Below are 210741 nucleotides of genomic sequence, written 5' to 3'. Positions count from 1 at the left end.
TAAATATGAATTGATATTAATTTGAATATTGTCATTGAATAGAGAAAGTTGCACAACTGCCTCTCTTTGTGTATATTTATTTATTGTACATTCAGCCTTTAACAGAAATTGCAAAAAATTATAAATATGACCCTCCTAAGTGGGTTTTTTGGAAGATATCAGGGTGGTAGCTCTCAGCTTACGTTTGGAATTAAAAAGTGCTCTTGGGCTCGAAAAGGTTGGTGACCACTGCCCTACAGCATATATGATGTTGTGTTACATATGTAGTGGGACATACAAGATATCACCTTTATGTTAAGTCTCCCTGCCTTGACACAGAGCACTTGACCAAACCGATATCCATACATCCTGTACATGTACAGTTCTCTTCTGCAGCTGCTGATCAGTTGTAGTGCTGGAGCTGCTGTTCTGTCCAAATTTCCCATCTGCTCGACTTTTGTTTTCTGGTTGTATCTATTTATGATGGATTACATATTACACATCAAATTATCCTCATTTGGCTGTAATGAAATGTCAAATCACATATCTCACAGAAAGCAGCACCAATGTCACCTTCTTTACCTTCTGCTTCTTAGTTTGTATAAGCCCAGAAAATGACACACACTGAAATAACATCTTCCAAGTTTTATTTCTAATCTCTTGCAGCCACTTAGACTGTAGAATAGAATTAGAATACAAAAAAAAATGTTTCTGCCATTTTGCACAGGCTTAAGTACGGCACTGAATAGGAGTGCTAAATTATGGCCTATTGCATATAGTGGCTGTAGATATCACAGTAAATGTCATCATCTCAACCAGTAATGGGCTCCCTGCTTCCAAGTTCCATTGATTTTCTTCTATAATTGTGAAGGGAAAAGAGTAAAGGGGAAACAGAAGAATCACTAACAGTATATTTATCTGAAAAGGAACTGAGACTAAAGAAAGGGGGAGTGGTCATGGTGAAACTGATCCTTTCTTTGCATTTACCATTTATTAGTCAGTGTCAGTATTTGGGTTTTGCTTGTCAGTGATAAACAATATGATGCATAGTCCGGCCATGACGGGATCATGTGGACGTGAAGCATGTGTTTCTGTCGCTGTTTGGTTTGCAAGAGGACCAGATTAACATTTTAGGAATTTGCTGTGAGACCCCTGGTGATCCTCCCACCTACCATCCATGGTGCATATATTTATCTCCCATCCCAGAACAAGTACTGCAATAACACTGAATCTAAAGTAAATGAGGGTGAATTGCAAAAACGATTTTGCATTTGACATGCAGTGAATCGGAGGCTTTTGGGGCCCTAGACCATTTTGCTCATTTGGTAATCCAGCCTTGTGAGTTCGGCAGGAAAGTAGGCACAACCTCAGAATAATATGTAGGTTGGTATTCTGCCTCAGGATTATCTCTAATTTTGAAGCAAAATGAAAGTAATATATTAACTCGAAGCAGGTTTTCCATTCTTTTCCAAGTGAAGATATTAACAGGCTTATAAAGTCTACTAAGTGGTTATTTTATTTTATATGTATAATTAATTTGGGATTTTGTAAAACTATAAGAACATCCGTTATCTTTAACCAAAACCATGTCCAATGTAAAATGAACAATCCTCCAACCTCATGTTAGAAAAGTCAATTTGTCACATTTTCTCTGTGGTTACAGCGGTAAAAACACAAGTTATTAGATATTCAGCTGTAGTAAGAAAAACGCTGTAAACTTTAGATGAACTGCTTTTATAAAGCATATAAATGTAAAGTGCAGGGAATTAAAAGAACACAATTATAGTAGCAGGCCTGCTTACAAAGCTGACTGTTGATTCAGTGAATTCTGTAACAGTCAGTGAATCTAATTTACTCTGTTAATTAATTATTCTAGCACCTTTACTTTTAAGCTGTGAAAATCAACTCTAAAGTAGGCTATAGAAAACTCTGACAGATTTTGTGTAGGTGGAAGGTAAAATCTCTAAATGGATTTGAAAAGTAACTGGACTATAGTGAATGTATAATGCATTGAAGTTTAGCTCAAGTCTAATTTTTGCAGTCCATTCTGTTTGAACTAAAACAGCTTGAAATTTAGATCAGAATTTTTATTTTTAAAGCATGAACTGTGAACTGTGTCAACTTTTGTGATGTAGTAATTGACTTAAAATAGAGATATACTTTATGTGTATCATTATCAACGATATGGTCTCAAAATTACTTGTATTGTAAAGGTGAGCCACATACACAGAGAACAGGACGGTACCAAGAATTGATCCTTGTGGCACACCATACATTAAAATTGCTGACAAGAAAGCAAACAATATGGACCAATATTGGACTCTAATTCACCAAGACTAGCAAAAATTTGCACCATGTTTTCAACTGCATTTCATTGTTTTCCTCAATGGATGAAATTTACTCTGTGATGTGTGTGCAACAAGCTCTGAGAAACAACTTTTCAACACAAAGACTAAAGAATTGAAGGGTCAAGAATCTCCCCTCATACTGGTACTTCAGACCAGGCCAGCACATTATCCTGCTAATCTGAGACTGTTGATAAGAAGTGATCAAAAAAGGCGGAGGCCCAATGCCACCCATGAATGGACATACTTAACTTGAGCTGAAGAGCAGTTTGCTATTAACCTGAACCACAGGCACGGTTCAATGCTTTATATGTCTGTAGCTGTTGCCATTAAACGAAATAGCTTGTGTTGAGCTGGATACAACTGTCTGTGTGCTGATCCATAAATGTTTATAACTACACAGACTCCCAGCCTCTTCGACGTGATGAGCGAATTAAATGCCCTGATGACAGCCTATAATTCATACACACACACACACACACACACACACACACACACACACACACACACACACACACACACACACACACACACACACACACACACACACACACACACAAACACAAGCCTTGACGTAACCATAACTTAATCCTAGCCTAAAACGTCTTCACCCTCAAAAAACCCTCTGAATGTGTGTCAGAATGAGAGCAACGGGTACAATGTCCTCACTACATAAGGTTTAATAGTCAAACTGGTCCTCACAAAGACAGCAGTACACAGACACACACACAGGGCTGTCATGGTCAAGGTTTCGGCAGATATCTCCTCATGATTCATTCGTCGCAGCACTTGAATATCAAAAGGTCATATTCATATTTATTACTCGGAAACGTACTCAAGTGCTGTATCATCGGTCCAATATTTTGTGAAAAGCTGAAATTTACTGTGAAGGAAACACCTGTTAATTCAGGTCAGATTTTCATCTTTGGGATCATTTTGGATCATCATCATAAAACCTGTCATCTCCTCCTGCCTAATGAACTACTCCTGTCTTAGTCATTAATCAAGCTGTAATTATTCAGGTGATTTACCCTCAGGGCCAACGACCCAAAGAACTGAGAGATTTCAAATAATCCGACCTCCATTCAATGCATGGCAACATTACACTAAATAAATGTGAACGTTGCAACATAGCTGCAGGATGTGTAAATAAGCAACTTATTGCTAATAAGTTTGAGTTTTAAAATGTGCCAATATGACGGTAATGTTTTTGCAACTTTTATTGCATATTTAAATATGGTTGGGATCAGAAAGTTCTTTTCATTTCTGCTAGTTTGATGTGGAGGAACCCTTTTAAAAAGAAAATGGAACCCGCAGGGGCTTCAGATGTTAATTGTCTTCCTGTACTTTGTGTAGCACATGTTGGCGAAGTGGCTCTTAAATACTGTCAGGAGGTCGGACAAAGATCCGACAAACGCGATGCGTGAGACTCAAGTTTTAAATGCAGACTAATTTTCCTTTGTCATCACTTGGTCGGCTGCTTTGTGTCACACGCCACACAGCACTGCAGGAGCTTCCCCCGCTCGCTCTGTTGATTGGAGGTGCAGAGCGAAGCGTCTCCTCCAGGTACGCAGTTCAAATTAAACCCCAGCTGCTGCGATCACTTCCCTCGGCAGCGAATCACTTGATTCACGTTGGAGGAAAATTAGCAAGTGCTGCACACAGGGCCATGGCTTGGATAGTGAAAGCAGATTGGCTGCATTCGAAGTGCGATGCAAATGTTCCTCGCTGTCAATATGTTCTAATTACCGACGTGTCGAAAGGTGCCAATTTAGGAAAAAAACTATTATGGAAACGATGAGGCCACTTAACCATTTATTTTTCTCTGATGCACAGCCACATTTCCTATAAAACCCTCTTTTATCCCCTATGTGTCTTGCGTGTCTGCAACCTGCCGGGTCACGATCACATTTCTTTTAGGAGTTGATATACTTTTTAACAAAAAATCTCTATTTCAGGTTAATTAGTGGTGTGTGGAAGTAACCTCCCTCTTTCCATCACTCAGGTGAGACCTCAGCTGAGGGGGAGAGATTTGAGGTCACAGACAATCAGTGCGGTTACAAACAGGAACAGGATTTAATCACAGCATCTTTTTTTTTTGTATAAACAAGACTGTGTGTGAAACAGATTAGTCAACTGCTTGACAAATAGTTGCAGTGATACCACCAGCCCCTGGAGCCTCAGTGATAAATGTGTCTTATTAAACTCACTTAAAGTGCTGCTTTGCTTTGACCTCAGCTTTGTCCACGAAGGTGAACTGGATCGCAAGAGTTTATAAGAATTCATTAGCTGTAAGGAATAGAACAGACTCAAGTTAACAAGGTGAGCTGAGCTGTGAAAGGGGGAAGCTGTATTGAACATTTGCATTTTAAGCTGTGCAGGAGGCATGAATCTAGAAATAGCAATGCTGTTCTGTTGGTCTATTGTTTTGGTCCAGACTTGAAATATCACAAACATTAGATGAAACTGTGGCAATTTCATTACTGCTCCTCTCGCACAGAGGGAAATAAGAGACCCATCGAATCACCTCTTATTTCAAGCTAGCGATGTTTAAGCTTTGTGGGCCTTTGGTTAAATATTGATTCTCTGTTTTTAGTGTTGGTAAGCACATGGTAACTTACTAAACATATAGACTGTTTATAAAGATGGACGAGATAAAGGTGTCTCCACTTCCCCACTCTGTCCAGAGATGAAGCCAAGATCTTGGGCTGACGAGGTCATTTGGAGAGAGTCTGCGCGGTCGTGATCTTGTTGTCAAGCTGTAGTATTGAGTTCGCTCCAACACATAGTCGACAGAATTAAACACTAGAACAAACATCTACCTAAAATGACAGAAAACATCTTTGAGAAAATTGTATTTGACTTGAACTTTCACTTTTTACTTTGGCCTTTGATTATTGATATTTCAAAACAACTGAAAGTATGTTTTTGCCGATGTAGGGATCAAACCTTCGACACTATATGCAGCACTGTCTCAACATGGTGCTGCTTGTTCTCTTCTCACTACCACTGCCAATAGCGATCAATACATTTGGCGACCTTTTCCTTGTTCCACTGGCTCCTCCCTTATAGAGCCGTCAAGCTTTCCTCGTCTCTCAAGGTTAATTTCATTTGAGCCACCAACAACAACTACTCTCGTGTACTGGCTGTTTTAAGGTCCTGTCTTATTGATTACAGTGAAATTAAGTTATGCCTCAGTGTAAAGTGTGGCTGTGCCCTGTTGGACACGGTTAAAGATTCTGTTATAGTAGTTCATATTCCCAACCTCAGTTCTTCCCTCCCTTGTTACATATTCAGACCTTTCATTTGTAATTAGTTAGATCTAATGTGCTTTATTTTGCTGAAAACCTTTGGCTCTCTGCAGGGTCATAAGAGGACCAACCTCCGGAGAAGTAGTTTTAAATATAAGTATAACGTTTAATAAAAACAGCTCATTTATATAACTTCACAGATAAGCAGAGGGGATTTAACAGTTCGCAAGGATAGGAATATTAATATGAGCATGCTGTTTTAGTTACAGTGCAGAAAACCACATGTGCAGACCCCCAACTCAATGGATTCATTACCATGAAATCTGGTGGAGATGTTCATAAGTCCAAAACTTGGCTTTGTTGAGCTCCTGACCTTTTCTCTAGCGCCACCATGAGGTTGAAATTAGCTTTTTAAGTGGAATGTCACAACAACAAGCAAACAAGTACCACACCAGCTGAACACAAGAAGGTTTGAATTGTCACTGTGAGGATATTAGCATCATTGTGCCTGTAACTACAGGCCCACAGAGCTGCTAGCATGACCACATGACCATAACCACGCTCTTGTACTTGTTTGTTTTATTTGCTCATTGCAATATTGCAAATACTGACATAAACCAAGTCTGTAGCCAGAAGGAAGAAGATGGCAATTCTTTCAACAGTTTTTCAACTAGTAACTTGTATTAAACTTGAATTAACAAGAGATGAAACTGAAACTAAGATTAAACTCAAGGTGACAAACAAACTGAAAAGAAACCTAAACTATGATTTCACTGAAAGTAACAAAAAAAAACCAAAGTTACATGAGCTAATTGTAATTAAACCAGGTATTTAAACTTGAAACCTACAATAACTGAAACGAATAAGAGGAATAAACTTGAGCCAACTACTTTGTCAGTTTTAAGATATGGTCTATATGTAAATATATCCAAATTTTGTTCATATCATTGTTCCATGGTAAATACAGGAACACACAACAAGCAAAGTGACCTTATTGTGCAACGGCCATAAAAGACCTTTATTAACCTTTACAACGTGCCACCGGCATGAACACGCAGACAGGATCATATCAAGATCCAAGAAAACTGTACACGACGGAGTAACACTGGGCCTCGACAGGACATTTTCTCCATGCCGTGACAAATTCTTTTCCTAGAGGTGGAAATAAAGTGTTCTTCGTGAAAGGACACACAACTGTCAGGATGATGTCGTCGCTGCCGGGCTCGGTACGGCCGCTGTTGGCCTTCTGTCTGGTGTTTATCCCTGGGTGTGTCCGAGGCTGTTCTAAGCAGGAGTTTACCTGCACTCTGGGGTCGTGTGTGCCTGAGGATCGTGTGTGTGACTTCACGGACAACTGTGGAGATGGCAGCGATGAGAAAAACTGTGAGTAAAATATACAGTATAATGGTAAAAGACAATAAGAAAATACAAACAGTGTAGACTAGAACAGAAAGTAAGAGTCAACAGATATATAGAGTATTTAATATGCTGCTCACTGGTGTAAATGCAAGTGAAAACTAATTTTTTCCCCAGGATTGTAACCATGGAGAGAGAATTACCTCTCTGATGAGGGTTGAAATAGGTGAATATATATAGATATCCTCAATGTGAAATTATATATCTTTCAAAACCATTAAGCCTATTTCCAGCTGAAAAAAGAAATGTCTTTCGCCCACAACTGTAATTTCAAAGAAACCATGCAATGCCTGTAGCTGTGACTGGGTAATGGAGGCCTGTTGTAAAGACGTCTGTTTTGTGTTATTAGCTTTTAACGATTAGGAAATTAGGTCATTTAGTCTTTCTTATCCCACTTTTATATTTAATGCCTTCGTAGGAACGGTGTTATAACATGTGACTGAGAATAACAGTTGAAATAATACAGTATTTTAGCTTCCTGTTTATTCATTCAAGGTAAAAGTATTGAACATTATTTCAACACAAATTGCTTCCAAATAAACAAAATTAATTAGATACAACGTATTAATAATTCATTGATATTGTTTGATTGACTCACACTTGGGCCCCTACAAGTACCCCTGGTATGATACTATACTTCTCTTTCAAAGTCCCCATAGGAACTTTGTAGCTTTGAAGGTGCACTGCTCTATATTACGTTAAGTTGTTTTCTACTTTAAAAAATATGAATGTATCCTCATCTTACCCATACAGGAATGCACATCTTTTAAAACAGGGACTTCCTCTTAATAATTGTTACGTTTGAAGCTATAAGCCAGTGGTAGAGGATGTGTAATATATGTAACATATGTAAATCTGATTCCTGACTCGCATATCTCTGAAAATATGTGTTGTATATATTGTGTGTTGTAAGTTTTACATACCCTTGTTGCACATTTAGCTACTAAATCAACAGGAATCCTTTTTTGGTTTCTAAGCTCTGCTGAATGAATCTTTACTGTGCAAGGAATCCAAAGCACAAATAATGGTGAAATACTGTATATTTGAAACACAGTGAAAGCAGCTGTACAGTTCTGAGTGTTATTATTTTCTATCGAAGGTTCCACATATAATAGGTATAACTTTGAGAAGGGGTTCTGTGACCTGAATCAAAGCTCAAAGACTTTTTCTGAATGGGCGAGAACAACTGAAGCCTCCGGACTCAAACACGACCACAGCAAAACATCAGGTTAGAGCGTCTCACATTTGCCACATGGGACATTTTGAATGCACAAGCTCCAGCTTATCGTCTCTCATTTACTCCTGCAGCATATTTCCTGTCCTTGTCGCCCGATGGAGCAAACAGAACCACAGCAGATCTGATCAGTCCGGTTTTCAGACCCACTCAGACTTGTCAGGTAACTTTAGCATTAAGACAAAGCCATGATACACATAATATCAGCCGATGAGCCTCTGTTCACTCTTATCCATCAGATGAGTTTCTACTGTTATGTCGCGGCGACACATGGAGATCTTCAGGTCCTGGTCCAGACTCATCCTCTGGGTCAGAGCACAGTGACGTGGAAGAACTCAGTGCAACAGCAGATGGGAACATGGCTGCAGACAGTGATTCAGTTCTCCAGTAATTACAGTTTTCAGGTCTGTAATATTCAGAATTTACCATTATGACTTTTTATAATGTTTTGTATGGCGGTGCAGTGGTTAGTGGCCTCACAGCAAGAAGGGATTTGAACCTGGGCTTGCATGTTATCCTGGTGCCTGCCTTATCTCTGGGTAACTTCCTCCCACAATCCACAGACATACAGCTTAATTTAGATAGAGACGCTAAATTGCCCTCAGGGGCGAATGTGAATGGTTGTTTGTTGACGCTGGCGACCTGTCCAGGATGTAGCCCACCTCTCGCTCAGTGTTGGGTGGGATTGGCTCCAGTCCCCCTTGACTCTCAAAGGAAAGTCAGTACATATAATAGATGGGTGGACATTTTATATTGCTGTTTCTTAGTTTAGATTAGATTACAGTAATTAAAATGATGGATTACAAGATATTGAATATGATAATTAAATAAAAGGCAGGCCAACAGTGGGCAAAAGCACCAGAAACAAGGACCAATAAATTAAGTGATTAATACAAAATGTATATATTGGCAAAAGATACAAAGACAGATTGGTTGACATGGTAAATCGTGATTTTATACAGTATTTATTATATTTCATACATTTCCTTAGAAATAAAGTCATCACAGCAGAAAATTGGCTGAACACCAGGAGCCGTTTATGTGTAGTGAGGGGGTACTGACCCAGTCGGACCCTTCAGACGCCATCTGGAGTTCGATGACGCCTTCTGTTTGTGTCCTTCTCACATCCTCAGTGTCGGCATCAACCTTCACCATCAGCGTTCATCCACTTCCTGTTTCAAAGACATTTTAACTAAGTGGATTTATTCACCGCTGTGAGATTGGATGAGTTTAATTTCAGTCGTTTAACATAATGATCTGCAGTTTTTTCACCTATTAACTTTTATTTTCTTTCAGATTTTCTTTATAACTTTGAACATCTTTATTAAGATTAATGGAAATAAAAAATAAGATCCATTTTATTAACACAAAAACAGAAACAGAAAATGTAATCTATGTAGCGCTGTTAATTTCTAAATGACTCCAGCTTTGTCTCTGAAGGCAACAGTGACTGGATCAGATAGAGAAACATGCTGGTTTGGCTAAAGTCCTAAATAAACACTGATGTAATGTACACTCATGTGCACATTATTGATTGTGTTACATTTATGACCTCAAAGTCCAGTTTTGGGTGGAAAAAGAAATACTAGCTGAGTCCATTTTTCCATCACACATGATGACATAGATCATGAAAACTTAATGATTTTTTAAATTATATTTAATATTATAGACTACATATGCAGATGTATGTCAGAGGGAAATATAGAAAAACAAAATTATGTAGACAAATTGTGTAGAAAAATAATAAAAAGGTGACTGACTGAATGATATGATGAAGGTTGTCTCTGCACCCATACAGGTGGTTATTCGAGGGGAATTTTCAGCTGAAGGCGAAGCCTCCGAGGTCCTCGCCATCGACGACTTATCCTTCAGTCCCGGCTGCCTGACTGCGCTCGGTACTGCCACCATTAATAACATCTCACTACACAGACGGGGCGAGTTCAGCCCTTGACATTTTGAAATATCGCCGCACATAAACAGACTGCCACACACTTGTTTTGAATACTGATAACAGAGGGTCGACACTAAAGCACCCAGGACGGGATTCATAACAGAATAACTGAATCATTAAAATAGTGCTTACCACTCTGAATATGGAGCCGCGATCTATGGGTTTATTTATGTGCACTGTAGTGCGCTGCCTGCAGCTCAGTGATGAATATGATCTACTTGAGCATATTGGCTGGGAGTGTTTGATAAAGCACAGTCCACTTGGCGTTTTGAACAGTGTTTCAACATGTTGCCTTGGTGATATATAGCTTTTTTACCTGCAGGCACAAACTACAGCATCTTTGCAACTGCTTTTATTCATCTGGTAAAGGACCATGTGCCTGTTCTCTCATACAGGTGATGACGCCTCTTCATGGATTGGCTCATTTGGGATACAGTCTGTTGACATTAGCTTATTTTAGGTCTCTTTTCCAGATGGGGCGTCAAAGTTACTCTGATTGCAGATCGGCTCCAGAGGCAGAACGAACGTCAGTGGAATCAGTTCGATGTCGATAGTTGGAACCGAAGCATCAAAGTTTGTTATAGATTTTTGCTGAATGATGAGCTTGAACTCCAAAGTATTTTTTAGTGAATATATAGTTTTGAATATTCAAATAGTTCCCACACGCTCATTTGTTTATGAATGACAATGGAAGGTAACAATGAGGTATTTAGTGAAAGTTCCTGCCCAGCACCAAAAAGGATACAGACAAAGTTAGCAGCTAACTGTTAAATACAGTGGGGCCTTTAGGAGATAGATATTTCCCTCTGGAGGTGGTGGAGACCAAAACAGAGCTAAAAGAAGATAGACAAATTGGACTAGTGATGTTGTATTTGTATTTTTCCATTTTTGTGATAAGAGCTCTCAGGTGTAAAGTAGGTAAAATGAGAACACTGTGATATGTGAAGCAGGCTTAGTCTATCATGTCTATGTGGACGTCACAGGTCAGGACGACACTTTGTCCCTTCGCCTCCATCTGTCTTTTGCTCCCCAGAAATATCCCTGGCCTGTTAGAAAATCTGGTCAATCATATCGAAAACATTAAACCCAAAAACTGAACAAAGGTTTACGGGGCAAAAGCTAGTTAAAGCTACATGGGAGTCTTTCCGCCCGCAGCTCCATATGACCACATCATCTTTTATTGTCAAACGCCAATCCTGGAGAATTCACCAATGGGTTCCACATTAAAATACCAATAACGCTTCACTGCACAGGGCCGGGTTTAATACGTATGGCACATCGATACAGCCCAGCCTGTACCTGTGGAGGGAGACACTGATAGTGCTTGATATGTGGCCCACATCTAATATTGCTAACTACATGCCATAATGGTCACTTACAGAGAATTCTTTATGTCCTTTATTGTTCACCCCATCACCCACATGGCACATCAATTTGTTGAACTGAAATATTGGGTTCACAGCATCGATGAATGTAGACTTAATTGCACTGTCGCAGATAATGACAATGTAAAAATTAAATACTGAACTATAATTAAATGGATGCAGGGCAAAAATAAGTCAATGACATGTTATTGTAAATTATATTTCCAGCCAAAGTTTTACGCCTCTTCGACACCTTTCATCATAATTCACACTCTTTGCATGTGTGAGTTTCTCCGAGGGTGTTTGCATGTCTGCGTATGTGCGTTCTTTTATGTACCTGACTTATATTCCCAGTGGACTCTGCCAGTCCAGGTCTTGTCTGATTCATTTCTCACTAATGGATTGAATATCTGTAAATAATGTGAAATACTGCTAACCCTAACCCTAACCCAGTATGGGGGGAAAGCAATTACATTTACTGTGTGTTTTTTACTGTGTTTCCTCCCTCCACCCCTGATCTCCCTCTCTGAACTGTAGCCATTAGCAAACCTCTCTGTTTTCCACACTGTCTCAAAACATTCCTGTGAGATTCCTCACTCCAGGATTCTTGCTGCGTGTGAGCTAAACTCAATAAGAACAGATCACTCATCTCGCTGTGTTTATCTGTATTTATGTGTCCCAACAGGACCAGTGACTCCCCAGCCTCCGACCTGCAGTACGGACCAGTTCCAGTGTGCCTGCTCCTTCCAGTGCATCCCAAAGAACTTCTGGTGTGACAAAGAGCTCGACTGTGCTGATCAGTCCGATGAAGAGCGCTGTCCGGCATTTGTACCTGGGACTATTCCTCCTCAGCTCCTCTGTCCCATTGGGTTTTATCAGTGTTCAGACTTTCAGTGCCTCCCGTCCATACTGCGCTGCGACGGTGTCCCCGACTGCTCTGACGGAGACGATGAGAACAGCTGCCGTAAGTATCTGTGTGTCTTTATAAAGCAGGAATTACTTTGACTAGACAGGTGCCAGCACAGAGATGGGGACAGACAGAATATTTTAGTAGTCTGCCGATGTTATGAACAATAGAAACAAATATATGGCACAACAACAACTTAAGTGTATCACATTCTTTGTCTAGAGGTGTAAATTATGAGTCACTTTACTGATTCATATTATTACCTTCAGCTCAGTTTAAAGCTTCCTAGTCCCTGATATGCAGTTGGTTCATTTTCATCTTAGCAGTCACATCTCTATTCAGCTGTATTTCAGTTTCTACACGAATAAGTGGACACATCACAGTTCACATGTCCGGAACATTCAGTGCTGATCATATTGTGTAACCTGTTACATATAAAACTGATCTACACAGATACACTTACAAGGCTAAAGCCTCAGCAATCTATTGTCTGCTGCAGTTACAACATCATGATGGTTCCCTGTGGTCATGGCCGCCTTTTTTCAAAATGCTTTTAATGAGGATGTAATTCACTGTGCGGCACAGCTGCACTGACAGAGGTGCTCTCCATCCCCAGTGGAGAGAGCTGCATCGTGACCCATGTAAAAACTTGTTGGCACATGCACTCAACACCCCTGTTGCAAGAAAGTGTCAGAAAGCCACTAAAGTGATCCACAGTAACAGCATCGTCATCTCTGGAAAGATTTTGCTGTTGATTTTTTTTAATGCTTTTTTCACCATGATAAACTCCATGGTTAATATTTAATCCATCTCCTTTGCATTGGGATGAAGACAGAAGATCTAGATACTTTAAAGGGAGCTCAGTTGCCTTGCTGTTCATTCTTTTTATTTGAAACAGTGAGACAAACTTTACCTTTTTGTCTAAAACTGGGAAGAATAATTTGTGTTGTCCCTGTAGACTTTATTCCATATTTAACCTATTAATGATCTGCGTTGTAGTTTAGTGAACGGTGTGAGCTGTTGCTCTCCTCCCTTGATTGTTTGAATTTTCATGCGAGAACTGAAAGAATGTCTTGAAATCCCCTTCTTGTGAGACTGGTAACGCTCATATCGTTATCCACTGAGGGGAAATTAGGAAAGCACACACACACATTATCCCACAGATTAGGATCAAAGTGTCAAAGCAGCTTTACAATCTCTAATCCCTTTTATAGTATGCTGCTCATAGTGATCTGTGAATGCACGCTGCCCCCCCCCCCCCTCCCTCGACATATTTTACCAATTTTCTCTGCTTCTTCTTCTTCTTCTTACTTTTTTTTGTGCAACAGCTCTGCTGCAGTGCGAGCTGGGAGAACTGGTGTGTGAAGCAGGTCCACCTGCTTGTATCCCACTTCAGAAGCGCTGCAACGGCTTGTTCGACTGTCTGCCGTTCCACTCCGACGAGTCCAGCTGCCAGAGTAACATATCCTCACTAACCCGGCCCCTTTTAGAGTTTTTGTTGTAATACATTGTCCATGACAGGACACAGGGTTCATTCTGTGCCTTTCACTTCTCAGTATATCAATATATGTAGTTCCAGTTTAAAGATCATTTTCCTGCTATGATGTAAACCATTTGTGACATTTAATTTAAATATGGCTTTTCAGCGGCAAGACAGTTCTTTTATGTTTGTATACATAAAAGAAGATTTATTTTTAAAATACATGGATTTTGCTATTTAACGGCTACATATAGTTGTTGTTGCCACTGTATAGTGCTCTGATGAGTCACTTCTGACTGAAGTGCTGCCAAATCCCTATTCGTGGTGGCTCATTTCCACCCAGAGCACTGGCTCTCGGGACATTCTCGAGTCGGACTGTTTAGTCTTCAAAACACACCTCGCAGGTTACTGCACGCTGCCAAAATCCATTAAATCCTCCGCTTTCCTGCATTTTCAGGACAAACGCCGAACCTCTCGTTCAATCTGAAAACCACTGCTGAGCCAAAGTAACTTTATCAGGAGCTGAGCAGAACTTCAGGGCTTCAAACTTGAAGATTATTCCACAGTCAGTCCTCACACAACTTAAAGAGGGGAGAATATTTGACGGCAGATGTGCAGGGAGAAAATGGATGTATGTTTGTGGTTTATTGTACAAGCTCACGGTGTCTGAGGTTAATGGATGAGACTGAACAGAGCACACAGCACAGTTTCCCTTGGCAACAATCACTGATTTCATTTTCTTGTGTTAGAGCAACTTTTTTTGAGTGTTTTTCTGTCTCCTCTCGGGTAAAGAGAGAAATGGAAAATGACAGTGAAACAGAGTGGAGGCAAAACTTTGGAAGTTTTTCTTTTCTGTGTATTTGTTTGCACAAGATTCAGCCGTGACGGTCAATTTCTTTTTTGCAGATTGTCCTCCGATGTTCTGCCTGCATCAGGGCTTGTGCCACATGCACAAACACGGGCCCGTTTGCATGTGAGTTCAACTTCACCGGGACACACACACAAACACACATTCATAAACAGACAAACGCACACACCTCACACACTCAGTCACATTCATGAACATCCACAAACAAAGATAAGTATCATGTCTCCTCTTCCCACTCCCCCTCCCATCCTTTATCTTTCTTTGTGAGACTTAAAACATGGAAATCCCATCAGCCTCGTTTCTTTCCTTGGAAAAGACACGCTCCATGAAGCATGTGGGAATCTGCGTATCCCCCACAGCTTAACCAGGGTGGTTCTGCCTTCATTTATCCACCAGCACAGAGTTTCCTGGGAATCTCTGATGGATTCTCCTGGTAAATATTTAAACACGGCCCCTGCTACCAATGGTCTCAGTGTGTAGACCACAAAAAAATGAGATTAATATTCCTATAGGTTGTCATAGGAATCTCCGTCTGCCTTTCAAAAACACATTGGAGACAAACTCTATGCTCGCTCTGTTGGAGGTTTTCTAGAGATTGTGAATTTAGCTTCTGCATCAGCAGCCTGGAATATCTGCGATGTGATATTTCATTATAAAAGTAAGAATGCAATAATGGGACTTGCTGCTGCATCTGCTGACATCATTATGCGCCAGTGAATCCTCTCTGAGCGATTCACATTTCTCCATTCTCGTTTGCAAAGGTTCTCATTCTCCCCCCAAAATTGATGTGAGTTGTGCAGCAGGAGAAACGGGAGGACTATGCCTGCATTCTAAGGGCACGAGGGGGTCACTGATTGGTCAGAAACTGAAATGGAGATTCTCACCTTCAGCCAGATGCCTCACGGTCTTAATGCAAGTCACTGTCGGGGACAACATCTCACCCTCCTCTTCAAAACATGAAAAAGAACCTGTGGCAGCCTTCAGTTGTCATAAAAACTCAAAAGGTGTTTAGTTTGTCCAGGCTGGGCTACTGTAAAAAACATGGCGGCCTCCGTAGAGAGGACCCGCTCCTGATGTAAATATGAAGTATTTAAATATAAAGGGGACATTCTAGGGTAAAGAAAAAGAAATGTGTACAATTTAGACGAAACATACTAGTGAAAACTTCGCTAGAATGAATACTATTCAAATTCCGCCAATAGATCCCTTAGGACCTTTACAACTCTGCAGCATGTAAGATATATATGACAGGAACCTGCCCACAGAGGCAGCATTTATCATATTGGAAAAAAGAAAAATAATAAGTTTGTGCAAGTTAAAATCACTCATACCAGCATCTTAGAATGCAATATTATTCTTGCATGTGGCCCAGTGTCACATTGTGTCACGTAATGGCAAATTCCATCCCACTGAAATGCTGGAACAGGAAAACTCTTTGGGAGTATGAGATTTTAAGCTATTTTACGGCTGTTGGTCGCAGAAATGCACCGCTGCTTCCTCATTATGTAACTTCACCACCGTCATTCTGTGCGGTGGGGAACTGTGTCCGTTCCAGCGTTGATAACAGCCCTGCTGCAGCAGAGCCCGAGAAACAGAGGCTTCCTCTGGCTCAGTATCTGCGTCACGTCTCTCCACTCTGCCGAGCAGGATCCACCGGGGGAAGCAGGCCAGGGACGGCCCACTGCCATGGCCAGGCCGTCACACAATATGTGCCCTGACCCCCTCTGAATGATAATGACACCGCGTGGCTTTGCAGAGAGCTTGTGTTTCGCATTAGAAGGTCAATGTTGCTCAGAAATCAAGCTGATACCGAACAGATGTTGACTTGGAGCACAATCCTTGTTTGGGAATAGAGGAAGTTGCTTTTCTTTTCCAGAGATGCAGCAAACCAGACTGTCCAAACTATTTGCAATTAGTCTGTGTTCGGGTCCAGGATGTCCCGCAGGAAAATCCTACACCATTTGTCAAGATAGTGCTTTTGTAAAATATGGTGTGAGAGAATATGTGTGCTTAAGATTCATGTATAGTCTCTTCTCTTTATCTATTTTAATGTTTTATTTGTTCTGTTTTACTTTTATCATTTTTTTGTTCTCTTTTTAAAGGATAACGCTGAAGTTATTGTGTCTTATATTGTCAATAAATACCATGAAAAGATTAAAAACAACACATTATTCTCTCAAAACTTTCCAGCCTCTACCCTGTTACAATCAGTCCCGAGCACATTCATTCCTCCTTAAGTTTTACATCTTTAATAAAAAAGATCAGTGTTTTGGTTTTGGGTTTTTTTGTGGGATTTGTTGACAATAATAAGAAATACAGAATATCACCAGATGTTTAATCGCTACATTTTTACAGTTTATATCTGAACTGTCTTTCTGGTTTTACCACCTGCAAATCACCTGCACTAACTTTGAACTGTGAAAAGTGCTATAGTTTGAACGATTGATTTTCTTTGTATCAATCATGGATCTGTTTTCCATGTCTGATCACAGATGTTCTCGGGAATGGACGGGGAACCGTTGCCACATGAAGGCGAAGCCGTCTCCCACCCTGACACCTGAACCAGAGGACATGGGTAATAAAGAAACACACCTCCATCCAACTCTCTCACCTCAATCTGTTTTCTGTATCCTTGCATCAATGTCTCTGCAGTTCATTGAAGCCCCTCGTCTTTGCAAGAATTACATCCACCTCCCTTCTGTTTAGATGATGTGTACACTGGCATCGCCATTGGACTGCTCGTAGCCGGAGTCGCCGTCTGCGTCCTGGCTGCATGCAGGAGAAAATACTACTTACTGTGAGTTGTGGGTACGACCATAAGCTGTATGTAAAGATGGATGACATGTCTCCACTTTCTCCAAAAATGAAGCCGAGATATCTGGTCATTTGGAGCCAGAGTCGGTCTCACCTGTCAATCATGACCTTTCAACAGATTAACTAATTAAAACCAAACTAACCACAGAGATGAACATACATCAGCGTGATGAGAATTGACAGAAAACATCTTTGACTTCTTGGTTTGGTCTGTGCCCCATCCACTTACATGGAGGAGGCGGGGTTCATGACCTGTGCTGCAACCTGACACCAGGGGGCGATCAAGCTGTTTTTTCGGAGCTGTTATGTCATTCATCTTGACAAACAGTCTATGGTTACAACAATGACACTGATGCTGATGATGATGCTGTTAATGATGAAGGTGATGATTGGTGCATTTGCTGACTCTGCAGAAAACCTGACCAGATGAACTACGAGGAGATGTATGACTCAGCCTTTGACCACAGAGCAGAGGTCAGTGCACGGAGACGACCAATCAATCGTCAGCGAATTCTGTTTGAGCGACACCAGGTCTCTCACCTACACAAATCACTTTTTTGTGGATTTATTATTATAGGTCAAACATGTCTGGGTTATTGATTTTGACGTATAGGATTATTGATTTCGTGGTCTGTGGATGTTTTTGTGCTTATGTCGTAGTATTCACCCAAGGAAAAATTGTGCTCATGGAACGTACTGTACTCGAGTAGATCTACACATTTTTACCTCCACCCACTGTTAACCTTATGCCCCACAACTACTCATATCACTGCCATCCCACAGAAAGATGCAGCCACATCCTTTCATTTGGATAATGGCTCCTCTGTGTGTGTGTGTGTGTGTGTGTGTGTGTGTGTGTGTGTGTGTGTGTGTGTGTGTGTGTGTGTGTGTGTGTGTGTGTGTGTGTGTGTGTGTGTGTGAAAATGCACACATATGTCAGTGTCATTAAGTAATAACAGTAAGGTGAGTGATGTTGAGAGCCACAGACGTCATGACTGTTGATGGAGCTCATAATGGTTTTACTGGTGTTGCTTTAGTGTGTGTGTGTGTGTGTGTGTGTGTGTGTGTGTGTGTGTGTGTGTGTGTGTGTGTGTGTGTGTGTGATACAGCTTGATGAAATGCAGGCTCATGATACTCCACATTTACTTTACACACTGATAATTGGATTAAAAGTTTTCTTAACTATAAATACATGTGCTAATGCTAACAAGTGGAAGCAGATTATGTTCCAGTGTCACACATACACACACACACACACACACACACACACACACACACACACACACACACACACACACACACACACACACACACACAAACACACACACACACACACACACACACACACACACACACACACACACACATGACACATGTAAATGTGTGTGTATGTATTTTCTATATCTGTACTGGCATGTCTGTACATGTTCTCTTTCATGTGACTGCCAGTTAGGGCGCAGTTAAAAATAGAGAAGCGTGAACTGGTATCTCCACAACGCAGCACTTGCCCCAGCACTCGTTAAAGCGAGCGGTGGAAAGAGTCGGTGAAACATGATGAAGGGTTTTATGAACGTTAAAAAATGTAATTATGGACACATAATGGAACGATTAGATTTTCATTGTGCGATCTCATGTCATTTTCTAATTGCCGCACATGATTCTCCTCCTCTCAGCTCCCGTCCCCTCGTGAAAGACCATGCATTTGTCCCACGCTTAACCCCAGGAAGAGTGATGGTCGGGGGCTTTCCATCAGCGTCTACCCCTGGAAGCGAGAGGTGGAGGTGAGGTGTCTCGGCTCAGCCTTTCAGCCTTCACTCTAATTATGTGTGCAGAGGTCGGTGACATGATGTTCGTCTCTTTGTGTCTATTACTCCGCAGCAGGCTTCGACCTGGAGAGACGCCAAACTGCACAATTCCCCCCCTGATGCTAATGGCACCTAGCACAGAAGCTCTGAAGCATAAAAAACAGTGGACTTTACATATCGACGCTGCTGTAGATCCGTGTCAGACTGTGTGGGCAAATACTTGATGAGTGTGTCTTGATTTGCTGAGGTGCCAAGTCAGGAGAAACTAGTCAAAGAGAGGAGGGGAGTTCAGATATTCTGACAAGAAGTATCGGAAAGCCAATTCTGATCTACAGCTGTCATTTACAGCTAAATTATTTTTAATCTTATGTGATTACATCTTAAATAAAAACTTTGGACAAGAGGATTGCTGAATTCAAAAGTTTAATACATTTTGTCAATGTAAATACCAGTGAATCAACATTTACTTACAGGAGCGCCACTGCTAAACTAACCTTTAAAGCAATGGTAAAACATTTGGGGAAATAACCTTATTCTTGTTCTTGTGGAACTTTCAATAAGATGATTGTCGTGTCTGGACGTTAAATATGTATGTAATATCACATATAAGAGCTGATGAAATCCCTGCTTCAGTTGCACCAATATGTGTGATTATTCCACAGGCCTTTATTAAACATGTGACATTGTTTCATGACCCAGACATGACGTCCTGATGTTGTAGACTGTAAATAAAGATGGTCGACATGTCTCCACTTCCTTCCACTATCCAGACGTAAAGCTGTCAATCATGATGTTTCACACCATTCTTATGATATCAAAAAAGTTCTTAAAACCAAACTTAGAGACAGAGTAGAGTAAGAACATACATTGCTGTGATAAATGACAGAAACCATCTTTGAGAAAAATCTATTTGACTTTGTATTTTGACTTTTTAATTTGGTCCGTGTCCCATCCACCAACATGGAGGAGGCAGTGTTTATGACTGTAGCCAACCACCAGGGGGCAATCCTAGTGCTTTGGCTTCACTGTCGGGGAGCTGTCGTCTCTTCCATCTACGTCTACGGTCATTACATACAAAACTGATACAATTAATCTTCAATTAAAACAAAAGTTTAGTCTTGAATCGTCCACAGTTCTTTATCAAACAAGACATTATGATGTGACACAGTAGAAAAACAACGTGTTAACAGTCAGACCAGTCATGGCTGAACTCCATATACCTGCTTCAGTTCCTGAATTGTTTGTCTTTCTTTGTCCTACTTTAAAGTTGTGGTACTTCTGGTCTTATCCAGGATATTGGGTCATTGATAAACACTAAAAACAATGCAGTCTCCATCCCATTTATAATAAATGTCAGGTAAATGTGTGTGTGCAGTTCCTTAGCCCCTTTCCCTTCGTCAAACACATGGAAACAAGCCCCCGATCCTTCATATTGGCTCAAGTTCAATGTACGAATGTTTAATCTTTAGACTAGATGACCACAGTCTCCGCTGTCATTACTGTTTAGTCTTGTTCTTCATCACTGTCGCGTCTTTGCTGAGTCTGTAGGTGGATTCTGGGTCAGAAATCTATCAGAGGGCCACAGGATCAATTTTAGGCTTTGAACTGCTCCACTGTTATATTTTATTTTTCGTCTCCTCACTTTATATCTGCTGCCTTTTCCTCTGGCACGAGTTAGAAGGATGATCTGAGTTGTTACCGTCTGTTTACAGTCACATTATACATGTATAACTCCTGCAAATAGACAGATTAATTATTATATCACAGATATTTTACGGCAAATTTCCCTCAGCCACTTAATATCTAAAATTAGTTCCACAGCTATGATCTGTAATTGAAGATTGTTATTCCAGACAACTAATGGAGCCAGTAGCTAACTTTAGTCCTGATCACAAGTTGTATTTTAAGATAGACGACGCATCTCCACTTCCTCCTGTAGTTTAGCGTCCAGTTTAAGCTATGGGACAGTGGTCCCATCAATACAAATCCTAAACCAATTGCTAATATGTGTAAACAATGACGTTTCATCCCATTTTTAAGCATCAAATGTCTAAATGAAACCAAATTTACAAGAACATACATCAGTGTGATTACAACTACTTTAAAATAACAGAAACCATCTAAATTTATTTAAAATTTACTTGGGTCATGTCCCATCTGCTAATATGGAGGAGGCAGGGTTTATGAGCTTTACTGCAACCAGCCACCAGGGGGCAATCAAGATGGCTCAGCTTCATTTTGACAGAGCTGTCATGTCGCCAAGAGCAAATATCTTCCCATGAATACTCTCATGAAGAGGCTTGTGCTGACTTGTTAAATATCGGTTATACAAATGTAGATCTTATCGTTGTGTTCTTGTCAGTCTTCGTTTTTTAAATTTTATATTCATGTTGTTATTACTTTCGTAAACCATCCGAATAACTGCAAAGCCAGCAGCCCCTTTTTAGACGGGCACCGCTCTGTCTGCCTCTCTGAATCACCGAAAACACAGACTCAGCCTTTTCACAGTGTCTACATTAATGTTTGTTTGTCTCACCCCGGTGACATTTGACCTAACAAAACAACAATCAATGGCCGACACAAAAACCTCTTCCACCAGCAGCACACACACACACACACACACACACACACACACACACACACACACACACACACACACACACACACACACACACACACACACAATGCCACCTTACACCCGCACACACTCTCACATGATGCCTCGCTGATTGAGAATGTGCAGCCATCATTTTTTTTTTGTGTCCCGGACGAACATTTCTCTGGCAGCTTCGTTATTTATGCCGTTGAATGACACACAGCAGAGCAGCCTTTGTCTCCGTGTTGTTGATAAAGCGACGTCGGTCAGCTCTTCTCACCGGAGCCATTGTTGTTGTTGCAATTTTGTTAATCACAGAGCCGGGTCCATCTAAAGGTCACTCTTGTGTTTGTGCACCAAGCTGCTCCTGTGATGAAAAACGCTCCTGTGGAGTTCGGTAACGACAGACTTGAAGGAATCACTGTGTCAGAGGAACACCGACTCTAGTGTCATTTCAATAGTTGCTCGGTTGAATCTCCTTCCTTCACAGTTTTCAGCCCAATTTCCTCTCCGTCTGCAGCTGGAGATGAGGTCACCCACCTGACCCCTGCGAGTCAAGGTGAACTGTAACCCTCCCTCACAGCTCAGATTGGTTCTTCCACCCTCTCTGGCCGACTCTGCCTCTGTATTCAGTGGGAGTGGAGGGCGATCAGCCCGGGGGATCGTCGCTCTAAATCGTTCTTCACAGGGTTTCAACAAAAACAGCCCCAGGGAGAGAAGACACTCCCAGGGTTGTTCCTGCTTAAATCTTAAGTGTTGAACATTAAATGTTCGTTATGAGTGGAGAGATATTGTGAAAGGTGTTTTTCTCCTTGCACACCTTGTTCTGACGCGTCATAAATGTTTTTTTAAAGTTTGATTTATTGTTAGCTTCATGAGAGAGACACAGCTAATTACTCAGCGGGTTGATCAATATAATATAATATTCTCTTCAAATCATAATTTTCCCACAGTTTAAATAGGGAAGGTTTTGCATATTCTGCAGAAAGATGCATTTGCAAGATGGCGTCCAAATTAGCAAACAATTTGCTGTTGAGCCGCAGAACAACTAATGCTAATAAGGTTTGTCGCCATGAATGACCTCCTGTCACATTACTTCATCATCAGTTGACATGTCGCCACTTCAAATCACTGGGTTCCAATCTGAGGTCAGTGGGTCCCTTCTGATCGGTCTGCACGTCGGATTATGACGCTCACATCGGGACAATCGAACACGGGACAGTTCAAATCTAATATTCACAAAATCTGGGTTTAGCTGCATTTACTGGGGGAATTTGGAAGCATCCATATTTCCTCTTGTTCACCTCAGTGAGATATACGAGAGCTTTCAGAGAAATACGACCTCCCCGGTTGTATTTATGACCTGGATGTTGATGTAAGTGCTCTTCAGAAGTCAGAAACTTATAATTATGTTAACCCCAATACGACAGGAATGTAGCATGAGGCCCAAGCGACTCAGGTGAAGATGATTTAGCTCTTCTCTGTCTGGAGGAAAAAGGGAAAATCCTCAGATGCAAACTTTCTTTCCTGAAAGATATTAACAACTGAAAAACTCCAAACCTCTTTTTTTTTTTCTCAAATCACACCTAAATGAAGTTGTGCAATAGAGCAAACCTTTTTCAAGTTTCCACTCAAAGCAAAGCTAAATCATTGCGTGCTTTCAATGTCTCGTTGATGTGATTATGAGATGGAAAAGCTAATAATCAGCCGCTCTGATGCAATGCGAGACCGAGCTCGTCCTGCCCGGGGTTGGCAGTTTCTTACCACCACACGGCCTCTTTGTTCTCCGCTGATTGAGCAGCCAAGCATCATAAATGCTGCGGTGACAGGCCGCTCTGCTGCTCGACGAGGGGAACCCAGCCCCAGACAGTGAGCGCTCTTTGGAAAATGTACGCTCGCCACCACCCTTAACCTGATGTCGCTGAGAGCCTCCCATGTCATTTCATTAATTTGGTCGCAGACGTCTCAACGCTCTTTAAGGTCACCCTGGGGAGACACACAAGTATGGCGTGGGCTCAAGCCAAGCGAAGTCTCACGGTATCTGCGACTTCCTGTACGTCACGCAGGGGGGGAAAGACTCAGAGAAGGTTGGAGAGACGGTGAAAGAAGAGAGAGATTTTCTAGAGTGGTCATCTGAGAAGTTCTCTCTCGCTCCAGTTGTGGAACAAGGTGATTAGAGCGGCAGACTGCATGAAGAGCTGCAGCCGCTGAGTCTCGACTGCTGTGATGATTAAACAGCAGAGAGTTGCAGCGAGGGGCCGTGTGGAGAAGTGCATGTGAGTGGATGAAGGATCCAGGAGCACTTTCCCAGCCTCTGCGGCCACGTTGTCAAAGATTAAATCACATCTCATCCTTGTGTTGCATGATCCCATTGAGAGGAGCTTTATGGCTTAAATGGCTGCACTGCACTTAGCATTTTCTTTTACTTCTGTCTGTCTGGTTCAGGACTGTTTCGGTTTCCCACACAGAGATTTGATTTACGACCTCTCCAGAGCACAAGAGGTGCGAGCTGATGAAATCGAGCAGACGATGGCTCAGATTTATGTGAGAAAGCGGATGTGACACTATCATGGACGGCCGCTGTCAGCAGATATTTATTCGGGTCTAATGATAATAACGACTGCACGCTTGCAGACCCCAAAGTCAAATTCATGCACGACTCTGCCTTTTGCACTGTCACTGACACTTTACACTGTCACTGACATTTTGCACTGTCACTGACATTTTGCTGGATCTGGCACAAACCAGCAGCAGTGAAACAAATCCCCTCACCGCTGCCACACCCACTCTGTTGGCAGTCGTTACAATATGTAGAGATAATGGGACTGCAGGTTTGGAGTGGCAAGTGAGGATAATCAAGGTAATTACTGACTACTGACTAAACTGTGGCAGTGATTACCATTTATTGATCTGTTTTCATTTGGGAGTCTGACTGGATCACTGTGAGACACCCGCCAAGGATTTGTTGCTCTTAGGTTTTTGATTATAAACACTAAAAAGTCTGAAAATCCTTTTAGCCTCCCCACCAAAAAATTACTTTAAATGTTTAATATGCATGCACACAAGTCAAGTGAATTATAAAAGGAGTCCTTTATGCGAGAGTTTCCTCTCTACATGAAGTTTTTCCATGACTGTGGTGCAGCTCCTGAATTCCCACAGCGAGTGTCTTAATTGGAACAAGCATGTGGTCCAAGTTATCCTTCCTGCGCGGAATGAGCGCCAGCGAAGAAACGAGGGAGAAATATATGAAGTGTCGTCGTCCTGAGCAGAGAGAGAGAGAGAGGGAGAGAGGGAGAGAGAGAGAGAGAGGGAGGGAGGGAGGGAGGGAGGGAGAGATGTCTTGGAAAAACAAGAAAGATGTCACTGCCTGTCCACCATCACTGCCCGTCAATGTCTGGCTGCTTCTGAGAAGAGAAACCCAACCAACCTCTGATGTGATTTATCTATTATTAAAATATTTAGTTTTTAAGGTTCAAACTGATAAAAAGCAGAATTAAACCTAATGCGTTTCCACACTGTCCATATAAGAAAGAAAACATGGGACTCACCTTATTTGGTGCAATGACAGTGTTTTAGGGTAATTTCTGTATTTTTACATGAATTAAATGTACAAGTTCACCTTGTAGCACAGGGTGAATACCAATCCAGACCAGAACATTGGGTTTAATGAGGTCAGAACAAAGCAAAGGTTTGAAAGGGGAATAAATGATTTTGCACATGTTGCTGTTATTCCTGATGTGGCCAATGTCAACTGAACATAATCAGGACATAACAAGATGCACCTGAAGAGGGCGCCCTCACAGTTCAATCACCTGCCTACAGAGGTGGGACAAAGTTAGGACAGACAGATAGATAGATAGATAGATAGATAGATAGATAGATAGATAGAAAGATAGATAGAAAGATAGATAGATAGATAGATAGATAGATAGAAAGAAAGATAGATAGATAGATAGATAGATAGATAGATAGAAAGATAGAAAGATAGATAGATAGATAGATAGAAAGATAGAAAGATAGATAGATAGATAGATAGATAGATAGAAAGATAGAAAGATAGATAGATAGATAGATAGATAGATAGATAGATAGATAGATAGATATAAAGATAGATAGATAGATAGATAGATAGATAGATAGATAGATAGATAGATAGATAGATAGATAGATAGAAAGATAGATAGATAGATAGATAGATAGATAGAAAGATATATAGATAGATAGATAGATAGATAGATAGATAGATAGAAAGATAGATAGATAGATAGATAGATAGATAGATAGATAGATAGATAGATAGATAGATAGATAGAAAGATAGATAGATAGATAGATAGATAGATAGATAGATAGATAGATAGATAGATAGATAGATAGATAGAAAGATAGAAAGATAGATAGATAGATAGAAAGATAGATAGATAGATAGATAGATAGATAGATAGATAGATAGATAGATAGATAGATAGAAAGATAGATAGATAGATAGATAGATAGATAGATAGATAGATAGATAGATAGATAGATAGAAAGATAGAAAGATAGATAGATAGATAGATAGATAGATAGATGGACCGGAGCCTCACACAGACGGGGACTCATTGGCTCTGAGGAGCTGATGACGGAGGGAGCGCACCGTCTCCTCCAGGAGCGCATGAGCCTTCACTCTCTCTCTCTCTCACACGCACACACTGCACCTCCCTCCATCGGGGTGAGACCTGTGTTGAGCCTTCAAATGTCTTAACTTCTTTCTCCTCTTTCCGTATTGTTTTTTTTTTGCATCGCTTCGGAGGTGGAGACCCGTCAGGACGAGCGCGTCGCCTCCCCAGGAGCGCGCACATTGGCACAGGCTGGAACAAAACAGAGAGACGCAGCTCAGTGCAGCGCAGGCAGCTTTCCGTTTTAAAAGCAGCACGGGAGGCAGGAGAGTTTCGGAGTGCGCGCGGGGGAAGCGGTGCAAGTGTCGGCTGCACCAGGGGGACCGACGCCTTCTTCTGTGAATAAAAAAACACCCCCACCGGGATACCGGGACGAACACTTGGATATGGCGGGTGTGAAGGCGATCGACCTTCTCCTTGGAGTTGTTGTAGTTTTGCAGTGCGTGGGGAACGTCCGAGCCGAGATCACAGCCGCGGACGGTAAGAACCTGCAGCCACACCATGAAAGCATGAAGCTGGGCCACACTGAGTTTAGTCCCTGCAGAGCAGAACGTGCAGCTTCACATGTTTTCTCTTGTGCACCAGGATGAGTTTGTTTCATGCTTTGATTTGATCTGAAGGAGAAAGAAACGAGAGGTCTTCTGTCCATGTGCTTGAAATGAAAGCAGAGGTTGTGTGTGTGCAGCAGAAAGAGGAGGCAGAGGCTCAAGGCTGTTGTACTTTCATTAGGAGTCATTAGACCTTTCGTTTCCTACTAACTTCCTTTTTTCCATCTAGATGAAAGACTTTGTTTTCCAATTATCATATTTTCCCTCCAATTAAAATCTTGAGTTCATTGCTTTGCTTTTTTTGCTCATGCATTTCCCACAGGATGAGCTCATCACTACTGTAAATCTTAAAACTGCTCTATTTACGTGTGAGCCTGGTGCTTTTTCTCTCATTGTTCTCTCTGCAAACCTGGAGGTGTCATCTGGTTCTGCAACTTTTACCAGACCTCAGATCAGAAACCTGCAGGAGAGTGCAGGTGCTTTCTCTGGAGCAGGTCCTGTGTTTCCTTCTGGCCCTCTTGATGTCCTTGATCACGAGACACAGTCCCCGTGTGGAGGACGAGAGCTCTGCAGTGTGAACAATATCTCTACTGTAAAGCCACAGCGTGTGCACCTAAAGTCTCGCACTAATCTCCCATCTAGTCCATTCCATACGCTGCACATACACCCACACACACCGGGCTCGCCCTCACACAGATGGTGGAGCAGGTCCATGCCAACTCTGGTGCTGCTCACACAGGCGAGCTCTTGTTTCCCAGCGTTTTTATTGCTGGCAGCGAATTTTCATCACGTATCAGATAGAGTTTGGCGAAATGTTCGTCCACTGACAGTGACTGTAAATGAATCCAGTGTGTGTGTGTGTGTGTGTGTGTGTGTAGACCACAGAGGAATGTGCGGCTCGGTTTGGGAGAGAGATGCTATCAGCTGTGTGTAACAAGCAAACACACACACACACATGCACTTTTTAGCTATCGTTCTCAGTCTGATTCATAAATTCAATCGTTCTCCTGGCTTGTGCTTCACTCTGGCTCATTTGACATCAGTGTTACAGCAGAAAACAACAGCTCGTTTCCTTTACATGCTTCCTCATGGAGAAACTGTCTGAATAAAGCTTGTGTTAGAGGTTACACACTGAGGAAAACACCTAAACACCAACACCCACAATAAAAAAAGGCCATTAGTCCTTTCAGGGCCCCTCTCTGCTCCATCTCCTGCGAGCTGGACACAGTTAAACTCCAGTCCTCCAGTATCTAGGACAGTATTTTTAGACATCTGGGTGAGGTGCTTCCCTCGTCACAGGCCGACCTCCACTCTGCTGCTGCAAGGAGCAGCCGATTGTCCTTTCTTAGATTCATTAACAGAGCACATGGTGGACTCCGCTAGTCTTTGCAAGTTCACTGGGAAGATGATCAAAAGCTTCCAGAAGCTCTGAGCAGCTCCAGTAGAGCCCGAGATATGAAGACTGGTTGGAGCTTTCATTCCCCCGTTTGCATTTATTAGTTAGATGAGCTGTGGAGCACATCTGGGCAAAATTACACAACATCCTGTGAGCTCAGAGCATTTTTCTGTCTAAAGCTTCCAGGCTGTGGCTCTGATGTTCACCCAGTGATACACCCACCGGTGCCACACTCACAAAACATGGGACTGATTTTGGGGGTTAATTTGCACCCCGGTGTTTTTCTGGGAGTGGAATCAGAGATGCTCGCCGGAGTCTGGACAGCGTCTGAATCCGATGATAGCTGCAGCAGCGTGAGAGCAGGAGCGTGAGAGAGAAAGTCTTGCCTCCGTGCTGTAATGATGTGGTCTGGTTTGAAAGTCTGTGCTGAGGGCTGTTAATGTGCTAAGATCGTGGTCGCGTGAGGAATTTTATTTGTTGCGGATGCTCCGAGTTGTGCTTTATTCGCTGGCGCAGGGAGGTTGAGGGTTAAGCCGCTCACAGGCAGCGGTGATGTGGACGTCTCCAGCTCCAGGGTGCCGCTCCTCATCCATCTTCCTGCCAGTAGCTGCCTCTGAAATCATACAAATACACAGGCAGAGGCAGGAGGAGTGTGAGCCGCACAGAAACATGCAGATAGATCTCAGAGAGTTAATGACTAGGGATGAGTTCTGGTCGCTGATTCAGATGTTTATCTGGTTCCAAGTCGATTAACAAATCTCACATCTTTAATTCATGATTTCACTTTAGTTAGTCATTTTCTCTGATGCCACAGGTGTCAAAAGAAAAAAAAGTTCTCAGTAACATTAATACTATGCACATTTTTAATTTGTGCATAAAACCCGGAAAGAGGGTGCTGGAAACTATAAAAGAAAAACTTGAAATTTTAGAAAAAGGGGTTTTGACTTGGCTGAGGTGCATGAGGGGGATTTAACAATAAATCCCAAATCCTACAAACGGCGATGGAAACAGACTCGCTGCATAAATCATGACGAACATAAAACCAGCGACTTAAATGTCACCCAAGTTTCCGCTCCACCGAAGAGAGGAAAAATACTGGCAGATGAAAACATCAGCCATCCGCCATGTTTTCTGCAGTTTTTTTTTGTTTGTTTCGAGGGTTGAGTGGCGTCTTCGTCTCGTTGCATCCTTGTCTTCTGAAGTAGTTGAATGACCCACTGTCTGGAGAATCCTGATAAACCCACTCCTAATATTCGAAGTGGCTGAAAATGTGCATTGATTCACATTTTCTTTTGCAGATGATAAAAAAACGTGGCTTACATTTGCACCAGTGCGCCCAGTTGCTCAGTGGGCGCCCTTTGTGCAGAGGTTTGGGTCCTCATGCAGAGGTTCAGACCCGGCTGTTTGCTGCATTTCTTCCCAGCTCTCTCTCCCCTTTCATGCTAAATCTCAAATAAACGCTTAGAGTTGAAGAAATATCTTCAAAAATATACATATATTTGCACTAAACATGCTTGGAAACTTGGCTTCTCTTGTTTAAAAGACTGACTGATCCATAAATATCGGTAACACTTGAAAGTCAACGGAAGAAGAGTTACTCAATCATTCATCAACTGGCCGTCTTGTTGTGTCGAAGGCTGGTCCAATATGAGTTTATCTAAACCCTAAACCCAACCTAAACCCAGCTGGTTTATGGGAAACCCAGTTGGCCAGTTTATAATGCAGAGGATTTCTCTAACCGGGTTGAGTCTACTTCAGTGAACCCTCTTGGAATCTCACCCCCGCCCTCGCTTCTCTTTCTGACATTGCACATTTCAGAGCGGACAGAATGAGCTAGCCTCTTTATTGGCCGTCTGAATGACCTGCTGAAAGGAGCTGCCTTGAATAGATGACGGGGGTGGGGCGGTATGAGGAGGGCTGAGAGATGGGTGGTTGGCGGCGGCGACCGGGATTATTGTGCTGCCCTGCATGCGGTGAGTGAGAGCCACGCCGTGCACTGCGGAGGCAGGGAGGCGGCAGGGTCATACCCCCGCACCAGCATGCCACAGCAGCACCAGGCTCCCCCATTAGTCACGCCGGGGCCCTTGTCGCTCCAGCTCCGCCCCCCCTCCGCTCTGGGAAGAAGCTCAGTCTGACGGCTTGAGAGGGCTGGAGTTCAATAGGCTCAGAGACAAAGAGCCAAGAGGCCACTGGTTAATGAAACCCAGCGCAGTTAAGCTCCTCTTTAGCTCCTTCTCATTGTCTTTCATGTGGTTCAAAAAGTTCCTCCACTTCCAGTTGCTCCAGCGCCCCGGCCGAGTTATCACGTAGAGTAATCACTCCCTGGCCTTCTCCTCTGCTCGTGTGTTTGATTTGTTTAGAATAAAAAATCTGGAACTTTAACATTCAGCCAGTTTTTGAAAAGGTCAAAGGCAGGAGGCAGGAGACGGGAGATTAACAAAGTGACCTTGATATGTTGCAACACAGTGAGTCATGACCAGCATTTTCCATCCACGATAAACATCCCCTTTGCATCATAGTCGGGCCGTTATCTGCTCCTCCGGTTGACTCGGCTGCCAGAGGAGATGCTGGATCATCGGCCGGAGAGTGAAATGAATAGAAAGCTTTTTTATGTCGGTGGGAGGAGTTGTGTTTTTTCTTTTCTTTCTAGGGGAGTGAGTGAGAGGATAACGAGCCGAGGGAGGAGGATGGGTAAATGTTCAATTCCCCTCCTGTGCCGACCGGCCACAAAGTGCAAGAGGAGATAATTACAGAAGCGTAAATATCACGTTTTAAAATACTGTGGGTGATCAGCATCGATTACAAGAGTAAGGAACGCGGTTTCGTATTTGGTCGGTTGTGTTGACTTTCCCTTTCCGGCTTCATTTCCTTAACCAGTTCGTTATTTCCTGTTCGAGTGAGTCAATGTTATTTGACAGGATTTACCAATGTGCCAAAATATGCATGACATAGAAACATAGTTGAATTTGTCTTCATGTGATTTTATTTCGGGGTAATGCCAGCACACGAGGAGCCAGGAAATAGTGGTTAGTGGCCCAAACTCAGATTCACACTGTAGTGAAACAATGGGAAATGAAGCCAGAATGAAAATACAGCGCACACAGACCCCTGCAGGTGGCCATATTGCAGCTGTACATCAGAACTTTAACCAACCCCCTCTAAATGTGAAAATTATATACGTCTCCCGCTGCTTTTTCACGCAGCGCCTGCACCAAAGTGATGAAACGAATCCAGAGACGCGCTCACTGTAGACGGCTTAAAGCGGCGGCTCTTCAAAGGGGAGCCAAGTGTTACATGCTCCTCTGTCATGACGGAGCGGAGAGAGCGCGATGTTCCGGGGGAACTGAGAGAAGATAAAGTGCAACCACCCAGCAGATGAGCCAGTCACTCCCACCCTGCAGCAGGCTTCATATCCTGGGCCCAGCAGGAGCGACGGCTTGGCTTTGTCCCACAAAAACAAAGTGTCACTCACGGAGTTTGCGGCATGCTGCTACATGCCTCTGCCTACACGTGCAACTGCGTGTGAACATTTTCCTTCTCACACTCCGGGACTATCAGCGTCTGCCTCTCAGATATAGTACAGCTGTTTTCACTGCCGCTTTTCTTGCTTTTTACTCTTTAATATTTTTTGAAGTCAGGCAGCAGCGAGCGAAGCAGATGGAGTGGAGAGTCGATATGTTGCTGTAAGGACCAAGTCTTAGTCCTCTGCAGTTTCTGAAGACTGGAGGCCTGGTCGAATCCTCTTAATATTAAATAGACCCTCTGATGGAAACACGTCTGATGTTTTTCTCAAAGAAAAACTGTTTTTTGTATCATTTCCTTAGTCTTGTTTTGTAAAATAATGATTTTTAAACAAGTTAAAGCATCTTTGTTGGTTGCATCTCTCCACAAAGTGATATAAGGCTGTAATAAATGATTCTCTGTGTATTTTACAGTTTGCAGATGGTGTCCAAATCTAATTACATAAAATCATAAGTGTAAGGAATGGATTGTGTGATTGTTGCAGAAGCTACAAGCACATGTAAACACAAGTACACAATAAAACTAGTACGGTACTTGCTTCAAAGACCAGGTTTATTTCACAATATACTTTATGTTGTGGGGTTGAATGTTATACTTCCAGTAGCACATCCATTGTGTAGTATCCCTGCTTTGTGTCGGAGCTGGTATAATCGGACAATCTGGAACGCCTGGTCAGTTCCAGCTAACGCTCTATCGGTCAGATGCGACAGCTTGAACAATACGCACACCCCTTTGTCAGCAAAATGAAAAACACCTTCATTTACTTAAGTGAGCGCAATTGCATTTGAGCTGACCCCATGACCTCAGCTCAGATTGATCTGCTTATTGGCGTGTTCATCATGTTAATAGCCCCCGTCACCCCCACAGCCATCAATTACAGTTTTATTACATGCAGGTTCCTCCCTTCTCTAAATCAAACACACCAGATGTAACATGTGGCCGTCGCCATGATTATACCATGACGTCTGCTGGAGCTTCACATACTTGAGCGTGTTAAGTTTTGAGCCGTGCCAAGCGAACCCTTGCAGACATTGATGTGTTTTCCTTGCCGCACGTCCAACAGCGCTGACTTTGTTACTCTGCCCGGAAAGTGTCTCCACGTCCCCTGTCCAGAAGTTTCTTTCCCCAACAAACTCATCCTGACAAAGAACATTTATGCCTGAGGCAACAGACTGAAAGATTTTGATGGGCCAGAGCACTTTTGAGGGTGAAAATGAAAAAAGGTTTACAGCCACAGGTGTATTTCTACGTGACACGAAGGCAAAGAATACACTGTGACTTTGAAGACTGCCTCAAAGTTGTCTTTGGTTTGCCCCCTCACATATATAATGTGTATAGGCCGTGCAAATCTTTAGGATCTAGGAAAAAGGCTCCTTCTTCAAATCCCAGTTTGGCCGGGGTCTCTTCTCTGTGGAGTTTGCATGTTCTCCATGTGTCTGAGTGGGTTTTCTCCAGGTACTCCGGCTTCCTCCCACAGCCACATGCAGACTAGGGTTAGATTAATTGGTGACTCTGCGTCAATTGCCCAATGTCCTAGTATGTGTGGAATGGTCCGCATTGTTCTGTGGCTTTTATTCGAGTAATTCACTCCTGAATGAGTCACGATGACTTCTTGTAATACGTCTGTAAAGGCCTCAGCTGGCTCTGCTTGGCCTCACTGTTCATCGCTTGACCCTTCAGGAGTCAGGACTGCCAGGAATGGATAGATAAAGGATTCTTCCCAGAAACCAAAAGAGGGTTTTTTCTGGAAGTCAGGGTGATTTTTGTTTGGAGCCTGTTGTTGTGGACAAGCTTGTTCCAGCGTCTCCCAGCTGTCCAGCCCTTAAGGCGGTGCTGAGCTCACCCTGAAGCTGTAAACATTCGGCCAATTGGCAACACATACACGATGAGAGATGCACTTGTAGCACAATTCTTCTTTTGACGTGATCAAACATTCTCGGTTAAACAAATGTGAGCTAAACAACACAAAAAAAAAGAAGAGAACTTCAACAAGTGATTCTGGTAAATGAGGTTTGGTTGGTGCCAGGTGTTCAGGTTTCTGCCTCTGTGCCAATGCTTACTCGCTGAAAGTTGCGCCCAGTAGCCCTTGAGCACAGAGCCGGGGAACAAAGGCTCGCTTTGAGGCTCCCTGATGATGAATTGCAAGGTGTACCAACCGCCTTTTGTGTGTGTGTGTGTGTGTGTGTGTGTGTGCTGCTGCGTTTGAGTCACGAGAAAGTGGGGGAGACCGCGGGTGGTTCCCATGCGCTGCCCAGGTAACAAGACACTCTCACGTCTTAATCCAGAGGCTTGTCATGCACTGAACGTGGGAGTTAATTGTGTTTTCTTGTACCGTCTGGCAAGCGCAAGCGTCCTGGTAATGAAGGGAGGTCCCTGTGTGGTGAAGGGTACACATGTTATGATCCAGAAGGCAACAACATATCGATGTAATGGGCGCAATAAATCAAATTCTGTGGGTTTGGCTCCGTGAGAAGCAGAAAATTGGCTGGTCTGCAAGTCCCGGTCTGACAATTTAAAGTGGCATGTCTATTAAATACTGGTGTTTGTTATACGAATAAGTGGGTTTGAATATGTCCAGCTTGTTTGCACTTTAATATTTTAGCATTTCTCTTTCCTTCCCTGCTGCGTTCTTCATATGTGAAAGGCAAACTCGGCCCCAATTGTCCGGACATTTTCAAGTTCGTGTCTGAAAACATATTCAGACATGTTAGAAATATATTACACTCTATTTCCAGCAGCATGGTGTTGTATTAAAATGGTAAATTAGACTATTTTTCATCAGCTAACGGTGTCCTGTCCAAGGGAGGTGATTAATGGTGTTTGCCGCGAGGGGAATTCTCTGTGTTTGTGACCATTAGAAGGTGTTTATGTGAAAGCTGTATCGTCAGATAGGAGCCTGAAATCCACATCGCAAAGTGGCAATTGACTCCCATTTAGAGGCCTTTGTCTCCTGTGCCCCAGAAAAGAGCTAATTAGATGGCGGGTGAATTAGTGGGAGCGGTTTAATTATGAATGTGATATCCATGTCATTGCAGAAAGGTAATAAATGTCGGGATCATAGTGGGTTTGGAGCGAATGATTAGTGAACGACGTAAAACCATGCGTACACAACGGGTCAGCTACCGACAGATGTACAACTACTGGGTTACAGAAGTACGGTGGCCTTAGGGGTCAAAACACAACAACATTTTACACCATTAATTCTCAGAAAACAACAGGAAAACACATTTTTCAGTTTAATCCCATTTTCCAAAACCTGTTTTCAGTTTAGTCGTCTTGTTTCCAGAAATATTTTATATATTTTGTGTAATGTTAAAAGTGTTTTTGTTGCTTTTTGTTTTTGCATTTTAATTAAAGTTGCGTCGTTGTATTTTGAACCTTAGAGCCTCCGTACAAAGGAATAAATAAAGTAGGTCTCTCATTTGAGAACACCCCCTCTCGTTCTGCTGTTGCTGTGCGTTTAGTCGTTTATCACACCGAAGTCCCTCTGGAACCAAAATATGCATCTCGGCTCGAGGAGGTCCACGTATTGATTAAATGTCCGGCCGACTCCCCCGTCCCCCAAAGGCCTGTTGTCTCACAGACGCTGGAGGTGCTGGAGGTGCTGGAGGTGCCACTGCACTGTCATCATCAATACGGGAACTGAGATAAATAAAAGGGTTGTGGGATGTAATTTGACATCTGTGATGCAATCCATTTCCCCTGTGTTTTTTTTTGTTTTTGGCTTGATGAAATGAAAAAGAGCTGCTTCCCAGAACGTATATTGAATGGAGGTCAAATATGAGCTGCCCTCTACCCAGAGAGCTTCAAAACCAATGATACTGTTTGTGCCCCTTGAAAATCCAATCCATCAACAAGGAGAGAGAACTGAAAAGCTGGTAGCATGAATATGAAGTAGTTACTTGATGTCTGCCCCAAATGACTCGCAGATGTGCTGGAGCTTTTCAAGTCACCCTACCCTTCAGTCAGTCCCACAAAAATCTACTCATTTCAATAATCATTTCCCTGCTGGTGTTTTGCAGGATTTTAAACATGTAATTCAGTGTCACTTTGCCATTTTTCCATTAATAAGAGCTTAATCCATTTGAAGTGTTAATAAATATTCTTTTGACGGCTGCTCTGGTCACAGCAGAGATGATGTTCTCATTGATGTTCAAGGATTTTTGATGCTTACTGCATTAGACACACACCAGAGTACCAACCCAAATAGGAAATGGGTTTGAGAAAGTGCCGTTTAAGGTGACGATTCCTCTAATGAACGCAATAGAAAAAAAAATCCTCCGCAAAGAAAGAGGAAATGAGTCAAAAGCTGTGTATGCCAGCGTTGTCCCCAAAGTAAAGAGAAGTTTGACTGTTTACTGTCGAAAGCTTTCCTGCTGCAGGGCTGTTTTTTAAGCAGAGAGTTTGTGGGATGTTTTTTTTCCCCCTCAGTGGTTCAGAGGATGAGCTCAGATCGCAGCAGACGATCGGATCATCACATCTCACGCTGAGGGAAATACTGACTGTTATTGTTTGCACATCATCTCTGCAAGCAATTAGGACGGATCGGATGAATCTGAGGGTTTACTGAAAGGTCAGGGCCGATGCTCGCTCTGTCTGCGTGTTCATCTGGACCGCTTTGCAATGAGCTTGTGTATTTGTAAATGTGTGAGTCCTGCACGTGTTATTGAGGTTATCGAGCAGCCACTTTGCAGCGAACCATCAGGAGCTGACACCTATTGATTGTATCGTGTGTTAACAGACTGACGGGTGGGTTCGTTTGGGATCACATTGAAGGTCAGGGGAAACTCGAAATGGCATTTGTGTTTGTTCGTTGGTTGGTTTGTTTGTCAGCAGGATTTTGTCAAAACTATATATCCACGAAATTTGATGATACACAGATTTTCCGGGGAATAACATCTCTGTTTCTGCCTGTCCAGACTAGTTTTCAAACTAAAATGGGGCTGGCAGTCTTTTCCAAGCTCCTCTGTTGTAGGTGCTTGAAAACGTTAGTGTGGACAGTAGTAAATGTAGCTGCAGTGAAAACTAAAAAAGTTGTGGTATAGATGGAGCCTGAATTTAAGGGGACTGTTGGGCCTTGGCAAATGAGTGCCATGTTTTATTTGTTTCTCAGTTGTACCAGAGCCTCAAGGTGTCCTCTGTGAATCGAAAGGAAAAGAGTTTGACAGTGCAGTGGACACATTGGCAGGTATCCACCTGGGGAGTGACATTAACTGCTGCTTAGTCCCATCAGTGATTTAAGGGTTTTGTCTCCGTGTCAGGATTTTAAAACGCCAGGTAAAGCACAGGATGCTTTTGTTAGGGGGAACATTGTAGTTGTGAGTTTTGTCAGTTGCCATTTGTCCGCCACAGATCGACCCATAAAAGAGAAACAGCTAAAACTGGTCTTATAGCTTCAGTTCAACTTTTAAGGGCAAAACAGAGAAGACAAACTAACTTGGAACATCTCTAGTCCTGCTGCTGATTCCCCAGCTTCCTGTCAGCGTTCCCATGTCACCTGCGATTAGCCGGCGAGCTCCATCGGTCGGTCGCCTGCTGCCTCTGCTGCCACGTGGCGGCCCAGACTGACCCCGAGCAAATGACTGAGGATGTGTTTTTAATTAAAGGTGGAGGTCACAGTAATCTGCCGCCGAGAACAGCAGCCAGTCTGGGTCTGTATCCAATATGGTCTTATCTGCTTCTGCCATGTCTGTCAATTACATATTCTATCTCTCATTCCCCTTGTCCCAACCATTTTTTTTCCGTTTTTTAGAAATCTTTAGCTGTGTCGTCCATTATGTGAGTTCAGATGAGTCGCCTGTTCTTCACCTGCTGCAAGCTCGGCCTGAAAAAGAGTCTGGAAATCGATACCGCACTGAAAACACTGGGGTCGGCCCCTGAGGGAAGAGAATCTGAATCAATATGCTAAAATCACACTCAGTCACCGTGACACCGATGTCACAGCAAAACAAAATCACACAGGTTTCCATGAGTCTGGAGACTGAATCGACCCCTGGAGCGTCGGGGACTGTTGACCTCAAGCAGATATTTTATTATTTTTGGCCTAATGTGTGAGGACATCTGTATTTTACTGTTCAAAATCTCCTTCAAAAACGTGTGTCTGTTACATCCTGCACTTTACTGGTTTAAGATCCCAGTTGGTGAGTAAAGCTTTAATATCCCAGAGGAACAATTTGGCTTCTAGACAGAAATCATTCAATAATAATAATAATAATAAACACAGAGAAAGTACAGCCATAAAAAAGTACACAGTTTAACTGTCAGTTTTCCTGATGATGATTGACTGAAGAGTAGCAACTGGGGAAAAGCCAGAAGTACCACTGCTGCATTCAAAGCAAGTAAAATGCTAAATTACATTTTGTTCCAATAGCTGATAAAATCGACTGTAGCAGATGTTTTTTAGTCTCCCTTTGGAGAAGTGAAGATTCAGGAGAGTGAATTCACCCTCTAGTTAGAATACCTGTGCTTTCTGTGTGGCCTTGATTTAATTTACATTAAATTTAATTAGAAACTTTGTCCCCGTTCAGCCATTTATCATCCACTGATATTAGACGATAAAGCAGCAACTCACACAGAAAATAGTGTTAAAACAACAGAAGTGGCTTCATTGTGTTGCTTCAGGTACCAGTGAGTCAGGAATTCCAGGAAGTCCAGTTCCAGTAATGGATCCACATGCTTGAAGGTTTATCAGAGGCTAAAAACTCTGCACAGGTTTATGAGACTCTGAGACACGACTTTACGACTGGAAATATACAGTATCAGCATGTACTTTATGTTTTATTGCAACAAGTATGAGGTTTACAGTAGAAAGATGCTGTTTATGTTTTAAAGTAATCTAAATCGAGTGTATGTTTGTGGTAAGAATATAACCTCAGTATAACCCTGTGTTCTGGACACTGTGACACTGATCTCATTGTAATGAATGAGACGGCTGTGTTTTGCTGAAAATGGGTTTGAACGAGGCTTAAAGTGCGTCTCAGCCCGATGGGGTTGAGCTCAGGGATTTGTGCTCAGTCAAGATCCTCCACACAGAGTAGGGGACGTCATCATGTTGGAACAGGAGAGGACCCTCTCTAAATGTGGGACACACGCTCAGAAGCATCATGTCCCTGTATCCTGTAGCATTAAGACTCACCAGGACTTTAAATCCCCCACGTCTGGCCATGTAGTGCGGCTCAGGGCTTTACAGGCCTTCTGCTTGTTGTGAGAGCTGAAAAGTTAAACTCTCCTGAAATATGATGTGTCACAAAGTGGAATTCCAGCGAGACAGTGCACAGACAGTCAGTGTGACAGCACGTCCCCTGTGTCGACTCCTGACCTTTCCTCGCCGCGAGGGAGGATTCAAACTGTATCCCTGACTTTTCATATCTCTGTCTGGTGACTGTGGTGCCGGCCTGCGACCGAATAAAGCACCTACCAACACATCGTGGAAAAATACCCCCCAAAATGTAAATATAAGTATTATATTTACTATATTTTACAAGCTTCAGTAAAGACTTTCACTCAGGGCTGGGAAATCAGTCCCACAGGAGACTGATTGATGTGAGAGATTTGTGACTAAGCCTTTAAGAGCATTTTTATATTATTAATACATCTCGTGTAATTGCGTCACCTGAAAAGTTAATGGGAGCGCGAAACAGCATCTTATGAAATACCTGTCTTTTCACTTGTCACTGTGTTTCATCAACTGTCAACCGTTTTGGCAGCTTCGACAAGTCGTTGAGCTCCTCCTTGTGTTTCCAGGCCGTCCCTGTCTTGTGAACGTGATGTGTCAGGAGCGCCTCGAGGGAATTTCTTTCAATGAGGCACAAATGTTCACTCTGACTTGAGGATGATTCTGATTTGAGTTCGGTGATCAAAGTCAAATGTCACCCAAGAATTTATACACTTTGACAAAATTTCACAAAAACGTCTCATAGGATAAAATAAAGAAGTGATGACATTTTATCTTTTATCACAGGTCAATTTGACTGTGACATCATCATTTTCTGCAATAACACATTTCTATCCATTACTCGACGCCATAACTCAGCAACAGAAACATGAGACACGGACCATATTTCCTGAGACTTGACTGGTCGGCAGAGGCGTGCGACCGCAAGGCGGTGATTCAAGTGTCATCACAACGATTGCAGGGAACACTTTCAAAACATTCTGCTGTAAATCTTTGTTTACAACAGAATGACACTGACAGGGAAAAGCCACGGGGGGGGGGGTTTACAGTGGTCTGGGTCAGTGGAGCCTGGTATGGTTTGTTTTTTTCCAGAGAAAAATACTCTCTGTCTGCCTCTGTGCTTAAACTCCGGGTTTTTGTGCCTCAGCTGTCAATCAAGCACACAAAGCTTTTAACTCACGAGGCCTGGAGCTCGTCGTTTGAAGAATAAAATGTAGGCTTTTTTGACCACTTGCTGACAGAGGAAATAATATTATCACTTTGTTTTCGCAGTGAAGGATGTTTTCACTTGTGTTTGTTGTTTGTTGTTTGAAGATTGCTAAATGGATTTCCAACTTGATGGATTTTGGCACAGATCTGTACCAGGGGTGGATCCAGGATTATTTTCACTTTCTTTAAAATTGCATCGTTTTATTTTTGGCATTTTCACTGGTTCCCCAGGGAATAATTCATGGATCATTTTAGGGGTAGATATCTATGAGTGTGTATATTTTACTGCATCTTAACTGTATCTATGGGGACCACTGGTTCCAGTAACTACATGAATGTAACTCCACCATTCACTCTTCTTGTAGCTCTTTTTTGTTCTCCACCGACTCCTGAAGGAAATACGTTGCTCTGCAGCTTCCAAATGCTCCACTGTGTTCACCGGCTAGTTGCTGACTTTGTTTATCTGTAAATCATTCTTCCCTGTTGTTGATATCTAAGCTTACATCTAACAGAAGTGGTGGAAAAGTTTCCTTTGTGTTCTTTGGTGTTGTTTGTACGAGCAGGAGCCCGTCAGGTTGTATTGCAGGATAACTTGCATGTTGGCAGGTAAACCTTGTCTGGGCCTCGGTGACACGGGGAGATTTTGGTGCGTTACCCCCGGGGTGCTGGTGTCCTGTGGCAGATTCCCAGTGACAGGCCCCTGTCTAGACATGGCAGGCAACACATCCAGCTTTATATGAAGCTACAATCACGTTGACAGGAAGGTAATGACAGGCCCTGTCTCTCTGCCACCCGGGCTGTCCCACTCTTTGCTGTTGCCGAAGGGGATTTGCGGAGTGATTGACGATGATAATTCAACCCTGTCTGTAAGGGCGTCTCTCTTTATGGCGTGGCATCGCTGTGAGGGGCTGATTGTCTCGGCGGTCGCAGGATATCTGCTTCCTAGAATTTATCGGACGCTTTACTAACAGCATACTTTGAATGGCGTGTTTTGGCAGTTCCTGGTTGAAAATCATCTCGCTGGGTTCAGTGCAGATTTCCGCTCGGTGAAAATCCTGGGATTCGGGGGTTGCGGACGGAAAAGACAGATGGGAAAACCATGTGGGACCGCACATCTGGAGGTTTGGCCGTAGAAAGAGGACAATGAACAGAGGCGGACACGGAGAGAGGTTTGAGAGGGGAAGAAAACTGCATCAACATCTGAGCTCATGCACCACGGGGTCAAACAGCTGGAGCGACATCGGCTTCCTTTCAGTCACCGTGCAGATCGGCATCCTCAATTCGGCGGCTGATTTTGTGAGCCGTGAAAGCGCGGATACAACTTCCGTGAATTAAATGTTTTAATGGCTCTAATTTTGTTTTCAAGGGAGTGTTCGGACTCTAAACATTGCATCGCAGGAATTGTGGAGTGCAATCTGCTCTGTGAAAGGTCAAAGCTCAAACTGAGGCAGCGAGAAGATTCCTGACATAAGCTTGTTAGCACAGCGAGTCTTTTGCTGCTTTTCTTGTGTCAGCAATGTTCCCTCACCTCTTTGACTTTGACTGTTTTGTCTCTTTCTCGTCTGTCACTCCTATTCGTTCGCAGAAAGTGTCGACAGACACGTTCACATTGTCGCGGGCAAACAGAGGCTCCACTGTTGTCATGCAAAGCCGAGACTTTTTTAAGAAAGAAGTGTTGAATTTTGTGCAGATGTCTTCCAGCTTTATTTCCCCACTACCGTCCTGTGTCTCTGCTGCAGATGTGAAGGCTTTTGTTCTCCTCATCCCGGCTTCTCTCTGAGCTCTGGATAGTCTCAGCGTGTGTTGTCCAGGAATGCGTTCATTTATTTTTTTATTGAATAGTACCAGAGTGTGGATGTTTCATCATAAATAAAGCACAGTCAAACAGGTTTTTGAAAGGGTGGCATAATGCCTGTCTTTGAGGAAGAGACCAAAGTCCCTCCAGCTCTAAAACTTCAGGGTTCGACCTCAGAAGAAATAAAATAAAATAATTTTCCTTTAAATCACTGATTCAGGATCTCTCTGAAGTTTTTTGGCCCAAAATGACTGAATGTGCACAAAAGTTTGATGATTTTTGATGACATTCAGTCCACACACATTCATTGTCCCCAGAGGATCAGTCCTTATGACTTTTGTGAACCTCTGACGTCCTCCATTAGCACCAATTAGCTTTAATTGTTATCGCGGTGTGAAGTTCATTGGCAGCTGAGATAAATATTTTTTTTATCATCAAATAACCAATTAAAACCAAATTTATGACCAAATACCAATAAAACTAATGAGATCCCTCAGCTGAACTTTATTTTTAGTGCATATTAGCAAAAGTTAGCATGCAAACATATCAAACTAACAGTGAACACACCACATCTGCTAAAAATAAAGATTTAGTTTTCCTCGTCTCTTTGATGTGACTCGCAGCCTCTTCCAGGAGTAGATGGCGCTTGACTGTGTTGACAGTGCCTGCAGTAAATTATCTGGATGGCCTCCACGTGTGTTTAGTCTGTCGTCCAACTATCTTGGAAGGTCAGATTAAAAAACACGGGGGGGAATTTATCTCCGCGCGTTTGCAATAGGTGCAGTCGTTTCAGAAATCCTTGTGCGGTGATTGAGGTGTAGATCAGTTCACGACGCCGGATGCATATCAGCCCTGATTGATGATAATTGCCGCGAAATAACTGATACCCAATTTGTCAGCTGGCAGACGAGACACAGAGCAGATCACGTGAAACGTATTTCAGCGCGAGGACAAGCCTGTTAGTCAAGGTCATTCTCTGCACTTCACTGAGTGTCAGCGACGTGTTCCTGCAGGTCCGCGTCTGGGTGGTGACCCAGTTCCCCGTCTGACAGGCTCATAAACACCTCACGGCAGACTGATTAGAGGGAACAACAGCCCCACACACGACTGTACCGTCTTTATAGACTTTGTAAAAGAGCCAGGGGCGTCATTATGCAGTTTTACACAGTGCTCATCATATGCTGCTGAGGGACAGGTCTATATAATCACTACCTGGCCTTGTTGCCTACACTTCTACAGGTCCAGAGTGGAGGATGTATAGAGACGCTCTCGTCCGAGACAGATCACCACATCCAACCTCTGCCTGGCTACGTTCCCACTGTGGCTTTGTTGGATGTTCTCTGCCTCTGAGTTTGATGAGACCTGGCGTATATAAGATAAAAGCTGCATTCACTGAGCCCAGGCCTTTCTGTTGGAGACTGAAATACCTCATCTCTGAAGTCTTTACTTTTCCATCAATACTCTTTAATCATTCCTCTCTTAAGTTTTGAAGCCAGAGTCAGACAGCGATGGCAAATCGATCAGAGTAAGAGGCACAATGTCATTATCTGCCAAATGTTATGGTTACGATTGGACCAGGACCAAAGAGAAGACTCGATGCACTGTGTCTTTGCCAGCCAGTAATGTCATGTTAATGCTGTAATTGTTTTCCTTGTCAAACAAACTTTGTGATTCTCTTCCCAAGGACAGAAGTTTACTTTTTAGACACTGATGAAGGATTAGCGTTCCCTCACGCTAATCATTGGCACTGGACAGATTTGTGCTGCTCTGAGACTCTGCAAGACAAAATGAAACTGCTGCATCAGACGACCACCTCTGTGTGGCGAACAACACTCCCAGTGTGTGTGTGTGTGTGTGTGTCTGTGTGTGTGTGTAATAAGAGCTTGTTGTTTTCTACCTGTAAAGCCCCCGGCAGTGTGTCTCCTCTGAGAAAGGTGGTGTCAAGTCAGAGGATAGTGTCTGCAGCAGCTCTGTGTAACACAGTGACTCAGCTGCCCCTTCTCCTCCTCTCTGAACGCTCCTCCTTCTTTTTCCCTCCTTCAACATATAAAGCCCAAATGTCCAGGATACGAATGTTGCCATCTTGGGCATTTGGAGCCAGAGTCTGCAAAGTCGCTAAGCCAATCACGAGTCAGACTCAAATAACTAGTTGATTCCAAACTAACTGGAAAATGAGCACTTGAGCACTTATCAGTGTGATAAGAACAGAAACCATCTCTGACAAGAATGGATTTGATCAGACGCTTTGGCTTCATCATCAACGCACAAAACTTAAAGCACAATGCGAGTTTTGTTTTCTCGCCTATTCCCGATATGTATTTCATGTCATGTGTTATAATAAAGTTTTTGAGGTTATTATCACAGAGAGGTTTCGTGATCTATTCACGTGTTGCGACTTCTTGGTGATCTAAAGCAATTACCTCTGAATATGTCCCCTCGGTGCAGCAGCTACACCTCGATAACTTTCCTCTCTTTCCTCTGACTGAACAAAACCACGTCTCTCCAGGAGCCGCGGGCCCCCTCAGTTTGATCAATGTAGCCTGGAGAGGCAGAACATGGGGCCCAGTGCTGATGGCAGGGAGCCCAGAGGCATGGCATGAGGAGAGAGGGAGGGCTGAGGCATACTTGTCACACATGAAAGTACTGAAACAGGGAGATTTTCAAAGCCAGACCGGGTTCGGGGCTTAACTTTCCCAAGAAAATGCCAAGATTCTCTAACTGTGCTGCAACTTTCCTGACAAGCAAAACCTCTGTATAAGAAAGCGTTTCACATTTTGTGAAATAAACCTTTTTAGCAGTTATTTATCTTCTTTCTTAATTCTAATGTTACACTTAGAACATGTAATGTGTGTATTAGTGGTCTTTAGAGCCAGATTAGCTGTTACTCACTGTTTCTGTTAACCACCTGCTGGATTAGAGCTGTAAGATATGACCAAAATCTCTTACTCAGGTGAAATTACGTATAGTTACTTGGTACTCTTGCCTTTTCGGAGCCTTGTACATTGGAGCCATGTCTTTGCAGATGTTCAGCTGCAGCTGTTGTGTCTTTCTTTGCCATATGTTGTGCCGCGGGCAGAAGCCTCTTGCAGCAGTCTGGGATTTGTTTTGTGCACTCGACTGTACTTTAGTGTCTCTCCCCCGACTCCGTGCTATTTGAAATGATTCTTGCATAGGTGGTCAGAGTGGGTGAGTCTGTTGTGGGAACTGGTCTGTTGCATAATTTACAAAATACTGACTTTTCATACCCAAACCACGTCCATGTAGCAGACGTCTCGCCTCTTGGTTACAAGCTTTGTCTGGTTTGTCTCCCCAAGGGTTTCTTGTGTTGCCTTTCATATGAATTTACTGCCTGATGTGCATTGGGGAAGAACCTGTCTAAAAGATATTACTGTAAAGAACGTGATTAACTGTAGAATCAACTAAACGACAGAGAATGATGACGTAAAATATTTAGTTTACAGGTACAAGAATGACAGTTTGGTTGGGGGCCCGAAACTGCCAAAATCAAAAAATAAATACAGAAATAATAATCATACCAAGGACACAGACATACAGAAATAAGTTTATAAACTTAAAATGATGTAGATTAATGATTAAATAAATAAATAAATAATCACCAAAGTATACGTATTTATTCATTTACCTTTACTTCTTTCTTTCTATATTTCTATTTTGAGCAGTTAGTTCGACTCAACAACTTATGACTCCGAGCCAAAACAAAGCCAGCGTCTGTAGTTTTCTCCTCCTGGGACAATTGTGACAGTTTGTGATGATTTGCTGATGGTTTCTGGTGAGACTGCCAAGGAGCATCCATCTCCCCACGACACACCCACTTGTCTCCTGATTGTTTTCACCTCAGGAGAAACAAACTACCCTTCATCTAGGCTGACTACCTCAGAGAAAAGCGTCAGTGGACAAAGAAGCGTTGGAAGATGTTCGGGAACAAGTGAATCCCGTTTGCAGTCAGAGCTCGTCTCTCGCAGGCTGTTTGTCAGAGGCCACTGAACTGTCTGTTTCCGTTAAAGACTCAGCGCAGCCATGCTTTGCTGTACAAGACAAATGGAGCCATCGGTTCTGACAAATACTCCCTCGTCCTCTGCAGGGGTCAGATTTACGTTTTGAATTAGATCAATCAACGTATATCCGTGGGATGGATGGGCTCAAACCACAGTCAGAAGCAGAAACGTGTTCACTGGCTTAACACTGAGGGGCTTTCACCACAAGTGTACGTGTCAGCACAGGCAGCGGTCTGACGAGGCCGAGTCTCCACGCTGCTGAGGGGATCCACATAAGCTGCCGTCCCGTAAATGTTTGAGCCCAGGGGGATAAAGGCGAGCAGCAGCTTGTAATGTCAACTCACCTGGGACTCCAAGGCCGGGGTCGTCAACTACGTTTGTCAAAGGGCCAGAGACACTGTAGGGGAACGTACATTTTTTAACCTACATCAGTGTGAATAGACTCTTAAAAACATGGGTCTAAACTGATACTAGACACTTAAGCTTAAGTGGAAATTCCCCTTAGACCTTGAGGCAGTTCACAGAGGAGTAATGGATCATATGTGTAGTTAATGTAATTGACAATCCAGTCCTTTTACACTATGATGCAATTATGTAGTTTCCTGATTGGTGGAATGAATTTATCATTCATTTTTATGTTTGCCTCCATCTCACCTGCTGCTTTAGACCGAGCTGGTTCTCCCACAGCAGCACGTCGGCTGCCGTCCTCCTCCTCCTCCTCCTTCATCCCTCTCCTCATTAGCTGCTAACCCTGGCCCTCTCTTGTTGCATCAGCTGCCACAGCAACACTTGTTGAAGTATTGGAAACAGACCATAGAATTGACATGGAGGGAAGAGGAGGTGAAATTCACAGTGGGCAAGGAGGGGGCCGAGTGAATCAATGAAATATGATCTTACCCATTTGAAATACGGGTTTGAAGTAAGAAAACTGAAAATCAATATACTGCAGTCGATGTTGATATTGTGGCGGAGCGTCGAATTAATTAGACCTTTAGTAGCCAGAAAAAGGGTTTTTCGAGTCAAAGATCTTAGAAATATTTTGATCCATTTCATCTCCACTAGCAAATCCCCTGATCTCAGAGATTCTGTTTCGATTAAAATGCTGATTTAATGGAATATCTGAGTTAACTTCCAGGATTCACGTCATACCTACTCCCGTACACCTGCTTCCTATTCGCCTGTTTTCCACTCCTGTTAACAACCTGCTCTCCAGCTCCGGACCCTGCAGCTGCACCCCACAGCTGTCCAGGGATTGTCACATGGGAGCGATGAACCAGAACGACCTGCTCTCTCCCCCCCATTTTATTTCAACTCAAGTGACCTGACTAATAAACTCTTTTCCCACATTACAGTGCGATCCCTCTCTGCTTCTATGTCCAACTCTATTTCTGTCTTTGCCAGTAAGCGAATTCTTCAAAAACCGGCCTAATTTAACGAGACAGGTCTCTATCTTATCTCTGAGACAGCAATTTAAATCACAGAGAGGACGGCTGCTCATGAGGAAATCATCAATCTGGCTTATCCTCTGCTCAAAGAAATCAAAAAGTTTAACTGTTTATTAGATTTGTCACATTCTGCAGAACACTTTCTTGCTGTCACCAGAGTCATTTTTGGTGCCATTGCAAATTAGCGAGACGAGTGCGAGAGTGAAATTAATGAGAAATCTGATGAATCGCGAATTTAATCGATTTAATTGAGCTCGCACACTCCGACGAGTGAAGAAACCGTTTGTACTTTTCCACTTGTCCTGTCGGAGAGAAAGAAACAAAGCAGAACTCGTCGGCTGAAATCTGCATAATTAAGAACTTTCACAGGAGGCAAAGTGGAAATCCTATTATTCAATTGGCAATGCAAATGTTTTCCGGCGCCCGTTTCTGATTGAATGGAAGTTTGAGAGTGTAACGAGATACACTCTTCCACATGCACAATCCCCTCGATAATGGGATTTGGGTTTTCAGTTTTTTTTCGGAGGGAATCAGCCATCTGTTCTGTGACACGCTGCTCTGTGGGTCTCATTTTCTGCACAGCCAAACTCCTGGTGAGGGGAGGGGAGGGGGGGGGGGGGGGTTGCGTTGTAAACAATATTTAATATTGATTTCTTGCGAGTGGCTAAAGTCTCCACCACCGAGGTTGAGGCAATTACAGGCGCTGTGTGACTGGGATGCATCTCGCAGTTTGTCAACAGATACATGAAATGTGCTGGGCTGGGGAATGGTGTCTCTCTCTCTCTCTTTCTCTCTTTCTACTCTGGATGTACAGCAGCAGAAGAAGAAGAGAGTCTGATGTGCGTTGGTATATTTTTGTTGTTGCTGGCTCGTGGGTGTGGGCGCCCGGAGGCTGTAGGTGGGAGAATATGGGATTTGGGCGAGTTTTGAAGAAGTTTGTTTCCACTTTCCACATATTTTGAAACGCTCACTGGGCCACGACCCGAATCTTAATCATGCGAAGCGCATGCTCTTATTTACAAGGCTCTGAGTTGCTCACATGTTAAGTATTTATGGCTTGAGCAGAATTGGCTTGATTATAAGGAATTTCATAAGTGGATATAATGGCTGCCCTAAGTGCTGGTATATGACGAACTGTGCAGCGTGACGACCACAGTACGTGATGCTGGTCGAGTTGGTCATGATGGATGATGCCGTGCTGAGAGAGGAGGATGCACCGCTGACTGAATGTGGGAAGATTAATGTGGGCAATTAAAAAGAGTGGATACTGGTACGGTAATACAATTTATTGCCATCGATACATGTGATAAAGCGAAATCAGCTGATGTTATCAACCTCATCGGTGTATTGATCGGAAGAAAAGCAAAGCACAACTGGAACGGCACGAGACCAGTCCCCTCAAATTCAATCAGGCTGCACCCAATTGCACACACTCTCTTACAGCAGCCTCTTAAATGTGCCTGATTTTCTTTCATCAAGATCCATGAATTATTCCATTGGAAATGTGTACAAATTTAAAAAAGATTAACGCAGGCAAATCAGGCTGATACGGAATACACTTAAACTTCTTTCTCAAACTTCTCCTTCGAGAAAAACGTATTCGTCTACTGTGACTTTTTAGTCTGGTCCGTGTCCCATCCAATACCATGGAGGAGGCAGGATTTATGCCCCGTACTGTAGCAAGCAACCAGTTGGGGATGAAGACTTTTGGCGGGTTTACATTTTGTCCACCGTTTGAGTTTGGGGAGGTTGGGCAGCGAGCGAGGGGCTTTGATGCTGATGGATGAGCAGGAAGGACGAGGACAGGCTCAAGGGTCCTGTCTGGCCTCGCCTGGAGCCTCACCCCCCCCCCCCCCCCCCGAAAGAAAGTGGAAAAAACACGGTTAATACACCCACACGGGAGTCAATCAATCTCCACCTGCAGGAACAGTCACACACACATAGACACTGAAAATCTTCCACACCACACACACACATGAATGTAACCACACACACACATTTGGAACCACAGGGAATCAATCTTCAGTTTGGTCAGCTTGGCTCAGCTTGGCTCAGCTTGGCTCAGGTCTGTTATTTCTTCGACGTTTGTCTCTCGGTCAACTCTCAGATTGATTACTTTTCTAGAGTGACAGAAATAGAGCGGGCAATTAACCTAAAGCAGCAGTACTGATCCGTTTGTTTGAAAATGGACCACGATTCAACCTCAGAAGTTGCTGTTGTGTTGCTGCCGTCTGTTTTCTTTTCTCTGTCTTGTGAGGCGATGATTAATAAGCTCGAAGCAGATAGATCACTTCACTGCCGGGGCCGCAGAATAAATCAAAATGAGCGATGTGATGGGAAATATGGTGAGTGAGTCTTATGCTGAACTGAGACTCTAAGATTGATAATGGTGCAAACCAGCAGTCGTGAGCTGCGGGGAATAAAAAGTGCCTCAGGTGTAACCGTAGACTGTAAATAAACATGGACGACACGTTTTCACTTCCTCCCATGATCCAGAAATAAAGCCAAAATATCCTGGATGTGAACACTGCCATCTTGTTGAGTTAGAGTCTGTGCAGAAGTGATCAGGGGAGGGGGGGTCCCACCGAATCACCAGCTCGACCAATCGCGAGTCAATCTCAGCTGTCAATCATGATGTTTCACCCCGTTTTAATAGCATCAAATAACCAATTAAAACCAAACTTATCAGAAACATTTGAACAAACAACAGTGTTACTCTCTGCCCCGCCCTGATTCACCTGTGTCCAATTAGTCTCCTCAGTCTCATGTTCAGTTTTCTTCAGTTTGGCCTCCTGCTGTTTTCTTGGCTTCCTGCTTTGTTTCCTTTTTGGATTTGGACTCTCTGTTCGCCTTGCTGTCTGCCACCTGCCAAAGTGGAATAATCAATCATTCAGCAAACAGACAAACGGAAGACATTATTTTTTTTACTATTCAGGAAGGCCTTTTGACTCGTCTCTTGTGACAGAGCAGGTGTAAGTAATAAACTCCTGACCTGTCGTGGTTTACTGGGACGTCGGAAATAGAACAGACATTGTTAACGTTAACATGGCACCTGTGCTTTTCCTACAAGTTAAGATGTCTGCTGTGAGAAAGGCTTTTGAGCGAGGAGCTCTTGTTCCGCCAAGTACCGGAAAATACTGTAGAGTAGGTTTCACCAGCTCTTTATCATCTCCGTGGAAATGTTTACGACTGTTTCAGTCCGTTCTGGCTTTTTTTATTCCCATGTAGACACTGTAGGAAACTGACTTTGATGAAATGTTCAGTTTTTATTGTTTTTCCGACAGATTATATATTTAGTTGTTGAAGCCAAATCATCTGTGCTTTTTAGATACATGCAGAGATATTAATCCCAGGTGTGGTAACTACAGACGAGCACCAGGGTCAGGTAAAGGGGAAACAAGTAAATTTTTCCAATTTGCATTTCAAGATTGAAGTCAAAATAGAGAGAATAGACGGAATTTAAGATTTAAAGGTCAACATTTTTAGATTATATATAACTAACAGCCTTCGATAAATCAACTGGTGAAACTGTTCTTCAGAATCAGTTTAATAACAATTCTTTCTATTGATCACATTAACACGTGTGATAAATGGTATAAGGACTTTAAAGTGATTGTGCTGTAAACGACAGACACTGGCTCCTCTATCTGGATTCACAGAACAGAGGAGTTTACTTTGTCCTCGACATTTCAACTTTTCTCCAAATGCAAAAAAAAAAATCTTCCTCTGATTTAGTTTGACTTTATTCTGTGTAACATTTCTAGTTTTTTCTTGAAATTGTTATTCTCAAAAGGAAAATCTTCCTGTCTCCTTTTTTCCTTAAGTTTGGCCCTAATACTCTTCCGTAGATACAGATTCCTCAGAGTTTTCGAGGATAAGTTCACAAAAACAGTGATTATTGTATCAAGTATGTTTCAAGATCTATTCACTGTGTGAACCCGCAGGATTAAGGTGAGGCCGTTGTTTGTGATGTGGCGTATCAGAATAAAAGTGCAGGCCTTTGTCCTGCCTATCCCGCTCTATTCACCGGTGCAGCTGTGACCATTTCCAATTTTCGGGTCTGTTAAGCAAGCACCAAGAGAACTGTGGGAACAGTGAAAGGATGGATTTCTTGTTTTCATGGACAGATTCAGGCGGAGCGAGAGATGCTGAGTTCTTTTTCCGTGCGAAGATTGGTGACGGTTTTGTCCGTAGCTTGCTGCTGACCTGTGAGAATACAGTTATATCAGCACAGGTAATGGTCCGTGCTGGAGGGAGGAGAAATAATCTGTTACATGAGGTCCAGAGTGCGGTCGTACATTTCCTGACAGGCCCCCGTGCTCCCTCGTGGGCAGAGCAACTCAAGACCTCAGGGCTCCTGAGCCGCGCTGCTCGCTCGCAAACAAAGTTGAAAAGTGGAATGAGGGCCAGCAGCAGTTCTTCATCGTGCTCCAGTCCATCACTCAATCTGCTGAAATATGAGACACGACACTGCGCCTGACTGGAATCCTGAATTCCTAAACGCCCGTGTCACTCGGGAAGCGCTCCTGTCTTTGTAATCCCGCTGTCTCCTGAGTGCCTGCAGCTCTCCGTGGCTGTCAAAGCTTTTTTTTTTAGATAAATTTACTGCGCTGACCAACGTCAACCACCAATTACATAAGGAAAGCCACGGCGGTGACTGCAGACTCCGTGATGGTTAACTCCGGCACTTTAAACCCTGTGTTTTGAGGTCAGACGCTCTGTGCTCGGCTGTGTTTCTGGTGCTTTGTGGCCGAGCCTGCTTGGGTTCTGTGTCCAGGGTTATTTAGATGTTTTGAGCTGACACTCGAAAGGGAAATTAGCGATTCTCTTTGGAGCCCGTTTAAAGAGCAATTAGGTTCCTCAAGGTTAAAGCCTTGATTAAAAACCAGCGGACCTGATGCCAGACGCTCTCTACTTCCTAATTTGCCCTCTCAGTCTTTTTCCCCTCCGGCCTCCTTCCTTCCTCTCACATCCAGCTCTGACACCTGTCCTCCTCATGGACCCGAGCGAACGCCACATTAGTTTGCTTCAAATGAATTCCTTCCACCTCTCGTGCTCTGCAGATGTAATTCACACTTTGAGAGCTCGGAGATTGGCTTTTATTTATAGCGCTGCTTTCATGCATGGCTCTTTTTTTCTAATTTGGTTGATATGCAACAGCAGCTGCTCAGCACACACAGGTTTTTTCCTTTTAACCGTGTAGGTTCGAGGTGATTTAGTTCCTCGTTTTGTCACTCGGGTGTTGCCGGGAACCTTTTCTGATGAAGTTTATTGTGCAGGGCTTTGACAAGCGTATCAACAAAAGTGGGTCAAAGGCTTTGAGACATCAGCATTGTAGACATTGTAATCTGATATCTGCAACACAAGATCTTCAGCAAGCATGGATTCAGCAAAATACAGAAGCCCCCTCCTGCCTCTGTATCTGCTCTCCTCATCTGAACCTCGGGGGGGAAGTGTGTGTTCTAGCGCTTTGACTTGGAAAGATGTGACTAATTGTTGGCAAAACAAATCTCTGGTGTAATGGAGCGTTCATGACAGGCAGGACACACACTTGATGCCTCTCTCTCCCGAGGGGAGGCTGCCTTCCATTTTCGCAGGGAAAGCTGGATATCGTTGAATTTTTTTCGGGCTTTGTGTGCGTGTTGTTCTCGTGCACGGCCCCGTCTTCCGTGCTGTGCACTATTTGATTTCACGTCTCAACTCGTCTCGTGCACCGCCTATGTGAGATTTAGATGCATCCACTGTGATTTAAGTTCTCCTCTCATATCGCGCCGCTCATCGTCTGAGGCTGGATCTGCTCTGCAGGTGCCGCCTCTCTGGCTACCTGCGTTTAACTTTCTCCTGCAGTCAGCTCTTCGGCTTTATGTGCTTGCTTAATGACAGGCTGCGATTTTTAAGAGAGGATGTGTAAAAAAGCGAGCCACGGCAGGTTAGAGACGCGCACCTCGCTCTGCATAACAATCTTTACACAGACGTCTGGGATTTGCGTGGACTCTGCAGCAGAACTTTTCATTGTTACGTTTTGAAAGCCCTGCCGTCGGATGACTTGTTGTCAAACGTGCTTTGCATTTAAAATATTCAATTAATATGAAAATGAAGCGCGAGTTGTTTTGCAGGTTATTTGCTGTGTGTTATCAACTCAATCTATCAACACATAAGAGATGGAGAAGCTTGTTTAACTCTTGTTTGACAGAAGATCAAACATTAACTCCTATTAAAGCCAGTTTATTAACTCGTTGGTTAAATTGAATGATTCGTATTATCTGTCACTGCTGCTTCATTTCAGCATCATGGCTGATAACACTCTGTCAGGGTTTCGGTGTTTCTCACTCCCTGTCGTCACGGCTCTCGAGCTGAGGTGACCCCGTGCATAATTTGGCTTGTCGGTGTCAAACACACATTGTTCCTCTGGTCATAGGAGATCTGTTGACTTTTTATTTATATTTTTGTCGTTCAGCACCAGGATGAATCTGCAAAACGAATCAATTATTTGCATTTTGTATCAAATTATTTATTTTTATACATTATTTATTTAATGAAATTATCCATTTAGAAATGTCAATCTGTGTTTTCAGGTTGTAAAATGCGAATAGTTAAAGGTTACATTATTCTGAATGTGATATTTTTTTTGTTTAAGGCTATTCATCGAGAGGTCAAAATTTAAAGACAAGCATTGGTCTCTGGGAAATTTTTCGACACACTAAATTGTCATCAGTGTTACTCATGTTTAAAGACCAGACAAAGGCCATTTTGTATAAATGTGATTTCACTTTTAGACCTCAGATGTTTTGTCTTCAGCCATGACTTCAAATCGTTTTTTACTTGATTGCGAGGGAAACCAATAAGTGACCTGAGTAACCCCCTCAAATGTGTGCGTGACAAAGTGATAGAGTGCTTCTCCTGACAAATGTCCCCGATGAATCTTAAGCTAATGAAAAAGACGGAATGGAAAGATGGCAATTTTCTCCTCTCACGACCTGGAGAGACACCGTCTAATTGTGTTGAGTGGCTTTCTACCATCCATCACCGAAATGATCCTTTCTGTTGTATTCAAGTGAAAATTTGCACAGTTCCTGAACGATGTGGGAGCTTCAGCAACCGTTACAGCGACTTAATCTGCGTTGACCCCGGTGAGGTGATTGGCAAAGAGTCGACTGTTTCACACCCAGAGAGAGAGACTCAGCTCTGCGGTGCCTGGAAGGGTCTGCTGGTCGTACTGATAAAGCAGCTTTCAGTGGGCACTACATTAAGCACTCTGACACCCAGAGATAGAAAGGCTATGGAACCGGGATGTGACTCATTCTTTTATCCTGTTTTTCTGAAGAAATCGCAATGAAGCGTTCCCATTCCTCCTCCTCCTCCTCCTCCTCCTCCTCCTCAGCCAGTCATGTGTGGTGGTCTCCTGTCAGGTGGGAACCAAGAGAGAAAACCGGGGGGGGGGGGGGAGGAGCGGAAACTGACTGAAAGAAGTGTTGCGGACAGCACCTTTTATTCCGCGGTTTTATGACCTCCTGAACGTTCTTGAAAGGTTTTAGGTGCAACCACATTACAGTCCCCGTGGTGTTTGTGAATCCGAGGTGTTGACAGGCGTGAGCCGGCCAACAAGGCTGCCTGACAGAGTCATGGTGAAGGTATGTGGTGGGCTTTCAGAGGCACTGAGGGAAAAGGGAGGAGGGGGGGGGTTCTTTCCGCACAAAAGGCGAGGAAAAGTCCTGCACGGAGGAGAAGCCTTGTCCTGATGGGGGGGTTATTTTAGGTGTCCCTCAGGGGGATGTTCCACAAAAGACCCTGCGTTTCCCCTGGATAATAAGATATTCTGCTGTCCCTGAGTCAGAGCTGTGCTGTACACAAGAGAAATGCAGGTGCATGTGCATGGGGGGGGGGCTCGGGATGACTGTTCTCAGAGGAGCATGCTGGGAAAAGAGCAGCCATTTATTCAAGGCCCCTATGTCGTGGTCATGGTGCATTTTAAAGTATCCGCTGTTTGCCAGCTTTCCACCGTATATTAAGGAGCCGACAAAGATCCTTTAGGGGGGAAAATAGATGTTTATGTGTCAGTGGAACGGAATGTGAAGGTGCCTCTTGGATTAGAGTATACAACAGGAAGTTTGACTGGGATATTTTGTTCACATGGATGCGACTAAGGACCGTTAGGAATAGAGTGAGTGTTGGGCCGGAGATAAAGGCTGAATCCCAATGTCTGCCCCCAAGGACCTGAGCCCTGAACCCTCACAGACTTCATCAGTGTTAAAGGGCTTTAAATGGTATAAACAGGAACGTTATTCTATTTCATGCTGTTTACTTTCCTCACGGCCAAGGTGCTTGAGGAACCGACTGATTGATATCATGTCCTGCGCTCTTGTAGTGGACAAAAAGGGTTATTGGTGAAGAACGTCTAGCTTCTGACGTCTAAATGATCCACATTCAAAGAATTAACTCAGAAATACAGAAAATGCAACAAAAAAACCAACATAAAATATTCAATAATATGTCTTTCATGGAGGTCGGAGATGATGGCTCAAAAAACGATTCTCTCCATTCGTCCCTGTCGTCTTTTACACTCGTCCCTGCACCTTCTGCTCCGCACAGATTGTCCCCTTTTGTTTCTGTCGTTGCCAATTCCCATTATAAAGTGAATCTGTCAGCCTCCACTTTGGGTGAATTAGCATCTTAAGCCTCTCTACTTGCTCTCACGGTGCCCTTTCTCCCCTCCTGAGAACCACTGGTCAGATGCCCAGAAAGAGGAGGAGGAGAGAGGAGGACAAGGAGAACCAAATGTGACCGTGAGAGAAAAGAGGCAGTGGGGGAAAGAGGAGGAAAATGTGCCCTGCGATCTAAACCCAGTGACCTCCCTCTCCTGTTAAAAGAAGGAACAGAGGTATAACAGTGAATCAGCAGTTTTTTCGGTCCTAAAGCAGAAATAAATTACATCGCAAATGCAAGCAGTCTGTAAACTTTGCATTTGGAGTACTGCTATAAAAATGAAGTTTATTGCTAATTGCATTTAGCTGTTTCGTCCAATTAGGATCATGGGCAACAGGAGCTTATCTGAGCATGCAGAGCATTAGCCTCAAGGCAGGGAAACGAATCTGCTGTCCAACACATGAATATACCTTTGAGAGATTCTGGTCCAGGCGATGAAGAGGAACCCATCAAAGCAAGTGGAGAATCTTTAGCCTTTCATTTCCTCATTGATGGCTGGAAATTGCTTTGTCAGGTCGGCCACGATAAACATTTATGTTTTCCTGATAAAAAAGCCGAATTGTGTTGAGCTGAGTGAAATCCACACGATCATTCCTGCTTTTATTGACCTTACTCAACCAAAAGAAACGAACGTGCACAGTGCAGTTTTTCTTACGAGCAAACAAACGTTATGTTTACGTTGACGGTTACTTGCCAAAACTCATTTTGTGTAATTTTGAGCTGTAACAAACGTTATTAAAAGCATTTCCTCCCTCTTAAAAGAAAATCCATTGGCAGAAACATGCACGTTGAGTCATCAGTAAAAAAATAAATCAGCTCCATGTGTCAACAAAATCTGAAAATTCATCTTTTATCTTCTTGTTTTTGCTGGACTGACATTTTTCAACCCAAGTGGAATTTGGAAAAGAGTGAAAGCATTTTAAAATGTCGGCCTTGCTTTTTATTGTGGACATAATAAACCAACCATTTGCAAAAAATGAACTTATGCGACAAACTATTCCAAAGTATTCAAACTAGCATGGCCCTCAGTGGAACGCATACTTCACCAAGGCTGTTCCCTTCAATTCAAGCAAGCTGCACCAAATTACACAAACTCATAGATTTGGAAAAATAACTTTTGCAATGTTAAAGAGTGAAAAACATTTCCAGGATCTGCCCCTTTGTATAAAATACTCACCAAAATTGAATGGGTTCTTTCTGGGCTCAGGTCCCATCCTTTGAGGTTTCATTGAAATCCGATCTGTAGTCAACAAACAAATGGATGGTGGCGAAAACAAAACCTCTCAGGTAAAGGTCAAAGCAGGTAAACAGGGAGTTTAAGGTGAATCTTTAAGAGCAGTGGTGACGTGATTGCTTAGCTACAGGTAAATAAATGATTTGAGCTGAACACAGTGATTCAAATCAGCAGCGTCGATCACAACATCCACTCAGTCGCAGTAAAAAGGTCTTGAGGACCTCTTGAACTGCTGAGGGTTGTTTTTCTTCCTCATTCTGACTCATTTTCATTTCAGGGAACTATTACTTACACCAACGCAGCACATTTTGCGTATTATCTCGCAGTCCGTCTCCGGCTCAGTTAATCAAGTCGGTGTTTACATTAACACAAAGCGCCATTTCTCACCTGCCACCAGCGTCTCGGCTCCGACTCGGGGATGGGGGATGAACGAGTGGGACTGTGGTCTGCTGGTCTGTGTCACGGCTGCTGAGTCATTCCTAACGCGCGTCTGGTTCAGCCGGAGAGAGATTTCTCCCCAAAGCAACGAGAGAAAGTCTGCACAGACAGTGAATTATGAGCGAGCGGCACAAGATTAATGGCTCGAGGAGTTGCCGCCTCTGTGACTTTGACTAGTGCCTGAAGTGAAAGTAAAGACATTGTGCCGTGTAATTATTGTGCACGCACAACTCACTCTATGGTATGTTCACAAATCACCAGATTTCCTTTTTGACTAACACAGGGTTCAATAGTTTAAAATCGAATTAAATGAAGCATGCTGTATTATTACACCAATTATAATAAATATGTGACTTCCTGTGGTACGTTTATCACCATGAAATTACAGCTTCATGCTGATTCAGCGATGGACCATACACTGATTTTCTCCTTCTTTTTCCCCTCAGGTGTCTTTTACTCGTATGTGGAGGGCCTGGCGGGGAATGAGGACGCAGCGGCCGACGTGAAGCTGTACAGCCACAGGTGGAGGAGACGGGTTCCCCCGAAACCTCGGAACATGGACAGCAACAGGGCCAGTCAGGAGCAGGACCAGGACCAGGACCCGGACCCGGAGCAGGAGGAGCCCGAGGGGTTCCCAGGCCTGCTCTCCGCAGAGGAGAGAGACAACAGCTCCCAGATCGAGGTACGTGTTGGTTCATGCGGAGGCTGTGCGACGGATCAGAGACAAAACAGTACTCTGCACGAGATTAAAACATTTTTGTAATGTGGAGGAGCTTCACATCAAATCCTGAAATACAAACGGAAGGCGTGGACTCGGGAGTGTTTCATGAAAGACTCGGATTGCATTTCAGAAAGCTGCACCCAGTTTATCTTTTATTCCGGTTCTTGCAAGTTCCTCGAACATATGGAAGTGCAACACTGTGGGAAACCTCCAGAGCACAACAGTTAATTGTGTAATTTGGCTTCATTAGCAGCTATACACACCCAAGGTCCTCCCACTGAAGTGAAGAGACGCTGCTTGATTGACTTATCAGAGCTTCTGTAATTACCGAATCTTAAATGGTGTTATTAACATCCACGTCGTAATTGCAACTCTGCTCTCATATACGCGACTTGTTTTTACTAATATGGATGTGTGTGAAAGTCTAAGTCTACTCCTTCCCTGGAGCAATTATAAATCTCTTTAGAAGGCTGAATGTTTAGTAATGGAAAAAGAAGACTGGCAGGGGCCCTGGGGCCTGAGGAGTAATATTGTATATCAAAAATGAAGCTCCGCCCTCAGGTGCTCATCTACCTTCTGCGAGTCTGGATCCTCTTAAACGTGACCTTGGAGAGACCAGAACAGGAAATTAACTCGGCCTCTTTCAGTTCCGAGTGGTTAGTGGACCTGCTGGAGATTTATGCTTTGGGTTCAGCCTGTGTTTGTGAATGTATGTAAATGAAAGGCATAACCCGCGCCGCCTTGCTGTGGCTCCTCGGTCGGCGCACGGCGTGGAGGCATTCAGTCAAAATGATGGCGGCGGTGGCGGCGGCGGCGGCGGCCCGGGCTTAGACAGCTCGTTAAATTTTCCTGCGGCTTCTAATCATCTCAGGTTCACAGTCTCTCAGCGAGGAGGGAGGGAGCTTTGATCATGAGCCGTAAACACACACACACACACACACACACACACACACACACACACACGTCTTCAAACTTCACACACGCCTTTATGTGTAGACACAAGTGTCAGCACCACACTTGTGCTAATTCATCAACGCATTCCACTTAAGATGACACACACACACTAACACAAACACATCCTCCCTTATCGTTCTCCTTCTGTGATGCTCGTTTGTTGTTGCTTAATGCACGGCACGGACATCCTGACATGCACACACACACACACACAACTATCCTTATTCCTCCTTGCACGGGCCTAACCAAAACCTTATCCCCTACCTTAACCATGATCGATTCATGTGTAACCCTAACCCACCCACAACATCTTACCCCGACCTCAACCAGGAGCTCAGAACTGAGCTTTGGTCCCCACGAGGTCACCTGGTCCTGACAAGGTCGGTGTTTGTGCTGGAAAAAGTCCTAAAGAGGGAACAAAAAACGAGTGCACACACAACCAGGAGATTATCCTTCCTCGTTGTTTTCTTTGTCGGATGCTCATTTGTTGTTGCCGAACGGAGAAGCAGTCGACAGCACAAACACCCTGTCATTCCTCCTGTCATTACACACACACACACACATACACACACTAACTCCCTTACCTTCCACCACTTTGTTGACACAAGAGAATTCTTCATTTCTCCGACGGCGGAGGCACTGAGGTGAAATCCTCCATCCGGTGCTGAGCTGAATGGTTTCAAAGTCTGTCTCTTCTTTATTGAAGGAGCTTAAACTCGGGGACGGAGAGCAGAGCGGAGGAACCGTTTTTTCCTCTTTAAGACGAGATCCGCCCTCAGATGCTGCCACAAAGCCATACATCACCAATCTGTGATGGGAAACACATTCCAGGAGTTATTGTGTGTCACAATTTATGTCCTGGCTGGCACACCTGCTTCCCATCAACCTGCTTTGTCTGCTGCAGCTTTAGTGATCTGCCACCATATTTCCTGTCAGGGAAAAACTCTGATTCTATTATTTCAGTGTTTCCCATAGTCTCAGTTAGATATAGTCTGAACTTTCTTCATGTGTAGTAGCAGTTATCTAGAATAAGGCCTCATTTGGTCTCAGCTCTGTGTCCGTATGGAGTCAGTCGGAGGTGTTTTCATTCCTACCTCCGTGATCCCTAATGTGTCTGGGACCTCCTCCCCCCCGGTATCTCTCAGTCAGGAATGTATGTTGGAAAAATTGACCTTTCGAGGTGGATTTCCGACAGATGCACTTTTTGCTGTAGCGTCTGTTATCTGTTAAAGCAATGCATCTCATTGCGTTGAACACTAGGGGGCGGAGTCCCGAATTATGGACAGGAAACAAAACTTTGAGAACGAGGGCGTAAGAAAAACACAAATGTACAGAGATGCAATAAGGAACAGCTGTTTTAACAATGCTGCTGTTAAAGGTGGATCAAACTCTTCTCATTTGTTCTCCTTGTGATCTTAATTTTATTTTCTTGAGATCAGCATTTGGTTAAGTCCAGTGGCGCCAGAAGTATAATCTTAAACAACAAATTGATCTCACTTCAACATGTGGGTTTATCACAGTGGCCTTAACAACAGACTGTCTGATGCCCACGAGGACTGTGACTCTCTCTCTGGATCATTAACCCAGATCGATCACCTCGGCTCCAGGTGTTTTCAGGTCAGTGTGAGGAAGAGTAAAGTTGGAACAAACTGGGGGATCAGGTCATTGTCCCAAAATCTCCTGTGTCTTTTATTCAGCGAGGGGAAGTTTGTGCAACGATTGTGTTTTTGTATTTTGTTTTCACTCAAAGTGCAACTGAGGAAGTCGTACGAGACTATGTGCGTCATTTACCGATTACACTTCTGCAATGTGTGAAACCACAGACTGTCTATAAAAGATGGAAGACCAAAAATCATCTTGATCTCCCCCTGGTGGCTGGCAGTAGTAAAGGTCATAAACCCTGCCTTCTCCTTATTAGCAGATGGGACAAGGACCAGACTAAACTTTAAATACCTTTTTCTCAATGATGGTTTCTGAGATTTTGGGGAGGTTTTATTGTTGTTGTTGTTGTCGAGTGGTTTTCCAGGAAGTTTGGTTTGAATTAGATTGATGCTGTAAAAATGGGGTGAAATGTCTTGATTGACAGCTGAGAGGAAGTGGAGACTCCTCTTCCATCTTGATCTACAGTCTGTGGGTGAAAGCATGGACATAATGTGGTATGTGCTTCTAAAATTAGGCCACCTACACTAGGCTTATACACCTTTTGAATGTATTTCTTTAATACCTCTATATCAAAGTAAAAAACATTCTGCTGCTGGAGGGAACTTTATCAATTTCAGTTGTCGCAATCGTAACGAAACCGTTGTCTTGGCACAGCTCAGATGCAGATGCACAGTTCTATGGAAGAGAAAAGCAGGATTTTTATGGCGAACAGATTGAACCAGGCTCAGCTATTGCTCTGATTTGCCTCTCAAATACATGCAAGCGTATTTCCTGCCGATTTCATCATTGGTGCACGACCACGTGATCATTGAAACACTGGATGAATAATAAAATCCTGTCTCTTAGTGTCAAAACACTCTTTGTACTACTTTTGTTGCTCTAAAACCCTCTTAAATATTTAGACGTTTGACATGAACTGGACGTCCGGGGTCATATTTTCATCTTTCATCGCTGGAACCCCCCCCCACATCCAATCCGATTTTCTATGTCAACACCTGCTCACTGCGGGGAAACCACCTGCATACCAAGCGAGCCGGCGCGAGGGTTACGACCGCAGGTTCTACAAGATCTACTTCAGAGCTGGCTCCAGCTGTTAGGTGGCGACATTTCAAATCTTATCTTTTATTAGGAGTATAAATAAAAAAACACACAGACACGCGTGCGGGGGGCAGCGACGCGGATGATAAATTGCACAGACTGCTCCTTTGTCAGAGCCGGCGTCGCGTGGAAAGTGAAGCTGAGACGGACGCGTAACTCCTCATGTTCCCTCTGAGATGATGTCAACATTTGATGGTGTCATTTTCCAAACATTGTCGGTCCTGATAATGTCACCACAATGTCAGACAGGATGTCAGGTTGCCAATAAAAGCACAGTATACTAGTGTTTGGGGGGGGTCTCTCCATCTCCCGGGTGCTGCTGCTGCTGCTGCTGTTTGTATAGCTTGTTTTGATGTGGAGTAATAAGGGGGTGGTTTATGGCAGATAGTTTTTATTGGACGTGGATGTGTGGAGACTTTACAGCTCAGGAGGCTCTTTTGAGGGGGTTACATGCAGCATGTGGCATCAAACGTAGAAGGAATTGACTCAGGAATAGTTTATTTTAAGATATATTGACATATACCGTATATTCACATCACTGTCAAAGATATATGTAACAATTCGTCATTAAAATGTCATAAAACAACAAAGCCTATATATTGTGTTGACTTGTGTACTTACAATGTTCAGACCTAGAAAAATCCACTATCCAGCTCCGGGTAACAGTAATAATTAATTTTGGTCGCCTTTTTAATTGCGTCATTTTCACCTAACCCATGGCTTTGTCCGTCTCTGCTAAACAAAAAAAGTGAGTTTATTTATCACATATTCATTGGTTGTATCTGGCCAGATGTTAAACTTGTTGTTTTTTATAAACTTGCACCATTTTCAGAAGTTGAATGTCTAATTTCTCTTCTATTCTACTCTACTCTTTTCTGTTCTGCATGCTTTGCTGCGTTCCCTGTTGATTCGTGCATTTCTTCAGGGAGAACTGCTCGCCTCGCTAATTTTCATTACTTCACTAGATTCCCACTGCTACTTTTACACTTAACACTCTCCGTGTTCCAAACCTACAGCGAATGCAAATGAGTCTTTTCCTTTTATTTGTTTTGTGTCTCTGTTTGTCTAGTTTACCAAAAGATTCCCAGAAGGCAGCGTGTTTGGAAACAACGCTCACTCCCTTTATGTTGTTTTAACTCGGAGTCCAAACCGTCTCATGGAGCGACTACACTGCGGAGCTGCTCTGCACAGGAACTCATGTTGGTAAAATGTCATTGTGTGTCCGGGTTGTTTAGTTTTTAACTCTCTGACTGAGCGTCGTCTTGTAGCAGGAGGGTTGTAGTCTTCTCTCAGTTGGTCAGACAACATGTTTGTGTGCAGGCGTTTCTTCAGTTGAACAAAAACAGCGAACATAGTGATTTGGGGATTTATTGTGTAGAACTACCTTGTTCCTGAACATCATTTTTAAGTAAAACAGAAGCACAACTTGTGTCTAAATCATAAGACTGTAAATCCAATTCAGGAGATAAACGACCGCAGAGCAGGAAAAGGTTTAAATCATAGACCAGCTGCCTGGATTCTTATCAGACTAGATTCTTCTTCTCCATATTTTTATTTTTTCAAAACCCTGTCCAGTCATTTGATTCCTCAAACCTCAGAAACTTAATCTGCATCTGTTTAGATTATTGATTCAGGGAACATGTTTTGAGATGAGTATATCCTCAGGTTTTGTCGGGGATAATAAATGTCTTTGTCTTTTGGGCTGTTGGTTGGACAAAACAACATTCAAGGACACAGCCTTGTAATATGAGAGAGTCTGATGGACATTTTCTTTCTTTTTAGAAATAAATAACTGGGGAAATAAATAAGAGATGAACAGATATTGGATGGAACATCACACCCCTGCCTGCTTCTCCATCTGCTCAGATTGTCCACATTTTGGATCAGCTCTAGTTTTCCTCGGGCCCGTTTCGACCAGGTCCAACATTCTGGATTTCATAAATACTTAGTTTGTATTTGTAAAGTAGTTTGTACCAGTGTATTTTACCAGTTAACAGTAATCAGGAATAGTGTTGTGCGGCTCAGACCAGTATTTGTTTTCATGTTACACATTGGTTTCACCATTGAATTCCATCAGAGTGATGGCGTATTAGTAATCTGATTTAGCTGTGTACTCGGTTCCCTGTGTGTGTCTACGTGTGTGTGTGTGTTGTCTTTGGGAAATGATGGCTGGCTGACAAGCAGCTGAATCCCGACACATTGGAACATTTATCTGAAGCTCAAGTCCTTGTGTCTACATGAAGTTTTGTTTTCTCAGGAGCGGAGACATAGCTGCGGTTGACGGGGATTAAAGTTTTCAGTGTAATATTCCTTTATTTTCCTGACGGGAATCAGTGAGTCACAACCACGGCGACCTCGCCGACTGCAGCTTTAACACACACTTCACACCCCCCCTGAGGAAAACACACAGAATAACTGTGTGGAGGCGAAGAGATACATTCATTTAATTTTGCACCTCTCCTGTGTTGGAGAAGCATTTAGATGTGAAAACATGTTGGCTCCAGACATTCAGATCTCAGTGTGATGTAATATTAATGTGGTGGGCAGCTTGAGTAAACGCCTCAGAGATGAGAGTGAATGTGGGTTTTGAACACTGGGCGAATCTTTACAGTTAGTTTTTGGCCTCAGGAGACGGAATATGATCCATAAACTTCAGCAGCTTCAGTCTCCTCCTTCCCCTCGTCCAGTCTCTGAGCTTATGACGGACAGATGCAGATACAGCAGGAGTTCCCCCCTGTGTCAGTGTCAGGGTTACACTTCTCTCGTCCTTCTCTGTCTCCTCATCATCTGTCCATCTTTCATTAGTCTCCTGAATGTTGCCGTGCAGCTCAGGCGTTTCCCCTTCTCCTCCGAGAATGGACTAAAGTTGTTTATGTGTCTTATATGGAATGAAAATCCATTTGACATACTTCTACAAGACAGTACAGTATGAATTCATAAGAGACTAAAAACGGGCTGAAAATGGCTGCTCTGTTTTTATGAAGTAGATTTTTATTACTAGAATGTGTGTTTGCAGTAGCATTTGAATTTTTAATTTCTGCAAAATTCAGTTTTTTAGAAAGGTTGATTTCCTTTTGCTGATTTTACACATTACAAGAAAAACATAGTGGTACAAATTTGTTAAATCTTTTGCTAAAACTTTTACATATTTTTATAACTTAAAAATAGATTTCAAATGGCATAAAATCCACGTTTCAAAAATGTATAAAATACATATAGATGCTTTGTTTTCAATTCCAAATAAGACAGATACAATGAAATACTAAATCTTTTTATATAGACTCAAATTGTGGACGTCACATTTTCACCTTGGAGCACGAGTTCATGCCGTGTTTACAACCTTTTACCTAAAGCCGACCTGTACCTTTTGTCCCAGCGACATGTAGCTTCATGTCAGGCACAGCTGATGTTCACCCGAACACATCGAGATGTAGATGTACAGATTTTCGGGCAGAACAGAGATTAGTATCACTGCCAAAGAGCTGTACATGCAGTTTTAAATGGGCTCGGTGCCAAACGTACAATATGATTCACTGAACACTGAGCTGAGATTCAGGGGTTCAACCCAGGAGAGCTCAGTGCACCAGTTTAGTGTTGGTATTAAAGTGGCCTGTAACTTAACGGAGTAAAAACCCACTGGGATTTGAGTGCAAGTCCGATTTTTGAATCTGAATTTAAGTCTCTGTGTCCTCTGCCTTTTTAACATATTCTGAGCAAATCTCACACAGTGTTTGTTTTCATACATCATCATCAAGCATAAACTTTGCGGCACCTGATCCAAAGACACCGTTTTTCGACCGTCCACCAAACCTCTCGGTGTGTATTTGTGTGTGTGTGTGTGTGTGAGTTTCTGTGGTCGCGCTCCCTGTCCTCCGTTTGCTCCGCTCTTCAAAAGCCCTCACAGCTTCACGTCCACCTCCACCCAGCTGGACGATGGCGCCCTGCCCATCCTCCCTCCGTCCCCTCGAGGTGAAGGAAGCGCCAGCTGGCCCCTCTCGCCTCCGAGGAGCCTGCTTCTCCCTCCATCCTTCTCCACACGACCAAAAGCAGCTTGAGCTGATTAGCAGGCAGCCTCGCGTTTCTGTCTGTTTTTTTTTGTTTGTTTTTTTACAAGCTCCCTTGTTTTCTTTGCTGAAAGTAATGTGCTGAGTCAGGTTTGCCCTGACACGATTTGTCTACACTTAAATCTGCAATGAAAGGCTCCTGGCAATGTTTGTTTAAATCTACAAATGAATCAGTGTAACACCACCAACATGGCTGAACTCCATTTGGGATTTCGATGCCTATCCGTCCCTGGGAGGATCGGCTAAGCCTGGAACTCGATCTCTGCGTTTTATATCCCAGGCTGAATAGCGAGCGGAGGTATTCGATTTTTACCCCTCAGAGGGGAAATATGAATCTCTAGAGCAAAACAAACCGAGCGGAGAAGGATTGTGGTTTAATTAACGCTCATCTCGTGGCCTTTTGACATGCAAAGTGCTGTCGCTCAGAATAACGCAGGAGATCAAAGTATCCTCGGAGCTGTGTGAGTTCGTATTAGCGAGATCACAGCCAGACGCAGTGTTTGCTTCCCCCCCGGCTGCACGGTCTGCACGCTGCCCACCCAGCAAAACATTAACTTTAACAATGTTTCAGATAAAAGCCCGAGCTGTAAGGTGTCTCATTAGACCCAGAGGGAGACGAGCAATAAGAGGCCGAGGACACAAGCGCTCCTTCTTCCTTTCATTCTGTGCAGGAAACATAAAAGCAGACAGGCGTCTCCCACGTGGCTCATAAAGTCCACCAATGTTTCTGTTATAAAAATCCACTGCTGACTCCGCTGTCTGCTCGGGCTTTTTTTTACAGAGGAAGAAGTTGATTGGCTTCTTGTTTTTTTGTTTGTTTTTCTGGATTTGATTAGGAGACGTTAAAACCTCTTCCTGTGCGCTAATTAACACCATAGAGATGAATAAAAGGATAAAGAAACAACCGCAAATGAAACGTATTGTTGTTTCATCTGATTAATCGGTTCGAGAAACACCGTGTTACTGATTTTCAACACCACGTCTGTTTGTGTCGAGGTTTACATTAAAATAATGAGTAGCTTTGAGTTTGATTTTGGCTTAGAGCAGCTTAGTGGAACGATAAGCTGCGGGATGTCGCCTCGTGAATATTTGTTTATGGTCCATACGCTGTGTTCGGTACAGTGAAGCAACAGACTCACAGCAGCCTCCACCCTGTCCTTCATCACGTCCCTCTGCTTGTCTTTTCTCACAGCAGGACACAGATCACAACTACTACACATCCAAAACGTATGGGCCGTCCGAGGTGATGAGCAAAGACTTGTGGGTAGACGTCGACCACATGAACAAGGAGAAAGTGAAGATCCACGGCATCCTGTCCAACACACACAGACAAGCGGCGGTAAGTGGACAAACTTAACAACAGGAGAGTTACTCAGTGCTGAACTAACATGGTCCAAATCCAAAACTTAACATATTCAAAGAGATGTTTTTAAAACTCTCCAACTTTGCATATCAACTTATACGAGTACATTTAAATAATAACTCACTTTAGTATGCTACTAACCTTGTATGGCAGTGATGATGCTATTATTGTTGTACGAGCACATTTTAAACTCAGATTCAACTTTCTGTCTGCAGCCTTTTATTGTCTCACTCCAAGGGGCCAATAAGAATTCACATTTGAGAAACATTGGAAAACGATTGCGATGGGACTTTAAAGCCATTTTCCTCCTCTGTGTGGATGTTATCAATGTCCTGGAAATGCACCCTGCACAGAAACCTGCACTCCGGCTTTTATTCGTTTCATTTTATTTGTTCCCATCCAAAATAAAAACCTGCTGTTCCCACACAAACACATGCACAAACTCGCACATGCATCATGACGCCAATCAGCTACTGGCACTCACGAGCCGGTCGGATCAGTTAGTGACATGGGCGCCGAGATTAAAAAGACAGATAAAACCGACGGCAACAATAATAAGAAGAAGGAACAGTTTAAAAGCCTCAGTGCTGCAGTGAAGTTTAAAATCTGTCCTCAGCACAAGCAGGTGAGCCACGTGAGGTGAATACTGATGAAGTCACATGAGGCGGCAGCAGCAGCAGCAGCAGCAGCAGTGGGCTGATGGAGGAGACAGGCAGCAGGGCACTTACAGGCTCTGGAGGAACAATAGCTGGCGAGGAGATGGAATAGAGTCCCGCATTGTGCATTCTGCTCCTCCACCTCGCAGTCGTGTCGTGATGGATCGAACCCAACAATTCCAGCCAAGCTATTCTTTTTTAGCCACAGAGCGTCCCGGCCAAGAGGAGAAGCGTCTCTTCCAAATAGCTCAGGAGAAATGTGGGAGGTTTCTCTGACTCAGGGCTTAATCAATAAGTGAATTTCCCAATTCTGTGACCAGCCAAAGTCAGAGTCAGTGGGAGGTACATGTATATGGAAAATAGTGCAAGATGAAGAAGTTGAAAAACCATCTGTGCTGAATTTCACCCACCGTGTCAGCAGACCAGCGCTTTAAACAAATAGTTTATTATTGTGGCGGTTAGAGTCCTGAGAAACTGAATTAAAACCCTCTGGAGGAAGCCTGGGCGCTCCTCCCTGGCTCTGCCCGAGCTTTGGCCCCGGCACTGAGGGGAAATTGGCCAGTGGGGTTGTAAAACAAAACACAGCCGCAGAGGTCAGCTTCATCACAGGACTCTGCCAAAGTGAAAGCTCCGGATTGGCTCTATAGCCGGGGAGATTCACTGCGGTTTGCCACAGGATTACTCCCCTCGGCGTAATCCAGGATAAATTATAATGGCTCCGTGTTTACTGAGACTGTCCATCTCCGTGACGTCTTCTGGCAGCGGGGACGATTCAGTCCAGGGATAAAATGAATGAAGACATAAGTCATTGTTTGTGGCGATGTGCATGAACAGATTGTTGTCAGTCATGTTTATAATAACGTAGTGTCTTACAATCCATTTCATCATGTGTTAAATCTCATAAACATATTAGTCAAGAAAATCGCAGATGAAAAGTTTAGAATGATACTCATGGTAAAAGTATAAATTATATGATATTAAAACAAAGACTCGTAAAAGAATATATCTACATTTTGACATTTTCACTGAACGAGACTAAAACCTTGATCGTCCTGCAGGACACGTACTCGCTTCTATGCTAAATTCTGTGCAGGCAGACATGTTCCACACATTTGCTCAAGAAAATGAGAAAAGTTAAAAAGAATAATCTAGTGTATCACTTAACAAGAAGCATGATGAGGAATAAATGTGCTGTGTCTAAATTTCACTCTTTTTATTTTGAGATTTGAAATTTTGACTCGTCATGTATTTAATAATGACTTAACATGAGTAGTTTTAGTTTTAGCCATACTGCCTTTAGTTGTTGCACCATCATCAATAAATGAAAACAACTATTAAGACATATCACATAAGTATTTCATCTTCAATGAGTTTTTTGCCATTCTTAAAGTTTCATCAATTGTTTCCTTTCCTGGGCAGAAACTTACTTCCATTAAATAGAAATGTACCGTTTTTATGTAAATATGTATTTTCCCATGTTTGGGTAAAGAAACTTGACTCAACATGAATCAAGATAAGATAATTTACATAGTTTTTTATATTTCAGTTGCAACAGAAACTTTACTCACTGAAAATTGAATATGTTTAGTTGAATATATGCATTTTTCTTTCCACTCATATTTCTCAAGAAGTAATGAAGGTCTGATAAAGTTTATGTATTTAGTTTTTTTTACAAGATGTCCTTGGAATATTAGATATTTGCTGATTATTTCCAACAGCATATTCCAGTGCTCTGCATCTTAAATGCCTGCGAAGTTAATTTCCTGAGGATGTTAACAATAAAGCTAAAGGGTGAAGGTTTAAAAAAAAAAAATCTGTTTCTGATTCCATCACACGTGGTAATTCTGTGTTTTCTCTCAAACATTTTCCTTATCTAAATCCTCTTGAGTGTTTTGTTTAGTTTTTTGTGAAGATGAGAAGTGTCTCCTCTCTGCTCCGTCCTTCTGACCGGGGTCATCTGTCTGCTTCTCCCCTCACAGAGAGTCAATCTGTCCTTCGATTTCCCTTTTTACGGACATTTCCTGCGTGAAATCACCGTGGCAACTGGTGGTAAGTGAACACTGTTCTTGGACTCCGCTGTCTCAATACTAGTTATTAGTGTTATTATTGGATATACAGTATGTGCTTGGCATATTAGACACAGACGGGTTTTATTGCTGCAGGGTTTAGGGGGGAGGGGGGTGTGGTGAGATTTATAAAATGAGTCTGGAGTGCAGGGGCATTTATGAAATGGAGAAGAAAGTGTGTGTGGTGCACATATTTGTGTGTGTGTGTGTGTCAGTGTGTGTGTACCTGTGAGTGTGGCGTGGCCGCTGTACAAAGAGATCTCTCCACTGAATACTGAACAGGACCAAACAATGATTTATTTCTTCAGACGTTGTTTCTGGGAAACTAAATCACGAGACTCTGGGTTGAAAAAGCCTCGTCTGGCACAAACCACAGAAACAAAACCACCAGCACCTCGCTGCCAGCCAAACCTTCAGCCTGATACAAGATCATTTACAGCTCTCACCTCCACGGGACAGGCTGCTAGACGTGGGGATTTTAGAAAAAAACAAACCACTCCCAGAGAACTCAGCAGCTTCACACAAGAATTAACTGGAGGAGAAACCAGTCCGACTGGAAACCATCGTCCCTCTGCCAAGTGGTCTCGCACTCCCTGATAGACACGGATAAGAGGGCGGGGGTATCGGAGGATGTGTGTGTGTGCGGGGTTAGACATGTGACTCAGCAGACGTGTCGGCCAGAGTGTGCAAAACAATTTTCCACTTGAGTCTTGACAGCGAGACCACAACACCACCAACCGGCTATTATCACATCAAAGGCTCAAGCTCTGCTCTTTCCCAGTTGCTGCGTTTAAACTGCCACTGGAATAATAAGGAGTCTCTTATCATCATTATCATCACTGTCTCATTTTCCGTCTTCATCCTCCATCACGGCCAAAGTTGAGTCGGCTTCAGAGTCGTTCTGGAGGACGGTGATGAGGGGCACAGGGGGAGATAGCGTGAATTTGCATTCCTCCAGACAGAGATGGAGGGGCGAGGCCGGGCCGAGGAGGAGGAGGAGGAGGAGGAGGAGGAGGAGGAGGAGGAGGAGGAGGAGGAGGCAGATATCTGCGTCTTGTAGGCCTCTGGGGCTTTGCCTCCGAGACGCCATTCCCTCCCGCCCCTCCATTTCAGGGACTATCACAAGCAGCTCTTCCTCCTCCTCCTCCTCCTCCCCCCCGACTGTGCCATCTTTCCTCTCCACTTAAATTGCTGTCAGCGAGCCACTGTTTTTTACTTCAGCAAATATTTCTCTTTTTACTACCTAGGCTGAAACTCTGCAGGAGGAGATAATTTCTTAACGGAGTGTGCGAGTTATAATTACATTTATTTATAAATTTTTTCGGAGCCCCAGTTAGTTTCGGAGCAGATCCTCAAACACATTAACGATGGGGTTGGCCCGCAGCCATGTCAAACATATGAGGCTGAAGTCCGCTCTCATGGTTTGTTCATACTGTAAATCTGCTCGTCTTCATCGTCACAGGTCAATTTGTCAGATTTCTGAGAATTCTGAGAACAACTGACGTGTATTAGAAGCCGGTAGAAACTGTCTTTCTCCTTTATATGATAATAAACATTAAAAGGCTCAATTTAGGCAAAATGTGTTGATAAGACACAGGTATTTCTTTTGTTCTTTCTGCAGATTTAAACCAACCAAGAGCAGATTTCAGGGCTTTTTAACTGACTAAGCATTTAGACAGTTACTTCTCCAAGTAAGTAAGTAGATCAATGTTGAAAATAATCATTAAATGCAGCCCTGCTCCTGTTATAGTGCTAAAAACGACACTGTGGCAGACATCAGTGCCTGAACACTACAAACGCATCCCTTTACAAAGTCGGTTCAATAGACTACAGCTGCTCAGAAGCTCCGACAATAAATATAAGAGACAGAAAACATTCAAATGTCTCTAGAAATGTGCTGAGAATAAATTGGATAATGTCAACAAAGGGAATGTTCTGTATAAAGTGTGGACGGCCCATTACAGCAGTAACTGAGGTTTCCTGGGTTGTCAGTGACTGTCAATGCACCGCAGGTCGCGCAGTGAGCTGACAGGTTGTTTTTGGTCGCGCGGTGAGTCTGGTTCACGCCGAACAATGTGTGAAGGTCTCGGCGTGCACGGATCGTGATGAAATACGATCGGACCCCCGCCAGCTGTGCAGCCGGGCCGTCCAGCTGTGGTATTCGGTTTACAGAGCCAGCTGTCACACTTAACAGCCCCAACATCAACAAACTGTACATGTTTATCAGATCATGTTAAAAATGGTTTCTCAGGAAATGTTTGAGCAGAAGACGTAAGATACCAAACACAGAAATGAAGCAGAAATGTAGACGAGCAGAAGAAAGGAAATGGGGTCAGATTGCTCCTCATTCCCCAGAGAATAATGTCTTTATCCACGTTTATTCCATGGAACGGCAGCTTCTAGAATCTTCTAGAGACGATTCACAAAATAGGAAACGTTCCTGCTTTACAAATCATCTTCATTATTTCATAATTTTCTCAAATTGTGGCTCTTTATGGTGAAATATCGGACAGTTTTTCCACTTTTCCACTATTTAATTGAAACCAACAGAGAAGAGAACATCAATTTTGGTTAAAGTGCTCGTAGCTCAGAGAAATGTGCGACCTGTGACAGGCAGGTAAGAAATTATAAGTTTTTACTGAGTTTAAAATGTAACAACACCTGAAACTTCTCTGAGGATTTTGGCCCAGTTTCAAATATCTGTACGAAAAATACTAAACATTCTTTCCTATAATATCCAGCTGAAGCATAATATACTTTCGCAGGAATGTGTTAAACTCTCGCTGCCCTTGATTCGAGTTGAGGAAAGATATTCTTGGTTAAAGGTCAACAGTGAAATAAAGCAGGAGACGTTTGTTCACTTCTTTATAATGTAACTAAAACCTCAACCTCTCCTTAGCCGATGTTTTTGTTGCATAAACCAAACCACACACAGACTCAGACGTGTTTGCTCCAGTGTCAAAGAGCCGCCCATCACCCCGACCACCACCTCTCGACAAGTTGTGTGTGTTATGAAAACATCGCACTCGTCTATGAACATAATCCAAGCAATTACATTTACCCCCAGAATGTGTTTGTAGTGCGTGAACATAATTTGTAGGATCGTTTCAGGCCTTACTGCAAATTTGAAGTATTAACCCCCCAAACAATCCCATCTTTGAGATATTGAACACATGTTCCGGGCAATTATAGGTTGATGGTTGATGGTTGAAATACTATGGGTACTTAAACATACATCAGTGTTATAAGAGCTATCTTAAATGACGGACAACATCTTTGAGAAAGTTTTATTGTACAATTTGACTTCTTAGTTTGGTCCCATCCACTAACCTGGAGGAGGTGTGGTTCCTGGCTTCCTATGCAGGCACTTCGGCCTCACTATCGGGGCGCCATCATGTCGTCCATCTTTATACACAGTCTATGTTAAAAGACCAAATAAAAACATGGCTGTGTGTGTTTGGGTAAATCCAGCCTGGCTCCTCCCGAACCTCAGAACATCTGCCATAAACAGAAAATATCCTGTAAATTAAACACAGCTCAGCACGAAGGAACAAAGACGTTGTCCAAACACAACGTCCAATAAACCGGAGCTTAAGTCGAGTGGGACTGTTAATTCCCTCATGTTTTTCTTGGACGTCCCGGGCCCTGCACTTTTGGACCCCGGCACATGTAAACACGGCCCGTCAAAGAAAGAATGATCCGACTCATAAGGACTCTTTCTCTTTCACTACCTCAAACTCTTCTCCATTATTTCGTCTCTCTCATCTTTGTCCTCTCTCCTTGAACATCTGTTTTCCCCCCAGAGTTCTCCCGCTCTTCCTCCGTCCAGTGTCCCTCTGCTGTATGTGAATGAATCACCTCTCTATTGAGCACAATAATGAATGAATAGCCTCTCAGCTGAGCAGCCCCGGGGGCTCTCACCTCTTTAGTGTATTGAGCGGCTGCGTAATTTTCTTTAGACTGTCGGATAAGTCGCATTGTGTTTTCAGGAGATTGCCGGTGGAGAGCAGGGGCATTGTGAGCGTGTCCAGACAAATGTGTGTGTGTGTGTGTCTCGATGGGACGGGAGATAAAGACGGTGAAAGTGAAAGGAGAACGACTGACGTGGGCGAAACAAAGAGAAAGCAATTGAGAGATAAAACTGTGCCGGAGCGAACCTTGGGTAAATATGAGATGAGGTGGAATGTATAGAGGCTGATTTGGAGGAAGTCGTTTGTGTCGCCGCACGATCGGATAAAGGATTTGAAAGTGAAGTCGCAGCATCATACGACCGTGAACTCACCACCACTGTGTGTGTGTGTGTGTCTGTGTCTGTCTTGAATTCAGTGTGTGTAGACTCAACAATCCTGCCTCTTTATGTTCTATCTTCTTTACATTCATGCACCATAATGCAACACAGGGAATGTGCTTCTATCTGATGTAAAGTGGCTCCTGAACTGCCCATTAAACCCGGAGTGTTCCCCTGCTGGAGGACATTTCTGTGTGATTAAAAATATCACTGTGTCAGATTAGGTGAGTGTCGTAAATTGTAGTTTTGGTCAACATCACAGAGCGAAAGATGGAAGTTGTCATTCTAACAATATGCAGATGTCACCTTGTTATTATATATTATATATTATTTCACAAACTTTCAATATTTTCATCACACAAATACTGAACCAATTCACCGATAACTAAAGTAAAAGTAAGTTGCAGTCATGTTCACACAACTAGAACGTTTTAATTGACAGTAACTTACTAGATTTTTCCTACACTGATGCCTGTTTCCAATGAGGCCCATGCACATTTTTTATAATTGGAGCTTGAGCCTCTTTGAACCAAAAGCATTCAGCCCTGGAAAAGGAATTTAAGTATAATTTCCTTTTTTTCCAGTAGCGTTTTTTACGATTTTGGAAGGGATAACTAAGCGTAACCATGGTAACCCCACTCATTCAGCCCTCCGGCTCTGTATCCTTTACCTCATTCCCCCCTCATCCAGGTAGAGCTCTCTACTCTGAGGTCTTCACACAACTGAATCAAACCACATTTTCACTCGCTCCCCGTGTGTGTGTGTGTGTGTGTGTGTGTGTGTGTGTGTGTGTGTGTGTGTGTGTGTGTGTGTGTGTGTGTGTGTGTGTGTGTGTGTGTGTGTGTGTGTGTGTGTGTGTGTGTGTGTGTGAGAGCTCCATATAGAGGTAATTCTGGGAAGGGAGGTCTTTGAGGGAAGATTGATTCCCCTCATGCGTTGCCCTGCTCCTAGTTTCCAAAGTGATAGATGTGTTTTTATAGCCTGCCCACTGTATGAGAAGACATGGTGAATGGTGACATGAAATGGGGATTTATGGGTCTGGCCTCAAAAATCCTTTTTTCTTTCTCAGCAGGGTTTTTTATTCCTTTATGCCTCAGAAAGCCACTTTATATGTTGTGTTTATCTTGAACTGAACATTGTCTGATTTTTATTCTAACTGCAAGGATGAGAAGATGAATATGAAGTAAATATGAAGCAGCCGCCAGTTAGTGTAATTATCATTTGGACCCGTAAATGTAAATACAAATGTACGTGTTTTATCATCCATCCATCATTTACACCTTAATACCTTTATCAATCTATCCATGATTAAATATTCTGTTAATTATGCATGTATGCTAAAAACATCAGTTTTAAAATGTTTAAACAATCTTGTCTCTTATCATAAAAATCCTACATTCTCCCAACTTTCAATAAGACAAATTTAGTCTTGTTTGTTGCAAGAAGAAGAATAAAAGTTTTTCAAAAGGTAAATATCATCAAAGAGACGATATTCACTGAAATGAGTTCAGAATAAAACACGATGAAGCCTCGTGCTCAGGTTGTTCTGTGGGATATTTATCCATCAATGCAAAGTCAGAGTGAGGGAAAAACAGAAACTCTGCATACCTTGAATTAATCTTCAAACAGCAGCTGACTCTGCTGAACTTTGTTGTCAGCGGGGAAATTAAGACGCTGCTGGATTCTGTTATCATCAGCGCCGATTCTCGATGCAAAGACTGTTCCCTCGTGATGAATGCTGAGCATTCACCGCCATTTTCCCAGAGTCCATCAATAACCACGGTTACAGGCGGCTAAATGATGCAGCTCTAGTTTGTGTTGACTGAGCACTTCCATCTCGGCGCAGACATTTATTTGTGGCTCGCTGGAGGGACGCATAAATTGTGAGAGTTAACATAATCTGTTTTTCGTTGTCGTGACGATTGTTCACTCCTATTAACACCTGTGATGGATGATGATGAGTAAAAACACACGAGACGGGTAAAGGAGGACACAGGTAGACGCAGAGCAGGAGCAGGTCGGTGTTATAACCCCATGATGATATTTAACTGCTCGCTCGGTTTACAGCATCTTCTTTCAAAGCCCCTCAGATTTGTCCGTCTGTTTCTGATTAATCTGTGCTGCTGTATCTGAGGCAGCCTGCAGCACGAGGCCAGAGAGAAGCGATTGTTGTGGGTTAATGAGTTTTTAACTTTGGCCGGACCGGAGGGCTTGTTGTCCTCCTGAAGGAAACTGTATCAGATAACGGGTTTATTGTCGGAGGAGAGGCGGTAATGGAGGAGAGGAAGATTGATGTTTGTTTTTATGAGTGCCCAAAAGGGTGAATCCATCTGAAAACCCTCCATCAAGGCATGTACAACACTAAAAGTGATGCATAGCACAATATATATCGGTGTTTCAAGAGTTTAGGAGCATCTACCTGAAACTCCGAAGAGTAAAGAAAGTTACATGTTGTGTTTTTTTTCCTCCTGCAGGTTTCATCTACACGGGCGATGTGGTCCATCGGATGCTGACGGCCACACAGTACATCGCTCCCCTCATGGCCAACTTTGACCCGAGCGTCTCCAGAAACTCTACGGTCATCTACTTTGACAACGGTAACAGCGTTTGGCAGCAGTTTGGCGTTCTTCTACATCGTGTGATACATGATGCACAAGACAGAAGGACATCGTGTTCCACAGTCAACAATTTTGTAACAAGCAAATACTAAAGTAATAATAAATAGATAAGATAACTGCAGGTTGGCAACGCACCATGATGTCACCTATTGGTTTGTGAGCTGCTGATTTGAAGCCTCGAGTTTGGCATCTTGGCTTTTTGAAACAAGATGTAACGCATTGGATGGTACCAGCTGTCAATCACATGCTATCCATGCCCAAATTTGCCTTATTGTCTATTTTGCTCTAAATTGGATTTTGCATCACTTTCCTCAAATCTGCTGAGATTGTCAACACACACTTTTTGGATCCTCAAACCATGAACCCTGATTAGCTTGTCTCCACACCCTGCATGGCTCGAGGCCGTAGAACTCCAAAGTGCAGCGCTGCTGGCGTTATCTGCCGTGTTTTCAGAAACTGAAGCGAGGTAATCAGCACCCCGAGGTGGCTGTGGGGGGGGCAGGTGTTCTCCCTCGACAGATCCTGCTTTCGCTTCTCAAGCAAGATGCACACAGACTTTCTGAGGAGCTGAAAACGTGATGTCACTGCAATAAATCAAACCAGTTTCATTAAAAATACATATAACGTCTTAATGAGGAGAAAATAATAAATTGCATTATGGCAAGTTGAATCCATTCCTCTGCTCCAAATTCTTGGGTGACTAACTGATGAAGGATCTCACAAAAAACTATATGATCATTTTACAATATAAATGTGAATATTTTAGAGTTTGTTTATATGTTGGTCTGCATCAGCGTAATGAAGAAAGACCAAAAAACGACATTTCTGACTGTTCTTTTATCCATTAAGAATTTCTTAAATGATTTTACAGAAACTTAATCAGATCAAAACTAGAAACAAGTTCACACAAAATGATGATAGTGTAATGAAGACAGTTGAATAGTTAATAGCAAAAACTTAAGATATTTATTGTGACATTTATTGTTCTGACTCATGAGATGTCTTCAGATACATTTGAGAGACATTTGTCATTGCTTAATTTCTACGACTCCCTCTGAGACTTTGCTCTGAACCGTAGTTACTCATTTGAAACTGAACTGACGCTGTTGGTTGTTATCCATCAAGTCAGTCATCGCCTCCTAATCGCTCCGCCGCAGAGTGACGGACCGACTGCGTGACCTTCTGCAGTCGAGCTCATCAGAGTTCAACAGAACTGGCAGCCGATCGATTCTGAGGCCGAGGCCCCGCTCCTCGACGCGCTGTCCATCAGTCAGCGTCCTGAGCTGCCTGGTTGGTTCTGTTATGGGAGCGTCTGTCACGCTTTCCGTCAGTTTGATGAGGCGTTCACAGCCCAGACGTCTTGTTTGTTCTCGTGACACAAACAGGGAGGTGGGAGACGTGTGAAGCTTCAGTGACAGTGTGAAGCTTTGTTGTCAGACGCTAAATTTCAGCGAAAACTGAATGTTGTCGTCTTTTGTTAATTAGAATCTGCAAAATAAAGAACGTGTGATTTGGTCGGGACGAGTCTCTCTCTCTCTCTCTCTCTCTCTCTCTCTCTCTCTCTCTCTCTCTCTCTCTCTCTCTCTCTCTCTCTGTCTCTCTCTCTCTCTCTCTCTGTCTCTCTCTCCATCCTGACGTTTGATAAGTTAGTGAAGTGTTCCGACACCTGACAGACTGTGAACGTGACTGTTGTCGACGGTGGGATCTCGTGACGGTGCTGTGGTAAAAATACCGTTTTGAGATTTCAACACAACTGTAACTTCTTTTCATAGAGACATTATTTACTGATGAATTTCACACGCTTTCATTTAAAAACACTAGAGATGGGATAGGTTTTATAACATAAAGAAAAGTACAGTATTACGTATTACAGTCTGACTTAATATGGTGAAAGCTTCCAGTAAACATTATTCACTGGAGACACTTTGACACGTCACAGCAGGAACCATTTAGCTTTCTTTGGTTTTAGGCTCCTGGTATTTTCATGCTGTTTCACTGTCGGACACCATTTACACTTCAAACCAAAGTGTAAACTTTATTTATGATGGAGTATTTATGATGGGAAGAAAGAAATCCAGACTCAATAGAGTATTTTAAGTTTGAGACAGTAACCAAATGATAAAGGTGAAGATGTTATAGTTGTCGTCCCCTGATTTATGAAGCCTGAGGAAATCAGATGTGTGAGCTGGACGGCAGCGGTGTGCAAATGTGGCACACGGCTGCTAGATGTAAATTTAAATGCCTTAAATCTCATGTGGACTTTATCTGGACTTACTTTGGAGACAGTTGTAAAGATGCATCAGGAACTATTATTTTATACATTTTATACATAATCTTAATAATAAATGCGACGTAAACCACATTAAAACTTGAACAAAGTTACTCGACCAGGCAGAGGAAGAGCTGGCGTGTTTTGTTTGTTTTCAGTTCCATTTCAGTTGCGCTTGTAAGTGGAATTAGAAACAAGGCCAGTGTGTGCTCCCCCCCCACCCCACCCCCCCCACGCCTCCTCACACACACTGTATTTTTAGTCTGGAAGCCCCAGATAGCTCTGCGGCCTCCCCTCCTGAACTCAATGCATTTTTAACAGACTTCTACCAGCCTTACCGTCTGCTGACTGAGTGAACGCACTTTACCATGAGTTAGCAGCAGTTTAGCGCTCTGTCCTCTCAGTGGTTCTCACTGTCTTGAGTCTTTTTCCTCCATTTTCCATCCAAACATGCAAAATGGAGCGTCCTTGCCAAGTTGCACTCATATTAGGTATTTCATATCAGTGCAGGATCCGAGCCTAACTCGACTTAACCTCCTCCTTTAACACATGAAACATGCATCTCCAGAGCCAGAGCCCCTTTATACACACCACATGGGATTTATTATGGTTTTCCTGTGCAAGCGGACGCCTGTTCTCTCCAAATTGGTGCCAGAGAAGCCAAATTCTTGTCTGTACTTTGGGTGGAAGAGCTCTGGCTGTGTGACGGAAAAATTGATTAGTTGTGTTAACAAACCTTTATTGTCCTGGAGCGCAGCCAAAACGTCTAACTCTGAGCGGGGGGGGGGGCTTTCACGTCGATAGGGTCTCCACAGTTAATCAAAGTAATGTTAAGAGTAATGTGAGGCCTGATGTCTGGAGGTAGAGACGGAGGCTGCGTGAGTCTGGTACTAATTTAGTTTGTCCCCTAAAATTAAGGCAACATGTGATGATCATTTGACTTGATGTGGTCGAGCTGGATTCAATATTATGGAGGTTTTTGTGTTCCAGTAAGTTACTCGTTAATTGGTGCGGTATAAAAATAAAAAAAGTATGACAATGGCTTTCAATGACGACCGTGTTCTCCTCTGATCTGAGATTCTGTGTTGTCCTGCATGTGGGAATAAACTCTGTGTGTTTGTTTTTGTGCTTCTGGTCGTAGGTACTGCTCTGGTGGTGCAGTGGGATCACGTTCACCTACAGGACAACTACCACCTGGGGAGTTTCACCTTCCAGGCCACGCTGCACAACACCGGCAGGATCGTGTTTGCATACAAAGAGGTCAGGACTCATTCATCCCAAGCAGTTTTATTTACATCCACTGAAAAATGTAATGTTTCTCCAATTTTGTGTCATTTCAACAAACATTTACATTTACTACTATAATCCTGGAGGAATCAAAGTCTTTTCTAGCAAACTTAAATTCATCAAACGCCTACATTATAATAAAAAAAACTGTGAGTTTGAAGGTGACATTATTAAAACCAGCTTCGTGCGTCAGGATAAAACATGACTCACTTTCACACAGCTCTAACAATCAGTTTAGTTTCTCTCTCCTACTCTGTCAGACTTTTCAAAAGTATCTTTGTAATTTCTCACACTGGCGACGGCCTCATGTCTCAACCATTGAAAATATCGGGGGCCACATTTTCACGTATTTTCTTTCCGGTTGTTATACAGACAAAATAATGGGTTTCGTGATGAAAGTAATGAATCCTCTGTGCCGTCAGACTGGCCTGTTTCCATTTGTCGGCCCGTCCCAGACACATTGTGTCTCGGTAATTGATTTTTCCTCTCTTTTATTTCAGATCCCCATTGAGGTGGCACAGATCAGCTCTGTCAATCACCCGGTGAAGGTGGGCCTGTCTGACGCCTTCGTGGTCGTCCACAAGATCCAACAGATCCCCAGTGAGTCTCAGACACACGGTTCTTCAGCTTTTACCACTGAATTGTCCACAAGAACAAATTCTCAATGGATCTTTACGTTACTTTAAGTTACCTTACGTTTCGCAATGTTGCATTAAGAACTCATCCATTCAGTTTTATAGCCAATGATTGAAAGGTTCCCAAGTCATTAAGGTAACTGACTGCATCGTGTTTTTATTTACTTTAAACTGTCTCCAGCTCTGAGTTCAGCCTCATCTTTTTTTGCTTTATTTCCAACTGTCACCACCTCTTCACCGGCACTGCACCGCACCGCCCCCCCCCCCCCCCTCTCACAGCAGGCAGTGGGCAGAGCTGTGGGCTCAGCTTCAGATCTGCCTCCCCTATTTACTTTTGACTTACTGCAATTCTGGCCCATTAATTTAACAGCGAATGTGAGCAGAGGAGAAAACACTTCAAACCTTCTTTTGTTTCCACACTCAGACTCTCCCATCTTTCATGGGCTCCGATTCGAAGCCCGCCACAATAACGAGACGTCAAATATGATTAATTCAGTAATTTAGAGCTGTTTTGGTCGTGCGTTTGACACCTGGATTTCCTTTATTTGTCGAATTTAATTACTTAGGCCTTTTTGTCCTTCATGGCATCGTTATCTTATTTGTAATAGGATTTCTTGCTTAGTTTGAGTTTCAGTTGAGAAAACAAATTACTGTGAATTATTTGGAGCGATAGCCGACAGCTCAGCCTCTTGTTTAGAAAGCTGTGGTTGGCACTGAGAGATGCTCTGAACCTGTTAGCACTGTCCCCCTGTAGACTTCATACACCAAGTTGCGTTTGAAGCCTCTGACACAGCGTGATGAAACTAGCAGCTGCTCGGTCGTGGGGCTGACGAAATCCAGATTGAGACTGAGATGTTGTTTTGAAGTGTGCGTTCTCCTCTTTGTCAGACCTTTTTTTTTCAAAATTGCTCTGATGATACATCTGAAAAGATAAAACTGATTCTACTAAAGCGTTAAATACACCCAACAGACAGATTAGAGACAGATCCAATGCTTGGAACACACAACATAAAACTGTGACTGTTGTTGTTTTGACGATCTCCCTGGCACCAAGCGTCAGACACCCTCACTGTCAAGTGTTAAAGCAACACATGTGTGTGAATCCACCATTTCTGCAGATACATGCACACTACTGTGGTGCCCTGAAACATCCACAGCTCGACAGACCTGCTGTATCTCCTCGATAGCAGATTGCCCAAATCGTGATCGGACCATCCCCGTGTGGAGGAGGGGGTTCAGAGATAAACTCTTGCAGCATGTGAAACTAAACCACGCTTTGCTTTCTCGCCGTGCAACCAGCAAGAGATATTTACAAATTGAACAGATTTGTGTCCAAGTCTGAAAAGGGCAACGTCTGCATAATGTGCCTCAGTCCAAAGGTCTTGATGCGTCCTGGTTGTGCAGCAGGAGCCTGTGGAGGAAGCGAAGGATGCTGCGAGTTAGATCAGAGGTTTTTTCATAATGATCATCATCACATTGAGGCAAAAAAATAGAGAAGGGCCCTTTTTAATGGGAGAGTATTCATAGATGGATGGGGACTAACCTTTAGAAAAAAGCAAGAATCAGCAGTTTTCATGGAGAAGGATGACATTGCTGCTCAATTCTCCACAGGAACAACCAGAGGGGTCAGTTTAATGGATGGTTGCAGTCAATGTTATAGAAATGCAGGGACAGTAGAGATGGTCAGGAGGGGGCAGTTCTTTTTAGAGAAATGTTACTCAGCTTCAGAATATGTTGGAAAGGTAAGTTCATTGATGTCATAGACAGGAAAGCTATGTCATCATAGACTGACGGGCGACATGACAGCTCCCCAAGTGGGAGGTAAATCACCTCTATCCCCTCCTGGTGGGAAGCTGCAGTAAAGGTCATACTGTCACACTGACGCATTAATCAGCGGGATTGATACAGCGTCGCCACACTGTGATCCCTGCAGACTGCGGCTCCAACTTATTTTAAAAAGTGCAAGATGGCGTCACCCATATCTGGGATATTTCAACAGGAAGAAGTGGAGGTGTGTTGTCCATATATGGGTTCTACCATGAAAAGCGTTCCATCTACGCGTAACAACCGCGGCAGCCGGAGGGACATTTGTTTGACCCCTTTTTATTAAAAGCTCAAATAAAACATTTTACACGTCCCCCAGTCAGAGCACCGCCACAGTCTACCCAGTAAAAGGATAATTCTTGTCTGAGGTGTGTAATTATAACAGGTCAGGTACAATCACTTGTGAAGAAACAGGCTTTCATTGACTTTCCCAAGGCTTATTATACTTTATCACAGGGTGTTATTCCTGAATTGAAACCGAAACCAAATTCATCCCTTTTCATATCTTCCCGCCTGTACCTGGAATAATACTCTTGATTCCCAGGAATACGCCAAAGCTGGAGCTGTTAATTATAATCAGAGGAAACATTGTGATTTAATATACTGGAGATGTCAAAGAGCCAAGAGTGTTGTCATGTAGTCGATTTGAACACGTTGAAATGTTTGTGTAAAAGCACAAACACGCAGAGTGCTATCGGATGAGAGGTGAGTGTGAGCCTGCCATTATTCCACCATCACTTTTCACCTCAGCTTCCTGACACGCTGCCACCGATTTCCACGCAGCTCTTTGATATGGATGAGTAAGCAAAAAAATTCAGATTGAATCATAGAAACGTTTATGCAACACTGATTTATTGCTGAAGAGAGAGGGGTATAGGATCTGGCCTGACCCTCTTGTGCGTAAACGATGACACACTTGCAGATCCTCTCGTGTTTGATAGTATCGGTGGAAGGTGGCTACTGCAAATCCTCCTTCGCGTTGTTTCCTTCCACCTTCCAACCAGAGCTGTCTGCTCACACAACAGCTCAACAGCCCCAGGCGGAGGAACTGACCTTCCTCTGGCACCCACCGTGTCATTAGGCACCTGATAATCCCTCCGCTAGAGGCGAGAGGAAGCCGGTCACCAGGGGAGGAGACGGGGGGGGGGAGGAAGGGTGGTCTGTTTCTGAGGTTAGACCGAGGTGGCTCGCATCGTCCGCTTTGATCACTCGTCCTGTGTGTAATCAAACCCGGCAGGTTTGCAGGGGGAACAACATCCGATCATATGGGAAGCACAACACTGTAGCCAGCTCGGTCAACACTTCCCAGGGCCAGAATCAGGCAAAAGAAAGAGAACACGGTGTAATGTAACAGGAGTAATTTGACATTATGGAAAATAATATTATTCTCCTCCGTGCCCTGACTGATACCACATCTTAGCTTCGCCTAAAATCCAGCAAATACGCCCTGTGAAACCCACACTTTTTCATTTTTATGCCTCAGCACTTTCACAGATTAAACATGCAAGATATAATGCGTTGGAGCTTTTTTATTAAACAGCCAGGCTGGGTCTATGTGCTCAGCTAAGATCTTTACCTTCATATTTAATGGAAAGATGAGAAAGTGTTGTTAATATTCTTGTCAGGGGACTAAATTGGTGAATTTCTTAAAATACCAAACTATTCCATAAACTATTAAACCGCTGGCAAGATTGGTAAATATTGAATTTCAAGGGAATTGTCATTTATTATGCAACTTCTGATTCACTGATTCATGCCTGGAGCTTCTGCCTAGAGAGGCACATACAAATCTAATTACACTGTGGATCAACCACTGTGTGAACAGCACGGAGCACTTATCACATCTGTTCAAATACTATGCACTGGAAGAGTGTATGCACTGACCATGCATTCTTCTGACAAAGGATATATTTCATTTTTTTTTCATTTTGCACCGATGATATAGAGGATGCATCGCCAGCAAAAGAAAGCAGCCCATTTTACACTGGGCCCATACAAGGGCCCAAGCGCCATAAGAGTCAATGATGTATCTAATCAATCGGCTCATCTCACCGCGGCCGATGACTCGCTGTTATAGATGACTGGGAGGGTATCGCCTTTCAGCAGCGCGTGATTGATATTAGCTCCTCGGGGGAAATTGCTACTGTCCATTGCCAAGTTGTTGGCCGACACCCGGGCACAAAGCGAGGTGGAGAGATAAAGTGCTGTGGTGGCATCGCACGTGACCCCATTCTGCCTCCCGCTCACTTCCCTCTTTCTTCAGGGACCACTTGTCCCAGTTTTTATCTCCTCGCTGGAAGATTTGTGATGGTTTGTTTGCTCTCTCTCACTCTGTCCCTCCCCAAACACAGACGTGAGGAGGAGGACGATCTACGAGTACCACCGCGTGGAGCTGACGAAGACGAAGATCACTAATTCTACCGCCGTAGAAATGATGCCGTTACCCAGTAAGGAGAATTTATTGGAACAGCTTTTGGTGCAGTCATAACACTAGTAGAGGCACCTAAGTGTGACTCGATCAATGAGACTCTGCCAGCGAACGGCGTCTGAGCTGTTTGTTGGTTTGGCTGTTTGGGATCTGACCTGTTTGCTCTCTCTCTCCTCTCCAGCCTGTCTCCAGTTCACCAGCTGCAGCTCCTGCATCTCCTCACAGATCAACTTCAACTGCAGCTGGTGTCATCGCCTCAACAGGTTCGATATGCAGATGCTGTTAATCTCTTTTAACTCCTTCTACACCAACACATTCTCTCAACTTGAGTCATTATTGACTTATCTGCATATTATTTATTTAATGGATTGGTTTAGTCTATGACGTGTCAGACACATCTGAAACAGAGAAAACAAGGAAATCAGATAGATTCTGTGAATTTAAGCAGATCAACTAATCAGTCATTTGACTAATTGTTTCAGCCCGAGTTCTCACATCTCTTAATTTGGATTTAAATGTTACATTTAATCTGACATTAAATGAAATGTTCTCAAAGTTATACTTTCACGTTCTTAAAAATACAATGTTTATTGGCAAGTTCTGCATATTTAAGTTTCTAGTCTTGTGTTTGCGTACTTTCAAAGAAAATCTCTCCCTGCTGGTGTGCAGACAGTCTGCAGACATCTCATGCAAACAGTATGAGGATGAAATATTCATTTTTGGTTGTTTTGTGTGATTTAATGAACTTAGGCAAAGCTATTGTTGTTTTCCTCTCTTACCATCACAATAACTATTCATACTCTATTCAGTAAATGAAAAGTGTTTCATATTTTCAGCTCTGCAGCAGCTTATTGTAACTTCCATTCAATTCACACCTGTTCTGTGGACCTCTGGTCTCCTATTGATCTTGTCGCCCCCCCCCCCCCCCCCCCCCCCCCCCCCCCCCCCCCCCCCCCCCGTCTCCCTGCACTTCAAACAACAGCAAATATTTGAGTTGCTATAGAAGTGTTAGCGTTCCTCCCCAGAATCTCCTGACGGCTGAAATGCGAGACCGCCGTCGGTTCTGTTTTGTTGGCGAGGAAAGTTCTGAGTTAAAAATAGGAGGAGGGAGGAAAATAATTTATGGAGAGTTGGCAGAGTTGTGTTATCATCCGCACACGTTGAGAAAGTCTCACCTCCCGAGCCAGCAGATGTTCACTGTCCTGGTAAATGTCTCGCCTGCATCGCTTGGAATATTTTGTTCTTCTTGTTGTTGTTTTTTCAGTCCGACTCGGAGGCAGCCACCATCGCTCCTCTTTGTATGTCGCTCGTGCATCAAATATTAATCTGCCACTTTTATATTTTGGACTCATCATTTATTCCGCCCGTTATGTGGTTGACTGGAGACGTGTGTGGCTCCTCTGCTGTGTCCGTAGAGATTTCTTCTGTTTTGTCTTTGAAGGGTTTCGGGTTTGACTTTCCCGCTGCTCTGCATGTTTCATTTATTTTTTTCCTTTGACGGGGACAAACTCATTTACAGTGCAGCGACATGAGGAAGTGTTTTTCCTCGCAGCGTGTTACGGCCTCTGTGGCGAGATGCCGCGTGCCCGTGGCACCGATCTCATTAAGCTTCATTTTAATTAGTTTTCTAACTGTGTTAATATCTGACTGTTCGGTGTGACTCTGCCCTCTGGATCCTTAAGCCACTTCCTTTGAAAGAGCCAAACACGCTTTAAACGCCTGCTAATTAGAAACAGTGGCGGCCTCGTTGGCGGCGGGTTAATGGAAGCCGCTGACATTTTAAGAGAACAGCCTTAATGAACTTCTCTCGGTGAAGTGCGCGGCGCCCCTCTCATGCTAAGCTCCGGGCTACGTCAGTTAGCTGAGGCTGATGTACGCAGCTCGTGTTCAGGCAGGTCAATAAAGCATGGCTGAAACCCCAGGGAGCCGTGAGAGCCCTTTCAGCCCGACGCTCGTGTGTGTGTGGAGGAGAAGCAGGGATGTGGCGGGCATCACAAATGCAGCTCATTGAAAATGAATGGCTGGTAAGGAGATGAATATGGAGTTTTAATGCGTCTTAGTCTCCCAGCAAACTGTTATTGCATCATTTATGTTGCGAAATAGCATAATTACAGGCTCACAAATCGGTCGGGCTGCAACAACAGCAGATAAGTCCAGGGTGAAAGAAGTATTCACATCCTTTATTTACTATATTAAACATTTCCTTTACAAATAAAGGTTCTGCATTCAAATTAAAAGTTAGTATTATCAGCAAAATGTACGTAAATGGCTGATTTTGATACTGTTGAAGTTAAAGGATTATTGTCACTGAAGCAGTGTATTTGTTTTCTCTGGTCATCTTATCCACTATATTAAACGTCCAGTGTGTAAGTGACCATGGTTTTGACATTCAACAGTTAGTACATTGTAGTAAATCACATGGATTAGAACTTGAAGTACACCCATGTACTGGGTTATTCACCAGTGATAACAAAGAATAACTACTTGTTTGTTTTCCATTAATCTTCTGTGGCATCGGAAGAAGTGGGATTGAAACCCAATAATAAAATCTATCCATCCTGCGACGCCTGTGGGAGACTCGGAGAAAAGAATCGTTCTCCCTCATGGATTCATTTATATTCAAATGAAGCACCTCAGTGCATTTCTAATTAAAAGCACCGTGGCTGGCTGCATTCGATGGCAACTGGCTGGGACCGATGCCATTGAGGGGAAACAAAACACGAGCTCCCTTCAGGGACAGGTTAGACCAAACATGTCGGTGATATTGTGTCTCACTCCGCTTCGCTCTCCTCCCTCTTTGGAGGGGTGAAAGGCAGTCGGGGGAAAATGGGGAGGATTAAGCGGAGGAATCTGTCTCGGCTGATTGAGCAGATGAGGCTGAAGTTTTCGGTGGGGGGGCAATAAAAAGGAATGGGATGATCAGAGAGGGAGAAAGATGAAAATGGACTCCCTCGCATAAAGTCATTACCATAACCTTATGTTGGGTAGAGAAATGTGGCCTGCTGGGGGGGGGGGGGGGGGGGGGGGGGGGTAGAATTGGACTGGACTCATTCTGTCCTCACAGCACAGATGCGAGGACTCGATTTAAACCGCTGGATCGTGAGTCGGTCATAGGTTGTTTTTATTTACCCACCTACAGTGAGAAATAATCAGCAGACCACCGAAAGCTTTCAAAAACGCACTTTGTTAGCCAGAGCCTGGTGTGAGAGTGGCGACTGCTTTGCATGCTAACTCGTCCGGCCAGATGGGAGACTGTTTGTGGCCAAGGGCCGAGACGGACCAAATGCGAGTTCACCAGTGGGTGAGTTATAATTTTGATCCGTTTACAGCACGGAGGATTAGCAGCTGCCGCCTCGATTACCGTCTGGCTTTTTGAGGTGATTAGAAGTCTCGCACCACGATGCACAGTCTTCCAAGGCCCCGTGACCCACTGACTTCCCCCCCCCCCCCACACGGATCCTACATCTTCACGCTGTGCGAAGCTGCTCACGCTCCTCGGATCCAGACGCTGTGCAGATGTTTTAAAGCAACACTATGCTGCTTTTTGCAAACATGCAAACATGCTTAAGTTTGCATGTTCTTGTTTCTATGTAGCTTTGGTGAGCGGGTACGATCTCCTGTGAGTAGTGCGTAATTGACGTGTGGCTGCAGAGGGCGCTGTTGTTCAGTAAAAGTGACATATTGTTAAAGTCTAAGTTTATACTGGGGTTGTGTGTTGTGTTTGTCATTTGATGTCCATGTTCCCCAGAATGAAGAATGAACTGTAGTTACTTCAATGATCCTTAGAAATTTTATAAGGTCAAGATTATTTGTCCAAAACTTCAGTTTACGACCAAAAACCTTTAAAACCAATGGAACTCCCATCACCTCCACTGTTGTTTGTGCTTAGTGGTAATTGGCTTAAAGCTCCACTCTGACAGTGGTTTCCTCTTCCCCCAGATGTTCCAGTGGCTTCGACCGCCATCGGCAGGACTGGGTGGACAACAGCTGTCCCGATGAGGTGAGTGTTCCAGATGTGTGATGACCAGAGGGATTTCATCCAGCTTGCTAATGGTGATAAACACGTGTATGTGTGTGTTTGGAGCTTCCTGGATGATAAATGCCGTCGGCTGTAGCGCACTGGGAGAACATTCACATGTTGTCCCTGCATAATTACTTTTCCTTTGGAAAGAGAGCATACACTTGAGACATTTGTCATCTTTCAGACCAAGGACAAGATGTGCGACATCATCGACACGACGTACCTCTACCCCTTCACCACCACTGTTGTCGCCAAAACAACGTCCAGGAGCAGCGAGGCCACTTCAGGCCGGGACAGGCCCTCCACCACCCACCCTCCCACCAGTGTCCCCACTGAAGGTAAAGTAGAGAGCGGAGCTGGAACAATGCCACGGTGCACAGCGTGTCAGAGCCCAGAGCTTTCTTTAAACTACTAATGGACACTCTGCCCGGGCAGAATGCTAAATGAAGTGCCTTTGCTGTAACTGTTCTTTATTGGTATTGATGCGTTTCCTCTTTTACAACCTGAACAAGACACTTGTCTCTTTTGGGGAGAGCGTCCCTCCAGCTCTCCACTTAAGATAAAAAAGAAATGATTCCAGATGGCAGGCAGCGGAGCAAAGTGCAGCAGCTGCGTTTGTACCCACTTTTTAAACAATGCAGATAGAATCAGGACAAATCTTACTGGTCCAAAATATATGGACCCACACAAATCTGTGATTATGTTGTTTGGCTCTGCTGGTTCCACATCAGTCTTTTGTTTAATGACATCTTCTTCTCCCAGAACCTTCATTCTCTGACGATGAGGCTTTCCCTTTTTTATTTTGAGGGATGAATAGTCAATAGTAATAGTAGTTTAATAGTAAATCACATCAAGTATTTAGTACAGTACAGTGCAGCATACGTAGAAATAGGAACATATTAAAATACACAAAGCACCAAAAATATAAAACAAAATATCGTTATGTTAGCCTTATGCTCACAAGTGCCAAATGGTAAATGTAAAACTACAACTCTGTCTTCCCCAAGTCTGACCACAAACTTAAAGAAAAACTTTCTTGCTTTTTGTTTCATTGGTGATTCCCTAAAGGTTAAATAAAAATCCCAAATCTGTCACATATGTTTTCAACCAAGCTATTACAGTAGATATGTATCCAAAGATAAAACACTTCATGCGTCAGTCCTGATGTGCTTCACTTCTTCTTCCTCTGCGTTCAGTTTCCCCTCCTCACACAGCAGAGGTCTGGCAGGTCGTGCTCTTTTGATATTGCGCTGTAAAGTCTGAAGCACATGATTCACTGCACCCCAGCAGGAGCCTAACCCCGGACCATACTGCAGCATAATCTCAGCATCATCTGATGCAAATCCTCTTGGAACAGGAGCAGACGGAATGCTTCTGCTGATGATAGGAAAACCACCAAGGTGTCCTCTAAAGTTTGTTTACTTCCATTCCTTTTTTTCCCTCTGTCTCTGGAGAAGTAAAAAGCTACAAGCAGGCTGGATTTATTGTGCCCATTTTGACCTCATTCTACTTTTTATGGCTTTTTGGGAACCGTTATTGAGTCGATGGGCATTTTATCTTAATCAGCTCCAGATGTGATGCAGCTGAATCAAAATGAAATGAAGGAGCCAGCTAACGACTCAGGTTCTGTCAGATAACGTCAAGTCACTGTGTGTCAATTGCAGACTGTATATAAAGATGGATGACATGACTGCTGCACCAAAGTGAAGCCAAACCTCTTTTTCGCCACCTGGTGGCTGGCTGCAGTACATGTCGTAAAATCCTTCCTCCATGTTAGTGGATGGGACATAGACCAGACTACACATTTAAGTTATGAAACCCACAATTCAATTCTTCTACTCATTGCATCTCAGGTTACTTTCAAAATGATGATTTCCATAAAAATGCTCCTGAAAATGTGATTTGTGAAGAGACTGTTTTGTGCAGAGTTGCTGTGTCTGCAGTGTTCCACTCCACACTCCACCTCCATTGTTGAGCTTTCTAAAGCCTCCTACGTTCAGGCCTCGGTTATCCATTATTTCATTTTCCCAAAAAGGCATTTACTTCCAGCACTAACTGAGGCAGGAGCCAGCGTTTTTCTCTAATGCACCTCCGTCGTGGGGGCTGTGTGTTTGAATGGACACTCCATCGCAGCTGGGTTTCTCGGTGGACCGCTGTGATGGGGATGGAGGCGGTGAGTTTGGAGAGGGCTGTGAAAGCTGTCCAGCTGTGAGGCAAAACACGACAAGTCGTCTTACACATCAAACCAGGGTGTGGTGAGAGGAGTCAAATGTCTTTGGTGTGTGTGGGTGTGTAGAGGAGATCTAGGGGTCGTACTGTGGTATTTGTTGGGAAGCAAACACAGAGAAACTCCCGACTGTTGACACACACAGAGGATCAGTTTTCCTTCAGCGGTATCTTCAGCTGCAGGGGTCGAAGGTCAGGTTAGAGTGCAGGCTGGGTGGCTCATGCTCTCGCCGTCAACCTGCAGCTGGATGGGAAATAAAGTTGAAGAGACAAGAAAAGAAGATTGTATCTGTGTTGGTGTTTGGGGGAGAAAACGTATGATGTCTTTTCTTTCGGGATTGGATAACACGACAGTCCTGCAGTAAATTCTTGTAAATTATAATGTTCAGTTTGGGTTGAAACAATTTCTGTAAAATAAGTTTTCTTATTGGCAAATATAAATGCAGATAACAATATGTCAGTGAAAGGCTCATATCGGCCAATCAATACATTTTTTTGAACGATGAGATACAGATAATTAAGCACTTAAGATTGATTTTATTAATTTCTAGTATAAACCTAAATACAGGTATTTCCAGGACAAAATAAGCAGGTACAGACATGCTTCTTTTCCTTGAACATAAATTAGGGTCTTCACTACAGTGTGATTGACTAAACTTTATGCTCTACATCTCACTTAATGATTCGTTCAGACGCCAAAAATGTGTCTGCCTTTGCTCCTTTTGAAAAGTGAAATAGAAATAAATCATTCAGTGAAATCTCTCTGTGTGTGTGTATGTGCTGAATTTGCATAATGTGAATCCTATGGCTCGCGTGAACGCCCGCTACCCTTCAAGAAGTGGGTCACGCCACATTTCCATATCTCGCACGTATAGTTAACCCCAGACTCCTCGAGTGTGTTGAATTATGTATACCACGCCATTATATTCAAAGCATGCATTTTTAATCAGGTTGTAAGTATAGTAAATTAAATGTTGAAAGGAAGACGGTTCACTAATGAAAGAAGCTTAATCTCGTTACGGGACCTTCGGGGGATTGTTTATTTAGTCAGACCGTCGAAAAACAAACTACAAAGAGAAATATTGATCACTGTGTCTGACGCTCGTGTCTGTTTCTGTCTCTGTCTCCGCAGATGATACGAAGATCGCTCTGCATCTCCGAGACAACCAGGGTAGGTCTGTTTGTGTGCGTGTGTGTGTGTGTGTGTGTCTTGTTTTGTTTGCATCATTAAGGTATTGGTCCCTGATTGCTTTTTGATCTTTTTGGAGGACGTGTGGTTTAATCAGCTGATAAACTTAGTCCAGCAGTCGACTCTCACGCTTTACTTTGCTCTCAGGGTCAATTACAGTGTCTGGGACTGTGTGAGGTAAAAGCAGGAGGAGAGCGGAGTCTTTCCTTTGTTTAAAATGTTTTTCTTAAAGACACAAAGGCAACATGTAAAGAAGTTCTTATCATTAAGAAAGTTATTTTCTTGTAAGACAGAGAACAAGTTAGCTGTACAAATCACTTAAACGTTAAAATGTGGCCTTTTAAATGCAACTTATCATGAACCAATACATGTTTCTCGACATCTAGGAGAGAAGGAAACTTAATGCTACTTGTTTTATATAGAGAATTTTTGTTATATAAGAATGAGGTCAAAATATCTGAAATTAAAACCTCTTTGATTGTAAATGTAGTAATATTTTGTAAATTTGAAAAACAAATCTATATATGTATTCATTTGTATAGTCTAGTGTATATGAATACAATACGTTTAGAGAAAGAATTTCATTTGTTATCATAGTTGCTTGTTTTTAAGTGGTTAAACTGATATCACTTTATTTTTTCTTTATGAGTTGCTGATGCTCGACATCATCGAATAGGGATCCTAAAAAAATCCACAAAAATCAATATTAATTTGGCAGATTAATGAAAATGCCACAAAGTATCACCTACCTGCCACAACAAATGTAGTGTTTTCAGTTCTATGGAGCAACAAATTGCTTCAGTTACTAAAATGTGCAAAACATCCCGTGCTGTGATTTCCAATTCTATCAGTTTGTTTTGGAGACGGCCTCCCAAATATTTGGTTTCCTGCCTGAGAGGAATCGTAAATCTGCAGCTTCCATCTCACTTTCATTACACCGACGCTGCATGTGTCCCATCACTTGAGTGAACCCGTGTCGGTGCCTGGCACTGTGATGATATCTCTCTGAATTTCGTTCCCTATGTATCAAACTGTTTTTCAACACATATCAGGAAATAACCTTATTCAAGGTGAAAAGTAAGTTACACTTCAACGCCATTTGACCTTGGACGCGGTAGGAAATGCCGGTGAGGTGAATACAGCTGAAATAGGATTGAACCCCCCTTGTCTCAGGAGGTGTCTACTCAACACCACCGATCTGCAGCATCTATTTCTACAGAGGCTGAGTTATACTGTCGGTCCACTAAGTTTCTGTTGTTGGCCTCCTCAAACCCATTATAGCCGAGTAGGAGAACAGCTGAGAACGGCTGTGGAGCTGAAAAACAAAAGTTTGGCTGCATTTCCACTGCTCTCATTTGTCCCCTCCAAATAATCTCTAATGCATTGTATTGCTGTCGAAGAGCTCTGCTGTCCATCAGTGTTTACCCAGTCTCCTCAGGTTTGAACCGTAAGGACAAAGCCGGTGGAGACAAATTCAGGACAGTTAGCGGAGGACAGTGTTGAATTTCATCAGCCCACTCTGCCCCGGGGGGTCTACAGAGACCTCCCACTGGATGTTTAGCTGCCGGGCTGTTGACTCCTCATTGTCTCTGTATCTCCGCTGTGTTTCATCATGTCCCCCCCCCCGCTAACCTAGGAACGCCGCAGACTTAACAGCGTGTCACATTGTTTGTGCTTCCAGCTCCTCGAGAGATGACTCACGGTCTCTGTAGCTCTGACATATAAACACGGGAAAAATGTCTTTCTGAGAAAAATAAATATAAAGTACCCTCCTCAGACTGTGAGCACGAGGATTACACACAGCAAGGAAAATGTCACCGTGTCCTTTTCTCTGTTGTTCAAGTTCTCTGAAAAGTAGGACTGAGTTTTCATCACTTGTACTTCAAAGGGTTTTGGGGTTGGGGGGTGGGATTGTCTCCAGGTCAGCAGCGAATCACAGGGCGGACAGAAGCCGTTTTCAGACTTGAACTCCAGAAAATGTCCGAACAGTTGGGTCTGAGCATTTTCCAGAGTTTGCCTTTATCACATGAAGAACGCAGCAGGAGATTGTCGGGTCAGATGCGATCCACTGCGAAAATCTATTTTTGTTTATAGCACATGGACACTTGGCTATTATTGCTAAAAGCTCTCGCATCTCTCAGCATCTTCTACGTGTCTGGTTCCTCTTTTTCATCCTAGAATGTTGTTGTTTTTCCAGTTCTGCATCCATCGCATGTTAGAAACTTCATTCTCTGGACATTTTCCTATTTTACTAAAGGGGCTGGAAGGAAAAGTTCCAGAAAAAGTCTGGAGCAACTGACTCGGACATTTGCGTTCTCTCTCTTATCTTTGCTGGAAATCAATGAGGCGGTGGGCTGGGGGGGGGGGGGGGGGCTGATTGGCTGACGAGCGCGGCGTTGGCTACAGCTGATAATTAAAGATGGGGAGGAGTCTGGGGAGAGGTTAGAATCTGCAGCCTGATGAACGGAACTGTGCTGAACCTGCTGTAAATCTGCAGGACGAGCAGAATCCATGGTGTTGGTATCAGAATAACTTCATTAGTTCTCCTCCGCTATGATCCGTGTTTCTCTGCTGGGATCTGTCGACACTGTGAACACTTTCTCTTTGTAGTTTCTTTCTCTATCGCAGGAGAAATAGTGTTCTCTCCGTAGATGCAAACAGAGATTACCAACAGGTTACAGGACGTTCTTATCACCTTCAAAAGAACTCAACAGCACCTGCTGGGTGGCTCCAGCACTGTGGAGCAGACAAAGTGCTTTAAAGTGTGGACTTCCAGGGCGCGCTGAAGGACGGGCTCATTATGCAGTCGCTACATACAAACCTCTTCAGTGAGCAGCACCGTGACTGGAGGCTACGACATTATCTATAGGCCGGCTTCCTGCTCCTATCAGGACCATACGCCGCTAACCTTGGCGTGGGATTACCTCTTCTGCGAGGGAGGGGAGAGGCGCATGAATACACAAACAGAGGAGAGCTAAAGACTCCATTTAAATCTAAAACCTTGAATCCTCTCTCAAATTGAAGGGAAATCACTGAATTTGACCCCATTAAATCCACTGAAAATGAGTGTACATTTGTAACATGGGAGGATTTACAGTAGAAATGTCACTGTTTATCTCTTGAGATCAAATATCTGTCCTTTTTTTTTTATTTGGTGACATTTAGAAAAACTCTGACAACAATTATCCCCATTTTAAAGAGCAGGAAATAGGTGAATTGTGACTGCCCCCTGCTGGTCAACAATGAAACCACATTTTTCTTTTTAACCAATAACCTAGTATTAAAGCAACGTGAGCAAAGTTATTTAAGTTTATCAAATATTACTAACATTATATACCTCATGTCATATTTATTTTTTCAGCTGAGAGTGCTGTGGGCAGGAAGCCTGGTACACACCCTCTGCACACCGGCCTGATCCTCGGTATCCTGCTGGTGATGCTCGTCATGATTGCTGGTGTCCTGATCACCGTCTACATCTACCATCACCCCACCTCCGCCGCCAGCCTCTTCCTCATCGAGGTGCGTAGCGCGACACTGTAGCTGTTCTCGTGCTTTCATTCTTGTCACCTTCTCTTTCCAAGGTCAGGGATGGACTTTAAATTGCTGTGTCAGCTATCAGAGAATGTCACCAGACGGTCTCAGCTCCCACCTTTAACCTTGATGACACTCTGACCTTTATTGCATTTATTGACACTCTGACCTGCATTACATTACACTGATTCTCTCCTCCCCCCCCCCCTCTTGCAGAGACGCCCGAGCAGGTGGCCGGCCATGAAGTTCCGCCGGGGGTCAGGTCACCCGGCCTACGCGGAGGTGGAGCCGGTGGGCGGCCAGGAGAAGGACGGCTTCATCGAGTCCGAGCAGTGCTGAGGGGGAGGTGGGGGTGTCCGCATCCCTGCTGCCTCCCCCCACCCCTCCTCCCCGTGCCAGCCCTCCTCCTCCTCACCAGGACCCTCCAGGATCTGCCCGTCACCTGGGGAGCTCGGCGTGGACTCGCTTAGACTTCACGTACCGGCCCATTGAGCGCTAGATGAGACGGGATGCAGCAGCCGCTAACACGGGCGAGCGAGAAAACCCTGAAAGCCGATCCAGACAGACGTATTGCTAGGAACCGGCAGACGGAGGGAACAGCGTCCACGTCACCACCTCGGTCACCATTGGTCCAGAGTTTCTACAGCTGCTGTCACGTTGCCATGGAGAGTTTATACGGCCTGGCTGCTGCTGGCGTGTGTGATGAGGGGGGGGGGGGAGCAGGGTGAATTATACAATATCTATATTTTCTGAAACAATTACAGAGTATGTGAACAGAGATTTTCCACTTTATTGTCGGTGGGGTTATACAGTATAGGCCTTTGTATATCCATCAGGGTTTCTCCTCTTTTCTTTTTCTTCTCTCAGTCTGTTGTTTTCACAGGGGTTGGCACATGTATCTGTACAGACCGTCTGTATTGCTTTTTCAATACAACAGCAGGCGTAATTGACTTTTCCACAGGCCGAGGCCGCGGGTGCGTGATGCGACACGAGCTGAACCTCCCGTCAGAGAGAAGCTCTGAAACACCTCGTGATGTTCGGCTGGTTTCATTTTACTGACAAATTAAGTGTAAGATGTTTTTTTGTTTTTGTTGTTCACTGAGATTATGTCGGTGGGGTTTCCTTTTTTGAGTGGGTGATGGGCACTCTCTTTCCTTCTCTCTATTTTGATTGGTTGTTTGATTCCTTTTGTCATTGACACCATTTTAGTTTTCATTTTTCTGCGTTTTTGTTTAGTTTTTTCTCATCACTGCCGTGCCATTTTCTTTCCCTGATGAGGGTTTGCACATTTTTTCCCATGCACATTTCTTTTTTTTTCTCATTTGACATGTGGTACTAATGCAAAATTGCAAGACAGGCGCTTGTGAGTGTGAATATATTTTCTAAGGTGTAAGTGTGTGTGTGTGTGTGAGTGTGTGTGAATGCAGAAGAGAGCGGTTTACACAAGAGACTGGATATCCACCTGCTTTACGGGTGCGTATGTTTGAGCTGGCTCTGCACACTTGATTCTTATTGATTTGAATCTTAAGTATCTGGATACAGTGGAGTTTTCTTGATTTTTTTTTTTTCACAGTGTAGTTTCCTTTTACAAGTTTGTTGCCAGCATAACCAGTTGTGTGTCCATGTTTAACAATCACGAGCAACTCATCAATACAAACACATACATGTACATACCAAGGCCAAAACATTTGCAGATTCAGGTAATCCATGGCAAACATTTGTAGAATAGCAGTAATAGTACTGAAGAACTTTATTTTTTATGAGTGGCCTTTCTTTCTGTACTTTTTTTACCTAAATGTGAATATTGTTCCAATCGTTTCTGTCACCGATCAAAACTCGAGGCTTCTGACTGAGCAAATTCAAACTCTCATTTCTACTGTTAGACATTATTTTTTAAGACAAAATCCTGTTTTACACCAATGATTGTAGACTCATCTTACCGACGCCATCGATATCCTGGAATCCTACTGAAAAATGAAACGTGCAATATCACCCCTGTTCAGTTTGACACTGAAATTGCACCTGGATATTTTTTTATTTTATTCTATTCACACTTTGTCACCATCACATTGAGACCAAAGACTAATCAGCATCTGAGCGTTTTATTTTCCAGTATTTACCTCAGTCTCCCCTCGGCGCCACCTCATTACCCAGAATACCACCAGACACATCATACAGCCCAGTGGTGGTAAACAGCTGCCATTGACTATGTTGTTCCTCTAAAACCCTCCCACCAACAGTGATCGTCCAATCAGCTTTGGAGTGCGTCATCAGTTACGAATGTAACACAACCTGTTGAGTCTCTAAAATATAATTAACCTGAAACATTTAAAAGATATTTCAAAACACTTGCAATTGTCCGTGCTGTGTTTTCAGAATCCCTTCAAAATGTGGAGTTATAACAAAGACAAAAATGTACCTGTTTTCCAAACTGCACCTCTGTTAATTAAAACAAAGATGGTGGCTACCCCCAAGGTGGGCTCATCACTTTTATCATGCAGCAGGTGGAATATTTTCCTTACAACCGGTTAGAAGAGTTCTTATATTCTGAAAACAGCATCAGAACAGCAGCAAGATCTTGTTAAACCAAGAGCGTATGATATGCCAGGCAAAATTTAATTACCTTTGCCAGACCAGTCGGTTAATGAGTCTTCATCCTGAAAGCCTTTCAGCTTATGCTAATTAAAGAAAATGGACAAAGGACGTCTAAAAAGGAACGAAATAACTTTTGTTTTTATTATAGGCTGCTTCTAATATGAGGACCAACTGCCCCAGTTTTGCTTCTTTGGGAGTTGGAAACATTAGTAGGACAAAGACAGTTTTCTTTCTATTTTGGCACAAAGCCTGTTGTCTGAAATCAATGAGACATTGTTTGACAAATTAATTAAAAAAAGTTAAACAGGTAAATCTGCCAGCATGATCGTTTCAAAAATAAAACATGGCATCGATCACGTGATGTACGTTGGAGAACAGAAAGCTTGACAAGCATAGCAACAGTAACCAAGGAGGCGTGGCTTGGCTGGAGGCAGCCTCCCATCAGAACCTATGATCTAAATGTGATGAGAGCCTTTAATCCTCGCTACACACCCAAAGATACACAAGCGCCACAATGTCTGAATACCAAATCAATGACTCGCTGGCTGTGTTCATTCATCAAACCTACCCCTCCGTCATAACTCTCACTGGTGTCGGCCTGAGAGGACAAACCTCTGCTTTTTAAACCATATATTTGATGACTCCTCATAACTTCCTGCAGCGTCCAGGAGAGAACTGATGGTTTCATTTATCAAGCCACTGCCTACAGATATTTTTTAAAGGAGACATATGATGCTTTTTCAGTGTTTCTTTCCTCCGGTGGGTTATATCGTTTTTTTTTTGTCATCCCCTAACAAATTTTACCAATCAGAGCAGACTGGGATAAATTGGGTGGGGTCCTTAAAGAAACAGGAGCTAAAACCAAGTGTTGCAGACAGAGGCTGAAGAGAGGAGCTGCAGAAATGGGACAGAATGAAGAAGATTATGTTTTCTGAACATTAGAGCATATTAACCTTTTCAATTAATAACCCAAATTTAATTAATGAACCTGAACATGCACATAACGTGTCTCCTTTAAAATATTGTCAGATTCTAACCATGTGAAGAAATGCTCTCTGCAGATGCTCGGAACATCTGTTGTGTGTTGAAGTGTGATTCTAACCGTTCTCAAAGTGCAGGCTGACGATCTGATTTGTTCGAGTCCAAAACACTTGCGCAACAGGAGGTTGTCGAGCAGCAGAAACCATCACTCGACTAATTGCTTCCACTCCCACTTTCCCAAAGTGTCGTTTTAGATGATGACGAGTGCTGTTGTTGCCATGGGTAACTGCTGTGTGCCGTTCTTCATCCTCAGACTCATGGGTTGGGTTGAATGACGATGGCTCGAGCTGAATGTGAAGAGCTCGGTGTGAAGAAATGAGAATTGGAATTTTTTTTTTCTCCCTGGCTTTGTTTTGTATATGTTATTATGGCGATCCACAGCACACAATAAAACCACACAGTATCATGGCTGTCTGTAATTTCTGTAACTACTGTTGTTTTGATTACATTTAAGATAATAAACAATGTTGTTAAAAAGTCACAATTGTGTAAAAATGCTTGTGTTGGAGATTTAGATAGTATTTCTGGATTGTATAAGCACTTTAAAAAACAAACAAATAATCCCCTTTCTTGGCTTGATTTATCATCAACTGAAAATATAACAGCGTAACAATGAGTATCTGGAAAAGTGAAATTCTTATGCATTATTCTGGCTTAAATACTACCACAATATATTTGATTTAAATAATGCAAAAATCCTAAAATAGTATTTTGGTACAGATTAAGTTCTGGTTCTAGTTGGCAGTTGGTGTCACGTAGCCTTTTTCTGTTTCAAAATGTCTCTTTATATCATCTACGTTACAACCAAGTGAGTGCAATGACACCATGGTCGCAAATTCCTTTAAGAGACCCAATGACACACCCTCTTTGACAAAAGCATCATAACCTGGGAAGTCGGTTTGGTTCGATGTAGGGGCCCTGAAGTCCCTTTTGCCTGGGGCCCCCAATGTCCCAAGAGACGGCCCTGATGATCTGTATCAGCGCTGACAGGGAGCATAGCTGTCTTGTTTACATGAAATCCCTGGATCAGGTAGATAGGGGAGCTGCTTTTCCCTGAAGATGGAGGAGAAAGAGCTCCACACCAAGCTGAATAAACAAGACGGGGAGGAGAGATGGAGCAGAGCTCAGCAAACTGGGTAAAAAAAAGAAAGAAAGGCGTGACGGAGGAATGAGGAAGGAGGGATGAATACTAACCGAGCCGGGCAGAGCTCTCAGACCTCGTTACTGAACACGAGACAAAACTGGTTCAGTGGCATGAAGGACAAAGGGAGAATGGAACTTCTGTAATGTTTGGGACTAGTTTAAAACTCAGGAAGTAATGAAGTGAAACACAAGCACTGCACATTTTGTCTATAAACAATAATAAGCGGGTGTTAATCGTCGCACACTGAGCTCGTACATAATCACAAATCAACTTGATGAATGTATTGTAGGGAAGGTCATACCAGTGATGTGAATCATGCAGCTGCTGTAAACTCCACCATCCTCTGTGACCTGATGCCTTACTGCCACATAGTGGTCAAACTACTGAATGTCCCAACTGCAGGAAATAAATGAGATGATTCATATATTTAGTTTTTGCTGCTTTATTTTATTAATATTTGCTTTAAAACGCAAATGTGAGGATTTAATTATTTATCTTTAAGTCAAATACGATAATTTGAATTCAAATCTTGTGTGTCAGGGCTCTGAGAACGGACGATGGGCATTTTTCATTTTTCAACATGTACATTAAATGATTAATACATCAATCAAGAAAACAATTGGAAGATTAAGCGATAATGAAAATAATTCCCAGTGAGACTTATGGCGATCTAACCTATTTAAAATGATTATTTTGAACCTATTAAACCAAAATTTAACAAATTAAAGTTGATTCTCAAGAGAGGAAATCTTCATTTGCCAAGTATTCAAAGAACAGACTCAATTGACAGTGGATCAAAATATACATTTATTTGAAGCTGACAGACAGAAATAACAAATGCAGCATTTAGTGAAATAAAGCCAGTTCATTTTCCATCACAACGTTTCAGCCAATAAGACGCGTAACAGGCCCAAACAAACGATACAGCAAAGGCCCAGAGAGGTTACTGGGTTCTGCTCATGAATTTCTGAAGAGTAACTTGATTCTTGTGCTGGACTCAGAGTGACGCAGCACAGGAGGAAGATAAAACAGGGTCGATGCTTCAGGAGAAAAAGGTTTTAGAAGAAACTAAATCACCGCTGCAAACAACACAAATACAAAGATGGTTGTATTATGTTGTAAGTCTCAGAGCAGATATGTGTCAGCGTCTCAAATACAATATACATGTTGGCCAAATCCAGATTCTTATCTTTTTTTTTTGTCCAATGCTGCAAAGTGACATTTAACCAGATACAGTCTGCAATTTGTCATTGAAGTGTTTAAATCAACCCCCTCGATCTAAAGTAATGAGTGAACAGTAGGTTAGTTTCCTTTCTTTCTGTATCAAATGTCAACACACACACAGCAGTATTTACCCACGCTAGGTGAAACAGCCAAAGTGCATTCATGAATATCCACTTTACTCTGTTATGAATATAAATACGTTCCCACAAAAGACTAACAGCTGCTTAGAAGGAGCAGAGCTACGTTATCTGAAGGATTCCTACAATTAAAAGGTTTTTAAGTCAGTTGTTGACTCTCAGAGCTTTGCTAGTTCTTTACCCCAGAGGGATTAAAAAGGTCCATATTCGATTGTCAGAGTGAAAACCAGTGGATCTAACTCCTGAGAGACATTTGTGATATTTACAAAGAACAAACGACTGAAGGCAAACATTTCCAACCAGGATCTGTGGATCTCAGTCACCCTAGTTAACTATAATAAAAACAATCAGAGTATTCAGGAGAATAAAAGGGAAATATCCTCAGATATATAAGTGAGTATATGTGAACCGATCTGTGGTAGAGGGATATGAAAGGCAAGGGTTCAACACTGTGTACTCCTGCTTTGGCTCAGTGATGCTGGGCGACTGCTATGTGGGTCCCTTATGAACTGAGCTGGTTTGAGGCCCAACAAAAGGCAGGACTGGAGACATGCCACTGGGTCACACGCCACTGGTTTACTGCACGGTTACCTTTTTACTGTTTTGCTGTACTGAGACTCACAAACTCCTCCTCATGCAATGTTGGAGTGTGTCCAGAGCAGCTGACTGTTCTCTGTCAGGAGGAGCCATCATTTTCTCCAAAAGTGCTAAATTCATCTATGCACAGCTGTAGTGACTTTTAACCTGAATATTCCACTGAATTAATAAAAATTTTGAGCATCTGTTTTGAGGGCCACAGTGAAGCATCTGATCCTCAAACATATCCCTCTGCCAAAAAGTGATATAAACATCTGAACTTCTAAAAACACAACTTGAAGGCAACAGACAAAAAATCAGTAACTGCTCTAGTGCTAAATTCATAACTGTCCACTGAGAGTGCAATGAATGTGTTGCATAGGAATATAAATTTAACAGTTTGGTCACAACAAATAGGAATCATTAAAAAAGCCACTCCCTCAACAGTCATTGACAGAATATAACAGAAAGAATTTAGTAGTGCAGTTCTGCCACTGGTCACCATGACTCAGGAGTGCACACAATGGTGGTGGTTACCCACTGTAGGTAACAGCCTGTACTGCCTTAGTCCCATCACACAAAGACATTATAACAAACCGACAAACATCCTCCATGCTAACAAATAAAATCATGGGAGAGTATAAATAAATGGACAGCATTAGAAAGGGCTTTTATGTTGAAAAGGCCTCCCACACCATCACATTGAGAAGATGCAACGTCACAAAGAATGCACACAGCTAAAACACACACTAACACGTCAGATTTAAAAAAAATAACTTAAATAAATCACATTGGTTTGTACATTCAGTAACATTTCAGCCAATTACCCTTTCCCCCTCTCGTCAAATACGCAGTGAAGCTGAGGCTCCGTTAGTCGTGGTTTAGAGGGTCCATCAGTCGAGAGAGTGTGGTTAATCTAGAATTAGACACAGTGCGTTATTAATAGGGCTCTGTCATACATGCATTTAGCTAAAGTACTGTGACGTCACTAAAATAGCAGTGTGAGAACGGAAGGGATGATGCTCTGTTTGTTTTCTTGGTGTGTTTACTTTGGGTTGCTATGGAGACAGGAGGAGTAAATGGCAAGCCGACTGATTCAAGGGTGTGAGGACAATGTTAGGAAAGAAGCTGATGAAATCTCATGTGTATCAGCCTGGAATTAAAAACTAAATACATCTACGTTAAAAAGGCCCCATCATCAAAAGACACGTTTACTTCCTTAAAGAAGCAATACTCCTTGTATTTATAACGACACTGGACTAATTGTGAAAGAGGTGAGTCATGCTCACCTGACCTGTCTTTTAGCTCGCTTTGCTGTTATGGTTCACGCTCACACCTTTCACTGTGTTGTTTACAGCAGCAGTGAATAAACGCACTGTTCAACATAGAGCCCGACAACAGCGCTGAACGCAGAGTGACTACTGGCTAGAAGTTTGCTGATAAGTTTGCCGTATCAACCTAAAGGGCGATAATATGTCCGTGTTGTTTTCACATCTCGTTCCCGCCGCGTCAAAGGAGCTAAAACAATCAGCTGTTGCAGGTTTAATGTGACGTTTTTGTCTGTTGAAACAGGACGTTGTGTAGGGAGATAAAGCAACACACTGGTGAATCACTGTGATATTGGAGTTTTTGTTTACTTTAAATTCCAGGAAGATGAAGTCTTGTGTTCATTACACAAGGTCTTCAATTATCAGAAATGTCCTAAAAGAAACTCACAGCATGTAAAGCTTCATGGTGAGCCAGATATGATTTTATGTTAACTGGCTGCATCAATGTTTGTCAATATGACAACTACTGGCAAATTTAAAAAAACAGCCGACATCAGCAAATTCTTTGCTGCCAGTGTCACGCCTCTGAATCCAACTCGTCTTGTGTTAGTGATAGATAGCAATAGAATGATTAGGATAATTTTATGTTTGACTAACAGAGCCAAGAGTGTCTGAGAAGCCGTTTGAAATTCACTGCCAAGCCGAGACTGGAAACTTGAAGGAGATCAAATTTGGGTGGAGGGATGAGGAAGAAGATACGATGTGTCTGTTGAATAGGAAGTTCATGTATTTTGGGGGAACAAACAAGAGGAGACATGGCAGACTAAGTCTCATAGTAAATACAAAATTGTGCCAATATGGCAAAATGCCAGACCTCAGTTGTCGGTGCAGATAAACGCTCTTCTGCTCCTTATTTGGTGTTTAATTGTGGTTTGCAAATCAGCTTTGAGGTCTATTACCGCCACCGAGAGGAGATATGAAACCAATTTAAACATTTTCCAACAACCCATCCCTTCACATCACTCACTGGAAAGTGGATCCACCTCCATGGCTTTGGACAAACTCAGTGCAGAGTTCTGTTTGGGTCTCGCCCCCAGCTCCCGCATGTCCCTGGCTGGGTTCTGGTTCTCCTCCAGTGGTTTCTTCTCTTCCTCCGCCTCCTCCTGGCTGTAGTATCCCCCTTCCTCTGCCACCATCTTCTCCACCTTCTCCAGCAGGCGTCCTACCTGCGGATGCTCCCCGTATATGCTGTTGTTTATGACAAAGTACCTTCGCTTGCACTTTTCCAGCACCCACTGCAGATCCTTGCCCTCCCTGCGGATGTACCTCTCGATTGAAATCTTCCTTAACACCTCCGCCCACGTGAAAACCACAATCGTATGCTTCCACACATGCTCCCCGAAGAGGCTCACGTGCTCCTCGATGCGTGTACGGTCCACCTCTGTGAACATGCCCACGGGGATGACGAGCAGGAAGGCATGTGGACCTGGAGGCGACAGAGTTGCTCCTCTTACTAGCTCCTCTTTATAGGAGGGGGGGGTGTCCTGCGCAGAGAACCACCCCGGAGTGTCCACCACAATCACCTCCCGCCCCAGCACCTCAGTCTGCCTCTTCACACAGAACTCCGCCGCTCGCTCCAGGCGAAATTCCTCTCGGCCTATGATGGTATTTCCCGTCAGGCTCTTTCCCGGCCATCTCCAGCCCAGCACCACCAGTCGGACCTCCGGAAGGCGGATGGCTGCCTGGGCCGCAGCTGCTTTCTTTTTTGCCTCCTCTTCTGGTCCTGGGGCATCTCCGGCTGAAATTAAATTAAATTCAAACAAGTCAGAGTTGGGATGAGGGCTACAAACAATGAGTATATGTATTTAAATATTTACATTTGTGAAGATTAGACCAATTAATCTTTTTAATTTGCTTAAAACAACATTTAAACAGGGAAATCATCTATTAATAATGTCCTTACATCAGATTTACATCTTTTAATGTGTCTCGTACCTTTTTTGCCAGCACAAAATTCATATTGTAGTTAAATTAAGCAATAATAAAGCAAATACCTATTATTTTCTGTATCAATTCATTTGCTGACAATTTTCTCAATTAAGTGAATTAAGAGAGGAAAGAGAAATGTGAAGTTTGTATTAAATTAAACCAGTTAGTGAAACACATTAATAATAATTCATTTTAAGTTGAGACCTTAGCTTCCAAATGAAAAGTAGTGGAAAGTAACTACACACTTATACTCAAGTACTGAACTTAGGTACAATTTAGAAGTACAGTACACAGGCAAATATTGTACTTTATACCATCTTAAGTTACTTTACAGATTAAAATACCATGATATAATCAATCAATAGACTATTAGAAGTATAATTATGGGTTAATAAACCCCTGTATTGACTGATTCCTCATCACAAGCTGTTATTAACGAGCACGAAGAGGTCAAACCTGTTTCATAACAAAGCGACAGGAACTTAAATGTCCGGTAAGTTTCCCTCTGACGTTTCTTACGTGTGAAACGTGTCACACTCCGCTGGTTTGACCGTAAGCTAACTTCGCGCTAAGTTTAATAGCCGCAGAAATTAGCCTTATTGTCCCAAAGGCTCCAAACTAAGCTCCGTGTTTGAGGAGATGAAGATGTCCCTGTCTCACCTGTTGTGTGTTGAGGTCTGATCGCGTCCATGTTGTGTTTTATCGCAGGTTTGTGGTGTGTGTTTCAGGCGTAATTGTTGGTCTTCGAGCGGCGGCAGGACTTCTTCCTCCTGGAGAAGTAACAAGCTCACCGGAACGTAGACACTACAGCCTTCCGGGGGGATTTCACAATAAAAGCACGGCAAACCCGGATGTGAGAAAGTTCCGCCACAGCAGAAAAGTGACAGTTCGAATAAAAAGATATAAAACAATCACATTGTTTTTTAAAATCACAATACCTGAGATTGTGACTACATTTGGGACTCAAGCCTATTATATAAAAAGTCATACTGCAAATACAATAACTACTTACATTACTGCCTATGTTATCTTGACTTGATTTTATATTTTCTGTATCTCTAGCCTTGTATTTTAGGTTTTACTCATGCATTTTTTAAATACACTTACCTCTGATGTTCCAATGCACAACTTTGTATAGCTTTGGTTGTTTATCTTTACATCTGTATTTATATTTGGCTTCAATACTCTGCCTTGGCCACTTGTGTCTTTCAAACACCTTATACTTAAAATTATTTGTATTGTCAATATAAATGTGACTGGCTACTGGCTTGTATGTTTAAAATACTTTTAATAGTTTAAAAATATGAATATCAATAGTAGTAGTTGTAATAATAATATTCATTTGTTAATCATACACAGAGAGGATGGCAGACTTTAGGCAGTATTATTATGGGAGTGATTTTATTGTTGAACATTGAAAAGCAATATATTTACAGTGTTAATGCAACATCTCAGTTTATTTACAGTGGTCCGATACAGAGTGAAGCATTTTGCTCAACGTGTCAAAAACATCTCAGTCCTACTTATGTCTTCATTAGGTTTATATAAGCAGGAGATTCCCATCATACATAGGTACAAGAAGAAGTACAGAAGAAACAGGAGCAGAAAAGAAAAGAAAAGCTTATTAAGTTAGTAGATTCCTTCACTTTAAAATGTATTAATTCCTTGATAAATATAACCTGAAAATGTCATTAGAAGGTTATAGACCAAATGCTTCATACAAATAATATAATGCACTTCATTTTCCCGAAAAATAATAATATTAAATCTTACAAAAACATATTCTCGATAACTTTGTGAGAATAAGGCTGGTTTCAGGTACTTAAGTTGCCCACGATGCCAGCATACGCATGTCGTCTTCATCTTCAACCCTTTTCTTGGTTGCTGTAAAAGAAAGTACACAGTTAAATAATGTTGTCACATTATAATGGAACATTACATAACAAATTAAATCCATATATATCCTGAGGGTACGTAGGTAAAACTCAAACATGTATTTGAAATGATAAATCTGAAAAACGTACAGTAGCATGTGTTAAATGATGTATTAAAGATATTGGAGGTTAAAAAAGATTTATGTTCTTGGTTGTAATTACTTGCGCGCTGGCCGTGCCGTGCTGAAGGCACTTTGGAGCTGGGCACGCTGGGAAGTCCGCCCATTCTCTTCATGTTCTCCTCCAGCTCTTCCTGTTCCAGCTCTGCCAGCTCCGCCAGCAGATCATCCTAACCAAACACACAAGGTCAACAACACTTTGTCAGGCGCATTTTTTGTAGAGCAAGAAATGGATTAGCAGGCAAGACGGAAAATACCAAACCCAATCTAAAATGTGTAGCTTCAAAATGGTGACACAGAAAGGCAAAAGGAAGAGCGAGAGGTTGACAGACGAGGGAGGGAAGGTATCAACCTCGTCAAATTCCTCGCCGGTCGGTCTGGAAATGGCATCGCTGATCTCTCGAGCCACGTCCTGTTGTTCCGTGATGTCCTGCATCATATCATCGATCTTGTCGAGGTCCCTGAAAATTAGCAGAGAGAGATTTTAGAATGTTTCAAAGCATACAACATCACAGTGAACTCAAGTGGAGAAGTGACTTTAAGGGGTTCCTCTAAAACAAGGCCACAAATTGTGCGTTCTTGAAATTATTTTTTCCCGTTAAGTCTTTAAAAAAGGAAGGAAAATAACTGTAAATTATATCAACTTATCACAGCAGGCATTACACGGTCTACATCAGGTTCATGACCTTTATGAATGAGACTAGATATTTCTAAAATTTCTGATTAGGACCCTTCGATGGAAAATACTTTTGTGGTGCTACAATTTCAGATGATTTCTGTTTGCTTCTGTTGCTTTCACCACCAGGTCCTTACATGTTCTCGTGAACTTTCTTCATGGCCTTGGTGGCAAAGGCCAGATTGTTCAGGACCTCCGTGTTGGTGTGCGAGTTCTCCAGAGCTTCTCTCTGAAACTCGATGGTGGACAGCGTGCCGTCGATCTGAGTGAGCTGCGCTTCCAAGCGCTTCTTCCTCTTCAGCGCCTGCAGAGCAGCTGATACACAAAGATTGAAAAAAATCACTTAATGCAAATATCAATAATTATTGCAATATTAATTTTAAGCTATTTCAATCGATAGCAATATAACAAACATGCTATATTTATGGATATATGCATTGTACAAGCACAATGAGGACATATTACACGTAACATACTGGAATTTGTCAAATGTTTGGCTGTTTATTGACAGTTTGTCATTCTCTGCCCATAAAGAAGAACCTTCACTCAGGAACCTTTACTCATTAAACTGAAAATAGTGACCTTTGATGTAATATTTATCAATATTGACTGATACATCTTTTGGCCTTGTTACCCAGCCCTGTATGTATGTATGTATGTATGTATGTATATAACTTCAAACCTTTGAGTTAAGTGCTGCGTGTACACAAACACTTATGACACATGGTTCCTCCCATGCAGACATTATTTTTAGTCTGAGGTGATTCAACGAGAAATGCAGCACTGCAGGGTTTCACACCAGAAAACAGACTGAACATTGTGGGATTTTTACACAACCATATCAAACTTTAAGATTATAATACAGTTTTTATTTCTGACTTGCTGCTGCTGCAAACAGATCTGAGTTCACTCTCTGGAAAACACATTCACTACAAAAACAATGTAGGGAAAAAACACTCTTATAGGAAAGTCAGTAGGTGGTGTCAGAGGTTTTAAACACACTTTAATATTCACCTTTAACCCCAGTAAACAGTCCAACTCTACCTGGGGGCCTGTTCCTCTGACTGTACTTTGCTGTTCTCAGACTAACACAGGAACATACCTCTCTTGTTCTTCGTGCCATGCTTCTTGGCGACCATGAGCTCTTGCTCTATCCTCTTCTCCAGGTAGTCCTGTTTCTTGGTCAGCATTTCCTCGGTCTCCCTCAGCCTGTGGATGGCCTCCTGCGGAGTGGGTCCGGCTCTGGAGCGGTGGTGTTTGGACCTGGAGGAGCTCGACGAGCTCGACGAGCTCGACTTGGAGCTGGAGCTCGAGCTGGAGCTGCTGCCCTTGAACAATTTAGAGATTTTGCTCATTTTGGCGTCTTTTTGTTAGTTTTGTCGCCCAAAGATCGCAGGGAAGTAAAAGTCCAGACGAGCCACTCGAGTGTTTTCACGGAGGGTGTGAAGCGACGGAGAGGAATTTCCTGCTCGACGACTTCAGCAGTTTCAATTTGAAACGAGCGAGAGAATACACCTTTCACCTGCGCCCAGTGACGTCATTACACCTGACATCCCTCACTTCCATTTCCGTGATTTGTTTCTTCTTCCGGTCACTACGTTTGAAATATAACACAAGATTATTTTATTTTATTTTATTTTATCAGGCTTATATTAAAACCCGTCATATTGTAAATGTTGATAAAGTGAAATGAAAGCGAATTTAAAAAGTACAAATATACAACTACACCAACTCAAATTCAGTAGCATTTTACATTAAAAGATAAATTGTTTGCTGTTGTGGAAAAAAGTAAAAAAAGAAGACATGTGTTTTAATGTCTGGGGTCAAAGTTTCGAACTTTATTTTATTATATATAATTTTATTTGATTGTTCTGCTGTACATAAAGGCTGGGGTTTATAACATGTGTTATAAAATGAGGAAGTGTAAAGAGAGTACAGGAACATGTAGAAACTTTGCAGTGATTATTGTTAAGGCAAAGGAATATAACTGCGGAATCAAAAGTTTATCACCATGCACGGACCTGGAATCGACTTTCACAAGTTTTGACCCGTGCGGGCACCCGTATGATCAACTTGTTACCAAGGCAGCCAGGAAGAAGCTGTGAAGCTCCGGACGGTGGGTGTTTTATTATTTTAACCTCTTTATATCTGACTTCGGGTTCAGCTCAACAATCTGTCCAAGCTGCCACATGTACATCACCTATCTTCTCTAATCATCCCCATGATTCCTCCAGTCTTCACATCAGGGAACATCTGGCCGAGTGAGAAGAAAAAGCGATTTCTGCACAGTTACGCTAACATTAGCTAAACAAGCTCTAACTGTGTTTAACGCCATCTTTAGCTTTGTAACTGCAAACTCCCCCCAAAATAAGAGTGGCGTTGCTTTTCAGTTAGCTTTGTGTTTCTAACTGCACACTGACAAGCTGTCTGTGTTTCTGATACGTGTTGTCCCCGCACCCCTGTCCTGACACAGACAGAAATGGACGTCCAAACAGGCTGAGTCCTCTTTGCAGCCTTCGCCATGGGCACCGCATCCTCTCTGGTCAGCCCAGGAGAAGTGATCGAGGACGGCTATGGGGGTGAAGGTGGGGAAGCCTGCGAGATCCCGGTGGAGGTGAAGCCCAAAGCCCGACTCCTGCGCAGCTCCTTCCGCAGAGGACCTCGGGTGATCGGGGCCAGTTTCAAGTCCACCGGCTCCGTGGACCTCGAGTACGCGGCGGAGTACGAGAGACTGCGCAAAGAGTACGAGATCTTCCGTGTCAGCAAGAATAACGAGATAACGTCCATGCAAAAGAAGGAGGCCAAGCTGGACGAGGAGAACAAGAGGCTGAGGGCTGAGCTACAGGTGAAATGAGTTAGCAGGAGGGTGTCACCTTATTATAGGACAAAAGGATTTGTTTGTGTATGTTTTAACTTTTGTAATATTTCAATGTGACACCAGGCTCTGCAGAAAACCTACCAGAAGATCCTCAGAGAAAAAGAGAGTGCTCTGGAGGCAAAGTACCAGGCGATGGAGCGGGCTGCAACTTTTGAACATGACAGGGACAAAGTAAAACGACAGTTTAAGGTAAACCACACCACATGATGCTGTTTAGCATTCTCTCCAGTGATCACGACTGCAACCCTAACCTGTCGGCCGAATGACCACCAGATTTTCCGAGAGACAAAGGAAAAGGAGATCCAGGATCTGCTTCGGGCCAAAAGGGACCTGGAGGCCAAACTGCAGCAGCTGCAGGCACAGGGAATCCAAGTGTACGACCCCAATGATTCTGACTCGGATGACAACCAGACCACTGTTACTGGTAAGACCCAACAACTAATTATTTACTTTCTTTTATATCAATCAGTATATTCAACATACCAGAGACACAGAGAGACACAAGTTTATCCCAGCATGCTTTGATTTCCCCCCAGAAGTATTCCTTTTTAACACGTCTAAGATCTTTCTCCATGTTGAAATGTTTTAGTAATTTATACACTGTTTGTCTGTAGCTGCAGGGACACAATGTGACTACTGGACTGGTGGTGTGCTGGGAAGTGAGCCCTCTATGGGTAGTATGATGCAGTTGCAACAGACCTTCCGGGGACCAGAGTTTGCGCACAGTCTGATAGATGTGGAGGGACCCTTTGCAAATGTCAGCAGAGGTAAGTAAATTGAAAGTTGTATGGGGGGCAGAAGTAGCCAAACATTCCCCACGGGCAACGTACACCCTAGAAAAACCTTTGACCTCTACATTACCTATATAGCATGACTGAATTTGTCGAATATGTATGCTTGCGTATGGATATCTTCTTTCATGTGTTTTACTTGACTTAACGTTTCCCCCGGGTGCGTCTGTGCCTGTCAGATGACTGGGATGCAGCAGTGGCCAGTCTGCTTCAGGTCTCCCCTCACGTGCCACAGGCCTTGTGGAGTAACACAGTGCGCTGCTACTTAATCTTTACCCAGGAGACCAAAGCTGAGCTGGATATCTTTATTAAGGTTGGTTAGATTGTTTTTCACATTATTTTGGCAGCATTATGTTTTTACCTTTAGAGGTTCCCACTGAGTTAATCTGGTTTTAAAATGCAACTTTTGTCAATCCCTGTCTGGGGAACCTGTGTTCAATGTTTTCAACACAGAAACACTCTCCTGGGCTGCGGAGGATGTGTGAGGGTCTGGGTCATTTCTACTTGAACGTCTGCTTCCCAGAGGAAAGTGCTGCCTCGTGTGCTGTGGAGCGCATGCAGGAGATCGAAAGGAGCTCTGTGTGTGTGCTCCTGATCAAATCTACTGTCACTAGGTACAGGAAGTCCTCTACATTGATTATATTGTTTATTCGTGTTTACATATTTTTTTTAATTAAAAAGCAAAATACACTTGTGTAGTTCTGTGGTGGAGGATTGTGAGGAGGCTTTTGTGAAAAATCCAGATGGCCATCCACTGGTGCTCTACCTCAGGACCGAAGAAGGTCACAGTTTGACTGGACCCGCCAGGCAAATGCTGGAAAGGGTCAATGCTGCAGACAAGGCAGCCAAAGTCAAGGTTAGTGTTTGTGCTGTATAATAAAAATAACAAGATAGGATTCAGTAAATTCAAGCAAAATATGATTCAGTGGAGAAGGAGATATTTTTAAAAAACTTAGATTTTACCACCGTTTACCACTGTAATAGATTTTTATTCAAATTGCTGTGAAAGTAATTCTATAAATCGTATAAGTCCTAAGTATGGTATGATAAAAAACCTTTATTATCCAGCTGCTTTACCCTTGTTGGAGACTTGTACACACTCTCACACAGTATTTCACAGTATACCCACACGATTAACTTACAGAGATCTGTGGGGTTTGTGCCTCTAAAGCTGATATTCTGTGTTTTCCTGGTTGCTAGATGCCAAACAGTGTTTCTGCTGATATCTTTTTTAACTTTATCCCAGGTGGTGGATCACAGTGGCTCTGCAGAGGATGGGGCTGAACTTATTTATGTTCAGCTAGAAAAAATCATCAAACAGGTACAGATCACTTCAGCCTTTCCACTGACTCACAGTCATTTCTGTTCACTTTTTATGTCCCTCACAACCTTTTCATCTTCTCCTTCTAGGAGTTGCTGGGTCTTGAAGGAGCAGATGTTGACTCTAAGGATTCTGGGATAGAGGAGGGGCGTGAGGAGGACTCTGGAGATGTGCTGTGGGACCTGCATGATGAACAGGAACAGATCGAGTCCTATCAGCAGGCCTGTAGCAGCTCCACCTCTCAGTTAGGTTTCCAGAAGGTAAGGGAATCCTCCTCCTCTTTCCCCGTCTAATGATTTCTTAATTCATCTCTTTGATTTTCTGTTGTCTCCTCTGCTCAGTATATAGATCGTTTGAATGACATGATAGCTGCTCCCCCTCCCACCCCTCCTCTGCTGGTGTCTGGTGGTCCAGGCTCAGGGAAGTCTCTCCTGCTCTCGAAATGGTGAGAGCTTATTGATTCATTTCAGTCTAATATTATGAATTCTTCTCAATACAAATGGATTTCTTTCAAATTTTGTGTAGATTCAATACATTTGATCTACTTTGCCTCTTGTTCTTTAATAATTTTCAGGATCGAGTTGCAGCAGAAGCAGACTCCCAACACTTTGTTCCTTTATCATTTCGTTGGTCGCCCACTTTCCACAAGCTCAGAGCCAGTTCTTATCATCAAACGTCATACAGTCAAAGTAAGGAGTCTCTGGCTTACCTCCCTTTGTCAGACAGGGATGTCCCTCTGTCTTATTTACTAACCAAGGGATTTCTTGTCTGTTGTTATAAAGCTGCTGCAGCATTTCTGGTCCCTTTCTGGCTTGTCCATGGAGCCCAGTAAGATCTTGGAGGAGTTTCCTCGCTGGCTTGAGAGGCTTTCGTCGCGCCATCAAGGAAACATCATCATCATCATCGACTCCATTGACCAAATACAGGTACACGCCCACTTCTATAACCTACATTCGACAGTTGCATTAATTTCCACCAGAACAACTCTTATAAATCCTGTCTTCTTTTATCCAGCAAGCGGAAAGACACATGAAGTGGCTGATCGACCCTCTGCCTGTCAATGTTAGAGTGGTGGTGTCTGTCAATGTTGAGACGTGTCCACAGGCTTGGAGGTAGGACCCCCTGCTTCAATCCCATTTATATTTATTTATTTATTTACACTGTTTCCTACATATGTTGTGTGCAGTTATATATATATTAGATATGCTTTATGAGCATTGCCATTTGTGATACAGTGACCCCGTCTCTTCAGGTTGTGGCCCACACTCCACTTGGACCCTTTGAGTCCCCGAGATGTCAGGAGTGTTGTCAATGCAGAATGCCAGAGCATTGATTTCAAACTTACCAAGGACCAGGTCTGTAATCATCCCACCATTACCTTCTTTTAAATCTCCTTACGTCGGTTTTGAAATAGTGGAAAGACATTTTAGTTCAGTGTCAATATCTTTGTTCCAGGAGAAGAAGCTGGAAAGACACTGTCGCTCTGCATCCACCTGCAATGCACTGTATGTCACACTATTGGCAAGGATGATCACCAGGTTAGTGAACACTCATTCCAATTCTAAATATATTAATGTGTTGCAGGCACTTGAATATATTTAAAGATTTATTTGTAGCGTTTCCACAGATTCTGATGTGTTTTAACATAAGTAGCTGCTGTTGTTATTGCCCTTTAAATCAAAAGTAATGCTTAAAATTGGCAAAAGTTTTTACTAATAAAAAAATTCAGAGCACATTCTGAAATGTATTTAATGGTTCATTATATCTAGATTATAATTGTTGTGTCTGTGGATGTGGTGCTTCATTTTATTGAACTTGTGTTGACTGGATTGTGTGTTGTGCGTGTTGTTGCCACCCAGCAGTGGGTTGTGTTGGTCGCAGGAGAAGAGCGTGGACCAGTTTCTGCAGTGTCAGGACACCATGTCACTCTACCGCCTCGCACTCAAGATGACGCTGAGCTCCCTCAGCACAGACAGAGAGCGACACATCATGAGAGAGGTGAACCTTCTCCACACAGAATAACAACGACTTGTCACTTTTTGTCCGTTAGTTGGTCTCAGTTCCCCTTTTTCCTGTGTATTGAGTAATATGTGCTTTCATTTTCCAACCTCTCCTCAGATATTGTGCCTCGTATGCGCCAGCCATAATGGAGTGAGTGAATCAGAGGTACTAGACCTTTTCCCAGAGCTACATTTACCTGTGCTGTCCTCTTTGCTGTACCGCCTGAACAGACTCTGCGTGGTAACCCTCCGTTGTGGGCTCATTAGATTCCAACACTTACAGGTAATCATTCTCCTCGGCCAGTAAAATCAGAGAGCACAACAAATAAAATAATTACGATATTGATGGGACACAAGTGATCAGTTAACAGTTTGGAGTTTATTTGTCCGTCTCTGTCTTTCAGGCGTGGGAAGCTGTGAGGTTAGAGTTTCTTGGTGGAGGAAGCAGCTCTGCGACTTACAGAGAGAAACTCGTTAATTACTTCAGCCAACAACTCAGGTGCCTCAGAGTGGCTATTCTGTCCTCATGCAACAAACCTCACATGTCAGTACAACTCACGTCCTTTTGTCTGTGTGTGTGTGTGTGTCTGTAGCCAGGACCGCGTGACGTGGCGTGTTGCCGATGAGCTTCCTTGGCTGCTCCAACAGCAGGAGGACAGGACTAAACTGCAGCTCAGCCTCTTGAACCTGTTTGTCTCCCAAAACCTCTACAAGAGGTAGGAAACATGCTGATACCAGCGAGCTTGTCACATTTGTTCAGGCGTTGTCTTACAGGTTGTTTTCTCTGTGCAGGGGTCACTTCTCTGAGCTGCTGGCCTATTGGCAGTATGTGGGCAAAGACAAAAGCTCCATGGCCAGTGAGTACTTTGACTCCCTGAAACACTACGAGAAGAGCTGCGAGAGTGAGGACAGCATGACCAAGCTGGCGAACCTGTATGAGACCTTGGGACGTTTCCTCAAAGACCTGGGCCTTGCAAGTCAGGTAGAAATTCATGATTGATGTTCACTGCACAGATCTTTCTTGTATCACAATTTGCATCTTCGTTTCATTTGCCTACAAACACAAGTTTCTTTTATTATTTCCTCACTCCACACAGTGACATTTGCATATGTATCTGGTCCTGTCTATCTGCTTGTCTAGGCTGTAGCCCCTTTACAAAGGTCCCTTGAGATCCGGGAGACGGCCCTGGATCCAGATCATCCCAGTGTTGCGCGCTCCCTGCACCAGCTGGCCGGGGTTTACGTCCAGTGGAAGAAGTATGGCAACGCTGAGCAGCTGTATAAGCAGGCCATGGAGATAAGCGAGAACGCCTATGGTGCCGAGCACGCCAGCGTGGCACGCGAGCTGGAGTCACTCGCCATGCTCTATCAGAAACAAAACAAGTAAATGAGACTCCCTTAGTGATGACATGTATGTGTTATTTTTAATAGCTGTACACATTTTATAGTTTATTGGTTGTTCCAGCCAAACAACACACTATTAAAAACTAAAACGCTCAGTTTAAAACACGTGTAATGGCTCACACCCGGTTCTTTTACGATCAGGTATGAACAAGCAGAGAAACTGAGGAAGAGGTCGGTGAAGATCCGTCAGAAAACTGCTCGTCAGAAAGGTCACATGGTGAGCACATTTCTCAGATAAACACACACATGTTGTTATTCTCGCCTCCTCAGTCTGTTACATGTCTTGTTTCTTTACTCCCCTTGTCAGTACGGCTTCACTCTGTTGAGGCGCAGAGCTCTGCAGCTGGAGGAGCTGACCCTGGGGAAAGACACCGCCGACTCTGCCAAGACGCTTAATGAACTGGGCGTCCTGTACTACCTCCAGAACAACCTGGAGTAAGGCACACGCATTAGAGCTGCCACAAATTCAAGACTGGATTAAATGAAATTAAATATACTGTTCCAGGTCAAATCAAATTGCACTGTTGTTTGTAATTTCTAATATCTCTTTCTTCCCCCTCCCCAGTGCAGCCAAGGTGTTTTTGAGCCGCTCTCTGGAGATGCGTCAGCGTGTCCTCGGTCCAGAACATCCGGACTGCGCTCAGTCCCTCAACAACCTGGCGGCCCTGCACACTGAGAGGAAGGAGTATGAGACAGCTGAGGGCATGTATGAGAGGGCGCTGGACATCCGCAAGAAAGCCTTGTCTGCGGACCACCCCTCGCTGGCATACACGCTCAAGCACCTGGCCATGCTCTATAAACGCAGAGTGAGTCACACGTGCCTGTTGATACTGAAACTTTTGTTATTTGTTAAAAAAAGAGTCTGATTTTAAGATGTGTGTTTTGTGCAGGGGAAGCTGGAGAAGGCTGCACCACTATATGAGCTCTCTCTGGACATCAGGGAAAAAAGTTTTGGGCCCAAGCACCCCAGTGTGGCCACAGCACTCGTCAACCTGGCTGTGATATACTGCCAACTGGTGAGATTGCTCATCATTCCTCTTTTGACTGCACTACACACATTTTAATGGCTGTTATGACCATGTGTAGCTGTATTTTAGGTTGTAAAGGATAAAGCTGATTGTGAATTTCCTCGTCTCTGTCAGAAAAAACACAGCGACGCCTTGCCTCTGTATGAACGAGCACTGAAAGTGTATGAGGACAGTTTGGGGCGCTCACATCCAAGAGTCGGAGAGACCCTAAAAAACCTGGCTGTGCTAAGGTAAGAGGTACTTGGTTCATCAGAAGTGAGACAAATAACTACTTTTACATTCATTCACTTTTTTAAAATCTTTTTCTGATTTGTAAATAGCTATGAAGAGGGCGACTTTGAAAATGCAGCGGAGCTTTACAAACGTGCAATGGAGATTAAGGAGGCAGAGCCATCGCTGGTTTGTGGAAATGCCCCGTCCCGTCATTCCTCCAGTGGGGACACGTTCAGTCTGAGGGGACCTGCTCCGCTCCCACAAGCCCCAAGGTGACTGTGTTCATACACCAGTGCCACAGTTAAGGCTGTTTAACAGTCGCATCAATGTAAAAACGCATTGTTTCGTCAAAAGGGAGCCAAACTGTGACAGGTGTCGAAGATGGAGGTTTTGGGGTTCGGGCCATTATACTGTACTTGCAGGATTTTGAAGTGTGCCGTGTTAATCTGTGAAACCTGTGTGTTTACTAAAAGTATTTATTAGTATTTCTAACATAACAATGTGTAAAGTCCTTTTAAGGGCCTGGAACTCAGGTTTACACCAACTTTAACAGAGACTAATACACTTACATGACAATTACTGTCAGGAGCAAGAACAGCAACGTTTCATTTTGAGGGTAAAAATCACTCCAACCAGTTTTAGACACATTTGGTGTTTTCCGCTGTACAGTGGATATTTGTCTATGCACTCTTTTAAGTTTGATTGATGTTTCAATGAAATAACACTAAAGTCCAGGGGGGAGGAGCTTCTCAAGCTTCTTTGAAGGAGATACAGGGTGAACATTGCCTTAACCTGTTATGACCTTTATCTTTTACCTTTTACAATTATTTTTTTAAGAATATTAATTAGAAGCACTTTTGTTTCCCTGTCTACATTCCAGACACTCTGAATGAACAATACCTGAGAGCTGCTGTCTTACGGGTCCAATACGGTGCCATTTTTTATGTTTATGTTACATAAAGTGTTCATTTAACAGTATTAAGCATTTATTCTCAAAAGGGAAAATGTACGGTCCAAGATTCAAAAACAAGCCTCAACAAAGTCTAAGCAAACAGCATCTCTGGTACTGAAGGTAAATGTACATATATTTATTCATTTACATGAAGGACTTAAAGGGAATTACCAAAGCACATATCATCTAAGTGAATGTATATGAAGCCAAAAGGGACAAAATGTATCAAACCCTACAATCTCAGTGCCAAATGTAATACATACTATGTTTTTATATCCATGTATTAATGCAATGTGATTAAACCTGAACAGGACAACAACAAAAACCACAGCCAATATATGGATCAGATTGTATTCCATCTAATAAATACTTTATTGAAACAACTTAAACATTGTTCATTGGTGCTGTTGTAGCAGATGTTTTCCTTAAAGCCGAGTGAATGACGGAGCAAATACTGTACATCATGAATTCAAACTGCAGAAAATACACACTGTGAGACATTCTAATGCAAAATGACCATATTCTAGATGTAAAGACATTTTATTGTCAGCACACGACTCCTTAACGGTTTTTGCATTTTTTTAATGTTCACGTAAGTAATGCCATCTGCGGCACCTTTCATGCACCCCCCCCCCCCCCCCTTTTCGTTGCTGTTAGAAGGGATTCATTCTGGGTTCTTTGACTTTTTAGTCCCAAAGCAGCTGTCATTAGGTTTTTGTATTACCAAAGAAAGCAATGGAAATTAGGCGTGTTTTAGCTAAAAGCAGAAATGCATGATCAGACCGCTGCCTATAACTTTCTCATCTGAGCCATCAGGTCTTCTAGACTCTGTTCAGTCTCCTCCACCGTCTCTCCCCTCGGTGACTCCTGGTTCAAACAAAATTAAAAACACATTTTTATAGTTTAGTTGAAGGAACTTGTAGTTGTAGGAAGGGATGTCAAGAGAACTGATACTTATGGTATCGAATTGGGTATCATGAATCGAGGAAATTTCATGGTATCAGTATCGACTACTACATTTTTGGTATCGTGACATCCCTAGTTGTTGCAAATAAAAGTAAAGACTAGAAACTTTCCAGATGTAAAACAGTGATTCTCAACCTGGGGGTAGCGAGATAATTTCTGCGGGTCACCAGATGGTTGTGGAGAACAACACGATGTAATATAATCTAAATAAAATGACACGTTTAAACTGGAAATAGCCTCAAAAAGCTTGAGAAATACTGTTCGACCACACTGAATATTTTGGGGGCTTTAATGTTACAATATTAAAATGTGTTATATATATATGTGTTTTATACTTAAGAAAAAAGGTCACTAATACTCCAACATATTTCAACTTAATGAGATTATTTAGGGCTTTGTTATCTTAGACAATCCTGACCTGAGTAGGAATGGTGTAAGCCACAGTGATGCCTTCTGGGAGGTCAGGCACGGTGCCTGATGCAGCCTTTAGCTCTTCATCAGTCACCTCTGACACCAGTTCAATACCTGCAAAGCACAATTAGAGTTAATAGAACATGTTGCACACTGAAAATCTCGATAAACATACATGCTGCATGTTAGCTGGAATAGTTTTTCACTCACCCCACTCATTGTCCTCATGCACAACCTCCTCCTCCTCCACCTCTACAACTTCCACCTTGGGTCGCTCTGCTTCTTTCTTCTAAAAGGGAAGAAGTTACACAGGTCACACGCCATTAACTCCTGTTTTTCTAACTGGCACAGCACCATATGTGAATCTGTGTTACAGGCATTTGTCTTAAAAACAAGCACACACACCTTGTAGTCCTCCTGTTGTTTCCTGCAGTAGCGGTCGTTACACTGGGAGTTGGCTTTCATGTGCATGGTGGGAAAGAAGTCCTGCATGGCGTTGTAGCCCAGATAATAACTGACTGTACCAAACTTTAAAAGATACCTACGAGAGAAAACATAAACTTTACACCCGTGGACTTAACGTGGTCAAGTTTCTTGGTTGGTTACAAATGACATTTTCTTACTTGAGAACATTTTGGACCAGGATTCCGGCGACCACGCCCATGGTGGTGGGTAAACTGGCAGCACACACACCGTCCCTCTTAAGGGTCTTCTCATCAATGTTGGCTGCCACCACCAGGGGAGGAGCACACTAACAGAGGAGGAGATTATTAAAAACTGTAATACAACTTTATTACTACAGCTTTATTCCTCAATTACTGTCACTGTATGACTACAGTTTATTGTTAAGGATAAAAAGGGATTGTGTTTGTGTGTGGACATACAGCAAAGCAGGCTGTCTCTCCAGGAATGATGAGCTGGATGTGACCTGATACAGCGTTCTCACTGACACCAGACTCCATCCAGATCTGACCCAGTTCATTACACCCCTGGAAACAGGAGATAATTTTTAAAAAGCACTATGTGGAATACAGAATGTACGGTCAACCTTTTTTTGACAAAGATGTATTTACAGTATTAATGGCCATTCTGGCTTCATAGTTGTCCACGCAGCTCAGCACCAAATCCACCGGCATCCCTTCCTCCAGCCCCCCATGACTGAGAAGACACAGAATGATTTCATGATTGCCTGTTCCCCTGTGCGGACAGAGGAAGGGACCTAGAACATGAGGAGTCGTGATGCCCACCTGATGCGATCCATGAAATGTGTGAAGTTATCCAGGGTGGTGATGTTGTAGTTGTGGATCTCAAATGATACATCTGGATTGATGTTTCTGTTGAGGAACACGTAAGCAATTAGAAAACAAATGTCTTTGGTTTGGAAGAAAAGTGTTAATTATCGTATACCTTAGTGTGTGTTCTGCTGCTTCCACTTTACTGAAGCCCGCCTGGTGAGGCTGGAAGAACAGTCTGTTCATGTTGGCCAACTCGACTTTATCGTAGTCAAAGAGGATCAGCTGGTGGAAGAGAGGAAGGGGTGAGCACACAAGCAGAGAAAAAAAAACTGAGGAACAAAATGAGTGGCAATGAGGATAGCGTGGATGAAGTAATTTAAATCAGTTGTATTACCTTACCAATGCCACATCTAGTGAGCATTTCAGCTGTCACGCTGCCAACTCCACCAACACCAACCACAGCTACTGTGAATGTCCGGATTTTCTGTAAAAGAACGTTTCAATAGTGGAACAATCCACGCAGAATAAACTGGCATAAAGAATAATAACAGCTTCTGGTCAACGTTAATTTCTAGTTGCATTAGCCATTTGGGTACCTTTAGTAAAATGTCAGTTTATGATTTAAAAAGAACAAAATTCACATAACCTGTAAATCTAAAAGGATGCCATGTGACAAAACGTGCATTGAAACAAACTTAAGTACATATAAGTGTTATTAATGAATGAAATAGGAGGGAAAACTCTGGAAATAGGTTTAGTCCTCAAAGACTACACCTTTACTTCTGCACTACCTTATTATAACAATATAACAACACTGCAACTCCTTAGAATAATCAAATAAAACAGTGATCCCTTGTTAGAATATTGTTTAGAACTGCAGATATCATACCTCATAATCCTCCACGATGCCCATTCTCTTTAACGCCATGAGACGACTGTAATGGAAACACAGCAGATGTTAGCTCGAGCTCCAAGAGATGATGCTGCTGCCACATGTGTAAGTGACTCATAAACAAGGCGTCGCCTCCCCGAGCTGCGATCGACCCTCAGAGAAACACCTCACATATCTGAAATAACACAAGCCACAGAGAGAACCCACCTGTACGGGTTGGAGTCCACAACCTCCGCGCTCATCTTGTCAATCCTGGGTCTGTGGAGCGCCTCCTCCATGGCGACCTGCTTCTGCTTGCACTTGATCAGCTCGTTTTCCAGCTCCCTCACCCGCAGCTTCAGCTCCTCCACCGTTGCCATTGTTCAAAAACACAAACGTCAAACAACGTCAATGGAAATATATTCAGTGTGAATATGAAACCGAGAGGACGACAGAGGAGGTAGAATCGGCTCTGGAAGTACACGTCCACACAACTCAAATCAGCTGTCAGGATGCGTGCTCCTGTCAATATCGTCCGTGCAGGAAACCAGGTCGGATAGCTAGAATGGTTCCTACGTCGCTGGCGGATTATTTGAACAGTCTTTCGAGGAAATGGGTTGACAGTCGAATTATTATATTTAAATAAAATATGAATAGCTGTAATATGTTTCTTTATGTTGAATTAATGTCGTGGACGTTACATCTGTGTGCACCCTTAAAACTAATATTAAGCAAATAGCGTAAACGACAACCGGAAATGTTTCCAGGGGATGCAAAAAAGTGACGAACCTGGCTGTAGTTCCATCACCACTGACCAGTAGCAGATTTGAATAACTTCACAAAGCATTGAACTACAGTCAGGTTTATTGCTTTTTTTTAAGGGCCCCTGGAAACATTTCCGGTGGCGTTTTTGCAATTTGCACCGCGTTTCTGTATCTGCACGTGTTGCGACTTTTTGCAGAGCAGGTGTTTTTTTAATGTGCACGTGTTTTGTCTATTTGCATGTGTTTTTCTATTTGCATGTATTTCTTTTAATTTGCACGAGTTTTTCTATTTGCATTGTGTTTTCTTAATGTGCAGCGCGTTGAGCTCTCTCGGCCTCCGTAGTACACGCTCCGACTGTAAACACAGCCGCACCCGGAAGCGACCGACCAGTCCACCTGAGACATGGACGAGCTGATGACTCCTGTGCGACAACAACACAAATTCAACGTTGACAAACTTCAGAAATATTTGTCCGTCAGCGTGAATGCCGCCACACTCACTGTCAGACAGTTCAGGTCAGACACGGGGCGACGGACCAGCAACACGAAGCTAATATTTTAGCCGTTTTACTGATGACATGCTAACTGCTTGCTGTTGTTGTCTCTGCAGCGCTGGTCAGTCAAACCCGACCTTCCTGATAGAGACACCGTCACAGAGCTATGTCCTCAGGAAGAAGCCCCCGGGTGAGCTGCTGCCAGGGGCCCACAAGGTAAAGTTTAGCGAGTTAATCATTACTCGGGTCCATAAAAACAGGGCAAACGTCATCTCTCCAGTAGAGGGAGACTGTCCCTTCATTTGGTTTGTTGACTGAGGAAGTCACTTCAGGTTATTTGGCAAAGGATGTGTCAGAAGTAAACATGTGTGTTTCTGTAAAATCCACATTACAAATAAACTGCTTTTACTTTGCAAATTATGTATTTTTGCACTCTTCCACTTTGCACTACTCATCTTATCCCCCCGTGTGCCTTATGACTGCTCACAGTCGTACTGTGTACTATGTCTTGAGTACTTATTATGTTGCGTACTTAAATGTTCTGTATACTTATATGTTCACACTGGGGATCAGAGAGAAACTGCATTTCAATCCCGTCCATGTCCTGCACAATAAAGTTCACTTTGACAAATACTTCTTCCTCCATTAAATGTATGTATACTTTATCCATCTATAATATTTGATAAACTGTCGTGGAGTTCCTGTAAATAACTGCTGAAAATGTATGTGATAAATTTCTGATTATGTTTAGTTTTACTGAATTAAACTGCAGCTTTTCAGGAGAATGTCTATGAAAGAACTGATAAATCAATGGGTTACAGATGCACCAACAGCAGACTGTCTGAAGTTTTTATTCATGTAGTACAGAATTACATTTTTAGAAAAAAGTGGTCTCTGAAATTGATTGTTACCCAAATATCTTGAAGCTAACAATAGGCATTGTGTGGTTTCCCTCTGTGACTGTTTGCAGGTAGACAGGGAGTACCGGGTGCAGAGGGCGCTGTGCTCCGCTGGTTTCCCTGTCCCTCAGCCTCTGCTACACTGCACTGATGTTGATGTCATTGGAACAGAATTCTACATGATGGAGCATGTGAAGGTATATTTTTAGCTGTGAAGTTTTGAAGTTTTGCCTTCGGGGCGGAATTTCCAAAGACTATTTGCAAATGTGCAATGACAAGAAGTGGGAAAGGAATCACATTCTGAGTTATTTGGTTTGTAATGATCCATTTAAAAAACATCCACTACTGTTTATTCATCTCTATTGACCAGGGGCGTATATTCAGGGATCTTCGTCTCCCTGGAATGAGTCCAGTAGAGAGAACTGCTCTGTATGTGGCTGCAGTGGAAGTGTTGGCAAAGCTACACTCACTGGACATGGCATCACTCAACCTTGAAGGATATGGAAGAGGAGCAGGCTACTGCAAGAGACAGGTGAGATAAAACCTTGTCCTCCGTACATCAAAATATCTTTATATATCTAATCTGGAAAACCTATAGTTAATGTTCCAATATGTATTTTGTTCTTTAAAGGTGTCCACCTGGACAAAGCAGTACACTGCAGCAGCCCACAGAGACATTCCAGCCATGAATGAACTGTCTGATTGGTTGATGAAGAATTTACCAGCCAATGACAATGAAGTCACGCTCGTCCATGGGGATTATAGATTGGATAACTTGATATTCCATCCAACAGAGGTACAGTTTCTTAGTTATTTTACCATTTTGCTGTATTTAACAGTAAAAACTTGACAAAGTGTGTTTGCTGTCATCAGGCACGTGTGATAGCAGTCCTGGACTGGGAGCTGTCTACCACTGGGCAGCCTCTGGCAGACCTGGCCTACTTCCTAATGCCTCACTACTGGCCCAGAGGCCTCAACGTTGTCAGCACATTAGGCAGCTTGAAAGGAATAGAAGGTGATGAAAACTCTGTGCAGGATTAACAGCTACTGAAAATGACTGGGCCGAAGGATGTATTGTTTTTAAATTTATTTTCGTAAACATACACATGAGTTTACAGTTTTTGTCATCGTGCCTTTCCCATCTCCCATCTCCCATCTCTCCAACCAATGAGCAGGTATTCCAACTGTGGGTGATCTGATCTCCATTTACTGCAGGTGCCGGGGGATCCCGCCTGCTCTGCCACAGTTGAATTTCTACGTGGCCTTGTCTTTCTTTAAAATGGCAGGTATTGCCCAGGTGCGTCTTCCTGTGTATGTGTCAAGCACAGCTATCTCGATTTCCCCTGTGTATATATAGATATAAATACATTTCAATTCAAGGGTGTAGTAGTAATAGTTTTAAATGTGATACTTGAAATGTACAGAGATCTTCTCTTCTGTTTCCCAGGGAGTCTACGCTCGCCACCTACTGGGCAATGCCAGTGCGCCCAATGCAGATCAGTTCGGTCAGTGTGTGGAGCCCTTGGCTGAGGTTGCCTTGCAGATTGCACAGGGGTTGGTTGCAGATACAATTGTTTAATGTGTATGAATGTACTGATATCAGAAACAATATAATTTGATACAAGCATTATGTTTATTCTGTGTGTTATTATAGGCCAGAATACAGATTGATTCAACCTGCTGAGTAAACTTAAGCCAGCCAAAGGAATTTGGTGTCCAGCTGCTGCTTCCTGTTTTCCCGCATGTCTTTTTAATTTGTGAGGTGTGTTTTTTTGCCAGGTCTCTCACAGGCCCTACAGAAAACAGGCTTTTCCTCCAGACAGCTAGAGGTGAAGCTGTTCTCCAGCAAGTCAAAGACTTCATGACACAATTCGTGCTTCCTGCTCAGGAGGTCAGTGCCAAGTGCGACCAAGATCTGAAGAGACATTTGTCTGCTAAGATGTTCGATATTGGACATGAGTTTGTCAGAACACGGAGAACAGAATCATTGGCATCACCGTGTTCTGAGTGTCATGCAGTGATGTCTTTGCAGATCTTTTTTGCTTTTATTTGTGAAAGAAATATTTTATATGGGCAGATGTTCAGATTACTGTTCTTATTTTACCATCCACGTTAACTTTTTTCCTCACAGGAAGTTGCAGAGTACTACTCCAAACACGCTCAGTCCTCACAGAGGTGGCGCACTCCCCAAATAATAGAAGATCTAAAGGTATTTTAGGATATATTGTCACATCCTTATTCATCTTGAATTGTTTTTCCACACACGCCTTGCATAAATATTATCAATATATGAAAAAAGCAGTGCAAAAGTCTCGTATCAAAGCAGCAGATTAAGGGCAACATTTATTTAGTATAAACACTGCACCTCCCTTCTGAGTCATCCACACGCTATAATCCATCATTGCCAGTTTAAACTAAACAAAAACACTGTTTCTTAATTAACGATCTGTTCCTTATGTTTGAACTTATCATTATTAACATGTACTTTGACTGAAGCGTTCAGTCTGTGCACGCAGAAACTCTGTGATAGCACGTATCTGTTTTCTTTTCATTCTGCAGGTGAAAGCGCGGGAGGCGGGGCTGTGGAACCTATTCCTGCCTGCAGTCAGCGGCCTCAGTCAGCTGGACTACGCCTACATCGCAGAGGAAACTGGACGTTGCCTCTTTGCCCCCGAAGTCTTCAACTGCCAGGCTCCTGGTAAACATCCTACATGTAGACAGATTAAAGATCATTTAGAGGCCATGGTCAATATTGTTGTCAGTCACATGACTAAATATACAAGAGGACCTTGCTCTTTGTGTACACAGCATAGATTTTATGTATTTTCTCATGCTCTGGATAACATGTCAACTCGTCAACAAAGACATATTTCTACTCATCTGAAAACATAAAAATCAAATACTTTTCAATACAAATCTCTTTAATGAGTTAAACTTGTGTTATAAAGATCTTGGCGAGCATTTCATTTTCAAATTAATGCCATAAATTACGATAAGTTTGGGTGTTGTGTTTCTCCACAGACACAGGAAACATGGAGGTGCTGCACATGTTTGGCAGTGATGAGCAGAAAAGGAAGTGGCTGGAGCCGCTGCTCAGAGGAGAGATCCGCTCCTGTTTCTGTATGACAGGTATTTTTCCATCACTGTGTCCATCTGCGTCATTTCAAGATGAGAGCCTTGCGTTGTGGGGTCATTGTGTTTTTTAATTTCTGGCCTGTGAGTTGACATTTGTGGACACAGATTCCAGAGAACCGGCTTTATCAGAACCGATGATAATGAAAAGCAGCAGAGGTCCATTTAAATTGGCACTGTCTCCAGTATGAGAGGACAGCCGTAAGTCATTTGTTCCTCAGCACAGTCAACCAAGTGCTGTTACACCCTGAAGCCTGACAGGTTATTAAGTAAAGTTGGATCTAACTCTGCAGCATGTGTGAGGGAGGTTGGGACATAACTGTTGAGTAGGGACATGTTTTTTTTATTGCGGTAGAGTTGAGGTATGAAAGTTGCATGTTTCTGCTCTATATATATCCACCTCTCTGGATGTGGTTAAAGCTGGAATCCAAAATTTTGATTTGGGAAAAGATTCAACACGAAGCAATTTTTTGCAGTCTGGATATTGTTAGAGTCTGAGTCTAATTGTTTGTTGTACTTGGTGTAGGATTTAGTATTTTGTGAGTTCAAACCTGACCTGTGATGTCGTCCCCAGAGCCCGATGTGGCCTCCAGTGACGCAACCAACATGGAGTGCACTCTTCAAAGGGATGAGGACCACTACGTCATCAACGGCAAGAAATGGTGGAGCAGTGGTAAGTCTGTTTCTATTATAACGAATAAAGAATCTTTACAACACCAAGAATGCAGATTTTTTTTTTTCCTGTCCATTTTGGGCCCAACATCCCAAGAGGGAGCTTAAGACAAATAAAAAAGCATTCTTTATGTCCGTCTTGATTTACTTCAAAACCATTTTGTGAGGCAAACAAGAGAATGTTTTTCAAAGAGTAAATCTGAGAAGACCACTATGTTCTCAGAAAGGGTTGGGTTTATATGTAAACCAAGATGTTTCTGTAACAAAGTTAAATGCTTACCCACCCTGCTGACATATGGACATCCAAAGTGCAGATGACTCAGAAAACATAAACAGCGTTCTTAATAGATTTAGAAACTCTTGGATCTGTGTAATTCTTGGAAAGTTCGTGTCAGATGTGTGAGTAAAAGACAACGTGCAGTTACTGGTCGCTCTTTGTTGGTGATTCAGGATAAAAAAAAGGACTTCAGATAAATGTTAATGTAACTTTAAGTCAAAATTAAACCCTAAAACCATCAAACAGCAAAACAACCATATGCACACATTCATTAAGTTTATTCTCAAATGTGTGAGTAATGTGTGAGTCAGTATTCATTGGATTTAAAGTGTAGTTAAGTCTTTGCTGAGCGGCTCTATAAATTAGATTGGTCCATCTTATCCTGTTAAAATTACTAAACAAAACAATTTGATTTGGAAGAGCTGAAATGTTTAGGGTTTTACTGACATCATTAATATATCCAAAGCTCGTGTAAGTATTTTGACATTTCATCGCCCACCTCTCCAGTCACTTTGAGTTGAAAGATATTCCAGATGTTTCCTCTGACACACATCTGGCCCGAGCTTTTAACTTCCAGTTTTATGGAAAACAGTGGTCTGTTGTTTTTGTTGTTGGGTTTATTATTTTCAGCCCAGATTTCTTTTCTTGCTGTTAAAAAAGTTACAGCGCCACGGTTTACCGAAAATGAACCAAATTTCCACTTTGAGATTCTGCCTTCGTGCCTGGTCTGTGTGAGTCATACCGTACGTCTGTAGTTAGTCTCTATTCTGAACAATTCTCCTTATTCTCTCAAGTGAAATTTCCACCAGCAGGAAACTAATCTTCTGGGGTTTCGTGAATGTCCCCTGCCACAATGAATACATCTCTCTGTTAGGAAGGAATGTTTCCTACTTACTGTGACCTGTGGCTGCACTTGTGTCAAACTATATTCTGCAGGAGAGGAAATTGGATGGTCTTGTCTTGACACTTAATTCAGCCTCACATCCAACAAAAGTAAAAGCAAAACTAAGACTCTGTAGTATTGTGTTGGAGGTTATGTTTCGCTATGGTAACGCATTCCTTCGAGGTATCAGATGTTCCTCGTTGACGTGTCACTGGTGTTTCCCAACATGTCCGTCCAAGGCGCTTGGCAGCCGTCGCATCGTGTCCCCCTAAAGGAGGATCTGTGTATTTGTTTGTACTGGAGCTGTTGCCATAGAGAAAAACAAAGTAAAGACTTCTAGGCTGCAGATTATATTTTCACCCCTGTCTGTTTGTTTGTTTGTAGGTGAGATTATGCAAGAGCTACTTGACAGATTTCCATGAAACCTGGTGGAAGTGACATTTTCTTGCAGATCCAGAAATTCTTTCAATAATCCGGCATGTTTAGGGGACTAATATCAATGAGTTTAAATCTGGTTTCAGAAGGGGACTGTTGGGCCTTGGCAGAGGTATGAACACGACTGAGTACCTTTCGGCTGTAAACACTCATTCAGTCATTTTGATAATTACACAGCAGTACCCACATTAGGTCATAGTAGATTTCTTTGTACAACTAATCTCCTGCTGTAGCCTAAACTTTCTGGAAAATGACTTGCTTGAAAAATGTTGGTTACAATCTTCACACTCTACCACAGCCTGCAGTTTTCTTCTTTGCTATCCCTTTTGTTTCTGGCAAACTCTGAGCAGCGGGACGGGAGGTCCTGTGCTGCCCGGTGGTGAGGAAGATGTGGGACTGTCCCATGGGCAGGATAATGTGCTGCAATTATTCCCAGACCTGTAATCTCTCAGCCGTAGGCACTTGTATTTACAGACAGAAGTACAGACGATGCCCACATGTTCAACATTGTAGGTAGGAATCGCAAAAGATTAGGAAATTCCTTGTTTGCTTTGTTACATGCAACCTGATAGTTATAATACCAAAGAAACTATTACAAACTCAGCCTCACCTTTTGTGTCAGTAAGAAGACACACCTAGTGTGTTTATTGTACAGTGTCGAGCTCCCACAGATCCAAGCTGGGAGGCATTAGAGTGGAAAGAGCAGAAGTTCCTGGTACTGCAAGTTACAGTACATTCATTAGTCAGATGCTGAAAGCAATCGGAAAGAATGCTATCCAAAGAAAACTGTTATGTCTCAAGCTTTTTAAAAGCTAGTCAGGAATATAGATGATCCCCTTCCAGTGTAAACAGATTTGAACACTGTTAACATCAAACACTATGAGCCTACAGTTGATCTGCTGTGTTAGTGTTTGCTCGAGTCTCATGTCACATGGAGGCGATCCAAAGGGGAAAAGATTAAAGTCTCAATTGTGTTGTTGTATGAAATGTTTAGTCATTACATAGATCGACCAATGAAATGCACTCAAGCTTTATTTTAAATACATTATTCAACATCATTGAAATTGAAGAGCTCCACACGCCTGTGCTGTTTGCTGCTCTGGCTTCGTTCGCCAAATCTTTTTTTTTTTTTTAACTCAATGGGTCTGAAACTGTGCAGTCAAGTCACAGCCCAACACAAAGCCCCAGGATGGGATCAAATGAGATGCACATGGTCGTATGGACAGAGGCACAGACTGTTGTGTTGAATTGGATTTGTTTTGGGTTTAATTCTAACAGATGTAGATAGATGCATGACACAGAAAATCTTTGCTTTATTTAATAAAAAACTTTATTTATAGAAAATATTTTTGCTTAGTTGATGCATATACACCCAATGTTTTTATATATATTCAATACACTAAGAATTCATGTATATTGTTATTTATGTCTAGCTTACATGATAAAGATAAAAAAAGATGTGCAAACATATATACATGGATACAACAGGTGCTTACAGGAAAATATATATGTCATGAGTAAAAGCAGCACTATACAACTTTTCTTTACCTTTTTTTATAGCATCTTCAAAATCAGTTTGGTGGTTCACTGACAGAGATTAGTGCCGCTTTCGTTCCCACTCTGTTCTCGGTAACAGATGTTCAGTGAGTTGGTATGATCTCCTGTAAGAAGTGTGTTACTGACTGATAGTAGCTGCTTTATTTGTCAGAATCAGTTCTAGCAAGGTCAAGAGTAAAGCTGAACTGTAGATCGTTTAAAAAGACCAAGAAGTCTTAAAAACCAGAGTTTATTACCAATAATCAGCGAGGAAACTTTTCAAATATCAAGAATTTTTCACAGAGTTTGTTGGAATTGTTACAGCGGCAGCTCTTCAGGTTCAGGAAGCCAAGGATCATGGACTCAGCTGTGTTTCAGTTCAGTGCGCAGTCAATAGATTAATAGGCTTTGTTTTTTCTCGACATGAAAACCCCTTAATTGCTCGGACAGCGCCCAACAGAACTAATCACCCTGTGTGGCTGCAGGGGGCGCTGTTGCTCAGTAAAAGTAACATAGTGTTGCTTTAAATAGTGAAGGTGCTTGTGTCTTGGTCCTCTGAACCAGACTGGGATTGCGCTGGATTGCACGTGTTGAGTGAAATCTCCACTGCCGGCTCCTCTTTCACGCGTCTTGAGTGTCTCTTAAGCCTCTGTCCAAGTTGCTTGGCGGTCTTGAGGACGTGTACCCTGAAGGAGGAGCCGAGGAAGGCGTAGAGGAGAGGGTTAATGCAGGCGTGGGACAGTGCCAGGCTCTCTGTCACTTGAAGAGCATGATCCAGGCCCTTGCTGACATCGCAGTTGGTCACAAGATTGTAGATGACGTCCATCGCTCGGCACAGTTTGACCACGTTGTAGGGCAGCTGGGTGAGCAGGAACACGGCCACCACAGCCAGCAGGACTCGCAGGGCATGCCACTTCCGGTCTCTTTGCACCCCGGCCGCCTGGCTCAGGATCCGTCCCACCGAGCAGTAGCACGCCACCATGACTAAGAAAGGCAGCAAGAATCTAAGTGTCACCTCCAGCAGCTCCAAGGCAGCCTTTGCTGGTCTGGCCATGCTGTGGGGGTAGACGGCTGTGCAGGCCGTCCGGTTGTGAGAGTGTTTCACTTTGGAGAAGATAAGTTCGGGAAGGCCAAGAAAGCTGGCCACAGCCCACAACACCACACACACCAGGAGCCATTGTCTCCTTAGCCGGGCACCTGTCCCAGTCCTGCCTGATGGACTTTGGGTGACAGCGCGGTAGCGATCCACACTGATACACGCCAGCAGCAGCATCCCACAGCTGAAGTTGGCACTGTAGAGGAAGGAGGTGATCTTGCAGGCTGCCGAACCCAACTTCCAGCCATGAACGGCATCAGCCGCCCAGAAGGGGAGGGTGAGGAGAAGCAGTAAGTCGGAAATGGCAAGGTTAAGGATGCACACATCTGTCAGGGTTCGTAGTCGCAGCTTTGATGTGTAGACCACCACTACCAGGGTGTTCCCGGCCAGACCAACCACCAGAGCCAGGGCATAGACGACCGGCAGGAAGACGCTGGCAAAGGAGCGCACCGTCTCTTTGTCGCAGACACTGTGTTCATAATCGTAATCATACGTGTCATTAAAGCTGGGGTCCTCGTCCTCGTGATAAGAGTAATCTTCCATTATTTATTTTTTCTGTACGGGGGAAAAAAATGTACTATTTATTTTCAAATTTGAGAACATTTCACTTTGCCCTTTTTAGTTCCTCATGCTGTGATTCACACTATGAAATAAATAATCAACCCATTGTGTTGTTTCACAGAATGAGATCATTGTATACCATGAGCTCCTCTGCAACCGGACAGAGAGGTTGTTTCTGTATTGTGCATCAGAGGAATCTCTCCTGCGTGGCTTCCCTAATGGCCTAAGCCCTGTGTGTTTGAACTGTGTGTTGGCTTGAATAACCCCAGTGAAAACAGCTCTGAGGGATGAAAAGCAGACGAGAAGACTTGCCGACCCTCTAATTACCCTTTGAATTCAGATAGTGTTCATTTTGTTGGATACCGTGATCAATGTCTGCAGCTCCAAGCTCCTCTGTTTTAGTGATTATCGGCATTTAGCCTGTAGGAGACCGTCAAAAGGTCAGGAATGACAGGAATTATGTGGAAGGAGAGATGAGACATGCAGGTGTAGCCAAGGTCTCTCAACAGATTCAAATCCAGGATGTTGCTTTTTACTGGTTCAACAGGACGTCCCATGGAAGTGAGACTGTCATCTAGACTCATTGTATTGTTAACATACCCTCAAAGTTGTTTGCTCCAGATGTTATGTCTGCTGAGGACCAGTAAATACTGCCCTGTGTGTGTGAACAAGTCGACTCTTGTCTCTGATCCAAACAGATAATTGTCTTTGGAAAACAACATCTTAAAACTTGAGGAAACACCAGAATCAAACTAAATAGAAGTTAATACTTTTGGTCACGAAGATATTGCTACTGTTCACGTAACATTTGTTGGAAACTGAGAAATCCAACAGCAAAACATGACTGGCGATATAATTCATGTCCAAAAACCAAAACCCAAAAAGTATTTTGCGTCTCACGAAACATTTTGGCAAAACGTGTTAATTACAAAGATGACAGTTTGTCACTTTTATGAAACGTTTACAGATTTGTTGCATAATGAGTCCTTATCTCCCAATTGGGAGGAGCAGGATTTCTGGAACAGATGTTCATGGGAACACAGAAATGTCAAGTATTCGACTGCTGTCAACAGCTGTGCTTCATATGCAAGAGGAGTAATAGGTTAATACAAGTTTGTGTTGCTGTTGTTCTGGTTATTTGATCTTCACAAATAAAATTAAATATACATATGTAAATTAATAATTAAATATAAACTAATGTAATGATAATAGGAAATGTAATCCCATTTTGCTGATGTGTGAACAAACACTATAAATGTAAACGCGCTTTTTACGTCGTAATAAAATTAGATTTAGCTGTTGAGTTATTCTCTGTATTTTATTAGTTGTGACTATTTTTATTTACTTTTAAATGAAACAACATACAATTCATTTTTATTCTGACAGTGGAGTTTTAACCTAAAGCAACAGTGACTATAGTGATAATGATTTACTTTGGTTACTGATCAGAAAACCAAGAGTAAAACTGTGATGAGATAAACACACCCACTCAAAACAAACGTATCAGGCTCAGTTTAGCTTGTTATCATTACCTCACTGTGGTTATGATAACCTCATAAAATATCCTGGACTTTGACTGTTGTTCTAACACTGAAGTGAACCGTTGACTTCACAAATTACAATACATTTCCATGAAAAGGCAGAAATCAAACAGCATAGTTAAAACATTATATTTCTTTAAACTAATCTGGTAAAGATTGTGGATTCAAGATTTCTGTGCGTTCCTCTAGTCAGAGTTTGGCTTGTCTTTGTTGTTGAACACATTAAATATTTCAAGAAAACAGGAATTTAGGGAGATTTTCTTACCTCCTGTCAGTTGCTGTGTGAATTGTTTGAAGTTGATTGTTAAAAATCCGTTTTTTTTTTAAAATCACAAACAGTTGTAATGAGTCCTGAGGAGAAAAAGCTTTTTCTCCTGCAGGACTGAAGTGACTGATCTCTTTGCCTCGGCCCTGTCCCGCCTCCCTTTGCTGTCGACACTCTCCTCACCACGTAGCTCTGTGTGTGTGCTCTCTCGCTGTTTCCCCCTCGTGATGTCACACAGGGAGTCTCCTGGTCGCTGCAGTTTGTCCCATTTACTGAACTTATTGTCTGGTTTGCGGGAAATGTTCAGTTCAGTGTTTACCAGCCTGACTCACATCTGCAAAGATCCTGTGGACTAAATCACTCTATTTTACTTTTAACATGAAATGTTTAAGTATTTAGTTTTCTTGCTTTTTCTTCTTTTCAATACAATTTCAGTTTCCTCAGAGAAGGTGCACTCGTCTCTCTGCGTGTTTCTGTATAAACATAAAAATACTAGGTGTATAACACATTTTTTATAAAATAAAACATATTTAGTAAAGAGACGTCATATATCATTTTATACATGATCCTGACAAGAACATTTTTTTACAACTTCAACATCATCTAAATATTTGGATGTCACGTTCAACGGAAGATGAATTACTGAGCTGTGAAGTTTCTTTTCATTTCAGTGGTGATAAGTCGTGTATGGACACGGCTGTCGAGTCACCTCACCTCACTTTATGCAAGAGTTAACAGGGAAACCAAACTAACAGGGAAACCAAACAGGCTTTTCCGTACAGTGTGTGAACTCTGGGAGGAGTTGGGTGTGTAGAAAATGTGGTTTTGCCACAATGAAGGCACCGTAACCCTAACCGCGATCACAGAGAGTTACTAAACTAAACATCAGTCAGACTGTGTCCTCATGTACATGAGCTGACTGGAAATAATCACAGACCGTTATTGTCTCATCTGTAGCTGTCTGGCGTCCATATGTCCTGTCCTCAGGGGACAGGTGTTTTTCACATGGGACAGGAATATAAACAGGAAGGCAGATCATTGGTCACCTTAACTGTGCCTTCGGGATCCAAGATCTTTTCTGACTAGTCTGTTATTGAAGTTTATTACTTCAACCGAGGAGGTTATGTTTTCACCCCTTGTTTGTTTGTTTGTTTGTAAGCAAGATTACGCAAAAACTACCGGACAGTTTACAATGAACCTCGATGGAAGGATGTTGTGTGCGACATTTTTATAAACTTTCTTTAACATTGCGAGAAATGGCGGATATTTATGAGAATGAGAATGAATGGAAATTTGGTGCAGGATCCAAACAATAATCTGTATCTAGTGAATTTAAATGTGGAGTCATAAGGGGGCTTGGTCTCGGCGGAGGTGTGTGCTCTCCTTCGTAATAATAATATCTGGTTATTCATTTCATCACTTCCTCTGCAGCTTTGTCTAACACCTTGTAAAGTTGATTAATACTTCTGTGTGTCTGTATGACTTCACCCTCTAGTGGGAGTTCTGTACAGTGTGTTTATGTTTTTGAATTATTGTTTTCCAGCTACAACTCATACTTTCAACTTCTCTCCAACAAAGAAAATCTCTTAAATGACAAACTGAAAGCTACTACGGGTGAAGATATAAACTCGACCCGTGGCTGTGATGCCATCAATCTGTCGCGGCCTCTCAGTTTCCGACCGCACACTCCGGTCGTGGGAAGTTTAAGGACAAACTCAAACCGTGAAAAGTTGTTTGTCCCTGTTGTTTGTTGAACCCCCACATCGACGAGACTGGAATACAAATGAACCACAGTGTTTCTGACTGTTCCCTGCAGGTGCTGGAAATCCTCAATGCAAAGTGGCCATTGTGATGTGCAGGGGCCGTTCTCCAGATGTTGGCAACAGGTCAGAGGAGTAATTTCATGTTTCTTGTACTGTGTTGTGCAGAGTTCACATCAATATTCCAGTCTTCTGTTTTTTTTATTGAAATGCTGCTGTGCTACTTGTTTGCGAAACCTTTGCACTTTTCTCCCTCTGTTATATTACTATTGTAATGGAAGGGGACTTTGCTCAGGGGCGGAGTGCACTTCCCAGCATGCACTTGCATTTTGAACCACCCTGCCAAATGTTTGAGGTATCACGAGGCATTAAATCAAATCTTGTTGATGCCTGTGGCAGACTGATCTTTATCCAAAAGCTCATCAGTTACATGTGTTGAAGATGTTAATGGAGAGTAATTTATTCAACCACACCTACACTTTCAGATGCACCCAACCGTTTGGAAAGAGCGTGTGAAATAAGTCCGGTTGTAGATTCTCACCATTAATGGCTGTTGCAAAAATGTTCCACTTTCAGAGCAGCATAAACTAGTAGAATCGTTATTGTGGAATTTCCTATTTAAATCAAATAGTTAAATAGTGGTCGTTCCCTTTTTGTTATGAATGTGTTTCTCAGGCACGGCCAACACAGCATGATTCTCGTCCCCATGGACACACCAGGTGTAAAACGAGTCCGACCTCTCACCGTGTTCGGACAGGACGGTAGGTTTTATACTGTTTAGTTTGTATTTTTCCACACAAACAGCCTTCAAACTTTCCTCTTGTTTCTGTGCTCAGATGCCGTCCACGGAGGCCACTTTGAAGTGCACTTTGAAAATGTGCGTGTCCCTGCCTGCAACATGATTCTGGGTGAGACCTCACTGCTGCGTGGGTTTGTTTCCTTCTCAAGAAGCACACTTCCCCTGTAAAGCCATAGATATGATGGCTTATCTTTATTGTGTTTGGACACAGAGTGATCTTAACGATTATGTTCATGAGGTCACTAGGGTGGAAACATCATTCCTAATGCGTCTCTGCTGCCCCCCCCCCCTTTCTCATTCTCAGGAGAAGGGAGGGGGTTTGAGATTGCTCAGGGCCGGCTGGGACCGGGCAGACTGCACCACTGCATGAGAGCTGTCGGCCTGGCAGAGTTTGCACTGGAGCTGCTCTGCCAGCGAGCTGCCACCAGACAAACGTTTGGAAAGAAGCTGTACCAACATGTAAGGGATCATCTACTCTTGAGATTCCTGTGGATACAGGCTGAGCACTTTCCCACTGTTGACCCCTAGTGGTGAAGAGTTTTAGATACAACTTGAGGAATGTGTGTGTTTTCTCTCGACAGGAAGTCGTTGCTCACTGGATCGCAGAGTGTCGTCTCATGATTGAACAAACACGTCTGCTGACTCTGCACGCTGCCCAGGCACTGGATACAGTGGGAAGTCGGGCTGCTCGCAAACAGGTGAGGCTGGTAATCCCAAATCCACATCATACGATGTAGTATATACTAATAAAGTACATGATAATATTGATAGCAAACCTGTTTTTGTAGTGAGAAAACATGAAGTCAATTGATTTAACAGATTTGTTCCCAGAGAATTATACTGTTCTGTCAGATGTGATGCTGTGACTTAATAATGCAAATTTAGTTTGACAGTAAAAATGTTTTCAGTTGTTTCTTAGCTGCCTCTTCTCTTTCATTGTCTGCTTCTTAGATTGCTATGATCAAGGTGGCAGCAGCCAGAATGGCCTGTAAAGTGGTGGACTGTGCAATCCAGGTTTACGGAGGCGCTGGTGTGTCTGGAGACTTCCCACTGGCACAGATGTGAGTATTTTCTGTAGAACCAGTTCAAGAATGACAGATTCTTATCTAGTAGTACCGTGGAATGAATGTAACCATAATTATTTCTGAATTTAACTCTTGAAATGAGAACGAGCATCAAATAAATCTTCCTGATGCCGATATTCTTCCTCAGGTATTCATACGTGCGGACTCTGCGCATCGCTGACGGACCCGACGAGGTTCACCTCTCCTCCATCGCTCATCTGGAACTGAGGGATCAGCTAAAGAAGACTCAGGCCAAACTGTAAAGTAATGATCACACCAGCTTGACGTTTGTCACAACTATTTTTGCCTTAACCAAATGCTGCCTTTTGTTCCAATAACTCTTGTGAAATATGTAATATAACCAAAATGCATTAAATGTAAATTTAAGACAAATTTTCTGAATGTCAAAACATGAAACTTGATTAAAAATGACACTGGTTTATTAGGAATTCTTTTTAATGTGAACTACAAAAACAGAAAATGACAGCATTATTGTAAGACTATTGTCGTCACACTCGGTATGGGAGTGGTCTACCACATGGATGAATTCCACTGGGAGGTGGATGGGAATCAGGACACACAAGCACAGTATTTTTTTTGTACAATATAAAACAGCAATGGCCCCCATCCATTTGATACACCAGATGGCAACCCATGCAGCAGCCTCCGCTCTTCATTATCTATACATTAACATCTGGGCAGAGATCTTCAGCTGCCAAATCACTCAATCTTTTATACAACACGGCGCAGAGAGGGGAGGAGAAGGGGTTCCAGAAAGAAAAAGAAAAACTAAAAGACGTCAGTGTTTGCTCTTCTTTGATTTTTTGTGAGACCTGTGAGGAGACCGGGATTTGGAGCGGGACTTCTTGGCTGATTTCTTGGGCGTCTTGGAGCGCGACCGCCGGGATCGTTTGGGTGTGCGAGGTAATGAAGGAGATCTGGTGGGACAAACACATGATACTTCCATTACATGTTAACTCCACCAACAGCACTGTAATTACGGTTTAAAGTCGGGTACAAGCCAAGATTAGGCTCCAACATATGACGGCATTTAGGCCACTGAAAGGAGATTGAAAACAGATTTAGAACAAACCCAAAATATTAAGAGAATCTGAGTGAAAATGAGGAACGTTTTAGAAATAACTTAATATTCAATAGCATTGTGAAACTGTTTACGCCAACAGAATCACTTCGGTTGTTGTTGGTTACATCTGCATGATATAGTTTCTCAAGAAATAATTTGATTGGTTCAAGAATTTGGATCCGATGCCAATTTACTTCCAATAAAAGTTTTTGTCTTTTAAAGTTACAACTTTATTCTCAATCTCACACTTTGTTTGTCCTCAACATGGCCCTGATAATAATCTGTCGTACCAATGTTGGATTTCTTCTCTTACCTCTTGGAGGACTTTTTGTTGCTGGTTCGGGGGGAATCTTTATGGGTGGAGCGGGAGGTTGTGTCTTTAGAGAATGATCGGTCGGAACGTTCAGATTTTTCCGACCGCTCCGAGCGAGGCGAGGAGGAGCGCCCCCGTCTGCTACTGCTCCGTGTTGGGCTGGGTGACCCACTGTGGCGCCGCTTCCTGTCAACCACAGAAGACGAATGTCTGTCAGATAGGGACCAATCCAACGTTTTAGGAAGCGCAGTTTAAAACAATAGAACAGCAACTTTACCGGTGGATGAAGCTGAAACTACTTTGCACTAAACGGCTCTCACCTCTCTTTCCTGGTTGGCGTGTCCTCCTTCTCTTTTTCCTTCTTCAAGTCTTTCAACCGAGCATCGGCTTTCTCCTTCTCTTTCTTCTCCCGCTCTTTTTCCCGCTCAAGTTTCTCCTTTTCTTTTTCCTTTAGTAAAGACAGACAATATATTACCCTCATTTTAGATATTTTCTGTATTTAGTATCCTCTTTGGTTGCATTAGCAGGGTTTACTTCAGTACCTTTTGTAGTAGTTTCTCCCTGTAATGCTCCACCTGCTCCTGAATACTCTGACCAGACTTCTTTGGCCTTTTCCCCAACTCCAGCTCATCCTGGAACTTCATGACCTTAACCTTGATAAAAACACAATAAAAGCAAAATGGTCAAAACTATTTCTTGTGAATACAAAACACCAAATATGTGTTGTCAGACGTATGGAGGTTTAAAGTACCTCTATCTCTCTGAGCTTGGTGCGTTTCTCCTCATTCATTTCAGATATCTTGGTCTTAGTATCTGAATCATCTCTCGTGGGATTGGAGAAGCTCGGATTTTCGTCTGAGCGAGGGCTCCGCACGTCTTCCTCACTGTCGTCCTCATTTCTTCAGAGTTGAAAACAATTTATCAGGGTTATGGTCATGAGTGCACCAAAGCAAATGGAGTGTAACTGAAGAGATCATTATCCGCAAAGTGCACAAACACAACTCACTTCTTTGTTTGTTCTGGCTGCTCCAGCGCCTCCCATTTTGAGGTCGTCACAGCTGAGTAGGAGAAGAGAGGCGATTAGATTAACAGCACCGTGGTAAATACAGCTTCACATGCATGACAATCATTCTATCTATATAACTAGAATTTAGGTGCAATGTATTCTTACATTACAGCTGAATAATTTGCCAACTAAAAGGTCTCACCTTGAGATGATAACTCCGACTCGTCCACTGCTTCCCATTTTGAAGGCGCTACCTTGAAGGCTGCTTCTTTACACTGATCGACTACAAAACCAAGAAAATAAACTTGTAACTGTCACAGTTCATGAGGTGCACACGGTACAAAGCTTAAAACTGAGAATCCTCATCACCATCAATATAAAAACGTTTTCAAGTAACCACTCACAAGGTATTCCATCTATGTCTTCTTCCATGGGTTTGATAGGAACTCCGTCCAGGTCATCCAGGGGGGCTCCATCTATAGGTGCCCCGTCAATGGCCCCTCCGTCAATTGGCACTCCGTCCACATCCTCCAGTGGACTCCCATCTACGTACTCGCCTATCGGAGCCCCATCAATGTCCTCTGGTGGCTCAACCTGGGACAAAGAAGACTTTTTTTGATTTTTTTTTGGTACTTGACAGGGTTGGTTTTTATTAAGTATTGCCGTGTTGAATTCTATTGTGAAATATCTTACCTCCACAACGACGCAAGGAGGTTCCTTCTCTACCGTGAGATTAACTAGACCCAGAAAGATGTTCTGCAGCTTGATGAGGAACGGGTCAGGATACACAGCCCAGTCCTCCCACGCCCGGAAACACGACATTACTCGTTGCTGCCACAAAGAAGGAAACAAGACAAAGATGATTGAGTGACCTGAGGCTCTAATTGTGTAAATGATCCAACATGGTAAGTTTACTGAATAAGATGTGAATGACAGTTGGTACCTTAAAGTTTTCGCTCTGAAGGTGGCCCTGTATTGATTTGTATGTTGAATTGAGGTCTGAGAAAATCTGGCAGAGTTTTGTCTCAAAACTGTTGAGAGAAGGGAAAGAATGTTTGTTTTTTTATTAGAAACGCCTGGTGACTTAAATACCTTAATGTTAAGATACATTTAAATTAAGAACATGTATTAAACAACTTACAATTTTCTGTAGTATGAGGCATTGGCAACTTTGGCAGAAGAGTTATACAGCACATCAGAAACAAGATATAACCTTGCAATCTGAAACGTTAAAGAGAAAAATACAAATTAATTTTATACCAGAACATTTTAGGCAACAGTCTTCCACAGTATTTAACATTCACTGAAGATAGTGGCCCTTTTTTTGCACCAGAGCTCTGTGTTGTGACTTACCTTCTTGGGAAGAGGGGTCTTGAGGATGGAGAGAGACTCGGTGATACACTCAACGATCTCTTCAGCAGCTTCAGCGCGATTGAGACAAAACAGCATGGCCTCCGAGATGTCTCCTCTCCTTGGAGACATAGCACGAAGCATCTCCTCTAGTTTGTCCCGCTCGCTGCAGAGAGGAATGACAAGTGATCAGGAACAGCAGATTTGAAAACAGTCAAATAAATTACGCAGATTAGATTATGCAGTTTCACTTATATATAAGGTTATGAGTCTTACTCTTCTTTCAAGCAGCCTTTCCTGATGCCGTCCTCATCATCCTCTTCCTCATCCCCATCATCGTAAGGACCATGGAGGTATGGATTAAGAGGAGGTGGATGCCAGAAAGAGCCATTTTTAAACATCCTGAAGTCATCTGTTCGCCATTTGGCTGGTGCTTCACCCTGAAAGCCATATTTTACAGTAAATATCCAAAATAAAAACCTGCAGGACTATGATATGTTGTTCTTCCATCTGTGCTACACGCCACTGACATTTTGTGCTGAATTGAAACAATCATTTAACATAGAAGTCAAACCTGCAGTATGGAGTACAGCTTCCATCTGTAGTATACATGTGCCGGGCTCTGGTTCTCGAAAAGAAACCTGGAAGAATAACAAAGTAAAAGCCATCATAACTCTGCATTTTAACTGCTATAACGATAATCAATAAATTCCTGATGTGCAGTATCCCTTTACCTGTACATGGGATTGTTGATTTCTCTGTTCATGATCATGGCTTCAAACATTGGGCCTTCACGCACCACAAACTCGATCATTCGGTGGATGAGAGAGAGCAAATTCCTACAAGAAAAACACAGTTAAAACAAACAGATTCAGACTGGCCTGACTGGTGAGCACTTAAAAAAAAGCCTGCCTGTCAAAGATTAATTTATGCTCGGTGGATTGACACTCAAAACAGTCTTATCTAAGACATGATGCATGTTCCACAATGAACTGCTGCAGGACATAGCTGCTGCTGTCAAGTAAAGTTGGCTTTACAGTGCAAGACCAGGTTGATACTTGCTATTACATAAAATATCAGATGTGACCTAAATAATTCAGCCAAATACACAATAATTTCTTATAACATATTAATATACAGACAACTGTCAGAGAGTCATCTTACCGAGCATAAATTAAGTGCAATTAAGCCTCTGGGCCAATGTATAACAAAACTTATAAAATTACAACTAATGACAGAAAATCTTTAACATCAACAAATCAGACTGAGAGAATATCTTTCTAACTTGTGTATGAATTGAAGTTCATGCCTGTGCTCTTTAAGGCCACAGTGCACTGCCCGGACGCTTTCTAGATATAAATTTCACAAAATGGGGAACAAATGAAGCTGAAGAACGTGCGCGAGACACTGACAAGACACTGTTAAAACGTCTTGTCAATTAAGTGCCTTTCACTTCCGACTCATCTCCAGACTAATACAAAATTGCAGTATAGGACTGTTGGCCTCAACAGGCTTAACATGTTATCTACTGGTGCAGTTGGTAATGCCTGGATACAGTGCAAATGGGATCACTAGAGTTCTGATGTGGAAATTTGGGGGAGATTTGTGCTGCAGGCTGCATATAAATTAGCCTAAAGTGGCCAACGAGACAAAGGGTGTCTTTCATTTGACAACACAGATCACATTTACTTGTATTGGAGCCGATCGTACCAATGGCAGGGTAAAACTCAGTATACTTTCCCAATCCATCCCATGATGCTTTTCAGGTCCCTCGCTGCCGCAGACAGTTCAACTTGTGCTGCTCACCAAGGCCAATGTCAAAGGTCATAGAGAAACTAATGGTGGCAAGGTTTGGATTTGTTGGCAGGGGCCAGATTTACTGAGCTCCTGATAGGGTGACAGAGGCCAAGGGGGCAGACGGTCTGATTGAGCAATGGTCAGAGAGCAGGTTTAACACAGCTACAGGTCTAGCGTCAGCAGGCTATGTATGTGGCAGAATACCATGTCACTGAAGGAACACAAGTAGATGTTGATGTATGGGGTGGAGCTGTGATGGACGAGAGTCAGGATCTTTCTCTTAACAGCATATTAAATAAGCTCTTTAATGATGTGTAGCTATATATTTAAAAGGGAATCATGAAGGATGGTGATGGTGGTGAAAGAGCGAAATACACAACAAACCTTTCAGTCAGTATTATTCTAAGTGCTAATATGAAGACGATGTACAAATGCCTCAACCATTGCTCAGCCACACTGACCAGCCCCCTGTAGCATGCAGTGATCAACTGATCAAACTTTTGGCTTCATTATGGGATGTTTGTTTGGTCTAAGTTTGTTAACCAATTTTAAAAAAGAAAAACATGTACCTTTCTGTTGGGATAACCACTTTGACTATGGCTTGCGACAGAGTCTGTATATGAAGTCACATCAGATAATAAACATAGAATGTGAGTATTGTTAAAAAGGCAACAGGTGAAAAATATAAAAAATGCATTTAAAAGTGCAAAAAGACATGAACTTTCCTTTACTGCTGTCAGTTTTACTAAAGGCCAAACACCTGTGACACTTCTCTAACCATAAACACCTCTCTATATCACTTTTCCACACACTAACATTTCATAATATGCACACTTTTATATATAGTGCAGCTAATTCAATTTGGTGAACAAGACATAAATCTATCACTAACAGAAACTAAGATTAATACCTGTACTGACTCAGAATAAAAAGGCTAAACTCCTTCCAGCAGAATTATGAAAACACTGCTCTAACCCCTGAGAAACCCCTAGGCTGACATGCTAAGTTACCTTCTCAAACTCCTCCTTGTTTTTGGGTGGAGGAAGCATGGGAGCACTGGGGTTCTTTAGCCTCTCCCGTGGCTGTGCGTTGAAGGGAAGGCCGGAGGGAGGTGGTGGGAGTGTGTGCTCCATCATGGAAGGAGGGATGTAAATGGGATGGGGTGGAATGGGCACACCTTTGCCCCACCCTAATTTCATCTCAAAGTTCATTATCATCTTTCCTGTAATTGCAGTGAAAAGATATGTTAGGGGGGCGCTGGAGAGAACACAAGTAGGCAATCTATTGATTTAATTATAAAAAGAACTACAGCTCTATACCGTTGAGGTTCTTGAGTGCTCGCTCAGCATCCCTCCTGTTCATGAAGGCCACAAAGCCACAGTTCCTCTCCCGAGCCCTTTCTTCGTCCGTCCTCGGCCACATGATCTTCACACTGGCCAGCGGGCCATATCTGCCAAACTCTTGACACAGCATCTCCTCATTCATCTACAAAACATTAACCATAAACAGAGAAAATTTGAACATCACAAAAGGACACTTGGTTAATATTTGCAAAACCATAAGCAACACATTTCCATGTAGTCATCCCATAGGTAAATTAATAGGTTCAAATCAGTGCGCATCACTCTTCTCCACTCTTTATATCTCTGACTACAAATTCACCTGTGGATTGATGTTTCCAAGATACAAGTTGGTAGTGGATGGGTCTCCGACGTCGTGGGAACCTGGCGCACAGTCATCCAAAACTGCAGAGACAGAGAAATAAGAAGAATTTCCTACCGCTGTCGGACAGGACAATAAAGTTTCTTAGCAAAAGGAAGGTATTCACAGCCACTGTATTAAGTCAAAATTACCACTGGACGGACGGTTTCTTCTTGAAGAACCATCCGCTAAAAGAAGCAGAAAAGCAGTATAAATTTTGTTTCAGGGCAAGGCTAGATCAAGGGTGACAGGGGTGTTTGAGTAAGGTGTGCAGGAAAGGGCCATTTCAGGCCAAGTTAGTATACTGGCCACAGTTAGGCAGATTATAGACACTTACATGAGCGTCTACCTTCAACGCCCGCGAGAGGCTCGAAACGGCTCACACGCCCCTTCAGCTTGTGTCTTTCGTCCCGTTCCTCTTGTATTCTGCAGGAATGACAGAATGTAGTTTAGATTTGATAGAACTTTATTGATCCACACATCGTGGAAATTCACTTGTTACAGCAGCAGGCAGGTCAGAATGAGGTAGACAAGAGAATAAGGAAATATAAAAAGGACAATAGAATAAAAATAAAGAATTTTAAGTTCAAATTAAAAGTTAAAAAATGCGGAAAATGTACATTCTGTACACAGGATGATTGTACGCGGCAAGAGTAAAACAGTTGTACATAAAAAGTGTGCAGACATTTTCTGTCTCTTAAAAATAGTGCAAAAAGTGTAAGTAAACATGACCAAAGCAGCATTTATTTACTTTTCACTGCCCCATTCCACACCATAACACCTGAGAAGCACTACTCCCTGCCACCTCAACACAATTGAAATATAAAGCTTACTGCTTCAGTTCTTCTTTGAAAAGTTCCAAGTTGCTCTTCTTCTTCTCCTTTTCAGTACTCTTCTTTACAGGCTGTAACACAGACGTGGAAATATTATCAGCACAGTAAAAACCAAGAATTACTTGCTACAGCCATAACAAGAGAGGCTAAGATAGCACTTACAGTTCTTTTGTCTATTGCTAAAAACTGAGGTGGGGTATCCAAGGGCAAGAAGCTTTTTGGTTGAGAGTCAAAACGTGACTTGGGCTTGTACAACTTCCCTTTCTTCTCATCAGTAGCTGCTTCTTCTGCAAGGACAAAGTGGTATTTTTGTAAATTTCACTCGAATTATTATATAATGTAATCCATGTGGGAAGAACGTATAATTGTCGTACCTTTTGTTGCATTTGCGATACCACCGCGGACAAAGGCCTTGACTTTGCCATCCCCTCCTTCAAAAGCGGCAAGAAACTCCTCGTAAATCTCCGCCGCTTGCAGCTCATCCTTCTGAACACAGAAACAAGTGTTACAAATATACATTGATCAATTATTTAGAAGCATCTGAAGTGTTTTTCATATGATCACAGGTAAGAAAGACCACATTCCCCAAAAGGCAGCGCCCACTTACCTTCTTCTTTAATTCATCCTGCTCCTTCTTGCTCAGCGTCCTCTTGGCCACTGCCATCTTGCCGATGCTGAAGGACTTCAGTTTGCTCTCGAGCAGCGCCTGCACATGTAAACAAAGTACAGTTGACCCCCAGCTGGCGTTTCATGGTGGAATCCCAGTTCAAATGTGATTGGTTCGTGCCACACATCCACGCAATTACAAAATGGCCACTACCGGCCACTACCCCCCCAGTTGTTGGTAATCAATACAATGAATCAGGTGGCTTCAGTGACAGCGATGACAGGTTGGAAGTTGCGCGGGGAACTGCCACCGCCGAGTGACCGTGAGTACAACAAAGTGGACGACTCGTGTCCGCTCGGTTGTGTGATCACATAACATTTGACGGACATTCTCGAGAGTCGTGTTTACGGAGGATTTTTCAACACGTAACGTGGGAGGTGGCGACAAACGAGCACAATTAGGCCGAGGCCCGACACGTCGGTGTCTGCGGCTGCAGCGACACCGACTGAACGCGTCGGGCGGCGAACGACTACAACAAGGAGCTACGGGCTGAAGGCCCGGGATCACAAACCTTCATTTTAATGTCTCTCAATTCAAACACGCATCAAGTAAACTTTGTTCTGGTGTTTATCTGTGTCGACATCAAGCGTTTTACGGCACCGGCGATATTTAGTTCTGGTGCAACTAGCCCCGACTGGTCCTGCTTCTAAAGCGTTAGCTTAGCTGGGCTCCATTAGCCAGTGTGGCCCGTGGGAGCTAACGGGTTAGCGTTAGCTCGTCGGTAGGTCGCTAACACCGCTGCGCAGATTCGCAACCGTCGTCTCTTGTGCGTTACAAATATATCATCGGTCGAGGTTGTTCGCGCACACTAGTGTTTACGTCGTTTTCGCTGCGGTAAATGAAGCCTAGCTGACGCAAGTGCAAACGGTGAATTTACCTTAGCGCTAGCTTTCTGAGAGCCGCCAGGCGTTCGGTCCGCCATCTTTTGTGGAACTGGAGCAAAAATCGATCGTCGATTAGAAGAAACCGGGGAATGTGACACTGCAGGCGTCGCAGTGGATCACCGAGGCAACGATGGCAGAACTTATTTCCTCCTATTTTCTCTGGTGAATAACTTTACATACAAATACAATCACATCCTTCGTGTTAGGACGTTTATTAATTTTTTGGGGGGCTCTGTTATTTTATTCCCATGGATTTTGTAAAGTGCTATAATTATGATAAAAATGACCCATACAGTTTGTATTCACTAGGGAACACCTCCCATTCATTTCACACAGCTGCTTTTGCACATCTGATGCATGCAAGTCTTATTTTACAATCCATTACTAGTGAGAAAGAGAAATATGTACAATACTAACTAGCTGTTAGCCAGCTAGCTTCTTTTCTGGCGAGCTAACCATAGCTAGATCAACAAAATAAAACTCAAAATATAACAGTATATAGTTAATAGACTGATTGATATGCATTGATATGCATAGACTTGTGGTTGGTTGAAATGTTCATAAAGATGCTGTATGAAGAAGAGGAAGATGATAAATTGGTCTTGATTCTGAGTCTGAAATCTTTGATGCTGAGGACCTAGACATTGTTCTACAGGATGAACGGTTGTGTGTGTGTCTTGGAATCCGGCTCTCCTAAATTAAAAATGCTACTTTGATGACATAGGAGACTGTATCACATCCACAATTTTCCATATTACTGCACATTGCTGCTTTTTCATCAATTAATAAAATCCGTCAGACAAACATGAACTCTGTCTTTATTTAGAAAGTGCTTTAAAAAATATTACCGACTGTTACTGTTATTACAATGTTGTCGTAATTTACTAAGTAAGGTTTTCAATTCAGAAATCAGATCACAACAGTAAGTCTGTGACAGTGGTCTGTGCTCTCCACGCTGATTTGACATTCATTCAGTTTAGACCTATGTGCTGCTTAAAAGGACAAACTCTGATTAAAGCCTTTACTGTATCAAGGTGAAAAGAGAAAATGACATTCCATATAAATATATTAAAACAGATTTACCTTGTTTAATTTATTTGAAGGTCACAGTGGAGTCGTAGCTGCACTTTGACTGAATAGCTACACAGTTATATAGCCGATAAGTTCACTGGTTACAGCTAAATAAAAATACAGTGAGCTAGAATGAAATGTGTCTTAATAAGAACCTCTGACTGTTTTACATTTGTATTGTATTTGACTTTTTTTTCTCGTAAGCTCTTTCTTGCTTGCTTGTATTTAAATGTAAGTACTGCACTGCTGAGCTGGTCTCTTCTTGCCCAACACTTTTCATTGCACTGTTGACCCTGTGTTAACTTGTACACGACAAACAAAACTTGAACTGTTCCCTTTCCCAGCAGGTGGCGCCCTCGCCCTCCATCGCTCTCCAGCAGCCCCAACGGCCTCTTGTTACCGGTGCACTTCCCACAGCATAACAGCCTGCAGCTATCCAAACACCCATATTTTATATCATGTGTAGTCAGCTGGTGTATGGATTCACATTCCTCCACGAGAACAGTCCACAGCTGTCCCTCCACATCTGGCCACTATGTCCTGTCTGCGCACTGCAGACACTTTGCATGAGCTACTTATGAAGTCTGTGCCACACGCAGGATATACATGGCACCGTGTTGGACTGGAATGCCAAAGTTCAGCCATGGCTTCTTCAAGTCAAGTTAATTCATGCCATCGTGGCCAGGTGCTTCAAGAAACTAACTCAGGACCCTACACCCTCCAAGCGGGGTTTTTTTTGGGGGGGGGGAAGCCTCATCCTGTGCTCCCTCCCTCCCTCTCCCCCTCCCTCCCTCCCTACCTCCCTCCAACCACGCAGAACAAACGCTATATTCATCTGCTCCAGCTCCCAGTCCCTGAAACTCCCCACAGGACCTCCTGGCTGCAGGAGCACTCAGCAGCACAATGCCATTCGTGCCACGGGGCGAAAACAGGCGAGCAGCGGCAGGCGCCTGCTCCGCGAAGCCAACAATGTGGAGAACATGCAGCGGTTTTTGCGCATGGAGTCTCCTGTTCCTGACAGAGGTCTGTGCGCAGACCCAGCGGAGGTACACCTTTTTATTTACATCCCTTTTTTTTTTTTAAATGTTATTATTCATTCCAGTGCGCCAGGTGTCGTGGATCCTCCTGTGTGGAGAAGCTGGAGTTAGATTAAGAGGAATATTCTGCAGTGTTGCCTGGACTGACGCATGGTGCATTGGCGGAGGAATTAAATCAACCACAGTCCATCCTTGATATTTATACATGTTTACTGTTTAAATACACGTTTGGGAAATAGAAAACAGTCTTTTTCTCTCTATTCCTCCCACAGACCAAGCTTCACGTGCGGAGGAAACGTCACAGGGGACACTGGAGTGATTGGGAGCCAGGGGTACCCAGGAGTTTACCCTCCTAACACCAAGTGTGTGTGGAGAATCACAGTGAGTGCACTTCCATATTCACCTGTTAGTCTTATGTATCACAGACAATGACTATGATAAAAGTGATGATTAAAACCAGGCTTTTCTCAAACCAATTCACATACTCCAAACCCCCAACTTCCTTCTAAAAATACTCAACCACAGCCACAGATTTTGTTTTTAATCTTCAGTCAGGTTTAATCATGTGGAAATCTTTGTTGTACACGATTTAAGTAACACCCAAGTATCTGCTGGAAGGTGTTTACCTGTAGTTTTCTCACTCAACAACTTTTATCACTACTGTTGAAGGTGTTCCCTCAATGCTCTCTCCATGCTCTCTGTGATTTCCCAACCAGGTCCCTGAGGGCAAGGTGGTGGTCCTGTCATTCCGCTTCATTGACCTGGAGAGTGACAACCTGTGCCGCTACGACTACGTGGATGTTTACAGCGGGCATCCCAGCGGCCAGAGGCTCGGTCGCTTCTGTGGGACCTTCAAGCCAGGCGCCCTGGTCTCCACGGGCAACAAGATGGTCCTGCAGATGGTGTCTGATGCCAACACGGCCGGCAGTGGCTTCCTGGCCGTTTTCTCTGCTGCACATCCGCATGAGAGAGGTAGGCAAACGTGGGAGAAGCAGGGAGAGTGCTCTTGGCATGAGAGTATCTCGAGGGTGTAAGACGGAGCCATGTGGGATTTAGTGTCAGTCATGACTTTACCCCATAAAGGGATTTAAAAGTGGCCTGGGAGTGTGTGTGTGTTTGAGCTGAGGGTCTTGGTTTATAGAGCAAATTAACAAGGTTGTTGCCCGATTGAGGTCATTGCATAGTATCTAGCTCCAATTGTTCCAATACTGTTTATCCCTGATAAACACATTGTAACATCTGTAACCTACTGCCGATGTCGTACCCAACATTTTCGGCAGCATCGGAGGCATTTCAGATGCTGCTGTCGGTTTTTGGAACATCTCTAATGATTTCACTGAATGAAATGTACCTCCTCAAGTGGAGCTCAGCTTTTTCATAAATCTGTGAGTCACTTTCAAGGCATGCACATTGCCAGTTTCTCTTTCGCCATTGACCCTTGGGTTTTTCTTCTGTCTGAGACAAAGCTACTAGTTTCAGTATTCCGCATGTGGACAGAAAGAGAGAAACACCCCAACACTTCTCACAGTCTGATGTGGAATTTCTCACAGATTATTTTTGTTGCTGGAGCGCTTCAGTGCAGAGCTCAGGTCAGAGGAATCACAGAGTTGAATGAGACGTTTCCTCTCTGCAGGGTTGCAAACTCTCGTTGACTGTTTTACTTGAATTTGAATGGCTGGTTCCCTGTACCCAGGCAGCTGACAGCTGTAATGGACAATGTCTATTAACCAGCCTGTCTGGCTCTGACACGATGGATTTAACAGATAAGTTGCTGCTCTTCTGTCTCTGAGCGATGTCAAAACTGCACAGGACAACACATCCTCCGTTTGTGTCTATTTCTGGGAAAGTACGAGATTATACTTCTTTAGACATGTTTGAAAGGAAACATCAACTAAATTGTATGTTACAGAGAAATCATGCCCTTAGAGATTCTCCTCTCCGACAGTGTAAACAGCTCATGTGGTTATCGCGCTGAACTTTGATAGCCCTGGAAGCATTTAGTCTTTTTTTAACCTGCACTCTTTGCAGGAGTGACCTGTTTTTTTCCGGTGTTCGTAATAACAAAGAAGGCAACGAGTGCGCCCTTTTAAACAAGACTTCATGAACATGCGGTTTACTCCCAATTCCTGCGTTTAACAGGATTGTAAAATCATTTCCTCCAAGCAACAGGAATGATAAATTGCCAAGTAATCGTCCAATCACAACCCTGATGATGATCCAAGATTTAACATCTGTCATTTCTCCGCAGGGGAACAGTACTGTGGAGGCAGATTGGATAAACCCTCTGGGACTTTCAAAACGCCCAACTGGCCTGAGAAGGACTACCCAGCGGGAGTCACCTGTTCCTGGCACTTAGTGGCACCAAAGAACCAGGTCTGAATTTGTACTATTATTACCTCCGTCTAGAAGGTTACGTCTGTTTGTTTGTTAGCAGTATTACGGATGACCACAAAACTTGGTGAAAGGATGCAGTCACGGAAGAACCTGTTATATCACTGACTTCCATGGAATAATTAAAGCATCTTGATGAATAAATCAGGCCTATTTAGGAGATTGTTGGGCCTTGGCAGCGATGTGTGCTCTACTGAATCTAGATGTATCTTCATTTTTCAAAGTAAAGGGAGGTATGATATTTAAATGTCAAATGTAAAAGTTCACTTTTAGTTGTGGTATTCGATTTTGCAAGAGAAAAGTTTTGCAGTTGAATGAGGCATGTAGAAATGGAGCATCACACATGCATAATACATTACCTACAGCTCAGCGTAGAAAGGGTTGTAGACTATATCATCCCACAAATGCTTAGTAGCCTTTAATCAAATGCCGTGGTCTGATGTTGGGGTGTGTTACAAGCTTGTGGTGGTTGAAAGAGGATTTTTACTTGTAATACATCTCTTGCTGCAGATTATTGAAGTCAAGTTTGAGAAGTTTGATGTGGAAAGAGACAACTACTGCCGCTACGACCACGTCTCCATTTTCAACGGGGCAGAAATCAACGACGCCAAGAGGATCGGGAAATACTGTGGAGACAGCCCCCCAGCGTAGGTGACCCGGCCATGCCGAGGATTTTATTTTCACCGTCCTATGATCTCATCTCAAGTTTTACCCTCAGTCCGGTCGTCTGGTTGTGTTTCTCTGCAGCCCAGTGTTCTCCGAGGGGAACCAGCTCCTAATCCAGTTCCTGTCAGATCTCAGTCTAACCGCAGACGGCTTCATCGGACACTACAAGTTCAGACCAAAGAAGTTCCCCACCACCACGGCACCACCCACCACCACCACGCAGCCAGCCACCACCAGGCCCATACGTAGGTAGCAACTTTTATCCAATAAGAACCTCTAGAGGATTTGTAACATCTGTATTTGTTGATGAAGCTACGTGACGATAATGTCTGTGCTCTACTGGAGTTTATCTTTTGGTTTAAATACAGGAGGGCTGGTCTGTAATCTGTTTCTGATAGCAGATCTGGGCAAGACACACAATAAGTGACTTGTACTTAAGTAAAAATACAACGTAGTCGCAATTAACTCCTTCAATGCTCTTTTATACTGCTTTTTAATTTGGAAATCTGAATAAGACCTTCTTTTTACTACATCTGAATATAGCTAACATAAGTACAATATTCACGTTAACATGAAATTGTTAAAAGTGGCAAAACAAACTGTGGATTTCTTCTACGAAACCTGCAGTTGTGCTGCATCATTCTCCTCTGTGCAAACACACTGTACGTCCAAATATAGACTCAGCCAACGACAGCACTTGTCAAACACACTGAGTCCATCTACAGTGTGGGCGTGTGTCTGCACCCACAATCGCAGCTCATTTTCCGACTCGCATCCACACACGCTGTTGTTCTTTCCCTCGGTCAAGCCAAGGTACTTTGGCAGCTCCCTGCATGTGATGTTTTACAGTGACGCCGCTCTCTGGTTGGCTCATCTCCTCAAATAATATTTAGACAATCGCCTCGTATTCTTTCTTTCATGGATTCTATAAAATGTCTAACTCTAAAAAACAGATGTTCTTTGTGTCTCGCTATTTTACAAACTGTACAACGTCTCCGAGGCCGAGACTGTAAATAAACCCACAGTAGAAACAGATGCAACCGTAGCTTACATATGGTTCCAGTGGAAGGTAAGATTACAGCGATTGAACTTGTGTGTGTGTGTGTGTGTGTGTGTGTGTGTGTGTGTGTGTGTGTGTGTGTGTGTGTGTGTGTGTGTGTGTGTGTGTGTGTGTGTGTGTGTGTGTGTGTGTGTGTGTGTGTGTGTGTGTGTGTGTGTGTGTGTGTGTGTGTGTCCGTCCGCAGCTCTGAAGTACTCCGTCGCCCTGTGCCAGCAGAAATGCAAAAGACGGGGAACGCTCGAGACTAATTACTGCTCCAGCAACTTTGGTAAGAACATCACTGCTTATTGCAAATTATTTAAACCGCAGAGAAAGTCACTGATATACGCTCCAGATTTGCTCATGATTATTGAACACATACTCTGATCTCACACAGTCTGAACCTCAGCCGTGCAGCCCCTCCCAAGTTCTACGTCAGCAGAACCCACATTAGCACCAAATCTCCCCCAACAAGCAGTTTACAGTCCTGATCGTGTCCCTATCTTTGCACCTCTTGTTTTCTTTCTTTGGCGCATCTCAAAGACTTCCTTGATAGCCCGCCAGGAAGTGAGGGAGTGTGTACAGTAGGACACAGTTGCCCTCAGTGTAAACACACACACACACACACGCTCTCAGCCTCTGACTGTGGGCAAACTGTTGATAAATGAGCATGTTGATTCGGGCTCGGCCTCCGTTTGCTAATCTCGCGCTCTCTGATGTTTTCCTCCCGGAGATGTTTACCACATGCGTTAGACTGGCGTTTCCAAGAGCTCCGCCTGGATTTGCATCACAAGCCAAGGAAAGGAAAGGCGATGTGGGAAGAAAAAAAGTAGCTCGTGCGATGTGGTGGCGTAATCGGCACATGATGTTACTTCACATTTCAGTATCGAGGGTCGAAAATAGTTTATCTAATCCACAGTGGAGGTTGCAAGTTCTTCCTGCGTCTCTGGCTTCGTCCCACAATCAAAAGACATGCAGATCAGGGTCAGGTTTATTAGAGACTCTAAATTCTGCGAATGTAATTGTGAATGGTTGTTTGTTTCTATATGTTGCCCCTGCGATACGTTGTCGATCTGTCCAGGGTGCATCAGCTGGGATTGGCTCCAGCTCCTCCCACGACCCTCAAAGCATAATCGGTATAGATTAAGGATGCATGGATGAATAATCTACACCTAAAGTCATAGCTTCAGTAATGCTGAATCGAATAGTGTGATATATGGGTTTTGAATTGTCAAAAGCAGTTCACTGGTTGTATGTAACAACAGCAACAGTTAAAAAAAACATTAATGTAACAGGCAGATCTCTGGACAGTCTCATCTCTGACGGGAAATGAAACTGACCATGAGGTCCAGACATATTGCTATGATCCGTGTACAGAATCTCGTTCATGCTGAATGAGATCAGATTCCTCCTGGCTCTGCTATCTGCACTAAATGTCTGGTCTCCGCCATGGTCAGCAGGTTCAAACAATAAAACTGTATTGTTTTGTACTTTCAGAGACCCCGTCAGTCTGAACAGGAAATAACTGAAACATATCCCTTCACATATTTTTACCGCACAGAACAGACACGGGGAGAACTGTGGGGTTCAAGTCTCGATGCTGATCAATTAAACTGTAAAACCATTTCTCAAATTCCCACTTTTTGAATCTCCCGTTTTACTTTTTTTATGGCTCCATGCCGGGAACATCATGTTTGCGGGTTGTGCGTCCATCAGTCCCATTATTCTGAACACGATATCTTAAGAATGCATGGAGGGAATTTGTAGAAATTTGGTTCAAACACTCTGACTCACGAATGAACTGATTACATTTGGTGGTGGTTAAAGGGCTGTGACTTCACAAAGCACTTTTTTGTGAACTCTTGTGAACATGATATCTCAGTGTCACCTCCAGGGAAGCCTTTCAAATTGAGTTCAAACATTCACTCCGACTTACTGATGAGATTTTGGTGGTCAAAGGTCACTGGGACCTTACAAAAGACATTTCTTTGTATTTGTCTGAACGCAACATGTCAGGAACTCCTTGAGAGAATGTCTTCAAAGTTGGTACAAGGGTTAACTTGCGCTCAAAGATGAACTGATAAGATTTTGCTGGTCAAAGGTTAAGGCGACCTCACAACTCTTCGTTATCTGAAGAATCCTTTCCCCATCTTGTCCGGTTGTCACTTGGACTCAAAGATGAACTGATTTCAGCTGCCAAAGGTCAAAGGTCACAGTGACTTAAAATTACATTATGCTTGACGATTGCAATTCTCACATTTAACTTTGGTTTCATCACAGGCCACATTCTTCACGCTCTCATCTTAAGTCTTAAATCTAAAGAGTCTCAGTAGACGGAATCCTCAATGTTTTATTTTGTGGGTTTTTGAGAAGAAGCTGTTCGCTCATGGGTTAAATGAAGGAGCCATAAAAAGGTCATAAAAGGAGCGATGAAAGCCTGGAAGGAACTTATGGAGAGGCAATGCAGTTAATTCACTTTGACATCTTTTACTGACAGGCTGCACTTCAAAGATGAGAATTAATGCGCGGTATGATGAAGTATGATGCCTTGTTACACCTGTGTGGACGTTAAATTCCACAATTTAAATTTTTGGCACTTTTCTCTGATGTTGAAACATTGGTTTAATACTTCTGTAATCTTTGATTTTTCCTTACCTTCTTTGTGTGTCTGACAGTAATAACCGGCACTGTTATTACGGCGGTGATGAGAGAAGGAAGCATGTACGCCACAGTCTCCATCATCAACGTGTATAAAGAAGGCAGCCTGGCCATCCAGCAGGCAGGAAAGACCATGAGCACCAAGATCATTATCTTGTGCAAGAAGTGCCCATTTATCAGAAGAGGTAAGTGCTGGTGAAATTAAATTGGCTCAGCGCTCTTGAGACTGTGCCCTCTGATGTATGAAATCACTGCTGCAGAAAACCGGTCGTTATCTAAATGATGAAAATCCCCGTGTGCTTCCTGGTTGGCTGTTTTGAATAACCTATGGCTCCGAGTTTGCCTCCTCTGCTGTGCCGTCACACTCGGTCGATAGCGCTCGCCCCCAAAAGTGTGAGGTGAGCAGAAGAACTCACTGTCGATGACACATTCTATATGTTTATATGTACGCATATAAACATATAGTATACACGTGCCGCGTGGAGATTCTGATGTTTGGCCTCCCTGAATGTCTCTGCCGTCCCGCCACTGCATTCAGGTTTGTTTTGTGTGACCTCCCCAGGCTTGAACTACATCTTCATGGGCCAGGTGGACGAGGACGGCCGCGGGAAAATCGCCCCGCAGCACTTCGTCATGGCGTTCAAGACGAAGAACCAGAAGGTGCTCAACGTTCTGAAAAACAAGCACTGCTGAGCTGCAGTGGCTCTGAGGATCTCCACTGGACTGGTGTGTGCCCGGGGGGGCTCAGCCGTGGATGGAAATCAATTATTAAGCAAGCAACAAATCTCCGTCTCAACAACACAAACACGGGCCACAAAAAACAACACTGATTCTGGATGCAGAGCTGCCAAAAAGTAAAAGGGAGCTCAGATTTTTCTATTTATTAATTTTGCTGTGGTTTTGGAATAAACAAGATAACATTAAGAACTTCCTCAATTTAAGACACATCAGTTTGTCTCTTTCGCAACTTCAGCAAATTTGGTAATCAGCTCCAATCTATCTCCATATTCGCTGCTCATTCGTACTCATAGTCTGCATAGTCACATTCCTGTCATACACTGCAGCCAGGAGCCCAGAATAGAGTGTATAGCAATTCACAGACTCATGTTTATCTATCAGATTATTTAAAATGTTCTGAACTAGTATGATGGCTCCATTAAGTTAAAATCAATTCATAATTGAATTTTCCTTTTCAGGCTGTAGTGTGTTCTTGATTAAGCAACAATACTTGGCTAACTAATAAGCCTGACTTGTATCCAAAGGTGATTCATTGCAGCTGATGTTGTCGGTTCAATAGCGGTGTTCAGTTTTAATGGGGGGGGGGGGGGGGGGTTAGGAAGTTTAAAATGTGGTGATTAAAGTGCAATATTTAATATATACCTGTTTCTTTTTTTTAAAAAATCGATTTTCATGCCGGTTCGATGTGAAACAAAAACATTCTTAGCTAAAGCGCTTTTCTTTAGTTTGTTTACAGATGCAACGCTCCACCATTAGCACACATCACGTACTCAGCTGTCATCGTTTTTTAAAGGAAGAGGTATGAAATGAGAAATATTTTCATATGAAAAAGTCTGTGAATATTATTTATATTTTACTGTTCTCATTTGCCCAAATAAAACTCCTGAAACATTCAACTTTGCTTTGCAGTTTGTGTGCGAGAGACGGAGATCGATCCAGACAAATATAATCTGCAAAGCCTGGGAATGGATCAGGCGCTTGTAATGTGACTCTCACGTGGAGTGGACCGTTGGACAGTTTGCTGAACAGCTGCCAGTGTTGTGGCTTTAAGACCAGTAATCAAGGGGAGTAGTCTCCAAAGCAGGATCGGCATTCAGAAAAATGCATCAGCCATCAAAGCCCCAGTGGGTCAAAGTTTTCCCTAAATCTTTATTTGTCTTTCTATTGAAAACAATGGCTTTCCTTATTTACAAAAGAGCTGAATAATACGAGGAGGGGGGAAAGTCTGGAGGCTTTGGTAGAGAATACATATTTTTCTTGTTAAATTCCAGGTTTTAAAAGTTGTGACTCAAAGAGCAGAGTTTTTGCACATGCTCACGTCACACAGCATCCCAGATACAGGAGAAGCAGAGGTTTTGTCAAAGGGGGAAATGGAGAAGACATATCTAGTCTTTGTGTATCTTTGTTTAGCTCCTCGGGTAGAACATGGCGTATTTGGACGTCCGGAAACCCAGCAGGTCCCTCATCTCGTTGCGGAACTTGGAGAGGTCTTGGCGCAAGTCGTTCAGGTTCTCCACCGTGGCCTGGTCTGTGCTTTGCATTTTTTGCCGGGTGGAGGTCAGGTAGCGGTGAACCAGGCAACACATGATCTTCTGGTAGTTCTCATCGCGCTTCTGCTTCAGGTTCCTCCACTCCTGCATGGAAAAGACAAACAAGGAGTATAGAATTTACAAAGGCCTTCGTTTGTCCATCCCAGATAAATAATCAAACTCAAACCACAAAAATGCACCGGCAGCCGTTTCCCAACTACAATTACAAACAATATTCTTCTCACCTTCAGGCTGTTCTGTCTCTTCACCTTCCCCTTCGAGGTGTGTGAACAGATCCACTTGCTCATGCTGGTCACAATGTAAACCACGGTCTTTGGCGACGGGAGGATATTGAACGGCGGTGGCATCGTGCACTTGTCATCGAAGTAGCTCAGCCACAGCTTGGCCCGGGCAAACTTCCACTCCTTGTCTTCGTGATTCTGCAGATGTCCAAAAACCCACAGAGAAAGTGGAGAACACAGGAATGTGAGAAGGAACTTTTTCACACACAGAAATCCTGAAGATGTAAAAACACTCGAAACACTTGAAATCCTTGAGCCGGATAGATTTAGATTTTCTGTTTCCATTTGCAAAATCAAACGATGGTTCAAAAGAAACTGAAAATGTGCAGCAGGGCTCCAAAGAAAAAACAAAACAATTTCAACATCTGCTCCATTTCAGAGTGAATTGCAATAAATTGAATCTCAACAGGAAATGAAAAACAGTTTGGACAGTATTGTGAAATCGCAAATGACTTACAGCAATTTGTCTGAAGCTCTTATGGAGCATCGCCACCAGCAGCTTGGTCAGGACAATAACAACCACAATGTTGTAGGTGCCGATGATCATGGCGCCCACGAAGGAGCGCAGCTCCTCCGTGTAGGTGATGCGGGTGACGAAGAGCGCCACATGCGCCAGGGAGAAGATGTACCAGAAGAGGGCGTAGCAGGTCCCCATGAACCTGTAAAACACAATATGCTGATGAAGCCTATTCTAATTCAACAGTTAAATCATCCCTTATACAAACAGCCTCTAACGTCTCTGGACAAGTATTCTAAACATTCATCATTGTCGTCATCACTGTCTAGAATGACAAGCTGAGGTTGGCCCATACGTGTGGAATGCATCATTGCTCTGTTGCTGGCAGAAGATGCCCTCGCAGTCCTTGGCTGGAGTCTTGTTTGGGTCCTTCTGGTCCTTTCCATAAAGCTGAGTGAGTCCAATGGTGAAGGAGAACAGCACCAGCAGGAAGAGCCCCAGGAACTTTCCAAACTCTTGCAGCATCTGACCCATGGAGATCTGGTGAGAGATGGATCGTTGTTTTTTTTACAGATTACAATCACATATGAGTATGAGTTGAAATTTGAATTCACTTAGATCCATGCCTGTGGAGGTCTGGGTAATGTGTTCTGCAGGCAAACTAGATTTGCTGCTTTTGTCAAGAAGCTTCTGTGAGAATTAGCTTTGTTATTACTCCAAAAATAAGTTTACTCTCTCCTAGGAGACATTTAGACTTTTAGCAGGAAAAACACAGCAGAGACTAACACATTACACACGGAAAATACTTCTCCTCGCGTGTCATAGTAAGCTGTGCTGTATAACAGCAGGAAACACCTAAATGGAACAGGGCCAACATTTTTAACGTTATTAGTTACACTTTCCCTTTTTCTGCTGCGATAAATCAAAAATGTCTGGGGTGAAAAACAGTCTGCTGACATCATTGACTCTATAGTTGGCATCTGCATTAACACTTAAAAAGGAAACTGACCCTATAGCACTAACTTACTCAATGTAAGTAAGGGAAACACTGCAGTAGTATTGTTTAGTCTCTGTCAGCATAGTTGGCACTGGCCTATTTTGCAGTAAGACAGTTAATAACAAGGAAACAACCGTGTGCATAATTTAATTTCCAACTTTGAATATTACATAGAAAATACACATTATGTAACAACGCACCAGATTAGCTTATTTAGCTATTTAAGTTTATTTCAACAGAATTACTTTGGAGTTGTCTTTACTTGTCTTTTTGCAGCATTTGTACCTTTAAAACTTCCACAAGTCCGCAACTGTATTTTTGCACTACACAGAAATCGATTTTTACCAAACTTGTTGATTGGTCAAAGATCAAAGTCAGCAAAACTATTTTCCATATCGCTGCAAATGAGAAAATGATTACCCGTCATACGATCATTTGATAACTGATTTCATGAATATGTCAAAATATCATGTAGTGCAGTAGTGCATTCACCTTTTCGACCAATAACTTTAAAGACATGATCCACAGCTAATTTACAATGACCAATACTTTGTCGTCATACGCTATAAATGGCGTCATGATTTATTACAGTATTAAAAAGTTTGTATTGCTTTATTGGGGTAAACAGCACATGTGAAGAGGCATCGCCCCTTCAATGCTTTTCACTTCTTCTCGAGTTGGATGTTTTGATCCTGTTTCAGCACCGTGTAAACAAACTGTCTGACTTCTTGTGGCTATTTTAAACTCCATGTTCTTGTTGAGCAGTGATTCCCTGCGGTGGTGGAAAAAGAAACAACATGTTCTGGCAGCTGCATGCGCTCTCACCCTACCTGAGGGTAGACAGACAAACATGGAGGAAGCCGGAGAGGGGGCTCGGAGACAGAGAGCGTCTTCAAGGACCTTTGGGAACTCACTATTTATGGGGCTGAGTGGCTTATCTGTTTACCAGGACCTTGAGATTCTCAAACAAGGTCAGAGGCATGCTCGCCATTACAAAAACACAAACACACCAGTGTCCAGTGTGAGGGATGACCACTTCGCCTGCACCTCAAGGTGAATGGAGACCGGAGTGTTTGCGCTGAAACCCCCGGCAGCTTGTTTGAGGAGAAGGGCTGGTCTATTACTGTGATTCATTCTCTTGTCATGTCTAAATCCCCCCTGTGTATTCCCTCTGCCACTTTGCACACATCTGATTTAGGAGCTGAGGGTGTTCCCTGCTTGCGCAGCCTGACAGGCAGCCGAGCTTAGTTACTGTACAAACAGAGCAGGAATGCGACAGGTCAGGAGCTCTTAACCTTGACTGGAAGTGGGGTCTAATGTATTCAAGGTGCCTCGAATACATCTGAGGACGCACAAACATATTCTACTAAATAAGTCAATAAACATGAATTTGCCAACATTGTATGAAAGGAAATACGAGCTGTGAGTCTCTCCTGTTTTTAGTTTTTTTGCCGCAATACATGGGCAGCTGTGGCTCAGGGGGTAGAGCGCCGCCCACTAATCAGAGGGTCAGGGATCCCTAACCACAAATTGCGTCTAATGGCGTATGTAATAGGGGAACGAGCTGTATGGATTTGTATGTGTGTGGATGGGTGAATGTGGATTGTAGTGTGACCACGGTAGTCGTCAATAAGACTAGAAAAACACTAGATAAATATGGTCACTTTACATTGTGGAACAATAGAATCCACAAAAAGAAAATTTAGAAATCCAGCAGTTTAATTTCAAATTGTTCTCAGAATACGTGATTCAGTCATATTTACTGTGTGACTGAACCTTTCAGAACTTGGTTAGAACGTCTACCTTCTTTAGAGGTGGGGTTAAAACTTCAGTATTTTTCCTCCTGCTCATACATTCTTCCTGGCAGGCTGCTGGTTATGGTATATTTATACTGTCAGTGAGGTTAAGTCTGGCCTTGGGTGAGCTCACTACGTGCACACTGGTGATACAGACACACACACAGACACACACAGGCACACACCCACACTTTCAATCCGTCTTTCCAACCTCAGCAGGGGGGCACTCCCTGGCAGAAACATGAGCTGGCCTCCTCAGGAAGGATGGAATCAGAGACACTCAACATAACTGCATCCCACATAGTACTGACTCACTGTCTGTGTGTGTGTGTGAGAGAGTGTGTGTGGGCGCGTGTGCATTAGCAGGGAGGTGTGTCTGCGATGCGGCGACGAACACACAGCCACATTTATTTCCAAAGCTAATATTTTTCCCATTCCTACGAAGCCAGACGGTGATGTCACAGAGTGGGTGAGTGAAAGGGAGGAGGGGGGGGAGAAGGAAAAAGAACGTGAAGGGGAGAAGAAAGACGGAGAAGATTGGAGCTGAAAAATCCTCATTAAGAAACTAAAAGGGACCCTGAGTGTTTTATAGGTCAACCACAAACTGCTCCTCGGCTTAATGACAGGAAGGCATCTCTACAAACACACTGACCTCACTGCATACCTGAACATTTCTATACGTGGTTGAGTCACATATGGAGAAACAATCAGATCCTAAAGGCTGTCAGCATAAAAATCAGACGTTGGCCGACTTCTCAAACTCTCCACGCCAGCCGGCTGGATGATAACAACATATCGGGATGGGATATGAAGGGACAACCTACGGCGCTGGTACTGACGAGGAGCCCCGAGTAGAAAATATGCAAACCAGATTTTTGGCTTTTCTGGGGCGTTGGAAAAACTCTTGTGACATAACAAGAGCTATAAACTCACACTTTGCTATGTGAACTTGTTTTGACCAAGTCCAGATTTAACTAATTTAACCGTGCAATACTCATTCCATTCTACTTATATTCTTGTGTTTCCTTTTGTTTATATTGTATTTATACTTATGTATTACCCTTACTGACGTCTATTTTTGTTCTGTCCTCTTTGCCCCTGCGACACTGCAAATTTCGTTGTGCAACTATTGAATGATTATCTAATCTTATCTTATAAATACATTAAGTTTATACACATTTGACTGTCCACCTGAAACTGCTCGGTATTAAGAGATAAAACGTATATTACTCTCACAGTTTTACAGATATTCACTATTTACAAGAGTCGGCGGTGATTATTGCTCTTCCCTCAGAAAAAGAAAGCACACAACATCTGTAATTGATAACAGTCGAGTTAAAGCGATGGCACAATCTTGTTGTTGTGTAAGAAAGCAGTAAAAGGAAAGCTGGCGATGGATAAATGTTGGTTTATGATGAGGAAGTGATTAAAATACGATGCTTTATTGCTATGCTAAACATCCGCTCTCAATGCACCACAGCCACATGAATTATAAATTAGATGTTTGTTGTTCAAAATGGAACCTGTTGTTCGAAGTTATGGGACCCGGTTCCCGTTTTTCAATGAATCCGATTGGCATTACAATGATTTGAAAGTCTGTATCCTCAGCCTGCACAGGATCTTTAAGTAGTATTTCTTTTTCTTCCCTTTATTGTCACGCAGCCAGATTTGCTGTTGGGTTGGAAATGATGTATATGCCAGCTTGTGATAAAAAAAGAAGATAAAATGTGTTGTGGGTTAACTGAGTCAGCTCCTCTTGCACTGAAGCTAGTTTGAATAATCACTTTTTGTAAACTACTCATTCACTCTAATGGTAGAAACAATGATCTATACGTTAACTACGCCGCGGAGCTTTATGATGATGTCTTCAGTTTGTTTATGGGTAAATTATTGCACCGTGTTCATCTGCTGCCTCGGTGCTCGGTGCTTATACTCATGATGATGGTCTGATTCTGCTGAGCACAGCTGGTGTGATGTTGTCCCTGAGAGTTCTCACTTCACTGTGAGAGTGGGTGGTGCATGTTTGTGAGTGCTGGGGTTACACAGAGTGATGGGAAGGAAGCAGCTTTCTAACCATTATGCAAGAATTTCATTATTTTTCTCATCCAAAGTGTTTTTTTTTAATGTACATGATCGCTACAGGAGTCACCATCAAAACTTTTTAATGAATTTCCTCACACCTCTAACCATGAAACCAATACGATAGCGAATCAGAACTTCTTAAAAGTGGCTACATCCACACTGATGTGTTAAAACTCAAACAGTCTCCGTCCAGATGTGCGTTTCAGCTCCATATCACAGGACATCTCACTCCAAACCATAGTAGACTGTATATAAAGATGGTCTCCACTTCCTCCCACTATCCAGAAATGAAGCTGCCATCTTACATTTGGAGCCAGAGACTAAAACACAGAACCAGAATTTCTACTAAACTAAAACCCGGCCAGCAGCATTTCCAAATTCCTCTGTGTAGGGGCTTGAAAACTCTTGAGTAGTGTGGAAGGTGTTGAAGTGTAACAGTGAGGATGTGTGTCTGTGTGTGCTGCTCTCCCACCTGCAGCGGCCCCAGTATGGAGCTGGTGGTGTACATGAAGAAGAGGCGCAGGTAGCTGAGAACGTTAGCGAAGGCAAACAGGCCCTCGGCCACCAGGATGGGATGGAACGCGTCCCAGTTCTTCCTCTCGGTGTCCTCCACGTTCTTGAACTGTGAAACCAGCAAACAGGTTCAGAAACATGACAAACATCCCCAAAATGATACTAATTCTTTACAGATACATTATCAGGCCTTTTTCCTTCAGCAACAACAATTATCATGTTTACGTTCCCTGCAATCGTATAAGAAGCCAGCAAAAGAAACACATGCTGTTATACTCCTAAATCTGAAGTGTGTGGGTACCTTGCTATGAGCAACAATCTTCAGGGCAAAGGTGGAGAGATAAAGGGAATTCATCACGAAGCTCAGCTGGTTCCTCGACTCTTCCAGAAAGTCTTCCAGCCCCTCGTACCACAGCCGCTTCACGTCCGACCACACCATCCCTGTAGGAGAGCAGGAATTCAACCGTCGTCACGTACACGCACATGCACACATATGCACATACCAATAGAAAAATGCATCCTGCAGTCGTACATTTAAAAAGTGAGTGGGACCCTCGGGGAGGAACAGGAATGTACGAGACACAGATAATCAGTGATTAATGTGCTGAAAATGTGTCGTCTGCAGGATTTAGGGAGGTGTGTCTGGTTGTGTCTTCTTGTGTCCAAATGGAATATAATCAATTCTAAACGTACAGTAAGGATAATAATATAAAGCTGACAGCTTGGCATATTGTCTCCGCCTGGAGTCAGAAATTATACAATAGATTGAACCTGACTGATCTATTGTTGATTTGCATTGTTTCAGGAATCAGATGAGTGACAGGCTCTGGCACAGAAATCCCTTTTTCACACATGAATTGTTTCCGTCTCTGGAAGGTTTCCAAATTCATTTCGCCTGCTGAGCCGAATCCTGTGCGTTTCTACGTAAAAGACCGGATTTGAGTCCTCAAGCAGAAATCAAAGTGCACGCACTCAGACGGCGAGGGATGCACCAAGACACATTACGACACGTGCACATGCATGAACAAGCACACACGCACAATCTCTCTCAGCATCTGATTTCCACATTGGGGCGTGCCTCAGGGGAACGACAGGATGGAGGGGAAAAAGCTGCTGGTTTAACGTGTGTGCCTGTCGACACCCAGCGCATGTTTAGAGCTGTAATAGCCCCTTTTCACATCCTGATAACATTAGCACACAGTTGTCTGAGTGCAGGGGGATTATCAGCAGCCTCATTCTTATTACTTAACCCATTTTTGGAATTTGTTTTGCTGCTGCAGGGACGGTAGAGAGTAAAATCTGCACCACTGCATCACACCCTGCAGTGAATAAAACTGCTGAACGTGTTCAAATTGATCTTTGATGTTGCTCTTTTGCAGCACTTATGAATCCTGCAAATTCCCCCACCCCCACCCCCCCTGAGGTGAGTTATCTCATCCCATAGAAAAACCCATTACACTCTAATGACTCCGCCACTGATCCTACGCCTGCAATGTAGAGAATAAACTGCAAATGACACCACAACCGTCCTCATAACTTCAAACAATAGAAGTCAATTGCTTCTAAATCTCTTCATAAGATGTCAGGTATGGTGGCCCTGAAGTACAAATTACAAGACACACCAGCAAATAAGAAAACACAAAAGAAAATCCCAAAACACGACAGCATTAACTTCTACTACATGCTATGAACAAGGCTCTTCCCTGATTGGATGGACGCACTGTCCATGTGTTTTGTGATTTGCTGTTGTGATTCTTATTTGTTGCGTTTCCTTATTTACCATTGTGTTTTCATGTTTTTACTGTAGTGTTTTGTAATTTGTTGTCGTGTTTTCTTATTTGTTTATTTCTTTTTTGCTGTTGTTTTTTCTTATTGGCCATCGTGTTTTGGGATCAGTCATTGTTTTTTTTGTTTTTTTTTATCTGCTGCTGTGTTTTGTGATTTGCCGTTTTGATCTGCACCTCAGGGCCACCGTAGTCGGGTGCAGTTATCGGTATAATTTATCAGTCGGACAGCGACAGCGGTGCTTCCTGGACCGATGTGCTGCCGCCGACATGCTCTGTTTCTGGTGGAGCAGCGGGATGATGCCGCCACGAGACAAATATCTCATGGCTGTGGAGGCAGAGCCATTAAAGACAAAGTGAATGATCATTCTAATGGTTTCTTGGCAGAGGAGGAAGGTAGAGAGGCTTTTCCCCAGAGAGAGAGAGACGGAGTGGGTTTCAGAATGTCACTATCCAGCCTCAACCGAAGAGAGAGCTTGTGTCCATGTTTGTGTGTCCGTGTGTGTGTATGTGTGTGTGTGCGCGCTGAGTGCGGTGATACCAGCACTCAGGTGGACCACAGGGGAGGAAGAAGAAGCTGCCAGTTCCTTTCTATAGAGCTCAATTAGAAGCAGAACTGAGATTTAACCTAGTCAAACCAGACTCTCTGTCATTCACTGTAGAAACAGCTGTTTGTCATGTTCTGCCTGATGGGATTATAGATACAAGATACTACAACAGACCATCATGAGAATCTCTTATTTTCATTCCTTTATGCAAGTTACTTGTGTTAAATTTGGGTTCGTAGGATTGAATTTTGACTCTATTTGATAGTTTCAGGCAGTACACGACGCTCCTCTGTGCACACATGCATGATGACGTGCTGAACTGGGTAAAAACCTGACCTATGATCCACAGGATGAGCAGGTAGTCGATCATCTCCAGCGCGGGGCCCATGGTGTTCTTCTTGCCCTCGTTGTAGACCAGAGAGTAGAGGTTGAGCAGCAGCAGGAACGTGAAGTAGGAGGCACTGTGGATGATGAACTTGACGAAGGGCGTGTGGATGATCTGGCCCACGCGCGACCGCGGCACCAGCAGGTAGCAGACGGAGAGCAGCGGCCAAAGCATGGCCACGCTCAGCACCGTGGCCATCTTCAGACAGGTGTGCTTGCGACGGTAGCTCGCCGTCTCTCCGAACCACACGGTGTTGAGGAACTGCTGGCAGTTGGACTGAGCCACAAACTGTAGGAGGGGCGACACAATTAGATTTGACTTTATCTAATCTAATCTATTTTATCTTATCTATAACCCTCTTTGTTGTAGAATACAAAAGCTAAACAGAGGCTATTAGTTTAAATTTGTATACATACATTGACTATTATTAGCTGATGTAAGTTACTCAAGTTTAATGCATCAAAATTCTCTCTGCAATAAGAATCCAAACACAAACATGCTATAGGCGAAGAAACGAATTTGTTCAGGAACAAGTTCTCTGAGGTGCAGCCCGAAGAGGAACCTTATCAGTCTTATCTCCCCGACAGGAAACAACGGGATGCTATTAACTCTGCCGTGATATATGAGTCAAACTCTTCGCACTGAGCCACCCCAGCTGTAAATTGCCCCACGGCTTCAAACTTCAATCTTTAGTACGTGTTTGACTGCCGCTGCCTCAAGGAAAGTACTTCATCCTGCGAAACTCGCATTTCCCAAAGACAAGCAGTGGTGTACTGGATCAGATGTTAAATCCAAAATGAAGTAAGAGAATATTCATAATAATGGGTGGTTGGATTATTATCTCTCCTCTAGTCTGTGAATGCAAATTGCAGATTGGCTTTATATTGACATTCAAACATTTCACGTGACAGTTGTTGGTCTGACCTCTTTTTGGTTGTACTTGATGGCGAGTTTGAGTCGGCTGAGGTTCATGCGCTCCTCCAACAAGCCTCTCTTGTCGACGTGATCCTCGTTGGACGTGTGATTGAGAATAACTTCCAGCTCTCGAGAGTTTCGAGCCTGTGCCAGCAGGTCCTTGGCGAACATCTTGCACTGCTTCGCCAGCTCCTCGTAATCATTCCTGGATTCAAGAAACGAGATATAATCAAACTAAAAGTTTTCTTATCTGTTCCAGACTGTAAATGAAGGGTTTAAAATATCACTGTGTGCGCATTTGGACACATGTTCCTCTATGTGTGCCTGAGAAGAAATGAGGCATGACGGAAGGAGGTGCACCAGTTGATTGCAAGCATACCTGAACTCCACCTCAACCAGACTGAGCTCCCTGAGGTCTGTGCTCAGCTCAAAGGCCCTGAGTATGGGGTCCTCCTCGGTCAACATGATCAGAGAGGGGCTCGCCAGGCAGCGGTAGATGTCCAGCCGGAACCTGACGGGGACCAATGGATGAAAAAGGGATGAAAAACCAGATGGAGCAGGTGGAGGTGTAGGAACCAGGAACAGGGAGAAGCATTCAGTCCTGTAGCTGTTTCATTTGTCAAGCTGCAGACTGATGCTGTTAGCGCACTGTGTGGGAGGTTACACTTCTCTGCAGTGAGAATAAAAATGCCAGGCAGAGGAAGAGCAGCACAATCTCAGCTGTGAATTCAGATAGGAAGCACCCATCCTTCCACAAAGGAAACTCTGCTGTTTTATGCTGTTTTTCTACAACACAAATTAGGTGATCACGGTGCTGGAAAAAGAGGATTCATGAAAATCCAAAACATACGAGAAGACAGCGGACATCTTCAAAACCAATGCTATCGTCAAATTCAGGGAGCTGCAACCTTTCCTGAACACTTTGCTTGACAGAACCAATGACTCATAGCTGTTTTTAAGCTCCAACATACCAGGGAGGAGCAAAACAATCATCACCTAAAAATAACACAGGCTTCACCGGCGAGAAGAAAGTGATGTCGACCACTGCAAGTGACAATAAATCAGTGTGACGGCGAACCCCTGGTTTAGATCACCGGGAGCTTAATGCAGCCGTCTGGGCCGGAGTCATCATTATTTATACACTGTGACACCGTCTGTACCTGGAGTGTCGTAAGCTGTCCTTCTTGTTTTTGGCGTTGCAGAGCGTGCACTCGCAGCCGACGGCGTGGGGCCGGGGGAGCGAGATGTCCTGCTTCAGCAGCATGGTCAGGATCTCGTAGTTGTTCCTGTGCGCGGCCAGGATGACCGGAGCCACGTCCATGGTGGTGGAATACTCCGGGTTCTGGATCCGCTGCATCAGTTTCTAAAAAAGAAAAGAGAACATAGAAAAGTGTGAATACTGTAGAGAAAGAAAATCTGAATTATTCCAGCCTGTTCGTCTCATCTGTGCTCATGAGTGTTTTTCTTGAAAGAGAATCGATGAGAGGAGACTAACGGCGATGGAGGGCTTGGACGATCGCCTGGGCCTGTGGTTGAGGAGGATGTCCACAGCTCCCACCACCTCTGAGTCTATGGCCACCAACAAGGCATCTGTCGCCTGAAGAAACAAAAGCATCATTTTCAGACGGCAGATTTCGAAAGTGACTTCTTGTGCATGGATTATTTTGTGCAGAGTGTTGGTTTTCCCGGGTGTTTTCTACCTGGCAGCCATGCTCCAGGAGCAGCTGCAGGATGTCCAGGTTCTCATTCTCGATGGTGATGGTCACGGCGTCTCGGCCCAGCATGTCCACGCGGTTGATGTTGAGCTCGCCGCGTCGGTTCTCCTCCAGGAGCTTCTTCACCATGTAGTAGTCACCTGCAGAGCACCGGGCGACAATTCAGGCAGAGTCAGGACTATAAAAGCAGTGAAGTATCGTCTGAGGACGGCGCCAAACAGACACATCCTCTGTCATGAGGCAAAACATCCCGCAGGCCCGGCTCCAGCAGTCCTCTGTCAAGCCCTCGAGTCGGGTGTAGCAATAACATCTCCCCCAAAGGACAAGGATTTCTGCAGTGGAGCCATGTTTATAGAGACTTTATATGGTTACTCTGCAACAGCATCTGCCTGCACAGTGTTCTTATCAATGAAACCCTCTCTTCCCAGCCAACTTGAGAACACCCATGCCTCTTTACACTTGCTGGGTTTGTTTGCGTTAACTGTCCTTGTTAGGGAGCCGTGAAAAGTCTGCAGAGCAGGCGGAAAGGAAAAGTTTTCAGAGGAGCAGATGTTCAAAGGAAAATATGTCTTTGAGTCCCTGTGGGCAGATTTAAACAGTAGCCAGCACATTGGCAGCTGTGATAGGAAAAAGAAGTGGTATGACAGTTTGCTTGGTGCAGTGACCATGCTGGAACTGAGCTGGGTGTTTGAACTACAACAGGCCTGCTGAGTGCACACTCAGGGAAATCTGTGAGCAATCAATAATAACAGCTTTCCCATTATCTTAAACAGATTAGCATTGAGCTTCTAACATTCAAAAACGAATAGGCCTATGAGCCTTTCTGTGATAAACAGTGTGCGTAAAAAACAGTGGACATTGGTTTGGGTAAACACTGGAGGAGTAGGAGGAGGAAGAGGAGTAGGAGGAGGAGGAAGGAGATGAATAACAGACCTTTCTCGCAGGCCAGCAGGAACAGCTTCTCGTCCAGCGTCGTCTCCTCCTTCACCTCCCTCACGTCTTTCAGGGCCAGAAATTTATCCGGAGAGGACGTGTCCGTGCCCTGGTACAGAGCTGACATGACGACGGAGAGCGAGTACGGCCCGACACTGATGTGCATCCCACTAGAAAGCGGCGAGCATCACACGAGAAAGCCCGTCGGATGGGAGGACATTTATCCAGAGGAGGTCCTGTGGTGTTTATTGTCGCAGCAGCAGCGTAAAGACCGAACCGGAGGCATCGAGCGTTGTTATCGTCGCATCTCTGCTGCGTCCCTTTTTACGCGCTCCTGCTTTCTCCTAAATCAGCCGCTCGACGACTTGGATTCGGCGGAAATTCTCGGTTTCAGTCCGAGTAAACGTCGCGCTGATCTGCCCTCGGTGTGTTTACGCGCACCATCTTCTCTCCCGTCGCCGGATCCTGGAGATCTCTCTGGTCCTGATGCTGCTGCCGCGCCTCTCACTGCGCATGCCCGCGCGCCTCCACCTGCTCCTCCATGTCGCAGGCGCAAAGCCTCCTTCATGCTGCCTCATGATTATGTAACAGCTCAGTGCAGCTTTGTACCAACGAGATCCCTCAGGCTCAACTGATGGAAGTCAAAAAAATATTACATTACTTCTTACATTAGTTCCCAAAAGCTTCAGTTTAAACTGAAGATTCCTGTTTGAATATGTGCTGATGTTTTCCCTATACCATTATATTCTGAAACTTTAGCTATATGTGAAATATATACATATGTAGTGGCTGTACACACAAATACTACATGTGCACTGCGTGTTTCCCGAGAGCGATATACAAACATGCATGGAGGCGTCAGATATACAGTCTTAATGCAATGTACACATCTCATCTGCTAATTTACTAAACGTTGAAACTGTTTCATAATCACATGCAACATTTTCAAAATCACATTTATGCAAGTATTTAAAAATAAAAATACTTTATTACTTTAAAGGAGCCTATAGGCCAAGAGCTTCAGTTTGCTCCACTGACATGAACTCATTCCCCTTGTCCCATGTTGAAATCCTTCATTGAGTCTGAACGCATTCGATCACACTAATGAGACAAAGGAAAAGAAAGAACAAGCTCTAGTTTATGTTCCATCCATGTGGCTGGACAGGCGACTTCCTGCAGTTACATGATGTGCTTTGCATATGGATTATGAAAAGAGAGGGAGAGAGAGAGATATGTGTGCATAGTCTGCGGGGAACATTATACAGGAGATACACTCAGCTGTCCCTCCAGGCTGTGATATTCAAATCAGTGCATATCAGTCCTCCACAGTCCGTCTGCAACGTTTATCACAGGCCGGTGAGCATCAGTGCAGAGTATGACACAGAAAATGGAGCAGCTCAGAATGAAGAAAGTAAAGTAATTTGCAGCTGTAGCGAGGGTGTTATAAAATGTGAATATAAATGTTAATACAACAATATAATCCGTATTAAAAAGGGGAATTGATGTCAGCAGGGTGTAACAAAAGCATATAGGTGATACTTGTATCTTATCCTGTCGGGGAGAGGCAGCTATAGCAGGCCCACAGTGATTTAACTTGACTTTGCTCCGACTGGTGAGGGTCGATGAGAACGTTTGGCAGCTGGATTAGTTGAATATAGGATTTGTGTAAAAAGTCTCTTCCTTAACTTTTGCCTTTAAATGTTTTCCTCATTAAGCCTACAAAATAAAAGTGATTTAGTTTCCTCATGTCTTATAAATCCAGAGAAGTTAAATGCGTGACTGAGAAATAATGTTTAATGTAAAATAGACGCGTGACTCATTCCCCCATGTGGTTGTTTCCCAATCCTCATTTCATACAGAATATTTGGGCAGAAGAGTTTAGAGTTAAATGTTAAATGTTGATACAGTGGATTTTCTCAAAATGAAACTGTAAAGTAAGTGTTCTGTCCATATATATCAATGTATAATGAACAACTCTTGCTATATAGACATTGCAATATAAACACATCCAGAGAGATAGTTAGAGAGTTGCAGTATATTTGGGAATTTTACAGCTTATCCCACTTTCTCAGAGTCAGAAACTAATAAATGTCTTCAGCCATGTATCACTTGATGCTCCTACAATCACAACTCACGATAAAACATTCATTTTTACTATTTTAGATACGTAAAAATTGAACTATGTTTGAGAGAATTTCTGCAGTTCCACTCGGAGCAGGCAGAGGAAAAACACTGGCTGTTTGTTATGACTGTATTTTCCTTATCTGTGTCATCAGAGGTCGCTTATATCCGAGAACCAGGCTGTTGTTTACAATGAGTCACATGTTAGTGAGGAGACGCTGCATAACTGAAATGAGACTAAAGGGAGGAAACTGAGGAAAATCCCTTCCACAGCCATGAAATAACAACTGCTGCAGAATGAACACATTCAATATTAATGATATCAATTTTCTCTTAGCTGCTGCAGTTTGCTTTGGCTTTTCTGACTCATCACATGTATCTCAGTCCGTGTAAGTTTCCACTGATTTCCTATGCAGTCAAATACGGGTCATTAATATTTTGAGCTTGTGAAATGATCGTCGCAAATCATTTCACCTTTGTCACCTTGCAAAATAATTATTCAAATTGGTGCATGTATAATTCATATTTTGCAGCGATGGAAATAATTTGGGCATGTGTGAAAAAGTTTTGTGCAGACTACTGTTTTAAAATATATTTTAAAAATGTTTATGCATCTGTTTGTTTATATCATTTGTAAGGAGAATTTTGAAATGTAATAAAATAACAGTCAAATGATCAATATTCTGTCCTAAATGAGGCATCTTGTTACAATTCATGACTTTTCATTCACCAGAAAGAGCCCTCATCATGGATTATTATAAATTTATTCCGCGAATTCTAAGAAAAGCTCAAAATAACACACGATGAGTCACATCTGCAACACTATTTAACATTCATAGGAGCTGTTGAATTTTATGAACATTTCAAAATAAGCTTCTCCCCGTGGACTCATTCTAATTCTGCACAATTGTACTTGCAGGCGGAGAGAAGGATCCTATAGCTGCACTTTACAGTCCAACAACACAGCGTCCCAGAGCGGCCCTCAGCTCATCAGGCTGAACACAATTATGAGGAAAAGGAAAAGAACAGTATGCACAAAGAGGGTGGGATACACACAGTCTGCTTATCGGTGCGAGATGCAGGAGTGACGCGGCTGCAGGTTGGGAGAATTTCAGTAAATGATGCCAAAGATGGAAACAAACCTGGACTCTTGACAACGAGACTCATTAGCAGTTCATTTTCATGTTCTTCTGTGGATCTAAATGCCTTATATTGATGATAAATAGATAAGTTAGATGTATGAACTATATAAAGGCTTAGTTAACATTTCAAAAGTGTGAGTTTGTGGGCCTGAGAGTTTTTTTGTCCTGATTGGAAACCGTAGCTCCAGCAGAGGGCAGTACACACAAAGGGTTTGTGCTGTGAACAGCCGCAGTGGACAGCTTCTACCAAATGGGCATCAGAAAGATCAGCACACAGCCTCAGAGCAAGAGGAGTAATTATTTACCGCACAGTCCAATAATCCAACACATATGATGTAATCTCTGTTTAAAAGCACTTACACACAAACAACCGGCTTTGCTTGATCTGCTGTAGCCGGGCTCTGAGGAGAACAAGGCTGTAATGCCTTTGTATTAGGACAATATATAAAGAAATATGTATTTTTAGTGGTGCAAGATAAAATAAAGTACAATAAGGCCACAATGAAAACACTGACATGAGCATAAATGAGCCTCCAAATCCCAATCTGTGCATTACAAGCCTTTTTAGAGATTCCTCATCAGGGGTCAAAGGGCCGAGCCCCCTTTCACTCACTCACTCTCACAGTTGTGCAGCGGGGCTGTAATCCCAACGTGGCCGAGCCTCTCAGCAGCGATGATTGTCAATCTGCAGAGCATGTGCTTTCCTCTGTCCAAACACACACGGCCTTACAGCTTCCCAGGACTTGACAGCTCCGTGGGGAGCAGCTGTCAGATGTCACATTTCAGCCGATCCCCCACTCGGGAGGACTGTCAGTTATAGTTGCTGACTGTTTCCGATACACCCAATAATAAAAAAAAGAAAAGAAAAACAATGCATTCCTCCTGCAGACTTAAAGAAATTCTTTATTTTTTAATTAATTTCTTCAATCTTTAATCACAAACATGTCTCTGTGGTATTCTAACAGCAACATATTCCTGCTGCGAGGAATGTATCGTATATATTTCTTATTAATAATTGAGTTTTTTCCTTCAGGGTACAGGGCCTGTTTTTTGCTCTTATAGACCTGGGCTACCCTCTTGAGGCGGCAGTGGGAAAAAAACAAATACATTTAATTTGAAATATTGATTCCCCCACTGCAGTCGTGCACCGTGAGGAGGACATGCATTAGTAAATTAAACAGGACTCTTAATTGAATAGCAAGTTATGGAGTTTAAACAAAGAGGAGTGAGGAAGACAAAGGGGGTGGGGTGGGGGGGGGGGTGGGGGGGTTTGGAGCAATATTATAATTCCTCTTGCACCTGGTGTTTGTGTGTGTGAATGTGCTGAGGAGGGGGGGGGGGGAGGCTGCAGACACGTTGAGGTGGATCCATTTGAAACACTACAACAGCATCGTTTCCCACAGTCTTATCTTCCATTGCTGTGATCCGTGGGAGTCAGGGCCGAGGCGGGGGGGGGGACTGGGGGGGACGGACGCGCGGCGGAGCCAATGGCGCAGCGCGTCGACGCACGACGCTGCAGCGCGCCGCCAATGACGCGCCTATGTGGGAGGGTCCCCCCCCCCCCCCCCCCCCCCCTTCCCTCCCTCCATGTATTCTGATTGAATCCAGTTTGTGTTACTTGAACGAGCGGAGCGGAGGAGCAGGAAGAAAGAGAGGAAGAGAGAGAGAGAGGGGGGGTTTGAGAATCTTAGAACCGTCCGCCGCTCCGTTATGGCAGATGCGGAATGATCCGAGCCGCAGCCGCACGCGCCGACTCTCAGCGGTGTTTGTTTTTCTTCTTCTGGATTCTGCGATTCTCTTCTTTGTTGTGAAGGATGCACGAGATGGGGACTGCGCAGGGATGCCTCCGCCGAGCACGGGCGAACAGGGCGTCTGTTCCGATGATGCGAGCCGCTGCCTTTTTGTTTTGAACAACACGGGCCACCCACTGAATCCCCGCATCGCCGTGGACGACTCGGACGCAATCCTCGCATCCTTCGCTCCTGCGAGGAACGTTGCGCACTGCAGAGGGAAAAAAACGGGGGGGAATCGTGTTGTGGATGTGGAATCGCTGGTGAATATATTACCTAATCAGCCGGCGTTCAAAAATCTGCATCGGTCCCCAGTGTATGGTGGGTATACGTCCCTGCAGAGTCAGTGAGAGGGAACTTTGTCCGGTGGTGAGAGCCACTCTCCGGGGGCACAGATGAGAGGCAAACAATACCATCAACCACTGAAGTTGACAGCACCCTGGGAGAAGGATGCTGGCTTTGGGAGGAAGCTCAAAACCTACAGGAATCATACCAAGATAATAGCACAGCCCGGGATCGTGATGAAAGTCCTCCGCAGGAAGAGGATCGTGTTGTTCATGGCCTATATCTTACTGCTCGTCCTCACCATGCTGAACCTGGCTAATTATAAATGGACTAAGGAGCCACAGCAGTGTAATCACCAGATGAGGAGCACCACTTATCAGAGCAGATCTGACATTCGCTTCCTCTACAGGCCCTCGCTGGCCAAAAAGAGGCAGCTCATCTATGTCCTGACCACCTGGAGGTCGGGCTCCTCGTTTTTCGGGGAGCTCTTCAACCAGAATCCTGACGTGTTCTTCTTGTACGAGCCCATGTGGCACATCTGGCAGAAACTGTACCCGGGCGATGCAGTGTCTTTACAAGGGGCCGCCAGGGACATGCTCAGCTCCCTGTACCGCTGCGATCTGTCTGTTTTCCAACTTTACAACAGCCCCGGGGGCAAGAATTTTACCTCCCTGGGACTGTTTGGGGCCACCCTCAATAAAGTTGTGTGTTCCTACCCCCTGTGCTCAGCCTACAGGAAGGAGGTGGTGGGGATGGTGGATGACAAGGTGTGTAAAAAGTGCCCCCCTCAAAGCCTTAGACTGTTGGAGGAGGAGTGCCTCAAATATAACACTATAGTCATTAAAGGGGTACGCATTTTGGATGTTAACGTGTTGGCCCCGCTCATGGAGGACCCGTCCTTGGATTTGAAGGTAATACACCTGGTAAGAGACCCGCGGGCCGTGGCCAACTCCAGGATCAAATCCAGACACGGCCTGATAAGGGAGAACTTACAGGTGGTCCGCAGCAGGGACCCCAAACTTCGCCGGATACCTTTCGTGGATCCGGGCCACAAAGCCAACAAGAAGGACGGCTCGGACTACCACTCCATCGGGGCCATGGAGGTGATCTGCGACCGCACCTCCAGGACTTTGAGGACTGCCTTAAACCCGCCCACCTGGCTGAAGGGGAAGTACATGGCCGTGCGCTACGAAGACCTGGTCGAGAACCCGGTCAAGACCTTGCGGAACATCTACCGCTTTGCCAACCTGACCAGCAACCACGAAATTGAGTCGTTCGCGCTGAACATGACCAGCGGCTCCAGTTCCTCATCCAAGCCATTCATAGTCTCATCCAGGAATGCCACACAGGCTGCTAGTGCGTGGAGAACAGTGCTCAGCATTCAACAGATCAAACAAGTCGAGGACTACTGTCACCACTCGATGTCCGTTCTAGGGTATGAACGAGTCCGAACGGCCGGGGAGGCTAAGGACATGAGCAAACCACTACTGACACACTCCAAACTGTGAAAAAACATCCGCACCACCAAAGACCTTTTAATTTAATGTTCATTTTGCATCGAGTGCCGTTTCCTCTTCTTGTGGAATTAAAGCTTTACGTTGAATCAGTGTCCGAGGAGCTACACTGGCCACATACGGAATGTATCATGTTTCTCTCAGTTGAATTGCAGTGGTATTTGAAGGGACCACGTCTTTTATACTGGAATACTGTTGTCTGCTGTTGACAATGCAAAGGCCCCATTAACAATGACAATGAAATGTGAAGCTGCAACTTTGAAAAACAAAACTCAAAGAACAAAACAACGGTATCTTGTTCATGTATCTTGTCATGATGACACTTGGAAGTGGATGTTTTTGGGGGGTTATTTTTGAATGTTCGAAATATTTCTTTTCCGGTCTCCATACTGTTCTGTAAAAGTGAAATGGTCAACAAAGAAAACAAACAACCTATAAAACTGAAAGAAAAAAAAAAATCTCATTGCTAATGTTCATTTGTAAGATCTGGGTGAAGTCAGAGACAATCAATAAATTGGTTTGTTGATGTGCCATAGTCAGAGGTGTGATGAGAAGACGACTTCAGAGCAGCATCAGTGCTATTTCTAGATTTTAAAAAGAAAAGAGAGGATGTTTTCATGCACTGTGGACAATGCTGTGTCTCTGGAGCTGCCTCTCCCTCTCAGTGTGTGTGTAAGCAGTCTGTTCTACCATTTCCAATGTTTACAATTGCTTGCTCTTATAAAAAAAACACATGATCTGGGAATTTTTGCATCGAGTAAAGTTCACACTTGTCAAGAAATGCATCTGTGTGGGGAAAACCTGTACGTTTAAAAAAAAAAAACCCATCATCAACCAAAACAACTTTCGCAAAATCTACTGGACAAGGAAACGTCTCCTTAAAAATGAAAATAAATAAAGATGGTGAGCCACTGGATTCAGTCAATACCGCAATGACAGAAAGATTTACTTTAATCACACATATGCTTTGTAATAACGGTTCTTTATGAGGAATATTTCAAAGCATACTGTACTTAAGTTCAGTGCAGTATGCAGCACTGGGCATTTCATAAATTAGCTATTTACTATACAGCTTAAAGATGCCCTGTGGCGTTTTCTTGCAAACCAAGTTTCTGTTTACGTTCAGTCTTACTCACCAGAACACACTGTGTGTTTCCCTGAGGTCTAACAAATGTGTTAAGTACATTTTCCTCCCTCGTAAAACAACCTGAAGGCTAATCTTTCTTAAATGTTAGAAACCTGTATTCTTTACATCCACGATCACGACCAATCAGGCAGCTTCGTCTCTTCGGTTTCCGCAGGATGTTTAAAAGTCTTAAATAATGGGAATTTTAGGCTTTCACCCAAAACCTGCAGAAACCCTGTTGTCACAGCCTGTAGATCAGTAGAATACAGTGAAACCTTTTGCAGAAATGTGTATCCCATCATCCGCATGCATCGTCATGCACGAGAACAAATGTAGATGGAGGTCAGAGAACCCTTTAAGTACATGTGGCAAAATAATCAGAAACACTGTGTTCACAGTTTTGATAGAAGTAAGTGTTGAGCTTTTTTGGGCCTCACGACTTGAAAGTTAATAGAGAAGAGAAACAACTCAAAAAAGGAAATACGCTGATATGAAATGACCTGAATACAAAGTATAAAGGTCGGAGAGGTTTTATGAAAACCATCACATCAATTCAGATTGTTTGCTGTGATCTGCTGAGCTTTGCTGATTTTATCTCACCTCAGAAAAACGAAGGGAGAGCGTGCACCCCCGCCAAGGCTGAAAACTCCTGCACATGATTGTCTTGTTCTTATGATAGAAATATAGTACAAATAGTACAAAAAACAGGAAGTGTGCTGATAACCTACACAATCTACTTATCTTAAAAACGCATAAAGAAAGTGAAAACACATTAATCTGCATCTGCCCAGGCCTAATTATTGTGTAATCCTGCTCACAAATAAATAAATTAACAGATAACAGGTGAACCTTCATGATGGAGGCAGTAACATTTGGTTTGTGATGATGTAACGTTCAAAAGGCCAATGGGTCAATTTTCGATTACACATAGAGGTTGTAAAACCATAAATCTAAGGAAATTACACCGACACAAAAAGAGAACCTTCCTTTAGGCAGAAGAGTTCATTCAGTCTCTTTTCTCAGAACCAAACTATATTCAAAATAAATAAGCCCGAGCAAATGAGACTACATATTTTCTGCAGCATTGAGAGCTGAAACAAGCATTCCATAGATGCACCCATGCATTCACAGCATAACACTGCAAAGCCCTCTTATTCAAAGACAATAGCTTTATGAGTACGAGGAGAAAACACTCTGCGAACTCACAAAGCCGAACCTCCACAGATTGGATTTGCGCACAACATCCTGCTTTGCTCAGGGGGAATCGGGGGGGCCCTGAGATTTATAATGATGCACTCAGAAAAGCAGCAAAGTGCAATCTATAATTAAAGAAGTCGCATGAAAACCCTCACATTGCTAATAGTCTCTTTCCCAAACGCCGCTAATACACTTAAAGTATTTGGAAGAACTGGTGAGCGGCGTGGAGCGGAGTAATAAATTCAGTGGAATACATTTGAATCGGTTAAACTGATTTTATTTTATTTTTTGCAGAAAACACTGTTATAAAAGTTTAATAAGAAGTTGGGGAGGAAGGGGAGCGGAGCAAAGTTGGCACAAAAACACACTCTCAGCTGATTAAGAGGAAATACAGCAGCATCCAGCGATAGTGGAGGCTCATGAGCAGTTTCCCCTGAAGCTTGAAACCGAGGTGTTACGTAACCGAGCTGCTCGTAATGAATGTGTGACTTAACATGTTGCATATTCATCACAAGTGTTGCGTTATAACTTTGTGTGCTGCTTGCAAAGTAAACCGCGCACACAACAGGCAAAGGGCTGCACAGTCTCAGACATTATACAGCCGTGGCATTTCTGTTTCAGCGCTTGAATTCCTCACAAACTGGAGCGAACAAGCCAAGAGAGTCATGAGCAGAGTCACAGAAAGAGCAATAGGTTTTGTAAATGTTTAAAGTCCCTGTGTTCTTGTGCGTGCATGTCAGTACAAGAGGGGCGCAGCACCTTTTTGGGGGCCCGTGAGTTAGATTCCCGGTCGTCTCCTTTCAAGATGCCCTGCCCCGGTGACCCTGTTCGCTGTGGGATGGAGGGTCTCCGCCTCAGGGTAGCGATCGATAAGCTCAGGTTAGAGATCAGGCTTCAGGCCCAGGTCCTCTTCGTGCTCGGATTGGAGTTGGAGTCATTAGGTTCAGTCTCATACAGCTGCTCTTCATCCCAAATGACAAGAGACGCATCATAAACTCCTAATTTCATCTCATCCTCTGAAGATATTTTACAGTGCATGTGTAGTAGCACAAAGGAAATATTACCTCTCCGACATGTGGGCTGCTGAAGAGTCTGGGGATTTGATCCACACCACTGTGTTAGCAGCGGCTTTAGATATATTTGACCTTGACAAGGAACAGTGACAAAGGTGTGTGCTGGTATCGGGTATCAATCTCATCAAACATCAGATACCCTTTTATTATCCCTTTATCATCCCTTTATTATCCCTAAATAATAATAATAACCCTTATATCATCTATGCCAGGAAGGTTATGTTTCCGCCCCTGTCAGTTTGCTTTTTAAGCAAGATCACACAAAAACACCGGAACAGATTTCCATGAAACTTAGTGGACGGATGTGATATGGATCACGGAAGAACTTTTTGGAGCAGGTCTGGGATTCACTTTTTTAAGCCATTCTCCCAGGGAATATTTCAAGGATCTTGATGAAAACAAATCAGGCACATGGTATCTAGGACTACGTGAAAGTTGTTGCAGTTGGATTGAATTGATTCTACCATTCTAGTTCTGTTTTTTTTGTTGTTGCTTTTTACAAGCGTGGCCTCGGGCTAAAACAAACCTTGATTTCAGCGGCAACAAAACACAACTCACAGGAGGCACATTATGAGATTATGTAAAAATGAGCGATAATAGCTTCTAACTGATGAATTTTCATGAAGGTTCACAAGATCAAGGAGTAACATCCGACCTGAGGTGCGAGAGAAAGATTTGAAAACACCTAATTTTTTGCAAGTAGCGCAATATTCGAAATAGGAAAACATAAATATGTCTCATTATTTGCTACATATTCAGTTTACCATCATTAAAAGTAATTCCCAACTAAATATACTGCAGAGAGCTGGATATTAGTCATTCAAGCTTTAGGTGCTTGTGCTATTTTCGTCTCACATTGCCGAGCATATTTAATATACATCTACCAGTTCTTGTCTGCTGGGTAGTTGTCCTCAGCCGTAAAAGCTCCCTTGCTACAAAAGGAGTTTTTTTTCCAGGAGGGAGCGCTGCGTGTGCGGGAGCCGACTGGCAGAGGCCCGGATAGAGATAAAAATAATTTACTCCAAGAGGGAGAAAAAAAAAGGTATCAAATGGGGCGTTATCTTGTTTCCGGCATGGCAGGTCACTCATGCACTTGATTGAAACTCGAGGCAAGGTCAGAACTGGTTTATAAATGTGGTTAAGTGATGATATAGAGTCGTACAGGCAGGGGAAGTTTCTGGGATGCCAGACTTTAACGGTTAAAATCCTCCAGAGGTGCTCGAGGACTCAGATCAATAATGATGCCGTGTAGTCACTTGATAATAATAACACTGACATATTATACAGCCACTAACTCCACTACTTTCTGGGCCATATTTCAACATGTAATAACTTGGTGACAGTCGATTTAGAAACACACTATACCTCTGTATCTTCTCTAAGAAAACACGTTAGCTGTTGGCTGTAAGAAATCAGATAAATAATTCCTCTTCTGAAGACCTTCCTTTGCTTTCGCCTTGGAAAAAGAAAAAAACAATAATTTGTCAGCGCTATCGTTTCAGTGGGGGGGTGGGGGGGGGGGGGGGGGGGGAGCTATCTTTGTACCTCAGAGCCTTTACTGAATAATGAGAGACTTAAAGGTGGCACACAAGGACACAATCCCCTCGCACCAGTACAAAAAACAAGAGGAGGGGAAATGATTTGGTGCCAGTTCTTACAAGACTGGTGTTGTTGTCAGCAATATACAAGGGGTGGGAATTATGGGCAGCATTCAGCTATCTAACGGGCTTTATTTATAAATGTTTCAAATGAGGGACAGAGGGAGAGAGAGAGAGAGCGAGAGAGAGAGAGAGAGAGAGAGAGAGAGAGAGAGAGAGAGAGAGAGAGAGAGAGAGAGAGAACAACGGAGGGCGGAGAGGGGGTGAGGAGGTAGAGAGAGAAGGGAGGGAATAATGACTCATTTGGGACCAACAGGAGTGAGCTGTCTTCTTGTTGGCACAGTGTCCCCCTGTTCCACGCTGGCATAATACGAGACAGTGATGGTAATTATAACTGCTAGTGCTGTTTTGTGGTTTGTGTGTGTGTGTGTGTGTGTGTGTGTGTGTGTGTGTGTGCTGGAAAAGGTGCTGAGTAGTAGCGGGGGGGGGGGCACAACTGCTGCTTCAGCGGCCATCGCAGCAAGTATAATTTCCTCCCCACACGTCCGACACGTCACCTTTTCCTGACCTCGCATCAGAGCAGGAAGAGGACAATTACTGCACCACTGTGCATGAGTAGAGTTCTCAGGTATTTTTACTTTTGAGAGAAGAAAAAAACTGTCCAGAAGGAGCTGGAAATAAAGGAAAAATAAAATAAAAGGCTCATAAAAATATAATTAAATGGATGAAGGACGCTGAGGCATCTTATTTAAACGTTCTTAAAAGATGAAGAATCTACAAATGTTTTTTGCGACCGTAATGAATTTCCCTGATACACAATCCAAAACATTTTGACCAAGCATGTATTCATTTCTTTGTCAGCAGGATTTCACCAAAACTACAGAACAGATTACCATGAAATTAGTTGGAAAGTTTGAACGTGGGACAAGAAAGATCCTGTGAAATTTTGGGGGGGCAGGGCCTGAAGCCAGGGTCTGCGTCGTGGTCATCAAGTTTTTCTAGCACTTTATAGTTTGTCTGTGTCCCATCCACTTACATGGAGGAAGCAAGGTTTATGACCTATTCTGCCCCCAGCCATCAGGGCTGATCAATGCGCTTTGACTTCACTTTTGAGTCGCCATCTTTATATATAGTCAGTGATTTAAATGTGGTTTCATAAGGGGACTGTTGAGCAGTACAGTATTGTTTATGCTTTGCTACTGGGGTACATTATGTAATACCACCAATATACTAGGTAAAAATCTGAGATTAAACTCCCAAATCAGGCTGTGGACTCCGTCAACCGCATAACGCAGCAACCCTGGGTCTCTCAAACAGGCGCGGCCTCCGGGACGCCAGAGTCAAAACAAAAACGTTGGTTGCCAGCCCTGAAACCGCAGCGTGCAAACCGCTGCAGCAGGAGAGATCAAACGGGCTTTGATGTCCGTCAAAATTAACGCTCATTATTTAACAGTAACATGTTCGTCCTAACGAGCCTGAAAGCCGAGCTGACGGGGGAAACGGTCACGGAAGCAGCAGTTTGCCTGTAGCATAAGAAACCAGCAGGGCCGAGCTGTAGCTCAATTATTTGGCAGCGGGATGCAGAATGGGACTCCTCACCTGGACAACATCAAAGCCTCTCCTTTATACGTCCCCCCCCCCTCCATCAATAGGAAACACCAGGACTGAGACTTTCATCCTGCTCCTTGCGTCTCTCATCCACTCTCACTCTTTCTCAGTTATATGCATATACAGAGTCACACTGACACACACTCACTCCATCAAAGAGTCAAATGTACAAATGAACCCACTCCGTAGACTTTTAACCACAGCCACAGGGTATGGATGTTCTCTATGCAGTTACTGTGGTTACCAAGATTGAATAAGTGGGTCAATGGAAGCAAATGTCATAAGTTGAATGTTTGTAGTGTGTCATATTACGTGCACGCGTGCCACCACATTTATTAACTCCACCGCATCTTGCTTGTTTTTGCAAATCCAGCCATAGCTGTTTAATACGTCCTGTCAGAGTGTATGTACGACACCATGTTACTTTCATGTCATCACGGGATCCAAATCACTCGGAAATCCAATCAAATGTTGACTCAAAAGTTCAAAACTGTGTGAGTGTTCTATCTCCTGTTATTAGGAGCAGGGAGATGCAGTTTTTTGAGGACACAAAAGAAACAAAGAGTTTTATATTAGATTAAAATGACTTGATTGCAGCTGTTCACAGATGTTCCGTGTGCAACGAGTTAAGATTTGCACGCAAGGAACGATGTGAAAGGCAATCCCCACATCTGGCCGTAGACACATCAGAAAAAGCTGAGGCTGTAATGTCTTCCAAGGTTGTCCCAAGAAAACGATATCTTAAGAAAGCGTAGTTTTTATTCTTAATACATTTATAAATGGTCATTTTATTAAGAAGGCTCTGTTTTCACCCTGGTCCATTTCTTAGTTAGCAGGACAATGGATTTCCATGTCACTTGGTGGAGGGATGGGACAAGAGAGACCTCCAGTCTTCCCCAGACAAACGTTTTAAGATGAGTTTTTAATGCTTTCCCCCAATTTCTCAGGCTAAGAAGTCATTGATCTTGATGAAGAAAACCAGGCACATTTAGGGGACTCACATCTACGAGTGTGTGTGCAATATAGTGCAGCTTGCTGGTGTGCCATTTTGGTCCTAATCCTCTTTAGTCACGCGCGAGTGCAAAAACAAGTTTGCTAAATATCCAGATGCCAACACATGAAATTATCTTTATTACTTCACCCAATTAGAGTGTAATACTGTTACTGAGCCAGGGAAGATGATGGCAACATGATTCAACAGGCCACAGAGTGACGCATGTTTTCTCAGACGACGTTGTAAACACCTACAACCATGTGAACGTCAAATAGGAGGATTTGATTTGAGAGAAACTGTTTGACACGAGCCTTTCTTAGTGTTGCAGGAGTCATCTTTGTTTCCGCTCAGGACAGGTTCAGTCTTGTCCAATCTCGGATGCTAAACCTGCACTTTAAGGCTTTTCCTGATCCACAGTGAGAGGTTAATACTTTACCAACAACATCCAATCATATATTTTAGCCTCCTACCTGTAAATTACTCTAAATAAACATCTCTAAATAAAAAAACAGCAAATATTGACATTAACACACTCATGCTTAAAGTAAATATTTTAAATGAATGCGACATCAGACGTGCATCTTATTGTTTTGCAGCGGAGCGACAGGATCCATAAAGTAAAAAGATGTGCGACCAAGCACCGGGCCAGGTCATGGGGCCATTAAATGGTGAAATTAGATTAAGCTTCAACCTAATGCGGTCCTCATGAAATTCCAGAGCGGAGGACATGACGGTTTTTGTCACCGCCAAATGATTTAACTTCATTCTCTGTTTACAGGAATCCAGTTCACCGTGAAGTCAACAGCAAACACATTAAAGCGATAGTACTTACTGGGGTATTTATCATAAGCTGCTTTTCAGACATACACTGACATTTTTCCGAAAGGGCCATGAACACAAATGTCCCGGTCAGCTGCTCCGGACATTTTCCAGAATGTACAATAAAATGTCAGGAAAGTGACGGAGTGAGAATTAGGAAGATTTACCGAAACTGGCGAGCGGGTGGGGGTGTTGATGGCGTTTCTAACACACAACAGATGCGAAACTGGAGGGATACAAATATCTCAGGATGAAGAACAGGAGTCATGCAAGTAGAAAGACGACAAGATTCTAAGGCTTTTGGGCGATAAGGGCTCTAACCAGGCAACACCCCCCACCTGAATGGTGAATGCGTCCGTCCCACACTTCATGTCCATGTCTGAAAACAGTTATACACACAAGAGCAGGGCCTCGCTCCCCTTAATTTCACTCGTGTATGTGCGTATACAGCATGTAGTGTATATGTTGTATAAGACCACCCACTGAAATCCGTTTATAAAATGTCTGTTCTGCTATCACAGCACATCTTTCCTCACATTCCCTGAAATGTAGCACTCTGCTGTTTCCCCCTGTCCTCTCTGTATGATACCTCTCCACACACCGTTGTGAGTGCGAGCAGATGTGAGAGTGCTTTGCAGAAGAAAGGAGTGAAAGGAAACTTGTCGTCCAGGCGGTGCCACAAGCCTGGTGTTGTTTCTCGACCCCCCCCTGTAGCAACCTGGAGAGAGAACCACTGTTACTCATTGACACACTAAGACCCTCTGGGGTGTCTGGATACGTGGCCTGATGGACATGCTGAAAAGCTGCACCCCAGGACGGTCTGCGGGGCCATATCCGATGACCTTTGCCTTGTCAAGCGTGGACCTCAGACACTGAGCTCACATAGGAAAAATCCTGTTCTCAAAAACGGCAGAGTCCCCTGAGATCCCCTCCCACTACAGTCAGAACACGCCCCCCGCCGCTCCCGTGCGGACTCACACTCTGGGCAAGGTTACAGTTTTCCATTTCCATGAGAAAGAGCCCCGAGCTCAGCCTCAGCTCTGCGCTGTGATCTTCCTCCAGCCTCGCCGGCCACACTGTCTAACGCTGTCTGCCCCCTCTGGCCTCATAATGCCAGGGAGCTGGCTAGACCATGTCCCATTCACAGAGTGCAGATAACAGTCAGGCCATATAAGAGGATGAAAGAGAGGGGATGGCGAGCTGCTGGGAAGCAGTGATGGCCGGGTGTGTGTGTGTCTGTGTGTGTGGATGTGACTGCACAACAAAAAGCCACAGTCACAGGCTCTCTGTGCAGGGATGTGCTGCACTCTGTCATCTAGCAGGAAGCAAACATGCATTTCCTCCTCTTGAACCTCTTCCTCACTTTGATGTCGTGTGGTGGTCAAATAAACAGCAGAGCCAGGATTAGAGGGATACACTGTAAATCCCTGTAATGTACAGTATGTGCCGAACACTCTAACATTAGCCCCGTTGCTGCAGCGGAACACATACAGACTCAGCAGCAACCTTCTGTGTGGTGAATCAAATTACGCTTTATATTTTCTCCAGTTCACTCTGCAGGGATACAGCTTAATACGTATGAAAAATACAGACTTCCACCTATAGTTCCTTTTTAATTATATATTCAGTGGCTCCCTATAGAGATATGACCATACAGACAAACATGATTTTAGTATTAGCATATGCAATTTAAATTAGCTCATCATTTTTAAAGTTTAAAGGGTTTTTCATGAAAGATTGATTCCCTGTCAATGCAAACCTCATCATGTTAGACTCTAAGTAGATCATTAGGACACATTTTTTCAATGATTAATGGTTTTATGGTTTAAAGCGCATTACACAACTATCTCTAATACGTCATCACATCTGCAATGTAGCAATAATGCTCCATGTTCTAAATGCAAGTGATGAGAAATACCACTGCAGCAAATATACAATGCGATGGAGGCAGCAGTAAAGAAATCCCAGTTATTACGATGATGATTTTTTAAAATAGTTTGTATAGTAGTAGTTTGTACGAAATATACAATAGATTAAATATTCCCACTTACTTACAATGTCCACAGCTTTTCACAAATGCTTTTTTTGATTGTGGATATTTTATTTGCATTCCTGAATATTGAAGCCGATGGTGCAAACTCTTCTGTCGGAAAAAACACCACTTGCAATGAAACTGCAAATTGTGGCGCCACGGTTCAGTTCCGATTAAAACACATTTCGATGTCAGAGAGGATAAAGACTGCAGGAATAAATCAAGCAGATAAAACGTGGATCACTGAGTCGTCATGTTTGTGTTTTACCTGAAAAGAAAGTACAGGGTGTAACGTAGAGAATGAAACACAAAAGCCGATCACAAAGGTTTGAGTCTCCATCACATGAAACTATATCAGTTTAAACAGGAAGCCCAGTGCAGCATGTGACTGAAAGCGCTCTGAACCTGACCTTTCTGAGCGCTTACATCAAAATCAGCCTTGTTTTTCACATCACGCCGAGGAAATGTCAGCCGGGTAAACATTTTTTATAAATGACAAGCGGCGGCGACATTATGCACGGCCGCAATTATCACCCCCTGTCGAGGTGTGGTCCCCACTTTGCTGCAGGCGCTCTCCAACTACAGGGGCTGAGAGCAGAGGCCGAGTGGCTCGCTCTGAATGGAAATGAAGTGACTCAGCGCCGGCTTCAACGAGACACGAGGGCGTTATCTCACAATGCTGGACCCCAACGCTGCGGCACGGTGGCATCGTTTTTAACCCCGAAACCTTCTGGACGTTCCAAAGTCACATTGCGATGCTTTCTGATATATTATCACCCAAACACTATCATTTACGGTTATACAGGCGCCAGAAACCCTCCATTCAGGACTCTGCAGGTGTGATATCTCTCACTGAGCTTGGGCACTTGAGGGCTGTGGATGCCCGTATACCTGCAGGTCAGCAGTAAACTCTAATAGCCCTGCATCGCTGCTGCAAAGCTCAGGACATTTTGAGATGGCCTACCATTATCACTCTGCACCGTGTGTGTCTGCTGACGCCAAAGCCTTCTCTGCGGTTACAAGACGGCGGGCAGATTCTCATCAGAGCATCAGAGCGCCGCGACCACTCAGGGTTGTGCAGAGTTTTTCGTCTTGGCTGCCTTCCCTCCACAATCTCTCTCTCTCTCTCTCTCCTGGTGTTTATCTTTAAAGCGTTTCTTCTCCTTGCTGCCTATCACATTTCAGTGTTTAGTCTTTGTTTTTGGCTGTTTTGCGTTCTACACTGCAGCTCCGTGTGCCGTGATGCTGTCGAGAAGAAAACATCTCGGAAATGTTTGCACTTGTTAGTCAATTTGATTCCGATCCTGATTCTGGCAAAACCCAACAAACCATCCATCACCGAGCCATTCCTCCCTGGCTTGTTTTTGTTTTCCGCTATCTGCCCACGGCTCCTTCCTCTATTTACTCCACCCATCTTCTATCACTTCCTGTTTTTCTCCTCTAAGCTTCCTACCACACCAACCGTCATCCTAACCCCCATCCATCTTTGTCTCTTTGCCTCTCGCTTCTTCACCCAACCTTCTCCTGTTTCTCAAAATCAGATTTGTTCTGGCCCCCGTTTGTGCAGCCATCTTTCACTTTTTTCCATCTACACTCTTACACTCTTTCTGTCTCCATCACCTCCTACCTCCTCTTTTCTGTTTCTTTGTCTCCTCCTACCACCATCTCCCAGCTTCTCTTTCTATTCTCTGCCCACCACATGGAGTTTTCTTCTCAGAACAATAGTCGCTGAGGCTGAAATTGTGCTGAGATTTCACAGGAAAATTAGTAAAGAAGGTGCTTGAAATCTGTCTTTGTTATGCAGAGTTTTTTTTCTGGGTCTACACTGGAGCAAGTTGTGTTATGGGGAAAAAAAAAACCTCTTGCACGGGGCAGGCTGTGACAGGCACAAACTGCCCCGACACGTCGCCTTCAGCCGGTGGGATACATTCCGTGGTGACAGGCTCTGTCACTGAGCTAAGCCGATAGAAAGAGCAAAGGGCAGATAAGGTGTGAGGGAACGAGCGAGAACGGGGAATAATAGCTGAGGGTATAGAGCGAAAAAGAATAGGTGGCGAGGACAGCAGGAAAAAGTAAAAAAAAAAGGGAATAAGAGAGTGTGTTCCAGTTACCTGAGCGTGATGGAAGATAGTGTGTCGTGACATGAGAGTGACAGAATGAGTCGGTGAATGTGTGTTTGTGAGTGTGAGCGGGAGAAATAGTGAATGTGTGAGTGAGAGACTTAAACACAGGACAAGAGACAGAGATAAGCACATAAAAGGGAATAGAATGGTGGTGTCGCTCAGTGCCGATGCAATGAGAGGAACAGAGAGATAACGGGTGTGTGTGTGTGTGTGGGTTGTGAGTCCGCCGACTGCCTGCTTTGTGTCTCTAGGAAAATATCTTTCTCTGTCAGCTGGCCCTCAGAGTGTAGTATTTTTAAATTGAGGTGACCCCCCTGGGTTACTGTTATGTTCAACACACTGACATTCGATAAAAACCAAATCGTGCTCAATCCAGTCGAACTAACTCCGTGGCCAAGAGTTCACATGAATAAATCCGCAGAGGAGTGAGAGCGGACGGCCAGAGGGGCACGAGCTGCAAGAGGAGAGAAAGGGCAACAGACATAGTGAAGAGGTCTATAACCTTTTGCATAAATGTAGGCCCACTGCAGGACATGGGAGGTATAACACAATTGCTGAGTCACGGGAGTGTGTGTTCCTCCCTTGGCCCGGTTTCCTCCCCTCCTCATTCTGTCAAGGAATAACATCCCGTGCAATAAAACCCGGTCAAAAACAAAAACACAATAGAGTAACTCCATCACCTGCAATCTGGAAAGATCGTAATATTGAATTGTAGCTGCAGCTCTCCTCTAATATCAGTGTCATCTGAAACCTCTATGGCAGGGGCGGATCCAGGAGTTGGGCCAAGGGGGGCTGTGGCCCCAGCTGAAATCTGATTGGCCCTTAAAGAGCCCCTATCCTGCCAGTAGTCACTTACTAACAATAAATATGACTACATATTAAGATTTTCCTTTTTGAAGTACACAATGTGCTTTAACAAGGAATCATTTTCAATCAACAGTACATTCAATGATGTGCAGCTCTGCTCAAAGCTCTAGCGCGAACAGTAAACAAGGAATGACTTGAATGTGCACCTCACTGAATCAGGAATTGTGTCTGGATGTTGGACATATAATTGGCCCCTCTTGTAAATCGTGGCCCCTTTAAGGCCCCTGATTTAGAAAAGTCCTCGATCCGCCGCTGCTCTGAAGCCAGAAGTCTGTGCTTCCTTCTCTTAATGTGCAGTTACCCGCTCCGCTGTCTTGTGTGTCGAGCTCCGCGGTGACTAACATACCACTGGACACATTCCAGGATGACATAGCACTTTGCACAGGCCCTCCACTGACGACTCATCCAGGGCTTCTGGGAAACGTTGCTATTAATATGAACATGTTAGGTTATCGTATCTGGGCAAGAGGGGCTGATTCTTTCACTTTATCTTGTGCTACACATTATAAGTATAAAACAAGACACCCACGTGGATGCAGAGAGCGCCCACGCGGACCCATAAACGCCTCCTTACGAGCGAATGTTTCCACCACACCTCAAAGAGAAATTGGAAAAACACAAAATCATGCCCTTGAGCAGTGATTCAGTGTACGTGTGTATGCCTGTAGTTTAGTTATCAGTGAGGCCGACAGCAGTGGGCTTATAAAGCTGTGTTTGCTGGCACGCCGAACACAAGGCCTCGAGAGAAGACGCCACAACATCGCACAGCGTCAACTATACTTGCAGCTCGGTTCCTAACATCTTCTTACCTTGGAGGAGGGCTACAAGTTGTACTTAATCATGTTTACATTCAGGCGAGACATTCCTCCTCGCAATCATTTCCCCGGGAGGAGGCAAATATCCACTGGATGTGATTAGCAGCACTGGTTAATAAACACTGGGATGAGTTTCTTCTTGAGTTCAAGTACTCAATTAGCATATACTCAACAGGCAGGGTAAATCAAGTTACAATACTCCTCCCACTGCGCTGTGCTCAATCTGTGCTGTTCCCTTCTTCTGCTGCTCTGACAGCGAGAGGGAGGGAGAGGGAGAGAGAGAGAGAGAGAGGATGGAAGAGGCAAACAGCCTTTTTCTCTGAGCTGTGGGTTTGGACATGACGGATCCTCCAAGTCATTTGTCCAGCTTCCTGTTTGTAAATCCCATCTGATTGTTCTCCTCCACCAGGGACACATGGATCCCGAACTCATGCTCACGACAGACATCTGAGTTTGGAGCCACAATCTATCTAATGATTCCAGAAATCTCCGTCCGTCTGCCCGAGCGTGGAACACATATCTCGTTAATCGTCCATCTTATCGGCCTCACACTCTGCATTTCTCTTCTTTAGGGCTCAATGAAGTACAGAGTCATATTTAGTGTGATTTGGACACATGATACATTCAATAGTAATAACATTTGAATAAAAAGACAGAGTTGAACACATCTTCTGCTACGACTTCAAATAACCTACAGCCGTGTTCGCCAACTGTGTTCGCCAACATTTAAATAATTATATTATTCTTTACTTCAACATACCCGACTGACACAGACATCCACAGGTGTTACAGGATCTCCGTCATGGCAACGGCGTTCAGTGAATCACTTCCTCTTTCGCAATTTGTTTTCGAATGAAATGCACATTGTTCATGTTGTTGCTGCAATGCTTCGTCTCGAGCTGAATCACAGAGCTTGTATTTGGGAAAGTTGTGGACTTGCGTATGAAGATTTTGTTGATTGCTCAACAGACATCTGATTCTGTTTTTCTTCAGATAGAAAGCTGCTACCAGCATCACCAACATCCCACTCCCAACAGGCAGGTTTAGACCTGGCACTGCACTATAGTAGATATAAACAACAAACATAGGACATATACTGTATTTAGAAACAAGGGATAGAGTTTGTTTAACCAGTATAACCGGCACAGATACGTGGACAAGTGATACGATATGAATGTGGCTCTACTTTTTCCAGCACACGATGGATTTGAATTTGAATTATCTAAAGCAAACCCCGAGTGTAAATCTTAATATCAAGGAGGTACATCGATGACGTTTCTCTGCATTGTCTCCATGAGCCGTAACACACGCAGCATCTTTTATCATTTCAAAAGGAAGAAATATCTGTGAGTAAAGGATGTGTGAGTATGTGCTCTGGCACAAGGAGCTGTAACTGTGGTGTCAAAAAAAACGAAACACAACCCAGACACTGACTGTAAGATCTCACTGTGCTGACAGAAATACTGCAGTGTTCGAAAAACCCACAGCCAGAACTGAGCTTTGAAGTAAAAGCATCGCTTTCATCCAAACTGCTGAGATAAACAACCCTGTAAGTTTTATATAAACCTAAAAAGTATTTCAAAATATATAATTGAATGGTCTTAATAAAGGAGATGAGCATTTTGATTATAACTATAGACTAAAACCCAGCCTCCTCCATGTTAGTTGATAGGACATGGACCAAACTAAAAAGACAAAATACACGTTTAATGCATTAATACATTGTCTTTTTAGGCAGCTGTTACCACACTGGTGTTTGTTCATGGGTTCATTGTTGCAGAACGTTTAGTTTTAATTTGTTATTTGATGCTAACAGTGGTGTAAAATGTCATGATTGACAGCTGAGAATAACATGCGATTGGTTGAGCGTATGCATCGCCAGCAGGACCTCCACACCACGATCCCTGTTGAAATTATAATAAGGAAAATATATACCGTTATATATTGCTATTATTCCAAATTTATACCGGTTGTAAATCTTAGGTCGTAACACCAACCTCTATAGGAGACATAACTGCATATGAGTTGTCACGCATGAGCTACTGTGCAGAGTCGTAACGCTGAGAAGTGTAGGGGCCGGCGGATGAGGAGATAAAACACAAAAACAATACAACACCAGCTTCCATTCCCATCGCTGAAGTGTTATAAAAGAACAATCTGTATATGGCCAAGTCTTTGATCGCAGTATTTGGGTCAATCCGCTGGAAACTCGAGTGAGACTCCCACTCTCTCTGCAGCTTTAACCTAAATTTCACATCACTTAAGCTGGTGTGAGAATAAAAGTGGCAGTGTAGTATAAGTGTACTCTTATACTACGCTTGAGTGTGCGTTTGTTATCAGATGCATGCGTATCAGTTATAGTAGTCAAGTGCTGATCTGTGCATAGTGGAGCTGGCTGTGCAGAGCAGAGAGATACAATTCTTATCTCAGATATCCCACCAGAAATAAACTGAACATTTTCTGTCATGCTGCAAACTCGTTAATAATCACCCACCCAGCAGATGTCCACATATTATACTATCATTCCATTGTTCAAAGGGGATAATAATGGCCAGAAATAACAACCGGTCTTGACTGGAAGCCAACTACAGGAAACAGTCATCCCACTGCCATTATCACTGATGGAAAATACATGTGTGCTAATGCAACTTAATATTAGTAAAGTATTGATGTATCAATATGTAATAAATCCCCTGTGTTATATAAACATGATGATACAGCAGCAGATAGACATTTAAATCAAAGTAATGACCTAATAACCTCAAATAACAATCTATAAGATCCGTAGACTTTAGATAAAGATGGACGACATGACAGCTCCAGCAAAGTGAAGCTAGTGTCTTGACCACGACCTGGTGTGGTGGCTGGCTGCAATGTAGGTAAGGAGTTCCGCCTCCTCCATGTTAGTGGGTGGGACATGGATCAAACAAAAGTAGCCTATACTTCAGATACATTTTCTTAAAGGCGTTTTTTGTCATTTTTTGCTCACGATTGGTCGAGCCCTCTGTACGATGTATGATTAATAATGCATGTACGATAATTTGATCATATTCTGTATTCGCGCATCTCTTCCCTTCTCATGTGACGTCTTTCCAGGAAATCATGCTCGTGATGATGAGCGTGATCTTAACACGTCCTTCGTGTCTCATGTTTCAAAATAAGAGACTTGTGCCTTGAAAAGGATTGTTTCTGTAACTAAATCGCTTCGGAATCTTGACACAGCTTCGAAACGTCGGTATTCAGCGTCCCATCCCTATTCTGGTTGTATGTGATCATTTTCCTCAAAATACGATAATTTTAAGCTTCTGGTACGATACTTCAACATTTCCCATCTGGCAACGCTGAACAGGATGGAACAGCTAACTGCCTGATCTGCTTAAGTCCACTTTTAAGGCTGGCTAACTCGTTAAATCCATGTAAACTGTCCAAAATCTGCCTATCTGCATTTCTAAAGCTGAGTGTTTGTTAGCTGTGGCCTCCAGTGTGCTTTCAGCGTTTTTTTGCCACTTAGTATAGTATTGTATCTTACTGTGCTACACATACAGTGCATACACATACACAGTAAAAGTGAGCAGCAACAAATATGTCTGTGTGTCAGTTTGTCACTCCCCCATGACGTCCCTCCATCACGGAAGCTGGCAGCCATCAGTCGTTCAATCTGTGTCACTTTAGCAGGAGGGGAGTCTTTGAGCATTTGGAGTCGCTGGCTCCCCCGCGGCGGTGGATAGGCCACGGACAGTCGGGAGCGGAGAAGCTGTGGGAGCCAAAGTTATTATTATCACACAGAATTCATTTCCCTTCTTCACCTGGATGTCTCAGCATGACACGGGGGAAACGGCCTAAATTTAGTCTGGAGGAGTGAGCAGGATGCAGGGCACGGGGAGGTGAAAATGTGCCGTCTAACAGCTGGAGATGATCCGAATTTGGCATCCAGACAAAACATCAACCATTACCTTTAATACACATCACATTCAGTGTCGGTTGTTCGAAAGAAAATACGTGTTGACAGCATCAGTAGCAACATCTCCGTTTCCTTACAGAAAAATAGGCCTTGCTTTATATCTCTAAATTATTTCCTTTTTTTTTTTTTTAACCAAGCTAGTGTTTTAAACTGATAAATATGCTCCCCCTTGATAGACATAAGTGTCACTTTGTTTCTTCGAGTATTCACAGTAATGGGACTTGAGTTATTTCTTCTGTAGGAAAAACCTACATCCATCAGTTTTGTTTGTGTAGATTTACTGCCCATACTGAATAATAACATTACCTCTGACAGTAAACCAGGCAGATATATTACTCACTCGCAAGCATATGCCCCAGTCGACCTTGTGCAATGTAAATGTATAATATATATTCAAATACTTTTCATATGCGTTGTTGTTATGTAGTAATAACACAAGGTTTACATGAGGGGAATAAAGGTAAATACATCAGGTCAGATTTGCCATCAGCAAGGACTGTTCTCAAACCTCAAGCTGCTAAATGGTCGTTAATGACTTAAAAGCATTTCAGTGAATATACAAAAAAAAAGCCTGTTGCTTTACAGCTGGCTGTGTGTGTGTGTGTGTGTGTGTGTGTGTGTGTGCGCGCGTGTGCATGACTGACTGGAAAATGATGACGAAAAGCATCGTGGTCCCTGAAAATCAACCCAATTTCCACAAACAAGGTTGTTGATGAAGCTTTCAGAGAGTGGATGGCACTCGCCTGTGAGTCTGTTTCGGCTGCCAGAACAGTCACAATTGTGGGACAGCGCAAATCCCATTACACGGCTTCATTTCTCCTTCCTTCCTCCTTCCTTTCTCCCACACTTGCCAAGGAACGGCCTCCAGGATATGAGATCAAAATCCTGCCTTTGATAGTGAGCTGGTGAGGCTCTATCACGGCCGGCTCCCTGGGATGTATTGATGCCGTGTTCGGTTGTCATATTTGGACAGCGCAATCTCTTTTATTGTGGAGGATCACGGGTGACGTCTTCTGGCAGCGGCCAAATATGTCAGGGGAAATCTTATTGGTACACATTGTGGGTAAACATGACAAAGACACGAGGCTCTGGGCTAATTGTTTGTTGCTGCAGAGCCGACTGAGGGAATGGTCTATACTCCTTTTCACGAGGAAAACAGAAAACACCGGCTGGAGGACTGAATTCAATCTACAATGGACGCTGTGTCCACTATGAGACACCTACTGGAGCTGACTATAGATTGTGTGTAAAGATGGACGACATGACGGCTCCCCCAAAAGAGAAGCCAAAGCCTCCTGATCTCCCCCTGGTGGCTTCATTCCTGGATAGTGGAAGGAAGTTGAGACGTTGGCACAAGCACCATTAGTCGAATGTTAGTGTCACACCACAGATTCACACACACCTTAAGGCAGGCGTTGCTATACTGTCCTGTGGAGAAACGCAGAGATGCATGTGCTGTAGGCGGCTGCATAAGTGGTTCATATTTGATTTGATAGTTGATTTGGGGTTTGGACTATAGGGTATCGTCCCCCCCACCCCCCTCCACCTGCTCACTGATCCGCTGCCTCATCACCTCCTCCCTGTCTGGCGTGCACGCCGTCTCAACAACGCTGCTGCTGCTGCTGCTGCTGCTGCTGGGGGAGATTGTTCTCTATATGTAGGTGCTGATGAAATTTTGAGGGCGAGTGGTGAATTATTTAGGAGGGAGGATTATGAAAGCAGCTTCTTGGCACATTGCTAGCGGGTATGAATCGACATGAGTCCTCCCCACCACCACCACCTCCTCCTCCTCCCCCTCCTCCTCCTCCTCTCCCCCTTTTTTCCTCCCTCAAACCACAGACCCTCTGAACAGAAGTCCAGACACATGGCCAGGGGACAGGGCAGCCTGGACCGCCAGATGCACTCTGCCAGTTTCAGAGGCTCGATGAAATACAGTACACGAGTGTGCGAGAGGCAGACAGAAGGGCCTAATTCAGACTGACCACTTCCACAGGAACAGATGGCCGACGCTAGGCCTGCCAAGTCTGTTCTTCTTCTCCCCTGGTTGTGCCCGCAGGCGGGGGTCGACAGTGCGAGTAAGAAGAATTGGGGAGAAAAAAGAGAGGAGGCGTCACGCACATACACAAACCTGCACATCTGTGGGCAAAGTCTCACCCTTGGCTTTGCACCAGTTACGTAACAGTTTCACCCAGTTGCCTCCGATGAAGATTCGATTTCACGGAGTGGATTTGTGCAGCGGCGACGTTCAGCGGCTTTCGGGGACACAATAAATGACCATCTTCCAGCTCTCGCTCTCTCGTTTCACTTGATTGTCTCGCAGCCAGTTACTCTGCATCCATTTTTCTCCGTACCCCGCCCCATTCTCCCCTCCCTCCCACCTCCCCTTCTCTCCATATGCGCTCATTCTGCTGAACCATTAAATCTGCCTCTATATGTTCTCATCTGTGCATTGGGTGTCCATGCTGGCCCTGGGCTGTTGCTCTCTCTTCTGGTCATTTGTCGGGAGAGAACAAGAACCACCTCAGGAGGAAGCTTACATTTCACAGCGACCAAAAAAACTTAAAACTCAGGGCAGGGTGCATAAGACAGAAATAACAAGCAGCTCACAAGGAGGACACACGGTCACTTTTATGGGTACCTCAGTTTGATTGTGCCTCGACAATTACAGGGAGCAGAGGAAGTCACTGGAGAGAAAACAATAGATCAGTGTCTGAAGAGACAAAGGCGTCCTGTCAAGCTGTGGACATTAACAAACTGGCTCTTCTCTCTTATAGCTGGAACAAAGTCAAATGGTCTTTAAATGACCACAAACTTTGTTCTTTGAGAGCACCAAAGAAATCAATCTTTGCATTTTCACGGTACGCATGTTAGCATTTAGCCACCATTTCTAAACAGCTTTAACTGCGATCATGTCTGCAGACTTGAAGTAATTTCAATGTTTCAACACCATTTTCTAACAGCCTGTCTTGCTTCTCATATTTCTTCCGCCAGACTCTTGTGCTCTTTTCCAAAGTCCCAGCAATTAACTTTGGGAGTAAAAAAAGTTTTTACAACGGGTGTAGTTGCTCACGGCTGAAACCCGTTAAGTACAACAACCTTGTGGTCCCGACTCGGCTGCTGCTGCAGTTACCAGCTCTCGTACGGACTCGCTGCCCTCAAAGCTTCCCGCGTGCGTGGAACTGCAGCCGGCGCAGGGAAGAGCGCCAAAGAGACGGACTGTGGGCTTCACCAGATTCTTTCATGTAGCGTTACTTCTTGTTCACCTGTGGATATTACTCCTGATTCACCTCTGCCTGCTGTGCACAACTTTCGGCGCCTGCTAGTGTTAGTTATTGTTTTTGCATTTTGATTAAATTGCGTTTATCATCTCCTGGTCATTCTTTATTTCTTCTACTCTCATGTAACATATTCTACATACTGTTAAAAAACACACATACAGCATCAAAACAATAATCATCTACAATTCCTTAATTTCTCATCTTATCAGCTTCACACTTCGATTTGGACGTGCGATGCATTCAATATTGATAACTTGGAATAAACAGGCGACCTGTTGCAGTGGCGGAGCTTCAGGGTTCTGCTGTCTGGGTCTCACGGCCGCTCTTTATCTACCGCAGCTCAATTACTGCAGGTCTCTTTTACAATTTCAGATAGAAAGTTAAGTAAACCACTTCTAAATAAATCGGTTATATTTTGACAGTAATAAATCCCGGGAGATGCATCACCTCCTCTTGACTCGAGCACGCCATGACAGAGCCGTTTGCATTCTTAGAGCAACGCTCAATACTCAAATTTCCTGCATACATTTTGTGATCTGCTCCTAGAAGACACTTGAGGGGAAAAACAAACACACTTTGATTGAACTAAGAGGACGTCAAACATGACCTGATGCCTTAAGTAAATGTACTTAGTTATATTTAAATACTGTCTGTTTCTCATTAGAAGCCCTCCAGCAGCTCAAAGGCAGTTGAAGCTGTTTGGGAATATGTCATCATATGAGAGAGATCTCGTTCAGTTGTTGCAGAACTCTGTTGACTGATGTACATATTTCTGTCCCCCTGTTTTTCATATGTAAGCCGACTGCTGAGTGTTGACCTGCGGTCTTGGACCTCATGTATTGGGGTCATGCACTTGTGTGGTATTCCGGGTGCACAAGCATCTGTCTTGTCCGCAGGGACGCAGATGCAGCCATGGAATGTTAATGCTGCAGCGCCTTTTAAAAAAAAAAAATTCGTCTGTTGTCACTGTTGTTGTTTTGACCAAATCCCAGTTTGGGCAGCCACAAGACTTTGAGCTTCCTCGAGGAGTTTGTGGTCCTTCTGCTTTCGCCCGCAGTGCCCCTGGGTGCATCTCAGCCCTCAGCCCAGTTTAGAGTCTGATAATCCCCAGCTTGTGTTCAGAGGGCGGTGAGAGTCAAAGTAAATATTCATCATTGTGTTTTGTTTCCTGCAAAATGGAGTTAGAGAAATAGAAACAAGTCTGAGTCCTGCAACAATGTCTTTTGGAGGGTTGCGCATGGGTGAAGAGGGGGTGGTAATCCCATTGGGCCGATCCCTTGTTAAAAAATATATCAAAAAACCACATCGTGAAATTTTCTTTCTCTCAATTAAAAATGAGTATGAGTATGAGAATTTTTTTCAATCTTTTCAGGCCGTCTCTCCCTCCAATTTTCTGTCTCCGTCTTTCCCTTCAATGTTCTTTCCGTTAAATCTTCAAGAGGCGGAGGGCTGAAATTATAGAGGGCTAAAAATAATGGCTCTATAAATAAGGGGTGCCCATTGAGAGTGATTGAGAGGCAAGGTCGCTAGGCAGCTGGGGGATGCTGGGTAAGTTGGATTCATTAGTGTTCTCTGCTTCCAAAGAGTAGTCCCGACGAATATACCACACACACACACACACGCACACACACACACACACACACACACACACACACACACACACACACACACACACACACACACACACACACACACACACACACACACAGATGCAGCATTGGGAACCTGAGTGTTTTGAGCTCACTTCTTTCTATCTCTACCTCCTCGGCTTTTTGCAGTGTTGCAAATTTAGTCGCATCAATACCATCCATCAACCCTCATTACCACTTTCCCCGCCGCCTCTGAGGACTCCATGCAGACTGGGTTCTTAAAGCACTGTTCATCCACCAGCGCGCGTGGCAAGATGTGTGTGCGCACGTGCGTTTGTGTGCTTTTGCGTTTATGCACTTGCGAGAGAGAGAGAGAGAGAGAGAGAGAGAGAGAGAGCACAGTGGAGGCACCCTGTGTCTGTTTTATAATTCATACTCGATGTGTGGATCCTCTTTCAGCCCACAAACACCTGCCAGAGATACACACGGAACACACTGATGTTCTCGCTGCAGTTTTTCTTCCTCACGCTGCTTCTGCCTCCCTGGCGCCTAACTGAGACTTTCTTTCAACAATAAACTCCAGAATACTGCTCAACACGCCACTTTGCGTCTGCGGGTATTTGCATGAAGTAAATGTACAAATTTCTCTCTCTTTCTCTGCATTTATTGCACACACACACACATCAGGGCACTTTTATTGCCCTGATGCTCTTTTTAATGGCCCTCCTCCTCCTCCCTCTCCTCCTCCCCCTCCTCCTCCCTCTCCACACTGACGTCACGTCCATTAGGGCCGTGCCTCTGGGCCTTTTTAATGGAGGCTGGAGCGCAGGACTCCGATGTACGACACCCTCGCCCAGAGTCAATCTCCACCTGATAAAACTCGCCGTATTGGCTGATCTGACAGACGCGGTTGCCACAGCAATCTGTTCCTTCTCTCCGCACACCGCTGCCACCATCAATCCACTGTGAGGGGGAACCCAGTGAACTGCGGACCTCATAGGGGGTCGTTAACACGAGCGCATGCACACGCCTGAGCCCTCGCTCGTTTATTGTGTGAACGCATGCACACACACACACACACACACACACACACACACACACACACACACACACACACACACACACACACACACACACACACACACACAGCTTAACTCCTGTTTGTTGCCTGTATCTGGAGCCAGAGAGTAACCCTGGCAGGTCAATGAGAAGGAGTCAGACTTTCATGACGCATCAGATCTTTTCACAGCCTCCATCTTTCTCATTACCTCCTAACATCCTGAGTTAGATATTCAGTGTCTGTATTCCCGTGGTATAAACTCTATATTCTGTGTCTGTATTCAGGCAGTACTGGTGTTAGGTGTCTGTATTTAGACACCAAATACAGTCTCAGGAAACACCCCACACGTTGCACTGACCGACTCTTTCCCCCCTCATGAATGTGGAATGAATGTAAAATACATAGGGCACCTCGGCTTTGGTAAAACAGAGATTTCTCCACTCGAGTGGCGGCGATGCTGTGCTACTTGGTGTAGACAGAGAGAGAAAGATGGCAAATGATGGCTCAGGTCACGTCGATTTGGAGCCGAGAACCAGAGCTGGATGAGCACAGACAGATTTCTGATGGCACAGCCTCGTCCCTGACTGAGAAAAAAGAGCGGTCTGAAAAATGAAGCTTGGTTCTCGGGAGACGTAATCAATGGTCGGCGCGGCTGGCTGAACTTGCCCGGGCTCCGCCGTGACTTAGCGCTGCACATCTAAACCCTGTTGCCAACTGGAGCCAGGCTCAATGTAATGAGAAATGAGACTTAACTTGCAGTGCAGCGAGGGACGCAAAACCACCCAAGGAGGAACAGGGCGGGGCGGGGCGGGGGGGGGGGAGAAAAGTTAGTAGAATTTTGTTCGTTTTTGCTTAGAGACAAAAAGGAATTGCAGGTTGTTTTAATAAATAACCGCGACAAAGCGTCCTGGGAACGGTATTACAACTCGAATCCATCACCGGATCATGAGGCTACGTTAATAATGAATGTGTTCCGTAGACAAGACAAAGCTCCGTGTACAAATCAGACCTTTGCATTTTGATTCACTGCTGAAGAGGGACAAAGAGGAGAAAGACGGATAATTTCACAAGTTTCAGAAAGCTCCAGCTTTTACACCTATTACATTACACTATGTTGGATTTGTTTTAAGAGCAGGGAAGAAAAGACTCCCCTGTCTAACTCATCCTTTGCTGTGGATTGGTTTTCTAATTCACACGTCTCTTATGTTTTCCCCTTTGTTGCACAGGAATTGCTGTGACTGGACAGAATAAAGAATATAGCTATGAAGTCTCACTGTCTCCTTCCATTATCAGAAGGGCCAACACTGTGCAGGAGCCTCTTTTGAAGTATCTCCCATCCTATCAACCTTTAATCATGGACGCCGTGTGTTTGCCTGCGTACACGAGGACGTGTGTGTGAGACTTTCCTTCCTCCTTCTATCCGTTAAACCCAAATATTAGAAAGGATGAGGTGTGAATATGTGTCCTTGACCTTTTCACATCTTCTTCTTGTGTTATATTATCTTCACAATCACGATATGTTATGAAATTCTCTATAGGCAGACGGATTGTCAAAGACAGAGAGAGCGTGAGAGGAGGGCGGAGATGGTAAGAAGGGGTCAGTGGGCCATGAAGGAGAGTGTGAGACATTAGAGACATGGTTTTCCACCCGTCCATCTGTTCACTCCAAACAAACACCAGGCCAGTCATTAGCCGGGCTCCAGCTGTTATGTCTTGGTCTCCATACGGCTCATTTATATGTAGGGAAACATACGACCGCAGAGAGCGCGGCCTCCTCTTGACCTGCACCGGTCTCCCTCACTAACCACGACATGATATAACAACACGTTTGAAGAGAAAACTGTTTTCTTGTGAGCGATATTCCCATCTGCTACTCTCTGTCCTCTACCCTCACTCCATGTAGTGTTAGTGAGACTAAAGCTGCTTTCAGACGTGAACTGAAGTGAGACCATCTCCCACAGTGAGACCATGTGAGAATACGACCGGAACGTGAGGAAAAGTCACGTCGAGCGAGAGGCCACGTTGATTAGGTTTCTAACACGCGACACACGTGAAGAGGAGACATTTATGTAGAAGACGATGACAAAGATGTCAACTAAGCCACTAGCTCGGCCGGAAAATGGAAACATTTAATGGGGATTTTAGTCAAACAAACTGTAAATCTACACAGAAAAACATATCTGCCCTTTTAATGTCTTTAGATAAACATGCAAATCAACAATGTTGTTGAAATATAGTATATATTTACATATATAATAAAGTCATGCACATCATCATATGCACATCTACAGTGAAGGGGAGTGAAAACAGAAAAGTTATACTGATACTCTGAGCTGGACAGAGGAGAGATAATGATATTCAGAGTGAAACGGCTTGAAGGGGACATGAGTGGCCAATACTCGGAGCCGAGGGGGCAGCAGACTGCTCACTGTGACTGGGCCTCACATCTCCCCGGGGGGGGGGGGGGGGGCCTGACACCTCCAGACCCCATCAGAGCCAAGGAGACAGACCCAAACTGAGAAATGACATGTGTCTGAGGCTACTTCCACACTGATACTTTACATTTTTTAAATGAAAACAATCTCTGTATCAGAAATAATCTTCGTCTGAACTGGAAAAAAAAGTCGTAACTAATGAAACGCAACTTTATCATAGATTCCAAAAGTCTATATTTCTGCCTGTCCAAACTAAGTCTACATTATATGCATATGAATGGTAATATAGTAATATACATTTTATTTCATATTATATACCTATGTATTAAATGACACCCACATGCAATGACATTATTAACCACTCAAATTTAGCGGCATCGGACACAAACAAAGGACTCATTTCCATGAAGGTGCAAAGATGGTGGAGGTACAAAACGTTGGCAGGTTGCAAGTTTTCCTCAAGCATCGAGGAGACCTTTCTGCCGTCTCGCCTCGTGCCACAAGAATTACAGATTTCCAACATTTCAGGGTCCATCAGGAGTTTAAAGCCGGTTGGGTATTACTGAAACCCACTCAAACGTCCCCTGCTGATAAAGTATTGGTCGAACTACTTAACAACATATTGACCCTGCTCTTTTTTTCCAGACTGTGCTGCAGTGCACCGAGGCTGAACTCTCATCTTCAGATCCCCAAACTTCTCCAGAAAAGTTGGTCGAGTGTGCTGTTCCACCTGAATGATAATGAGCCCCTTTGTGTCTGTGTTTTTCTCCGATTCTTTTCCCCATTGCAGACGTCTCTCCTGGACGTATATAATCTGCTCCTGTGTTTGTTTTTGCCTTCTGCCGAGCAACACTACCATTAACTAAAGTGTGTGGGTTTGTGAATCGGAAAGCAAACCCCTGTGGAGGCTGGTGCTCGGTCAACACGCAGACGCAGAGAAAAGGAGGAAAAATGACCATGAAACAGTCTCATAGTAAGTTGTGTTCAGACATATGAATAATTACAGAAATTTGCACAATAGAGGAAAACAGTATTTTCATTACGGTATGCAGTTTAGTGTAAATAATCCCTTTACTTTGCAGCGGCATGATGAAACTCTCAAGTGTGGGCAATAATGCACCTTGAAATTGAGGCTGAAATGGAGAAGGGGAGAGAGGGATTGTTGAGAGGAGGAGAGGTGGACTGTCTGGGCTTTAAAAGCACATTTTCTCGATAGTGTTCTTATGTCTGATGTCTGAGTCCACAGAGAGTTCGCTGAAAACAAGCTTTTTTTTTTTTAACCATATCGTTCTCGTCTGGTTTCGAGCAACGACCGTTTAACATGCAAAACATGACTTTCACAATAAGTTCTGACAGAGCGCTCAGCCCGCTCCACTCAGTGCGTCTCTACGTGACGTCCATTTCTGAGTGTGTTTGTCTCCAAAATAAAATGTTTCCTTCAGTTTTCTTTGTTCCTCAAATATTCAAATTCAAACGGTTTATCATGAAAAAAGGAAAATTCCCTCCTTGGTCCTAAAATAGTTTAACTCTTCACCTTCCTTCCTCATTTCGTGACCGGGGTCTAAGAATATGCTAACATGACCCCGCCCCTGCTCCCTGTCTCCCCACCATCACAGCGCCACCTGCAGTCGAGGAGCCTTTTCCGGGTACCGAGCCACACCCACAAGTTCACACGATTGGTCTCTATGGTTGGTGATGTCACAAACCCTGGCTGTTTGAATCTGTGTTAACTTTTAACTTTGCACAACATTTACGTACAAAATTCTTTACACCTTTAAATTCTTTCTTTCTTGAGTTGTTCTACATTACTAGTTGACACTGTGCCAGGGTTGATAGTGATAAAGTAGATCGGAGTTTGCATGTTAGTTTATTTGGCTTTGATAATCACGAGATAATCATTACTGTTTCCTGCCAACTGTGAGAGGAAGTGATTTACTGCACCCACACACGTGCACCCGCCACCAATTAACCTGTTGTTCCATCTTTCTTGAACAAATCTCCCTAAGAGCGAACAAAAGACATTTCACTTTCTGCTTTTCCTCTCCTCCGCCTGCAGTTCTAGGTCCTGTGAGGTAGCTGCGGAGGTAAACAATAAATAAATAAATAAAACAACTGGAGTAATTTCACACGGAGCACAACTTTCAAAGACTCCTCCACGAAACCATTTTGGAGATGGAATAGAAGTCAAATTTGCTCCAGGTGAAGAGATGCAAACTATTATTCACCAAAATGAAGTCTTTCAATGCCGTTACTTTTTACAATTGGACGAGGGGAGGGAGATGTGGAGGGGAGTAGAGGTGGGGGGATTGGGACGGCAAGTGAGGGAAACAGAGCTGTTCTCTGAATCATGACAGCCCTCAAGGCTCAGCGCACTGTTCTCTGCTGTGCTCCAGAGATACAGGGGGGGGACTACTTGCAACGACTGCAGTGTCATGAGGATAGAAATAGGCAGGTGCATTATTCAGGACACATATCCACAAGTACACGTGTATAAAAAACAGATGCACAAGCGAGCAGGACGGCTGGGAGCTATGAAGGAGCTATTACGGTGATACAACTCAACAATTGTGCCTAAAAGTGAAGCCTCCCAGTGTGAAGCTCTTAGCCGATAACACTGCACGCCAAAGACAGGAAAAAAAGTAAAATCAAATTAAACCCATGCATAAATTCGAGCCACAATACCTCCGTCACATTGTGCATTTTAATTATTACTTGGGCTGCACAATCAGACACTGTGTTATAGGCCCTGGAAACCAATCTTCTCAATCAGCAGCCTCCACTGCACACTCACACAGAAAATTACATTTTTCCAGTAAAGCAGACAGACTCTTGTGACCAGTAGTTCAAGTTAAAAATGTTTGAATATTCATACATTGTTGCTCGTTAATGTGGGAGATGGATAATTTCAAGTTTTTGACGAGATACTATTTCATGGGAAAGAAATCACGTCACTGTATTTTTACGTCTTAAAGTTCTGAAGTTGATTTTTAACTTGTTTCGTTTGTCGTAAAAGTCAGCCAATGTTTAAATGTTGCCACCACAAATGACATCACAGCTCTCAAAAGTGAAGCCCAACTGTCTATTGAGTCACAATTATGCACCATCTTGATTGCCCCCTGGTGGCTGGCTGATGTATATCCAGGATACTTTAGCTTCATTTTTGTACAAAGGGAGTAAGTGACCATGTCCAATGTTTATATACAGTCTGTGCGACTTAGATGCCAAAAACAGATTTCACCCGCATGTGTAAGTTTCTGGTTGTGACCTCTGACCCTGAATCCTCACAGTTGGTCGTGACCTCTGACCCTGAATCCTCACAGTTGGTCGTGACCTCGGACCCTGAATCCTCACAGTTGGTCGTGACCTCTGACCCTGAATCCTCACAGTTGGTCGTGACCTCTGACCCTGAATCCTAACAGTTGGTCGTGACCTCGGACCCTGAATCCTCACAGTTGGTCGTGACCTCTGACCCTGAATCCCAGCACAGTTTAGTCCCGGTATAGATACGATCTAGATAACACAACACAGCCCAAACTCCCAGAGCTTCTCAGTTATAACACAGAACAAGGGAGCAGAGTTTGTGGACACAAATCCAGCGCCCGGGGGGGGATTTCTCAGCGATATTGGTTCTTTGTCTGGTTCATAAACATTAGCATTACAATGAAATGAAGCTCATTTGGCAGTAAAAGCTCAAACAAACAACTTGGTAGATTGAATTACCAAAGCCAATCTGCAATTCATTAACAATAGAGCAGAGCCAGGTTGTGTTTCACATCACAAATTGCTTCTTTGTCTCTGGTTTGTTGCTTTGGGAGAGGACGTCTGAAAGCAACAAAAGAAAATAAAGTCCAACACGAGCACGTATAGAGATATTGTTCATTATTAATGATTCTGCTTTTAATACAGTTTTTTCCTCTAACGCTAATATTTACTTTTTGATAATGTCAGTGTAAATATTCAGAATAGGAGACATTCCCTTGTACAGTGATATCTCACACACACACACACACACACACACACACACACACACACACACACACACACACACACACACACACACACACACACACACACACACACACACACACACACACACCAAAGGCCACTGGAGATTCCAAAGCACTG

General features: G+C 43.3%; 11 protein-coding genes across 23 annotated transcripts; 5 read left to right on the top strand and 6 right to left on the bottom strand.

The window, feature by feature from the left end:
- Nucleotides 1–26660: 26660 nt before the first annotated feature.
- plxdc2 (plexin domain containing 2) lies at nucleotides 26661–99729 on the top strand. Its single transcript, XM_034572647.1, has 14 exons — nucleotides 26661–27147; nucleotides 58594–58829; nucleotides 67839–67985; nucleotides 70645–70714; nucleotides 77494–77616; nucleotides 81048–81166; nucleotides 81694–81793; nucleotides 86004–86099; nucleotides 86262–86343; nucleotides 90020–90080; nucleotides 90286–90439; nucleotides 93460–93498; nucleotides 96878–97035; nucleotides 97264–99729. The coding sequence occupies exons 1-14, from the start codon at nucleotides 27054–27056 to the stop codon at nucleotides 97384–97386; spliced, it is 1602 nt and encodes a 533-aa protein (XP_034428538.1). The 5' UTR covers nucleotides 26661–27053; the 3' UTR covers nucleotides 97387–99729.
- Nucleotides 99730–105752: 6023 nt separating this feature from the next.
- Nucleotides 105753–107823, bottom strand: LOC117754024 (GTPase IMAP family member 9). Its single transcript, XM_034572652.1, has 2 exons — nucleotides 107682–107823; nucleotides 105753–106830 (listed from the first exon to the last, which is right to left on the bottom strand). Exons 1-2 carry the CDS (start codon nucleotides 107710–107712, stop codon nucleotides 106052–106054), a joined length of 810 nt encoding a protein of 269 aa, XP_034428543.1. The 5' UTR covers nucleotides 107713–107823; the 3' UTR covers nucleotides 105753–106051.
- Nucleotides 107824–108400: 577 nt separating this feature from the next.
- chmp4c (charged multivesicular body protein 4C) lies at nucleotides 108401–111295 on the bottom strand. 2 transcript variants are annotated; one of them, XM_034572654.1, is made up of 6 exons: nucleotides 111070–111295; nucleotides 110853–111036; nucleotides 109888–110065; nucleotides 109427–109535; nucleotides 109118–109244; nucleotides 108682–108905 (listed from the first exon to the last, which is right to left on the bottom strand). In XM_034572654.1, exons 1-6 carry the CDS (start codon nucleotides 111103–111105, stop codon nucleotides 108844–108846), a joined length of 696 nt encoding a protein of 231 aa, XP_034428545.1. In that variant the 5' UTR covers nucleotides 111106–111295; the 3' UTR covers nucleotides 108682–108843. The 2 variants fall into 2 exon arrangements, with proteins under 2 accessions (XP_034428544.1, XP_034428545.1); XM_034572653.1 differs by having other exon boundaries at nucleotides 108401–108905; nucleotides 110853–111105.
- Nucleotides 111296–111819: 524 nt separating this feature from the next.
- On the top strand, nucleotides 111820–119696 carry nphp3 (nephronophthisis 3). 3 transcript variants are annotated; one of them, XM_034572630.1, is made up of 28 exons: nucleotides 111820–111866; nucleotides 112224–112595; nucleotides 112692–112817; nucleotides 112902–113052; nucleotides 113243–113395; nucleotides 113599–113732; nucleotides 113873–114033; nucleotides 114119–114275; nucleotides 114666–114740; nucleotides 114830–115000; nucleotides 115082–115185; nucleotides 115315–115429; nucleotides 115523–115666; nucleotides 115755–115852; nucleotides 115993–116095; nucleotides 116196–116278; nucleotides 116603–116738; nucleotides 116859–117023; nucleotides 117145–117239; nucleotides 117334–117456; nucleotides 117533–117722; nucleotides 117882–118123; nucleotides 118286–118361; nucleotides 118452–118579; nucleotides 118710–118950; nucleotides 119035–119160; nucleotides 119287–119402; nucleotides 119493–119696. In XM_034572630.1, the coding sequence occupies exons 2-28, from the start codon at nucleotides 112272–112274 to the stop codon at nucleotides 119659–119661; spliced, it is 3906 nt and encodes a 1301-aa protein (XP_034428521.1). In that variant the 5' UTR covers nucleotides 111820–111866; nucleotides 112224–112271; the 3' UTR covers nucleotides 119662–119696. The 3 variants fall into 3 exon arrangements, with proteins under 3 accessions (XP_034428521.1, XP_034428519.1, XP_034428520.1); XM_034572628.1 differs by having other exon boundaries at nucleotides 116600–116738; XM_034572629.1 differs by having other exon boundaries at nucleotides 111839–111866; nucleotides 112228–112595; nucleotides 116600–116738.
- A 984-nt stretch (nucleotides 119697–120680) lies between these two features.
- Nucleotides 120681–124437, bottom strand: uba5 (ubiquitin-like modifier activating enzyme 5). The gene is made up of 12 exons (XM_034572649.1): nucleotides 124049–124437; nucleotides 123839–123884; nucleotides 123344–123433; nucleotides 123122–123231; nucleotides 122962–123048; nucleotides 122788–122872; nucleotides 122599–122703; nucleotides 122338–122465; nucleotides 122120–122255; nucleotides 121925–122003; nucleotides 121722–121828; nucleotides 120681–121204 (listed from the first exon to the last, which is right to left on the bottom strand). The coding sequence occupies exons 1-12, from the start codon at nucleotides 124198–124200 to the stop codon at nucleotides 121127–121129; spliced, it is 1203 nt and encodes a 400-aa protein (XP_034428540.1). The 5' UTR covers nucleotides 124201–124437; the 3' UTR covers nucleotides 120681–121126.
- Nucleotides 124438–124871: 434 nt separating this feature from the next.
- acad11 (acyl-CoA dehydrogenase family, member 11) lies at nucleotides 124872–140435 on the top strand. 2 transcript variants are annotated; one of them, XM_034572645.1, is made up of 20 exons: nucleotides 124872–125100; nucleotides 125195–125294; nucleotides 126049–126174; nucleotides 126348–126509; nucleotides 126609–126773; nucleotides 126851–126992; nucleotides 127153–127274; nucleotides 127425–127531; nucleotides 127757–127868; nucleotides 128109–128186; nucleotides 128537–128675; nucleotides 128999–129106; nucleotides 129684–129782; nucleotides 138192–138261; nucleotides 138811–138896; nucleotides 138972–139043; nucleotides 139239–139393; nucleotides 139516–139632; nucleotides 139886–139995; nucleotides 140147–140435. In XM_034572645.1, the coding sequence occupies exons 1-20, from the start codon at nucleotides 124988–124990 to the stop codon at nucleotides 140259–140261; spliced, it is 2298 nt and encodes a 765-aa protein (XP_034428536.1). In that variant the 5' UTR covers nucleotides 124872–124987; the 3' UTR covers nucleotides 140262–140435. The 2 variants fall into 2 exon arrangements, with proteins under 2 accessions (XP_034428536.1, XP_034428537.1); XM_034572646.1 differs by having other exon boundaries at nucleotides 127425–127535; nucleotides 127698–127868.
- Nucleotides 132700–136597, bottom strand: ackr4b (atypical chemokine receptor 4b). Its single transcript, XM_034572650.1, has 2 exons — nucleotides 136376–136597; nucleotides 132700–134563 (listed from the first exon to the last, which is right to left on the bottom strand). The coding sequence occupies exon 2, from the start codon at nucleotides 134549–134551 to the stop codon at nucleotides 133436–133438; it is 1116 nt and encodes a 371-aa protein (XP_034428541.1). The 5' UTR covers nucleotides 134552–134563; nucleotides 136376–136597; the 3' UTR covers nucleotides 132700–133435.
- On the bottom strand, nucleotides 140421–149755 carry u2surp (U2 snRNP-associated SURP domain containing). 9 transcript variants are annotated; one of them, XM_034572632.1, is made up of 26 exons: nucleotides 149627–149755; nucleotides 148690–148788; nucleotides 148457–148568; nucleotides 148245–148369; nucleotides 148083–148153; nucleotides 147587–147675; nucleotides 147402–147437; nucleotides 147211–147293; nucleotides 146868–147033; nucleotides 146559–146770; nucleotides 146118–146161; nucleotides 144486–144590; nucleotides 144326–144392; nucleotides 144028–144191; nucleotides 143755–143917; nucleotides 143543–143622; nucleotides 143345–143432; nucleotides 143095–143232; nucleotides 142806–142995; nucleotides 142604–142684; nucleotides 142402–142453; nucleotides 142147–142297; nucleotides 141938–142048; nucleotides 141716–141843; nucleotides 141396–141605; nucleotides 140421–140936 (listed from the first exon to the last, which is right to left on the bottom strand). In XM_034572632.1, the coding sequence occupies exons 1-26, from the start codon at nucleotides 149669–149671 to the stop codon at nucleotides 140798–140800; spliced, it is 2949 nt and encodes a 982-aa protein (XP_034428523.1). In that variant the 5' UTR covers nucleotides 149672–149755; the 3' UTR covers nucleotides 140421–140797. The 9 variants fall into 9 exon arrangements, with proteins under 9 accessions (XP_034428523.1, XP_034428527.1, XP_034428524.1 ...); XM_034572636.1 differs by having other exon boundaries at nucleotides 141396–141581; XM_034572634.1 differs by having other exon boundaries at nucleotides 140437–140936; nucleotides 142147–142294; nucleotides 149627–149740.
- Nucleotides 149756–151056: 1301 nt separating this feature from the next.
- Nucleotides 151057–160127, top strand: pcolce2b (procollagen C-endopeptidase enhancer 2b). Its single transcript, XM_034572648.1, has 9 exons — nucleotides 151057–151750; nucleotides 152014–152122; nucleotides 152458–152713; nucleotides 153990–154114; nucleotides 154643–154779; nucleotides 154880–155043; nucleotides 156043–156126; nucleotides 158513–158680; nucleotides 159058–160127. Exons 1-9 carry the CDS (start codon nucleotides 151608–151610, stop codon nucleotides 159186–159188), a joined length of 1317 nt encoding a protein of 438 aa, XP_034428539.1. The 5' UTR covers nucleotides 151057–151607; the 3' UTR covers nucleotides 159189–160127.
- Nucleotides 160128–160358: 231 nt separating this feature from the next.
- trpc1 (transient receptor potential cation channel, subfamily C, member 1) lies at nucleotides 160359–173710 on the bottom strand. The gene is made up of 13 exons (XM_034572644.1): nucleotides 173190–173710; nucleotides 172242–172396; nucleotides 172037–172138; nucleotides 171702–171904; nucleotides 170921–171052; nucleotides 170551–170746; nucleotides 169578–169914; nucleotides 167211–167350; nucleotides 166869–167018; nucleotides 161877–162061; nucleotides 161522–161723; nucleotides 161008–161202; nucleotides 160359–160867 (listed from the first exon to the last, which is right to left on the bottom strand). The coding sequence occupies exons 1-13, from the start codon at nucleotides 173353–173355 to the stop codon at nucleotides 160640–160642; spliced, it is 2391 nt and encodes a 796-aa protein (XP_034428535.1). The 5' UTR covers nucleotides 173356–173710; the 3' UTR covers nucleotides 160359–160639.
- A 4348-nt stretch (nucleotides 173711–178058) lies between these two features.
- Nucleotides 178059–180956, top strand: chst2b (carbohydrate (N-acetylglucosamine-6-O) sulfotransferase 2b). The gene has a single exon (XM_034572677.1). It carries the CDS (start codon nucleotides 178638–178640, stop codon nucleotides 180033–180035), a length of 1398 nt encoding a protein of 465 aa, XP_034428568.1. The 5' UTR covers nucleotides 178059–178637; the 3' UTR covers nucleotides 180036–180956.
- The last annotated feature ends 29785 nt before the right edge of the window (nucleotides 180957–210741 follow it).

Source organism: Hippoglossus hippoglossus, chromosome 20 (assembly GCF_009819705.1).
Source record: "Hippoglossus hippoglossus isolate fHipHip1 chromosome 20, fHipHip1.pri, whole genome shotgun sequence".
Classification (NCBI taxonomy): domain Eukaryota; kingdom Metazoa; phylum Chordata; class Actinopteri; order Pleuronectiformes; family Pleuronectidae; genus Hippoglossus; species Hippoglossus hippoglossus.
This window is presented reverse-complemented; position numbering and strand designations above follow the sequence as displayed.

Coding starts and splice junctions, on each gene's coding strand:
- plxdc2 (XM_034572647.1), top strand. CDS start 27,054: ATGGCGGGTGTGAAGGCGATCGACCTTCTCCTTGGAGTTGTTGTAGTT. Junction 86,100..86,261: donor AGAAATGATGCCGTTACCCA/GTAAGGAGAATT, acceptor TCTCCTCTCCAG/CCTGTCTCCAGTTCACCAGC. Junction 90,081..90,285: donor ACAACAGCTGTCCCGATGAG/GTGAGTGTTCCA, acceptor GTCATCTTTCAG/ACCAAGGACAAGATGTGCGA.
- LOC117754024 (XM_034572652.1), bottom strand. CDS start 107,712: ATGGACGCGATCAGACCTCAACACACAACAG. Junction 106,831..107,681: donor CAGACCTCAACACACAACAG/GTGAGACAGGGA, acceptor ATTTAATTTCAG/CCGGAGATGCCCCAGGACCA.
- chmp4c (XM_034572653.1), bottom strand. CDS start 111,105: ATGAGCAAAATCTCTAAATTGTTCAAGGGCAGCAGCTCCAGCTCGAGC. Junction 110,066..110,852: donor TGGCACGAAGAACAAGAGAG/GTATGTTCCTGT, acceptor TTTGTGTATCAG/CTGCTCTGCAGGCGCTGAAG. Junction 108,906..109,117: donor ACGGCACGGCCAGCGCGCAA/GTAATTACAACC, acceptor TTTCTTTTACAG/CAACCAAGAAAAGGGTTGAA.
- nphp3 (XM_034572628.1), top strand. CDS start 112,272: ATGGGCACCGCATCCTCTCTGGTCAGCCCAGGAGAAGTGATCGAGGAC. Junction 113,053..113,242: donor CAACCAGACCACTGTTACTG/GTAAGACCCAAC, acceptor GTTTGTCTGTAG/CTGCAGGGACACAATGTGAC. Junction 117,240..117,333: donor TACTTCAGCCAACAACTCAG/GTGCCTCAGAGT, acceptor GTGTGTCTGTAG/CCAGGACCGCGTGACGTGGC.
- uba5 (XM_034572649.1), bottom strand. CDS start 124,200: ATGGCAACGGTGGAGGAGCTGAAGCTGCGGGTGAGGGAGCTGGAAAAC. Junction 122,873..122,961: donor CATTTCATGGATCGCATCAG/GTGGGCATCACG, acceptor GTGTCTTCTCAG/TCATGGGGGGCTGGAGGAAG. Junction 122,466..122,598: donor GAGAGACAGCCTGCTTTGCT/GTATGTCCACAC, acceptor CTCCTCTGTTAG/TGTGCTCCTCCCCTGGTGGT.
- acad11 (XM_034572646.1), top strand. CDS start 124,988: ATGGACGAGCTGATGACTCCTGTGCGACAACAACACAAATTCAACGTT. Junction 127,869..128,108: donor TCGTGCTTCCTGCTCAGGAG/GTCAGTGCCAAG, acceptor TTTTCCTCACAG/GAAGTTGCAGAGTACTACTC. Junction 129,783..138,191: donor CAAGAAATGGTGGAGCAGTG/GTAAGTCTGTTT, acceptor TGTTCCCTGCAG/GTGCTGGAAATCCTCAATGC.
- ackr4b (XM_034572650.1), bottom strand. CDS start 134,551: ATGGAAGATTACTCTTATCACGAGGACGAGGACCCCAGCTTTAATGAC.
- u2surp (XM_034572632.1), bottom strand. CDS start 149,671: ATGGCGGACCGAACGCCTGGCGGCTCTCAGAAAGCTAGCGCTAAG. Junction 144,591..146,117: donor GTGGTTATCCCAACAGAAAG/GTACATGTTTTT, acceptor TTTTTCTTGTAG/GAATTTGCTCTCTCTCATCC. Junction 143,623..143,754: donor AGACCCCTCTTCCCAAGAAG/GTAAGTCACAAC, acceptor TTAACGTTTCAG/ATTGCAAGGTTATATCTTGT.
- pcolce2b (XM_034572648.1), top strand. CDS start 151,608: ATGCCATTCGTGCCACGGGGCGAAAACAGGCGAGCAGCGGCAGGCGCC. Junction 156,127..158,512: donor TTACTGCTCCAGCAACTTTG/GTAAGAACATCA, acceptor TGTGTCTGACAG/TAATAACCGGCACTGTTATT. Junction 158,681..159,057: donor GTGCCCATTTATCAGAAGAG/GTAAGTGCTGGT, acceptor TGACCTCCCCAG/GCTTGAACTACATCTTCATG.
- trpc1 (XM_034572644.1), bottom strand. CDS start 173,355: ATGCACATCAGTGTCGGGCCGTACTCGCTCTCCGTCGTCATGTCAGCT. Junction 162,062..166,868: donor CCATACTGGGGCCGCTGCAG/GTGGGAGAGCAG, acceptor ATCTCTCACCAG/ATCTCCATGGGTCAGATGCT. Junction 161,203..161,521: donor AGAGCTTCAGACAAATTGCT/GTAAGTCATTTG, acceptor GGACATCTGCAG/AATCACGAAGACAAGGAGTG.
- chst2b (XM_034572677.1), top strand. CDS start 178,638: ATGAGAGGCAAACAATACCATCAACCACTGAAGTTGACAGCACCCTGG.